The sequence below is a fragment of the Zalophus californianus genome, chromosome 13 (assembly GCF_009762305.2).
Source record: "Zalophus californianus isolate mZalCal1 chromosome 13, mZalCal1.pri.v2, whole genome shotgun sequence".
Lineage (NCBI taxonomy): Eukaryota > Metazoa > Chordata > Mammalia > Carnivora > Otariidae > Zalophus > Zalophus californianus.
The window spans coordinates 87,055,797-87,294,547 of NC_045607.1; the positions used below are offsets into that span (position 1 = coordinate 87,055,797).

The window sequence follows — 238,751 nt, forward strand, 5'->3', positions numbered from 1 at the left end:
TGATGTCGGCTGGCGCCTGAGCTAATACCAAAATAATTGACTTTGTTAGAGTGCGTTCCTTTGTATCCTCTCTGGCAGTCTAGCGTGAAGGATAAAATCTCGGAAGTCGGTTTGAATTTTAATCCTTTTTTTTTTTTTTAACCTCTTGCTAGCTGTGTGGCTTTGGGCAAAATGCTGTATTTCGCTGAGCGTTGGTTACCAGATCAGTAAAATAGAGATCGCTAAGCCATTCATAGAAAGCGCTTACCACAGTGAATGATCATGGTAGGCGCTCAGTGAATGTCATTTTTAATGTCTGCTCGTTTCCCCGGACTGCAGTTATCCCATTTTCCACCCCAGTTAATGAGACCGTAGTTAGGATATTATCCCCCCTTTACAGATGAAGAAACTAACACGACAAACTTCGTTATGATCCTTGTCATTGGATCTAAGGCCCACTGGGATAATACAGGATGATCTCATCTGAAGGCCCTTACTTAAGGACATCGGCAAAGATCTTTTCCCAAATAAAGTCACTTTCACAGGTTCTGGGGGTTGGGACACTAACATGTCTTTTGACCACACGGAAAGAGGATTTGGGACATGATCTCAAGTGTGTCAAGCAACAGATTCTGCTGTCTTGCTGACCACGCCATTTCTCGTCCCTTAAGGCATTAGACTGGTAATTCACTAGACTGAAGCGGGGGCCATCATTACTTCTCAGGCAGCCATCCCTTTATTCAGCACATAGATGTTTACTAAGTACTTATTTTTTGCCCTAATAGTGTAAGTATGTTTCCATTTCAGCTCACTTAAGTCCCATAGGAACAGTTGAAGTAGGTCTTCTCCCTCTGGTTTAGGGAAACAAAGGGAAACACAGTAGAGTTGCTCAGGTGAGCCTGACTCCAAACTCAGCGAGGCTGCCTCTGAACTGCTTTCCCTAATCCATTAGTTCTCCAGTAAATGCTCGAGAGCAGAGATACACCGTACCACACAATACCTGGAAGGAATACGTTTTTCTTTCTTTCTTTTCTTTTTCTTTCTTCCTTCCCTTTTTTTTTTTTTAAGATTTTCTTTACTTGAGAGACAGAGCTAGCACAACAGGCGTAGGGGCAGAAGGAGAAGGAGGTATGTTTTTCTTTTTAAGGCCACAGATAGCAGCACCCCATAACCTCTCAGACATATCCATGTGAATATCTTAAACATATACATCAAAACCCTACTGTTCATTTGTTTTTTTACGAGGGAGAGAAAAAAAATCACATACCTAAGTCCTAGATTATTATTAATAATGCTATTTATCAAGTCCTTTGTGCTGCCAAAAAATGAATTGACTTGGAAATGTTTTTGTTTGGAATGAGTTGAAAGTGTCTCCTGGTTTTGCAGAATAGCAATAAAAAAAAAGCTTATCTTGTAATTTTGCAGTTAACCAGGTTAAGCCCATTAATTCTTCAAATATCTAATGGCCTAAATGTCGAGCATTAGGAACATGTGTATTCCTAGAAGCATAAAATGCTTTTCCTAAATGATAGAGCACACAACTTAATCAGAGCACCTGGACTTCTATACGTCTAAGAGGTTCTTTAGCACTGTAATTAAGAGGATTGGCATTGGAATCAAATCTGGCTTAAAATCCAAGGTCTGTAGGACTATGGTTTCTGCATATATAAAATGGGAATAGTAGCACCTATCTTTTGGGGTTGCTGCATGACTCAAAAATAATAACTGTAAAGATATTAACCAGTAGTAAATATTGAGTGATGTATAGCTTTACAGAGAAAGACACAGAGAGAGAACCAAGCTATATCCATTGGGAATGCTTTTGGCTGCAAGTAATGGAAATTTCAGCTATTAGTGGCTTAAGCAGTAATTCTTCACACAACAAAAATTCTAAAGTTAGTTGCCTAGTTCAATGACACAATGATATCATCAAATACCCAAGCTCTTTCACAGTTTCTGGGCTCCACCATCCTCAGTGTGTTGACTTTTAATGTTCACACTTTTTGCTTTTATTTATTTTCTTTTCCTCCCCCTCTGTACCTGTTGATCACCCTCACCTATCCCCCTATGTCCCCCCATGTCCCCCTCACCCTGGCAACCACCAATCTGTTCTTTCGTGGAGTTTCGATTTTTTAGATTCCATATATAAGTGAAAGCATACAGTATTTGTTTATCTCTGACTTATTTTACTGTTGCTTTCTGAGGCCAGATGTACTCAGTTACAGGATTTATATCAGAGTTTAGGACTAGGAGAATGGGGAAAGGGGTGAAATTCACTTTTCCACCCAATAGGACTCAGTCCTTTTATTCCAAAAGGAAAAGACCCAGCAGGATTTACCTTCTATTTCAGTGCCTGGAACTGGGTTACACGGCCACCTTCAGGATCAGAAGGCCATAAAATATAATGTTAATCATGGCATTTGGATTTAATTATTTTTCCAGTACTCTAGTAAAATTAAAGGTCACTTGGCAAATATGCCTCCATTCCACAGTAGGGATTTAATCTGCAATTTAAACTAATCTGGTTTAAAACTTACAATAACTGTAGTAGTCAAGGTGGCCTATCTCAATCTTGGCCACACATCAGAATCACCTGTAGAGTAAAAAAACAAAACAAAACAGTAATGCTGATTTAATTAGTCTGAAGTGAGACCTGGGCTTTGAGGATTTGGAAAGTTCCCCATGCTACCATGTAGCTAAAATTAAGAGCCACTTGTTTGAAGAATGGATTTCTAGTTGTTGACTTGATTTTCTAGTTAACGGAGGATTAAGCCCTATAACCCTCTGGTCCCTCTTTTTGTGCCACCAGAATTAAAGAATTAAATGTATAATACACTTGTTTCTGTAGGTAGAATGTCTTGGACATAACTATCTTTCTTGCTGCTTGAGGTTTCCACTAGTTATTTAATATTACAATATATTGAAAATGGTTTAAATTTGAAATATATACTTTCAAATGTATTCTGGAAAATGTTTGCTTTTTTTTTTAATTCCTCATGATTTTGTGCAATTTTTCTCTTTTTCATAAAAATAAAGTGTTAGGTGTTAGCTCCCACACATCTCCCCTTTCCTAAAATCAGTTCTTTAGAGTTCTAATTAATGGATTTTTAGCTAATTGGGTTGTTTCTCTGTTTCCCAAATGCATAGGCAGGGATAAAGGGCATGTTATTGATATAAACCATAAGTGAGATTTTGGCAAAGATCGAGTTTTATTTTCAGGGCCTATTAGAATCACAAATCCATGGAAACAGAGCAGTTGCCAACACATTTTCTTTTAGTAAAAAAGAACTGCTTCTGAGTAAGGGTGGATTATGTTTTTCAATACCATATATTTGCTACAAAGTATACTGATAGAGTCTAAACATTAATTGTGCATTCATAATGTCCTGGTTCCTATCTCATAAACACAAAATCGATCTTGGCCCTAATTTACTTTCTTCGGTTCCATGCTTAGGGGCAGCAGAAAAAGAACATGACCAAAATGAAAGTGTATCCGATTGCAGTATAAAGTACCACTTTTAATGAAAGATCATGTCCACATGTGATGGAGAAATAAAAACCAAGGTTAATTAATGTCACATAAAGCCCACAAAGTATCATTTCTATAGAGAGCACTTACAATGCACTATGGTTTTATAAAACAAAACTCCTCAAGCAACGTGTACCAGTTTCGGGTTTTAGCTAGCATGAGAACAATTAACATGTTTTTAAGTTTTTGTTTAAATTTTGTTTATAGACTTGATAAGAGGTATTTTCTTTGGAAAGTAGTGACTGGTTTTAGCCTCTGAGTTCTTGATTTATGAGCAATAAAGTCTTGATAACCAAGCATTTCGATAATTATACATTTTCTAATTGTTCCCGCCATTTAACTTTTTAAAACTATAGAAAGTTTATGTCAGGAATTACAGTGATGATCTAATTCTACCGACCCAAATTTCCTCCTCCTTTTGAGATAAAGAAAAAATTAACCAACTAGCCTAAACCCATTGTGTCTGTTTGAATACTCCAGGAAGCAGATGCCAAGAGAGAATTAGGAGGCCAAGAAATTTATTGGCAGAAAAGCCTACGAGGGAGGAGGAGAGAGGGAACTGCAATGAGTGAGAAGAGCCTCAGACCACAGTGCTGATCTGACACGTGTCAAGGGAGAGACGGAAGGGCCAAGGATGTGGCGGGACGATGGCCAGACTGTAGTAGAGCTCTGAGGAAGTCTGAGCCATCAAAGGGCTCCAGAGCAAAGACTGCCCATCAAAGGAAAAGGAAATGTGTGGTCATGGCCCAGCTCTAGTACCCCTCTGTGCTCAGTCATTGTTTAGGCAACCCAGGGAGAGTATGGCCTCAGTGTGGATGCTGTGGTAGACCCTGAAGTTGTGGCCTTTGTAGGCTGTCAGCTAGCCACACCTCTCAAAGCAGGTTCTCTCTTGAAAGGAGATCAGAGCAGTTCACTCCCATGGCTGCCAGGGAGTCTACCCCTTGCACAGCACAGACATGCTTCTCCATCCATGTTAGGGGATTAGCTCCTCCATCACTCCTATGGCTCTCTTCTCCGAGGGGGGAAAGCTAGAAGAGGCAGACGAGGGATGACGTGTAATCTCCTTGGGGCTGCAACAGATACTCATCATCTCCTCTACACTGTCCATTGTTTTTAGCTTGCCCTCAGCTACTAACTTGGCAGGTCTTGGTAGCATACCTGCTCATGCCTTGGCCCTTACTCAGGGAGTCAGAGACCCAGAGACCTCTTTCTAAGGTGAGGGTTGCTACACAGGCCTATTTACGGCTATAGTGGGGGCTGAGGAGTACTGAGAGGCACCTAAGTGGATCACCTGGGCTATATTGATCCCTCCAGCCCCATTGTGTAAAAGCAGCCCTACCTCCAAATAATGACCAGAATTAATAGCCCTGCCAAGATGGTGACTCCTCTTCTCACTATTGGTCCTGGACACAAGGAGTTCAGTATGTCCAGATGGCATCCATGGTTCAGTGGAACTCTGGCTCTGTCCCCTGGCAAGAATGCATTCTCTCTGGGGACAAGAGCCTCTAATTCCACAGAGCCCCAACGTCTTGGGGGCAGAAAACACAATTTCCCCCAGAGTTTTCACTGAGAACAATGGTAAGTAGGGTCATTCTTGCTTCTACCCTTTAGTTCCCAGACCCATGTATTCTTCTTACAGCACCATGGAGAGATCTCGGATTTGCCTTTTTTCTGCATTCTGAAGGACAGCTCCCCATATTTGTAGATTATGGCCTTTATGGTGGTGTTTCAGCTGTGCCTTCAAAAGGCCGTTGCAGTACTCTGTCAGGCTGACTGCCTCTGACTGGTAGAGTGTGTAATATGACTTGTGGATCACATGTCTTTTTTGATTTGAAGTGCATCCCCGGTTCACATGCTATGTTAAGTAGGGTTCTGTCCCTATGGATCAAGCACTTCATAAGCTTTTAGAGAGCGATGTTGGCAGCTCTATGGGCAGAAAGGCCAGCCCGTACTTGGAATAGGACTCTGTTCCTATGAGGTGAATCTGCTGGCCGTTCTGGAATGAAAGGAACCCAATGTCATCAACTTACCACCAGGTGGCCTGTTGGTCTCTTTGGGAAATAGTGTCATATCAGGGGCTTACCACTGGTTCTGCTGCTGGCAGGTTCTACATTCAGAGGGAGCAGTAGTTGGGTTGGCATTAGTGAGTGGAAGTGATGCTGTTGGGGCCGTGTGTAGCCTCCAATTCTGACATCATGGCCACTCCATTCACGTACCCATCATGCCGGTTCTGGGGTAGCCCGTGCTGAAAACTAATGTCAACTGGCTGAGTCATTTTGTCAACTTAGTTGTTCAGTGTTCAGGGTGGATGCCTTTTGATGGGTATTAATGTGTAAAATGTACACATTCTGTGTCCATTCCCATATGTCCGTCCATCTACATGCTTTTACTCTGGACCTTTTTATTTCTCATCGTCCTTTTCCTTCCAGGCTCTGACCAGCTGGTTGGGCCACTGGCCAATGATTAGGAATCTCTATATGTTCCCATCTTCGGCCACTTTTCTTTCCCCATAAAGTGGATGACCATGTGCACTGCCTACCCTTTAAAAAGATTTGCCCTCTCTGCTGTCTTTTAGCCTGTATGAGGCTGTCCAGTTTCAGTCTCCACCCACAAACTGAGCCAACTCATCTGTAAACTACACTTGGGCTTTCTCCTCCTCCTTCAGCTGTTTATGTGGCACCCTACTATCAGACCATGGATGAGAGCTCAGGGAGGGGGGCTGATACAATCATGTGGGGGATATGGAGGTCTGTGCTCCCTGTTCATTCAGCTAACTCATGCCCTCTGGTCTTACTTGGGCTCAGTTCCTGATATATCATTTCTATCTTATGTTGCTGGGCCCATCTGGCTTTTGAATTGACAGGCAAGACAGAACTGGCTCTTAATGGGTAGATCTGGATGGAGGCTCATTGGTATGCTATAGTCAAGTCTCTTATCTCCATTAGGGCTCAGTAACATGCCAGAAGCTCTTTTTTTGAGATGTGTGTAATTCTCCATTGCAGATGGCATGATCTTGAGCCAGAACCCCAAGGTCCTGTGATGTGATCTTCCTAATTGGGTCACCATGAACTCTGCATGGCATTTTTTCTCATCATCAACACCTCCACACCACAGGGTCTGCCAGATGATCTGGTCTAAGTGGGAAACCTGCTTTCACTGCAGCCTGGACATGCTGTGCAACTCTTTCCTGACCCAGGCGCCACTTAGAGCTGGCACCTTTCCATGTCCTCTGGGGTACGTACCAGAGCAGGATTCCTACATGTGGAATATGTGGCCTCCAGAACCAGAAGAAGCCCACCAGGCACTGTACCTTTTATTTTGTAATAGGAAATGCAAGTTACAACAATATGTCTTTGCTGTGGAGGGGACTTCCTGACACATCCCTGACCTTAAAAATGTGTAACTCATTTTCAGTCCTAGCTTTTAGGATTCCTGAAAGCTTTACTGAAGTGGCTCAACCCTTAATCTTTATACGGTTTGTCTTCTACCTTCTGGAGCACATGTTCCTTACCGAGGTCTCTAGCATACTAGCCATGGATTTATTTTATTGACGTGATGGATCAATGTGATGTTCTGCAGGTTGTCCAGATGGTCCAGATCTCTTCGGACTAAATTAAGACAGGAGGTGGGCGAGCTAACATAGCCTTGGTACAGAACTGTAAATGAATATTGTTGTTCATTCCAACGAATGTGAACTGCTTCTGATCTTATTTTCCATCTATTTTTTTTCCATCCTATTTCACCATCTGCTGTGGCAAACTCAGGCATTACACCTTTGCTCTCCAGGCTTTGGAAAGCCACACGGCAATGGTGTTTGCCCCATTCCCCGGGGTCCTTGCCAGGGTGTTAAATCCCATGTCCTGAGAAAGTGACTCCAAGTCAATGTTTCCCTGCTTGTTCACTTTTACCTTTCAACCCCTTGGTCAAGCACCCTCAGAATCCACTCCCTGGCTTCTCCTCTGCTCCTGACAGTATACGCGGGCCAATTCTTGCATGTCTTCTGGGGGCATACTCTTTTTTCTCAGTCATCAGGCCCCGCATGTCCTCAGGTCAGTTATGCTGGGATTTAACTCTAGTTACGGGTCTGCCACCCAAGAGGGGCAGCTGAGGCAGCCCCAGGGGGTAGGGTATGGAGAGGGGAGCGGGTGTTGTCTTGCAGGGAGAGGTGTCTGCAGCGTCTTCCTGCACAAGAGATGTCTAGCTCTTAATTGGAAGGCGTGGACCACCTTTGTGAGTTACCAAAGAGGCCTCTGGCTCTCCCACTAGCCTTTAACTACCTAACTGCTTTCAGTTTCTCGTTACCACTCTGCAGGGAATCCTCCAACTCCACTATCCTTAAATATATTGTACCCCCCCCTTCACTTTCAAATGCCTGAACCACTGTATTGGCAATTCCACTCCACCAGATGTCCCCCCGGTCATCAGTGGTGACTTTTTCTTTTTTTTTCTTTTTTTTTTTAGCAACTGAGCAATCATCTCATGCCAAGGACTAGCTGTGCCTCACAAACCACTTGGATTATGATCCTCCTTGCCAGCCATGGTGAATAATCCCGTCTCAAAACCCCATCTTATTGCCAGCTTTCTGGAGTCGCTCCTGGTACCATTTGTGTCATTGCAAGTTTTCTGGGAAGCAAAAGCAAAGGCAGAGTTAGACACGTAGAGATTTATGCAGGGAATATAAAGAAAAGTGGGAACAGGGTAAGTGGGAGAATCTCCAACTGCAACGTGGGAAGGAGGGATTGGTGGGAAGAGACATCAGAGAAAGGATGAGAAAGTTTCGGCCAGGGTGGAGGGCAGCCGCAAAGCAAAGTGCCATTGGAAGAACCCCAGTTGGGCAGGAGTATGGCTCTTGCACGTTGGCCATGCTCTGAGCCTGGCTGGCAGTAGCCCTTGGTTTGCATACCATGGTGGACCTGAGGGTGTGCGAGCTGGAGGCTTTCAGCCAACCAAGCGTCTTACCACTCTCAGCAGGCTTGCTTTTGTTGGGAGATGGGAGCAGTACACTCTCTGCCTGCCTCAGTCATATGATTAGTTCAGTGGCAAGACAAGGACAAAAAACCAGAATCATCACTAGGGTTTGGGAAGACTAATCCTTTGCTCTTTTTAGAGCAATTTTGGACAAGATTAATTTCTGCCATATCTTCTTCAATGAATCATCTAGTATTTAGCAACTCAAAGCAATAAGCCCTCAAAAAACCTCCTTGGACAATAAATAATATAAACTATTGAACAAAAATACCTCCCAACATTGAAAGTAGAAGTTAAGTTTTGGGGAGCTATACAATCCAGGGTTTGTCTTGATATGTCTTTGTTGAGATTTAGTATATGTAAGGCAGGGTGCCCTTGGTGTCTGTCTGCAAGATGGGAACACTAACATAACAATCGAGAATTTTAAATTTGGTGGCCAAGAGCTTTACATATATTAGTATCTGTTTTTTCAAACATCATGGTATCATTTCAGAAGAATTTGCCATATGAGAGTCCGGAAATTGTCTTATTTTCTGTAACATCCCCAGGGCCTAGAAGATTGTCTAGCATGTATTTGCTTGGCATAGTATTTGCTAAATAAGTGTTGTGGCTCAACTATAAATTCCTAAGTGTAGGGACCAGAGTCATTGTATTCCCTGGCACACAGTAAGAACTTATGTCAACAAATTTAGCAACTAGATTTATTCAGTGGCTACTCTGTCCTAGGCACTAGGGATGTATTAGTCAACAAAACTAAGAGTCCTTGCAATCAAACAGCAACAAACAAGAGCTAAGTGCACTGTAGGATATGTTACAAGTACTACCGTGGAAAGAACAGAGCCGGGTAATGGGAAAGCCAGGTTGGGGGGACAGATTGCAGTAGTAAATACAGTGGTCAGAGTAGGTCCCACTGAAGAGGAGAGATTTGGGGGAAGACTTGGGAGTTTGCCAAACATCTCTGGGAGAGGAGCCTTCCAGGCAGAAGAAAGAGCTAGGACAAAGGGCACAAGGTGGGAGCTGTCATCACACATGACTGGTGTCTTTGAGGAAGAGGGAGCAGGCCAGTGTGGCTGGCGTCAGCTAGGGGAAAACGGTAGCAGGAGACAAGGTTAGAAGGAGAGCAGGAGTGCTTGGCAGAGAGTGAAAGGATTTTTGGACCTTTTAAGGACTTAGGGTTTTACTTTGAGTGAAAAGAGGAGCCACCTTAGGGTTATGAGCAGTGGAGAAAAATGACCCAACTTATAACAAAACAATAAACTCTGTAGAATTAATGAATATGTGAAGTAGAGAGGATCATCCAATTCCATCGGCCAAGAATGGGTTCTAGAAAATTCAATGTAAGGATATATATTTTTCTGATCTTTTCCTGATAGTCACAGTGTCGATCTCTGGGGAGCTGCTGGTCTTAATGCCACTGTATCATTCCTGCTTTCAACAGCGGCAGAGGAATCGCTGGCCAACCACGTAATCCCGACCAACTTGTAGATACCCCTTGATAGTTTCTAGAGCATTTTTAGTATTTTTTATGTCACTCAAATTATCATGACAACTATATGTGATAGGTATTAGGTAACAAATATATTACAAATAGAAACACAGGAGTTCAGATATATATATATATATATATCTCCCCCTGTCACACAGTTAATAACTGGCAGAGTCTGAATTTTGCCTCCTTATCTAGGGTTTATGGGGCCACATTCTAGGTCTGAAAGATGCAAAATGGTTTATCTTCCCTAGGCAGGGCTCACAGTGCAGGTGGGAGGCCAGGATAGAAATAAACAGAACTGTGGTATGTGTATCAGAAGAAAGAAGTAGAGGCAAGGTGCCAACGTTATGGTGTGTTTGGCAAAAAGGTCCACAAAGGGGATGATGGTTGTAATGGTTGGTAGTCTTGGATATGCTGAAATGGGTGCATGTATGTGTGTGTGTGGGGGGGTAGCATTCAGGGGGTGGGAATAGTGCCAGCAAATTCTTGGGGGTCAGGATGAACATTGTACCCCCTGGGAATGGGCACATAGACACAAACAGTTGGAATCTCCATTTTGAGCGGCAGTTAGAGGAAACAGAATCACAGCAGGTAGAAAAAGGCCGTGTTATATAGAGTCCCAGGCCGTAGACTAAGGACCGTTTGTACTCGATCCAAGGGAAGTAGACAGTAATTTCTGAGGGGAGGTGGTGATGTTTGCAAAGTTTTTGTGTTTTTTTTTTAATCTCTTTGAACTTTTTAAGAAAGCTCAATATAACCAAGACTGTGCCAACATGGTTTCGTGGGGGGGGGGGCAGTAACCATGACAGGCAGTGTCTTAGAGTGAGTTCCTCCCGAAGTCAACCCCAAAACAAAGATTCAAGTGAAAATAACTGATTTTGGAGGGGATGCCAGGAGATACCCATAAGAGACTAGGAAAGAGAGAGAAAAGAAGGCTGCCAACCAAGTATTCCTTTGTCAAGCTCTTTACCACTGTAGGTAACTGGAGAATAATCTTGTTGGGGAACTCTGGGGGGGGGGTCAATGTAGAGCATACACTTCGTAGTTTCCCACCCAAGGGGTACAGGAGCTGGGGTGCTTACGCATGAGCTCCCACCAGTTATTGGCTGAGGGTTGCTCCTGGGGGCAGAGACTGTAGACCCCCAGCACTCAGCCCACCCCAAAGGGGCAATAAGATGTCATGTGGTAGCCTTGGGAGAAACCCTCAAAGATGCATCTGCTGGTAAGGGGGTGGGGGATGGACAGTGTGCAGTGAACAGGTGAGGGCAGCAGGTGTGGACCAGCTCCTGGCAGGATCTGCTATAGGCAAGGGTAACTGAGGATTATTTCAGTCCCCTGAGCAGAGAGTGACACGGGTCCGGACCAATGTGCCGACAGCAGGGAGCGAAAAGAAGGAACAGGTTTTAAGAGCTTTTATAAAGGAAGAATTGCAGCTTGGTCTTACAGACTCTTGCCTTATAAGGTGACAAGTAACTCAAGCCGCTTAATGACTTTGGAATTAAACTCAGAGAAAAGTCGGCCTGGCCCCACATGCCTTCTTTGTAATACATCTGGGAAAATAAGTATTCATAAGACTAATTTAAAAACACCTATAAATTACATGTGTTAGGACAGGACCTGGAGAAAGGGGTGATAACACTCATAAACACACTCATGGGAGAGCAGGGGAGCATGCGACCCAATTCCAGATTCGCTCATTTCAGCCACTCCGCCTTTTTCACGGGAGCAAAAGAAAAAATAATGTAGAAATAATGCGAATCAAGGAGGATTACCTAGGAAAAACTGAGATTAAAAAAAAAAAAGTAAGATAAGTACAACCTGGCAGTGGGCTCAAATATTTCAAGCAGGAGCTTTTGAGAAACCTCACCAAAGTCTGAAAGTCAGATAATAGGAGCATTGGAGAACAATTCACTGGGGAAGGGAAAGGAAAAGAAAGGAACAGCCAGGATTCTGGAAGAACGGAACAGAAACGGAGGGAAACTACTGCCGGTATTAGGAGGGTAGAATGAGGCAGGGGACGGGAAGGGGGTGGAAGTGGGGTCAGGGCAGGGGGGGGCTCCCGGAAGGTGGGGGAATATGAAGCGGAGCACAGGGACCAGCCTCTGAGGGTCATGGGGCTCGGGGAATGGGCATTTCCTTGGTGATCATAATGAACTAAACATCAAAGGCCCTGCTCCTCAATTTTACAGGCAGCGAGAGCCCCAGAGGACCCCACGATCCATGAACAAGGGAGGGCGTCTAAACCCAGCTGGAAGTATTCACTACCTCTGGTGAGTGGGAGTGTCGCCCAATCAGTCTCATTTAAAAAGAAAAAAAAAATGCTGATTTTTGCAGCAAATTCACACCTGCAGCAGAAGGAATAACTGAGACATAACCTCTACTTTTCTTCTTTCTGTTTGCTTTGTTGGAATTATGCACCGGGAAGCCCCGTTTTGAGATTCACGTGGGTGGGGGGCAGTGGGTGATGGCTTTGCCAAGTCTATGGTTGCAAGCACCATCTGCGTGACTTTTCCCAGACCCTGTCCATCTGCATAGGCTCCTCGGCGCTGACATCCCTGGTGACAGAAGAGAATTGGTTTCCCGTCCTCTTCTGAATTCTCTTTCCTCCATCAGGATTTGATATGTGAACAAGAAGGGGTACATATGCCCAAGGGGATGGAGATCTTTGAAAGGTACAGACCTGAGAGGAATCAGGACCAGGGAGGGGGAGGGAGCAAAATAAGAGCAAGCAGACAAAGTGAGAGAGTGAAGCAGAACAGGAGACTGGGAGGAAAGGCAAAGTAGAAAAGCAGAGGAAAAGAGGGCGAAGGAAGAGAGGACTGTTGAACCCCTGACCCTTTGGCCTTAGCAAATGCTACACACACCTGAATATTCAGTGCTCAGTGCTCCCTCCTTGGTCAGAAGGAGAATTCCCCAAAGTGTCTCTGCGCCAACTTGCTAGTTAAATGCTCTTGGACACAGGTGCATTAGCCAGATGTCTCCTGGTCATACTTCATTTGTTTGCTCTTACTCTCCCATTTCATTTAATGAAATCTGCATATTCCATTTTTGGTGGGAGTATCCTTGTCATCAAGAGAGGCACTTCTGAAGTCACCCAATACTTGTATTCAGAAAGGACTTAGAAGATTAAAGTTTACAACTTTAAGAAATAATGACCATATAAATTTTGTTTTTGCCTTTTTTTAAACAAATTCTTTCAGGTGCCCTCCATTAGAATCCACGCTCCACATTAATGGAGGTAGTTAATGGCTCATCTTCTCCAAGCAATACTTTGTTTTCCAATGGAAAGTAATTGAGAGAGAGCCCTATAAATGAGAATGTTTGCAAGGACTGTATTCAAAGGTGATTCCCTTTTCTTTTTCTTTGAAGTGAAATTCAGGTAACTAGGACACAGTTTTTCTAGAAGAGAGAATGTGATGGCTCAAGGCTAGGGCTGATTAGTTTTAACTTAAGATATTCTGGAGATTTCTGAGACCTCTGCGGTCAGGCCAGGCTTGGGACAAACTCCAGCCAAATTATACAGAGAGAACACACCCCTGAAGTTATTTCAGCTTCCACTGGGTTCTAGACTATTCTACCCAGGTCAGCCTCTCTAGAAACCGTGCCCTGAGAGACCACCTCATCTGCCCCCTGGGAGTCACCAGGCAATGTCTGAAGACATCTGGGGTTGTTACGACCGGGGCTCTATTAGTCAGAGGTCTACAGAGAAACAGAATCAGGAAGAGCCGTGTGTACACATATAGAGAGACTTATTTTAAAGAATTGGCTCACACAATAATGGAGGCTGACAAGTTCAAAACTGGTAGTTCATGTCAAAAGGCCACCAGGCTGCTGACCTGGGGGAGAGCTGATACCGCAGTTCAAGTATAAAGGCTATCTCCTGGCAGAAGTCCCTCTTGCTTCAGGGAGGTCAGTCTTTTGTCCTCCTTGGGCTTTTGATTGATGGGATGAGGCCCAACCACATCATCGAGAAAGCATCATCCACATGCTTTCCTCAAAGTCTACCAATTCAATGGCAATCTCATCCCAAAGCACACTCACAGAAACATCCAGAACAATCTTTGAAAACAGAGCTGGGCACTGTGCCGCAGCCACGTTGACACAAAATTAGCCTCATGTTCCTGGCATCTGGCAGCTAGGGATGCCATTACAATCCCACAGTGCACAGGACGGCCCCTGCAACAGAGCATTATTGAGCTGCAAATGTCAATAGTGCCCAGGTTGAGAAACCTCAGATCATAGGCTCCAGTCACGCACCTGGTAACAGGACTAGAACATCACTGACTGGAAGGTGATGGGTGTTTTTCAGTTTGTGGGGGCACCGTGAGGTTCATCTGGAAAGCAACTGGTAACAACATCTTAATGAGGATCATTCTTCCCACTCTGACTTGCTGGGAAAGAGAATTATTCCACCGAGACCTACTTATGACAAGCCTAGTGCTTTGGGATTTCTGAGAAGACATAAATTTAATTTCTTCATGCTGAGGCCTCAGTCAATCTTCCAGCTGCAGGAATGTTCTGGAGAGAAAGAAAGAAAGGAAAGAGGGGTCCTCAGACCTGGGGAAAATGTGAGCTCAGCTGTTCCTGGAGTAAAACCAGCCTGGGGTCTAACTGCACCGGCCAGAAGCATAGCCACCAAAGCAGGACAGACACACACAAACCTGACAATGAATTTGCCGACAACAACAGAGCAAATGGGCACAGTGGCTGCATTTGTTCATTTGCTCATTCATTCACTCACTTACCTCATGGATGGCCTCGAACGTGCTGGGTGCTGAGCAAAAAAGGAGAAGACAATGAAACGCAATTGGAAGAACGTCATCCAGGGGAAGATGCGGTGGTCTACGTACGGATACACAACCTCAAGTAGAGGTGACTTCTGCTATACTCTGGAGGGAAAGAGTCCTGGATTTGGGGCCAGAACTGGGTTCAAATCCTAGCTCTTCCACTTCCTGGCTGGCCCAGTCAGTCATCCTCTTGGGTCTCCTATGAGATGGGAACAAAAACACCCGCCATCCCACCTGTCCCATGGACTTGTGGTGAGAGGCAAGAGCAGGGATGCCTGGCTTTGCTTTGTCAGTCGGAAAGCACTCAGCTGGTGTGCTCAACCCAGGCTGCAGCGTACAACCACCTGGAAGCTCTATAAACTACCGATGCCCGATCCTGTCCCCCACAGCTCAGACGGATGTCGTCAGAATCCCTTAGTGGACGGGGGTCTCAGCACGGGTATTTTTAAAAAGCTCCCAAGGAGAAACAAAAACACAGCCCTCCTATAAGAGCATTGTCAATTTGTATACCGTAACTTTCCCCAAGTATGCATAGTCAAAACTTCTCATTGAGCGACGCTTGTGTCTCAAGGTTGGTCCAACTGTGACATGAAAAGTAGATTTGGGCCATTCTGCTATTCGGGGTTTTGCTTTTGGTGAGTCCGGGGTCGGGGGTGGGGGACGGATCTCATTGCAGGCAGTGAAAGAAGGTGCCTCTTTTGGGCAGAGTATGATTCCCTGATGGCAGGAAACAGGAGTCTTTAATCCAACAGACTTCTGCTCTGTGACTGGCACTTCTGAGACCACAGGGGATGCTGCAATAAACTGAAGACAACAGTCACTGCTGTCATGGAAATCATGTTCTAGCAGGAGGAGGAAGACAATGAAAAGTTAGTAAGTAAAAGATGTAAAATGTTAGATGGAGACAAATACTATGGGGGAAAATGAAACAAAGAAAGAGTAAGGGTGCCTCTGGTCCTGTGGAAGAAGGGAGAGAATGAGCTTTGTTGGTACCTGGAGGTACCCTGTTTTAGGCAGCGGGAAAAGCCAGTGCAAATGTCCTGAGGCAGAGGCACGCCACATTTGTTTGAGGAACTACCAGGAGGCCAGTATTGTTGATGAGAGTGAGTGTAGCAGGAGAGAGTATCAGAGAGTTGTCCGCAGGCCTGATTGCAGGGCCTTGTAGGGTAGCGCAAAGCCTTTTAGCTTTACTCTGAGTGAGCGGGATTTTGAGCAGAGGAGTGGATGATGGGACTTGTATCTTTGCTGGATCATCTGCTCTGGCATATGGAGAATGAACTCAGGGGCACAAAGGTAGATGAAGAGAGACCAGATAGGAGGCTGTCCCGATAATCCCAGAGTGAAGGATGGGAGCTAAGCCCGGGGAAGGAGCAGCGGAAGTCGGGAGAAGTGCTGCGGGAGGTTGGAAGAATAGCAGCGTTCAGGCAAGGCGCCGGCATCACAACTGATGATTCAAGGACAAGTTGACCAAAGCAGGGAAGCAAGTCCATTGTCCGTTTGTCAGAAAGCCAGAGTCCATCCACTAAGGTCAATGCAACCTGAAGCCTCTGGACAGACTGAAATGGCCTTCCCCTGCAGCCCTCCGACCTCCTTGTGCACCTTGCATTTGAAATGCTCCAGGTGCTGTCACAAACGAAAATGCTTTCATGATGGGGGAGAGACCTTCACCATTACTGAAGCCTTGTGAGAACGGGAATTCAAATACTGCCAATCACTGCCCCCTGCCTGAACATTTCTAAAGAGGAGACATAAGATGTGATTCTGCTCGAGTATAATCATGCATTGCACCTTTTAGAGTGGGAACTGGCAGGACGGAACAGATGCGACGCAAGGAAACCAGGTAGAGCCACGCACTGACGACTCTGCCAAATCCGTTTGCCCTGAGCATTCGGAACTGCGAGACAGAGAGAAGCGTGCGGCCGAGGCCGAACATCTGCCACCAGATGGCGCTATTTCCCCCTGAACTGCCTGACTACTCAGACCCACAGGATGACTTACTCCCCAGGATTCTTAGCAAGTGGTGATCATTAATCTCTCCTAAAGTCGAGTGCCTGGAGCCCCAGAGCGAAGGGGTGAACGTAGTCCTGTCTCTTCTTGAGCAATTCTGCAGGCTCCCCTGGCATGAATGACTTGAAGATTTTGTTCTTCCCAATCAAGGTCTCAACAGAGATTAATACAGGGGTTCTTAGCCCCTTTGGCAGCTTCTCAACTCCTTCTCAGCATCGTGCTTTTAAATGCATGAAACAGAAGGCATAGGATTACAAAGGAATCCAATTATATTGAAATGCAGTTATCAGAATATTTAAGAAAATGTGAGACATAGTAATCTATGTGCTTCTTAGTGCAGCAAAGAATAGGATCCAGGGGCAAGCCTCCCATCAGTGTGCTTTTGAAATAGTAATGCACAAAAATGGTATCTCAAGCTCTTTGCAACAAGTGTAATGTGATGTTTGTGGCCTATAATCATATTTCATGAAACTGCTTAATTTTAGTTAGAACTTAGTGAAAACAAAGACTTTTTTCCTTCCTTCCTTTTTAAAAACAAAACAAAAAACCACAAAACAACAGTCCATGAACCTCTTGAAGTCCACCCAGGGACCTCTTGGCGTCCATCCAGGGACCTCTTGGAGATTGCAAGACCCTGGGTTAATAATCCTTGGTTCAATGTCTCTTTAATGGGTCTATCACACATTTGCCAACTGAAGGAAGCAAAATATCGCTCAAGCTAGGCAGGCTCAAGTTAAAGAAGAAATGGTTCAGTATGGGGATCCAACACTCATTTTTCCTCCCCACCCTCCCTGTGTTGCCCTGCCCTACAGTTCTTCCTCTCCTCATCCTTTCTTGTCACACTTTTTTAAAGATTTTATTTATTTATTTGAGAGAAAGAGAAAGAGAGCATGAGTAGGGGGAAGGGCGGGGAGGAGGGAGAGGGACAAGCAGACTCCCTGCTCTGCGTGGAGCCCCATGTGGGGCTCAATCTCAGGACTCCTGAGATCATGACCCGGAGATCATGACCTGAGCTGAAACCAAGAGTCAGACGCTTAACTGGCTGAGCCACCCAGGCGCCCCTCTTGTCACACTTCTGAAGCTCTAAGATTTCTTTACCATCTTCTCATCCTAGGATTTATTCTCTCTCCTTCAGTAACTACAACCAAAGCCACTTTTGGGGACCTCTTTATTCCTCCCCTTATTTCTTTATCCAAAGAAAAGATTAGTCTCCCTCTGTCCCAGAAATAATACTCAGTTATTTGTCCTTTGCTTTTCCTTCTCTTTCTTCTCTCTGTGGAGGTGGAGGAGGAAGAGGGAGGATGTGGTAATGGATGAAAGTCAGAAAAGCCCATTCATGAGAGTAACAGAAAATGGCAGCTGGAGATTTTCTACATCATTCTACCTCAAATACCCGTCACTAGTCCCTATCCTTTACCCTGCTTTGTTTTCCTCATGGCTCTGATCCTTACCTGAAATTATTTGTGTATTTACTTTGTGATTTTCCGTTTCCCACACTAAAATGCAAGCTACATGGGGGAAGGAATGTCTTTGTCATGATGATCTCTTGATCTCTCTCAAGTGCCTAGAACAGGCCTAGGTGCAGAGTAGATGCTCACTATTTGTAGATGCATAATTTGTTAAAGGAATGAACCAGTTTGGAATGGAAGGGGAATGCAAATAACTCCAGCATTTCAAATTTTCAGTCTTTTCCCCTACCATTGTGTTTTATTGACTCTAGAAGTACAAAAACACCCTGAGGGAGTTGTACAGGGTGATATTAATGGAGTGGAACGGTGGTCTGGAAAGAAGGTGACTTCTTAAGAATTAAATAAATAATTCTTTATTTAATAAAATAAATAAAACAGGATGAGCTTTGATAATTATAACTGATACAAACATATGTATCTTCTTTTTATGTAATGCAAATTCATTTTTGTCTTGTTATATAGGCTAGAAAATATTTAATGAAAACAAGTGTTTTTCTCCTTTTTTTTTGAAGTATGAAGAAAGGAATCCTGTATTTCATACTCTCTCTGTCAAAAGCTTGTGAATTTCTATTGTGTGAATTTCTTTTAAATATGAAATTGAACACATATATATCATAAAGAGTTACATATATATTGCAAAATATTACAGGCTGGGATATATTTACTATAATATATACATATATATAACCTTTTAATAGTCCCAATGCAAGTTGGTACTTTTATTATTGATAATTTCTTTGCAAATTGTCTTACTTTCTCATCATGCCAAGACAGACAAGGCTATTTAATCATTTTACCTTTGTGTGTCTTGAGCCAGGCAAATATAGGTGTGGTTTCCCGAGATACTGAACTGTTTCTAGTGGTACTTTTGTAACCTAACGGATAACATGAGCAACAGAAGAGCCTACGTGAAAAATCCACACCATTTTACTTTTCTAAGAAGGGAAAAATTAAGCGCTGCAAATCACAGACTGGGAAGCCGAGTCTCTGTCCGGGGAGAGTCAGCCGGCCTGGAGAAGCTGCGAGAGACTCTGGTGCCAGTAGGTGGAGCTAGCGTGCAGTCACCCAGGACAAATGGCCGCTCAGTAACTTAGGAACTCCGCTTTGCAGAGCGTGCTACACTGGACCCGCATACCAAGTCCCTGAGTTCTCTCAAAGACGCTGGAGGACTGCACTAATGGTGGTATATTTTCTGACAAGTGGAAAGACATAGGCTAAGCCCAAATGAGGTGAAGTCAGAGCATTTAAAAATAAGTAACTGGGCATTCTTCTATCTTCCAAATTCTAAGATCTGTTATCCTACCCTTCTTTTTCCCCCCTTTGCTCCTTTATTATTATTATTATTATTATTATTCTTAAATTCCACATATGAGTGAAATCATACGGCATTTGTCTTCCTCTGAATTATTTCACTTAGCATAATACTCTCTAGCTTCATCCATGTCATTGCAAATGGCAAGATTTCATTCTTTTCTATGGCTGAGTAATATTCCATTATATATACATTTACATACGTTATATATACATTTATATAATGGAATATTATGGATATATATATATTTATTTATTTATCTCCCACATCTTCTTTATCCATTCATCAATCGATGGACACGGGCTGTTGCTATAATTTGGCTATTGTTGATAATACTGCTATAAACATCAGGGTGCATGTGCCCCTTTGAATTAATACCTTCGTATCCTTTGGGTAAATACCTAGTAGTGCAATTCCTGGATCATAGGGTAGTTCTATTTTTAATTTTTTGAGGAGCCTCCATACTGTTTTCCCGAGGGGCTACACCGGTTTGCATTCCCACCCACAGTGCAAGAGGGTTCCCCTTTCTCCACATCCTCACCAACACCTGATGTTTCTCTTGTTGTTGATTTGATTTTTGTCGCTATATGGAATACCAATGTATAAGAATTCCACAACTTATCAATTTTACTCTGGTGGTCATTTTTTCTGGTTTTGCAATTATGAACAATGTTGCTCTGGCTGGTCTGCAGGTCTCCTGATGCGCTTATGCAAACATTTTCTAGGACATATATGTCTAGACGTAAGTTTGATAGATCAAGAGGATGCATATCTATAAAGTTTTACTGAATAGTGCCAAACTATTTTCCAATGTGGAAATGCAAACTTATATTCCCATCAACAATGCAAGTGAAATATTCAATGCTCCACGCTCTTACCAATATTTGACATTGTTAGACTTTTTAAATTTAGCCAGTCTCGAGAATACGCAGTGACATCTCATTGTGCCTTTGATTTATGTGGCCTCTGTATTAATAAAGGTGAGTGCATTTTTATTTGGATTCCCACATCTATTAAATGCTTCAGTCTTTTGCTCATGTTTTCTACAGAGTTGTTTTATTGCTCGTAAGAATTCTTCATTTATTCTGAATAATGTGTTGCAAATATCTTTTTCCACTCTGAGGTCCCCGTTTTCATTCTTTAATGGTATCCTTTGGTGAACTAAAGTGTTAATTTTAATATAGTCCAATTTATTAATATGTTCCTTCAATAGAACCTTCTGTGTTCTGTTTAATATCTTCATACTCTGTGATTACGAAGATATTCTGCTACATTGTCTTGTAAAAGATTTATTGCTTTGCCTGTCACTTTTAGAGCTTTAATACCCTAGAGCTGATTTTTCTGTATGGTTTGAAGTAAAAAATCAAGACCTTTCCTTCCGTCCTTCCTTCCTTCCCTCCCTCCTCCTTTCCTCACACAAGGATATTCAATTGTTACAGCACCATTTATTTAAAATGGCATTCTTCCCCGATGACTTTTCAGTGGCTCTTTAGTTATAAATTAGGTGATAATTTATGTATGAATCTGTGTCTGGGTTTTCTAATTTGTACCACTGTCCACTTGTCTATCCCTGCACCAGTACCTCAGATCTTGTGTCTATAGCACTATAATTAGTCTTGATAGATGATTGAGCAAGTTCTGCCATCTTGCTCTTCTTCAGGAGTGCCCTGGCTATTCTTTGCCCTTTGCTTTTGCTCTGAATCTTCAGTAATGTAAACGTAGATGTATTTAGCTTCATTTCTTTCTTTCCTCCCTCTTCCCACTCACTGTCCCTAGGAAATATTTCCATCCAAATCCATTTCATAACAACAGGCATGCTTATGCAATTCTTGTTGCTTTCTTTTAGACACAGAAGATTTGAATCAAAAGAGAATTACCCTCTCCTACTTTTCCAGTAAAAAATAATTTTTCTACATATCTATTAGAGTGGAAACGAGACAGGAGATGAACTCTCCATAATGCCTTCACATCTTGCTTATAAATGACCTCGATGGATCGTTTAGACCAACTTTACAGTTTATGTGACTTGAGAAACCAGACAATATAAAACAGCGAAGTGCCAGAGCACCACAGTACCTTCACACTTGTCACCCCTACGCCAAACTCTCTGGTGGTCCCAGTCATCTCCTCTGCGCCTCCCAGCCCTTCCTCTCCTCCCTCGTGATGCTTGGCCTCATCTTTCCAGGCAACCAGGGCACTCATGTTCTTCCTTCTAACTTTCTACCGAGTCTCCGTTTCAGGAATTAAGCTCAAATTTTTATTGCCTGTAAATCTCCTATCTCCCCCAGTGATACCTGTATCCGAACAATAACCAAAGACATCTGACAGAATTTCACAAGCTCTAACTGTATTTTTATGCTGTCTTCATATAAGAACGTTGACGTAACCTAGCCTTAGGAAAACTGGGGTAAAATTTGCAGAAGAAAGGGTCTGTGTCTGTGCTGAGACTCAATCTGTTAGAATGCTAGAGTGCAATATACAACTTGACCATCCCCAAGGAGATCTTGGTAGATAAAAGGAACATGAGATAGAGCATCTCATTTTCTCAGACAATGTCCCAAAAGACAAGAGCAGAATCTCTGAGGCATGAGAAACCCTGCTAGGCCAACTGGTAAGGAAGCCTTAAACACAGACTATATTAATGAATTTGATTCTGTAAACATTCCTAGCAACCGGGAGTGGGAAGGACCTGCCAATGGAAAAGATCTGGTTAATGGTATATTGATGATGTCACAAGGGACAGGTAAGGTTAGAAGCCATGAATTTCAGCGCTGCAGCTTTCTGATTAAAAATACAGTCCTTCCCAAATTCCTCAGACATCTGGAGTAAGTTCTAATAATAACTTATTCTCCCTGGCTATTCTTAGCAATTCGATCCTTTTCCTTCTAGTTTCTTAACAAGCTTCTAAGTAGAGTGACAAAAATTCATGGAAGGACGTCTAGGCACCAGCCTGAGATATCTGAGAGGAAGCAAGAATCTTCTTAGTGTCGTGGAAACCACATCACACATGCCCCACTCCCAGGGCCACTTGCCTTACCTCCTCTGTTTAAGTAGCCCACACATTTGGCCACTGAGGTTGGTCAGGCTCATCTTTTGCCAGTTCTTTCACATAAGTTTGGAGGCCTCTAAGAGTCATTAGGGGGAGGTTGAGTTACATGTCGAAAACTGGAGGAAATATATTTTACAGATGTTCTTTCCAGTTTAACCGTGAAAGCCCACATCTGTTCACTCTTGTGTATTACTTGGATAAGACCTCTCCATGCATCATCAACCATCTGCTCCAGAGCTGCCACAGAACAACTGGATTTGAAAAATTCATCTAGAAAATAAACTACTTGACGATTAATGTAAGTTTCACTGTACTTCAGGAAATGGATGTCACCCAAATACCTGCAAACTTAGAGAAATTTATGGCAAGTGTACTAGTGAATAGAGCTAAGGTCAAAAACTTTATTAAAAGCCTCCAACTTTTAATTATATTTGATGTTGCATTTCTATACACTAATAATGAAATAGCAGAAAGAGAAATTGAGAAAACAATCCTATTTCAGTTGCATCAAAAATAATAAGATACTTAGGAATAAATGTAACCAAGGAAGTGAAAACACTGACAAAAGAAACTCTGAAAACACTGTACTAAACTCTGAAAACATTGATGAAAGAAATGGAATGTGACACAAACAAATGGAAAGATATTCCATGCTCATGGATTGGAAGAATGAATACTGTTAAAATGTCCATACTGTCCAAAGCAATCTACAGATTTAATGCAATCCCTATCAAAATACCAACAGTAATTTTCACAGAACCAGAACAAATAATCCTAAAATCTGTATGGAACCACAAAAGACCCCAAATAGCCAAAGCAATCTTGAAGGAGAACAAAATTGGAGGTATTGCAATACCAGATTTCAAGATGTACTACAAAGCTGTAGTTATCAAAACGGTAAGGTACTGGCACAAAAACAGCCACATAGATCAATAGAACAGAAAAGAGAGCCCAGAAATAAACCCATGATTATATGGTCAATTAATCTTCAACAAGGGAGGCAAGAATATGCAATGGGAAAAAGAAAGTCTCTTCAACAAAGGTGTTGGGAAAACTGGACAGCTACATGCAAAAGAATGAAACCAGACCACTTTCTTATACCACACACAAAGTTAAACTCAAAATAGTTTAAGGACCTAAATGTGAGACCTGAAACCATAAAAATCCTAGAAGAGAGCACAGGCAGTGATTTCTCTGACATCAGCCATAACAACATCTGTCTGGATATGTCTCCTGAGGCAAGGGAAACAAAAGCAGAAATAAACTCTTGGGGCTACATCTAAATAAAAAGCTTCTACACAGGAAAGGAAAAAAATCAACGAAATTAAGAGACAACCTACCGAATGGGAGAAGATATTTGCAAATAACATATCTAAGAAAGGGTTAGTGTCCAAAATATATAAAGAACTGATACAACTCAACAAAGGACAACTCAACAAAAAATGAAGAATTCAATTTTAAAATGGGCAAAAGACATGAACAGACATTTCTCCAAAGAAGACTTGCAGATGGCCAACAGACACATGAAAAGCACTCATCATCAGGAAAATGCAGATCAAAACCATGAGATATCACCTCACCTTAACATCTGTCAGAATTGCTAAAATCAAAAACATAAGAAAAAACAAGTGTTGGCAGGGATGTGGAGAAAAAGGAACCCTCATGCATTGTTGGTGGAAATGCAAACTGGTGTAGCCACTGTGGAAAACAGTATAGGGCTTCCTAAAAAATTACATATAGAATGACCTTATGATCCAATAATTCCACTACTAGGTATTTACCCAAAGAACATGAAAACACTAATTTGAAAAGACATATGCATCCCTATGATTACTGCAGCATTATTTACAACAGCTAAATTATGGAAGCAGCCCAAGTGTCCACTGATAGATGAATGGATAAAGAAGATGCGGTACACACACACACACACACACACACACACACACACGCACACGCGCACACACACACGCACACACTTGAATATTACTCAGCCATATAAAAGAATGAAATCTTGCCATCTGCAATAACATGCATGGATCTACAGAGTATAATGCTAAATGAAGTCAGTCAGAGAAAGACAAATACCATATGATTTCACTCATATGCGGAATTTAAAAAACAAAACCAACAAAGTAAAAAAGACACACACAGAAAACCAGACTCTTAAATACGAAGAACAAACTAGTGGTTCCCAGAGGGGAAGTGGGTGGAGGGATGGGTGAAATACGTGAAGAGGATGAAGAGTACACTAACCATGATGAGCACTGAGTCATGCACAGACTTGCCGAATCACTTTATTGTACACCTGAAACTACTATAACACTGTTAACCATACTGGAATTAAAAAAAAGAAAAATCCAGAGGTAGACAGGACAAGGCAGGTATGGCAACTCACTGTCACCAGGAACACAGGCATCTTCCTTCCTTAACCTCACTACCATGGGCCATGGCTGGCCCACTCAAGCTTGCTTCATCATGCAATATGGCTGCCAGGAGGCAACCCCTCATCGTGTCGTTTAGCAAAGCCTGAGCGAAGTGAACAGGTTACAAGAAGTCCCAGAATGGGAGGATGGAGAGGCTTTGCCTTTGAGGGCCAGACAAGGAAACAGGGAAGGAAACTTCCCCTAACAGAGCAGAGGTCAGAAGTCAAAAGATGTCACGAGCCTTTGCTCGCATCTCTGTCTAGATCTCAGATTTTAGGTAAGCCAAAAGGAGCTTGATTCCGGTGTTAAAGTTGCTCTCCAGAGAAGCTGTGAACCAGCACCATTAAGAGCAGAGCATGCCTACCTCACAGCCCACCCTGCCCCCATCCCCGGCCTCATCTCTAACCCCCAGTGTGGTCATGCTCTTCTCCAAGTTCCTTCCAAGCCCTGGCTTCCAGTAGGACAAGAAAGTCCGTGTCACCGGTGAAGCCCATGACTCTGCCAGTGATCATTCCACGTAAACACTCATCAAAGACATTGAAAATGGATCACTGTAATTGCTTTACACTTTTTACCATTTGGGAGTAAAACAGTATTTCACTGCTTTATCTTAGATGTATTTTATTTCTAGTAAGCTTGGATTTTTTTTCATGTTTCTTGGTCTTTTTTTTTTTTTTTTTCTATTTCTGTTGGGAATTTTTGCTCCTCTCCTCATGTTTAAAAACTGGTGTGTGGAGTGTTAAGGGGTTTTATTTTCTATTTCCACAGGTTCTTTGTACACTGAGGTTATCACCCCACTGTCTTTGTTAAAGACCGATCCAATCCACTGCTTTATTCTTCAGCTGTATCTGCCCCATTATTTATTCAATCTATTATTATATTTTGTCTTTAAAATATCAGTTTTCACCTGGTTCTTTTTGGATTTCTGATTGTCTCATGTATCTATCATCCCTTTTGACAGGCATTTTTCACGTTCATTTTCAATTTCCGTTCCAGGACTCCTGCTTTCGATGGAATCTAAAGGGTTCATCTGTGTGAGTTCCCATGAGTTTGAGGAGAGGAGGACGCTGAGCCCCATGGCGCAGTCCTGGGCACCCCAGAACCATGGCTGGTGTTTGTCATTTGCTGTTATCTTACAGGGCAACCCCTCTGGTCAGGAATGTATCTTTAAAAACTTGGAGAAACAGTATGGGGGCAGGGAGTTTCCTCCCCAGGCTATAAGCAATAGCTCTAGGATTGAGGAGGAGAAGCAGAGATTGCTCAGTCCTGTGCCCCCTTTTCGTTCCCCACCCACCCCTACAAGGCTTTGGTGTCTGTGTCCCCATCACGTGGCAGAGGAAATGGGAAGGGGCAGTCAGCACTTTCTCCAATGACCTGGAGGAGAGGGCAGATGCAGCATTTTATCAGCTTACCTCCACCTTCTCTCATCCCTATTACTGCAGCCACCCACCTGCCTGACCATGACCCAAGACGACCTTCGGTCTCCTTCCTCACATTTTGTTATCATTGGTTTCTAGAATCCATGTTTCCTCTTGGTTCATGAGTTTCTCCAGGGCTGCTTGTGGAGGACAGAGCCAGCAGCCTGGGTATTGGTCATTGTATTCGTTTCTTAGGGCTGCTGAAACAAATCGCCACAGACTTGGTGCCTTAAAGCAACAGAAATGTATTCCCTTATAGCTCTAGAGGCTGGAAGGCCAAAATTAAGCTCTTGGCAGGATTAGCTCCTTCTGGAGGCTCTGAGGGAGACTCTGTTTGGCACCTCTTGCCTAGTTTCTGGTGCCTTTCAGCAATCCTTGGGGCTCATTGGCTGCAACACATCCCTTAATCTCTGCCTTCAACTTCACATTGCCTCTCCCTGTCTGTGTCTTTGCCTCTTCTTAGAAGGACACTTGTTTTTGGATTTAGGGCCTGCTCAGATAATCCAGGAAGGTCTCACCTAGAGATCCTTAACTTAATTATATCTGCAAAAACCCTTTTCTAAATAAGTAACATTCGCAGTTTCTGGGACCACAACTCAACTCCCTGTAGACATCTTGGTAGAAGCTAAAAACTCCCAGGGCAGCTGGTTCACCTTTTATCTGTTTCCATTAATTCATGTAAGCAGGGCATCTGTGCTCCTGACATCACCTGGCCCTCTTGTGAAACATGCATTCTTGCACTCTGGGGCCAGATTCCTCCAGTATCCACCAAATGGTTCCTCTTTCTCAAATTCTCAGGTCACTAGAATTTTCCATTAAGGAGTTCTTCCTTGGTCAGCCTCAGAGGAAAGCCACGCATGTGTCCTAGGTCCTTTAACCTTCTCTTCTCTCTGTCAACCTTAATAGAGACTTAACAGACATGCCTAGAGGGGCCAGACTATGTAAAAATCTATAAGCCATTAACCAGAGGTATATGAAACCAATAAGAATCAATTCCTACACTTGCCTTCATAACATGAGAGCCTTCAGAAGCGAAGTGAAAAGTCACAGTCTGCAGCCAGGCTTGTGATCACAAGGGGCTGGCCAGCAACAGTCAGCTCCTCCGAGGTGACAGATGGTCTGACCGTCAGGAGAAGGCTCTGTGGTGTCCTCTAAGGGGGATGATTCATCAGGATTTTCGAAGGCCATTCCTTAACATGGCGAGGGAATGAAGGCCCAGGAAGGATTTAACAGGGAATTAGTAATGGCCAAGCTCCTGAAATAACTGGGCTTTGAAAATCCTGAGTTTTGCTTTTCTAAATGACTCCGGGTTGCATTATGCCTATTGATCTTCCTGAGCTTTCACAGCCCGTAAATGATGAGCCTTTTACCACACTCCATGACTGAAGGGCACACAACTGTGAGAACAGCTCATTTCATTTTTTTCGATTTATACAAAAGTACTGTGGCCCAAGCCCTCTAGGTACCCATCTCAATACATAAATATGCCAATTAAGCTAAATGGAAATCCTGCAGGTTAAAAGTGCCTCATAAAAGAAGGAGGCTTTTTCCAAAGCCAGGAAGTTTATCCACGGAGGAAATACCAAATCAACAAAAGTGGGTTTGTGCCAAACCATTAAGGGGTGAAAAAAAATCAAGAATTCTGGGATTCAAAAAGGAAGAAAAAACATTTTCCTCCCAAAGCAGAGAAAAAATACCTCTAAGCGGTGAACTCAGAATTCTAAGCAACTGAAATTCTATTTATTGCATTTTCCTAGCAGGGATTGTTGGTGGTGGTGGTGGCGTTGGGGGGGGGGTGGTTTGGGAAGGGGAAGGAAGCCAGTCCCAGAACTGAACTGACACCAAGAGTGTCTTAGGTACCCATCAAATGTCACAAAGGTGGGTGTGGGCACACCAGTGTCAGATACACCATAGCTTGCTTCTCAAGGTATTGTCCTTTGTGCGGGTGCCCAACAGCAGTAAGAATCAGCACTACCTGGGAGCTTGTTAAAAATAGACTTTCAGCACCCCCATCTCCCTACCCCCATTAATTGAGGCAGAATCCTCATTTTGGCAAGATCCCTAGGGGGATTCTCATGCACATTAAAGTGTAAGAAGCCTTGATCTGTAGTAAATGGCCAGTCGGATACTCACCACCCATCCCTGTAAAGCTTAAGCTAATTCTGCCAGCAACTAGCATTCAAGGACTGGGGCTCTGGCTCTAGGTAATGAGCTGAGGGGAACAGATAAGTAAGTTTTCATCCAGTCTCACTCAATGTGAGCATAAGAATCTCAGGTGGTGCTCCTGAATGGGTTTAAATGTTCAAACTCACATTTACACATCTTCAAATCCTTGATGAACAGCTTCCAACCAAAAACTGGTATTCCTGAGTCTTCTCTGACTGACGCCTTATTTCAGATCTCATTCAATTGGAGGGCACTCTTAGAAAAAGCTTGGCAGTTTAGAGAGCCGCAGATGGTAGCAGGTGAAAGGTTTTCACCTAATGTTCTTGGTTGAAATGGGGGTGGGGGGAGTTGGCTGAAAGTATTGCATAATCCTCCCAATTTTTCTCCCACCATTACCAAAAAGGCATAAAGGTGACAGGCCCAACAATGGCAACACTACTAAAATCATTTCGTGAAACCCCGAGCATCACTCTCACGTTCCCTCGCTCAGATCCTCCCTCAGCCCCCAGCTGATTCTGGGGGCTCTTCTCCAACACCTACTTAACAAAACCCGCTGCCTTTGGATTGCTGCCCCTCTCCTCCTTCTCCTGCCAAACCTTCCAGGAATCAATAATTGCCTTTCTTTCCTTGGGACCTTAGTTGGTTTCTCTGCCACCCATCTCTATCTCTACTTTTCTACAGAAACAAGACTTGGAAGTCATAGGGAAGATAGGGCCTCGTGAACGCCCACTAGGGAATAGGAACCGAGAACACTCTTTCAATGGCTTCCATGAAAATGCATTTCGTATGTTCTCACCCCAAGACTTCACTCTCCATTTGCTGCTGCTCTTTCCCCTAATCATTCATTCCTTCCAGGTAGAAACAATAATCACAGAGTTTTCCACTTCCCACCAGGCTGAGGATGGCTACTTGAGCAACAGTGGTGGGGGGCAGGCCTTCTATTGGACATTTGACTCACTTCTCAATTACACCTACCCCATACCATCAGGTACTTATTCCCCTTTTAACAGTAAGAAACACGAGGCTCAAAGGAGTTAAGTAACTCACCTCAGGTTATGGAGTGGTTAGTGGGTAGCCAGTTACACCCAAAATATGGCTGGCAGGAGCCTGTTGCCGTCTGGGGGAAGCCGGAAAAGAACGCGGGGAGCTGGAAGAACCCGTCGGACAGCAGAAGCCCTGGAAGGCTAGGGTACTTCCCAGAGAGTGCTGGAGGGAGGAGGTGCTGCAGGTGGACTCGGGTAACAGCCCTCGTGGGAACTGCTAAGCTGACGGAATAAAGCTGGAAGGAGAACGGTTTCCCGGATGCTGACGCCAAGATCAGGAAGAGTCAGTAGGGTCGACGGGGAAGAAACCTGGCTCCAGAGACTAAGTCTTACTTGTTCCATCTATAAGCCCCATGCCCCCAAATGACCAATTTTCACGTACCTATTATCACAGTTTGGTTCCGCCCAGTGGACACCAATGTAGGGTTTTTTTTGTTTTGTTTTGTTTCTATGCCTGATGTTGTCTACGGACAAAACAGGGAGGGAATCACATTGATTTAAGTGCCCAAGCTTTGGTATCCAATAGACGTGGACTCCAAGCCGGGCTCTTCCAACCACTTTCTATGAGGCTTTGTGCAAGTTATGTGTCTCCTTGGGCCTCAGGTTCCCTATCTGTAAGTGGGGTGATAGTGATGTCTAGCTCACTCAGTTGACGCCATGTCTGAAGAGATCACGCACGTGAAGCACTGACTTTGTGGAAAGCCTCCCTGAATGATTTAATAGGCTGGAGGCTGAGGAGAAAGAGGAGTAAGACACAGTCTCTGGTCTCAAGGGAGAACAGCAGGGACGGGAGGGGAGGCATAGACTTTGAATTGGGTGAATGGGTCCATGTAGCCAGCTTTGGTGAGATTCTCACGGGGAAGCATTTGTCAGGTAAATGTGTGGGGCGAGCGTCCATATCACACAGGACGGCAGAATGGTAAAAATGAGGGGTGTGTGGGGGAGCAGATCCCAGCTCACCCGAAGTGGTAACTTTCTCACAATGAACAATGTCAAAAACATTCTTGACAACGAAGGAATGGGTTTCCCAACACTGGGATTATTCAAGCCAGAGACGGATGGCCCTGTGTAGCAAGTGCTGTAAAAAAGCCTTCAGAGGAATGAGCTGCTTTGCTCCCAGCCTCTGCCTGACCTTGATGTCTGAGAGACTCTCAAGATGAAGGCACCCCCTTCTTCCCCTCTTATCTTTCATCCTCTCCCCCCAGCCACTCTGCCCCTCGTCTCATTGTCTGAGACCCCTCTTCTGAGCTCCAGACATGTGCATCCTATTGCCGACTGCGCTCAGATGGCCCAATTCCCCAAGTCTCAAGCAGAACCTATGATCTTCCCCCCTTGTCCCCTCCAATCTGTGAGCAAGGATGCGAAGCTATTTCATGGGCACCTCACTTTTAAAGGATGTCCCTGCTGGGTTGCCTGGGAAAAGAGAGAGAAGGTACTGTCAGTAGAGGGAGATGTCAGACAAGAAAAGAATCTCAAAGGCCCTGTCACTATGATTTTAAATCCACCCCCACCCCCTTTTCTTTTTGATCTTAACTCAAAGAAAAAAAAAAAAGATTTTAAAAATTTGCTAGTTTTTGAGCTCTGAAAAAAAATTATTGTTGTTTTATAACTTCTGACAGCGTATTGTCTTTAGTTGGGTGGGTTCTTTTCTGTTGATCAGCCTTATGCAAGTGAAGCAATATTTGCATTTGGGTTTTAACATCTGCAACACTCACAGTTGCAGATATTTAGCTCTGCCTTCTCCCTGCCCCCATTGTGCAGAGGGTCCACCCCACAGAGCCCAACTGGGTGTGCTTCATCCAGGCCCTACACAGCCGGAGAAGCGGATCTAAAGAGGAAGACATATCTCACCAGGCCAGAGCCCCAGGTTTTTTTTGTTTTTGTTTTTTTTAAAGATTTTATTTATTTATTTGACAGAGAGAGACACAGCGAGAGAGGGAACACAAGCAGGGGGAGTGGGAGAGGGAGAAGCGGGCTTCCCGCCGAGCAGGGAGCCCGATGCAGGGCTCGATCCCAGGACCCTGGGATCACGACCCGAGCCGAAGGCAGTCGCCTAACCAACTGAGCCACCCAGGCGCCCCCAGAGCCCCAGGTTTAACAAGATGCTCTCTGTGGTTCTGGGTACCACTGCTTCTCTCTGGCACAGGCTAGGAATCCAATCCAGCAAGTGTGTGTGGCCAGCCCACCTCTGGGCTCCATTTTGTTCCCATCCTACTATTTCTTTGTTATTCTGCCCAATGATAGTTTATATCATCATCTACAAGGTGTCCTTGGGAACTGATGTAAATCCTTTTGGAAAAGGGCAGGATGGATGGATGCGTGGATGGATGTATGGATGGAGAGAGAGAGAGAGAGAGACTGAAAGATAAATAGACGCATTTCCACCGAGGAAAAAGGCTATTGACAGATCTCGACTATTTCCATTGATTCCACTTTTAGATCCCCTTTCTCCTCTCTAATTTAACTTCTCCTTGTACTCATTCTCCTCTCCTACCTCCTGTGCTCCATCCCTGCTCTTCTCATCTCTGGGCCAGGATAGGGTTTAGGGAAATTACAGACTTTGCAATATCAGAACTTTCCAGAAAAAAAAAAACAACTCCTCGAATGTACCAGTCATGCTAGGCCAGTCTCGATCTCATTGACAGTCTTCCTGCTCTTGTTCCATTCTCTGGTCCATCCCTGGTCCTCCTTTTGGAGAGCTTACCTCCACCTTGTGTCCTGCCCAGCATGGCCTCATCTGGTTTTCTCCAAGAATTAAGGTCAATTTTTACCCGAAGCATTTGGGTATGACTGTATTAAGTTGGATGAGAATTCTGGAGGGAGGGGAGCCTGGAGGAGAGAACTGTCAGAGGAGAAAGGCCTCGTGCTAGCTTCTGGTGAGAAGAGTCACGTGCTGGGAACTTCCTCTAGACCTGGAATAAAGCACTAACACCCATGTGCAAATGCACACAACCGGGCTGGTCACATTCCAGCCATGCCATTGACACTCACACATGTCCTTACCTTTACCCCTGAGGAGGGCAGAATCAATCCTCTCAACAATTCAGCTCTTGTTTCCTCAACAGGACAATGGCTTCATAAGGGAGGAGTTCATGTGAAAGCAAAGCCTACTGAGTCAGTTCAGCAGTGGCGCTTCATCACACTCCAACCAAGAAAACCTTCATTCAGTAAACATCTATCGATTACCTGCCGTATGCAAGGGAATCTGATAGGCAAATGCAGCGCGGGTGGAGAGTAGAGACAAAAAGCTGCGTTTGAGCCAGTTCCGTAGCACTCGTTGTGGAAAGTCCCATAAAGAAAATATTTATTCCGAATTGGCAAATCCAAGTCACCAGATGTGCTGAATCATGCTTTTGCTTGGCATTCATTGCCGTGACATTAATCGAGTGGAATTCTTCCCCCGTTTGTATGGACATACTGTGCATTTCAGCCTCCGAGACAAAAGATAACTATGAGTACCAACTCTCCGGGAAATGCCGTTATCATCAATTAAGCCCGTTACTGAGTCATCAACATCTAGGAAGATAATTATTCCAGAACCACTGGAAGAGGGAGCAGGTTGGATAGGGAACTGGAAAGTGCTTTTCCAGGAAAGAGTTCGGGAAGAAGCAGCAAAATGGGGGGCATCATGGGGGTGGGTGTCAGGCATCTCTCTCCAAGAATGTGGTCATAAGAGAGGCTAGGCAGAGAGGCCTAGATGTACTACGTATTTTCTTCTGGTTTATCTGCGGTTGTGATACTTTAACCCAAAGCTATGGATTACCAACATAATAAATGAAAGAAGGAACAACCTACTCTGGTCAAACAGCCACTCAGCAGCCCTCAATCTTGAACACGTTGGTACAGGACCTTGGTTTGGCTTGACCCTCCTCCCATGGAGTGTCTCTCTTAAATTGGCAATGTTTTCATTCCCACTTCCCTGGGTTTAGCACAGGTAATGCTTATTCTTTTATGCTTAGCACCGTGGTCCGCTTTTGCTACTTCCTTTTGTAAGAACCTGTCTGTTTCCTTCCTGTTTCTAAGCTGAGGCAATAAAATCGTTCAGTTCTGTTATCTCCTTAAAGCTACCATCACTCCTAACATATTACGACAGTGTACACAAAAAAAAGTGCTTTATAAACAAGAAAGCAACGTACAAATGTTAATTGATGTGATTCTAAGTAGCTGTCCTAAGTATCTCAAGTTGATTTCCAATCACAATTCCTGTTATCGGGTCAAATATGACCTCGAAGTGCCCTTTCTGCTTCTGTGACGACTGAGCCGTCCAGGCACAATGCTATTATGACAGCCGGGAATCATTTGAAAATGAGCTTCACTTCACTTGGCATATCAGATGACAATTTTAAAAACTGAGTCCTATTTTTTTTCCCCCCAAGTATCAGACTTGGTTCACATTCAAGAGGCACATGCCCCCTGCAGGAGAGGGGCTCAGACATGCAGCTGGTGATGGGACATCAAACCAGGAGCAGGGGACCTGACGGAGGCATCTCGAGGATGGTCAGCCAGGTGGGGGGCATTTGCAATTCAAGGCCAATTTTGACAGGGGACAGGTGGTGATCTGGGCAGCTGATGGACTTCAGAGAGAGCCAGCCAAGGACCCCCGTGGGTGTGCTGGCAGGAGGGAAGAGCCTTCCCAGAAGGGCTGGGAGGGATGGGGTTGTGGCGAGCAAACACATCAGTGATGACTAGGTTCCGTGACAGTCCCTGGGAACTTGTATAAGGATGCTTAGGCACAAATGTCACATTTCCTATTTTTGTTCTCCTGGGAACCTTCCCCCTCCTCACAGGTTCACCCCATTCAACAGATGCTCCCAGACATAGGAGAACTCAATTTAGACTCCATTTACCATGCCTACTACCTAATAAAAAAACTTCCCTAAAAATATTTAGCATGAATTCAGTAGCTGTTAGGTGAAGCTGCAAAAATCCACTTCTTTACATGTTGCCAAACTTCTGGCTTTGTAGATGCAGAAGAATACGTAGGGTGTTATAGCATTTGAGCCAAAAGATGGAGAGAGGAAAGGATGCCAGTGTATTTGCACGTGCGTGTGGAAGAAGGGCGAGAAACTTAGAACATTAGTTGACTTGGCAGACAGATGAGAAGGCTGCGGGACAGGGGTTGGATGGAGACCTCGCAGGACATCATTTTTACATTTTGAGTTTTGAACCCTGTGACTGTATTGACAATTGAAAAATTAAATTTTGTTAATTCCCAGGTTTGTGACCATCTGTCACCTTGCTTTTAATTGCTGCTCATGTGAGGCCCTTGACTTCCTTACCATCACCACTCATCTATCTTCTTGATGGCCATGTCTTTTGGGGACATCACAGCATTGTCACTGACTGCTGTCAGGTTCATGGAACTTATCTGGTTTTGTGAAAAAATTAATTTTTTTTCTTTCTCTTTTTGTCCATATCTCTCCAGGACGTGTGGTTTAGTTTTACTTTAAGTGGAAACACTGATAGGCAGAAAGGTGTCCTCGGGGTAGTCTGGCAGACAATTAGTTTTGTGTTCCCAGACGTGGGGCTAAGATTCAGGAAAAGGCTTCAGCCCACACGTAGTCCGTAAGACCAAGATGGGCTCCAGTCTAACCAAAGTTGGAGGATGTGAAGTTATGCACATTGTCAAAGCAGATCTGGATACAAGGACCCAGCCCTCACCCCATTTTCCTGCTGTTCTGCACATCCAAACTCCTGGGGAGAGCTGTCTTGATCTACTTTCTCCACTTTATCATTATTCCCATCACTCTTCACTCCTGCAATGGCTTTAATCAACATCCATGTTACTCATTCCAATGGCCAAATCTCCATTTCCATCATATTTGACCTGACGGTCACATTTGACACAAACTGTTCCTCCCTCCTCCTTGAAGCAAGCTCTTCTCTTGTTCCATGTCACTCCACTCCTCTGACCTTATGGGGCCAACTGCTTAGTCTCTTCTGATGACCCTTTCTTCTCCAAGTTCTACACATTAGAGTTCCCAGCTCTTGGTTTTCTTCTCCTCTCTATACTACCTTCCAAGGGACCACATTCGGGTCTGCGCTCTAATTACCACCTGTATGCTCCACGACTCTCCAACCCCTGACTCCAGACTCTGTCCTCCTGAGTCCACATGTGCACATCTAGATGCCTGCCTGATAACTCCACTTCGACGTCAAGTGGTCATCTCGGACCCCACAACCTCACAACAGAACTCTTGATTTCTGCCCCTAGACCTGCTCCCCACCTACTCTTCTCCATCTTAGTAAATAGTAACCAGCTGCTCAGACCAAAAAACTGGGAGTTGATCTTGATTCTTCTTTTGCTCTCGTACCACCATCCATCAGTCTACCAGCGAGTTCTGTTACGGTCATCTCCAAAAGAGATCCTGAATCTCATCCCTGTCCACCTACCCCAACACCCTGTCTCTCATTGTTTTACTGCACCAGGATTTTCCTATTTCCATTCTTGCCCACATACAGTCTGCTTCTCAAGAGCAACCAGGAGGTGGGATAGATTCACTCATACCACCCTCTGCTTCGAACTCTCGAATTGCTGTTAAGTCTTTGCCTGAAATCTTTCCTCTAAACCTTGAGGTGGCTCCCTCTGCCCCAGCCCAGGGCCCAGCACTTTGGTGAGGCTCCTCTGAGGGCCGCTGCCTAGTAGCAACCTCCAGGACCCTCCACACCCCATCCCCCAGTATTATATTCTTCACAGCACTCTGTACATTCTAAAATTTTATGTGTTTCTTTGCTTATATGTCTACTCTATGTATCCCTCCCACTATCATGTGAAAGGGAAACTTTGTCTATCTTCTTAATTTATGTATCCTCGGAGCCTGGGATGATGCTGTATTGGATAGGAGAGGCTTAATAATGCCTCAGCAAGAAGTACTCCCAAAGCTCAGGGGTTGAAAACGACAAAGGTTTGTTTTTGCTCAAACTACATGTATGACATAGGTTGGCAGGGGAGTTCTGAGCTATTCAGAGACCAGGCTGAAGGCAGCTTTACTGTGTGGTGACACTGTCACCTCAACAGGATTCCCACAATTACTGAAGAAGGAGGGGGAACAGGCATGGAGAATCTCATGCCATCCCTTAAATGCTTCCACACGGAGGAGACATGCATCATTTCTGCTCATCCTGTACAGGCCATAGCAAGTCACAAGGCCATGCCTAACTTCAAGGGCCCTAGGAAATGTGATCCTCTTCTGTGCCTGGAAGCAGAAGAAAACTGGAAATAGTGGTGGGCGGCACCCCCACACAAGCAAACTTAGTATGCCTGATTCTAAAGCTCACAGTGCCTCCGTGTTTGAAAGAATATGGCCCTAGAGTTTCTGTTCTGATGAACATAGTCTTTCAATCTGATTTCTAGGTATTTCTTCATTCCTGGGAAATGGCACCAGTGGCCTCTGGTGCTTCTGAGGTATAATTGCTTTTGTTGTGTCCCCCAAATAACTTGTTGTGTCCCCCAAGTAACTTGTATCCTGGTAGGTTACAGATAGTGGGGTTTCCATAAATTACTTTACTTATTACATTATTTTAACAATGATGAATTATGTTTTTAATGGAGATAATATATTTGCAATATCAAGCTAACGTATTTTTGTTTCTTCCTTACATCCTCATCCTTTAGATCATCTTTTATGACCGGGGGCAAGAGCTGGTGAACAAATGAAGGGATGAATACATGAATGAGGCGATTTCTTGGGAAAGATAAGATGTTTAAAATGAGGCTCTGAATGGAAAGTGGATTTTTCTAAATTCCTTTCGTATATTAGGGACCCAACCAAGAATTCCTCCTGTACAGTAGAGAGGATGCTACTCCATACTGGAGAGCTTGGACTGCTGCCTAATGGTGAAGACAAGATTATGAAGCAGGAGAGAGAACAGTCACCCCTTCCGCCCCAAGCAATTATGGGTTGCAGAGGGGAGACAGTCCCCGTAGATGGGGGTGGTCAGGCATGTGGGCTTTTCCTTCTTGTAACTGAAAGCACAGCAGTTTTAGAAAGTATGTAAATGTGAGACTAAGAGAAACTGGTAAGAATCCATTTCCTATGATAATAGAATACTAGCTACCTGTAATGACCCAGGCACTGTGTTATATGCATCGTACACAATCATTTCCTTCAGCCCTCACAAAGAACCCTCTTGCCATTACTTCAACAGATAAGGAAAGGGAAGCTAGAGAAGGCATATGACTGGCCCAAGTCTATCTAGGATGTGACAATTCAGGCGTCTCTAATGAGACTGTGTGCTATCATGTTACTTTCAGTCATAGTCAGTCTAGAGTTTAGTTGATTTGCCTGCTCAGAGTCTCTTCTTCCCTGAATTCCTCCTCCATACTGCCACCAAAGAGATCCGGTTATGCCACTCCTCCACTTAAGACATGCAGAATAGGCTCCTCATTGCCGGTCAGTCCAAAGTTGCCAGGGCAGACATTCAGGAAAGGAGCCGTGGAGTGGAACGTGGGATGAACACTTGTATAGCGAGCCATTACCCTCCTCGCTGCCCGATGTCTTCTCCCGTTTCATTAGATAAGTTCATTCGCTCAATAAGCCTGTGCATTACAGCATGTCTTCAAATGCTGTTTTCTCCACAGATGGATATTCACTTGAAATAAGCTACCACACCACACCTCTATGGCCAGGGTGTGTGATAAGCACGATCGCACAGGCTCCTGTGCTCAGAAGTGTTTGGGGTTTAATGCCCTGTGGTTGTCATCTTGAAATCCCTAAAACTTTTACCTTTGAATTTGTGTTCTGGTAAGTGAAATATGATGGGTCTATGCAGCCTACACCCAGGGCTTGAAGCCTAAACTCACAGGTGGTCCCACCTCCCTAGTGCCCCTCTGAGATGACTTCTCATCCACCCACCAAACTCCAGGCCTCCAGGCTCTGCCTGGCCTCCCAGCCCCTACTCCTGCCTCTAATGACTGCAGCAACCTGGTGGGGGTGGCCCAAGTTCTACTGTTACTCTCCACCCAGCACAGGTAGGGTCAAGGTCAGGCACACATCCTGCTGCTTCTTGGGGTGGGGCGAGGCAGTGCAAGTCCCTGTTCTGTGCTGATGTGACCACAGCAAGTTCAGCGGGCAACTCCATGCAGCCTTCTCACCCACTCCCAATCCCAGGAAGTTGCCATGTCTTGGGGGGTCACCTATCCACTGAAGGTTAGAGCAGTAGGCCCATGAAAGGGGAGATTCACTGATCTACCCAGACCGGTGTTTGCTGCTTCTTTCTGCACAGGGCGGTGCAGATTATGTAACCTACTCCCAGGATTCTCTGATGTGTTTCTTCAAATACAGTGGAAATGTCAAGTCATAATAAAAATATGACATTAAGGTTACCTCTAAGGGTGCTGAGTGCAAGACACCAACCATTTAATAAATTTGGGCTTTTGCATTGACCTATGTTAATGTGTGATTTTATGCTATTTTGCATGGCAAGGGAAGCTTCTTGGAATTCATTTGATTGTTAGATCGATGTGAAAATGCATTATCTGCCTGCCTTGAGCATGGCCAAATGTTAACCTCTTCAATTAAGTAGACTTGAGAAAGAAAATTCAATTACAATGAGCAAACATTTCTGGAACACTTTCTATGTGTAAGGCCTTGTGCCAGGCCTTGTGGGGAATAGGCAGATCATGAGATTTGTTCCTAGTTTGGGAGTGCTTACAAGCAAGAGGGGAGGTAGAGCTACATGTCTGGGTAACCATGGTGTAACACACTCTTTTCCTTATCAAAGCAAAGGAAATGGAATTAGTGGTCAAGCTGGACTGTTGTTAGGCAGTACCTCATAGCTGGAGATGCTAGTTCCTTGCTTTATGCCCATCTCCCTTCTTTGGGAATAGAATTCTACTTCTTTTCAGGGTCTGTCCCTTGGGAAAGATGAGTCTATCTCCAGCTCAGTGGTAAATCTCGATGGGCTTCTCTCTCTTTGTGGCAAAGTCTCCCGTTGGTGATCGGCTTAGAGATGGCCATGTGACTCAGTTGTGGCCGATCAAACATGAAGGCAAGTCTCTGGGTTGCTTTTGGAAAGGCTTTCTTAGTAGAGGTAACTTTGTGGTTAAGGGTGCAGTCTCTGAGGTGGACTGCCTGCTTTATGATCCCGGCTCCACCGCTGACTAGTTCTTCGTCATCGGGGGAGTCACTTAACCTTTCTGCCTCCATTTCTTCATCTGTTAAGTGGGGTTAATAATAATACATAGCTAATGGGGTTGTGGCAAGGATGAAGATTAGTTAATATTTGCAAAGCACTTAGAAAAGTATCTGGTGCACAGTTAAGTGTTATGTAAGTGTTAATTGTCATTATCATTATTTTGAGATGAGATGCCAGAGGTGATAGTCTCTTTCATGACCCTGGATGTCTGTGTGTCTGGATGTGACTCCTGTAACTTCCACTGTGGCCTTGTGCATGTAAGGGTGGTTGGCCTAGGAGGGAGGAAAGTGGAGAGAAAGAGAGGAAGAGCCTCAGTCCTTGATGAAGTCACTGACACTGCTACCAACCCTGGAGTCCATTCTACCTCTGGACTCCTTGTTACGAGATGCGAGACATTTCTTGTTCAGGGTGTTTTCCGTCAGGCTGTCGTGTTCCTGGAATCAAGGGTGGCTTCCTGGTGTCTGTCCCGGAGCCCCTCTGGTGGTGTGCCTTCCAGGTCCCTCAGGTGCGCTGGCTGTGGACTCTCCCGGAGCAGCTCCTGCCAACTGGCTGTACCCCCATTTCTGGCCTTATCTTAATTATGACGGGATGGCTTCCTGAAAGGCCGAGATTTCTGAGACTTCCAAGATCACCCGAAATCCACCATCTACTCTTGATATTCACAGTGCATGTGCTTTGAGGTCACTTTCAAATTTGCAGACACTATGGCAATGTAATTTCTCCACAAAACACAGTAAGTTAACACTTGAATGATCCCCTTTGATTCTTAATGATTCTACAGCTCTAAGGACAGGAATAAGTAGTAAACTTATTAAATTTTTCCACTAAAATAAACTCTACCCTACATTACACCATTTTTTAAAAGGCAACACTAAGAACTTACATTTCCAGAAATAAGGTGAAGAGGATGAAAAACATTTGCAAGGAGTACAATAGGAGAGTTATCGATTACATGGAGAGGCGTTCTCTAAATGACTGAGAAAAGACACTCACTCGCCCACACCCACAGTTTATATATACGGATATATATCTGTATCAAATTTGTGCTTCAGCAGAGTTACAAATTCATAAATATTACATATCTTTGGGATCACTGAAAGATTCAGAAATACTATCAATTTTTTGGCATGCTTAAAAGTCCTGGTTTTTATCTCTTGTGCCCACTCCCAGAGACTGATAATGTCTTCCTAGAGTGCGGGTTCAGAAGGACGGTGAGGGCCCGTCCTTTTGGGTGGAGCTGAGTGCTGGGATCAATTAGGAATGTCTGCCTTAGTACTGGGTATTTACCCCAAAGATACAAACGTAGTGACCCAAAGGGGTACGTGCCCCCTAATGTTTACAGCAGCAATGTCCACAATAGCCAAACTGTGGAAAGAGCCAAGATGTCCATCGACAGGTGAATGGATAAAGAAGAGGTGGTATATATATATATATATATATACACAATGGAATAGTACTCAGCCATCAAAAAGAATGAAATCTTGCCATGTGCAATGATGTGGATGGAACTAGAGGGTATTATGCTGAGTGAAATAAGTCAATGAGAGAAAGACAATTATCATATGATCTCACTGATACAAGGAATTTGAGAAACAAGACAGAGGACCATAGGGGAAGGGAGGGAAAAATGAAACAAGACGAAACCGGAGAGGGAGACAAACCATAAGAGACTCTTAATCTCAGGAAACAAACTGAGGGTTGCTGGAGTGGTGGGGGGTGGGAGGGATGGGGTGGCTGGGTGTTGGACACTGGGGAGGGTATGTGCTATGGTGAGCGCTGTGAATTGTGTAAGACCGATGAATCCCACACCTGTACCCCTGAAACAATACATTATGTTAATCAATTAAAAAAAAAAAGGAATGTCTGCCTCGGGTGTGGGTGGTGTTGGTGTGGACAGCAATACAGTGTTTCTGCAGTGCAGGGTTTCCCAGCTTCTGCCTACTCTGCTTCAAAGGTGATTAGGAGGTTGTCAGGCCTGATTCCATAATTACAATGACTCTTAACTTCAGGATAAAGTTATGTACTCAATCAGTATACATTTACTGAGCACCTCCTACGCATGAGACCTACCCTTAGGCACTGCAGGAAATTAAAAAGTGAATCGGACTCACTCCAACCCACAAAGACATGGGTTAATAGAAGACAAAGACGTGTGTGTGTGTGTGTGTGTGTGTGTGTGTGTGTGTGTTTAGGGTATGAGGGGATACAGAGCTGCCAGAAAGGGTTAGACTAAGGGAGGGACAGGACATGTGTCAAAGGCAGGAAAGCATCCTTTGAGTGAGTGTGGAAGGTGGCAGAAGGCATGCCAGGGAGGGTTCATTGGATGGGAAGCCCCGCAGTGATGTAAGGAAGACCGTTGGGCTGGATAGAAAGGCAAGACTGCTTCAAACGGAGCGGCCAGAATGAGCCAAAGCAGCAGAGTGGAAAGCTCCCAGCTGTGGGTGACTGACTGGCTGGTGAGGACATGTCCTTGTGGTTTTCTTCCAGTTTCTCTCCCTCCCCCACCCCCGAGTAAGCGCGCTGCTGTGGACTTCATTAGCTTGTTGTGCTGATGTGACATCCATCCATTTTCTTAAGAGTTGTCTGGGCCAGGGGAAAACCTGCTCTTTGCAAAGATCATCTTTCATCACCATTTGACGTGTGACATATAACAAATGTCTTAAAGTAAAGGAGAGGCCTCACTGGTATCTCACACTGTACATTTTTATTGTAAACCTAAAAGAACTGACAAAGGTTCCATCTTTATTTCCTTAACTACATACAAAGTCATCAAATATTACCAATGAAGAGCATTCCTGACGTCCTATTATTCCATTACACGAATAAGGCAAAAATTCTTTAACACATGGCTGAGCTAGAAACTAGTGTTGATTGGTTGAAACTGTGAAAAACAGCTAAAAATCGTACATAGAAGCTCACTCCTAACATGCTCTTATGTTATGTCGCACATATGCATACATATAAATATGAGGTAGGCTTTTGTTAAATTTCTTTTGTAAATACTTCAAGAATGAAAGCAGAGCTGCTGGCGTTACTAAAACAATAATAAAGAGGAACCACAAATGCAGAGAAAAGTGTTCTTCGGCGACATGCGGAAAGCTGTAAAGAGCCAGTCTAAGAAGCACCAAGAAATAGACTTGTCAATAAAATAAAATGAGGATGCACCATTTTAGAGTTAGAAAAAAAAAATGTGAATTCGAATCAACCTAATAATCATCCCTGTAAACCTTAAGAGTGCATATCTGGAACATGAAATATGAACTTGGATGTTGAGGGACTTCTCGGGCCTTCATTTTACTTATCGACTGGCTGTGGCTCTCTTCTAAGCAAACCTAAAACAGAGAAGGTGATTTCTATGACACTGAGTAAATAGGTTCCACCTCGATCCAAAGCTCCCGGCAGGCAAGCCAGCTGTGTGTTCTTGCCATTGTTCCCTCCATCCTTCCTCGTGCCCCCCCCCCTTCCCACTCCCGTGCCCTTCCTGGAGTTTTTATGGGCAGCCTTAGATCTATATTTACCCACTATATTTAGTAAGTTTGATTATGCATAGCCTAAATTCAGATCTGAGATGATGATCCAGATTTTTGTTCACTGAAAGAACTTTTCCTTTCCTTTTTTTTTTTTTTTTTTTTTTTATAGGTTTACAGCAAAGACGAAGCACCAGTTTATTTCCAGCTCTTCTTGCTATTCGGTAGGCTTGTTTTGCCTCAGGCCTTTGCCCTCACTGTGCTTTTGTAGAAGGCTCTGCTAGCACATCTGCCCATGCCAGGTGCTTCCTGACATTGAAGTCGCCACTCCGTTGCCACCTCGTCCGAGAAGCCTCCCAGATTACTCAATGTAAACAACACTCACATCCAATCCCTTGCCACTGTCTGGCCCAACACTCTGTTTGTTTTCTGCTATCCCTTTATGCAGTTTTGGGTTTTTTGTTTTTTTGTTTTTGGTAAGTTTTCATGCCATTGAGAAAAAATTTTACATACAGTAAAATTGACCCTCTTTATTGTAGTTCTGCAAGTCTTGACAAATGCATCCAGACATGTCCCGCCACCAGGACAACCAAGATACAGAAAGTTCCACTGCCCCGAACTGTTGCCACATCTCTTCATAGCTAACCCTTTCTCAAGCCCAGCTCTGAGCTATTCTTTGTATCTGTAGTCTTGCCTTTTCCAGAATGTCACATAAGTGGAATCATATATTATGTAGCATTTTGAGTCTGGTTTCTTTCACTTTCTTTAGCTTAATTTATTTGAGACTCATCTGTATTATTATAGGTATCAGTATTCCTCTCCTTTTCATTACTGAAAATCGTTTCACTGTCTGGATGGATCATAGTTTGTTTATTCATTCTCCATGAGTTGATTCCAGTTTTGGTGATTACAAATAAAGCTGCCATAAACATTCAAATACAGTTTAATTTCAGACGTATATTTATACGTGAGACTCCTGGGTCATCTGGTAAGTGCATTTTTAACTATAGAAGAAACTGGTGAACTATGTTCAAAAGTGTCTGTACGATTTTGTATTCCTACCAAAGATGAATGAGAATGCTGGTAGCTCCACGTCTTCACCAGAACTTGGTATGGTCCAAATTTTTATTTTAAGCCATTCTCATAGTTGTGTAGCTGTATGTCACTATGGTTTTAATTTTCATTTCCCTGTTCGCTAATGAGGCTGAACATTTTTTTAAGTGCTTATTTGCTGTTATATCTTCTTTGATGGAAGGTCTGTTCAAATCTTTTGCCCTTAACAAAATTGTTTTCTTATTATTGGGCTTTTTTGAAAATATTATATCGTACATTCTTTTTATATTCTGGATATTATTTTTTTTCCAGATACGTGATTTCCTAATACTTTCACTCAGTTTGTAACTCATCTTTTCATTCTCATCATGTGTCTTTCAAAGATAAGTTTTTAATTTTGATAAAGGACAATTTATCCTTTTTCTCTTTTCAGGAATTATGTCATATCTAAGAAATTTTTGTCTAACCCAAAGATCACAAAGATTTTCTTCTATGTTTTATTCTCAAAGTTTTATATTTTTAGGTTTTCTGTTTCAATCTGTGATCCCTTTTGAGCTCATTTTTATAGATGGTGTGAGATATGGGTGGGAGGTCACTATTTTTATTGCGTATTGATATCCAATCATTCCAGCACCACTTTTGAGAGGCTATCACCTCTCCATTAATTGTCTTTGCAACTGTGTCGAAAATCAATTGACTGTAATGGTGGATGTTCATGTTTTTAGTAATTAACTTGTTGATCTTGAGATGTTTTTAGCATGCCACATTAGATGTTTTTAGATGGTATCAGGGATCAGACAAAAAACAAAAATGAATCTTTTGTTTTTGTGTGTAAGTCTACTTTAAGCCCTAAGAATGGGTAGAATAAAAAGCCAGGTGGAGTGAAAGTTACTTATTTTGATGGAAAATTACCAATAATTCCTCTGGGTAATGCCAATTATTTTAGTTCTCCAACACACAGATACACACACACACACACACACACACACACACACACACACACACACACCTGTGCCGCTTCTAGGTTCTTCAATAGCAGACTGGAGTTGACTGTTGGGGAGCAGAAGGGCATTACCCTAGCTGAACATTTAACTGAGCATCTACTACCTGTAGGTGCTCTTCAAAGATTTGGTCATTTAGCACACATCCTCACTGAGGATATTGAGGCCTAGACATTAGGAAAGGGTTGGTGAAAAATAAGAATCAAGATCTGGAATTCCCAGGGGAGTCACATTTTTAAGCACCCTTATCTACTAAATTAATTAATTAAATACATCAGTCAGACTTGGTGCTGAATGATAGAAGAGCATCTGTGCTCCCCCCCACCCCCACTCAACAGTCTGTGTGTTTGGACAGTGCTGTGGCCTTTTGTATCACTCAACCTGGACCAGCCCTCACTTTGACCTTGTGGCCACTGTGTTTGTGCCTTTGGGCAAGGCAGGTCTGGCCAAGGCCAAGGCCGAGGCCCTGTCCCCGTGTTTCTTGGTTAAAATCTTGTTCTTCTAAGATGAAGTGAAGTGGGACTCAAGAGTTACTAGTTCATGTGGTTCTTGCACTCAAAATGGGGGTTTTCTAAAACCCCACGAAAATTCATTTTCTATCCCCAAGTCCAAATGATTCTGTCTGGAATGAACTACATTTCATCATCTATTTACTTACTGAGAGAGTAAGAGCGCAGAGACCAGTAAGCAAAGGGAGAAAGACAGGAAACTAGCAATTACTGAACACCCATTATGTCAACTGTGAAGTACTTGGACATGGTACGGACAGCCTTGTGTTCTTTATCCCATTTCACAGATGAGAAGACTGAGGCCTAGGCAGGTCAAATTGTCCTAGGGAACAATCAGCATGTTCTGGGGCCACAATCTGTGCCCTTGACTTTACATGACAGGACTGTGTAGGGGGATGGGAGGGAGAACTCCCCTCCTCCCCCAGAATTAAAGATGGCATCCACATCCCTCAATGGGAATAGGCTTTAAAGATTCCCACTGTTGTGACAACTTGCACAAAACGTAAACAATGGCAGCCTTGCCTGTTTTTTTCCTCCCATGCGTCAAGGTCACCATTTCATTTTCCTATCTCTGCCAAAGAATTCCTGGTCTGGTTTCCTGTGTTTCTTCTCTAGGCTTTTCAGTACTATAGAGACATGATGCTTTGAATAAAAGCCTTGGGAGACATTATAATATGAGGGAAAAGTCTTTTTTTTTTTTTTTTTAAATAAGGAAGTCAAGAGTGACAGTGCCTGGTGGTTTTAATTGTGGGGTTGACTTCATGTGTGGATTGTGAGTGGACTCATACTGACTAGGTGTAAAAATGGGAAGTTTTTCCAGCAACATCTGCCGTGTCCATCTCATTGCGGCAAGTTCTTTGTATCAAAAAAAAAAAAAAAAATCTGCATAGCTTCTAAAGAGAGGTATGTCCTGACTTACATGATCTCAAAAAAGGTCTCAAAAACATGTTTTCAATGGACTTGATGTTTTAGATGTACTGGAATAACTGCTACATAAAATCATCTGTTAGTGAGGGAAGGTCAGAGGAGCCCAGATTTAAACTCCACATTTTGCAGATGAGAAAACCGAATGCCAGAAGGAAGTGACTTTGCCTGAGGCCACACAGCTCATTAGAGCTCAAGTGGAATGAGAGTTCACTTTGCAGGACTCTCCAGTGCTCCCTGTTCCAGGATCAGATCGGTACATATTGAATTCCATTTAATGGAACAGAAAACATTCAATTCCATCTCAAGATCCAAGTCTCCTCAGAGAGGAAGAGTGGATGCTTTTTCTCCTCATAGGAAAGATGGAATTAGTCTGACTCTCTTTACCAGGTCATGAGGTCAGTTGAGATTTTATATACATGGGTGTGAAATGGATGAGAGCATTTCTTACCTAAAGAAAGGATTCTTTAAATCAAGGATGTTCCCCGATCTGAAGCCTGTCTGGTTTACCAGCGCCACAATCTGAATGTCATAGCTCTGTCTAGATGACAGAAAACAAAACAAAAAAACCATCATTTGACAAGACCAGTTATCTTCACATACATTGAGGGTGCTTTCTACACATACCTACCTAATTCATGAGTTGTTTTTTTTTATTAACCTAATGTATTATTTGTTTCAGGGGTACAGGTCTGTGATTCATCGGTCTTACACAAGTCACAGCGCTCACCATTGCACATACCCTCCCCAGTGTCCATCACCCAGCCACCCCTTCCCTCCCACCCCCCACCGCTCCTGCAACCCTCAGCTTGTTTCCAAAATCTATCAAGAACTTATCAAATTCATGAAGGTTTTAAGAGTGCATGGGTGCCATCTTATATATGGCCATATGTGTTTATCTGGATGCTACTAAATATTTATTTGTTAGAAGACTTTGACAGTTATAATCTCTTGATCTAAAAAATTACCAAGTTAATGGTGTTTCTGGTTTTACCAACAGCAATGCCAGAAATGGCTTTAGTTAACAGAGGTACTTCGTGAGTCACCCATTGAGGTACCAAAACAATCTTAATTGTGCAAAGACTGGGTAAGTTAAAATCTCAGACTGACAGTTGACAAATGTGATTGATTTTAAGAGGCCCCAGATGAAGGCTCATGTAATTCTAGTGAGAACTGGCTGATAAGAACAGCTAATAGGACATATCCTTGACGACTAAAACGAAGGAATTATGTTTATGGGATTTTTATTAGTCATATATATGCTCGCTCTGCCTGCCACTCCCCCTGCTTGTGCTTCTCTTCTCTGACAAATAAAATCTTTAAAAAATATGTATTTCTTCAGATTATAAAGTGTTCCATATTCACTGTAGAACAGAAAAATAAAGAAAAATAGAAATTAAATAAAATAATCCATAACGTCACTGGACAAAGATTCTTCTACTATAGAGTATTTTCTTACCATATTTTTTGTATCATTTTTTATAAATGTAAATTTTTAATAAAATCATCTAAAGTATTCCTTCATATCTCCTAATTTGATTTAACATAAGTAAGCATTTATCCTCTAATTCCTTTTTAAAAAAAATTTATTTGGGAGAGAGAGAAAGCAAGAGGGAGAGCATGAATGGCGGGGAGGGGCAGAGGAAGAGGGAGAAGCAGACTCCTCGCTGAGCAGGGAACCAGATGCAGGGTTGGATCCCAGGACCCCGGGATCATGACCTGAGCCACAGGCAGACGCTTAACCGACCGAGCCACCCAGATGCCCCATCCTGTAATTCTTGACAACGTACTTTTCAGTATTATTATATGGGTATAGCACAGTATATTTAATAATTCCCCACTGTCAAATATTTATATTTTTATAACATATTATAAACATGTAATAACATATTATTACTTATAGTAACAAAAATCTAATTTTATGACAGAAATTCTGCTGTAAAGGACATTCTTGTAATACATCTTTATGTCCTATCAGTGATTATTTCCTTGTAATAAATTCTTAGTGTTAGACTCACCAAGCTAAAGCACGTAGACATTTAAGGTTCCAATACCTACTGCTAAGATGTCTTCCAGAAAGTGGACTGAATTACTTCCTCACCTACACAGTATAAAAGTGCTAATTTCATTACACATCTTCCAATCCCTAATATTTTAAATGTTTGGGGTTAACATATTATTGATTATTTTAATTTGAATTTCCTTGACGGTTTGGCTTCCGTTTCAAATTCCAGAAATTACTAAGGGATACAAAGGCCACCCTGTCATTACCAATAGTGGCCTGGGAAGGTGTATATATAATGTCAGATCCTATGAAACCCGTAGCTCCAGTTCTAGATTTTATCGGGGCCAATTGCAGAGTAAGAGGGAAAGATAGGCCTACATAAAAATTAAAACAAAAAAATCAACGATGTCCTTTGATTCTGTTTCAACTCCTATAATTGAGCCCCAAACTACTCTGTTGTAAAATGTTTCTTCCGTGATACCCACATCCAGTAGTTCACTGCATTTGTGATACTTGAAGGTAGATGCAGAGAAAGCGAGACATGGAGACACCAAGCTCCTCAGGAGAGGGGCAACCCTGGTCATGGAAAGGCTGAGAAATCAGCCTCACAGGTAAGTCAGGGAGGGACACACCTGCATATTCTTCCCAAAGGAAAGACACCTTCTTAATAATATTTGAAGTAATTAATATAGGACTTAAAGCAGAAATGGGGGACCCCGAGGTCTGTGCAAATGTGTGTGTCCACGGATGCATATAAGGCACAAGGGAGACCTGCGTGGCCCCAGGTGTGGTCGGGAAGAATGATCAGTAAGTTCCTGCCACAGGGTGTTCAGCAAGGCTCTTTTCAGGATGCTAGATAACACTGTCACTTTATACTCACTTCTCTCAACCCACTCCTCTCCTTGACCCTTCCTCAGAGTCCTAGCTTCCCTCATGGAAGGCAAAAAGAGCTTCATGTCATGTTAGGTCATGGCTCAGTGCGGTGAGTGAGAGCTGAGATTTGTCCTCAAAGCCCTTCCGTGTGCGTGCGGGGGTGACGGGGAGGATGGTTAAGGCAGGCTATTTTGATAGTGATTCCTCTAACCAGGGGAGAACGTGCCCTTCCCGAAGTCTGCAGAAAAATCATGTGCTCTTCTATCCCAGGAGCAGTGTCATCCTGGCACCACGACACCCAGGAGGCCAACTCCAAACTCCGTAATTAATGTGCAACGTTGGTAAAGCAACCAACAGTGGAGAATCTTGGGGCTCCTGGGTGGCTCAGTCGTTAGGCGTCTGCCTTCGGCTCAGGTCATGATCCCGGGGTCCTGGGATCGAGCCCCGCGTCGGGCTCCCTGCTCCGCGGGAAGCCTGCTTCGCCCTCTCCCACTCCCCCTGCTTGTGTTCCCTCTCTCGCTGTCTCTCTCTCTCTGTCAAATAAATAAATAAAATCTTTAAAAAAAAATGGAGAATCTTTCAAGACTGTGTATACAGGATCCTAAATTAACTATTAATTCTTTTGAACCAATTATGTAGCAATGTATATTCTTTAAAAAAAAGCCCCACAAAAACCTAGTTCTTTCCCAGACTTAGTCATTTTAAATCTACAGAGAAAGTGACATACACGGAACATATTTTAGTTCAAGGACTGAGTGCAAAATCATTGCTTCGTATACCAACGTTTCTTTCGTCACTAGGCAGAGATTGGAAACTTGAGAACAACATATGCAGGGCATGTCTTTCTAGAGAATGTGGTAATTTCTGATAATTTCATCTTATTAGAGGAAGCAGACGGTACAGTAGAGGGACAGGCTTAGTGCTGACCACCAGGGAAGAAGGGGATGGAGAAACAGAAGTGGCAGGAAGCTTGGGGAGAAAATGGCCCAAGTCACTGAGGATTTACTGATGGTGAAGGAAGGAGATAGAACTTTAGTGGTATAGACCTCACCCCGTTTTCTTCAGCGGGGTTTGACTAGGCATGCCCCAGGGAGGGTGAGGGATGACACACTGGGGTATGGTAGAAAATACGGAGCTCTGATTTTTAATTTTGTCAGCCCTAGGATGCGAACGCAGTTGTTCACCTAACACCTACTGAGCACTAGCGAATTCACTAGGTAAATGCTGAATTCTAATCGCCAGCTAAGAGTTAAGGTACATGTGAGGCTCACCTAGTTCCTCAGGTTTTGCTAAGGTGGGATGGTTCAGTAAGAGTCTGATTATGGGGTCCAACATGACCGAGTGAATACCAAGCATGTGATGGACACATGGGCCAGAGCTAGAAGAATCTGAGGAACACTGAAGAACAAAGAAACATCACGTAAAGCTGTGCCAGCAAATACTCTTACTTCACGGCACCTCATCAGGCATGAAAGCTTCCCCTACAGTTCCTTCTGATTCAGCTGTCCAAACATATAGGTATTTGGTCCAAGTGAAGCTGAGTACAAGATGGAGCAGTTCGGTGATGACCATTAGGAGCAGCATTTGGAGCTTCAGAAGCTTTAGCTCTTTGGTCAGCATTTCTCCTAGTTTCATAAAACAAATCTCATTAAACTCCCTGTATACCAAATTCCCTGGCAAACCTGAGTACAGCAAACCCTCACAGAGATCCAAAAGTTTTTTTTTTTTTTTTTTTTTAAGATTTTACTTGTTTGGCAGTGAGATACACAGTGAGAGAGGGAACATGAGCCGGGGGAGTGGGAGAGGGAGAAGCAGGCTCCCCGCGGAGCAGGGAGCCCGATGTGGGGCTCGATCCCAGGACCCTGGGATCATGACCTGAGCCGAAGACAGACGCTTAACGACTGAGCCACCCAGGTGCCCCGGAGATCCAAAAGTTTTAAGTTATGTTCTAAAAAATGTTGGCCCAGGATAAATGGATGAGCTAGACCCAAAATCAGCCTATGTATATATATATATATATATATATATATATATATATATATATTTTTTTTTTTTTTTTTTTTACATTCATTCTTTTTTTAAATTTTTTATTAGAGAGAGAGAGAGTACAAGCAGGGGGAGTGGGAGAGGGAGAAGGCTCCCCGCTCAGCAGGGAGCCTGAAGTGGCTTGATCCCAGGACCCTGGAATCATGACCTGGGCCAAAGGCAGCTGCTTAACCGACTGAGCCACCCAGGCGCCTCTACATTCATTCTTTTTATTTCTATTTTTGTATCTTATGAGATACATGCTACATAAATTTCTATGTGTATGTGTATATATACATATATATATACACATACACAGAGACATGTCTATGCATGCGTGTGTCTATAGTATATAAATGTATAAACATATGTATATATACATATATCTCTATATTGAGCACTTCGTCTTATGCTTTCTCTTCTTATTGTAGTATATTCACATAATTAAGAGATAAATGCTAGTATACTTGGGAGGACGCAAATATAAATGTTTTTACTCATAGGTACCAAAAGCTTGACCAAAAAGCTTCATGGACGCCACTTCTGTGAACTGGAGGGATATAAATTTCATAAAGTTCCTAAGCAAGGTGAGTTCTGTTTGATCGTCCCAAGCACCAAAACGAACGACAGCCTCAGAATGATGGCGAGTCTGTGGAAAAGAAAATGCTAACAATACAATCATAAATGGCCCTGGCTGGGAAAGGAAAGGGCAGCCACTGCCCACACGTGTGTGGGTGCACACGCTCTCCCAGGAGGCCAGAGCTTAAAAAGACTGTTTGACAATAAGGAAGGGGGTGACCCTCTCCAAAGGCAGGACAAACAAGTAGCACCTTACTGAAAAGAGCATCAAAACACTGACAATTCAGGAAGTGCTGAGGGTTGTAGAAAATACCAAGGAAGAGAAGAACTTTAAAGCAAGAACTCTGATGAGATATAATATGAGAAAGAAAGAGAATATGCAGGAAAAAATAAGATTTTCTGTGGACCTACTGTGTATTGATGACCATGCTATGTTCTCTCCTTTAATATCTGCCAAAACCTGGTGACACAATCACTATAATTTGCTGTTAGAGAAATTCATTAACTTGTCCAAGATCACTCAAGCACCAACCACATGCAGAGGAGATGGGACAGAACCAGGATGCATCAGACTCCCAGACCTGACCTCTCTCACTACGCCAAGGTGCTGGCCTAATATAATGAAGAACTGCCTCCCTCCCGCCTCCCTCCTTTTCTTCTTGCTGCAAAGTATTGTGGGCCCATAATATCTTAGCATCTTCTTTCAGTTGTGCCAGATGAAATTCTTACTAAGAGAAGGATCGTCAGTTATGACTTCTTCATTCGGGTGGTCATTCCACATCACTGCTGAAACTCGGAAGCATATGAAGTGAGGAGGGACACCCCACAGAAGACTCAGGCCTTCTTTCTAGGAAGCTCACATAAAGACAAACACTAGCAATATACATCTGTGCGTTAAGAAAGGGACGGAGGCCTGGAGGAGCCCGAGAGTCACAACACAGGTAGGTGATGTGAATGGTTTGCCTCCTTCTTCCCTACTAGGGGAATGAAGGAGAGGAGGGTAGAAAAATACGACTGATGAGGATGAAACCCAAGATATGTTAGAAAAAAGTAATGAAACAATAAGATGGTTTAAATTCACTCACCTAATTATACCCTAAGGTACCTTAACAAAGAAATATTTGAAAGCAAAAGAATGTTAAGCAGAAAAGGCAAGTCCAAACGGCAGGCTGATGTTGGGTACTGTTCCTGAGCAATTTTTTTTTTTTTTTCCTGTAGAACTGGTCATTAAATAGATGGTTTATGAGGATTTAGGGAGAAAGTGGTAACTTCCAGGATGAACGTGGTAAAAAATCAGCATTTTCCACCTTTGCTCCTGGAAGCCATCCCCAAACAAGCAGAATAGAAAGACACTGCAGACCACAGACCTCCTTTTCTGTCCAACCGGGAGAAAGATAAAATCCGCCCGCTCTAACTTATGCATGAGGGCTACAAAAGCAGTTGAGATTGGTTGTAAGCCACATGGGAAAAAGCACAGAAGTGCAAAGCGAAGCAAGAGAGCCCAGGGGCAGCCCACCTAAGAGAATGCTCCCCAAAATACAGGCCCTGAAGATGAGGAGAGTTTTCTGAAATGCACAAGTTTTAGTCCTTGTTTGTAGCATCTTGGGCAGGAATTGGGGCGGGCAAGGCTCCTGGGCAAAGACGTGTCTAGAACTGCAACACGGCAGATCCACCTAGACATGCACAGAGCAGCCATGTTTGCAGGAAGCAGGATGCCTCTGCGGCAGCACCGAAGGGGAGAGAGTGTGAGGCGAGGAAAACAGACCATGTGAACACTGCCATGTCTCTCATGCCACAGGAATGTCCTTCTTGTAAATCACTTTCCAGAAAAGTTCCATGAACTTTCCAGAGGGGGCGGACTTAGAATCTCAAACAATTTAAAAATCACTCTTATAGGAGTGAGGAGTTGAGGATGGTAGCCAACGGAGGAAGACTGGGAGGATTTTGGAAGAACTCTCCAAATATTTACACAACTGCTGTGTGGAGGTTGGAACAGACGTCAGAAGCAGAAGTAAGATAAAGGAGTATGGTTAATAGCAGGTGGTAGATAGGACTGACAGCACGAATCACTTTTTAGGGGCGCCTGGGTGGCTCAGTCGTTAAGCGTCTGTCTTCAGCTCAGGTCATGATCTCAGGGTCCTGGGATCGAGCCCCGCATCGGGCTCCCTGCTCGGCGGGAAGCCTGCTTCTCCCTCTCCCTCTCCCCCTGCTTGTGTTCCCTCTCTCACTGTCAAATAAATAAATAAAATCTTTAAAAAAAAAGTCACTTTTTAATCATCAGAGATGTCTAAGTACCTGACATCAATAACCAAAGACCGTATGAAAAGTTACTTAACCTTAGTCGTAAAGAGATAGAAACCAAACAACCAGATACAACTTCTAAAAATGATTTCTGGATCTATCAGACTGGCAAAAACCATAAAGACCTGTAATGGGCAGTGCAGGGAATGATGTGCCGAAATGCACAAGGCTGTCCACTGCAGTGTGAGTGGAAGTTGGTGCAACTACTGAGAAAAGCAGTATTTGTCCAAGTGCAACATATACATAACCTTTGATCTAGCATTTCCATTTCCAGGGATCTCACGTAGAGATATTCTTGCCACTGTGTGAACTTCCTGTTCAAGGATATTTAGTGCAGAGTTTTGTGTAATGGCCAAAAAAGGGAAACACCAGAAGCAACTCAAGTATCAATCAATCAGCAATTTTAAAAAAAGACATGTCGTATATCCACCTCTGATGCATCTACTAAAATGACAAAGCAATCTATCTGCACAGATTCAGGACTCACTGCTAAGTGAAAACTTAAGTTGGAGACTGCTAGTTTAGTCTGCTTGTAAAACAGCAATAAAAACCCCATGATGATTTTTGGTTAGTACATACACAGAAAATCGCCTGAAAGGATATGGAGCACGGGGTCACATCTGGTGAGTGGGGTGAGGGGTGGCAGCGTGTGTGGACTCTAGACACTTTTGTAGTTTTGAATGTACATGTGAACGTGTTAGGTTTTTGTAATGGAAAAAACTGAGACCTCAGAAATGCAAGAGTTGATATGTGAGGTGGTGAGCTCTCTGTCACAGGAGTATTCAAGCACAAGCCCAAGAAAGGGAGGGGGGAGGTAGGGAAGGAAGGAAGTGGAGCGGGATGACCTTTGAGTACCCTTAATATTCGGAGAGTCCTTGAACCACTCTGCTATTCTTTTCTCCTCTGATTCACCCAGGAGAAGCTCCAGCAAGGTGAAAGAAAACAGAGCATCTTAAAAATGAGAAAAATCAAAGTAATCGCCGCCGAGGCCTCATGAAACCCACTGCCAGAGGTAAGCGGCCAATCCTGCAGTGCTTGTCGCCCTGGGTACAGATTGATGTTGCTGTGCTAAATTTGGGGGGGGGTGTGTGTGTGGCTAGCTGCAAGGAAGGCCAGGAAGCTGATGTGGGATTTAAAGCACTTGATAATTTGAGCCTTTGGCAAGCGCTCCCATGAGCGGATGGATGCCCTTCCTCCCTCTGCGGTCAGGTGGAGAACACTGCCCTTGAGTTATCCCAAGCTCCCCATCCCTGCCGCCCTGAGCCCAAGGGGGGACGTCTGCCGGCTGGCTCCATAGCTGAGTGCACCTGGCAAAGTCAGTGAGGCTTCTGTAAAGCACCCCGTCCATGTCGAGGTGCTGGAAAGGCTCCCACCTCCTGCACCCACTTCCCCATCACTGAGCAGCATGCAGAGGTGGTCTCCCGTCTGTACTCTCCTGCTTACCGTCTGTTGGCTACAAACAGCACTTTCCCTGAGAGGGTCTCTCCTTCTTTGGCAAAGAGAGGAGTGTGAAGAAGGCACCGCACCTGATACCAATGAGTCAGAGGCTCAGTTGGGGCTGTTGACAGCCAAACGGTTACCCTGCGGGGCAAGAGAAGAGTGAAGAGCCAATCAGGTTTCCAGGCCCAAATTTAACGGACTGCCCTGGGGACCTGGGTTGAGAGTTGCTTTCCGGGGTTTTGAACTCATGGAACTGGATAGGTTCTGAAGAACCTATCTGAAGAAAAGGATAGCTCAATTTAGGTCATTGCCATGTGCTGGGTGCTGCACCAAGAGCTTCATGCATATTATCCCACTAAGTCTTTACAACGACTCGGGGAGGTAAGCCCTGAGAGGTTAAAGACTTGCCCAACGTCACGCAGAGGACCGCTGGAGAGCCAGGCTTCCAAGTCGTGGACTTGGCCACTCAATCAATCTGCACTTCCGAATCAAAGTTCATTAGAAGCCCAACAGGTAACAGAGTTCAACCGGTAAATGATTTGTTTGAAAAACGTCTGTCAGGGCGAGAAGTCGGGAGTCTGGCCTCTTCACTGTCTCGTGCCAACCTGTTCAGGGAAACTGGTGGGGCTTCTAGAAGCCAGAAAAGCCCCTGGGGCAGATGGTCTCTACGGTCCTTCCAGCTCGGACATCCTGCACGGGTATGTTTAAATGGATATTCTTCCTTTCATATGAGGAGGTGGGAACATCTGGATGTGCCTCCAACACCAAGGTCACCTGTCCGGGCTCAGGGTGTGTTTCGGGTTTGGATGGAGTAAGGTGCTCCTAGAGGGTCCATTTTGACTTGAAGATTTTGGGGGGATATCTGATAAAATTTAACCGCTAAGTAATATAAACCACTTCTAGATCAAAATATCCTCAGGCATATTATGCAGTAGAAGACAAATTTTTTATAGCTTTTTAAGATAAAGCATTTAACTTCAAAGAAATTCTCCCCTGGAGCAAGCCACTTCAAGCTTATCTCCCTTGCTCCTGCAGGAACAAATTCACTGGGGGAAAGTCGGAGAAACAAATGCATGGATCCCTTGGACAAATACGCTTCTGTGCTGTAGGAATGACTCGTACATCATTTTCTTTCTCTCTGATTGTCAGCCCAGTCGAGGCTGCCAGGGATCTCCTCCTCCCTGAGCCCCCCAAGCTCCCTGGGCCTTATCACAGACCCAAGGGCCCTTCTCCCTCTACAGAAGCAATGACAAGCCTGGATGTTTCTATAAGGAGTAGAGGAGAGTGTACTGCAAAAGATTTCCTTTTGCCTGGTCATGGGACCCAGAGCAACTGTCTTTACTCGTCGGACAGCACGAGAAAGCCTGGCAAGAGAGGAGGGGAGTCAGGAGGACAGCAGAGATTTGGGGGGTCCCGGGAATGGCGCAGCCCTTACAAGGAACGCCAGGCACTGAGAGCCAATTTGTAGGTGGTCTTTCTCCTCTTTTCCCTTAAACTTTCAAATCTTTTCAGGAGGGGGAAGGAGTACATGATGAAGAGGTCACCCAACGTGGCCGTTAGCATAAGTAGTCCATGCCTGCCTGTCATTAAAGAAGGGCTCTAGTCTGAGAAGCTGAAGGTGTGAACCAGAGTGGGGGAAGGTATGTTTCTGGGCACACCCACACACAGGAGGTTCTATAACGAGGACGATGCCATGGAAGCTAAGGCGAGAGCTTGGGGTTCTTCCCACCACCTATTCTGGAAAAGACCAAGAGGGGCTGATGCAGCCCGGATCCCCTCTCCTTCCTTCAAATCCCAATCCAATTGCCTTCAGAGGTTTCACAGTATTTTAGCCAGGGCTGATCTGACACTATGGAAAACAGTCTCGTTTCGACTTGGCCCTAAAATTTCAAAGCTGTGTTCGCATCAGTGCTTTATTTTCTTGAAACCTAGAGAAGTAAGCATTATGGCACGGGGCCAGAGGAGGCCCAGAAGGGGGGTGATACCTACAGAGATCCGACAAAGGCCACGTCAAACCAGAATGCCAGGCCGTGGACAAGGCCAGACTGCGTCAGTTGAAACACAAAGGGGATTTCTACTCTGCAAGGAAAGAAAAAAGAGAGAGCGAGCAGAAACACTTGGAATTATTTTTGTTGTTGTTGACAGGCATACAAGACACCTTCATGAGAACAGCCAGAACATTCCCAGAATATTCTCTTTCTCTCTTAAGCACTCCGGTTCCGGCAGCAGGGTTCTCTCCGTGTGTGATTCCTGCCTGAGTGAGGCCACACATTTGACCATGTGGCTTCTTGACAAAGCTCAGCAAGAATCACATCACCGCTCTGCAGTGACCCGGAACTTCCCGGGGGGTGGGCAGCATCCGGAGCGGGGTGTGAGCCCTGAGAGGAAGAAGAGGCAGGGCCCAGGCGACACCCGTCCTCCTAGAAGTCAGAGCAGGAACCGGGCAGCCCCCCCTACGCTGCTGCTTAGAAGGGAAAGGCTGCTCGGGCCGCCCAACAGAGACGTGGATCACAAGGGGGCGCATCCAGGCTAGGAAGGTCATTGTCACAGTTCATTGACTTTTCAGAGAGGCCACTGAACCTCCCACGGGCCCGCAGCAAGCATCACGCTGACGTGGCCGTGGTTTCTACCCCCTGCAGAAAGAAGAGTGGGAAAGGCACACAAAATCTAGATGCTAACTTGGAAAGTCACTTAAATCCTCTGAATCTTGGTTTCGTCATCTGTCGATGGGTGACAAAACCTCTCCCACCAACCTTGCAAGGTTCTTGCGCGCATCGGAGTGGAGGAGAACATAGATGACAGTTCTTTGTGAACGTTTTAAAGTGTTTCACAATTAAAAGGTGATATTACTCGTCCCTTGCTGAGGGGAGACTTATGTTAGTGAGTGCTCTAAAGATTTTCAAAGAAGGTCGTACCTTATTTGCATTTATGGTGCCTCCAAAGCCCTAACTTCTTTCACCCTGTGGCAGTCAGAGCATTTCTCAAGTTTTCCATTGTGCTGATCACGCAGAACTGTTTGGTATGGCACTGCCATTATTTTCTTTTTCTCTCTCTTTTTTTTTTTTCCTTTGCATTCCCCTAAATAGACTATGAGCTCTTCAAGGGTAGACTTTCAAAACTTACTTTTTGGGCCTGTGTAAGCACCAGCACCATACCTGGCACCTAGTGAGATCTCAATAAGCACTTGCTGAATTGACACACGTAAGTGAATGACCAGAAGCCGAGACAGAGCTCATTTTCAAGAACTTCTCAGGGACTCAGGAGGTGGCCCAGAGCAGCACATAAAGCCGATGGAAGTCAATTTTGTCTGGGCCTGTGGGAGTTACTAGAGTTGTTCCCAAACGCCATTTCTCTTGAGCTGAGCACACGGGAGGATTACATTTATCCACTCACCCGGGCTCAGGCTCAGCCATGTGACTTCCTTTGACCCATTAAACAGGAACAGAAGTGAGCTGGGTCATTTCCGGGCAGAAGCTTTTAGTGCCAGAACATACTTGGCCATGCTCCTTCTTTTTGTCTAAGTGGCGAGGGATGCTCTGGATAGAGGCTGGTGCGCTGGGGTGGGTGATGCCACTCAGAGCCAGAGCTGTGCCCAGTGCACAGAGCGTCAGGGAGGAGGACTCCTGTGTTATAAGCCACGGAGGTTTCTTCTTAGGGCCACAGCAGGTTCTAGCCTGTGCTAAGAGAGCACCCTTCGCCCATCGTGATCTCAAGACAGGTAATGGTCTGAGTTGCCCAGCTGCACCTGCTAAAGTCTGGCCCTTGCTTCCTCAGTAGCCCAGGCAAAATGACAACCTGGCTGGGTCTTAAATTGCACTCAGAAAAAAAAAAAAATACACGCCCATTGATCTTCTCAAGGAGAAAAAGGCAAAATACTAGTGAAAGGTCATCCAAAGGGGGTTCCTATCACCATCTGGGGAATGAGTTCTCATTTCAGAGTCTCTTCCAGTGGACGGAAGGGGGACAAACATGAACATTTATTGAGTGCAGTCTTTGAAAATGAGCCAGGGCCTGTGAAACACGTAGCACAGCACCTAGGATGTGGTAAGCACTCAGAAAGTTGTAGCTCTTCCTCTTGATGTTATTGGCCTGAGTGAGAAGTTAAACAGCCTGGACTCTGGAGCCTTCTGAATGGTTCAAATCCCAGGTCTAACTTCCTCAGTAATACCGTGACCTTGTGCAACCTACTCTGTCTCACACCTGTCCTCGGGAAAATGGAGGTAACAATAGTACTGTTTGCAGAGCAAACACAATGGAGGACACAATGAGTCGTTATATGTAAAGGGCTCAGAACACCGACTGGCTATATAAGTACATGTTACTACTACTTAATTTTACACATACAACTTTTAAAACAATCCTATGGAAGAAGCATCATTATCTTCGTTTAGCAATAAAATGCGACTAGTACTGTTGCACCATTCCTGGGTGTGACTCCCACCTAAGATCTCTCCCCTGTGTGAGTGGCAAAAGCCTGCACTGCAGTTTTGCGGATGAGAGAGCCGGAGGAGATTTTCAAAACCAAGAGCAACACTGGTAGTTACAAACCTGTGGAGATCAGCCTCTTCTGCGTCCACAAAGTTGACTGTGTATTTGACCGTCCGAGCCATCAAAATCCTAATGTCGAACGTGTCCTTGTGGGGCGGGGTGGAAAGAAGCAGAAACGTTATCTTTCTGTCAGGATAAACTGAACCCAAGCAAAATTGTGGACTGGCTTTCTTCCTGGTGTTTTAAGTCAACAAGAGTTAGGGTTTGGAAGGCATGAGCTTAATGATAATAATATCAATAATGATGGCTAGCATTTATTCCATGCTTACAATACACCAAGCACGGAGTGCTTCACGCTTTCCTAAGTGCTAAGTGCTTTGTTAGGTTGTATCATCCGGTGCTCACAATATTTCTGGAGCAGGTGTTTGGTGTGTTTTCAACAATCCAGATTTTACCTCTTTCCCCCATTCCAAGAAGTTCCATAAAAACTTAGCCCATCCTCAGCTTCAGGTATGGTAGGCGACCCCAGCTTGGCCAATCAGTGCATGACTTTTCCCCTGAAGATGGTTTCACAGGCAGGAACATGACCCAAGGGAGGACAATCAGGCTCCATCTAAACTAATTCTGGGGCTTTGGCCCAAGTTATCAGAGAAAAGTAGGCTCGCCTGTGGGACCTAAGAGTTGTAAGAATCTGAGGCTGGAGTTCCTGAAGCCAGTTTGCTACCACAAGGGGAGATTACAGTCAAATTAGAGGCAATGGAAATAAATGATATGGATAGAAAAACCAGATTCAAGTGACACTGTCTGAACTCCAGCAGTGGGTCTCTAGCTCCAGGCTCTGCGGTTTTTGAGGGCCAGTAATTAAGCCAGTTTTGGGGAATACCAACTTATTGCTGTCCAAGATCACACAGTTAGAGGGGGTCATGATTGAAACCCCAATCTGTTTGACAGCGATGCTCCTGTTCTAAGCTATTTATTTTACAAAGCTTCCTCTCCTATTATGCCTTGGGCCACCAGAATCAATGGGAAGATATGAATTATTGAACAAGTGTGAGGGCTGAGTGTGTACATGGGGAGAGTCGGGGCCGTGAGGGAATCAGAAGTTACTTATTGAAAGGCAGTCAGAAAATCTCCTTGCTTTTGACAGCATCATTCTCTGAGAATTTTCTTAATTGATTGGAAGATGAGAGCTGGAAGACTTGAGAACATAGCATTCCAAGGAGCTCTTTCTTCTTTTTGGTGACGGCTTTGCAGAGCCTGGCAGCACACCACCTCCCAGGTGCATGAGTGAGCGAGCAATTGAATCCTTAGATAAACACAACAGAGGAGAGCGTGTAATGACACCCACTTACTACTATTGGCTGTCTGAAATACTCGTCCATTGCAGCCCCCCGGAGACTGGACAGGTTGACCCCATAGAAGGATTGCTGGTACCTGAAAGAGGGAGCACAGAAAACCACATGCACCTTGTCCCTCACCAGAGTCCCCAAGCCCCTTACAGCTGTGACACGCTGGGAGGCTGCCTCACAGGTCCTCAAAGGTAGCCGCGAACACGTGCGCGAGCACGTGAAGGCAAACTGGTTTAGAGCGAAGAGCAGAGGAGAAAAGGCTCTCTAGCGAATCTGCGGACGGGTACTTGCGGCCGGGGATGTAGTTGAGGTAAAGGACAATACCTGTGGAAAGTTTATGGAGGATATCTCTGGGTACGAAGGCCCCTGGGTTCCCACCCTTGACCTCATGCCCCAAGGTGGCTGCCTGCTCCGTGACATGCTGTCCCAATCATGAAATACAATTCCCTGACCCTCTCCTTATCCAGCCCAGAGCACGACTTTAGATGTCCAAAGTGCCCCCACATTCCTGCTGTTTCAGAAAACAGATTGCTCTCTTCGGTTCTTCCGTAGCCACGGGCCAGCAGCTTCCTGATGGCACTGGCCATGGCGGCTGAGTGAACTAGAGCCTGTTCATCACAGTCCGCAGCGCGCATTTCTTCTCAAACTTGTGGTCAGTGATGTTCGACCACAGAAAGTGATCAACGCTATAGCCCTCACTTCCTTCCTCTGGGAGCCAGATGTAAAGCAGTTACTGCCACACCACTGGCCGCATCTTACTTCCGCGTCCCCACTACACCCCGGACCATGCCTGGAACACAGCACGTGCTCTGTGTTAGCGTGGCGAGTGGTCTGCACTCTTGAGAGAGGAGATCTCGGGGGTGGATTAGGAGAAGCTTTATTCAGGCTCTGCCAGTGACGGGCTCTGAGCCCTGCACAAGTCCCCTGAACTCTGCCTGTTTCCCTTTCTCTGAAATGGGAATAATTATACGCTCACTCTGTAGGGTTATATAAGCATTAACGGAATTAACACAAGGAATGGAGAGCAGCGCTTGGCATTTCGTTACCACCACCTGAGTTGGCTATATCCTCTGAATGCCGCCTTCTCAGGTCAGCACTGGGACCAGGGCGGTGGTTCCCAATCTGACTGTGCTGTGGGAGGACTTGGGGGGGGCAGCTTTTAAAAATTCAAATTCCCAGGCCCAATTCCAGAAAGCAGCCTTGGAGACCTTATCACTAGAGATCGAAAGTCTATCCTGAGACTAAAAAGCAGCTTCCCTAATAAGTGTGTGTGTGTGTGTGTGTGTGTGTGTGTGTGTGTGTGTGTGTGTGTGTTCTACAGCCTGCCAATCAGATGGGGATTCACTTCATCACTCCCCATCTTCTCCCAGTCCGATGCCTGCCAGCCTGCAGGGAAGACAGGAAAAAAACCAGCACCACAAAGAATAAACATACAAAATTTAAATTTGCGGTGCAGCTCAATTTGGATGGAAAGACCAGCCAAAGCAAGGTTCTAAATCCAAAATCAAAGCCTTCAAGGCCCTGCCTCAAAAGAGGCAGGGAGGCGTCATAACATTAAGTCGACAGCCAGTTCTCAACCTGCAAGTGAAAAGCAAGCCCCACCAAGCTACCTACAGATCCTGAAGGGCGCATACAATTTCTCACCACTGAGCCTCTACTTATTTTCCCTTCTGCCTAGAAATCCTTTTTCCCTCTTTTGTCCCGTTAATTCCTATTCCATCTGTGAGACTCAGCTCAAATGTTCCCAATCACAAATTTTAAAACTTGTGTTACAGTAAAATATTTAAGTTGAACCCACTTAAAAGTGAAAGTATTTTCTAGGGGCGCCTGGGTGGCTCAGTCGGTTATGTGTCTGATCAGCTCAGGTCATGCTCCCAGGGTCCTGGGATAGAGCCTTGCTCAGTGGGGAGTCTGCTTCTCCCTCTCCTTCTGCCCTCTGCCTCTCCCCATGCCTGTGCACTCTCTCCTTCTCTCTCTCCCCCTCTCTCTCGCTCTCAAAATAAATAAATAAATAAAATCTTTGAAAAAGTGAAAGTATTTTCTTATTCATCAGTGTGTATTTAGCACAAGGCTGGTATACTGTGAGGATTAAAAATTACCTATCCAGTTAGCTATCAGTAATCTCTCTTTAACGAATGAATTGAGGCCTTGGTGTCCTTCACAGGCCTATGAATGGTACAGGTGCCCATGAAGATGATGGAGAAATGGAAAATCATGACCCCAGGTTTCTTTAGTTTCATTACATATTTTTTTAAAAAAGATTTTGTTTCTTTGACAGAGAGAGCATGGCTGTGGGGGAGAGTGGCAGAGGGAGAAGCAGACTCCCGGCTGAGCAGGGAGCCTGATGCAGGATTGGATCTCAGGACCCTGAGAGCATGACCTAAGCCCAAGGCAGACGCTTAATGCTTAACCAATTGAGCCACCCATGCGCCCCTCATTACTTGTTTCTTAATCTTCTCCTTCCACCAAGGGCCCCAGGTAGCCTGGCCCAAAGGTGAAGCATATCATTTTATGAATACACATCCTGAAAACAAGGCTCCTATATGCCTAGAAAATACTTGGAAACAGAGCCCTGCAAGTTTAAACGACGCTTTCAGTATTCAGAAGGAGAGTCAAGGTGGTTTTGGAGAAATAAGTCATCATCAAAATAGTTTTTATTAGAGGGAAGGAAGAGAGGGAAGGAAGGGGGTGGGGGGAGAGGGGAGGGGAAGGACAGAGGCAGAGACAATTTCCCAGAAAGCCCAGAAGGAGTCAATCCCGTCCATCCTTCAGAACCCCCCCAGAAGCTTTTGAAATGCTGATGTCCAGACTGCATCTGTCCAACTGTGGTTTATTTGATCCAGGCGTGTAACCCTCCTGTTTGTTTCCAAAGCCCAATGGGTGATGCTCACGTGAAGCCAGGGTTGAACACTACAGAGTTACCTGTTCTACAGTCCTCACCAACTGGCAAAAGAGAATCCCCACGGGCAGAGACTGCCCTCCACCTGGCAGTGCCTGAGGCTGCAAACTGCTCTCCAGGCCTTGGATACAACCTCAGAGGAACCAAGTCTGTGCCCTTTGCCTTGTGTGTTTGGTGCCAGTTAAAACCCAGCAGCCGTGATTAGTGTGGTACACACCAGCACCACGCCTGGGCAGACAGAGCCGTGGGCCCCCTGCCTGGGTTTTAAGAACTTTCCGGCCGGACCGTCTTTCAAACTCTTAGAAATCTCAAATCTCCTTCTGAAATGCATCACAAAATAGTTAAAGCAGACGGGACTGGCATCTCTGTGGGTCTCCCAAGATGCACTGTTGGGTGGTGAATCAGGAAATGAATCCGTCGACTTGGAAGCTGCGGATGATTTCCATTGTTTTCATCTTATGTGGGCTTTATTTTCCAGGTTAACTTTTGGCCTCTTAATGAGTCCATAAGGCAGAGACTACGTGTAGTTTTTGCTCTTGACTTCACATTTCCAACTGTCCTCCCTCCCTCCCCTCCCTCTCCACCATAATCCATGCAACGTCTGGAAAATTCTGAAATACAGCCCAGGAGGAAAATAATTGTACTATTAGCTATGCCTAAACACACCCAGAGTGCAGAGAAAGAGGCAACCCATTTACTATGACGTTAACTTCTCCAAGTTCTACACACGGAGCCCAGCTTGGAGAAGCATCCAAGGAAGCTCTCTCTCTGGCCTCTTTTGTCCCTGGCTCTTCGCTAGTTCATCTGGGCCTTTTGTCCTTTCTCCTCATTCACACGGCTCTCCCCACCAGCCTCCTGGATCTGTCTTGGAAGAACAGTGGTACTGCCTCTGTTCTCTTAGGGACGTTAGCACTGGCCTTCGGCTTTCATGGACGGGAGCTTCTGCAACGCAAGCACTTTCTTTGCTAATATGAACACGCTCTCTCATGGCACAACTCACATCGTTTACTTTAATAAAAATCTTTGTCTCTTCAGTCTATCCTAACCAAAACCCCACTCATCTCCATTAAGAAGCTTGAAAAAAATTAAAAAAAGAAAAGAAAGGGGGAAAAAAGGAAGGAAGAAAGTTCTACTGTTTGATAATCAAGCAACTCTTTTGTGTCTTAATGTCCTGTGCTTTACCAGAATTGACAACCAAGGGTATGCCAACCTGATGAGAGGTACAGAAGCCCTAAGAACTAGAAGACAAATACAGGGATCCAGGAGAGTCACTTACGACATACAAGGTACTGAGGACGCAGCCTAAGAGGGTGGCTGGAACGGCCTGGTGGGGGTGCCTCGTAAGAGAAGGATGCACGTCTAGGAACAAACTGTATCTTCTCAATTTCTTATACATCCCTTATATATACCAGGACTTGAGGCTTGGTAGTTCCCACAATTTTCTGCATCAGTAGAATGTAGACGTACCACTGTGTACGCTGGTATCTATAAAGATGCTCAGCTCATTCTGTCTCTGGTTTTTTGGGTTTAAACTCCAGCAAACTAATGTGGCTTATATTTTATATGTGATATATTTATATACTTTTCATATTTTTAAAAATGTGGTTTTTATTATGGGAAAAGAGGGGGAAAGGAGTGCACAGTCCTTAAAAGAAACCAAGCTTCAGACTGTGCATCTTTCGTAAGAAGTAAGCGAAAGCCTGTGATTCTATAAAGGAACCCGTGGCGCATCCTTAGCCGTGCCCATGTAAATCTAGACATTACTGGTTTGCATAACAACTGGACCTATGGAAGATGCATCAGAAGGAAGAGGAGATCTGGCAAGACAATGAGATAGACATCTCTTGTTTGTTGCTCTTCTTCTGATAACAGCACCAGATTCTCTTCTGGGAGGCACCTCTTCCCCACTCTTGGTCCTTGTGGCTTGGGTGGTCTTGTCTCTAGAGACTCGCATGTGGCTCAGTCTCAGTCAATCAGAGCATCTCACGACTCTGGTCTTGGCAATGAACCCAGGGTTTGGCATCTGACCCAGTGAGAGTCAAGTGTAAGAATTTTGCTCAAATAGCTGCAAAGAAGAAGGGGATAGAGAGCTGTGAATTCATACATCTGGATTTGCTGTATATGGGCTCAGGAGCAGAAATTAGGGAGGAGCTATGAGTCTGACATAGGTTACAAAAAGGATGAATACAGAAATTGAAGCTTATTCTTTGAAACAAAAGCCAGTTTGTCAACACTGGACGGATGCAGTTAAAAACAGTTTTTGTTGAGATTCGGCGTGAAGGATATCCTGCTCTATGTGTAACAGACACTCCCAAGGCTCGCACAGCTCCCCTTGCTGTTCTTTAGCTATAGTCCTGAATACTCTCCATGAATTTAAAAATAGATTCCCCTTTAGTGTAAAGTGGACAACTTGTAAAATGCTCCTATTCCCACCACAAATTTTAGCTTCTTCTAAGCCTGTAACTTGCCTGCTGGAACTCCAGTGAATGGATGGAAAGAGGAACTCACCATTTTTAAAGATCAGACTCCTTCATAAAAGCACCTTTGCCCATAGGAAGAGTGAGCATCAGACTCATCCTAGAGCATATTGGAGTCATCTTCTCCATTACTTCAAACCTCCCTGTTAATTTCCTGAGCCTGGCGTGCAACCTTGGCATTGTACTTGGACTCCTTCTAACTGGGACGCTTGTACTATATTGGTAACACTGAAATAGGGACCACATGGTTAAAGAAAAAAAAATAAGGTCTGGATGTGTACAGGCCCAGGGATGGAATATGATGGAAGATCTAGGAGTCTGACATAGGTTACAAAAAAGATGAATATAGAAATTGAGGCTTCTTCTATGAGCAAGAGCCAGATGGGTTCAAGAACTGCAGATTTAAAGGAGAAGCAGAGGGAACATCCAGAATAAATACTGGTGGCTGAAAGGAGATCCTAGTGCAAGTAACCATCAAACTATAAATGAAACAAGGACAGGGCACATGAAGATCCAAACATGATTACACTGGTCATGATAGTATTCCTTCAAAAGTTCTTTCTCTGTGATACTCTGTGCCATATACTTGGCTTCCCACGAAAATTCGGTTACATCACGTTGCAATTTGAAATGTTCCTATTTGGTCCACATGGTGTTTCTGTGTACCAGTGACTATCAGGGCCAGATGTATTTTTGGGAAAGACCAGAAGGCCTGGAACACTAGCTATGCCAAAAGAACCTTTAGTAGAAATTTCAGTTTGGGGGCAGAATTGGCCTGGGAACAAACCATCCATTACCTTCACAGGAGATTTAGCAGTTTGTCCATTCAGTTGAATGGACATTAAAAATAATGTGTCTCTCAGCAGCACCATGGTCAATAAGGCACTTTGTAGACTCGAGAGCGGAAAGGTGCAAGAAGGGATCTCACGTTGCCTATGGCAGAATTCTCACATTCATCTTCTCTCAGCTTTTGCAAGCACAGACTTCTGATTTCCACAAAGAACAAATGACTCCAGGACATCCACCTCTGTCATCCCTGATATCACTCAATTGGCACTACTGTTGTCAAGCCCGATGGATGCCCACCATCCGTGCACACTTCTCTGTAAAGGAGACTAGGGAGCATCTTTTGGTTCCTTAAGTGGTACGTCACCTTTTAAGTCCACCTCAGATCCTCTCAGTCTTACCTCTCTCTGGAATCCTCAGCCATGTGTTCTGACCTGCTGTGCCAAGGTGTGGGCTCAGCTGACCCCTCATGAGCACAACCTGATAGTGCCTCACCTCAGGCCTGTACCGTGTGTCTTTCCACTTCCGCCCCAGGGTATTCCTGTTGACTCAGCGGGGGGTGGGGGTGGGTATGGATGCCGTGAGACCCATTTGGTGTCCACACAGGCACAACCCCGAAGTGCAGGCTAGTTAATGTTGAGGGGTGAACAGTTGACCAAGGCAGAGAAAACAGCTGGTGGATAAACCTCCCTAATCCTCCGTATACACTGTCTTGTAGTTCATTCAACCTCTTGAGATGGTCCTGGGGGATCAAGCAATTTCTTGGTGTTTGATACCATGTGGTCGTCAGCTCAGTAATGCACTTTTGCATTAGCCCTCCCTCCTTCCCTGACTCTTATTTCTCCTCATTCTTGTTTTGCTGGGATTACATTCCTTAATAAAGTGGTAGCTTACAAACTGTGTCTAACACCTAGTTTCTTGGGGAACCCAAGCTAAGTTCAAGAGAATAAAACAGCAAGAGTAGAAGAACTGCAGAGGAGATGCGGAATGCAACCTTGACAAGTCTTAGGTATCATAGCTGGGCCCCTGATCGGAAGAGTAGGGCCCTGTGACCTGGGATTGGGAGAGTTGAATGAACAAGGCAGGGAATCCTGAAAACATCTTCCCAACTCCCCTGAAGACTTCCGGCCAGCAGAAGCAGAATTCTCCATCTCATCCGAGCAGAATAGCTGCCCGAAGACTGCACAACCACCTCTCCTGAAGACTGTGCCTTGCAAGGTAGTTTTGTTCTCCTCAGGATCAGCCTCACTATTGCCCACTGCTTTCAGGCTACTGGTCTCTCATGGCTGTCAGGCTGATAACTCAAGCACAGCCTGAGCAGGAAGTACAATGCCTACTCTGGGTGAGGATAACTTACATACCTAAGAAGCTGCACAGGTTGGACAGTATATTCTGCTAAGAACCAGGGAAATACATATAGGAGTATATTTTAAGGGTGTTAGACTGGGAAGAGTAGAATATAGGGCAGGATAGGGCACAATTCATCGACATGGGCACTCACAGAATTCAGTGTTCTAGCAAAATACTAGACCTAACAGTCACTTTGTAGGATGTCACTTTGTAGTTTGGTCATCATGATGGCCTGTAGTCAATGAAGTGGAGATTCCAGAATTTCTGCAGCATAGTAGTAAGGAAGGAGTCAGAGGTTTCAGAGAGATGGAAATGCTAGAAGGATCTACCATGTAAGACCTAAGAACATCTCTCCTGACTGTGTTCTCAGGAAAGGCCCAAGAAACCCTCCTTTCCTAAAGGCAACAGGAGAGCAGTGGCATCTCTGGGAAGCTGAAGGTGGCTGTCCTCAGTAGATCAATGACGATGCTGCTGCCACCATAACATTGTGTTCCCAATGTGCACAACTTGGATGGAATTTCAGATGTCAGAATTAGGAGAGCAGTAATTAACTGTCACAGTCAAGAATGACATAATTACAGCGTTGGGAAGCAAGGCTAGAGTGACAGCGAGGGAACCTTGACCTGTGGTGGTTGTTAACAGATCCTAGCGTTCCCAGAGAAGTCAAAGAGATGTAGAGTTAACTAGGATAGTGTTCAAATGATGTCACAACAACAACAACAACAACAACAAATTTGCCAGCTGGTAGGCAGGATGATGTCAGCTGTCACAATGGAAAGATTAGGTCCTTCACCCAATTTCCAGGTCCAATTTCCAGACACTGTTTATGGATCTAGAGCCCACTGGTCCATGAATGAAGTGGAGGCCCAGCCTCTGAGAAATCACTCTGCAGTGCCACCACAAGCCCACATGGTTAATGTTCTCCGATTTTTCTCCAGAGGATCTGAGAAATGAGCTGATATTGATGCCGGGAGAATCAGAATGCCTCTGGTTAATAAAGGCTTATGGAGGACAGCTAGTAAATAAACTTTCAGACCAAGTCCATCACACAGGTATCTGATGGGTTCCTATCCACCCTGTGGTTATTTTCAGAGTCCCCAAATGCACAACTGGAATACATTCAGCATGTGGCAGAAGCCTCACACTGACCTGTGAAGAAAGGGCTACCATGGTAGCAAAGCACAAGCAGAGGACCCATCTCTGAAATTCCCCATCCCCAGGTAGGGAATATTAGTATCTTTAATTTAGGAATAGAGAAATCGTGTCTCAGAGAGATTAAATTGACTGGGCTAAGGTTTTACAGTTAGTAATTGACAGAACCAAGAATTAAACACAGTTCAATGTGGCTCCAGAGTCTGAATCATCCAGCTTTTAACTACTTCCTATTTTGCCTATGCTTTTATGTCGTATAATTGTAATAAATGTAATAAGGCAAACTAGTTCCGACTCAAACTTCTTGAGAATATTTGCTTGCTCCTCTTAATCCATCCTATGTATATGGTTTTCTTGATACAAGAATCAATTTGAAGTTGTATTTAAAGGACGTGGCTTAAAACCCCGGAGCCGATTAGTTTCAATAAAGGCAGTGGTACCCATCACATAAGGAAATTTTACAGCCAGGAACAATGTTTCCTCATGACTGAGCCTTAGTCTCAGGAGGTACTTTTCAGAATCTTAGTCAAGGGCAAGAAATATTAATCAAACAGGGAAGTTACTAATTTTGTAGGTGAGTGGTACTAACATCAGAATGTGGTATTCTTGTCTACTGAGACAGCCTCCTAACTGGTTTTCGAGAAAGGATAAAGTTCTGTGCTCACCACACACTTAAATGACAATGAATTTTAGAGTTAAACATTACATTTTTTTTAAATGTTAAATGGAAAAAGTGAAAACATGAAAGAAGTGGAAGTTAATGCTAGTCTTAGGAACTATCAAAGAAAATCTTGGTCAATCCAGCGACACAAAAATATTTTTACTTCTTTTGTGGTGAAAACCATCACAAAGACTATTACAGGGCAAACTGAAAATTTTGAAGAAAATACAAAGAAGTCTTAATATCCTTAATATGTAAAGAATTCTTATGTCAATACATTTATCTTCCAGTCAACAAAAGCGCATTGAACAACTACTATTAGCTAGGTTAGATGATGCGGACACAGCGCAAAACACAACAGCCACTATTATGGAAACCTGTTGTCTCACAAGGGAGATAGACAGTAAGCTAAATAAATAAGTAAAAACATATAATCCAGCAGATGATAGTAAGTGGAGTAGGAGAAAATGAAGTGAGAAGCAGGATACGGACTTCCAGAAGCTAAGAGATGACAACTGGTAACTGAGAGCAAGTCTCCTGGGAAGATGGCATATGAGCTACGACCTGAAGAACGTGAGAATGAGCCATGGGGCCATCTGCATGTCTGGCAGAGGGAATGGCCAGGAGGTGGCAGCTAGCCCGGTATGTTCAAGGGGAGCCGAAGAGACCAGCCAGTGAGGACAGAGAGGATGAGAAAGGATTGGGAAGAGATGACATCACAGGGGTAGCAGGGTGGAACCACATCCTGGAGGGTCTTAGCATCCACAGTGAGAACTTTGGCTTTTATGATGTAGAAGGTGGGAAGCCACTGGAGGTTTTGAGCACAGGAAACAGGCCAAGTAAATGGAAAGGAAAACTATGATCTGAATTAATACGTTATCAGGATCACTTTGGTTGCTGTTTAAAAAGAGGAAATAGGTTGAAAGGCTTGCAAGACGGTAGTAGAAGCAGAGTTTTTTGTTTTGCTCGTTGTGTTTTTGTTTTGCAGGGGTGAGCAGGGGGTGGTGACGAAGGTCAGCAGCTTGCTTTTGGACATATTGAATTTAAGATGCCCAAGAGATATCCAAGTAGAGTTGTCAGCAGCCAGTTGGACACCTAAAGTCTATGGTTCTAGGGAGAGTTCTAGGCTGGAGTTCTCACTACGGGAGTCGTTGGCATAAAGACAGTATTTACAGCCCAGGAGATGCAATGAAATCAGTAAGGGGGTGAGCAGAGACGGAAAGGGGAAGACAGTAAGAGCCAACTTGGAATCAATCTAACACTGAAGACTTGGGTCGTGAGGAAGAATCAGCAAAGGAGACGAAGTCTCCTTTGGAAGGAAAGAAAGGAAGGAAAACCAGGTTTAGGCTCCAGAAGTGAAGAGAGGAGTCCCCGGGGCCAAGTGTCCTTGATGAGAAAGTCAGGCGAGGACCGATCACTGGTTACACCTAATGATCCGATTTACTTGGCCTGTTATCCCTCAGTTTCTCAGCTCCCTTCTTTAGTATATAGATAAACTCATTATTATTATTATTTTTATTTTTTGCATCCCTCTCCCTCCTCTCAGCCAGCATTTCCACTTCTATGCCTCTTCTAATGGAAACTGCACATGCTTTCACCACCTGTTCCCTGCACCAATGCCACCAAAGGCCCGCATCCAGTCGCCTAATGCAGAAACCTCTTCATAGAGGGAGGGGAATTACAAAGAGAGCAAGGCTGTGAATTTTGTTAACTATATATTTTTTAAAACATTTTTTTCCGTGTTTGTTGACTAAAAATAAAACCGTTCAAATGCACTAACTATCAAAGACATACAGATTAAAAATAAGCTGGCCACCATTTTTTTTTGCAAATCAAATTGGCATTTAAAAAAACATAGCCCGTATGGGCAAGACTCAGCAGACATTCTCATATACTCTGGTGGAAGTGTTAATTGGTAAAACTTTTCTACAGGGCAATTTGGCAATATATAAGAATAATTTTTTAAAGATCCTTCTTCACACCTTTTGGTCCAGTAATTCTGCTTCTAGCAATTTATTGTAAGGAAATAATCAGAATGCAAACCAAGATTTCTATAAAAGGATGTTCACTTAAGTGTTCTTATAAAATTTAGGATATAGAATTCTATAAAATTCTATATTCTGGTAGAATATAAAAACAATACCTTAGTGTTGTTTCTTATAAATTTATGGATTTCATAAGGATTAAGTCGGCAATTAAAATAATTTTATATCTAGCACTGGAGCTTGAGTTGACAAGTTACGATATAGTCACAAAAGAAATACTCCACAGCAAGAGAATATTGAGAAGATATGAGAACATGTCAACAAGGTATTGAAATCAAAACAAAAATAAAAAATAACATTTTAAGAAGTAAAAGAGCTACATAACGATATTTATGGTATTATCCTAATTTTGTAAAAAAAATTAGAAAAATCAAAGCGATAACAACTAAAATCTTACTAGTAATTATTTGCGTACTTACTCGAGATTACTGGAGTTTTTACCCATTCAAAAATATTTCCTGAGGATCTACCATGTGACAGGCACTTGGGATGGAGTGTGCTTGGTTTACTTTAGTGAAATCTGACAGAATTTGGGCTTTTGCAGTGCTTACATTCTACCAGGAAGGATGGTGACAATAAACAATAATAAATAAAGGAATTATATGTCTTTTAGGAGGTGGTAAGTGCTACAGCAAAAACACAAAGCAGAAAAAGTGGGATCAGGAGTGGTATGGCTGCCATTTTAAAATAGGACGCCCAGGAGAGGTGGCATTTTGGCAGACTTTATGGAGGTGAAGGAAATAGCCATGCGAGTATCGGGGGGAAAGTATTCCACGTAGGAGGATAAGCAAATGCAAAGGCTCTAGGGTGGTTGGATGTGCCTGAAAATCAGCAAGGAAGCCTATCTGGCTAGAGCTGAATGAACATGGTCACAGGAAATGAGGAGCCAGACTGGACAAAATTTACCAGAAGGCTTTGGAAATGCTGGGAATAGGTTAAGAAGGTATTGCAGGAATCGAGATGAGAGATGACAGTGTTGGGAACAAAGGAGAAGAGCAAATATAATGAGAATTGGACAGATTCTGGGTATAATTCAAAAGTAGAACAAACGGAATTTCTTGATGGTTTAGATATGGGGACAAAGAAAGAAGGGCCTCCAAGGTTTGGGGCCTGAATGATTTGGGAGGACAAGGTTATCATCAACTGAGATGGAAAGACTATGAGCAGTGCAGATTTTGGGGGGAAGTGAGGGAGATGAGGAGTTGGTAAGTCTCTTCAAGGGGGGATGCCCAGGAGGCCGTTGGCTATAAAAATATAGGGTTCCCAGAATATGTGTGAGCTGGATGATAATACCTTTGAGAATCATTCGCATACAGATGGCATCTGAAGCTAAGGAATGGGTGAGCTCACCAAGTCCATAACTGTGGACAAAGAGGAGGTCCAAGACTGTGTCCTGGGGCACTCCCAACGTCAGGAGGTGAAAAAGACATGTAACAACCAGGGAGAGACTGGTTGAGAAAGTGACCAGTGAGGCAGGAGAGAAATTAAAAGATGGTGGGGCATTCCAAATGCTGCTCAAATGTGGATAACGGGTTAAATAAGCTGACAAGGGAGGATGGACCACTGTATTTAGCAACGCGGAGGTCAGCACACTGGTGACCCTGGTAAGGGCCATCACGGAGGAACGTCTTAAGAGAGAAACTGACGGAAAAAGTTAGAGACTGGGAGGACAGACAATGCTTTTTGAGGAATTTTGCTGCAAAGGGGCTAAGAGAGATGGGTGGTAGCTAACTGGGGAAGTGAGAGATAAAAAAGGTTATTTTTTTCTTTTGAGATGGAATAAATAGCAGTATGTTTGTATGCTGATGGAGAGCCTAGCCAATCCATTGTGATCATGAACATTCATTCTCAAGGTACTAAGATGGCAGCAGATGGTACAGTTGGGGAGTCACGGAGGACTGTCAGGACAACGTGCTCCCATGCTGCCCCAGCGGGGACAGTAGTCTGGTTGATTCTGTTACCTGAAATCCCTGCTTCTCCGACCTCGTCATTGACTCAGGAGGTTTATAGTTAAAATATAAACATTTCAGGTCAGCATGACCTCACAGAACAATGATCATAATTAAGGCTCCCCCACCACACACCAAGAGGCTTTCACTCCCATTAGGAAGCATGTGGCTTGGGAGTTTCAAAATTACAGACTGAGCAGAAACCACGAAATGCAAATCTGTGCGAGGAAAGTCTATTTTACAAGAAAAAAAAAGAGAGAGAAAGAAAAAATTTCAGCCCTTTGACCCTACTCTTCAAAGAACTTGTAACCCGGGAAACCAAAGTACCTCCCAGCTCCTGCTTCTTTACCAAGAGACAGGATTACAAAGAGAAAAAATCCAGAAATCAACTGTGGTTGTCTCTGTGTTGGAAGGCTCTGCGTACGTCAGCTGGAACTCAAAGCTTACATTTTAGCAACCCTCCTCACCCATCTGCCAACGCATGCCTGTCCTCCTACACACCTAACGTCCCTGCTCGGATGCTATCTGTTCCGTTTCTCCCTCCCATGGGTCCAATATCATCCTTCTTCTTCTTCTCCTTATAAAAACCAGAGCTCAAAAAAGAATGCCAGACAGAATGTTGGTTTAGAACAGGCGGGGGTTTTGTTTTGCATTAGTTTTGATTTTACAAATGAAGAAACCAAGTCTCAAAAGGTGAAGTGAACTGTCCAAAGGCCAATAATAGCCCCTTAGTGCGAAAACTCCAAAAAATTTTTTTGATCGACTCATTTACATCAAGATGTACTGATTCCCCTGTCCTCTGACCAAGGTCCGTTCTAACAGAAGCCATAGCCCCGGGCCCAAGGAATGGATGGTGGAAAGGGGGAAGGGAGGGGCAGCAGTAGGGGGAGGATGCCGTCATTCCAGCAACAGGCGGTCTTCTGGATGGTTGATGGCGCATAAGCAGCTCCCTGGTTTGTCCACTCCAGTGGTTCTCAACAGGGGATGCTTTTATGCGCCCCTTCCCCTGCCGGGGACATTCGGCAGTGTCTGGAGACATTCTGGGTTGTCACAACTAGGGGAACGCACTACTGGCATCTAGTACGTTGAAGCCAAGGGTGTTGCTAAACATCCTACAGTGCACAGCACCCCATGCCCACCCCCCCACCAATTATATAACCCCAAATGGCAAACCCAAACCAAACACTCTGGCTTACTCTAAAGGGAAAAGGATGGAAGAGAGAAGAGAACATTACCAAAAGTTGGCTCTGGAGTAGTGTTCCATGTAGAGCTGTTCATCAGAAAAGGGGGCCAAATGGATGTCGCCGAATGTTGGGAACATCATTCCTAATGAGCAAAAGACAACAGACCCCAGATGTTGACTAGCACTGCCTTCTGACTATAGGTACACTCACCCACCACATGACCAACTCCACGCTTTCGTGCTATTTCAGTCATTACCCAAGAGGCTGAAATATAATTTTGCCTCAAAGTAAGGATTAAAAAAAATCAGGCAGAAGATTGGAGGAAATATAAAGAGGAATCCTAATGCAAGTCACAAAACTATGTTATGATAAAAGCTTGTGCAATGGAATATTATGCAGCCATCGAAAAGAACGAAATCTTGCAATTTGCCCAACGACATGGATGGAACTAGAGGGTATTATGCTCAGTGAAACAAGTCAATCAGCGAAAGACATGTATCACATGGTCTCACTGATATGAGGAATTTGAGAAACAAGAGAGGATCATAGGAGAAGGGAGGGAAAAATGAAACAAGACAAAACCAGAGAGGGAGACAAACCATAAGAGACTCTTAACCTCAGGAAACAAACTGAGGGTCGCTGGAGTGGTGGGGGGTGGGAGGGATGGGGTGGCTGGGTGATGGACACTGGGCAGGGTATGTGCTATGGTGAGCGCTGTGAACTGTGCAAGACTGATGAATCACAGACCTGTACTTCTGAAACAAATAACATTATGTTAATTAAAGAAAAAAAAAAAAAGCTTGTGGAGTCTTAGGTGAGGCTTTTAACCTGGCATCTTGCCTTCTCTGCTGTCGGCTTTTCCCTTTCTGTATGCCCCGTGCTGGGAATCCTGTGCCCTTCCTTCATTTAAGAAAAAAATCGTATTTATTGTAAAAGCAGCTCTGAAAATCATTGACCTCCCATCATTCTATCACATTATTATTTCCATTCTCAGACTTTGTCCATGTATAATCATGTTGACTATCTTTTCAAGTGCTGTTAGGAGCTGTGCTTCTCTAGGGGTTCACCGTCCTCCTTCCTGGGACACCCACTCTTGTGTTTTGTTCCTGACATTTACAGTCACCATGGGAAAGGAAAGGCAGATTCTTTAGTGGGCAAACACATAGACTGGCATGCCTGAAGCCAGCCTTCCTGAGCGGGCAGACACATTATTATTCTTGTCGTTTCTAGGGAGACTCTTTCTCACAATCATTTACGATCCTGCACATAAAAGAAAGACGAACTACTAACCCTCTTTCAGAAGTGAGTATCACCTTAGAAACTGGATATGCTGTCATAAAAATAATACCTAAAATTTCTTGATTATGTTAACTCTGCCATGAACTTCTCTATGGGTTTTCCATGTATTAATTCATTTAAGCCTCATCAAAATATAAAGTCGATTCTATTATTACACCCCCACTTTATAAATAAGCAAACTAAGGAACAGGGAAATTTAAGTGACTCAGCCAGAGTCGTTGAGCTAGTAAGTAGAAGGGCAAAATCCAGCAGCGGAATCTCATCTGTGAGGCCGTGGCCCCATACTTTAACTATGCTCCCTTCAACACCTGTTAAAATGGAACAGATTTTTTTTTTTATTAAGATGTTATTTATTTATTTATTTGAAAGAGAGAGAGATCACAAGCAGTGGGGGAGAAGGAGAGGGAGAAGCAGACTCCCCGCTGAGCACGGAGCCCGATGTGACTGAGCCACCCAAGTGCCCAGAACAGATTGTTTTATTTAGGGTATTTTCAGAGGCGATCAGAGAAAAAGCATGATTGTAACATCATTCACATGTGCCCACCTAAATCTCATGCTCTGGTGTCAAAACAATAACGAGTGCTTAGTGGGTTCTCAATTTTAAGACAGAAGGATATTAAACAACCTTAGGAAAGCCATATGTATCACTAATTGTGTAAACTTGGGAAGCTTCAGAGGGGCTCTGGGCCTCAAACCTAATGGGAATTCCAAAGATATAAATTGGAGGGGAGGTGGGGTGGCTGGGTGGCTCAGTCGCTAAGCGTCTGCCTTCGGCTCAGGTCATGATCCCAGGGTCCTGGGACCGAGCCCCACATCGGGCTCCCTGCTCAGCGGGAAGCCTGCTTCTCCCTCTCCCACTCCCCCTGCTTGTGTTCCCTCTCCCGCTGTGTCTCTCTCTGTCAAAAAAAAAAAAAAAAATTAAAAAAAAAAACTGGAGGGGAGGAAGTCATCAAAGGTGAAAATACAAGAAAAATTCTCAGAGTCAAAGAAGATGAGTCTTCTGATTAAACATTCTCACTCCATGGCCCACACAAGAATTTTAAAAGCTTCACAGTAGGAAGACTAGAAATAAAGCAACCAGAGGGGAAAACACTGTCACTCTGGAGGATCAGGAGTCAGAAGGTCATCGGACTGCTCAACAGCAACACCGGAACGAGAAATCAAAGAGAGAGGTCTTAAAAATACTGAGTAAAAATTGAGCACCTAGGAGGATCAGTCAGTTAAGTGTCTGCCTTCGGTTCAGGTCATGATCCCAGGGTCCTGGGATCGAGTCCCGCATCGGGCTCCCTGCTGAGCGAGGAGCCTGCTTCTCCCTCTGCCTCTGCTCCTTCTTCCTGCTCATGCTCTCTCTCTCTCTCAAATAAAATCTTAAAAAAAAATTGTGGCCAAATTCAAATTCTCTACCCTGCAAAATGATAATACAAGGGGTCAATAAAAAGTAACTTCTCAAGTACACTTTCTCCAAAAGCTGTTAGAGAATACCCTGGGGAAATGATGGTGGACACCAAGAAAGAAGAAGACAAGAGAATGATGATGGCAAGTCAAGTATGGCGGCTGTGCGGGAGGGCTGAAGAACCACCATGCCACATGTGGAAGAAGGGGACAGAGCATCTACAGAAGGAAGGCTCCTACAGACCAAATATTGATAGGATCTGTCAGACCTTTTAGAGCATGGAAATAATTAGTCATGAGTATATAAAAAACCAAGCTAATAAAAAATAACTCTGAGAAAAACAAAAGGTTTCATGAGAAAATCCAAAATCCTATACACCCACTATGCCACCTGGCTCAGCACAGAACAATATGTACATTGTCACAATAACCTAAACACTGATTATGGATTTAACCAATTGATGATCTTGGTCCGTATTTTTTTATATTCAGTTGGGTCCCAAAAGCTCTGTGAAGTTACAGATTTTTGCACGTTTGCAGCAACATCATCTGATGGCAAAACCTGACCTGAACTGACATGAGTTTATTTATAGTCTTTATTTATCCCACGTGGTATCCATGTTCATATGGTTTGTTGCAGAAATGTAATGTGTTTCATTACGGAGTGTTGCCTCAGACTCCACTGGAGGCGTTAAGTAATCCATGGTATATGACTGTATTACTCTTCCAAAGTCCTCCAGACTCTGGATTGGAACCTATCTGGCCTTAAGGGTTTGGAAAAGGGATTGAGGAACCTGCATAAGTATATTGAGAAGACAGGGGTGGGGAGCGAGGGTACATCCAGCAGGGAAGAAAATGCTATGTAGGAGAGCAAATTTCTCAACCAGAGAGCGATGAAAATAACAGTTTGATAATTTTGTATCAAAATATGTAGGTAAGTAATGGAAGAAATCCCTAATGGAGTGGAGAGGGAAAGCCTTTGGGGAGCAGTCTAGGACAGGAATGGGTGTCACGGGGGGGTTACTATTTTTCATTAGAAGTCTTTTTTCAATAAGTGATGTTGTAAATTATGTCTTATTTTGATGGAAAATAAAAATAATTAGAAAAATAGGAATGCCTGGGTGGCTCAGTTGGTTGGGTGTCTGTCTGCCTTCGGCTCAGGTCATCATCCCAGGGTCCTGGGATTGAGTTCCGCACCGGGCTCTTTGCTCAGTGGGGAGTCTGCTTCTCTCTCTGCCACTCCCCCTGCTTGTGCTCACTCTCTCTCTCTGACAAGTAAACAAAATCTTAAAAAAAAAAAAAACTGGAAAAAATCAAGCCTCCTGCCCTTAGAAATGCACAGGTTAAAAAGAAGATAAAATCAGTATCCATTTCTCCTTGTCTAGTTAAAGATACACAACCCAGTAAAAGTTTCATATCTATTTCAAATATCAGGGGAGAAAAGGATGTCCAGATATTAAGTCTAAATACTCAGCTCAGAGGGGCTCCACAGATGCACGTGAATTAACCATGTTCAGAATCTCACCAATGGCCAAGTACCTAGCCATTTGGGAAAAAAAAAATCCAGATAAAAATATAAAATTTCTTTCCGAGGGGCACTGAGTAGGAAATCCAAGCAGGCTGGTCCTTTATGCTCATTTCTACAGTTCAATTTCATCACATAAACATAAGTCTTCCAAGACCATCCTGGGCTGTTTTAGCACGGGCATTCTAATGAAGTTTGTGACATTAAGTACACTTTGTCTATTTATTTATTTTTGCATGAGCTTTTTTTGAGTGCCTATCTCTGAATCCTTATATTCTGACGCATTCAGGAAATTACAGATGAGCCTCAAGCTTTACTTACATGCATACACTGGTGTGTATATACCACATAACGTGCTAAGTAAGAGCTGCACTGGTGTCACCATTTTGTCTTTACTGGCTATCAAGGCAGGGAGCCACGTCATTGGTAAGGTGCCACAATTCTAATGGGAGCTGCCACTTTTTTTAAATTTAATTTTATTATGTTATGTTAGTCACCATACATCATTAGTTCTTGACGTAGTGATCCATGATTCATTGTTTGCGTATAACACCCAGTGCTCCATGCAGTACGTGCCCTCCTTAATACCCATCACCGGGCTAACCCATCCCCCCACCCCCACCCCTCTAAAACCCTGTTTGTTTCCCCGGAGTCCATAGTCTCTCATGGTTCGTCTCCCCCTCCGATTTCTCCCCCTTCATGTTTCCCTTCCTTCTCCTAATGTCCTCCACGCTATTCCGTATGTTCCACAGATAAGTGAAACCATATGACAATTGACTTTCTCTGCTTGACTTATTTCACTTAGCATCATCTCCTCCAGTCCCATCCATGTTGATGTAAAAGTTGGGTATTCATCCTTTCTGATGGCTGAGTACTATTCCGTTGTATATATGGACCACATCTTCTTTATCCGTTCATCTGTTGAAGGGCATCTCGGCTCTTTCCACAGTTTGGCTATTGTGGACATTGCCTCTATGAACATTGGGGTGCATGTGGCCCTTTTCACTACATCTGTGTCTTTGGGGCAAATACCCAGAAGTGCAATTGCTGGGTCACAGGGTAGCTCTATTTTTAATTTTTTGAGGCACCTCCACACTGTTTTCCAGAGTGGCTGTACCAACTTGCATTCCCACCAACAGCGTAAGAGGGTTCCCCTTTCTCCACAACCTCTCCAACGTTTGTTGTTTCTTGCCTTGTCGATTTTTGCCATTCTAACTGGTGTAAGGTGGTATCTCAGTGTGGTTTTGATTTGAATTTCCCTGATGACTAATGATGATGAACATTTTTTCATGTGTCTGTTAGCCATTTGTATGTCTTCTTTTGAGAAGTGTCTCCTCATGTCTTCTGCCCATTTTTTGAGAGGACTGGGAGCCCTGCTGAGGGGCACACAACCCAGGACGCTGCAGTTTATAGCAGCACAGACAGAAACGGAGACAGTGTGGCCTGGAGAGCTCACTGAAGAACAGACTGTGATCTCTCTGCTCTGAAGCAGAGGGTTGGAAATGATCTCTTCTGCTTTGACTCTCGGAAGAAGCCTCCAGAGAACAAAAGCTCCAAAAAACTGGTTCCCACTGAGCCCACTGCCCGCCCCCCCACAGGAGGCAGGGCAACTCTGCCCAAACAGGGTTGCCTGAGTAACAGCACGGCAGGCCCTTCCCCCACAGAAGACAGGCTGGGAGAACAAGAGGCCAACAACCCTAAGGTCCATATAAAACGGGTACATCTTGCTTGGGTTGTGATCAATAATTTGGACTCTGTACATTCCCTCAACCACCCATCAACAGAACGACTAGGAGGAGGAACCCCCAAAATAGGAAAGACTCAGAGACTGTGACTTCTGCCACAGATTTACAAATGGGTACAGATATAACCAAGATGTTGGAGATGGACTTCAGGGTAACAGTTATGAAGACGATAGCTAGAATGGAGAAATCGATTAATAGCAACATAGAGTCTCTAAGGGCAAAAATGAAAGCTGAACTGGTAGAACTTAAAAATGCTATCAATGAGATCCAATTTAATCTAGATAATCTAACAGCTAGGGTAAGTGAGGCGGGAGCTGCCACTTTTAAAACTGGCCAGTTACTTTCTATGCTTTAGTTAAAAAAACATTCTGTGAAAATGTGTCCACTCTCTCTAGTAAATAGCGGAAAGGTAGCCTGTGTGTGCAGGAGTCGTGAGTGTGGGCTTCAGGGTAAGACAGGCCTGGGTTCGAATCCCTGCTCTGTCATTTACCAGAGGTGTGTCCTTGCCAAGCTGTTCTCTCCCGCTGTGCCTCAATTTGCTCTTCATAAATTGGGGATGGGAATGGTGCCTCCCAGGAAGCCAGGTCTCAATCTTGGTACTGTTGACATTTGGGGCTGTTAGTTAACTCTTTGATGGGGTGGGGGGGGGTCTGTCCTGTACCCCAAAGGATGTTTAGCAGCATATATGGCTTCTCCTACTGGATGACAATACCACCCCTCCCCCAGCTGTGACAATCTAAAATGTCTCCAGACACTGCCGAACGTCCCCTGTGGAAGAAGTGCAAAATCACCAAGAACCTCAGCACTGACCTTTCAAATACATTAAAAACCTCCATCATTCACCCTTGGGAAGGTTTTCATAAATTAATGCATGCAAATTGATTAGCACAGGTAGACACTTGATAAGCACAAAAAGAACATTTGATTTTATACTATTATCTCAAATGTATGTACTGATCATAGGGAAAGGGAGACACAGTAGGAGAAGAATATGTCAGAAAGAACAAATAGATGTCAGAGAGTTTCTCACGTTACAGAAAGCCAACACTTAAAGGGGCTTTAGAGATTATTTTTTATTTTTTATTTTTATTTATTTTTTTTTAGAGATTCTTTTTAAAATACAGATGAGAAAACCAAAGTCAAAAGGTCAAGTGGTAGGCGAAGTTCATTAAGGAAGATGATGATAGAAATGGGACAGAAACACATAGCTCTGAACTGGTCCTCTGTACCACACTTAATACCACGCAGCATGCTACCTACCACCGATGGCTTCACGGCTGGAGACTAGCTCATCTCTTGTGGAAGATTAAGATGAGAAAAACAACAACAGAACACTGGTATAATAGAAATGCCTTCTCCTCCTTTCGTCCAAAATTAAATATGGGGGAAAGAGGAGGGCAAACTCTTATGGCAATGTCAGCTTCTATTCTGAACCAGGAATTGGCCAACTCACCATTTGCTTTCAGCCATTTTTTGGAATGAAGGTAACTCTCCAGCATCCTTTCATTAAACAGCATGTAACCCATCGGTTCAGAAATGATCACATCCACAGCCTCAGGAAGAGAGATGTCTTCGATTTTCCCTGGCACAACAATGATCTTGTCGGAAAGGTGGTTATTTTTCACCAGCATCTGAAGCAGATAAAACAGGGGACTAGGACTCTTATACAGACTTTTACAAAAAAATAAGTTTTACAGATTAAGGGTTGACATGGGGGTAGGGATGAGAGGGAAGTGACAGATCTGTGTCTATAAAATGCTTTAAATTTATTTTTCTTTTTGTACACATATTTCATGTTGACTATAGATAACTTAGAAGATACACATATACAAGAAATAAAAACACCTATAACTGTACCACCTACAAATAATAACTATATTAATGTATTTGATGTATACCCCTCCAGACTCTTTATACAAACACACACGTGTGTGTGCATGTGGGTGAGTGAGTGTGTATTGTCTGTGCCTGTGTGTATATATATGTGCATGTACCTTTGGGGAACTGTTTTTAATTAATGGTTTCAGTTCACTTCCCATCATTCTACTTGGAATGAAGATGCCAAAAAGCACTGTACAATAATCTTGCACAAATTAATGATCCTGATCCTCATTAAATTATCCTTTGGTCTTTTGATTCCAAAAATACATAACAGTATGTTCATTAACCTTTCTTTAGAAGCATATTTTACAGTTATGTACTCATTTTTCTTTGATGTCCTCTGCATTCTATTTAATAACTTTGAATTCCCTTAAAACTGGGACCTTGAAGAGACATGTATTTATTATATTTCTAATATATTTCTTCTTAATGCCAAATATGACAAAGAAATTGCATTATTACATTTATGTCTTTCTACTGCCTGAGAAATATATTTCCTAATAAACATCTTGAATGCACCAGCATAAATATATACAGCACACTCCTGTTCAAGTTGTGGCTCCCTGAGACTCTTAGATGTTTGCTCATTGTATTTATTTTCATAACTTGATCCCTTTCTTCATCATAAATGCAGCATATCATGCATTTGTCATGAGTCAGTTGTACCTTTTCCATTTCTGATCACTTCTTCACAGAGCTAGGGTACCTTCCACCTTCAGCCTCTCCTTCTAGGGTGCTGCTCACCAACACATGCCCCCAAAGCTTATACTTTTTAAAAAAAGAAATAAATTAATCTCTGATCTAAGGAAAAACAATGGAAGAATACTGTCTGAACATGTCATCCACTGTCAACCTTGACCCATGCCCAAAGACTCTCGGAATTCCGCTCTATCATCTTTCCACCACATGGAGGTCTAGTTCATGGGGCTTGTGGGGTCCTCCCCTGACAAGACTAAAGGTTAAAGTTTTTGGCGCCCTGCTCTTCTCTGCACATTCTCTTTTCAGGAGGATCCACTCATTTACATAGCTCTACTGGGGCTCCAATGTGGATGAGCACCCAAACCACATCCTTAGGATCTCTGTCTTACCTGAGCTCCATCATCACTGAACATTTCCACCACCATGCTTTGTCATCTCAATATCAACAAGTAAAGACCCTGCCTCGGCTTCTTCTTGAAAACTAATCATTCCTCCAGGCCTTCTTAAAACTTCTATATAATCTTGTATTTCCTTGATTCTGTTTTGATCACAAATACGATAATCCTCAATATCCTGGGAGCATAGTTGTTTCCCACAGACAATTAGTAACTATGTTTTCTTATTTCTACCTTCCAGATATGTCTCATTTCCACCTTTTCCTTTCTGCCTGCATCAACTTGTCCAGTTCTTAATAGCTTCAAATATGGAATTTAAAAATAGCACTTATATAATTAAAAGAATAATAGTAGTGCCTACTTCATAGGCCTGCTTGAGGATAAAACAAGATGAAGCATATTAAGGGCTATGTAAGTTAAAATTATTATTACTGTCTATTATTTTTATTAAAGAATACTAAATACTAAAAAAGGGAAATGCAGATGAGCAAAAACATGAAAATAAAGGCCATTTGTATTGCCCTATCCAAATGTAGGCAAAGTATATTCCTTAGCAGACATGTGAGTATATCTCTGTTTATAAAAATGTGTAATATTTTGTTTGACAGCTTGAGATATTTGAGCTGGGGGTTCAGGCCACAGTAGATCCTGACTAGCTCTCATGGGGACAAAAGGCATTGATATCTCAGTCCTGGCATACCTCTTGGGAAGTTCTGTATTAAATACCATTCCATAAAGTTTTTTACAACACAATTTCTACCAGCTATATGGTATTTCATAAAAATACCTTGATTCATTTAATCAACACCATGTTACTGGACATTCAGGTTATATTAAAGTTTTCATTATGACAACAGTGCATTGACAAATAATGCAGTTAAATATGGAAGCATACTTCCCATTGCTTCCTTCAAATTTAGAGTATGGACATTTTAAACATTTCCGATACACTCTGCTCCCTTGCCTGCCACATAGGGATTCCACTTCTAGATTCTAAGCCCTTTCTAAATTCTGCTTGTGGGCTATGAGACTGTCCACATGTCAGTATATAAAACTGCCTCATTCCCTTGGATCAGAATGCTAGAAGGGGAGCTTTTCAAAGTTTCACTGGAGGGACCAATATGGAATGATATCCAAGTGAACATGATATTACTCTATATGGCTAATTTACAGAAAATAATCCTAGGCTACTGAGCCCTCAGGAACCTCAGAGATATAGCAAGGCTTTGGAGAGAGGATTGTATGAGTTGTCAGAAGGGCAATTTAGGATTCAAAGGAAAGAATTTTGAGCCTCATTATTTTCACTGGCAAAGAAGGAAATACCATGTTTATGGAAGTGGGCAAATAGGCCTGGCTGTAAGTCACTGCATCATGTGAATTCATTTACTGTGGGCCAGATTCAAAGAACACCAGATCAGGAATCTGAAGATACAAATTCTAGTTCTGCCTTTACCACCAAAAAGCTGTGTGACCTTGGGAAAGTCACTTAAAATCTATAAATTCTGGTCTCCCTTCTTGCAAAATTAAAGTTTAAAACTGGAGTTGTTCTCAGGCTCCTTCGAGTGCTAACATTTTATGATTGGAAGAAAGCCAAATTTCCCCCAAAATATTGCTGGAGTCCACAAACATAAGAGCTTCATGATCAAATAATTTTGAAACTTCTCTATAACATATATCCCTCTTACAAATTCAGAATCCATTAGCATATTAATTGCCTTGAAGAATTTTGCAGAAAAGAAAACTTTAACTTGGTTAAATCAAAGACGTGCGATCTTATTTGGTTACTTTGCCGTTCTTTTTTTCACTGAACATTTATTTATCTCCTGCAGATCAATCTTTGGGAAACAAGGAAAGGAGTTTATTTGATAATTTGAATTTGATAATTTGATGTAGTTTGAATACAATTCTTTGACACAGATGTCTGAAAACAGGACATACACTCAACCAATAATAGCTCTAAGCCACGAGAATAGCTAATTCTGGATATCAGACACACTCTATTCTTTGAGTCAATGTTGCTGCCTTCCTTCACTTTTAGTTTATAACATTCTCGGTACAGGTAATTTTGTGCTAGCCTGTCACTTCATACACCATTGTTCCAAAACTGAAACTCTCTAGAACTATCCTTTCCAGGAAAAAATGAGCCTCAGTACATCCCTCTAAGTGCTGAAAAAGGCCGCTAACTCAGAAGAAGGCTCCATCACCCACCATGTTCACTGCTGTACAGATTTTCCCTGTGTGACCTGGTCCTTCTCTGAGAGTTCAGGAAAGAGGGAGGCTCTACTAAAGTCTCTTCTCCCTGCACACCATCAAGTTACAAGCAAACCCACACCACATCCGTGTTTTACTCCTGTTTCCTTGTAATTACACTGGGTTTCAAAAACCTGTCAACAGTTCTGTCACTTGTATTAATTGCTTAAGCTGTGCACACACACACACACACACACACGTGTGCACACACACCATGCAGGCACACTTGTGTGCATGCACACACACGTGCACACACATGCACACACTTTAGGTGGTGGCAGCAGTAGAATTCATCCTTTTAGTATCACCGTAACTTCCAAGGTAGATCTGGGGAATAATTTCACTTGGTATGCTGCCATTCTTGTCTCACTTAGGAGCTTTTTCATTGAGTTACATGTGTTAAATATGTGTTGTTCATTTGCCTGTTCAGTATGGAAGCTTATCTGGGCTTAGAAGCTATACTACACGAGAGTATTATATTATATTCTGTCTCAAAGAGGAGGAAAGAGCAAGTGTTCTAGAGGTGAAGTGTTCTAGAGGCGAAAGGCTTGGGTGCTAGTGTTGGATTCCTCACCGAGTAGCTGTATGACTGTGGCCAAGACACATAATTTCTTGGAAGTCCTTTTATTATTTTTCTATAAAATGAGAATAATAATAGCACCGATCCCTTCAGTGTCATTTCAAGGATCAAATCAAATGAGAAAGTACAGAGAAATATATCAATCAAAGATAATGTAGATGAAATTGAACAAGAGTTTAAGATAAAATGATAAGGCAATAGAACTGAGATTAAATGAGAGATTTTAGGTGCAAAGAAACAAGTCAAGAGGTAAAGCAACACAATTATGGAATAATACATAATTAATGTGCAGGAAGAAAATACACTGCATTCAAATTATTTATAACCATTTGGCATCAATAAAGCTGAAGAAGTGCTCATTCTGTAACTCAGAAATATCACCACCTAGAAATACACACTCTAGAGGAATATTTGAACACATGTACAAAATAAGCTATACTAAAATTTTTGTAATAATACCGGTCATAATAAGATAAAAATTTACAATAAGCCAGAAGTAACTATTGACAGGGAAATGAATGAATATGTCCATACCAGGAATACTATTTAACAGTGAGAAAGAACCAGAGGTCCATATGTTAACATAAATTAATTTCACAAACAGAATTTTAGGGGGAAAAAAGCAGACTGCTGAAGAATATATAGCATGATTTCTTTTATAAAAAAAAGTTGAACGTATTCAAAAGTAAACTATATTGATTAGGATACACTAAATTATATTTTTTAACTTTTTTATGCTAAACACAAAACTTAAGATGTTGGTAACTTTTGAGAGTGAAGGGAGGGCATGGAATCAGGGAAAGGCAAATAGGAATTTTAGATTGCTCTAGTTCTTGGGGGTTGCAGGGATATATATGCTCATTTGGTTAGTATTCATCATACCTTACATTTACACTCACCTCTTCTTTTGAATGCATGAAATGTTTTATAATAGTAAGTTTACAGTTATGCTAATAATAGAGAAGTTTGAGATAATCATAATGCAGATTAAGTAAGGCAAACTGGTTTCTGCAATCAGAAAGAAACTAATAGACATGGAAGACAGATCAAAACAAAGCAGCAATAAAGGAAATTATGTCCCAGAAGTATAGGAAAAGAGAATGCAAAAAAAAAAAAAATCAATGAAAAATAAAAGAAAATCCCCCTGAAATAAAAACCAATTCTGTTAACAGAAAAAATACACAGTGTCACAGGAAAATTTCGTACAGTAATAGTAACATGGAAAAACATTCTGCTCAAGATCTTGGATTTAAAGAAAAAAGAATTCCTTGGGCACTTAGGCAGAAAAATAAATCACCTTAAAAGTGAAAGAGAATCAGGTTGGTATCAGACTCCTCTCTAGTCACATGAATTTTTAAGAAACTTTTACAAAATTTAGAAGAAAAAAATATGACCAAAAGATTAAATCCAGAGAAAATGAAATTCACATTTCCAACACGAAAGAACTCAGGGTATATGGCACATACAAGCCCTTCTTCAAAAAATGCTTTGTCAGAAAGAAAAAAAGAAATTCACCTAATTGAGAGATGAATTAAATAAAGAATTCAATCATAAGAAGCTGTAATAAGAAGATGCATTGTTAGAAATGAGTCCATTTAATTATGGAACAAATAGTAAAAAATTACATGAATTTTAGTTCTATTTCAGTGAAAATTATATTACACCTTGACAGTATAAAAACAGTATGTAACTAACAAAAAAGGAAGGAAGAATATGAGAATGTTGATGACTTCACTTTTTGCATTTTTTTCACAAGAAGTAAATCTTTGTCATAAGGTTAAAAAAAGAACTATTCTAATTTCTTACTGTTTTCCATAACTTTAAAGGAATCCTTTAGGAAATAATTTCTCTCTGGTTGAAGAAACACTTACTTAAAGGTAAGCAGTTTCTCTTCTTTTATTTCAGTTTCTTTTCCTTCTGTTAAATTTAATAAAATTGGATTAAACTGAATACTTTCTAAAATACTACAGATCATATCATCTGTTTTCCTAGAAGTATTTCTCTCTAGTCATTCTTCTCTTTGTATATTCTCAGAGAAAAATGTGAGGAATGTTGTTCACCTAATATTAATGATGATTATTATGGGTGGCTTAAAATTCTCTTCTTTGTTAAGTTTTCGAATTGCATATAATTCTTTGTGATAAGATACTATTTTTATAAAAACAACAAAGTGATTTTTCTGTAAAGTATTAGTAAAAGCTAATTGCTAGGGACCTAAGTAAATACATTTCTTTTATAAGATGATTTTATTTATTTATTTATTTATTTATTTATTTATTTATTTATTTATTTATTTTAGAGACAGAGAGAGCAAGAGAGAGCAAGAGCACATGAGCAGGGGGAGGAGCAGAGGGAGAGGGAGAGAGAATCTCAAGCAGACTCCATGCTGAGTGTGGAGCCCAACACAGGGCTCGATCTCACAACCTTGAGATCTGACCTGAGCTGAAACCAAGAGTCGAACTCTTCACTGACTGAGCCACCCAGGTGCCCCTTAAGCAAATATACTTCTGAGAGTCCACAGAAATACAGGAAATGATGTATATCAGAAAGAAATCTTAACTGCATATACATTTAAAAAAAGGTGGCAAGGGAGGAGAAAGCTTGAGGGAATTCTAGAAGAAGAAAGCCGATGGGGTTGAACTGAATTTGGGGAAAACGGAACACATTATTCTACACCCCTAAATATCAGAGCTAAAAGGTTTTCTATAAGGGAGGTTGGGAGAAAAATCCAAATTTTGAATCAGTAAATGCCAAGAACAGCAGCAGCGCACAGGACCGTCATGTGGGCTAGTATGCTCCTCTTCCTCCCATCTTAAGTATATGGTCTCTGTGAGGCTGACATCACTGGGTCTCATCTGCAGCGGAAGTTCTTACTACTGCTTCTTGTGACATATCTTTGTAGAGATCCTAGTGTGGGTATTGAAGCCAGAAAGGGAAACAGAGGCAAGTTTGGGTTAACTGTGGCTTCTAATTTCAGACTCTGAGGGGAGAACACTGAGGCAGCACCACCCAAAGTTCCATTCCTGAGGATAAAGCTCTTATTTTGACAGTTGTGCAGGTCCCTAGGCTACCAATGAGCTCCACATCCACATACTCATCCAGGGAAGCCCACCTGTCAACATCTCTTCCCATCAGGCAAAGGCTTTGGTCTGCTCTCCTTCTTAAGGGAGAGGCCTATTGGGAACACAGACTCACACTAATGATCTGGACTACACAACCTAGCTTTTCATTCATCAACTAAGAACCAGTAAACAAGGACCTCTATTACTGGAGGAAAATAAATAGCATGAAAGAGAAAGTTGGAGATTAACAAGTAGAATGAATGACTCCAAGAAGAAAGAAGAAAGAAGATAACTATTTTTTTTTAATTGCTAACTTTAGAGAGGAGAGATTTTAGAGCCATAAAATAAGAACAGGCTGCTATAAAATTAAGAATATGATCGCTAGAAAATAATTCAACTGGTGAGCTGACAAAGCTTAAGACCAAGACAGTGATCTGTAAGATAAATTTGAGGAAATCTGCGAATGTAGAGCAAACTCAAAGAGAGAGAAGCCATACAAGGATAGTCAACTTGATATGAACACAAGAGTTAAGTAAAAATAGAAAAAAAGTCCCAGAACTCAAGAAAGATATTAGTCTTCATATCGAAACAGCCTACTATGAAGCAGAGTGGATAGTTTAAAAAGTTAGTCCATGAAGGGAGAAGATATTTGCAAATGATATATCTGATAAGGGGTGAGTAACCAAAATACATAAAGAACTTACACAACTCAACACCAAAAAAATCAAATAGTCCAATTAAAACATGGGCAGAAGACATGAACCTACATTTCTCCAAAGAAGACATCCAGATGGCTAACAGACACATGAAAAGATGCTCAGCATCATTCATCATCAAGGAAATACAAATCAAAACCACAATGAGATATCACCTCACACCTGTCAGAATGGCTAAAATCAAAAACTCAAGAAACATCAAGTGTTGGCAAAGACGTGGAAAAAAAGGAACCCTTATGCAGTGGTGGTGGGAATGCCAACTGATGCGGCCTCTGTGGAAGACAATATGGAGGTTCCTCAAAAAGTTAAAAATAGAACTAACCTATGATCCTGTGATCACACTACTGGGTATTTACCCAGAGAATATAAAAACACTAATTCAAAAAGAGATAAGTACGCCTACGTTTATTGCAGCATTATTTACAATTGCCAAAATATGGAAGCAGCCCAAGCATCCGTCAACAAATGAGATGGTGTGTGTGTGTGCGTGTGCATGATATATACAATATATATAACGAAATATTACTTAGCCATAAAAAGAATTAAATCTTGCCATCTGCAACAACATGGATGGATTTAGAGGATATAAATTCTAAGTGAAATAAGTCAGTCAAAGACAAATACCATAGGATTTCACTCATATGTGGAATTTAAGAAACCAAACAAACAAACAAAGAAAAAAGAGATAAACCAAAAAATAGACTCTTAACTACAGAGAACAAGCTGATGGTTTTTTTAGAGGGGAGACGAGTGGGGGGATGGTGAAATAGATCATGAGGATGAAAAGGACACTTATCATGATGAGCACTAAAGAATGGCCAGAACTGTTGAATCACTATATTATACACCTGAAACTAATATAACACTGTACATTAATTACACTGGAATTTTTTAAAAAAGTTAATCCACATCAAGATACATCATGGCAAAATTTGACAAACCTAGGAGTAAAGAGAAAGAGTCCCAAAACTTTCAAAGGTAAAAAAAAAAAATCACCTCAAATGAACAAGAATCATTCTGATACCAGAATTCTTATCAGCAACATAAGACATTAGCAGATAATGAAGCAAGTTCTGAGGGAAAGTGACTTTTTGAGCTTAGAATTTTATACCTAGCCCCAAATCCAAAAAGTGTGACAGAACAGAAAACGTTTTCAGACACGAAAAGCCTCAAAAGTTTTAAAATTATCACAAATGAAAGAAAACAAGGGATCAGTCAAGAGAAAGAAATATAAGAGCAAGGATAATAGAGCTAAAAGAACAACATCAATCAGAGGAAGGAGGAAATCTCAACAGAAGTAAGAAGTTTGTATTTCAGGGACACCTCGGTGGCTCAGTCACCACTCAGTTAACCGCTCAGTTAACTGCTCAGTTGGTTAAGTGTCTGCCTTCAGCTCAGGTCATGATCCAAGGGTCCTGGGATCGAGTCCCGCATCAGAGTCCCTTCTCTGCCCTTCTCCCTATTCATGCTCGCTTGCTCACTCTCTCTCTTCCCCCCCCACAAAAATAAATAAAATCTTTAAGAGAAAGAAGTTTGTATTTTATACATAGAACATTCTTCTTGCAGTAGCAAGATTTCAGTGATACAGGATTACATTTTCTTTTCTTTGGGTCCAACGAAACTACTTAGTTTTCATAGGGAAAGACATGTATAGGGTCATTATGTTTAATATGCTTTTCTGGAGGGTTAAAATTATCAGAAGCAACCTACAAACATTAAGGACTCAGTGAAGTAGTCTAAATCTTGACAATCTAGAAAGAATATACTAAAGAAAATTGGGAGTTGCACCAGAAGAGGAAATTTCCTCTTCAATTATACTTCAAGTCAACAGTATCTCCAAAGTAGGTAATTTAGGAAAGAGAAATATGATATAACTTTATGATATAAAGTTATCACGGTAATCAGCTAAATAACTAGAAAAAAAAAAAAAAAAAAAAGAAACAAAACAAAACCCCCAGAAACTCAGAGTAGTTAACATTGAGAAATGTGAGCGGGCATGAGTGGGGTGGATGGGAGATGGTTACTTTTTTTAAGACCCTCCTATAATATGGTTTGATTCCCCTTCCTTGTGTACAGGTATTACTTTAAATTAAAAAAAAAAAAAGTCAGCGAGCAGTCGTGCAAACAGCAGGATACCTAATTAATCTTTCTTTTATTCTCTCCTTTCAGACCCCTTTCCTTAATGGGCAATTCTGAACATCTGTTGGAACATTTAAAAAAGTAATATAAACCTGACTGTTAAAAAAGTCAATGACTTTAGTTTACTTAAACAGAATACTTAAGCTAAAGTTCTTGGCTAACTACTAGTTCTGAAGCCATCATTTTATCAATCAGAAAACTGAGTCCTAGGGGAGGTCAGTGTGCAACCCAAGGACACGTCACAGGGGATCGACAGACTTGGAAGAAAGCAATTTTATTTATCAGTGTGTTTAAACCAGGGTAGTTCATAACTCTTACCAGAGACAATAGCATTGTGTCTTGGCTCCTCTCTAAGAAGGGCCTGAAGAGGAAGTACCCATGGTTGCTGTCTCTCTCCCTCCCTTAGTGCACACCTGCCCTCTGCCTATGATCAAGGTGAATGCTGAGCACTGCCTAAGACCCCTCTTAGGCCACTGGTGCCTAATTATCAGCATGCAGAAACCAGGGCCCTCTGAAATCTGCTGCCAAGAAAGAGTAAATGGGCCCCGGGAGGAACCAGCCAGAGTTGGGAGTGCAACAAACAAACAAACAAACAAACAAAAAACAAAAAAACACCTTTGCAAAGGGGACCTAGTTGGCAGGAAAATTAGGCCAACACACAGAGTAAGAAAGGCAGAGAATGACCAGTAAGGGAGAAAGATGCAGAAGGAAGGGAAGAGAGAGAGAGAGGCAAGGAAAAGAAATTTTTCTTTTTGTTTCTCCTTCAGATAACTTAAGGGCAGAGTCTGAGGAGTCCAGGAGCATCTCTACTGAGCGAGTATATATACACCCCTATATAACTGCAGAGTCTCCAAAGGTGACAGAAGTCACATGAAGTTTTTACGAGGGAAATATTGCCAATCCTGTAGTTTGGATGCCAGTTAAAAAAAAACAAAAAACAAAAACCACCACACTGGCAACTTTAATACACCTAGTGGCTTCCCTCTGATGTTGTTCCAGAATGCTCAATAACTGGAGAAGAAGAACATCACAGAGGCAGCCAAACTGCCTGGACTTGGAAAGGATGCTTTGACCAAACGAGAAAGTAAGCACTAAAAAATGTCTATAGAAGCAATTCAGAGTTGTCTGTGTATGTGTTGGGGGGAGGGGCGCACCTTTGTTCTTCCTATTAGCCAGCTTATCTACTCTCTACTGGAAGGTAAGTTTTCCCTTGTAGGCTGTAAATATCTGACAGCAGGTGTCATGTCTCCTTTGCTCATCTAACAGAGGATCTGGTGCATAGAAGGCATCCAGGAGGGACGCCTGGGTGGCTTAGTCAGTTAAGCCGCTGCCTTCGGCCCAGGTCATGATCCCAGGGTCCTGGGATGGAGTCACATCGGTCTCCTTGCTCAGCAGGAAGCCTGCTTCTCCCTCACTCTCCCTCTGCTTGTGCTCTGTCAAATAAATAAAATCTTAAAAAAAAAAAAAAGGCATCCAGGAAGGATTGGTGAATTACCTCACCAAAGGTGCTATGGGAGCCTTGGCTTCAATTTTCAATCTTAGTTTGGAAAGTGATCACCAACACACTGGGACAGCTCAAAAGCGAGAGATTGTTCTTTGCCCTTCCTAATCTCTGGCAGTGGGTAAATGGAGGGTATGTGGGTAAAAGGAATTTGGGTGATATTCTTCCTGTCTCTCTAAATGCTGGCATCTCTAGGACTAAGGACTCCCTTCTAGGACTATCCTCAGGACAGGGTAACTTAGGTATGTCAGGAAAATTTTTCCAAATTATAAGACCATAAGATGGACAAAAACGTTACAGAGTTTGCCCCGTCCAGCATGCCTTCCTTGCAGGTTATGTTTGCCTTTCGGTGTCTTAGGCTTATTTACAACTCTGTAAGTAAAACTGATGATCATGTGGGGGTAATTCCTTTATCTTCAGAAACAGAAAGGAGTTGTGTCTGGTGGCATGTAATTGATCACTGCCCTTTGGACAGATGAGTCTTGTGTCTGTCTGCAAATCCTTTTTCAGCATTCCTCACTGCCTGTATGCGTGTAGCTCTCTGAATTCCCCGTTGGAATTCAGGTTTAACATCTTATGAGGGTACCCATTCATAAGCTAAGTAAAACACTGGACATATGTTCGTTTAATATTTGTAGGAAAGTCGTGCAAACTCAAGAAAAATGATCTTGGGACACCTGGGTGGCTCAGTTGGTTGAGCATCTGACTCTTGATTTTAGCTCAGCTCACGATCTCAGGGTCCTGGGATCAGCCCCATGTCAGATTCCACGCTCAGTGGGGAATCTGCTTGAAATTCTCTCTCCCTCTGCCCCTTCCATTCTCGTGCTTGCACTCTCAATCCCTCTCTCTCTCTCAAAATAAACCTTTAAAAAATAAATAAAAATTTTAAAAATGATCTTATTTTAACATACCATTTTTCACTTTAGTTCTGGGACATTATCTATTCTATCCCCTCTTCCTGACTTTCTTCCTCGTCCTTCTTCCTGCTCTTCTGATGGCATATAGTGCAGTAGTTAAGAGACAACAGACCTGAGTTCAAGTCTCTATTACCTACTTTCAAGCAATCTCGGTCAAAGTAACTAATTGCGAGCCCCAGTTTCCATTATCTGTAGAATAGGGATAACATTAGCACTGACTTGAGAGGTTGCTCTGAGACTTAACAATGGATGCCGATAAAGTGATTATGCATTGCTTGGCAAACAGCAAGTGAGCAGTGGATGCTAGCTATTATTCTTCCTTTTCCTGTGCTGGGTGAGCCAGGCTATTTATCAGTGATCAGTTTCCAGTTGAAGTGGGAGGGTGCATGGAGATGGCTCATCAGGTCACTGGCAGTAATTCCTTGCCTAGAGGTTTCACTGCCTACTCTTCCCCCAGAAAGGCCCAAGTAAGTTACATTTTGTGTGGCAACTATGCTAGTTGTTTATCCACATCCATTTTTGCTTTTTATCTAGTAAGATGCCTCTAGGACCAGAGGCAACAATGTACTAACTAAGGAGCACCTATCTGCCAGCCTCTCTGGCAGCCAAGCGTGGCTAACTGACTAAGATCTGGCCGAGGAGATGTAAACATAAATTGCTGAGAGGTCCTTCCAGGAAGTTTCCCTAAAAGGGGGAAAAAAATGAAGGAAAGACATTTTTGATTCCTCCCTTTATTCCTCTTGTGACCAAGACACGGATTTGGTGGCTGAAGTTGCAGCAGCTATTCTGACATTGAAGTGACTTTGAGGTTCGGAGCCACACGCCCGGCTAGTGTAGCCGAAAGATGCCAGGAGCCCGAGGCACTACAGATTGTGGGGGGCTGTGACCTTGCCTGAGGCTCCCTCCATCAGGCTCCCTTCACACAGGATAAGAAAATAAAAAAGCTCTTGTGGTGGAAGCCGGTGTTAGTTCGGGCTTTCTGTTACACGCAGATGAACCAAGAGATAGATGCGGCAGTGCTGGAGGTCTTCTTGTTCAGACCAAGGGGCCTCTCATCCATGATAGTCCGAACAGAACCGCATGGTTTAAGGACTCAGATCAATTTCTACCCTTTTGCTTCCTGCAGTCGGGTTACTTGTGGGTTCCCATGGAGCATGCAGAAGTGGAGGGCTGACAGGAAAGAGTGAAGACATTCCTGCTCTAGCCCCCCCCTCCTCCTACACAGATGCATCAGTTTCCCCACTGAGGAATTTTTCCCATCCCTAAGCAGTCTTCAGGGGGTAGAGGTCTGTGGCCTCCAGCATAATATTATGGGCTTTAGAATGCTAAATATTAGTATATTAATGAAAGCTAACTTTTCATTTGCTTCCTCTGGGCAGACATATCAACAGTATGTAGTTATATGATTATATAACTAAAGTTTTAGTTAGGGTGTATGATTACATATTTATATAATTATATTTTAGTGGCTTTGCTTGTGGTAAAAATCAATGTATCATAGTAGATCTCTACCTCCCACAAGGTGTGCTTTATTATCACACACCTATTCCACAGCTCTGTGACAGAGGCATTATTATTTCTACTTTATAGATAAGAAAAATCGAAATTCAAATCGATTTAAGTCTATTAAGAGTACTCTGCTTTTTTTTTAAAAAAAAGATTTATTTATTTTAGAGAGAGAGTGAGTGCAAGAGTGAGCAACTGTGGGGGAGGGGCAGAGGGAGAGGAAGAGAGAGAATCTCAAGTAGGCCGACGCGGGGCTTGATCCCATAACCACGAGATCAGGACCTCAGCTGAAACCAAGAGTTGTACCCTCAACCGACTGAGCCACCCAGGGACCCTGAGTACTCTGCTTTTTTATAGCAACTGGTCATGAAAGAAACTCTTATGTTTTTAATAGCAAAAGTGATTTTAAAATTGACACCAAAGGACTATGTGAAGTTAGAGCCTTCAATATATATACATGACTGACAGATAACATGCTTGACTTAGCTGACGGAGACGTTATAAAAAAGAATACGAGCAAACTAGTTATAGGCCAAAACAAAGTGGGGAGCTTGGTTGAAAAAAATCTACGTGGCTATAAAATAATTCAGACCAAACAACATTTTGACAATTTAAATAGGAAGGGATGAAGGTTATTTGGATTTTATTTTCCACCAAATGTTATGTGGGCATAAAACTGTCTCAGACTTTACCAAACCTCAAATGTTTCATCTTTGCAAGTGGCTCCTCCTCAAAGGTGAAGTTCAGATAATTAGCCTAACCTTGGCTTGAAGAACCACTAGTGATTGGGGAAGAAAGACCCAATGTGCAGCCCACTCCACAGAGCTTTGAGGAGACAGCAGATGAGTATGTGGAGCTGCTCATTTGTACTAAGGGCTGATAAAATGCACAGGTCACAGAAATGTAGCCCAGGCATTCGGAATTTCCTTTTCTCTAGGTCCTTCTTAAGAGGAAGAGTATCCAATCTAAGAAAGCTGCTCATGAAAAAAACCCACATTTCTGAAAGGTCAAGGAAGCAGTGTTACAAATCACCGGGGATATTCATGACAACTGAACACAGGTTTTTATTCTAAAGAAAACCATTAGCTTATACAGAACTCTATTATGAAATGAAATGTAATTAAGGATTTATAGAATAAACACATTGGGGGCTTTAGTAAGAAACTAGGGCTGAATAAAAGCACACTTATTCTACTCTTTAAAAATCACAGACTCTTAGAATCTGGGTCTTGATCAGTGGGTACCTCCTTCTTCTCTCTCTCCTTGTTACAGGGATTATTCAGGGATTATATATGACCAGAGGCTTCAGAACCTCTTCCAAATCCCATTCCTTCTTGCTTCAGATAAATATCCAGTCACAATTTGGGCGCAGTGACCCAGATCACCCTACACTTACAAAGCATCTTTCTTCCAAGACAGTCCCGAACTACACATTGTCTCAGTTAAGCTTGCCAAAGAAAATTTCATCCCCAGCCAGTTGGTGACTTAACCAATTTGTTACCCCTCCAAGTGTTTCGACAAGCTCTTTCAGCAAGTGACCTACTAATTAATTCTTGGAAGACCCTTCATCTGTTTCTGTCAGTTATCAAGGTCCTCAGTCCTCTACTAAGAAGCCCCAAGGCTGAAGGTGAGGTCCGGGAATGATTTTCACTGTGTGTATTCCGTTCTCTCAATTTCAGTTTTATGCCCAAGATTTCACAAACACGGTGTGACGTAATACGAAGTATACATATCTGGTCTCTGGCCGACAATTCCTGACACAGAGCTCCTAAATCCCTTGGAATTTCCCGGGAAGGGTGGCGGTGATAGGATCATCTTCTGTTCTCGTGAAAGGAGGCTTGGTGGGCTCCTGGTGAGCTTCAGGATGGGGGCCGGTCACCAGAAACATCCAGCATTGATCAGAAGCTTGGGACTTTCAGCCCTAGCCTTCAACCTTGGAGGAGGAGGAGCTACAGACTGAGTTAATAAACGGTCAAGTCTACATGGTGAAGTCGCCATAAAAAATCCCTAAACAGCAGGGTTCATAGAGCTTCTGCATTGGTGAATGCATCCATGTGCTGGGAAGGTAGTGCATCCCAACTTCACAGGGGCAGAAGGTCCTAAGCTTGGGACCCTTCCCTTGGCTGTTCAACTGTGTTCTTTATAATATCCATTATGATAAACTGATAAATGTAGGTATTTCCCTAAGTTTTTGAACTGTTCTAGCAAATTTTCAAAATGGAGTGAGTTTGTGGGAACCTCTGACTTAGGAGCCAATATGGACACAATATGGTACCCAGGAGACCCATTCCTCGCAAATGGTCTGAAGCGAGGGTGGTCTTGTGGGACTGAGCCCTTACATCTACGGAACTGACATGGATTCCAGGTAGTTGGTGTCAGAATTAATTTATATGACCCCAGTTGGAAAACTGGTTGGTGTAGAGAACAAACCCTTGATATTTGGTATCCGAAGTACTGTGAGTTAGAAAAGGTTTTCCTTTTACACTGATGCACAGTGATGATGGATAGTCTTCAGCTTACAGGTGGAGACAGTTTTGCCGAGCCATTCAGGTAATTTCTCAGTATTAAGAAATAGAGTTGACCTCCTGTGTCCCTTGTTTCATAGAATTACTTGTAAAACAGGCTCAGGGGCTCACTCAAAGCTTCAGTTCGGTTTGAGACAAGGCAATTTAGAAGATACAGATTATTTTCGGGTTCCTGGACCCAATTCTGATGTGTGTGTGTGGAGGGGCTTCTCACCCAGCACCAAGCAATTCTCCAGGGTGTCTGAGAATTCACCTCAATTCTGACACCACTCGGAGACAGCATCAGATTCCACAGGTTAAGGGTTCAGTCCTACAACACTGCCCTACTCCCTTCAGATGCCAGAGGCAAGGCCAGGTTGTCACCTGTGCTTCTGACTGACAGGCTACAGATTGGAGGTTCCCACAGCCCCCTTCTCGGTTCGATTAATTTGCTAGTAGTTCCCAGCACCCAGGGAAACATTTCACTTACTAGGCCACTGGTTTATTATAAAAGATGATAACTCGGGAACAGCCAGCTGAAAGAGATGCATGAGGCAAGGTCCGGGGCAAGGGTACAGGGCTTCCATGCTCTCTCCAGGCACACCTGCTCTCTGCAGTCTCCCTGTGGCCACCAACCTGGAAGCTCTCTGAACCCTGTCCTTTTGGGTTTTTATGGAGGCTTCACTACATAGGCATGGCTGATTTAAATCTTCAGGCATTGGCAACTGAACTCCATCTCCAGCCCCTCTCCCCTCCACCAAGGTCAGGGGTGGGACTGAAATTTCCAATCTAATCACATGGTTGGCTCCTGGCCACCAGCCGAGGCAGCCAGCCCTGCTCCTTCCCAAAAGTCACCTCATTAACATAAAAAAGACAAGTTTATAGGAAATTCCAAGGGTTTCAAGAGGAGCTCTGTGCCAGAAACCGGACGAAAACCAAAATATATCTTATATACATCTTCACAATATCACATAGATACTGGCACAAGAGAGCAATTCAAGAAGGGGCGGTCAGAAACTAGAGGGATCATGTTTAGCCTGGAGACAGAAGACCCGGGATCTACTGCTTTATGAAACGTGATGGATAAAGTGAAATCCCAGAAGGGAACCTCAACGATCAGTGATAGTTCAACAACCTCATTGTACAAAAGAGGGAACTGAGACGCAGAAAAGTGACATGACTTGTTGATTTCAAGAAACCAGCAAGCAACCCATTCAAGGCTGGATGCCAAACTCACTGTCCCACATGCAAGTGTTTTCATTCCAGCCCCTGCACTCCCACACGGAGATGGTCCTCACTTTGGTTGCAAGAAGAGGAAGATCTGAGTTGCTACATTGGTTGGGATCCAGACTCTGCCTCATAAATTTGCTGCATGACGACTGCACATTGTTTCCTTGTCCTTACTTGATGAGAAAACATCCAGCCACCTTTTCCATCATTAGCTGCTACTCAGACCAGCTGAGGAATTCTCCTGCTGATTTATAAGTCTCAACTGGGCTGTGGTCCACGTAATTTTCAAGCAAAGAAGAGAAAAGATTTCATCAGCTAGGAAATGGTGTGAAGCACAGAGGTTAAAACAACATCTCCCCTGAATAATACATTTAAAGAGTCACCCAAAGCATGTTATTTAATCTGGCACCTAGATTTAAAGATTGCCAGATGGCCCACCCAGGCCTCGGAGGAAGAAATACCACATTGCTCTTCCCTTCTTTTTCCTGCCTCGCAGTGATAATATCACAACCGAGTAGAGAACCACAGAACTGAAGCATTCAAATGCCAATAACTAAAGGTAAGCTGCTCAGCCTGAATGTGCTCTCTCTACCTGGAGACAGAACAGCATCTGTGTATGTAAAACCACATTCCCTGAGCATTCCTCAGAAAGCAAGAAACCTCAGGAAGAAACCAAGAAAGGGGAGGGTTTCAAATTCTTCCCAGGCCAACCTTTTGGGACCCAACTGTGCGAATGGCATGATAAAGTGCAATCTACCAAAGGGACAATCTCTCAAATGCAGATGGACTTTGAATTCCAGCCCTGGTGTCACTCTGAATTGTCCCTGCCTTACGTTTGGTTTAACCGGTTCACATCAGAGACTGGGTATCCAGCACAGAGTGCTCTGCTGTATGTTGCACTGTATATAAGGTGATGCCATTATCAATAGGACTAAAGCAGAGTTCCCATCCACAACTGCTTAGTGAAGGAGATAAACATACACACAGCCAAAAATCAGAGCTAATGCTGATGATGGGCTTCCTTGTGCCATGCCTTGTCTTAAGTGCCTTATATATAGTAATTCATTCGATCACACGTCCCTGGAAGGTAGGAAACATTATTTATTATTCTATTTTACTAATTCGGAAACTGAAACTAGGTAATTTGCCAAGAGTCACTGTTATGGATTGGAACTGTCCCTCCAAAATTCGTATGTTGCTCAGAATGTGACCTTATTTGGAAACAGAGTCATTGCAGATGCAATCTGTCAGGGTGAAGTCATAGTGGAGTAGAGGGGGCCCCTAATCCAGTGTGACTGTTCTCCTCTTCTCCCAAAAAGGAGAACATTTGGGTACAGGCGTGCACACAGAGAGAGGACCGTGTGAAGATGAAGGCAGAGGTCGGGGTGATGCAGGTGATGCAGGAGAAGCCAAGGGACAGCGAAGATTCCAGCAAACCACCACTGGACACTCAGAGAGAGGCTGCCACAGACTCTTGGTCACAGCCCTCAGCAGGGACCAACCCTGCCACCCTTGATCTCAGACTTCTAGCCTCCAGAACTGGGAAGGAATGAGTTGTGTTGACGCCACCTCGTTTGTGGTACTTGGTTATAGCAAGGCTAGCAAACTGATACAGGCATCAAACCAATAACCACTGGGGTCAGAGTTCAAACCCAAGCAGCCTGGCATCACAGTCTACGTTCTTAACCATTCCCTACACTTTGTATACTACTTAAGGCACTGAGCTAAATACCATATTCTTCTCTATATAAGGCAGAATGAGAGAAACATGAAGGGACATATAAACCAAGTGAGTTCAAAGATAACTCATTCAAAACATTCCCTGGATAAGCATTTGCTGATATCTTCCATCTGTGGGGACTCAAAAAGTGCAAAGATATGTCTCTATTCTCATGAGACTTGATAACCCAGTTGGATCTCTGAACAGTTATATTAAAAATGTACTGAGTTGGATAGGCTTTACATCAGAAGTGACATATTAGTAAAGTCTGGAAGGTCATGTGGGAGCTGCCAGGTCAATACTGGGGCAGAAGGAGATTTTGAGCAGAGAAAGCAATGTGTATAATGTCACAAAATCATGAATTAGAAATGGCAAAGCAAGGAAGGGAAAGCCCAGATTTTGAATAAATCATGTAAGGGTGGGTTAAAGCCCGTTCTATCTCAGGACCCAATGGCACAGACTTATAGAAAGAGCCATGGGCTGGAGTGTGCTAACTCTGCTGTTGGCCAAGACTACCTTCCTGTCACCATTTTATCATTCCTCATTTGTGTCCTCAGACTCTAATGATGACTGACGCCTCAGACCTAAACCTCAGTTTCTGATGACCACTTCAAGTCTGCCAAGCTTTTCACCACCTGTTTCAAGGGCTTCTTGGCTTTGTCTCTTGGCTTTTTGGGGAGAGCTCACTTAGTTCCTCTCTCTGGCTCCACCCATCTGGCAACTAGGGACCTGGGCCAGCCAAGCCTGCTCTGGCTTCAGCAGTTAAGGGAGGGGAGGAGGCCAGGCCAGCAGTCAGGTTAAGGGGAGGAAGTGGAGTTGTTCTGGGCTAACTGTGTCCACCCAAAATTCGTATGATGGAGTCCTAACCCCCAGTACCTCAGAATGTGCTATATTTGGAGATAGGATCTTTAAACTACAATGAAGTCATTAGAGTGGGCCCTAATCCAATATGGTGTCCTGGAAGAAGAGAGGAGGACACAGACCCACGCAGAAAAAAGGCCATGTGAAGACAGAGGGGGAAAGACAGCCATCTACAAGGTGAGAGGAGAACCTCAGAAGAAACCAACCTTGTGGACACCTTCATCTCGGACATCTAGCTTCTAGCACTGTGTAAAAATAAACTACTGTGTCAGCCACCCAGTGCGTGGTACTTTGTTACGAGCCCTAGCAAAATGCTGCACTGGTGGGAAAGGAAAAGGAAAGAAGAACATTTCTCCATGAATCCTCACCTCCTCCGAGGCAGCTCTGCTTCCTGGAATGGAGTCAAGAGGGAGACGGGGCCTTTCTGGATGCCAGTTATGGGATAAGGGCCCCAGCCAAGTAAGGCTCTGGGAAGCGGGAGGCTCACAAAGCAGTGGACCCCCTATCACTGTCTCCCACTCTTGCTATAGAGACTGAATCAGATTTACCTTCAGCACGGTTGTCATGATAAGGTTAAGTGTGATTCTAGACATCCCCTCCACCCCCCGCCCCACACACATACTCCTCTTCTCAAAAGCTGTCATCTAACTGAGGTTAGAGTTTAAGACCCAACATGCAATGCTGGTCTAGAGGGTGAAATTCATTAGCCCAAGAGTAACCCGACTGATCAATCAACACGGGACAGTGACAAGTATTTCTCTTCCCTGTTTTGACTGGAAAAGCAAGTGACGCTGGGTGCTGGAGGCAGAAGCAGTGCGCACAACAGAGACGGATGCAGAGTGTGTGTGTGTGCGCGCACCAGGAGGTGACTACAGGAAAGATGCCTGGGCAAGAGCAGTTAGATTTTTTTAAAAAAATCTGCTTAGTATTGGCCTTATTTACTTTCAACAGGGTCTTTTGGGAAGTATTTTGGTTGCACTCACACATGCGCGCTGCTGGGCTTCCAAGGATTTATGAAGATTTCTTTTGTGACTTCATTATAAAGGCACTTCTTTCCCAAGGGATCCATTCATCAAGGTATCACGGCAGTGAGCTTCCTGCCTTTGGCCTTGCCGAGAAAACCCTTTCAAACGAACTGTGCACAGCTGCGACGCAGAGCATGCTGCCTCGAGCACATGAATTAAATTAAACACCATCCAGTAAGCACGAGAAACAGGCTGTCAAGGCAGGAGGAGGAAAAGTGAAAAATTCAATCAATTTGCCCTGATCCTTCCTTGACATCATCTGCATATTTGGAGCTACTGGGATGTGGTTGGAGTGAAGCATTAATTCAAGAGAGGGTTTGTGTCTTATTCTTCCAGAATATCCCCTACCACCGCGCCGGGGACACAGGAGCGCGCAGAAAATGCATCTTGCACAACTCGACGTTATCACCATATAGTAGTCTTGCAGGTGCAATCTCATTCCGAAGTAACAAGCACCACTTCTGGGTTTAATACTAAACTGTTTTTGTCACTGACTTACTCAATTGCCTGCTAAGCTCCTGCCTCTTTATTGCAACTTTTCTTTCACCTAAGTAAGCATGGGGGACAATGCTCGCCTGCCACCAGCATTCATATACCCCAGTAAATAATGGAGCTTATTACTCAACTCAAAAGGAATAATAACAGCAATTAGCATTTGGACAATGCTTTCCAATTTACAAAAGACTTTCACAAGCTTTATCTTATTTAAAGAGAGTGAGGCAGGTATGTGCGCGGCCCCTGGCTTGAGTTCACCTGCGCAGGACCACCCCCTCTGTCTGGGAAATTCTTACTCCCCTCTTCTGATCCTGTGATGTTCTAAGGCTGCCGAGTGCAGCCAGCCTCCCCCGCCCCAGCCACAGAAGTTGGCATAGGAACCAGGTCCAGGCAATCAGAGCACTCCATTCATCTGAGAATGCTGATCAGAAGAACAGGCAGCTAGACTAATCAAATACTTCCCTAAGATTTTGTTCAGTGTAGACCTACAGAAGATTACTTATTTTCTGAGTCTTGGGTCAGAAAAGATGTTATTTAGGAGCTTCCGGTGGTCTTCCCCCGACATGAAGATGGACAGTCTAGAGTAAGAGAATGAACCCCACACAGAAGGAAGCAAAGCTCCAGTGGAAAAGCAGGTGGAAGAGACGGAGAGGGAGAGAGAGACAGAGAGGGAGAGAGCGAAACAGAGACAGAGAGAATAGGAGAGAGAGAGACAGAGAGGAAGAACCTTATCTGTGTCACTAGCTACTCTGGAGGCCTGATTATATTACTCAGAGGCCCTGTGGACTGCCTGATTATATGGGCCAATAAATACATTCTCTTTTCTCTTAAGCCAATGTGACTTAATCCTTCTGTGATTACAAACAAAAAGCCTGATCAACAGATTTTACAAAATTAGACTGATTTTTGAAGATGAAAAACCAAGCTGTTTTCATATTGTTCACAAATACTCTCTTCCCTTCTCCTTGGTAAAGTCATACTTTTCTGCCCCATTCACATCAGCCTTGGTCATGTGACTTGTTTTAGTCACTAAAAAAGCCATAACCATGAACATGTATGTGAGCAAAAATATAAACCTTCTGTTGCTATTAGCCTGAGACGTTAGTCTTTTGTTACTTTGGCAGAACCTTGGTAAAAAAATTTCACCTATCCTGATATATATATGATATGATATATATGATGATATATGATACATATACAGAGAGAGAGAAAGACAAACCTATATTAATTGTTACAACAGCACAAATATTAAGTTTGTTGGATTCCAAATTCTACAGTTCTTATTTACACTGTTCCGGGTTGGTTCTAGGAAACCTAATCTCTCCAAGTTTTCCAGAGCATCTCTCTTTGTGTTTTTTAAAATTTTTTTCCAGAGCATGTCTCCAAAATAAAAACTGTATAATCAAAAAACAAAACAAAAAAACATGCTCTCAAACCATAGCCAGACCAGCATGACTGACGTAAACACTGACAATGATTAATAATAAGAGCAGCTAATATCAATGCCCACTAACACACATCATACACCAGCAAGTTATTAGAGACACATCTTTTAAGGAATAAGTCCACAGGGGGCTACGGGATTTCATCAATGTGGATAATTTTGTACTTAGAAAAGGGCCTTTAAGAGATAGCAGACTGTTTACAGTACTTTGTAAGAACATGGGGATGTCCCTGAAAATCTTTACAGCAAGGAGCCTCTACCCGTTATTTCACAGCAGAGTATATAGAAGACCTACTCCATGTACAGATGAATCATGGAATTTTCTTGTTAAAGGCAAGAGCTGTCATTGGCTGAAACTTTCTGTGATGACAAGTAGTTGTCAGAATTATGGTCCTGGCAGACATTTTTGAAAAAATAAACAAGTTGCCCTTCTAAAATAATATGAAGGGAATTTTTGGGATAGAACTATATCACTTAAATTTTCTGATTTTGATCACTGTTGTGTGGTTAAATAAGGGAATTCCTTTGTTCTTAGGAAATATACACTAAAGGGTCTGCATGTGGAAGAGAAAAATGTAAATAATTAATGAATCTTCTTAAAATCATTTTAAAGTCTTCAAATGATTTTTTTCAAATTTTCTATACATTTGAAATAATAAAAACAGTTTTAAAAAGATGGTTGTTCACAATGAATGAAGAAGGAGCCAGTTTTGAGAAGAAACTCATACTACAGAAAGAACATTTTGAAAGTGGTTGTTGGGGTTATTTCATCGTTAGCTGATTTTGTTTCAGAAAATGACAAAAAGTCTCATAGCTGCAAAGTTGTAAAGACTGGGGAACATAATTTTCTCTTACGTTCAAAGATCTTCCAAAAGAAGAATTTTAGTAATTTGAAATCTGTTTCTTAAAAATGTAAAATTGTAGCACCTTCTGATTAGTTTGTAAGACCTTCTGATTGACATCAGAGAAATGTATTAACCGAATTTCAAGTGTGTTCCATAATGGGCTGAAAAATGAATATTGTGATTCATTCAGTTCCACTCATTTTGCCTTTCTTCCATTTGAATTTACATATTTCTGTATGTTTTCTACCCAGTGGCAAGGGCCCTCAATAAAAAGTATCAAAATAAATTTAACATAGAACCAGACCTTTAAATCATATTCTTACCAAATATTAAATCAATATTTTAAATCACATTAACTCTATAGGTTTTCATGTGTCATTAGTTAGGTATACACACTTAAAAATCATGTGGATTTTCACTGGACTCTACCTCTGAAACTAATAATACACTATATGTTAATTAATTGAATTTAAATATATTTAAATTTTTAAAAAGTCACGTGGATTTTCATCTTTATCTCGTCTTTTCCTTCCTTTCAATCATTTTATTTCTGGTTCTTATATTATTGTATGGACTAGGATTTTCAGGATAAAAGTGAACAGACGTCTACTTTTGCTTTTAAACAGTATGTTCAGGGGCACCTGGGTGGCTCAGTCAGTTAAGCATCCGACTCTTGATTTCAGCTCAGCTCATCATCTCAGGCTCGTGAGATCGAGCCCCATATTGGGCTCTGCGCTCAGCTGTGGCGGGGGCGGGGGGGGGGAGTCTGCTGGAGATTCTCCCTCTCCCTCTCCCTCCCTGCTCACATTTGCACTCTCTCTCTCTCTCAAAAAATAAAACAAATAAAACAAACAACATGTTCAGGGCATATTTGTTGAATAATTTGCACGTAATGTAACATGCTCACATTAAGTGTGCAGTTTAATGTGTTTTAATAAATATATATATACCCATGTAACGAAACTAGCACCACAATCAAGACATGGAAAATATCCATCTCCCCCAAAATTGCCTTCATGCCTCTTTACAGTCAATCCTGACCCCGCTTCACCCCCTCGCCGCTGATCTGCTGTCACTACTCATTAGTTTTGCCTATTTTAGAACTTCACATGAATAGATTAATATGCTTTTCTGTGTCTGGCTTCTGTTACTCGGCATAATATTTTTGAGACTAGTCCATACTGTTCTGTGGAAAAATAGTTCATTCATTTACATTGTTTAATAGTATTTCACTGTTTGGATAGACTACAGTTTGTTTGTCTTTTCATCTGTTGAGGGACGTTTGGGTTGCTTCCACGTTTCTGTGTACAAATCTCTGTGTAAACACATATTTTCATTTCTCTTAGGTAAATGCCAAGGAGTGAAAATGCTGGGTCCTAGGGGCAGTACATGTGTAACTTTAAGAGAAATCGCCCAGTGGTTTTTGAAAGTTCTTGTGTCATTTTCCATTCCTGCACACAGTGGGTCCCACTGGCTTTATGGTCAGCCTTTGGAATTTTTGCTATTGGTACGTGCATAGTGGTATCTCATCATTTTAACTTTGGAGTATGTTTATAATGCACGTAATATGTTAATATGGTCATACACACGAAGTTTTCAAAATAAATCGCTATGCATCTGTTGACAGGAGAGCTGAGAACGTATGCCAGTCATGAGACACCAACAGAACTTTGCAGACACATTATACACAGCAATGACCAGGCTCCTGCCTTGAGCGCTGGTCACTCCAACCCCGAAGCAGTTGCTTTTTTAAATACAACACAGGAGAGGTGTTGAGGTCTTCAATGTTCTATTGTGAAAACGAGTTTAGGGAGGAGAGAAAACCCTTTCCTGCTTTCCGTTCTAAGTTTGGCACCTGTTAGCAGAGGCTGCTTGTCCGCTGGGGCAGAGGAGAGACCATGGTTTTGTTCTGGTCTTGCCTCCCCTGTGGTGCTCACTTTGGTTTCACTCCTGACTGAAGTTCATTTGCACAAAGGGTAACCCTAGAGAAAAACACGTTTCCCTTCCAGCACTGTCCCAGGGGGTGGCTGGGCCCCAGCAGTTTCTTGGGCACTTTACTTGCCATTCACACTCAAGTTGAGGGACACTCATCTGTCATTTCACGGCTTGTTGGCAGAAAAACATCAGTGCAAATACCAAGGAACCTCGGCAGTCAGCCCGTCTCCGGCAGGTCCCATGCCGCATGACACTCGCAGTGTGACGGTTTAATCAGAGAATCGTGCGGTCCTATTGCTTCTGCCTGAGAGGAGCAGACTTTCTTCTTTTCAAGAAAGCTCTCTTCAGCTAGTTATTAGATTGCTGAATGGGGGACTCACAAAAGAAACGGCTCCTTGTGGTCTTTCAGATCATTAAAAAGTTACCCAGGTGGCCAAACCAGTTATCATTTCCTCAGCTACAGTAGATGAAGAGAGCAAGATTGGACAGCAACCTGAGGCTACACGACGGCCAAACCGTCAGCCCAGTGCCGAGGAGGATTCATCGGTCCTGCGGAAAATAAGGAGTCACAGTGATTACTTAGCATTGTGTGGGGAAGCCAACCCGTTGATCTGACTGAATATTTTGCTCTTCAGACTTTGGCCTGGCCTCCAAGAGTGTCACACAGCCAAAAGGGATCATGGTTTGTTTTTTTTGTTTTTTTTGTTTTTTTTTCCCCTCTCTTGTGGCACTTCCCACAGGGTGAAACTCTCCAAGCTGCCTGGAACCGGCTGGAAAAAGTACAGTTGGGGTTGGGGGCCGGGAGGGTGTGAGCGAGAAGCGAATTCAGTGCTAGGGCTGAAGGGAGTTCTAAGACATCAAAACCTTTTTAGGAAGGATAAGTAATCAACCATCGGAATGCTTTTGAGTTTCAGTCCCCTGGAGGGCTCAAATGATGCCTTTCTTATTTGGACGAATTTAAATTACAGTCTGTCCCACCTTCCCTGCTTGGCTTGCCAAGAAAATGTGCGGCCTAATCACAACTGCCCGAAAACGTGTAGCTGCCGTGCAGAAAAATGCTTTAGGTCGACAAACATGCTGCTTCTCTCCCCTAATGTCAGGAATCAAACGAAGCCTCACACAGGGGCCGACAACAGCGGCACACAACGGGAGCTGCTTTGGGGTAAAGGGAGGAACGAGGAGGTAAGGGCCATGAGTTAAGACTTTGGCTTAAGGAAAGTATATTTCTGACGTTGCAAAGTGAGCTCAGGAGTTGTTTGAATTGTGGTTTAAATATCGAGATGACCAACGTGCCGGTGTGGGCAGTGAGCACAACTTTCCACGGCCGAGGAAGGACAGCTGTGGATTTAGGCAACCATCTTCTCCAGCCCCTCCTCTGTAAATTGAGGAAACTGGACATCAATTTCAAAAGTTCTTTTTGGCCTCCAGACCATTACTCAAATAAAAGTTGACCCAGAAGCCCAATAAGTGAAACAGATGAAACTGGTGTTGCTCTCCTAAGCACCAGAGAAATGCAGATCAAAACCACAGTGAGAGATGACCTCACATCTGTTAGAAGGGCTATTTCCAAAAAACAGCAAAAAGACAAGTGTTGGACAATGGACTATTATGCAGCCATCAAAAGGAATGAGATCTTGCCATTTGCAACGACGTGGATGGAACTGGAGGGTGTTATGCTGAGTGAAATAAGTCAATCAGAGAAAGACATGTATCATATGACCTCACTGATACGAGGAATTCTTAATCTCAGGAAACAAACTGAAGGTTGCTGGAGTTGGGGGGCTGGGAGGGATGGGGTGGCTGGGTGACAGACATTGGGGAGGGTATGTGCTATGGTGAGCGCTGTGCATTGTGCAAGACTGATGAATCACAGATCTGTACCTCTGAAACAAATAATGCAATATATGTTAAGAAAAAAAAGAAAAAGAAGAAGAAGATAGCAGGAGGGGAAGAATGAAGGGGGGGAAATCGGAGGGGGAGACGAACCATGAGAGACGATGGACTCTGAAAAACAAACTGAGGGTTCTAGAAGGGAGGGGGGTGGGGGGATGAGCTAGCCTGGTGATGGGTATTAAAGAGGGCACGTTCTGCGTGGGTGTTATGCACAAACAATGAATCATGGAACACTACATCAGAAACTAATGATGTAATGTATGGTGATTAACATAACAATAAAAAATTTAAAGTAAAAAAAGAAATATAAAAAAAGTAATGATGTAATGTATGGTGATTAACATAACAATAAAATTTAAAGAAAAAAAAGACAAGTGTTGGTGAGGCTATGGAGAAACTGGAACCCTTACACACTGTTGGTGGGAACATGGAAGACGCAGTTACTATGGAAAACTGTGTGGAGTTCCCACACAACATTAAAATAGAATTACCATATGATCTATTAACCTCACTTCTGAGTATGTATCCGAAAGATGTTAAATTGGCCTCTTGAAGAGATATTTGCGCCCTCACTGCAGCTTTATTCACAAAAGCCAAGATGTGGAAATAATCCAAATGTCCACCAACACATGAATGAAGAAAACGTGGTGTATACACATACAATGGAATATTATTTGGCCTTAAAAAATAGAGGGAAATCCTGCTGTTGGAAACAACTAATAGGGATGAACCTTGAGGGCATTATGCTAAATGAAATAAGCCAATCACAGAAAGACAAACAATGCATGATGCCATTTATATGAAGTATCTAAAATAGTCCAACTTATAGAAGCAGAGAATAGAATTGCGGTTGCCAGGGGCCAGGAAAGGGGGAAATGAAGAACTGGTCTTTAACGGATGTAAAGTTTGTGCTATGCAGGACTCAGGTGGAAGAGCATATGACTCTTGATCTTGGGGTTGTGGGTTCAAGCTCCACATTGGGTGGGGAGATTACTTAAATAAACTTAAAAAAATAAAGTTTGTGTTATGAAAAATGAGTACGTTCTAGAAACATATCACGTATTATTAGCAATGTGGTATCGTGTATTTTAAAATACATTAAAAGAGTACATCTCGTGTTAAGTGTTCATATAAAAAAAAACCCACACAAACAAACACAAGCATGCAAATAAAAACAGAACACAGGGAAATATTTGCAGGTGATGGACGTGCTTAGTACCTTGACTACAGTGATGGACATATGTATATGTCCAGACTTTTCAAGATGTATACATTAATTATGTTGCGATTTTAAAATATCAGTTATACCTCAGGGCGCCTGGGTGGCTCAGTCAGTTAAGCGTCTGCCTTCGGCTCAGGTCATGATCCCAGGGTCCTGGGATCGAGCCCCACATAGGGCTCCCTGCTCAGCGGGAAGCCTGCTTCTCCCTCTCCCGCTCCCCCTGCTGTGTTCCCTCTCTCACTGTGTCTCTCTCTGTCAAATAAATAAATAAAATCTTTTTAAAAACTAAATATCAGTTATACCTCAATCAATCAAAAAAAAGGGGGGTGAGGTGTAAAGGAAGCTAAAATGCTAACCTGAAAATATATCTGCACTCCCCTGTTCACAGCAGCATTGTTTACAATAGCCAAGACATGGAAACAATCTAAGTGTCCATCAATGGATGAGTGGATAAAGGAGTTGTGGTACACACACACACACACACACACACACACACACACACACACACAATGGAATATTATACAGCCACAAAAATGAGGGAACCCTACCATTTGTGACGACATGAATGGACCTTGAAAGGATTATGCTGAGTGAAATAAGTCAGACAGAGAAAGACAAACACCGTATGATCTTACTTATGTGTGGAATCCTAAAGAAATAAAGACAACACAACCAAAACTAAAAATCCCACCAAACTCATAGAAAAAAGAGATCAGATTTGTGGTTACCAGTGGTGTAGACGGGGAGACGGAGGAAATGGAGGAAAGAGGCCAAAGGGTACAAACTTCTACTTAGAAATAAGTCCTGGAGATGTCATATAGACGGTACAGATGGTGGCTCACACCATTGTCTTATGTAGAAGAGTCGAGAGACTAGGTCCCAAGAATTTTCACCACTAGGAAAAATTTCTTTTCTTCTTTTCTTTTTATTGCATCTGTATGAGTTGACAGATGTTAACTAAACCCACTGTGGTAATCATTTCACAAAATTTGTAAGTGAAACTACCGTGCTGCATACCTGAAACTTACACAGCGACGAATGTTAGTTATTTCTCAATACAACTGGGAAAATAAGGAAATTCAGGTTAAATCTAAAAGCAAACTTTTTTAAAAAGTAAAAAAAAAAAAAAAATTGAAGTCAATCCAGTTGTTTTTAACCAAGTCTCAGTGATGTGCACAATACATTTAGCATCAGGCTTCCAGCCTTTCCGGCTGTTTACTAAAGTGGATGTAATCAAATTTATCCATCATAAAAGGGGGTGTTGCTGCCACTGCAGGGAGCTTGGGGCAGGTAGACTCCGGCTACTATGCCTGCTCCCTCACTTTTCCAACTCAAGACGTTGTGGGGGCGGTTACATCTCTGATGCCATACAATCCCAGCAATCCTCAAAGCGTGGGCTCTTGACTGAGCAGCAGCATCAATAGAACTTATAAGAAACGCAAATTCTTGGACCACATCCCTGCACCTGCTGACTCAGAAACTCTGGGGGTTGAGGCCAGCAATCCATGTTACAGAAATCCTCCAGGGATCCTGATGCATCCTCGTCTGGAGCCACCGTGTTATTTATTCCCTGATGCCAAAGTAGTTGTGTTCCCTCTCAATAGTCACCAAACCTGAGGCCATCTGAGAATTTAGATTTGGGTCAGCAAGCACAGTTTCTACTGCAGAAAGGATTTAGAAACAGCTATGAATTTCTCCTGAGACCCAGATGTTACCGAGCTGTTTAACACACTGCTCCGGCCAGTCTGCAGAAGCTCTGAGAAGGGCTGGGCACAATGCAGAGCCCCTGAATCTTGTAATTGCCTGGGTTTTAAAAAGGGGTCATAAAGGAAATTTCAAAATGCAATTTAAACACACACTTTTTAAAAAATGTGCTCTGCCCGGCCCCACAACTCCCACTGTTGCCTGGTGGTTCCCCCTCCCATGATCTCTGTTGGGTTGATTTGTACAGAGACATGGATGAAATGAGGCCCCATAATAGTATTGATAATCGCCATGGCGACAAGGATAACAAAAGCTAGAGAATGTCAGGCACTGTGCTAATTTCTATATTGATTTTCTCAGGTGATCCTCATAAATATCTTCACAAGGGACTATTACTATCTACAAATTTATAGACGAAGAAAATGAGGTAGGGAAAGGTCAGGTAACTTAATATAGTAGGCAGAAGGAGGTGCCCCCCCAAAAGTAGGCATCTACTCCCTGAAAACTTTTGAGTAAGTGACCTTACATGGCAAAGGGGCCTTGCAGACGTGACTAAATTAGGGATCTTGGGATGGGGTGAGTATACCGGATGGCCTTTTTTTTTTCCTTTTTAAAGATTTTGTTTATTTATTTGACAGAGAGAGACACAGCGAGAGAGAGAACAAAGCAGGGGAAGCGGCAGAGGGAGAAGCAGGCTCTCCTCTGAGCAGGGAGCCCGATGCGGGGCTCGATCCCAGGACCCTGGGGTCATGACCTGAGCCGAAGGCAGACGCTTAACGACTGAGCCACCCAGGCGCCCTACTGGATGGTCTTCATGGGCCCAATACAAACACAAGGATCTTTTCATGAGGGAGGCAGAAGGGAGAGAAGAAGATGACGGTGAAAACTAAGTCACGAGGCAAGTAAGGTGGGCAGCCTCTAAACCATGGCAAAGGCACAGGACAGATTCCCCCCTAGAGCCTCCTGAAAAGGACAGCCCTGTGACACCTTGATTTTAGCCCCACAAGATCCACTTCGTATTTCTGACCTTCAGAACCATAAGGTAGTAAATTTGTACTGTTTAAAGCCATTAAGTTCATGTTAATTTTTTATAGCAGCAATAAGAAACTAATACTTGCCAAGTTCACGTGGACACTTGTCAAGATCACACGGCCATTATGCTATGGATCAAGGACACAACACCACACTGTCTGATTCCAGAATCATCAATTCTAATCCTGGCAAAGGTGTTTCGGCCTACCTTATAAGGAACAGAATGCTGACTGAGACAAGGAGGCATAGATGTTTTCTCCCATATGCCTTCTTGTCTTGTCAATCACCAATCCAGCTATAAGAAGGGTTCTTATTAAAACAAGTATCATATGACCTCACTGATACGAGGAATTCTTAATCTCAGGAAACAAACTGAGGGTTGCTGGAGTGGTGGGGGGTGGGAGGGATGGGGTGGCTGGGTGATGGACACTGGGGAGGGTATGTGCTATGGTGAGCGCTGTGAATTGTGTAAGACTGATGAATCACAGACCTGTACCTCTGAAACAAATAATACGTTGTATGTTAAAAAAAAAAAAGAAGAAGATAGTAGGAAGGGAAAAATGAAGGGGGGGAAATCAGAGTGAGAGAAGAACCATGAGAGACTGTGGACTCTGAGAAACAAACTGAGGGTTCTAGAGGGAAGGGGGGTGGGGCATGGGTTAGCCTGGTGATGGGTATTAAGGAGGGTACGTTCTTCATGGAGCACTGGGTGTTATGCACAAACAATGAATCGTGGAACACTACATCAAAAACGAATGATGTAATGTATGGTGACTAACATAATAAAATAAAATAAAATAAAATAAAATAAAATAAAATAAAATAAAATAAAATAAAATAAAATAAAATAAAAAAGAAGGGTTCTTATTTCCTGGGGAGGGTCTTGTGGCAAATGGGGTGGCATTCCACATGGACTTTTTTTTTTTTAGGATTTATTTATTTATTTGAGAGACAAAGAGAGAGAGTGTGTGTGTGTGTGTATGTGTGCACTGCATGCACAAGGCAGGGGAGGGGCAGAGGGAGAGGGAGAGAAGCAGACTCCACACTGAGCACGGAGCAGGATGTGGTGCTGGATCCCATGACCCTGAGATCAAGACCTGAGCTGTACTCAAGAATTGGATGCTCAACCGACTGAGCCACCCAGGCACCCCAAACATGGACTTCTTCAAACTGCAACTCCGCTAAGGTAGTTTTGTCAATGGAGGAAGGTTTCCTTCTTACATGGCAGACCTGTCTGCCAGTTGAAGTGCTTCAAAATCAGTTCCTCATGAAGAAAAAGATGGTTTTTCTCTTGGCTCCTAGAAGAACTAGCTACAGGGGTAGGGGCTCCAGCTTCTAGTCAACACATGAACCTCACCTTTAAGGGAACCATGAGCCCCCTGCTTACCTGGATTGGAGAAGGAGGTAGCCGGAAGGGCTCGTGTCTCATAAGCTGTGTCCCATCTTCAGGACCTACCTTCTCCAAGGTTCTTTGTTATCTGTAATATGGGGATGATATTATCTGCCCCAAGCTCCTCACAGATTCTTCCTGAAGAACTACGTGTTTATAGATGTAGAAACGCATCCTAAATTCTAAATGTTCAGCTGTGCAAAATGCTTATTAGTATTATTTCCTTCAGAGATTCCTTACTGCCACTTCTTAACCTTCTTGTCAGTGCAAAAATAAAAAGTGTTGATGGGCTGGATAGAACTTCATGACTCAGGCATGTGGTGTCCGGAGAATGAGAAGAAAGAAGTAAGCTGCAGGAGACACTAAAAATACTGGAGAAAAAAAAACCAGCCCAAAGAGTTGAAATCAGGATAAACTCAGAAAACTTCAAAGTTATGTTCTTCCTAGTGTTCAAGATTAAACATTAGAAGCACCTTTCAATAACTGGCCTTCGAAGCATTTTGTGAGGAGATTATCCACCCATTTAAGATGAGGAATCGCCTAAGAACCTAAGGGTTTCCAAAAAGGTCATTGTTGGCAGTGAGGTGAAGCGAGAAAAGACAGCAATTCATTTCTTTCGCCCTTTAGTTTTCCATTCAAATCCCATCTCTTCTCTGACAGCCTCCCTGACCCGCCCGGCAGACGGGAATTGGTCCTGGCCCTGGCGTTTCTCATCGCTGCCGCTCACACGCCTTCACGTGCACTCAAGGTCTTGTGTCTCAAATTTCACTTGTTTCACATCCAAATGGATTGTCAACTACTCGAGGGGAGAGATCATGTCCTACATGTACTCTGTGTCCTCACGGGGCTTCGGATATTCGGATAGTAGAAGGCACATCACATCAGGTGGTGCAGTCCGTTTCTAGAAAGTCTTTGTCGCACCTAAAGCACACGTGACCAATTGCCCTGGGGCCTAAGTAGTGTCATCCAACATGATCCGTCACTTCCTGGATTTCCCGTTACATCTTTATCTCCATTCTCCTCCAGCTTCCTGTCTGTAGCCCCAAGTCAGGATCCTGAATCTTGATCTTGTAGCACCTGCTGGGGCATATGTTACCGATCCTTGCTTCGGGACCATGCGACTCGTCCCCCCAGCTGCTCAAAGGTTGGCAATGGTGGCTCTCAGCTGGGTCTGGTCTTACCAAATGCCCTCAGCCCAGAGAGCCACCTGAGCCAAAGCCACAGCCCTTCCTGAGGGAGTGTACATAAAAAAAGTGTGGGATGTAAAGGCCTTTGCCTCGAGGTGGTTCAAGCCCGATGGGTAGCGTCAGCTTGGGGACTCCTGTGCAATTAGATGTGCACTTTATTGTGACCATGCTGCAGCTTAACGCCTCCTCTGCCCGGCACCATCCTGCGTCCATGGTTTCCCCACACATCAGGCTCCCAAGAGCCCCTGTGACAAAGTTTCTGCACGTAGCCCTCTGCAGCAGTCCGTTTCCTAGGGAGCCCGTTCTATGACAGATCTCACACATAAATAAGGGAATGAACAATGCCCACAGCACGAGGGACTGGGGAGAGCACCTCACCTACCACTGAGCCAGTCCCATCTGGCCAGGGCCCCCAGTACCCAGCAGTGAACACAGCCATCAGCCCGGCCGCCACATGCCAACAGAGTGAAGTCTGGCCACTCATGCCCTCTCCTTTCCATTTCTTCCCTCTGAGGCTTTCTGCAGGGATGGACATGCTCCCTCTCTGCACTGTCCAATTCCAGAACAATTAGTTCCTGTGGTTGCGGAGCCCTTGGAATGCAGCTAGTGTGACTAAGGAATTTAAGTTTTAAAAACTAATTTACATTGAAATATAAACAACCACAGGTGTGCCATGGCTCCCATTTCGAAGAGAGCAGCCCAGCCCTAGATCACGAACCCAGCAGCTCTAGAAGGGCAGTGTTACAATGGCTCTGATTCCACCTGCCTTTACGTCCACTGCCCCATCATCTAGAAATAGCTGGTCTGACTCCTTAAAAGTCATCCTCAGGAGGCATATGTAGGAATGATGTACCAGTAAAGTCTAATTATTAAGTGGCCCAATAATGATTATGGACATTGTTAAATCTCGGTACCAGAGAGCTTTGTTGTAAGTTCGAGTTGTTTAAAGCACATAAATCTATCCATGAATGCTTACCCTCATAGTCTTTTATTCTCCTGGCCCCCCGAAAAATTAGATGGAGAGCCATGACCTGTGTTCGTGTACAGTTTAAATGAAGGAATTACCCCCTTCCCTGATCAGATATGTGTATGCATTTGATTAATGCCTTTTTCTTTTCCATTTGGTCTGTAGGATCCCGGAGCTTCAGCTCTACGTTTCATACGTAAGAAAGGAAAAAGAGAGCAAGACAGAGCTGCCCTTTTGAGGTAGACAGGCTGGAAACCCATGGGAGACCTTTAGTCCTTCCCTGTTCCGTGGAAAAGGATGATCTCTTATTACTGACCCAGAAATGTCAGATGGGGCCCAGGGTGAGAGCACATGGCTGTACCTGGGCAAGTTCATGACCATCCTGCAAAAATGACTCCATGTACGTGCCCTCCAGACAAGGAGTCACTCACATCATCCTGTCGGCTGAGGGTCAGCCCTTACAAAATCAGTTTGAGCCACTGAAAACAACTGAAATTGAATTGACTGCAATTTGAAAATATTCTGTTTACTTAAAGCCCAGAAGCCTGGTGTGAGAAGAAGTATCCAGGCACAGGCGATGGTAGTTAAATTTGTTCATTTTTCTTTCTTGTTGCAATTTTATCTTTTCCGAGCAATTTAATGAAGACTCCAGAGGAAAGAATTAAATGTCTGCTGGTTCAATTACCAAATAATGAAAAGGTCGAAAGGAGCACCATGCACTGTGTGATGAGCTGCTATAAAAGCCTATTCTTAGAGGGAAAATCTTTTGTGGGCTGTTCACACTTGCATTTTGCCACCCACAAATTGTGCAGATGAGTGTCAGTGTAAGAAGCAGAAATCAAGAGCTGGTACGGGCCGCCCTGCACCAGGGTGAAAAGCTGGCCCACGGGAGTGTCTCATGATGCCCATGGCAGCAGCTGGAGGCACGGCAGAGGCCACAGTCTTCAACAGGAGGGACCGGGTTGGCATTAAATCCATCCTTTAAGAAGGTTCTAATCATGCTTGGCCCTGAATGCATTATAACTAGTCTGTCTTTAGGGCCACATGCAGGGAAGGTCTCGGGGGCCAAAGAGACCCGCCGTCAAGGATTTCAAGGATTCTGTGCAGTCCCCACAGCATTTGAAAAGCCACCCCTGCCTCCAACCTGCCCTACTATTCAAGAAAAGGAAGATTACGGAAACACAAAAATCCTCTACAGAAGCCAAAACCAAAGATAACATAAAACTATGGCTTTGGGGATTCATTAGAACAATGGTTTTAAAGCTTTAAAAAATCAAGTCTCGCTGGAAATGATATACAAGCAAAGAGGCAGCTCAGCATAGACTCTCTTCGCCTCAACACCCACAGTGACAGTCTCTCAGCTCATGCTGGGGCCTCTCCAAAACCTTTTGATCCATAACACTGAAAGACTCAATGGCCAAGTCATCGTACAGCGCCTTTTTCACCTTTAAATTAAGTTCTACTTTGGTTACATAAGAGAATAGCATCATTCCTAGGAAATACACACTGAAATGTTTAAGGACAAAAAGCTATGATGTATATCACTGGCCCAGAGATAAAAGTGTGTGTGTGGGCACCTGGGTGGCTCAGTCGGTTCAAGTGACTGACTTGATTGCGGCTCAGGTCATGATCTCAGGGTCGTGAGATCAAGCCCCGCATGGGGCTCTGTGCTGGGTGCAGAGCCTGATTAAGATTCTGTCTCTCTCCCTCTCCCCCTGCCCCTCCACCCCCTACTTGTGCATGTGCTCCCTCTCTAAAAAAAAAAAAAAAAGTGCATGTGTACATCCATCTCCCTCTCTTACCCACATAGCTGTAAACATTTACACACCTGTGTATACATATCTGTGTGGAGGAGATGAGAGAAAAGCAAGAGTCAATGATAAGGCACATGGGGTAAAATGGTGAACAACTGTGGAATCTAGGTAAACAGAATTTGGGTAGCCTTTGAAATATTCTTATTTTTACAACTTACCTATAAGTTTGAAATTATTCCAAGTTTCAAATTGTATAAAAAGTTTTAAATAGTTTTAAAAGTTTTTAAAATTTTAGGGGCGCGTGAGTGGCTCAGATGGTTAGGCGTCTGCCTTCAGCTCAGGTCACAATCCCAGGGTCCTGGGATCGAGCCCCGCATCAGTCTCCCTGCTCAGCGGGGAGCCTGCTTCTCCCCCTCCCTCTGCCTCTCCCCCGGCTCATGCTCTCTCTCTGTATCTCTGTGTCTCGAAGGAATAAATAAAAAAAAATCTTTAAAAAGTTTTAAAATTTTAAATTCTTATTCTTTTCTTCTCTTATGGATGAGCTTCTTGCTAGAGACCCTTATAATTATACAGCGGCTACACCCTGGGTAAAAGTGCCCACAAGGGCAGCCCCACTCTGTGAGGACAGCAATCCTGCTGATATGTCTAATCAGGGTGAGGATTCTCTTGGAGAAACCAGTCACACAGACGGTTCTGGAATGGCTCTTCCCATGGTGTGCTGATGATTACTGAGAGCTTATGCTGGGGCTGGAGACAGGATTATGGCTAGGAAATGTAAGGATGTCTCTAGCTAATTTCTTCCTGTTTTTCCTTCAAATACTATAACCATGGGTATTAGGTTTTCAAGGTTTTAAAAAGAACTGATATGTCTCGAATCACCTCAAAATATATGCAAAAAAAAAAAAAAACTGTATGAGAAAAAGAAGATCCCTGAATTATTTATGCCACTCTTTTTGTGGGGTGGTGTCTGATACAAGAGACAACAGGATCAATCTCTTATCAGAATAGAACCTCTCTGAAGATAGGTGTAGACCCTAATCAGTACTATTACTCTTAAACAGAATTGTGGGATGCAATTGAATGTAAGCATGATTAAATGAGCAGCACCTGAGACAAAGTTCTATGCTCACCCCCTTATCCTTAGGAATGCATTTTAAGAACTATGAAAATCTATGAGTGGGCACCTTTAACTATAGGGTTCTCTCCTCATAAGCTTATATTCTCTTCTCCTTTTCTAGAATTCCATACTTAAAGTCTACTAGGATCATAAAGAAAAAGAAAAGGTGAGGTATGAACTGTAAAAAGTTATTTTCCACACATAGAACCAAATAGGATTAATATCTAGAATATAGAAATCATTCGTACAAATGAATTAGAATTAGAAAAATAATTCAAAATAAAACTTGTCCAAAAATAAAAGACAAAAACAAAAAACTGAACAGGTATTCCATAGAAGAGAATGGCCAAAACACTCTGCAAAGATGCTCAAAGTCATTATTAAGTGGAAAATGCAAATTAAAACTGCAAACATCAAGTCATGTTGATATAAATACCAGATGGGCAAAAATTCCAAAGCCTGACAATACCAAGTGCTGACAGAATTGCAGAACAATGGCATTCTTGGTTACTACTGGACAGAGTGAAAACCAGAAGAGCCACTTTGGAAAACAAGTGAGCATTACAGAGCAGAGTTGAAGGTAGGCCTGACCTATGACCCAACAATTTTACTGATGGGTATATGTTGAGGAACTCTAACAAAGATGTAGTGGGGAGTGTTATGCAAGAATATTCCTAACAACACTTTTATAATGGAGGCCATCCAAAGTTTGCCAACAGAACAATGAGCCAACAACTTGAGGCATTTCATACAAGGGAACACACTCCAGCACTAAAGATAAAGAGACAACAGTTGTCTGCATCCACAAAATGATCATCGGGAACATAATGTGGGATGAAAAAAGCAAATTATAGAAGAATGCATACATTATGATTCTATTTATGGAAAGTTCATAAGGGATTTGTTTTTGGGGACAGAAATACATGTGGTAAAACTCTATAGAACAAGGGAATGACAAACAAAAATTCAAGATAGCGGTTACCTCTGTTTAGAGCAGAAAGGAAAAGCAATCAGGACAAGATACATGGACCTTTAATGGAAATGCTAATGGCCTATTTCTGAAGAGAGGTACAGGGCCCACGTTCATTGTATCACGATCCTTTACACTTACACATTTTACAAATATTCTTTTGCATGTATCTAATTTTCAATAAAAATTTTTAAGAACTTGTGAAGTAGCAAATGACCAAAAATATTTTATCCAACATTTGTCTGAAGGGAAAAAGCATATAACAACATGCCAGCCATTGGGCTCTTGCACTCTTCCTTTCCAAACATGCCACACTGGTCTACTTGTCTCCAGTCCCTCTTTGCTCACTCAATCCAAAGCCAACCAACACCCTGAGCTACTGCCGGTTGTCCGGGACTGGGAGAATATTATGCGATGTTCATCAGAAGGAACGGCCAAGCTTCGCTCTCTGTCATCCTACCCCTCATTAAAACTCAGGCCTCCTCCAACTGTGAATGACAAGCACATTACCCTGTTCATGCACGTGCACACATACATCCATTCTCTGCAGCTTGATTGTGTTATTATTATATACAAGTATTACTGAAAGTGATTGTTACCTGACTCTTGACTTGGACTTATTCTCTAATATTTGTATAAATTTCATAATGGTAATAGAGTGCTATATTAAAACAAAGCATCTCCCTATCCTCCAATCGGAGCCTCAAATCTGAAAAAGCTCCCTGAAACACAGACATCTTTCTATGTTCCAAATACAACCAGGTAGCAACAGCTCCTTAAGCCCAAAGTAAAATTTAAAGTGAGTGGTACAGCTATTGTCCACACAGCACTTAAGAACAAAATAAATCTACCTCCAGGGAAGTCTGACTCCTCACCTCAGTAGGTCATTAAAGATAAGAAAACATTCACCTCCCCCAGGCCCACCTGCTACCCTGTGGGTGGGGATGAAGAAAATTTTGCTCTATTTTCAGTATCATGAAATGTTTTAAAAACTGTTTTCCTATCAATGACTACAGTGAAGTCTGGCTTCTTGCAGCAGTAAAATCCCAACAGGGAAAAAAAAAAAAACAAAACAGACTGGTAAAAAAATTCTTCTAAATGACCTACCTGGAAGAGCCCATCACCCAGTCCCCTGAAGTTTACCGAAGACCTACTTAGTAGCCTCTGTAAAAATACAACCACTTACCTCAGCATATTGTGCTACTGAACTGGCTTCAACAGCATACACTCTCCTAGCTCCAGCCTGTACAGCAAAAAATGATAGTATTCCTGATCCGCAACCAACATCTAGAACAACCTGGAGGAGAAAGCAAAGACAAGAAAGGGTGAGAACACACGCAGGTGTCCTGGCCCCATGCCAGCTGTGAGCCTTGCCATCAGACTTAATTAAAGTACAAGCTTTGCTCTTTATAAGTGGTCTTACCTTGGCCAAGTTATGAATCTTTGTGAGACTCCTTCTTCTCAGATGTTTAACGGGGTTAACAATATCCACTTTTTAAGGTTTGCTATAGGGATTAACGAACATAAAATGTATATAAAGCACTTGGCACCTAATTGGTGTTTTTCAAATCATTGCTCTTATTATTATAGTTTCTTTGTACCATGGATTGCTTTTAGTATGTTTAGGGCCAAGAAAAGTAAAGTGTCATGAATGAGCTTGCTTATCAAATCTGTTAGCATGAATAAAATGAAAACTGTCACCAGTTTTTATATGTTTTGTATGTTTTATATATATAATTTTATTAAATAAATAAATATATTTTTTATTTATTCCGAAATAGCTGAAGATAAAGTCTTTAAAAATCCAGAAGTAAGGTATGTGCTTGTTTTTTATCCAGGCTCCTCCACAAAGTTGGGGAGGTTTATAAATGGAAGGTAGGAGGGTATTAACACAGTGGACACATGGAATCTACAGACACCTTTCTTCTTTTCTCTGTGTTCAGACCTGGGATTAAATCGAGAAAATCACCATTCACTTGTGCACTCACAAGCACAAGGGCGCAAGGTTTGGGCCGACACGCTAAGAGCAAGCAGTGGATGGCATGTATTGGATACCCTCCCCAAACACCGCCGAAGCCAAGGCCCAAATCTCAATCTGATCACCGAAATTTCAGGCTACAGAGTTCCTGCCACATCAATGACTTTGACTCTTAGCATCTTTCAGCACTAGCTTTGAGCAAGACATTTTGATTGGCTCCAAATGCTTACAATAAACATTTGAGTAAATAGCATTATTATGTCTACTTTGGAGATGACCAAATTCAAGTGCAGACTGACCAACCAGCCCAAGTTCACTTAGCAGCAGACAGGGGAGTTAGAACTTGAATCTGGGTATTTCTGCCTTCACCCAAGCTCATGTTCCATGAAACCATACACTGTTTACTTAAATTCATCTTTACAGATCTGACATTTTTAACACAATGGGACCAATAGGCGATGTTTGACAAGGAAACAAAGTATTACTTTTTGTAGGAAATTTAGAAAAGTTTTTTTTTTTTTTTTACTTAATAGCAGGAAAATTTTTCCAATAAAAAAATAGGAAATATCAAGATGGTGTGTGTGTGCGTGTCTGTGTGTTTTAACCATAGTACCACACTGTGCTGACACAGATATTGTGCTATTATTCTAACAGAGCATGCTGTTAGTGACGGGTTCACAGTGCTCACTTACATTAATTCTAGAACTGTGGCTGTATTCCATATGGTTTCCTAGGGTTTGGGTAATTAGGAGCATTACCAATTTAAAATGTCACCCAGGCTCTGGAATTTGCTGTCAGGCTGTCTATACTTTTAGAAATACCAACATTCCCTTCCCCTCATCCTCCCTTGGAAATACATCTTCACATGGGCCCCACTCCGTTCCAAGAACACCTATGACCGCTGTTTAGGGAATGAAGGCCATTAAGGTAGACGGTACAATCCACAGCACCCTGTCCCCCCCCCCCCAAAAAGATACACCAGATCCAAAAGAACCTTTTTGGAATCTTATTCAATAAAAATATAAAACTTTAGATTCCATGTTCAGTCCAAAATATGGATGGAAAATTAGGAAACAATGGAAATTGCACCTGCTTGCTCTGGTGACAGGTGCCCTAGAAATGTGTGAATGATGCTCTTTTTCTCTTTTATTAGGGTGCTTGAAGCACATCTTAGAACAGTGTTTTTCAGTTCTCTTGACCCTGCAGATTAAAACCAAAGCAATGTTTGCCACTAGGAGACAGAGGAGAGGGGTGATGGGGAGAAAGAGAAAAAGGTCAGAGATGGGAGGGAGCCTGATGTATGTGGTTCAACCTCTGTCAAACCAGTCCGTTTGGTAGAAGATGCTCTAATCGACCCAGACCATATCTGGAGAAGAGAAGAAAAATTACAAACTAAGGCAATTTTCCAAATACCTTATTTCAATACCTAATTTCAGGCCAAAATAACCTTATTCATTTGGTTACTTCAAAACGGAGCATAGGCCTTGGAAAAGCAGATAATGTCATCTGCTTTCCACTTGTGTATTTAAAAAATTAATAGAGGGATTTTCAGTCTGGGGCTGATAGGAGAGGGTGGGGAGTGAAAGGAACATTTTGCCTTGTCTACATAAGCCACGCGACATTGGGAAAAAAAGCTTTGGCGGGATTAGAATAAATTCTCTGGTGAAAAAAAAACAAAAAACAAAAACAAAGGCTGAAGCAAATATTTAGGCTCTAATGGAAATACACTATCCTTTCCAGTTGGGGTTTCCAAATCTGGGAGGAGAGAGGACGCTAACACAGGGTTTCTAAAGGATGTTCTCCTGACACTATTTGATCATCAAGCCTCCTTGGGATGGGAAGTACATAGTCTATCCCCATTTTATTGATAAGGTAACTGAGGCTTGGAGACACTGCTTCCAGCTCAAGGTAACATGGCTGGTAAGTAGCAGGGCCAGACAGTGCTCAGCCTCCACACCACTTTGGCCGCCTCTGTGTGTCAAAAGATGAGAGGAAAGGGTGTTCCGTGTAGAGATGAAAATCTGATCACATCACGCCCTAAGGAGACCCCACCAATGGTGCTACGCGGCTAAGGGGAAGGTCCCCGTCTCCTTGGGATGTTGTCCTTGGGCCTCACAAATGCAGCCCTGAGTGACTTTCCTGGCTCTTTTTCTGTAATTCTCCTCCTGTCCTCCCCAGCCCTCCTAGGCTCAGCAACTGCATGCCTCTCCCTGATTCTAGGCTCTCTCGTGTGCCATCCCTGCCACAGAGGCAGCTGACAGCCCCCCAGAGTTTCATGCTCTCTCAGAGTCCACATCTCCGTGTGGCCACAGGACCACTTCGGCCCAATGGAGTGTGAGGGGAAGTAATCAGGGTCCCTTCTGGGGGAGGGTGGCTGAAGGTACATTGTGCCTTCCCCACACTCTCGGCTCCTTATGAACTGGCACTGGAAACCAGCTCCTGGAGCCAAAAAGAGCCCAAACCCCTGGGTCACCCCTTTGGGAAGAGCCACTCAGAACACACTGGGCATGGCATGAGAAAGAAAGATTTTATTATGTTAGACCACTGAGATTAGAGACAGTTTGCTTTAGCAGTTGGCTTACTGCTGGGTGAAATCCCACATCTCATTTTTCTACCTGGGGAAGTGAAGACCAAGCCCAGAGATCACATCTTTGGGATGCTTTCTCTGACCTCCCCAGACAGTCAGTGTAGGCTGGGCTCTGTGTGCCCGGTACATAGCTCTCCAGGAGAGCTTACTACAGGATACTGCAAGTATTTCTTTACGTGTTTGCCTTCCCTGCTGGACCCATGAGCTCCCCAGAGACAAAAATCACATCATTTACCTCTCAGCCCCTAATACAAGAGGAAAACAAAAACCATTAATAAATATTTGTTAACTAAATGACTGAACGCAATGACTTAATAGGGCAGTCTCCTCATTCCAACATTGCCTTGAACTATCTCTGGAAAAGGCTTATCACTTTTTCCAGCCATCTCAACTCTGGGAGTGTTCCTGCATGAAAAGCTAGCAACCAAAGAGGCTAAGCCCAGGATGCCCTTGCCTTATTAAAGACATATCCTGAACTGTTTTACCCAACCTTACCTTCTGCTTCCTGGCCTATTTTTTTTTAATTTTTATTGTTATGTTAATCACCATACATTACATCATTACTTCTTGATGTAATGTTCCATGATTCATTGTTTGTGCGTAACACCCAGTGCTCCACGCAGAATGTGCCCTCTTTAATACCCATCACCAGGCTAACCCATCCACCCACCACCCACCCCTCTAGAACCCTCAGTTGTTTTTCAGAGTCCACCGTCTCTCATGCTTCATCTCCCCCTCCGATTTACTCCCCTTCATTCTTCCCCTCCTGCTATCTTCTTCTTTTTTTTCCCTTAACATATATTGCATTATTTGGTTCAGAGGTACAGATCCGTGATTCAAAAGTCTTGCACAATTCACAGCACTCACCATAGCACATACCCTCCCCAGTGTCTATCACCCAGCCACCCCATCCCTCCCACCCCCACCACTCCGGCAACCCTCAGTTTGTTTCCTGAGATTAAGAATTCCTCATATCAGTGAGGTCATATGATACATGTCTTTCTCTGATTGACTTATTTCGCTCAGCATAACACCTTCCAGTTCCATCCACCTCCTTGCAAATGGCAAGATCTCATTCCTTTTGATGGCTGCATAATATTCCATTGGGTATATATACCACTTCTTCTTTATCCATTCAACTGTCGATGGACATCTTGGCTCTTTCCACAGTTTGGCTATTGTGGACATTGCTGCTATAAACATCGGGGTGCACGTACCCCTTTGGATCCCTACATTTGTATCTTTGTGGTAAATACCCATCAGTGCAATGGCTGGATTGTAGGGTAGCTCTATTTTCAATTGTTTGAGGAACCTCCATACTGTTTTCCAGAGGGGTTGCACCAGCTTGCATTCCCACCAACAGTGTAGGAGGGTTCCCCTTTCTCCACATCCCCGCCAACATCTGTCGTTTCCTGACTTGTTAATTTTAGCCATTCTGACTGGTGTGAGGTGGTATCTCATGGAGGTTTTGATTTGGATTTCCCTGATGCCGAGCGATGTTGAGCACTTTTTCATGTGTCTGTTGGCCCTTTGGATGTCTTCTTTGGAAAAATGTCTGTTCATGTCTTCTGCCCATTTCACGATTGGATGATTTGTTCTTTGGGTGTTGACTTTGATAAGTTCTTTATAGATTTAGATACTAGCCCTTTATCTGATATGTCATTTGCAAATATTTTCTCCCATTCTGTCGGTTGTCTTTTGCGTTTGTGGACTGTTTCTTTTGCCATGCAAAAGCTTTTTATCTTGATGAAATCCCAATAGTTCATTTTTGCCCTTGCTTCCCTTGCCTTTGACGATGTTTCTAGGAAGAAGTTGCTGCGGCTGAGGTCGAAGAGGTAGCTGCCTGTGTTCTCCATTAGGATTTTGAAGGACTCCTGTCTCACATTTAGGTCTTTCAACCATTTGGAGTCTATTTTTGTGTGTGGTCTAAGGAAATGGTCCGGTTTCATTCTTCTGCAGGTGGCTGTCCAATTTTCCCAACACCATTTGTTGAAGAGACGATCTTCTTTCCATTGGACATTCTTTCCAGCTTTGTCAAAGACGAGTTGACCACAGAGTTGAGGGTCCATTTCTGGGCTCTCTATTCTGTTCCATAGATCTATCTGTCTGTTTTTGTGCCAGTATCATACTATCTTGATGACAGCTTTGTAATAGAGCTGGAAGTCCGGAATTGTGATGCCGCCAGCTTTGCTTTTCTTTTTCAACATTCCTCTGGCTATTCGGGGTCTCTTCTGGTTCCATACAAATTTTAGGATTATTTGTTCCATTTCTTTGAAAAAAGTGGATGGCATTTTGATGGGGATTGCATTGAATGTGTAGATTGCTCTAGATAGCACTGACATCTTCACAATGTTGGTTCTTCCAATCCATGAGCATGGAACGTTTTTCCATTTCTTTGTGTCTTCTTCAATTTCTTTCATGAGTATTTTATAGTTTTCTGAGTACAGATCCTTTGCCTCTTTGGTTAAATTTATTCCTAGGGATCTTATGGTTTTGGGTGCATTTGTAAATGGGATCGATTCCTTGATTTCTCTCTCTTCTGTCTTGTTGGTGTATAGGAATGCCACTGATTTCTGTGCATTGATTTTATATTCTGCCACTTTACTGAATTCCTGGAGGAGTTCTAGCAGTTTTGGGGTGGAGTTTTTTCGGTTTTCCACATAAAGTATCATATCATCTGCAAAGAGTGAGAGTTTGAATTCCTCTTTGCCGATTTGGATGCCTTTGATTTCTTTTTGCTGTCTGATTGCTGAGGCTAGGACTTCTAATACTATGTTGAATAGCAGTGGTGATAGTGGACATCCCTGCCACATTCCTGACCTTAGGGGAAAGGCTCTCAGCTTTTCCCCATTGAGAATGATATTCGCTGTAGGTTTTTCATAGATGGCTTTTATGATATTGAGGTATGTACCCTCTATCCCTACACTCTGAAGAGTTCTGATCAAGAAAGGATGCTGTACTTTGTCAAATGCTTTTTCTGCATCTATTGAGAGGATCATAGGATTCTTGTTCTTTCTTTTGTTAATATATTGTATCACGTTGATTGATTTGTGGATGTTGAACCAACCTTGCAGCCCAGGGATAAATCGCACTTGGTCATGGTGAATAATCCTTTTAATGTACTGTTGGATCCTTATTTGCTAGTATTTTGGTGAGAAATTTTGCATCCATGCTCATCAAGGATAGTGATCTGTAATTCTCCTTTTTGATGGAGTTTTTGTCTGGTTTTGGAATCAAGGTAATGGTGGCCTCATAAAATGAGTTTGGAAGTTTTCCTTCCATTTCTATTTTTTGGAACAGTTTCAGGAGAACAGGTATTAATTCTTCTTGAAATGTTTGGTAGAATTCCCCTGAGAAGCCATCTGGCCCTGGGCTTTTGTTTTTTGGGAGATTTTTGATGGCTGCTTCAATTTCCTTAGTGGTTATAGGTCTGTTTAGGTTTTCTATTTCTTCCTGGTTCAATTTTGGCAGTTGATACATCTCTAGGAATGCACCCATTTCTTCCAGGTTATCTAATTTGCTGGCATAGAGTTGCTCATAATATGTTCTTATAATTGTTTGTATTTCTTTGGTGCTGGTTATGATCTCTCCTCTTTCATTCATGATTTTGTTGATTTGGGTCATTTCTCTTTTCTTTTTGATCAGTCTGGCCAGGGGTTTTATCAATCTTGTTAATTCTTTCAAAGAACCAGCTCCTAGTTTCGTTGATCTGCTCTACTGTTCTTTTGGTTTCTAGTTCAATGATTTCTGCTCTGATCTTTATTATTTCTCTTCTCCTGCTGGGTTAGGGTTTATTTGCTGTTTTTTCTCTAGCTCCTTTGGGTGTAGGGTTAGGTTGTGTATTTGAGACCTTTCCTGTTTCTTGAGAAAGGCTTGTATTGCTATATACTTTCCTCTTAGGACTGCTTTTGCTGCATCCCAAAGATTTTGAAGAGTTGTGTTTTCATTTTCATTGGTTTCCATGATTTTTTTTAATTCTTCTTTAATTTCCTGGTTGACCCATTCATTGTTTAGTAGGATGCTCTTTAGCCTCCATGTATTTGAGTTCTTTCCGACTTTCCTCTTGTGATTGAGTTCTAGTTTCAAAGCATTGTGGTCTGAAAATATGCAGGGAATAATCCCAATCTTTTGGTACCAATTTAGACCTGATGTGACCTAGGATGTGATCTATTCTGGAGAATGTTCCATGGGCACTAGAGAAGAATGTGTATTCCGTTGCTTTGGGATGGAATGTTCTGAATATGTCTGTGAAGTCCATTTGGTCCAGTGTGTCATTTAAAGTCTTTATTTCCTTGTTGATCTTGTGCTTAGATGATCTGTCCATTTCAGTCAGAGAGGTGTTAAAGTCCCCCACTATTATTGTATTGTTGTCAATGTGTTTCTTGGCTTTTGTTATTAATTGCCTTGTATAATTGGCTGCTCCCTTGTTAGGGGGATAGATATTTACAATTGTTAGATCTTCTTGTTTGATAGACCCTTTAAGTAGGATACAGTGTCCTTCCTCATCTCTTATTACAGTCTTTGGCTTAAAATCTAATTTGTCTGATATAAGGATTGCCACCCCAGCTTTCTTTTGGTGTCCATTAGCATGGTAAATGGTTTTCCACCCCCTCACTTTCAATCTGGGGGTGTCTTTGGGTCTAAAATGAGTTTCTTGCAGACAGCATATCAATGGGTCTTGTTTTTTAATCCAATCTGATAGCCTGTGTCTTTTGATTGGGGCATTTAGCCCATTTACATTCAGGGTAACTATTGAAAGGTATGAATTTAGTGCCATTGTATTGCCTGTAAGGTGACTGTAAATGTATATTGTCTGTATTCCTTTCTGGTCTATGCTGCTTTTAGGCTCTTTCTTTGCTTAGAGGACCCCTTTCAATATTTCTTGTAGGGCTGGTTTTGTGTTTGCAAATTCCTTTAGTTTTTGTTTGTCTTGGAAGCTTTTTATCTCTCCTTCAATTTTCAATGACAGCCTAGCTGGATATAGTATTCTTGGCTGCATATTTTTCTCATTTAGTGCTCTGAAGATATCATGCCAGTCCTTTCTGGCCTGCCAGGTCTCTGTGGATAGGTCTGTTGCCAATCTAATGTTTCTACCATTATAGGTTACATATCTCTTCTCCCGAGCTGCTTTCAAGATTTTCTCTTTGTCTCAGAGACTCGTAAGTTTTACTATTAGATGTCGAGGTGTTGATCTATTTTTATTGGTTTTTGAGAGGGGTTCTCTGTGCCTCCTGGATTTTGATGCCTGTTTCCTTCCCCACATTAGGGAAGTTCTCTGGTATAATTTGCTCCAATATATCTTCTGCCTCTCTCTCTCTTTCTCCTTCTGGGATCCCAATTATTCTAATGTTGTTTCGTCTTATCATATTGCTTATCTCTTGAATTCTGCCCTCATGATCCAGTAGGTGTTTATCTCTCTTTTTCTCAGCTTCTTTATTTTCCATCATTTGGTCTTCTATATTGCTGATTCTCTCTTCTGCTTCATTTATCCTAGCAGTTAGCGCCCCCACTTTTTGCACCTCATCAATAGCCTTTTTGATTTCGATTTGGTTAGATTTTAGTTCTTTTATTTCCCCAGAAAGGGTGTCTCTAATAACTTCCATGCTTTTTCAAGCCCAGCTAGTATCTTTAAAATCATGATTCTGAACTCTAGGTCCGACATTGTACTAATGTCCGTATTGAGTAGGTCCCTGGTAGATGGTACTATCTCTTGTTCTTTTTGCTGAGGTGATGTTTTTCATCTTGTCATTTTGTCCAGAGGAGAATAGATGAATGAGAGAACAAAATGCTAACAGGTTAACAACGTCCCCAGCAAATATACTCTAAACAAATCAGAAAAGACCTGAAACCAGGGGAAAAGAAAGGGAAAGAAAGAAAAAAGAAAGAGGGAAAAAAAGAAAAAGAAAAAGATAAAAACAAACAAAAACATAACAAAACAAAACAAAAAAACAGAATATGATCAAATATGATCAGGCTAGTGCATAGATCAGTGCCACACACTAGGTTTTGGGTGTATTTTAGTCTGTTAGAAGAAAGTGCCTCCTAAAATTTTAAAGAAAAAAAGACTTATATATGTACAAAATAAGGGTTGATACAATGAAGGGATGGAAGATGACTGTAAAGATGAAAATTATAAAAGATTTTATAAAAGGAATTCATAAGATAAGAAGTTGTTTGAAAAAAGAAAGAAGATTTAAAAAAAAGAAAAAAAAGGGAGAGAATGTGATCAGGCAGGAGACTAGAACAAAGCCATACATTAGTGATTTAGGGTATATTTGATCTGTTAGAAGAAACTGTATCTCAAAATTTTAAAGAGAGAACAACTTATATATATATGCCAAAAATAAGGGTATCTACTATGAGGGGATAGAATGTGGCTCTAAAAATGAAAAGTAAAAAAAGTTTTTTTCAAAAAGGGATTGATAAGATGTTGGTTGAAAAAGGGAAAAAGAAAAATTAAAAAACAGTTAAAAAATTAACTTTGAAAAACTAATGAATCATGGTAAAAAAGCCATGGATTCTATGTGCAGTATTCCCCTAGCGCTGGAGTTCTCCCGTTCTCCTTGATCGGTAAACTTGGTCTTGGCTTGCTGGCTGTTCGTGCTGATCTTCTGGGGGAGGGGCCTGTTGCTCTGGTTTCCAAATGTCTTTGCCGGAGGCGGAATTGCCCCGCCCTTGTCGGTCCGGGCTAAGCAAGCTGCTCGGGTTTGCTCTCGGGAGCTTTTGTTCCCTGCAAGCTCTCGGTACAGCTTTGGAGGACCAGGGTGAAAATGGTGGCCTCCCAATCTCCACCCAGAGGAGCTGAGAACTCGGGGCCCCGCTCCTCAGTGCGCCCCCAGAGAAAAGCAGTCACTCCCGTGTCCCCGGTCTCCGGCCGCACTCCGCGCTCACCCGGCCTGTGACCGAGCGTTTCTATCTCTGGCACCCGACCCCGTGTGGAGTCTCCAAACCCAGCAGATCCCTGCGGTGCGCTCCCGCGCCGCTCCCCCCGGGGGAGGAAGGGGAGTCTCCCCGGCTCTGCTGCTTGTTGGGTCCCTGCTGGAGGAGCAGTGGCCCGACTGGGCCGCGGATCACAGTTTATGGCCACCCCGAGCTGAGAGCCCGCGCCTCGGCTCCGTCTCTGCAGCCGGCTTCCCCGCTCCGATCCCTGGGAGCTCTGCCGCACTCAGGCACCCCCAGTCTTTCTGTGACCCCGAGGGTCCTGAGACCACACTGTCCCGTGAGGGTTCCACCCCCCGCTTAGCCACTGCAGCGACGTCCCTCAGCGAATCCGGCTTCTAAAATTTCCGATTTTGTGCTCCGGGGCTCTAGCACTTGCCAGAAGCGGCCGACGGAGGCCCCCTCCCCCGCCGTCTATCCTCCCGAATATCGCCTCGGATTCACTTCTCCGCACGTCCCACCTTCCAGTAAGTGGTCGCTTTTCTGTTCAGAGAGTTGTTTCTATTCTTCTCTTCGATCTCCTGTTGAGTTCGTAGGTGTTCAGAATGGTCTGATCCCTGTTCAGCTGAATTCCTGAGACCAGACGAAATCCAGGTCTCCTCCTCCTCCTCCTGGCCTATTTCTTATTTCTTGGCCTCCAAGCCACCTCACAGACTTGACGTTTATACGGTTTCTCGTCATGATCTCTGTCCTTCCTCCTTGACTTTGATCCCAACATGTCCCTTGGGTCACTCTTGTGACCATCTGTGGCAGACTTCATGGAAGGTTCCATGTTCCTTTCTGCCCCAGGACCTTAGTACATGCTGCTCCCGTTGTGTGGGGGTGCTCCCCCCTGCACACTCTATCATATCAGTTTATGGCAAATTTTTTTTTACCTACTCAGTGCTAATTGTGCTGGCTCTTTTCTATTTGCTTCTCTAGATCTGTGCTCCACTCTCCTCCACCTGCTCTTTGTCAGGAGGCTAACCTATGTGGACTGCACCAATGGCTTCCTTGCCATTGGACTCCAGGTGGAAGCAGTCAAGAGAAAGGACAACAGGAAGTCAAAGTGAGGACAGTGAGGTCAGGTGACTTATTCTCCTGGTCCTCCTTCCTCGGTCTCCATGGATCAGATGTCCCCGCTACCCAAAGCCGCAGTTTCTACTGGGCTTCCATCTTTACAGCTATGACCATCCTGTCCAGTCTCCACTCTTGCTAGTGCCAGGCTGCTTTACTTCCCTATGCTGGTTCCCTTAACTGTGCCCATATCTTGGTATACAGTCCCGTTATTTAACTCTCCTAAAGCATTGTGTCAGGTGTACCATCTCTCTCCGGCAGAGTCCTTGGCTGATATACCAACTCATCCTTCAGATTCCAAATAGCTCTCCATGAGAGAAGACATCCCTACTCTTTGCTCCCCTCCCAAGCGAAGTAAAGTCCTCCTCTTGTATGCTCTCTTATCATCACCTCCTCATGCCCTTCCTTTATAACACTCATCACAGTTATAGTTTTCTATCCAATGAGTGGTTATTTGATTAATGTCTGCTCCCCTGGACTGTAAGGTTGATTAAGGGAGAGGCTTCCATCTGCTTCTCACCCACCACTGAATCCCTGATAATAGCACAGGGTCTGGCACATAGTAGAGACACTCACTAAATCTCTGTTGAACAAACTGAATACATAAAAATGTGTCTCACTACCACAGATTGGGAACCAATCCATTACCCAGAAAATACTACCTCCTGAAAAAGCACCTTCTACCAGCATAACACATCCTCTCCAATCTAGTGATCCTAAGCATCCTTCAAAGGATGATTTTTTTTTATATTGTCATATTATCATTACACTATGATCCAGTTGGCTCTTGTATACAAGTGCTCCTCTGGAGAGAGAATACATCCTCAGCTGCCCCTGATACACAGGCAGTAACTGAAGACATGGCTAATTTGGGGCTTACATGGGGGAGCATAAGAAAATGGTATGAAATCCTGCCAGAACGAATAGGGAAAAGTCAACAATTGGTCCATGTAATAGTGGCCAAAAATTCTGAGACTTTATTTGTAAATAAAGTAAGTTTAAAAAATATTAAAAAGATAGGGTCATCCTTTTGCTTATATAGATGATTTTAATTACATGCTTTAGTGGTTTTCCTGGGCAAAGAAATCCTGCAAAATGTTTGGACAGAGCTAAAAAAGCTCCAAGTGGGTTCAAAGCTTTTTATTTGGATTTACTAGATTAAAACTAATGAGGAATATCTGGGTCTTTATGGAAGTGTGAAATAAAATTATTCTTGAATAATGGAGTAAAAATAAAGTAAATATGTACCATTTGTTTTATACTTATTGTGTTGTTATGCCTGTGTAGGCATCACCTTATTTACTTGTGATGACAACTCTGTAATCAGAGCACTATTAGTTTCTCCATGTTGTAAAGAGGCTGAGAATCTGATGAAGTTCAAGCTGTGTACTTAATAAATGGCAGAGATGAAATTAAAAAAAAAACAACAACATACCTAATTCAAACCCTGCTCTCTTAACCATTCCCTTCATCTTCCAGCTATGTTATTCCTTGTACTATTCAGGCTACAGTAATATTGTCCACATGTAGCCTTCTTTTTGCCCCTGGATTTTTACAATTGCCTTCCAAGAGTGAGGTCCTGATCATCCCACAATCCATTCCTTGTGTTATGCCAGTTATTATTTATTATTTGTGCATTTTCTTTCTTTGCTTGAGCATATCAATTGCTTATCTGAATTGCAATTCCCCAACTGCAATTTTTCTTTGCCCTGTATGCCTAAATTCTGTGCCCAACCCACCTGTCCACTTCCATGGCCAGCAGTGCTTCTTCCGGCCATCCTCTTATTAAAACTGCAGACACCCCCACCAAACCACCCACAGTGATACACAACCCATGCTCTTGCAGCACTGTGCACACTACCACCATTACGTGCTATGGACTGCCTTCCTCCATAGACTGCACCTAACTTTGCCACTATCTCTCTTGACTGACAGATGGACTAAAAAGCTTCTAGGTGGTAACAGAATGAAGGAAACTGCACGGCCTTTTGTGGTCAGAGAAGAAAAATTCCAAATAATCTCAAGGCCTGCAGAAGACATCCCTTAAGACGACTTAAATCTTGTACAGATAATTAGCGCTTTCATTACGGCATAAGAATCCTGCTGTGATAGCTCCTCAGAAGACAGGATTCTACTACGTCTGCTGTGCAGTGAAACTTGGATTCAACCAAAGAGCTGTCTGTATTTAAATAATGCATAATTAGTGCTTAGGAAACCTTGCTTCATCCTGCCTGGTCTTCTGGAAGAGGAGAGATAAACCCATCACCAATCTTTTACCACCTTTTCCCCAGTTCTCCCATGATTATGGAAAACACAGAGTATGTTGATCACTCTTAGTTTATCTTCTGATGATTAACCCCCTTCATATGCTGCCAATGGTCTTAGATGAGTGCACCTAGCCCTAAAGCTTTAGACACTCCATCGGACATCTATTAAATGCCTCATGTTACCCACCGTGCCAAGCACTGCTAGGGGCTGGGAATGCAGAGATGAATACAGAGAGAGATGTGTAAGAAAGAAGCATGACAATATGTTATGGTGGCAATGATCGAAGGACATAAAGGGCACAGCAAGAATATGAAGGAAGAATATACCATCAAGGAGTCTGGAAAGACTTCAGTGAGGTAAACAGAGCAATGAAAATTGAAAGTTGAGTCAGTGTTATGCTCTTGGCATTGAGGGAATGGCTGAAGCACCTGTGAATGACAGAGCCAGTCACATTTAGGAGACGGTAAATTTCCTCAGGAGCACGATCTGTACGCTAGAGGTAGAAGTAGGCTGACACATGAAACATGAACATGGCACGACCAGAAGCTGGAGAAACTGGTAGATACTTGATCATAGACAGTCTTACATACAAGACCAAGAGCTTGGACTGGATTCTTAAGCAAAGAAGGATCATAAAATGTTTCAACAGGAGAATTCTTTCACTGTTGCATTTTTTAAAGTATTTTATTTTTTACTTAAAAATTTTTAATTTACATATAGCTGACACACAATGTTATATTAGTTTCAGGTCACTGTTGCATTTTAATAGCATCACACTGGTGGCATGGGTTGGAGGGCACAAACTCGGAGTAAGCAGAGCTCAGAGGAAGCAGAGCAAATCCAGGTGGTTCCTAACCAATATCAGTCCCTTCTTCTTAGGACCTCAGTATTAGTGAGTATTTATTCCCCTGCGTGTGGTTTACCATCCCCCAGTCTGAGGGAGGGATGCTGAACCATCTAGCACAATTCTAGCTAGTTCCCTTCCTCTTGCCAACGATGGCTTGAGGCTTGGGTGTGTGATATAATGTTATTAATGAGACCTGAGGGGACGTCTTCTGGGGGCTTTTGGGAAATAGTTTCTCCCCCCTAAGACAGACACACAGAAAAGATGCCTCTTCCTTTTTGGACATGGTTAAACTAGGGTGTGATGTTCAGAGTAACTGGGTTAAAACACCTTGGAGCCATACCACCTTCAACTGTTCTAGCCGACTTGAGTGAGGTACTTCTCCTGTGTAAAGCCAAAGATATTTTTACTCTGGTCCAAGTAGGAAAACTAACTGGAAGACTGGCAACTTTCCAGGAAAGGTACACTAAGAAGGAAAACTGAGAATGAGCTGGGGGACAGAGGGGAACGGAAGAGTTGCAAAAATGCTAAGTTAATAGAAGCTAAAGGATTTGGAGACTGGAAAGGAAAAGAAAAGGTCTAGATTGACTCCCAGGTCCCTGGCTGGGGTGGCGTTTATAATCCATTCGGGTTTTGCGTCATTCCAAAACGGAACATTTGCCTCGCTGTTTGGCTGGAGTGTCCCTAGAAAGCAGGTGTGCTGATCTTCAAAACTGGGACCTGAGTTTCATTGCTCCTGCTGCTGCAGCCGCAGCCCCTGCTGCCTAAGGAGTCTGCTGCGGGGGCTCCTTCCGTTCCTGAGACTGGTCAAGGGCAGCACAAAACCGCTCTCCCCACTCATGCCCCATGCATTCTGTTCCTTGCCTCCTGCCTAGTTCCCCTGTTGCTTGTGAGGCGCGAGGCAAGCACTACAGCACCTGCTCAGCCCTCATGCATGTGTGCCCTTGAAGTACAAGGGAGCTGACACCCCCTGGAGGCGAGCTTTGACCAATGCAAGATGGCGGCCAGCAGACAAATCATTCTCCTCTCCTCGCCTTAGATGAACTACTTGGAGATAGAGTGGCTTCACATGGCCCCTTTGAAAGACAACAAGCAATCAGTTTTTCATAGAGCTGTGGCGAGCGCAGTAATATGCTCTCTTATTCTCTCTTTCTCTCTCTGTCCTTCCTTCCTGGCCTCACCCCCCGTGACTCGTGCTCTCCTGAGATTGCCCTCCCTAACAAAGTACTAGCGCCTAAACCTCTGTCCCATGATTCAGGGAACTGAGGCTAAGAAAATTATGGAAGTTATATGAAATTCAACATGTTTACTGCCACTTTTTTTCTGTTATTTTGTCTTTCTAAATTCTAAACCCAAACCACCACTGAATCTGAGTGGCTGTCAATAGCTCAAATTTAGGAAATTAAGTGAAAAGCAGAGCCCAAGTTCTAAGTTCATCGGAGCCCAATTCCTGGTCTAGTGCTAGAAAAGATCAGATTCTAGTATAGTACTTACACCTGCTTATTAATTGATTGTTGGGTCCTTTGTAACTGCTTCTTAGTGATTTTTATCTTTTTTTATTTTTCATTTTTTTAAAGATTTTTATTTATTTATTGAGAGAGAGAGAGAATGGTAGAGAGAGAGCATGAGATGGAGGAAGGTCAGAGGGAGAAGCAGACTCCCCGCTGAGCAGGGAGCCTGATGCGGGACTCGATCCCAGGACCCCAGGATCATGACCTGAGCCGAAGGCAGTCGCTTAACCAACTGAGCCACCCAGGCACCCAGCGATTTTTATCTTGTCTACTTACATTCTTATCCTGGAAAGCAGATATTAAAACCAAGTCACCTACTTTAGAAATTGTTGTTGCATAGAGTGTTCTATCTAATTCTTTAGCAAAGTCAGTAGCTGCTCCAGATTGGTCCTTCATGGCACTGCCCTGGAGGGAACTTGAAGGCTTAGAAATTCAACCCTAGGAATTTTCTAAACTGGCTTGCATCCAGTGAGCAGGCAGTCCATCAGGCCAAAATTAATAGTAAGATAACCAATAAAACCATAGTAGTGAAATATTAATCCTTCAAACCCCTCTTTTTCTTCCCTAGTTCCCTCACATGCACAGCTGATACACTGACAATATCACCTTAGCAATCTGTCCCTTCTTTAATGATTTTGCAAAAGTGGCATCTGGTATGATGGTCATTAGTACCATTTACCAACTATTTCTGGTTCTCCTTATGTGCACATGGTAGAATCTCGCTCCCTTGTTCTTTAAAATTAGGAGTGACCACATGACTTGCTTTGGCCCATGTAATGTGGTCAGAAATACCACGGGTCACTTTCAGGCAGAAGGTTTAAGAACCAGGGGTGTGGTCTGCCACTCTCTCTTCTCTGCATGTTGCATGCGGACATTACTCCTTCAGTCTGGGTCCCAGGGTGAGAATGAGACAAAGCGCAGCCCTCAGCTGACCCCTAATGGATTAAATGAGACATAAAGCTCTGGCCGTTTACGCCACCTACGTTTCGGGGTTGACTGTTAACAGTAACAGAACCCAGTCACCCTAACAAGTCTGAGTAAGTCATACCCTTGATCGATGATCTCGGATTCAGATACCCCAGTGAGGCCCGTCCTCGGCATTCTGATGCTGTACTGAGACTATGTAGCTGCCTATGTAGCTCGCTAAATTCTTACAGCCACTATATAAGTGTTCTTACCCCAATTTAAAATTAAACTAAAAAAAAATTAAGGGCACATGTCACCATCTTGAAAGATGCAGAGATGGGCTTTAAGCACACATACCTTGGCCAGAAGTCTGTCTCTTGCATTAAAGCCCCCAGCTCTCTCGTTCCCAAATGCCCTAAAAAACAGTCAAACGGTCTGAGACCATTATTTATTCAGTCTTTTTGGCTCTCCCTGAAAGCTGCACTTTGCTTTCATACCAAATGAAAGCATTTTCCTCTGCTGACTCTGGTATCTTTCTCCCGTATTCCTTCAGGAGCAGACTCTATTGAAGCTCAGGAGAATCCTGGCACAGACACACCATCTGCCTTCATGCTCACATTCGGGAAATCTACACGGAGGCTCCCTTAAGGCGTCCGGGGTCAAGGAAATCAGTTAAGACTGAAGCCCATTTCTATGTCTTTCTGTTCACCTCTACCTCACAAAATTAATCCCTGGGAGAAGTTCTTATGATATATGACCCAACATGAACCTTGGCCTTTATACTGGGTTGAAAAGTGTCTCCCAGAATTCATGTCCACCTAGAACCTGCGAATGTGACCTTGTTTGGAAATAGGTTTTTATAGATATATTAAGATAACAACATATTGGATTATGGAGGGCCCTAAATCCAATATGATAGATGTCATTACAGGAAGAGAGAAACCTACACAAAGAGACATAGATGCCTGGGGAGAAATGCCACATGACAAAAGAGATTGGAATGATGCATCTGCACGTCAAGGAGCACCAAGGATTGCCAGCAACCACAAGAAGCTAAGAAGAGGCAAGGAAGGATCCTCCCCCAGAGCCTTCAGAAGGAGCATGGCCCTGCCAACACCTTAATTTTGAACTTCTGGCCTCCAGGACAGTGAGAGAATAAACTTCTCTTGTTCTAAGCTACCTAGTTTATGATAATTTGCCATGGCAGCCCTAGGAAACTAAAACAGCCTCCAAAGTCCAAGCCATAGGGAAAAAAAAAAAATGCCTTACTCAGGTCTCTCCATGGATGTAGAGATAGAGATACACACACCTGAGTTTGCAGATAACTACCACTTAGTAGCTGTGTACCCTAAAGCCAGTTACTCAAATGTATGTATCTCCGGTCCCTTCATCCATACTATTAGACTAACAAGCTGTATCGTATTTGTTTGCTCTGTGGTACAGGGGTACTTGCCATTCTTTTGTGCCTCTCGGCATCTGAACCCCTTCCTGGGTTTGGACAGCGCCCCACTTCTGAGACAGCACCAACTTCCCAGTAGGGAAGCGGAAGGTGTCCAATGCTCTTTTCCAGCACCCTTGAAGCTAAATCACAGGCATGACTGATGTTCGGCCAAGATGATGTGCTTTGCACACGAAGCTCAGAACGTGAAGATTTGGGGATGCCACAGAATCCGTTCAGATGTGGTCACAGATGCCTCCAGATTCCAGTATGTCAGAGGGACGTTCAAAGGATAGCACCCAAGGGCAGCCCCGGGGGAAGCCTGCGCCCCTGGATCCTGTACCTTTTAAGGCAATTCTTTTCTCTCTTTTTCTCCTTAAGTCAGCAGAGCTGGTTTCTGATGTTGGCAGCTAACAACCCTAACACACAAGTACTAAGTGAGATGAGACGTGCAAAACATCTAGCAGGAATCCGGTGTTAGTTCCTTTCTTCCCACCTCCCCACGCAGTAATGAGCAAGGATTTTGCTGTCAACAGGTCAAAGACTATGCTCAGGGGCAGGAAGTGGAGGGTTAAAAGAATGGATTTCTTTAAATGTGGCATATACACACAATGAGTATTATTCTTCCTTAAAAAGGAGACCCTGCCATATGCAACACCATAGATACATTTGGAGAGCATTCACTAAATGAAATAAGCCAGACATGGAAGGACCAATACTACATGATTTCACTTATGTCAAATATCAAAAATAGTCCAATGCATCGAAGCAGAGAGTAAATGCTGGTGGCCAGGGGCCGGGGTGAAGGAGAAACAGCAAAGTATTAGTCAAAGGGTATGAAGTTTCAGTTATGCAAGATGAATAATTCAATTCTTATTACTAGATATCTACTGCACAGCCTGATGTCTGCAGCTAACAGTACTGTATCGCATACTTAAAAGAATTTGCTAAGAGGACAGATCTTACTTTCAAGTGTTCTTATCACAAAATAATAATAGTAAGTAAAGATGGTAGGAGGAAACTTCTGGATTTGTTTATGGCATAGACTGTGGTGTATACCAACACCACCAAAGTCATCCAGTTGTACATGTTAAATATGCATAATTTTTTGATGTGACTCATACCTCATTAAAGAGGTTTTTGGAAAAAAAGTAAGGAGGCAAGAGCTGTCTCATCACACGCAGACAGGACTACTGAGCGGGCCTGTGCTGGATCCTTTATTCCCACTGATGATGAAGGTCAGGCCTCATTAGTGCACCAGGTTAACCAAGGGTGTGCAGCATTTCAAGGCGGGAGGAAAATTTCAGAGGATGAGAGACAGACTCAAGGACTTTTGACCAAGCTGACGACAAGCTCACAGCGAAGAAAACTCACACTGGAAGGGCCTGGAGCTCAGGCTCTGCAAATCTGAATAGCAGCTGACAATCTGGGCAGGCTGCTTTGCATGTTTGTTGTTGTTATTTATGGGTTTTTTTTTAAGTCTTCAAATCCCCGAATCCCTTCTGCCTAAGCCAACTGCATATTTGAAGGCATGAAGCAGCTGTTGCGATGGGGGATTCTCTCCTCTGTGAAAACGCTGATTTAAAAAAAAAAAAGTAATAAGCTCCCGGCTCCTGCTTACTCTCCTGTTTCCAGCAACTTGTGCCCTGACAAATGAAGTGTCAAAACATTTCCAAATTAAAACCCTACAGTTCACACAGCCCCACACCCTCAGCAGGATGGACTTCCCCTGCTTGGACCCAGCACACACTTGAAGAAACTAAAAATAGCCAGATGGCAATTAACAGAAACTCTGAGGAGGGGAATGGGGTGGGTTCCAGCAGGGTCAGTTTTCTGGATGGATTCCAAATGGAGTTCTCAGCCAGCAGTGCTCTGGCCAAGAAAGGATTTTCATTAAAACTGCATGGAGGAGGCAGAATGAAAAAAAAAAAAAATCAAGATTTGAAAGACTGAAAATTATAGCAGAGGTAGATGCTACAGCACCATCCCCAACACCATAAGTGACGACCATCGTACTTGCTACTAGGTACTGAGTTCCTATCATGGGTCACTGAGCACTCCTTATGCAATGTGTCATCTTGACCTTGTAAGGACTCCAAAAATTAGTCACTACTTTAACAGATGAGGACATTAAAGCCCAGAGCTGGTAGACAACTCGCCCAAGAGCTCAAGACCAACAGGATAAAGGTCTATGGCTGGTGCATGCTGAATGGCCCGGCTTCAGTTCAAACGAGGTTTTCCGGCTCTGGAGCTCGACTGTAACCCATGTGCCGGGCTGCCTCATTCATGCACGGGGAATGGGGAATCTAAGTGACCAAGTGTTTCCACACCACCCTTAAGCCCAGAGAAACAAACTTCTCCCTTGGCAATTTCAGTAGTACCTCTCAGGGGTTGTGGAGGGGGCGGGGTAAAGTAAGATTAACTGGGTTCCAATGCTGGCCTTTTCATTTACTATTTGTATAAAAGAAGGGAAATTACCAGCATCCTTAGGCCTCAGTTCTTTTAGCTCTAAAATGGCAATGAGGGGCGCCGGGGTGGCTCAGTCAGTTAAGCATCTGCCTTCGGCTCAGGTCATAAGGTGCTGGGATCCAACCCTGCCTGACGTCAGGCTCCCTGCTCGGTGGGGAGCCTGCTTCTCCCTCTCCCTCGGCCCCTCTCCCTGCTCATGCTCTCTCTCTCACATAAAAAAATAAAATCTTTAAAAAATAAAATAAAATGGCAATGATGTTAGCATTTAATCTCACAAAATTATAATGAAGATCAAAGGAAACTGCTATAGACTGAGTATCTCTATACCCCTAAAATTCAAATGTTGAAACTCCAACCCCCAATGTGATGGTATTTTTTTAGTTCAATTAATAAACATATAGTGTATTATTAGTTTCAGAGGTAGAGTTTAGTGATTCATCAGTCTTACATAACACCCAGTGCTCATTACATCACGTGCCCTCCTTAATGTCTATCACCCAGTTACCCCATCCCCCACCCACCTTCCGTCCAGCAACCCTCAGTTTGTTTCCTAAAGTTAAGAGTCTCTTATGGTTTGTCTCCCTCTCTGTTTTGATCTTACTTTATTTTTCCTTCCCTTCATCTATGATCCTCTGTTTTGTTTCTTAAATTCCACGTATAAGTGAAATCATAAATATCTTTCTCAGATTGACTTATTTTGCTTAGCATAACACCCTCTACTCCATCCATGTCATTGCAAATGGCAAGATTTCATTTTTTGATGTCTGAGTAATATTCCATTGTATATATAGATACCACTTCTTCTTTATCCATTCATCTGTCGATGGACATATGGGCTCTTTCCATAGTTTGACTATTGTGGACATTGCTACTATAAAGATTGGGGTGCAGGTGCCCCTTCAGATCACTACATTTGTATCTTTGGGGTAAATACCTCATAGTGCAATTACTAGGTAGCTCTATTTTCAAATTTTGGAGGAACCTCCATACTGTTTTCCAGAGTGGCTGCACCAGCTTGCATTCCCACCAACAGTGTAGGAGAATTCCCCTTTTCCTGCATCCTTGTGAACATCTGTGGTTTCCTGCCTTGATAATTTTAGCCATTCTGACTGGTGCGAGGTGGTTTCTCATTGTGGTTTTGATTTGTATTTTCCTGATGCCAAATGATATGGAATATGTTTTCATGTGTCCATTGGCCATTTGTATGTCTTCTTTGCAGAAATATCTGTTCATGTCTTCCGCCCATTTCTTGATTGGATGATTTGTTCTTTGGGTGTTGACTTTGATAAGTTCTTTATAGATTTTGGATACTAGCCCTTTATCTGATAAGGCATTTGCAAATATCTTCCCCATTCTGTCGGTTGTCTTTTGGTTTTGGCGACTGTTTCCTTTGCTGTGCAAAAGCTTTTATCTTGATGAAGTCCCAACAGTTCATTTTTGCCCTGGCTTCCCTTGCCTTTGGCGATGTGTCTAGGAAGAAGTTGCTGCGGCTGAGGTCGAAGAGGTTGGTGCCTGTGTTCTCCTTTAGGATTTTGATGGATTCCTATCTCACATTTATGTCTTTCATCCATTTTGAGTCTATTTTTGTGTGTGGTGTAAGGAAATGGTCCAGTTTCATTCTTCTGCATGTGGCTGTCCAATTTTCCCAACACCATTTGTTGTCTTTTTTCCATTGGATCTTCTTTCTTGCTTTGTCGAAGATTAGTTGACCATAGAGTTGAAGGTCCACTTCTGGGCTCTCTATTGTGTTCCATTGATCGATGTGTCTGTTTTTGTACCAGTACCATGCTGTCTTGATAATTACAGCTTTGTAATAGAGCTGGAAGTCCGGAATTGTGATGCCACTAGCTTTGGTTTTCTTTTCCAACATTCCTTTGGCTATTCAGGGTCTTTCTGGTTCCATATAAATTTTAGGATTATTTGTTCCAGCTCTGTGAAAAAAGTTGATGGTAGTTTGATAGGGATTGCATTGAATGTATAGATTGGTCTAGGTAGCACAGACATTTTAACAATACTTGTTTTTCCAATCCATGAGCGGGGAACATTTTTCCATTTCTTTGTGTCTTCCTCAGTTTCTTCATGAGTTCTATAATTTTCTGAGTACAGATCCTTTACCTCTTTGGTTTATTACTAAGTATCTTATGGTTTGGGGTATAATTGTAAATGGGATTGACTCCTTAATTTCTCTTTTTTCTGTCTCATTGTTAGTGTATAGAAATGCAACTGATTTCTGTGCATTGAATTATACCTGCCATTTTGCTGAATTCCTGTATGAGTTCTAGCAATTTTGGGGTGGTGTCTTTTCGGTTTTCCATGTAGAGTATCATGTCACCTGCAAAGAGTGACAGTTTTACTTCTTTGCTGATTCGGATGCCTTTTATTTGTTGTTGTTGTTGTCTGATTGCTGTGGCTAGTACTTCTAATACTACGTTGAAGAACAGTGGTGATAGTGGACATCCCTGTCGTGTTCCTGACCTTAGTTAGGTGAAAAGCTCTCAGTTTTTCCCCATTAAGAATGATATTCACTGTGGGCTTTTTGTATATGCCTTTTATGATATTGAGGTATATTCCCTCTATCTCTACACTATTAAGAGTTTTAATCAAGAAAGGATGCTGTGCTTTGTCAAATGCTTTTTCTGCATTTAGTGAGAGGATCATATGGTTCCTGTCCTTTCTTTTGTTAATGTATTGTATCACATTGATTGATTTGTAGTTGTTGGACCAACCTTGCAGCCCAGGAATGAATCCCACTTGGTCATGGTGAATAATCCTTTTAATGTACTGTTGGATCCTGTTGGCTAGTATCTTGGTGAGAATTTTTGCATCCATGTTCATCAGGGATATTGGTCTGTAATTCTCCTTTTTGGTGGGGTCTTTGGTTTTAGGATCAAGGTAATGCTGGCCTCATAGAACGAGTTTGGAAGATTTCCTTCCATTTCTCTCTTTTGAAACAGCTTCAGAAGAATAGGTATTAATTCTTCTTTAAATGTTTGGTAGAATTCCCCTGGGTAGCCATTCGGCCTTGGACTCTTATTTGTTGGGAGATTTATGATTACTGCTTCAACTTCACTGATTGCAGCTAGCTTCCCTGCTCTGATGCCTGGGAACTGTGACCTCTCAGGAAGCACAGCACTCCCCTCAGAGGGGAGGGGAGATATATATATATATATAGACACACACACACACACACACACACACACATATATATACACAAAAATAAAATTAAATACAGTGGAAGGATAGGCTGTAACTGTAAAAATAAAAATTAAAAAAGTCTTAAAAAAAGAGTTGATAAAATAAGAAATTGGTTGAAAAGGAAAGAGAAAAAAATTGAAAGAGTAAAGAATCATGAGGAAAAAAACCATGAAATCTATATACTATTTTCCCCTAGTGCTGGAGTTTAGCAGTTCTGTGTGACTGGTAAACTTGGTCTTAGCCAATGTTCTTGCTGATATCCTGGGGGAGGGGCCTGCTGCGCTGAGTCTCAGGCGTCATTGCCCCAGGCAGAATTGCACAGCCCTTGCCAGGGGGCCAGGCTGAATAAGCAGCTCCGGATTGCTCTATGTGGCTTTCATTTCCTGAAGTCCTTCCGAGCCACTTTGGAGAATGGAGGTAAAATGGCAGTGCCCTGATCTCCAGCGCCAGAGCCTGAAGCTCAGGGCCGCACTCCTCAGTGTGCCCTCGGGGCGCAGTAGTCACCAGCCCTGTCCCCCCCAGTCTCCCTCCACACCTTGTGTTCACCTGGCCTGTGACCTAGCATTTCCATCTTGGGCACATGACCCCACTTCGAGTCCCCAGACGCTATACACTCCTGCAGCATGTAGCCGCACCGCTCCACCCGGCGGGAGGAAGGGGGTTCTGGCCAGTTCTGCCGCTTGTTGGGCCCCTGATTGAGAGTGGTCGCCCAACCACTCCAGGGTTCTGGGTTTATGGCAACCTGGAGCTGACTGGGCTCACTGATTGCAGCCAGCTTCCCTGCTCTGATGCCTGAGAACTGTGTCCAACTCAGGCACCCCTGTCTTCCTGTGACTCCAGGGATCCTGAGGCCACACTGTCCCGTCTAGGATTCTGCCCCACTTCACCACCTGAGTGCCTTTCAGGCAGGGATGTCTCTCACTGGAGGAGACTACTAAAAGTTCCGATTCTGCACTCTGCTGCTATAACACTTTCCAGTACCCGGTTTATGGAGGCTCTCTCCCCCACAGTTTATCTTCCTGATATATCACCTTGTTTTCACTTCTCCATACCTCCTATCTTGCAGAAGTTGGTCAATTTTCTATTTTGTAGAATTGTAGCAATTCTTCTCTCAGATCTCTGGTTGAGTTCACAGGTGTTCAGAATGATTTGATAGCTATCTAGCCGAATTTCTGGGACCAGACAAAACTAAGGTCTCCTACTCCTCTGCCATTTTGTAAAGTTCAATGTGATGGTATTTGAAGATGGGCCTTTGGGAAATAATGAGGTCACAGGTGCAGAGCCCTCATGATGGGGATTAGTGCCCTTGTAAGAAGAGACATGAAAGAACTTGCTTCCTCTCCTTCTGGGCCGTGTGAGAATATAACAGGAAAGCCACTATCTATAAGCCAGGAGATGAGTCCTCATCAGACACCAGCTCTGCTGACACACTGGTCTTGGACTTCCTAGCCTCCAGAACTATAAGAAATAAATGCGTGTTGTTTAAACCACCAGTCTATCATAGTTTGCTATAGCAGCCTGAACCAAGACAGAAACAGTATATGGAAAGCTCTTGGCATGGTGCTTGCATATACTATGTTTCTCAATAAATAATAGCCATTGGATTGATCATCCTAAACCCATGCGCTTCTTAGGTAATTAATTTCACGAAGAAAGAATACAAGGGTTTAATGAAAAGGTAGCATCCATCATCATTAGCCATCAGGGAAATTCAAATCAAAACCACATTGAGATACCACCTTACACGAGTTAAAATGGCAAAAATGAACAGGGAAAGAAACAACAAATGTTGCAGAGGTTGTGGAGAAAGGGGAACCCTCTTACACTGTTAGTGGGAATGCAAGTTGGTACAGCCACTTTGGAAAACAGTGTGGACGTTCCTCAAAAATTTAAAAATAGAACTACCCTATGACCCAGCAATTGTACTACTGGGTATTAACCCCAGAGACACAGATGTACTGAAAAGAAGGGCCATATGCACCCCAATGTTCATAGCAGCAATGTCTGCAATAGCCAAACTGTGGAAAGAGCCGAGATGCCCTTCAACAGATGAATGGATGAAGAAGATGTGGTCCATACATACAATGGAATAGTACTCAGCCATCAGAAAGGATGAATACCCAACTTTTACATCCACATGGATGGGACTGGAGGAGATGATGCTAAGTGAAATAAGTCAAGCAGAGAAAGTCAATTATCATATGGTTTCACTTATTTGTGGAACATAAGGAATAGTATGGAGGACACTAGGAGAAGGAAGGGAAAAATGAAGGGGCGGGGAATTGGAGGGAGAGATGAACCACGAGAGACTACGGACTCTGAGAAACAAACAGGGTTTTAGAGGGGAAGGGGGAGGGGGGATGGGTTAGCCCGGTGATGGGTATTAAGGAGGGCACGTACTGCATGGAGCCCTGGGTGTTATACGGAAACAATGAATCATGGATCACCACATCAAAAACTAATGATGTATTGTATGGTGGTTAACATAATAAAATTAAAAAAAAACAAAAAAGGTAGCATCCTCCATGGACTCACAGGGATTATTCCAGACTGGTCTTCAGAATGATAAAGCAAACAAAAAAGGACTAAAAAAAATTTCGGTTTTGTGGTGGATTTGGTAGGTTCAGAGTTGTGGTGAGCAACCATTCTAGACCGTCTAGGAATGAGGGGATTCTTGAGACATTAAAACGGCGATAGTTAGCTATTTCAGTTTTCAGAGGGGAGGGGATATTTACTACCAGGAGAGTTCAGTACTGGAAAAAGTATACTGACCTTCTCTTTTTCCTTCATAGTAAGAGTGACCCATATGCCTGGTGACACTGGGAAACAGTACTGAGCATGCACAGCCTGGAGCTTGGAAGGGGCCAGCCTGCTCACACCCTGCTCAAGCACGTGCTCTTCAGTGCTCTACACAGGAGCTTGCTGAGCAGGCTCTAAGCTTATCCAGGGAGACTAGTTGTTCAGCATACAAATGGGTGGAAAAATTCAGTCTGTGGGAGAAAGAAATAGGAAGCCTTATTTGGCCACAGGTCCAAGCCCTGTTCTTCAATCAGCACTAACAACCATAAAGCTGCTATTATTTCTACCTGACATCTGTGTCTATTTCTAAATTGGTTCAGAACTCAGAGGGGGAGAGAGATATAATTAATTATCAACCATGTGATTAATTATCACCTTCATAAACCCCAACAGATAGAAGTCTATTTTATTTCATTGGCAGACAAACCCCTTTCAGGCTGTCAGGAAAAGGATATTTTGCAAAATCAAATGAGGTTACAGCTATGAGTGACCTTAAAGATGATCCAGTCCAATATCTTCATTTTTATAGATGAAAAGATCACAAATGAAATGGTCAAGTGACATAATCCATGTGAAATTCTGTGAAAGCTTATAATGCAAATTATTCATATGATTGGTAGTTTGGGAAGCAGTCTTTAGAAGCTATAGCCCCAGAATTAAAAACAGATTATAGAAATACAGAAATGAGATTATAAATAATAGAAAATAGATTATAGATTAAAACTAAGCAATTTAGAGAGAGATAGGTTTCCCTTAACAAAAGTATTACCTCCAGGAAACACATTCAAACCATGAAGAATGGATCAATATTTTGGAGGTTTTTTTTTTTTTTTTTAATTAGCAAAAAATGCCTACCTTTGGTCAATAAGAGTACTCACCCACAATCTTGAATACCAGCTAAAGTGTCAGAAGAAACAAGCATTTCTCCTCTATCCTAATCCTGCCCACCTGCCATAATCAGGTTCTCCTCATTAGCAATGTTTCCTCCTATCTGTTAACCAGGCAGGCCCCACTGGCAAGGCAAGGTCCTGGGCACCTCAAGACATAAGACAAGACATAGGAGGAAAACCATTTACCATGCTAACGGACACCAAAAGAAAGCTGGGGTGGCAATCCTTATAATAGACAAATTAGATTTTAAACCAAAGACTATAATAAGAGATGAGGAAGGACACTATATCCTACTTAAAGGGTCTATCCAACAAGAAGATCTAACAATTGTAAATATCTATGCCCCGAACGTGGGAGCAGCCAATTATATGAGGCAATTAATAACAAAAGCAAAGAAACACATCGACAACAATACAATAATAGTGGGGGACTTTAACAACCCCCTCAATGAAATGGACAGATCATCTAAGCAAAAGATCAACAAGGAAATAAAGACTTTACACGACACACTGGACCAAATGGACTTCACAGATATATTCAGAACATTCCATCCCAAAGCGACAGAATACACATTCTTTTCTAGTGCACATGGAACATTCTCCGGAACAGATCACATCCTGGGTCACGAATCAGGTCTCAACTGGTACCAAAAGACTGGGATCACTCCCTGCATATTTTTGGACCACAGTGCTTTGAAACTAGAACTCAATCACAAGATGAAAACCAGAAAGAACTCAAATACATGGAGGCTAAAGAGCACCCTACTAAAGAATGAATGGGTCAACCAGGAAATTAAAGAAAAATATTAAGAATTCATGGACACAGATGAAAATGAAAACACAGTTGTTCAAAATCTTTCGGATGCAGCAAAGGCTGTCCTAAGAGGAAAGTATATAGCATCACAAGCCTTTCTCAAGAAACAAGAAAGATCTCAAATATACAACCTAACCCTACACCTAAAGGAGCTGGAGAAAGAACAGCAAATAAAGCCTAAATCCAACAGGAGAAGAGAAATAATAAAGATCAGAGCAGAAATCAATGAAATAGAAACCAAAAGAACGGTGGAACAGATCAACAAAACGAGGAGCTGGTTCTTTGAAAGAATTAACAAGATTGATAAACCTCTGGCCAGACTTAATCAAAAAGAAAAGAGAAATAACCCAAATAAATAAAATCATGATTGAAAGAGGAGAGATCACAACCAACACCAAAGAAATACAAACAACTATAAGAACATATTATGAGCAACTCTATGCCAGCAAATTAGATAATCTGGAAGACATGGGTGCGTTCCTAGAGATGCATAAACTCCCAAAACTGAACCAAGAAGAAACAGAAAAATTGAACAGACCTATAACCACTGAGGAAATTGAAGCAGTCATCAAAAATCTCCCAACAAACAAGAGCCCAGGGCCAGATGCTTTCCCAGGGGAATTCTACCAAACATTTAAAGAAGAATTAATACCCATTCTTCTGAAACTTCCAAAAAATAGAAATGGAAGGAAAACTTCCAAACTCATTTTATGAGGCCACCATTACCTTGATCCCAAAACCAGACAGAGACCCCATCAAAAAGGAGAATTACAGACCAATATCCCTGATGAACATGGATGCAAAAATTCTCACCAAAATACTAGTCAATAGGATCCAACAGTACATTAAGAGGATTATTCACCACGACCAAGTGAGATTTATCCCTGGGCTGCAAGGCTGGTTCAACAACCACAAATCAATCAATGTGATACAATACATTAATCAAAGAAAGAACAAGAACCATATGATCCTCTCTATAGATGCAGAAAAAGCATTTGACAAAGTACAGCATCCTTTCTTGATCAGAACTCTTCAGAGTGTAGGGATAGAGGGTACATACCTCAAAATCATAAAAGCCATCTATGAAAAACCCACAGGGAATATCATTCCCAATGGGGAAAAACTGAGAGCTTTCCCCCTAAGGTCAGGAACACGGTAGGGATGCAGGGATGTCCACTATCACCACTGCTATTCAACATAGTATTAGAAGTCCTAGCCTCAGCAATCAGACAACAAAAAGAAATCAAAGGCATCTGAATCGGCAAAGAGGAAGTCAAACTCTCACGTTTTGCAGATGATATGATACTTTATGTGGAAAACCCAAAAGACTCCACCCCAAAACTGCTAGAACTCACTCAGGAATTCAGTAAAGTGGCAGGATAGAAAATCAATGCACAGAAATCAGTGGCATTCCTATACACGAACAACAAGACAGAAGAAAGAGAAATTAAGGAGTCGATCCCATTTACAATTGCACCCAAAACCATAAGATACCTAGGAATAAATCTAACCAAAGAGGCAAAGAATCTGTACTCAGAAAACTATAAAATACTCATGAAAGAAATTGAGGAAGACACAAAGAAATGGAAAAACGTTCCATGCTCATGGATTGGAAGAACAAATATTGTGAAGATGTCAATGCTACCTAGAGCAATCTACACATTCAATGCAATCCCTATCAAACTACCATCAACCTTTTTCAAAGAAATGGAACAAATAATCCTAAAATTTGTATGGAACCAGAAGAGACCCCGAATAGCCAGAGGGATGTTGAAAAAGAAAAGCAAAGCTGGCGGCATCACAATTCCGGACTTCTGGCTCTATTACAAAGCTGTCATCATCAAGACAGTATGGTACTGGCACAAAAACAGACAGATAGATCTATGGAACAGAACAGAGAGCCCAGAAATGGACCCTCAACTCTACGGTCAACTCATCTTCGACAAAGCTGGAAAGAATGTCCAGTGGAAAAAAGACAGTCTCTTCAACAAATGGTGTTGGGAAAATTGCACAGCCACATGCAGAAGAATGAAACTGGACCATTTCCTTAGACCACACACAAAAATAGACTCCAAGTGGTTGAAAGACCTAAACGTGAGACAGGAGTCCATCAAAATCCTAAAGGAGAACACAGGCACCAACCTCTTCGACCTCAGCCGCAGCAACTTCTTCCTAGAAACATCGCCAAAGGCAAGGGAAGCCAGGGCAAAAATGAACTATTGGGACGTCATCAAGATAAAAAGCTTCTGTACAGCAAAAGAAACAGTCCACAAAACCAAAAGACAACCGACAGAATGGGAGAAGGTATTTGCAAATGACATATCAGATAAACGGCTAGTATCCAAAATCTATAAAGAACTTCTTAAACTCAACACCCAAAGAACAAATCATCCAATCAAGAAATGGGCAGAAGACATGAACAGACATTTTTCCAAAGAAGACATCCAAAGGGCCAACAGACACATGAAAAGTGCTCAACATCGCTCGGCATCAGGGAAATCCAAATCAAAACCTCCATGAGATACCACCTCACACCAGTCAGAATGGCTAAAATTAACAAGTCAGGAAACGACAGATGTTGGCGGGGATGTGGAGAAAGGGGAACCCTCCTACGCTGTTGGTGGGAATGCAAGCTGGCGCAACCCCTCTGGAAAACAGTATGGAGGTTCCTCAAACAGTTGAAAATAGAGCTACCCTACGACCCAGCAATTGCACTACTGGGTATTTACCCCAAAGATACAAATGTAGTGATCCCAAGGGATATGTGCTCCCCAGTGTTTATAGCAGCAATGTTCACAATAGCCAAACTGTGGAAAGAGCCAAGATGTCCATCGACAGATGAATGGATAAAGAAGAAGTGGTATATATATACAATGGAATATTATGCAACCATCAAAAGGAATGAAATCTTGCCATTTGCAACGACATGGATGGAACTGGAGGGTGTTACGCTGAGTGAAATAAGTCCATCTGAGAAAGACATATATCATATGATCTCACTGATATGAGGAATTCTTAATCTCAGGAAACAAACTGAGGGTTGCTGGGGTGGTGGGGGTGGGAGGCACTGGGTGCCTGCCTGGGTCATAGACACTGGGGAGGGTATGTGCTATGGTGAGTGCTGTGAATTGTGTAAGACTGTTGAATCACAGACCTATACCTCTGAAACAAATAATACATTATATGTTAAAAAAAAAAAAAAAGAAGATAGCAGGAAGGGAAAAATGAAGGGGGGGGGAATCGGAGGAGGAGACGAACCATGAGAGACGATGGACTCTGAGAAACAAACTGAGGGTTCTAGAGGGGAGGGGGGTGGGGGGATGGGTTAGCCTGGTGATGGGTATTAAAGAGGGCACGTATTGAATGGAGCACTGGGTGTCCCCTTTCTTCTCTTCTGTGCTCCAGCCCCCAGTTATCTAATGACAGTGACAGCATCCATCTACAGGAGCCAAAATTACAAGGGAGGGGAACCCACCTCTCCATTCAGTGGCGCTGTCATTTCCAAAGGCTGAGACCATCCCCCGCTGCCTTTTTTCTTTCTTTGTCCTCTCTCTGGTTGGCCAATGTAGGCCAAATCACAGAAGTGCATGACAGCGTGAACTTTGTGGCCAGAGACTAACAAGTGGTCCCAGGGAATTAGAAGGTACCAGGGAAATCATGTAGAGGAATGAGCTTGGCAAAGCAACTCCATAAAGTTTTCTTTTTTTAAAAAATAAATTCCTGGGCTCACTGTGTTTCTGTACATGCATGAATTTGATCTTAATTTGCCTATCAGTCCTTTGAGAACTCTGCCCAGGTTCCAGACTGAGCACTGGGTGACACACACATGCAGATCCAAATAGCGCTGCCAAAGGCTTTGAAAAACTGAGCTGACATAAGAACCAGAGCTCTTGGAAGCCCACCCAGGGGCATGGAACATGCAGCCGGAACCTAACCAAGTTGAATGAAAACTACAACAAAAATAGCAACATTCTCCCTAGACTTTAAAAAAGCCCTAGAATCTCAGAACATAATATTCAAAATGTACAGAATACAATCCAAAATTCCTTGCCATATGAAGAATGAGGAAAATTTCAATTCTCTTGGAAAAGACAATCAACTAAAACTAACACAGCAATACCACAGACGTTAGAATTATGTGACAAAAACTATGACAAAAAGCTCCAACCAGCAATCATGAACACTGCACAAACCAATGGGTACAAAAGAAAGTCTCAGGCAAGAAACAGACGACATCAACAAGAGTCAGGTCGAAATTCTGGAACTGAACAATACAATAACCAAAAAAACCCAAAAAGCAAACAAACAAAACAAACCACACCACCTCTGATGGGCTCAAGAGCAGGATGGAGATGACAGAGGAAAGCAAGCCAGCAGCAAATCATCTTCTAGCTGGGTGACCATTTATCACTACTTTTTCATGCATTTTTCTCTGTTTTAATTAACTACTGAGGCATAACAAGCCACATCAAAATTTAGTGGAAACAATTTATAACCTAGAAACAATTTATAATTTCTCTCACTTCCACAGGAAGGCTGGGCAGCTTCTTTGCTGGTCTTGCCTACATACATTCATGTTTCTGCATTCAGCTGGAGGGGTGGCTGGACTGGCGGTCCAAGATGGCCCCATGCATAGGAGTGGCAGGTGGTGCTAGCCTTTGACTGGCGTGTCTCAACTAGTTCTCTTTAAGCGAACTTTCAACCTCTAATAGGCTAGACTGGGCTTCTTCATGGTATGGTAATCTCAGGGTTCCAAGAGGGTGAGGTCTGGAGCCACAAGGCCCCTTAAGCCCTCGGCTCTGAAATCCATACAATGTTAATCTCTGTCATAGTGTTTTGGTGAAAGCATATCAGAAGAACAGCACAGAGATAAAGGTAAAAAAATTAGACTATCTCTTGATGAAAGAGAAGCTATTAAGACTTTGCAAATGGGTGTGGACACAGGGAGCCATGACTCTTTAGCATCATTATTTCAATGTTACACCATACCCTTCCAAGAGAGTTAGTGCTACAAGTATCAAAGGCCATGGTCTACAATTGCTATGACAGTAGAAGAGACTGTGAGATTCAGAGAGGTTTAGTGCTTTGCCTAAGATCACACAGCTCGTTTGGGAGAAAACATAAAAACCAAATCCCAGGACTGCCGATTCCACTGACCAGTCCTCACGTCTCTGAGAGGGGCCACACGGTATTTTGAACACTGGCTATTTAACAGGTGGGAGAATAATGGGCAACACTTGTATGATGTGCCAGCAGTCATTTATCATTCAGATCCATTTGTGAAGGAAATCAGTGCAGGCACTTGTGGAGTCTATGAAAAAAACTGAAGCGAAGAGACTCAATAAGAGCTATTCATTATGTAGCAATAGAGGTCCTAACCCATTCAGTGCTCCAAGACCTAGTGCATTCAGTCTCTTGCGTTCCTGGCGCTCAAAGTTTAATTTCTCCATTGAGGCAAAATTCACATAACATAAAATTAACCATTACTCATTTTACATTATAAAATTCAGTGTCATTTGGCACGTTCACTAGGTTATGTAACTGTTATCTGTATCACGTTTCAAGACCTTTCTATCACCCCAAAAGGAAACCCTGCACTCATGAAGCACCACTCCCCATTTCTCCCTCCCGCTGCCGCTGGCCACCACTGGTCTGCTTCCTTTCTACGGATTTGCCTATTCTGGATGTTTCAGGTAAGTGGAATCATATGCATGAGCTTTTGTAACTTCTTTTACTTGGCACATTTTTGAAGTTCATCCATGTTGAAGCATGTACCAGCACTGCATTATTTTTATGGATCAGATAAATATGAATGACACCCACAATATTCCATTGTATGGATAGACGACATTTTGTTTATCCATTCATCAGTTGATGGGCATTTGGGGTTCTTTCCACTTTCTGGCTATCATGAATAGTGCTGCTATAAACATTTGCGTACGAATAGTGGTTTGAATACCTCCTTTCAATTCTTTGGTGTATATAATCACGAGTGGCATTGCTGGGTCATATCGTAATTCTATCAAAGCTTAATCTGGATTCTAGTGTTTGACAAGGCTTCTTAAAATGGTTTGAGATCAATAACATGCTGCCAGCATTACCTTGTCTCTAAAGTCAATGTGGTTCTGGAGGATGGCTCTGTGGTAAGTGGCTGTCCTCACAAAATCCTGCATCATGTTCTGCTGCTGGGAAATGCAGCCATAAAACTGTAAGGAAAAGAGAAGGACAGGGAGAGTCAACAACCCACAAGGCATCACCTTCATGAGCATCTGGTTCTTACAGCCACCTTGGTCAAGGTAGGCTGAGCCTAATGCGCCGGCTAGCCAAGGCTCTCAAAGATGCAGTGACCTGTCCACATTCGCCTCATTCGTAAGGTCTAGAACTATAAGTCGACCCCAGACCTCTGAAGGCTGCTCCATGCAATAGATTTAGGCTTAGATACTGGCCAGATAGGTGCCCAGGGTCACTTCTCAAAGCAGAGGTTATAAGAGAACACAGATCGAGAGTAACAGGGGTCAGAGAGAGAAAGAGGCCAGAGCCAAAAGGGACATCCCTAACGAGTCTCCGGAGCCAGGAGAGAAAAACGGGACTTGGAGAGAAATGTTGAGGGAGGGCAGGGGTGGGGCAGAAGGTGGTGGCGATGGCAGTCCTGATCAGGCAAGCCAGCTGGGTGACGTGGTGCATACAAATCCATGAACATTGAGTCACAAATATCAGCATTGTAACTGCCCCCCTTTAGTAGAGTTTGCTGTTACAGGCACCATGCTAAATGATTCACACACATCCTCCAATCAAATCAAATCATTACAAAAATCAGATGAATTTCATTCCCCAGATGACAAAACTGAGGCTCAGAGAGATACGGCCACTTGCCCCTAAATCCTGACAAGTTGAGAAGTGATGGTACGAGGATCCCAAGCCAGGGGCTGCTGCAGCTGCGCTCAGGGGACCACAGTGTGCGAAGCTGCAGGGCCACGCCCACCGCGTCCTCTCCGCCCACCGGCCTGCCCAGGTGCGTCCACAGGTGTGTTCGCAGACCTGCGTCACCTGGAAACAACTTCTTTCCGCCCGGGAGCAACTTTCCTGACCTGGAAGTACTGCACAGCAGAAGCCTCTTCTGTCCGCTGGTTGAACACCGAGGATTCCTTTTTCTCATTCCGGCATCTTTTCAAGGTACTTGAAAATGAGCTGAGATCTGCAAGGATAAAAGGCAGACCCGTTTCTACACCACAGAACTGACCACTGCACTTTTGCACAATTCTGAGAAACTACTGGAAGATTCAAAGGGCAAGTTCATCCCCAGACACACACAGGACGAGGAATGGCAAGGTGGAAACGGGCACGACTCTGAGATATGACAGCCTTCCTTACACTTGTCAGCGATATCTGCATTCACCGGTGTCACGTGACACAGCATAATGGGACACGCGGAGACTGGGCTCAGGGACTTCTCCGGTCCTGTGCTCACAAAGCTTACAGGCTTATTCTCAGTATGTGCTCTGGGGAAGGTGATTACTGATGATAAGGAAAAAAAATATATATGTGAATACAAAATATACATACATAGATATACATATGTGTGTGTGTGTATATATATATATTTCTATATATATAAAAATCTCATTCTATTGTCACAATAGGGTTTTTTTTCACATTTAGTATTCTCCAGGCGTAGAGAGAAAAAGTAAAATAACCGAAGAGATGTGAAAACAAGGAAATGCTTTCTATTATTTGAGGAAAAGAAATACATAGATGACGGCTCAAAAAATCCCATAAGTGTTATTACTTAGAGATAACACAGCATACACAGTGGTCAAGTTTTGTGACTTCTGCCTTAGAATTGTCTCTTACATCCTTGCCCAGCGGTCCTCATCATCTGTGGCCTTCTCCCTCTGCACCTCTGGTGATGTGCCCAAGTCTCTCCCTTACAGCCTGTACTGGATTCCTGATGGCCATACACTCTCAGTTCATCATGAGCTCCAGCCCTTCACACTTTGTCTGCCTTCGCATGCTACCCTATACACCTTCTCCTTGTGTGCTACGTCCTCCATGCTCCCGCCATGCAGAAATACTTATGAATTCCCACATCAACTTGGCCCTGGCCTGGCTTCTTGACTTGAAACCCCCCAGCTCTTCTCTTTAAATTCATTTTTGACATCAAATTCCTATTCATCCCCCAAGATTCAGCTCAACCAGCCTTTTCTCGTTGCTAGGTTCTGGAACACCCAAAGGCACAGTGGGCCTCAACACGTGATCAGAATCACCTGAGAAGATTTTTTAGACCATGGATGTGGGACCCTCATCCACACCTGTTAAGTCAATCAAAAAAAATAATTTGTAAATAATTTAAACATAGGAAATTTTAAAACTCAGAAAAGAAAGCCAGGAACAAAAAATGATTCCTAGGTATAACCACTAAGAGTATTTTGGGATAAAAATCTCCCAGTAATTTTTCTTCATTGTGTTTTTATCTATCTCTACATTATTTATAATAATAGTATCATACTCTACGGTCAATACTGTTCATATAGAATCTCTCATCCACGCTTAAAGCTACAAAGCGCACCAACCACAATGCCCTTTTGCTCTTGTTTCTCCTATTTGTTCTCCGAGGCAACATCAGAGCCTTAGTAGATCTTAATTTCAACACGGTTTTTAACTATGTTCCTTCAAATTTTGGACCTGCTTATTTGCTTATCAAGTTCTACTGGGGGTCAAAAGTACCAACCCTATAGAACTATAATTTTCTATATTTGCATTTTATTCCCTTTAAATTGATATTGGATAATATTTTAAAACTTTAAAATGTTTGAAAACTTTGTTAGATAAAACTTGCAACAAACTTAGTATAAAGGGAACACACCTCAACACTGCAAAGGCCATACGTGACAATCCTGCAGCTGACATCATACTCAATAGTAAAACGTTGAAAGCTTTTCCTCTAAGACCAGAAATGAGACAAGGGTGCCAACTCTCACCACTCCTATTCAACATAGTATTGGAACTCCTACTCAGAGCAATCAGGCAATAAAAAGAAACGGAAGGCATCCAACTTGGAAAGGAAGAACCAAAACTGTCTCTATTTGCAGACAACATGATACTATATATAGAAACCCCAAAGGACCCCACCAAGAAACTGTTAAAACCAACAAATTCAATAGAGTTGCAAGATACAATATACAAAAATCAGTTGTTTCTAAACACCAACAATGAACTACTAGAAAGAGAAATTAAGAAAGCAATCCCATTTAAAATTTCATCAAAAAGAACAAAATACTTAGGACTAAACTGAATCAAGGAGGTGATACCAGTTATCTGTATTCTAAAAACTGTAAGACATTGATGAAAAAATTGATGAGACAAATAAGTGTGAATATATCCTGTGTTCATGGATTAGAAGAATTAATGTTGTTAAACTGTCCATATGCCCAAAGCAATCTACAGTTTCAATGCCATCCCTATCAAAATTCCAATGGCATTTTTCACAGAGAAAGAAAAACAATTCTGAAGTTTGTATGGAACTGTAAAACCCCTAACAGCCAAAGAAATCTTGAGAAAGAAGAACAAAGCTGGAGGCATCGTACTTTCTGATTTCAAACTACACTGCAAAGCTGCAGTGATTAAAACAGTATGGTATTGTCCTAAAAACAGACACAAAGATTAATGGAACAGAATAGAGAGCCTCACGCGTATGTACTCAATCAATTTACAACAAAGAAGCCAAGAATATATAATGGGGAAAGGATAGTCTTTTTAATAAATGATGCTGGGAAAACTGGATATCCACATACAGAACAATGAAACTGGAACTCTATCTTACGTCATACACAATAATCAACTCAAAGTGGATTAGATAGTTCAACATAAGATCTAAAACCATAAAACTTCTAGAAGAAAACAGGGATAAACACTTCAACATTGGTCTTGGCAATGATTTTTTGCATTTGACACCAAAAGCAAAGGCAACAAAAGGAAAAATAAATAAGTGGGAATACATCAAACTAAAAAGCTTCTGCAAACAAAAGGAAACCATCAACAAAACAAAAAGGCAACTATTAAATGGGAGGAAATATTTGCAAATCACATATCTGATAAGGGGTTAACATCCAAAACATATAAAGAACTCGCACAACTCATAGCAGAAAAAAACAATCAATCTGATTTAAAAAATAGGCTAAGGGACTGAGTAGACATTTTCCCAAAAACATAGATGGCCAGCAGATACATGAAAAGATGCTTCATATCACTAATCATCAGATAAATGCAATCAAAACCACAATGAGACATCACCTCACACCTGTTGGTGTGGCTGTCACCAAAACAACAAAAGGTAACACGTGTCAGTGAGGATGTGGAGAAAAGGGAATCCTCGTGCACTGTTGGTGGGAATGTAAATTGGTGCAGCCCCCGTGGAAAACAGTATGGACGTTCCTCAAAAAATTAAAATAGACCTACCATATGATCCAGCAGTCTCACTTCTGCGTATATATCCAAAGGAAGTGAAATCATCATCTCAAAGAGATGTCTGCACTCCCATGTGCATTGCAACATTATTCATAATAGCTAAGACATGGAAGTAGCCTAAGTCTGTCAACAGATGAATGGATAAAGATGTGATATAAAAATGACATATTAAATCATATCTATCTACTTCCCCCAGTGAAATATTATTCAGCCATGAGACAGAAGGAAATTCTGCCATTTGGGACAACATGGATAAAACTTGTGGCATTAAATTAAATAAGACAGGGGAAGACAAATAGAGTATGTTATCACTTGTATGTGGAATCTTCTTTTAAAAAGTCAAATTCATAGAAAGATAGAGTAGAAAAGTGGTTGTCTGGAGCCAGGGGAGGCAGAAAAGAACAGGGAGAGGTTGGTAAAGGGATATAAATGTTCAGCTATAAGGGGCATAAGATCTGAGGATCTAATATATAACATGGTGACTGTAGTTGCTAACGATGGACTGTATAAGTGAAATTTGTTGAGAGAACTGAAATGTTCTCACCAAAAATAAAACAAAATTTCTCAGACATACTAAAACACCCCACAAGATATTAGGTAGTATTGACTCAGCTCTAGTCTCTTGATTCCTCTCCAATTCCCTCTGAGCTTTCAGAGACCGCCAGCAGTGGTGTCACCCATCTGTGAGTTCTTTGAATCCTGGGCATCTACGCTGTTTGGGCTTTCAAAGCCCACAGTAAATTCATTTGTTCAACAAATAGTCTTTTGAATACTCTCAACAGTTGCAAGTCTCCATACTTTGGGGGATATCTGAGCTTTTAATACAGCCAAATATAATGGGTGCCTAATTTAGTAAACAGGATGTGTGACAAGTTGAAAAGTATCGTTTTTAGTTAACAAACAAGATTATGACTATCAACTAACATAGATAGTCTTGTGTCGCTCACCAACTGTCTCCAAAGGAAAACGTTAAAGAGAAGTTCCAACAGAGTTTTAGGTTGCACCGGATGCCGTGCAATACAAAGACAGCCTTCCAAAATAAACACTAATTGGATATATCAGCTCTACTATGTTTCTATTAAAAAATATTATATTATTACATTATAGACACTTTAGTCACAATTCTATTCTTGTTCGACAAGTTTAAGATGTATTTTTGGGATTTAGGAAATAAGGAGCATCCAATCCAGGAAAGTCCAGGAATCAGCCATCAGTGAACTCCCGCCTATGGTGATTTCTGTCACAATGGCTCCTAGGAGAATGTTCTCTTTGCAAGCCTCCCTTGCCTTTATTTTAATGGTTAAATAAATGAGTGCAAATAAAGGAAATGTCTGTGTTTCCATATGATATATAAAGATTTAAAAAAAAAAAAACGCACTTTCAAAAGGAAAAGAAATTTAATTGTTGATTTCTCCCTCCCTTCAGTCTCCAGAAGAAAAGACTCTGGAGGACACTGTCTTAATCCATTCGGGCTGCTCTAACAAAGTACGATAGACCACGTGATTTATAAACAATAGAAATCCATTCCTCACAGGTCTGGAGGCTGGAAGTCCAAGATCAAGGTGCCAGCATGGTCTGGTTCTGGTGAGAACCCTTTTCTTGGTTGCAGGCTGCTAGCTTCCGGCTACGTCCTCACATGATGGAAGTGGCAAGGGACCTCTCTGGGGTCTCTTTTATAATCACATCCCGAAGGCCCTACCTGCAAATACCACCACCTATAGGATTAGGTTTTAAAATACGAGCTTTGGAGGAGACACAAACATTCCATCTACGGCAATGCTCAGTGGCGAATCCAAGATGAGATGCAGCATGAAGAAGCCACCTTCTCTTCCTTGGTTCTCCGAACTAGGGGGAGCGACTTTTGATAAGAGGAGTGAAGGAATCTTTAAATCCAGCAGGTAACTTTACCTTTGGAGAACATTTTGGCAAAAAGTACATGTATTATTATTTTTTTGGATGGAAAAGCCTTTCGATCTACAGGCACCACCTGTTTAAAAGTAGCCATCCTTGGCTCCCAGAGAAAAGAAAGGCCTGCTGTTTAGGACATAATCAAGTCTAAATGGACGTTCACGTTGGCATATTGGCTCTTTCAGCTGCTCAGGGTAGAAAAGGTGGGACGACAGGGTTCAGAACCACTGTTGTGGAAGAAAGAGGTCCCTGTGGGGTATAGCCTGGAAGTCTGAAGCCAAGGGCAGAGTGTATAAGGATGGGGACATGCCCTAAACGACAAATACAAGCCAAGTCCCTTGACACAGCATGGCTTATGGGTAAAATGGGAGCTCCTTTCAAAGGACACACTTGTCCACACAGGGAAGAGGCTGGCCTGGTGGAACAGGTACTGTAGACATGCTGGCCTCAACTGCCATGTTTTGTCATTTTTCACCACAAATACAGAGCTGTAATTTTATCTATTATACAGATATTAACCATGCTACCGCCATGATTCTAATTACTTTCCTTTGATTCCCAAGCTTGATTTCAGTTTCTTCTTAACAAGCCCTTACCTTTCCATTTTAGCATGCAGCTATACTCGTGGATCAATAGACCATGGAGAGGTACCATTTCCTTATTGTTGTTGCTTCGAAAAGGACCAGATTGAAGGGATCTGTTTTTGTTTGCTCGCTTCTCTTAAATAGCTGCTTTTTATAAGCCATACTGTCTGCAGTACTTTCCATACAGTTTATTTACCAAGATACTAGCATCTTTCTCTGCAGGAAAGGGTACTACCTGCCTGACTGCATCAGCTGTTCAGGCCACATGTCCCAAAATTGTACCAGAAAACACACAACTGACAGTATGATAATCATGGTGTGGATTTAAAAAAAAAACAACAATAATATGTCAAACTCTAAACATGGTTGCAGAACTGCTTTTGGCTCTCCTGACGAATTTACATACAGCCTATTTTAATTTTCTCTAGCCCATCAGCTCAAGTTTGCCAAATTGAGCTCATTTTACTGGGCACCTAAGAAAGCAATTTCTTTTCCTGTTGTCAGGAGAAGACAGCAGTGCTGACCACTTGCCCCCATTTAATTCTCCTTCCCCTAGCTTCATGGTCTGGGTGTTTTCGCCCTCAGGATGGAAATGGCTTACAATCACTTAGGACACACTGCATTGATTCCTCCTATCTGGTCAGAGCTGGAGAAGCAGAACTGCATATCAGGGCATCGTTCGAGCAGCACGAACATGCTGCCAAGAGCTGAGATGCTGGTCTTCTCTCTAAATACAGGGGACTCTGCTGCTGAGTAAAATTCAACATAAGGATGGCCCTTTTTATGTCTCATACAAGCAGGTTTTCTTAGTAAAGTAGCAAAAGGACTTAGATATAAAGTAGACTGTTTGAGTGGTCAACAGAGCATTATTATGAGACACTGGATATTTCTGTTGTATACATGAGAAAACTAGAAAAATAGACAGCTTCACCAAACTTGAAGTTATTTCTCCCTTATAGTGTTTCTGTCTCCTTTTGGGGAAAAAAAAAACATAACACAACAAACTTGTCAGCATTCCATGAAAGCAATTGCCAAATCAACCTCTCTTAAAACAAAAGGACTTATGTACTCTGAGAAATTGAATGTATTATTTGGCTTTGCTCTTCTTTCAAAGCCTTGCAATTTGCAATCAAACCTATAATTCATAATCCATATAACACTTACCTAACACTACTTTTGTCCTACTGCAACATTAGTACAAAGCACTGGGGAGGGCTCCTGAGGAGTATTTTGTGTACTTGTCACATCTCTAAATGTTAAGAGTCTTATCCAAAAACAATTGGGTCACACATTTTGTCAAATTTCAGAGGCAATCTTCATGCATATCTTAAAAACCAATTAAATGCTTACTGAGATGATCAGCACTGACCTAAACATTAGTAAAGAAGTGAGCTTCACGATTTGTGAAGAAGGTAGGTTGTAGAGGGAAGTTTGTTCATTAGTTTGAATGTTGAGCCAAGTCCCTTATCCCTGTGGGATCCCAGGCATCTGGCCCAGACACTCCACCCACAACAGGGAAAGCCCACGATCCAAAGACTGTGTGATTTCCAGCAAGCAGAAGGAACAGGGGTCAGCCTTGGACGGAGGGATAATTAACTGAGCCCGAGCAGGGAAAAGATTCTAAAGCAAGGACATCAGTGAAAACTTTTGTTGGCAAGTGGTGGAAATTCATCTAGGTTTAACTGAAATAGAAACGTTATGGCTCACAAAACTGAAAAATCAAGGATTAAAACTCTATTTTCAAGAATGGCTGTGCCTGGATACTCAAATGATATTTTTAAGACACATCCTCTCTCTCGCTTCCTCTATTTCTTAACTCTGTCTCTGTCTCTCTCTTTCTATCTCTGTCTCTTTCTCTCTTTCTTATAGCTGTTTAGCTTCATGCTCAGAAGGACAAGATGACCACCAGCATCTCCACGACTACAGTGCTACCAGCTCAGCAAATCCTGTCTTTCCAAAAATGTTCCAACAAAAGCCCCAGACCGAGCTCCACTGAACCTTGTTAAATTAGAGACCCATTTTTGAATCAATTGTTCCAGCCAGGGGTCCACGCCAATTGACCAGACTTGAGTCAGCCCTATCTAAACCCAAAGGAAAATTGGGCTTCTGTGAGTAAAAGAAAGGAGAGTAGAGACAGGCCAAACCACAGCTGACCACTGCTAAGAGAGAAGTACAAACATTATAGACTAAGGGGAAACAGGGCAAGGAGAAGTGAGAAAATCTGTGTGCTTCAGGGGGCAAACTGGAGGGCGGTGGGCCATGGAAAACAGACATTCACCTAGTTGGCTTCTGAAATCTTTGAGCTTGGGCTAGCCTCAACCCAGGCTGTGCTCCCAGCCCAGGGTGCCATTGTGAGAGATCACTTCAGAGCAACCGAGCCAACACTTCTGGTCCTGTAACACATTGTGTCCCTGTCCCTGTAACCGTCACCAGCTTCCTTTTCCTGTCCACCCTCCCTAAGACGATCTGGCCCTGCTCACAGCTCCTGATACTCTGTTCATACCCCTGGATCCCATATCCCACCCAGCAGAGAATAAGCCTTGGATACCACATCCCACCTTAGCCAAGAATGAGCTGCTGAATGAAGGGTCAAACAGCCTGAACCAAGAGACTCAGAGACACCAGGATAAAGTGGCTGGGCTCTGGGACTCTAACGGCAGGGGGCAATCCTATAGCCTCATTCACCTGTCCCAGAGAAATTACTGATCCCATTTCCTTTCACACTCAAAAGAGTTCTGGTAATTGATGATTACCAGAGGGAGGTGGGTGAGGGGGTGGGTGAAATGGATGATGGGGATTAGAGTATGTTTATCATGATGAAATAAAAATTTTAAAAGGATGAACTGGAAAAAAAAAAAAGAATCCTGATTTGGATAATGAATTATTGAGTCATCACAGCTAGAAGATGCTGTAATTTCAAGGGAGGTGTCCACGCTGGGTCAAGTGCAAGAGGAAAAGGCAGCTGAGAGAGATGATGACACCAAAAGATGCAGATGGGAGAGTCAATGCCCGGAATACCTAGGTCCTCACTACGGTCTGGGGACACTCTGCTCCTCAGCCTTAAAGGCCACGAGACAGTTCCTTACAGTAACTTCTCTTTTTGAACTGATTTTTAGGTAGCCTTAACTAGAACAGAAATTCCCCCACTTTCCAACAACGGGTTTTTTTTTTTTTTCCCTCCTGATTCATTGCCAGTTCCCCCTTCTAAGAGTTTTCTTGCTTTGAGTTTGGTTTAGCTTTGGGTTTTACCAACAATTTTATATATTTTCACATTGTAGTCATAAACTGCACCATACTTTTCTCTTTGAATTCCACAGAACCACCTAGTTATGTGAAGGTCAGCAGATTTGCAGAGAAACAAAAGTTTCGTTGAGGCCAGAATGCACCTTCTGGAGCATTAACATATATTCAGAGAGGGGCTGATTTTTTTTTATGTGGCAGCATGAGCCATTATTCAGTGGGGTCCCATGGCCTGTGCATGCCTCCCAGCAAGCAAAGCAAGGCAGGTGGACACCAAACAAGGGTTATAAAGATACATTTCCAATTTGAGTAGATTTACACAGCTTTTAAAATGATGTTTAGCAACTTAAATAAACATTTTTATGGTTGCTGATGCCATATTCCTTACATTCCCCAAACAACTAACTCTGGGTAAGCATTAATATAACCCAACAAAACATTTAAAAAATTGAAACAGCAGCCTGTACTTTGAGAACATCATGTTCAGGGTATTTCATTCAGCCAAGTGAAAACATAATAGGTAGATCAAAAAAAAAAATCCCTCTGGCTTCTCTTTATGTATTATCTGTAAATGAATGAGATAGAAACCCCTGAACTTGGTTGAGAACACCTGGCCCTGTTACAAGGCAAAGGGAAGAAGGTACTTTGTACCTGGCAGACTTGAAACTTCAAGTCACATAAAAAGACCAGTTCAGATGACAAAGAGCGTCTTTTGGTTTTGCAATACAACTTTTAAGATCTAGCTCTCTTCCCACTCAAACATGGATTTAACAATAATAAGACACAGTTGTGCTACCTGACAAGAAAGTCATCTTGTCTTCATTTTTGGGGGAGAGCAAAATGCAACTCCTATCGTTTTCTCAATGACGTGAATCTGTACTTGGCTGAAAGCACGGATATGCACGTGCCTTCTTAGCTCAATCTCTGCTGCTCTGTTTTCTCTTTCACATTTTTATAGCTGGTCCACTGGGTACAAAATGACTGATCACAGGCTAAATCCAGCCCTCAGGCATTTTTAAATTTGGCTATCATGTGTCTTCAAAATCAGAAAAATTTCACAGGAAATGTGAGTTTCTGGCTAAAATTGTGCAGCAGGATATCCCTGGGTCTGAATTTCTCTGTGGCCACAATCAGCACAAGGGGAGTAGCTGCTGCTACCTTTTGAAGGCACATGGGATCTCCAGTTCACCACGGCTCCCACCATTCTCTTTGCAACCAGCCCACCTCTTACACTTCCACGACCCGCCTGGTCCCTGTTGGCATTTGAGTCTGGGCTCCCATATCCTCCAGGATCTGCTACAGAACTAAATGGACAAGTCTGCAACTTAAAATATCAACTACTCCCCTTCTATTTCTAAGCACCATGAAATCATAAAAGCTACAGAAAATGATAGTCAAACACACTTTATCATGCTATCTTTTCAACCAATTGTTAGTTTCACTTTGAGCTTATGGTAGAAGTTGTTGACCTTCTTGGCAATGACTTTACCTGGCTATTCTGGGCAGATACTCATGAGAGCAGATTCAAACTCTAGGTGTAGAGCTCTTTGATAAGCTTTCGTCATGAGTCACGATCATCCCCAAACAACCCACTTTCACAGGAATATGGTGCTACTGACTGCCCTCAGGGTGATTTAAGCTGTGAAGGTGAGTTTTTATTAGATCATCCACCTCCCTCAGCCTTCCCCTATAGTTAGAGATGATCTAGGGGACTTAGGAGTATGACATCTATAGTTGAAGATCAGTTCCACTCAGGAAGGATGCCCACAGCATGCACTGCATTATCATCACCTCTTAACAAACTGACCCAACCATCCACTTCTGTGATAAGCAATGAACGGGTTTAGCAATAGTTGAATGAATGTTCCCTGATTGACATCCATCTACACTTCGCTCATATGGAATGGTATATAATATGGACCCAAAGCCAGGAGGATTAAATCCAGGAATACTGGTTATCAGTCAATGTTTTCATAGCTACAACCAGGTTTTTTTGTTTTGTTTTGTTTTGTTTCCATGTATGACTTACCTGAAGCTTTAACTTCACACCAGCTCTAGAATGAGTGTTGAGTTTAGAACCCTGGATACTCTCACATGAAGGATGTTCCACATATGATTACGGACCCACCTGAAAATTTTTCTTCAGATCTAAATGCCCAAAGAAGCTTTGCTTAATACAGTCTGCCCATCTGCCACTGCTCTGCCCCTTAAGGACACTGGTAATCTTGTAAATTGATAATATTTCCTCTTTTGCTTGCGTGCCAGGATGCTCAGCCAAAATCATGGGTCAGCAGTAGTATTTCTGGGTCCCATAATATGCAGATTGGTGTTTTAATTTCCTCTTGGCCTTAGTCTTCTGTGCTTTCTATATTTTGCCTGATCTTGAAATTTTTGTGTTTTAATGTTACTACATAAACGTTTGTGGAAACACAACTTTGCAGTGGAAGAAACTGGGAGATGGATGCATGGATGGATGATGGACAGAAAGATTCATCTATTGATTCCATCGTCACTATATGAAGATTTAACAGACTGGTGAAACCAATCTGCAACTTTCTGCCTCACTTTCCACACAATAACCCCCCCTGCTCTGAACAGCAAATACAAGGACTTTGGAAGCAACAGTGTTGGTCCCATATGCTGAAAGCAGATGGGAGCTGCACTGTCTTCACAGTAGCATCTGCCCAGGAACCAAAGTGAAGAGGAGGAGGCTGAGGGAAAGAGCAGGAGGGGAGAGAAACACAAAAGAGCAATCAGGAGTGGAGAAGAGAGATACTTCCTGCTACCAGTCTCAGCCATGGTTAAAAAGCAAGCACATATTTATGAACTGCTCCATTTGATATTTTCACATTTATGGTGTTATTTAATTCAATCCTCGCTGCCAAGAGGTATTATGATCTCCACTGTACAGATGAAGGAGAGATACAGACACAGTTTTCTCAGAGTCAAATTAGTGAGGCCAACGTTTATCCAATACCAGCATCTGCATTATAGAAAATGGGAAATTCTAAAACACAGGACATTCTTAAGGGGCATGTTCTACATTGGAAGAAAAAAGGAACAAAGACAGAATTAAGATGTACTATATTGTGGTAACATAAATAATAGGGAAATGATGTCAGCTATAGTCAGAGAGACTGGGTAGACAGGGAAATGATTTTTATTCCAAGCCTCACAAAACCATGACAGCAATGGGTTCTATGTGTGTAAGTGCAGAATTTCCTTCTTTGGAGATGTTTCATTGAAAACTAGTTATCCTTTATTCTATATTGGGAAAATTACACCAAAAATTTATTCAAAATACTCTAGCTAATCTCTCACTATCCCTATAAACCAGGTGACTATCAATGACACAATGTATGATTTATCACAGTAAAGCAACAAGAACACCAAGTTTAGAGTGATATCAGCATCATAGCTGAATAAGACATCACTTATTCCTACCCTCCACACTAACCCCCAACAACAATTTGGTATCCATCCATGGACAAAAGTGTCTTTGTGGGAGCTGTGGAATTCAGTACTATATATGAAAAGACAGAGGAGAAGTCTAACCCCGCCATGTGTCAGGTGTTAGGTACACAGATCTTGATTCCAGCTGTGGAACCCATAGGGACACATGAACTAGCTCCAGCCCTTCTCAGCCATGGTCTAAGAGCCCCCAGAAAATATTATCTTAGATAATCATCCATGGATGAGAGCAATTTTGTGGACATCCAGGTTTTCAATGGATGAGTGCCAACATATGTTAGAGGAAAAAAAATGAATTTGGACACATTGGAGAGGATAAGAGGAAAAGTCTGACTTTACTCACATCACCTCTCTTCCAAAGAAGCCCAGCTTAGGGCTGAGAGAGATCTTCTTGCCCATGATTTCTACCATAGAGGAAAGGGAGAGTATGTAAGTTCCCAGCTTCCCCAGCTGTGTGGAATGCTGCCAAAATGCTCATTTCTTTTCCACCCCATCCAGAGTACTGAATCATGAGAAGCATGACTAGGGATGGGAAGAGACTGGGAAAGCAGCAGATAGGACTCACAGAGGGAATTTAAGGGATGAGAATCCTACTAACTGTGTGTGGACTCCATCAAAAAGCTCACTAACAAGCTACTGGAGACACCTTGCCCATAGATCTGCTGAGCTGGCCCACAGGCATCCCCAGTGCTCTGCACACCTCACTCAGACACACCTCCCCTCTATGGTCAGCTCTTTGTGTGAGCGCCTGATGGTGGCAGTGAGAACAATCTTTGGCAGATGGTTAGTGAGCATGTATAGAAAGCCTAGAACTGTGGGTCAGGGAGAGACCACAAACTTAACCTTGAGCATCATCTTTGGGGAAACAAAGAGAAACTGTCAGCATTTGGTCTGGGGCATTGCAAGATTGAAAGAAGGCATTAAGGCTTAAGAACTCTGCCACATGAGGGAGCAAGAAATATGAAGCAGGTGTATCCATAGGTCTGAGACAGTCTCAGAATCCTTAGCAGGGCTGATGGAAGGGATTTCTCTTCCAGTTAGTAAAGACTGGAGGAGATGATACTACTTCAAATGTGAAGACAGCTATACAAATTTCAAGGAACATGAAAAATCAAGGCAAAGTGACATCACCAAAGGATCACAATAATCTTCTGGTAACCAATTATAAAGACTGTGATTTACCCAGTAAATAATTCAAAACAGCTGTTTTAAGGAAACTTAATGAGATATAAAAAACACAGAAAGACAATTCAATGAAATCAGGAAAATAATACATGAACAAAATGAGAAGTTTTACAAAGAGACAGAAATCATAAAAACAAATCAAATAGAAATTCTGGAGCTAAAGAATACAATGAGTAAAAAAAAAAAAAAGCAATGGAGAATATCAACATCAAACTGGATCAAACAGAAGAAAGAATCTGTGAGTTAGAAGACAGAACTTTAAAACTCTCCAGTCAGGGCGCCTGGGTGGCTCAGTTGGTTAAGCAACTGCCTTCGGCTCAGGTCATGATCCTGGAGTCCCTGGATCGAGTCCCGCATCGGGCTCCCTGCTCGGCAGGGAGTCTGCTTCTCGCTCTGACCCTAACCCCTCTCATGTGCTCTCTCTCATTCTCTCTCTCTCTCTCAAATAAATAAATAAAATCTTTAAAAAAAAAAAAACTCTCCAGTCAAAGGAAAACAAAGAAAAAAGAATTAAAAAGAGTGAACAAGATAATATACAGAATGGAGGATAGTTACATAAATTTATATGTTTGATTATTTAAAAAACAAAGAGTGAACAAATCATATGTGATCTATGAGATGCCATAAAAAGGAACAATTTGCAAATTGTTGGAGGTCCGGAAGAAAAAGAGAGGGAAAAGGGGGCAGAAAGCTTCTTTAAAGGAATAATGGTGGGAATTTCCCAGATCTAGAGAAAGATTGGTACCTATGATGTTCATAGGTACCAAACAAACTCAACTTGAAAAAATCCTCCCCAGGATGGCTCAGTTGGTTAAGTAGCTGACTCTTGATTTTGGCTCAGGTCATGATCTTAGGGTCATGAGATTGAGCCCTGTACTGGGATCTTTGCTGGGTGTGGAGCCTGCTTAAGGTTCTCTCTCTTCCTCTCCCTCCTACCTGACCCCCTCAACTTGTGTGTGCACACATTCTCTCTCTCTAAAAAGAAAGAAACAAACAAACAAAATCCTTCTCCAAAACGTTATAATAAAACTGTCAAAAATCAAAGAGAATTTTAAAAACAGGAAGAGAAAAGAAGCTTGTAACTTGCAAAGGAACCCCAATTAGAGTATCAGTGGCTCTCTCAGCAGAAATCTTACAAGCCAGGAGAGAGTGGGATGACATATTTAAGGTGCTGAAAGAAAAAATTACCAACCAAGAATACCCTTACTGGCAAAGTTATCCTTCAGAAATAAAGAGAGAAATATTGTTCCAGACAGAGAAAAGCTGAGGAAGTTCATCATCACTACTAGACCTGCCTTATAAGAAATGTTGGAAGGATTTCTTTAAGATGAACTAAAAAGACACTAATTAGTACATGAAAACATATGAAAATATACAACACACTAATTCAGAAATACTGTGTTTCTGTAATATGGGGGTATGTTAACAACTTAACTCTAGTTTAACTGTTAAAGGATAAGAGTATTTTTTTAAGGCTAGGAGTATTAAAAATAACTATAGCTATAATAATTTGTTAATGAATACACAATATAAAATAGGCAAATTGAGATATCAAAACCAAAACATGGGGAAGGGGAGTTATAGGGTACAGTTTTTGTGCTACTGAAGTTGTTAATATAAAATAGACGTTACCTTTATAAGATGTTTTATGTAAGCCTCATGGTAATCCTAAAGCCAAAACTTGCAGTAGATTCATAAAAGATAGAGGGGAATCAAAGTATACCACTATAAAAAATCATCAATTTATGAAGAAAGACATCAAGAGAGGAAGAAAGGAACAAGGGAACTATAAAACAGCCAGAAAATGGTTAATAAGATGGCATTAGTAAGTCCTTACCTATCAATAATTACTCCATCAATAATTACCCTAAATGTAAATGGATTAATTTCTTTTTTAAGGTTTCAAGTTTTTATTTAAATTCCAGTTAGTTAACATATAATGTAATATTAGTTTCATAAATGGATTAATTTCTAATTAATTTTCAATTAAAAGGCAGAAAATGGCTGAATGGATAAGCACGTGCATGTACACACACACACAAACACAAGACCCAAGTATATGCTGATTATAAGAGACTCACTTCAGCTTTAAGGACACAAACAGGCTCAGAGTGAAGGGACATAAAAAGACATTCCATGCAAATGGAAACCAAGAGAGCAGGGTATCTATAGTTATATCAGAAAAAGTAGACTTTAAGCCCAAAACTGTAACAACAGACAAAGAAAGTCATTATATAATGATAAAGAGGTCAATTCATCAAGAAGATATAAAAATCATAAAAATATATGCACCCAACATTGGAGCACCTAAATATATTAAGCAAATACTAGCAGATCTGAGGGAAGAAATAGACAAAAATACAATGATGGTAGGGGACTTTAATTCCCTACTTCGATACCCACCCAGATAATGAATAAGGAAACACTGGACTTAAACTATACTTCAGATCAAATGGACATAACAGAGATCTACAGAACATCTTATCCAATAGCAGCAGAATATACATGCTTCTCAAATACCTATGGAACATTCTCCACAATAGATCATATGACATGTCATAAAACAAGTCTTGGCATATTTAAAAAGTCTCAAATCAAACCAGTATCTTTTCTGACCACAACAGTAGGGAACAAAACCAGTAACAGGAGGAAAGCTGGAAAATTCACAAATACACAGAAATTAAACAACACCCGCCTGAACAACCAATAGGTCAAAGAAGAAATAAAATACATTGATACATATGAAAATAGAAATAAAACATACCAAAACCTATGGGATATAGAAAAAGCAGTTCTAAGAGGGAAATTCTAATGTTAAACGACACAAAGGAAAGATCTCAAATAAACAACTTAATTTTATATCTCAAGGAAGTCCAAAATAAGTCCAAAGTTAGAACAACAACAAAAAAATAACAAAGATCTGAGCAGACATAAGTGAAATAGAGACAAGAAAAAAAAAAAAAGAATACATCAATGAAACTATGAGCTGGATTTTTTAAAACAACAACAGCAACAAAAAAACAAACAAAATCAGCAAAACTTTAGCTAGATTAGCTTTAAAAAATATGGCCCATATAAGTATAGTCAGAAATGAAAGAGGAGAAAGGAGAGGTTACATAGAAGCTAGTCTATTTTTTATATTTTTGTAACAATTGCTTTTTTCATGGGGGGACCAAGGGGCTAGTATTTGTAGTCTTAACAAGTCCAGTAGTTTTTTATGAATCTCTTCAGATTATAAATAACACCTAAAAATTTTGCAATATTTACAAGACTTTTTAAAAGATGCTGTATGCACTTGGTTTGCTTTTAAAATAAATAAATAAAAACATAAGACAGTCAGCTGGCTTAGGAGGTTAACTTCATTCAGGGGAGGAACGCTGATCATGATAGATTTGATTTTTTACAGACTCTATCCTGGTGTCTTGTTTGGGTACCTCCAAAGAAAGTCATTTGGGGTTGCGCTTTAAATCTACACCTGAGAAGTTTTTTGTTATTCATGTAGATCCATATATGGGGGATGCTGGACTGTACCTTGGGTGGCCCATCACCTCATACCCCGAGAGGCCCAGCTAGTTGTTGTCCCAGTGTTCTGTGGTTTTGCAGGAAGAGCTGATAGGGCAAAACTAAAGTCAGCCTTCAGAATGGGAGAAGATATTTGCAAATGACATATCCAATAAGGGTTAGTATCCAAAATCTATAAAGAGCTTATCAAACTCAATACCCAAAAAACATATAATCCAGCTAAGAAATGGGCAGAAGACATGAACAGACATTTTTCCAAAGGAGACATACAGATGGCTAACAGACATTTTTCCAAAGGAGACATACAGACACATGAAAAGATGCTCAACATCACTCATCATCAGGGAAATACAAATCAAAACCACAATGAGATAGTACCTCACACCTCTCAGAATGGCTAAACTGAACAACAGTGGAAGCAACAGATGCTGGTGAGGATGCAGAAAAAGAGGAACCTGCTTACCCTGTTGGTGAGAATGCAACCTGGTGCAGCCACTCTGGAAAACAGTACGGAGGTTCCTCAAAAGGTTAAAAATAGAGCTACCCTATGATCCAGCTGTTGCACTACTAGGTATTTACCCAAAGGATACAAAAATACCAATTTAAAGGAACACATGCACCCTGATGTTTATATGTTTATAGCAGCATTATCAAGAATAGCCAAAGTAAGGAAAGAGCCCAAATGTCCATCAACTGATGAATGGGTAAAGAAGATGTGATATGTGTGTGTGTGTGTATACACACACACACACACACACACACACAAGCAATGGAATATTACTCAACCATAAAAAAGAATGAAATCTTGCCATTTGCAATGATGTGGATGGAGCTAGAGTGTATTATGCTAAGCAAAATAAATCAGAGAAAGAGAAAAGCCATGTGATTTCACTCATATTGGAACTGAAGAAATGAAACAGATGAACATAGGCAGGAAAAAGAGAGAGAAGCAAACCATAAAACAGACTCTTAACAATAGAGAACAAACTGAGGGTTGATGGATGGAGGGAGATAGGCCAAATGGGTGACGAGTATTAAGGAAGGCACTTGTGATGAGCACTGTTATATGTTATATGTAAGTGATGAATCACTAATTTCTACTCCTGAAACTAATATTACACTACATGTTAACTAACTAGAATTTAAATAAAAACTTGAAATTAAAAAAAAAATGAAAGAGGAGACATTACAACCAAAACCACAGAAAAACAAAAGATTAAGAGATTATGCTCTGCACTGTGCTTTTTCTACTTTGTCATTCTTGTACCTTATGATGACTACAAAGCAAGGGTGTATACTTGTCCTTTACAACTTCTACAACTTCTCTGAATGTTTTGTTAATAAGAATGTTAATCATAATTAAGGAAAATGATAGTTTCCCAAGACATGAAATTGTAGCATACTTACTTGTTATTATATTTTAGGTTGTATCTTAGAAGTCTCTTGCATATACGAAAGGAGAGGAAAAAATTATAATAATCATTTTGAGTATGTATTTCCTTACCAAAGATCTTTTCCATTTTCATGCACAGGAAAATATGCAGGAGACTTTTTGAAATCCCATAACAATAATTTGAAAGGGATTTTAAGTTTGCGGTTTAAAGAAGTAGCATATTTGGTTAAGATGGAATGTGCAACTCAATATAATTTTTTGTGTGTCTATCATTTAGTCCTATTACTATTTCCTTTAATTAAAATCTGAAAACATAAAAAAAGAGAAATTACTATTAGCGATTTTATATGCCAACAAAATGGATAGCCTAGAAGAAATTTCTAGACACATTACAAATGACCAAAACTGAATCAAGAAGAATTAATTAGAAAATCTGAAAAGACTAATAATGACTAAAGAGATTGAATTAGTATTTAAAAACTCCCCAAGAGGGATGGGGTGGCTGGGTGATAGACACTGGGGAGGGTATGTGCTATGGTGAGCGCTGTGAATTGTGTAAGACTGTTGAATCACAGACCTGTACTTCTGAAACAAATAATACATTATATGTTAAAAAAAAAAAAAAAGAAGAAGAAGACAGCAGGAAGGGATGAATGAAGGGGGGGAAATCAGAGGGGGAGATGAACCATGAGAGACTAAGGACTCTGAGAAACAAACTGGGGGTTCTAGAGGGGAGGGGGGATGGGTTAGCCTGGTGATGGGTATCAAGGGGGGCACATACTGAATGGAGCACTGGCTGTTATACGCAGACAATGAATCATGGAACACTACATCAAAAACTAAGGATGTAATGTTAGGTGATTAACATAACATAATAAAAAATATTTTCTAACCAAAAAAATGAATAAAATAAAAACTCCCCAAAAAAAGAAAAGCCAGATGGTTCCTCTAGTGAATGCTACCAAACATTTAAAGAAAACTTAATACCAATCCTTCCCAAACCCTTCCAAAATGTTAAAGAAGAGGGAAAACGCCAAACTCATTCCACAAGTTTAGCCTTACCCTGACACCAAGGCCAGGTAAGGACACTACAAGAAAACTATAGTCTGTTATCTTTGATAAACACAGATGCAAAAATCTTCAACATAATATTACCAAAACTAAATTTAACAACACATTATGATGATATATCACTGGGACTCAAAGATAGCTTGACATATGCAAATCAATAAATGTGATACATCATGTGAACAGAATGCAAGATAAAGGTCAGATGGTCATCTCAGCAGATGCCGAAAAAGCATTTAACAAAATACAACATCCTTTCATGGTGAAAGCTTTCAACAAATTGGGTCTAGAAAGACCATATCTCAACTTAATAAAGACTATATATAACAAGCCCAAAGATTACATCATACTCAATGGTGAAAGTCTGAAAGTTTTCCTATAAGATCAGTAACAAGACATGGCGTCCACTCTCACCACTCTTATTCAACATGGTACTGGATGTCCTAGCCCGAGCAATTAAGGGGAAAAGAAAGATCCAAATCAGAAAGGAAAAAGTAAAACTCATGGTTTGCAGATGATATGACCTTACATAGAGAAAAATCCTAAAGACTTCACCAAAACACTATTAGAACTAATGAACAAATTCAGTAAAGTTGCAGGATACAAAATTAATCTACAGAAATCAGTTCCATTTTTAAATACTAACAATGAAATATCTGAAAAAGAAAGAGGGAAAAAACCCATTTACATTAACATCAGAAATAATAAAATACTTTGGAATAAATTTAAACCAAGGAGGGAAAAGATATGTACACTAAAAACTGTAAGACTTTGATGAAAGAAACTGAAAAACACAAATAAATGGGAATACATCCCATGTTCATGGTTCAGAATTATTATTGTTAAAATGTCCATACTACCCAAAGTCATCTACAGATTCAGTGCAATCTCTATCAAATCCAATGACAAAAATATATATAAAAAATTCCAATGGCATTTTTTCACAGAAATAGAACAAACAACCCTAAAATTTGTATGGAACCATAAAAGACCCCAGAGTAGCCAAAGCAATCCTGAGAAAGAACAAAGCTGGAGGTATCACAATTCCTGATTTCATATATACTACAAAACTCTAGTAAGCAAAACAGTATGGTACTGTCATAAAAATAGACACATAGACCAATGGAAAAGAATTGAGAGCCAACAACGGACCCTTCCATATACGGTGAACTAATATTTGACAGGGGAGCCAAGAACACTCAATGGGTGAAAGATAATCTTTTCAGTAAAAGGTGATGGGAGAATTGAAAAACCACATGCAGAAGAATGCAGCTGGGCCTCTGTCTTACACCACTCACAAAAATTAATCCAAAATGGCTTACAGGCTTAAAAGAACAGAAACCATAAAACTCCTGAAAGAAAACAGGGAATATCTCCTTGATAATGGTCTTAGCAATGAGTTTTTTGGATATGACACCAAAAACAAAGGCAACAAAAGTAAAAATAAGCAAGTGGGACTATATCAAAAATCTTCTGCACAAAAAAGAGACCATCAACAAAATGTAAAGGGAGCCTATAGAAGGGAAGAAAATACTTGCAAATCACATATCTGATAAGGGGTTAATAACCAAAATATTAAAAAAAACAAAAACCTCCCACAACTCAATAGCAAAAAATACATGAAACAATCCAATGGGAAAAAAAAATGAGCAGAGGACCTAAACAGACATTCTTCCAGGGGCGCCTGGGTGGCTCAGATGGTTAAGCATCTGCCTTGGCTCGGGTCATGATCCCAGGGTCCTTGGATGGAGCCCCACATCGGGCTCCTGGCTTAGCAGGGAGCCTGCTTCTCCCTCTCCCTCTGCTTCTCCCCCTGCCCATGCCGCCCCCCCCCCGTATCCCTGTGTCTCAAATGAATAAATGAAATCTTTTAAAAAGAGAGAGAGAAAAAAACACATTTTTCCAAAGAAGGCATACAAATCGTCAACAGGTACATGAAAAGATGCTTGACACCACTAATCAGGAAAATGTAAATCAAAACCATAATGAGATATCACCTTATACCTCTTAGAATGGCTATTATCAAAAAGATAAGAGATAATAATCTTAATTGTAATATTTACACTTTGGCAATTAGAAAAAAAAAGAGAGATAACAAGTGTTGGTGAGGATGTGCATTCTTAGTGGGAATGTAAATTGGTGCAGCCACTATGGAAAACAGCATGGAAGCTCCTCAAAAAATTAAAAACAGATTAAAATTAAGAATATGCTCCAGCAAGCCCATGTCTGGGTATATATCCAAAGGAAGTTAAATCACTATCTTGAAAAGTTATCTGCACCCCTATGGTCATTGCAGCATTATTCACAGTAGCCAAGACATGGAAACAACCTAACTATCTGTCTACAGATGAATGAATAAAGAAAAGGTGGTATATATGTTCAATGGCATATACTTCAGCCATGAGAAAAAAGGAAATCCTGCTATTTGCGACAACATGTATAGAACTTGAGGGCATTATGCTACGTGAAATAAGCCAAACAGAGAAAGACAAATAATAGATGGTATCACTTAGTCGTGGAATCTAAAAATACTAAACTCATAGAAACAGAGAGTAGAATGATGGTTGTCAGGGTTGGGGGTGCAGGGAATGGAGAGATGGGTTTTTTTTCTCTTTAAATTTTTTATTGTTATGTTAATCACCATACATTACATCATTAGTTTTGGATGTAGTGTTCCATGATTCATTGTTTGTGCATAACACCCAGTGCTCCACGCAGAACGTGCCCTCCTTAATACCCATCACCAGGCTAACCCATCCCCCCACCCCCTCCCCTCTAGAACCCTCAGTTTGTTTTTCAGAGTACATGATCTCTCATGGTTCGTCTCCCCCTCTGACTTACTCCCCTTCATTCTTCCCCTCCTGCTATCTTCTTCTTTTTTTTTTCTTAACATATATTGGGAATGGAGAGATGTTAAGGAAAGGTACAAACTTCTGGTCACAGGATGATTAAGTGCTAGGGATCTGACGCACAGCATGGTGATTCCAGTTAACAGCATAGTATTATATACTTGAAATTGTAGGAGAGTAGACCTTAATTGTTCTCACCATAACAAACAAGTGGTATTTGAGGGGATGAAGGTGTTCATTAACCCTGCTGAGGTAATCATTTTGCAATATGTAAGTGTATCAAATCAATACACTGTACACTTTAAACTTACACAGTGTTATATGTCAATTATATCTCAATAAAGCTGGGAAAAGAACCCAAAATAGTAAAAAACAAAGGAAACAAACAAAGAACATCAAGTTTATAAAATACTGCACTTTTTTTTCCTGTCTTGTCTACATGCAGGTACACACACATACTCACACATACGTACACACACACACACACACACGTACACACACACACACGCCTCAGATCCCAAGAAGTACAATGTAGACGTCCACATTGCAGATGCCGGGGGCTCACACTCAAACTAACCCATCTGGCATCCAATCCTGGCTCTTCTATTTGCTAGTTGTGTGACTGTGGACAGATGACTTCAAGATGTGCCTCCATTCTGTCCTTTGTAAAAGAAGAAGAATAATAATACCTATCCCCTGGGGGTGTTGTTCAATTTACATATATTTGTTTACTTAAATATGTGCATATGCAGGTTTATTTGTTTATATTACATGAAAATATACATTTATATTTTACTTACATATGTATATATACTTGTATATTTGTCTATTTACATATATATGTAATTAGTAAGCACTCAGTGTTAGATCAGGTTGGAGATTATTTTATTCTGCAAAAGGAAAACGAGTGGACACAGGTGTGAATTTTATCCAAGTGGCATGAGAACTACTACAAAGCAATGCACTGTTACACACAAAATGATGCAGGATAATTTGTATTCAAAGATCCCAGAAGGCAGATTGCTACATATTCCTTCCATCAGGGAAGGATGCTTAGCGGAGGTGACAGGTGAGCCAAGGTAGAAGGAGGTATCTGAACCCGCAAAGAGGAAGGAGAAGGGTAATAGCCTGGAGCAAAGCTCACAGCGGGTCAGTCTTTGAGTGGACATGCAGGTGGGGAAGTGGCCTGAGTACAGAGGCCAAGACATGGAGTTACAGAGAAAAGCAAAGCTTAACAGAAGGGCCACTTGGTGATGTAATGTTCAATGCAAGGTTGGATTTGTCATATTTGCAACGGAGCCTGTCATCTTTGCAACATGTCTGGTGACAATGTCAGCGATTTTCTTTGCATTGAGCTTTGGTCCTGCTGTGGATAGCATCACTGACTTCTTGATCAGTTCCACTGAAATTCGTTAGCTTGCCCCCTAACCTGCACAAAAGAAAGAAGTGTGCTTCTGGTCTTTCACCATTGTCCAGGACAGGAACTGGCACACTGTTGGGACCAGTCACCTAAAGTAAAATTGACCTATTTAGGAATTAAATGACTTAATATATGTAAAGTCTTAGAAGAGTGCGTAGCACAAAAGAAGCTCTACTGCTCTTCTCCCCTCCTGCTCTTCCACTTCATCCCCCTCCTTCTTTATGAGTATGGCAGCATCATCCAGAGTACGCATCATAGCCTCAGGGAGTCCTGTCCACTGGGCCAGCGTAGCCAAATGTCACCACGCAGGTTGTGCAATGCACAAAACACTCACAGAGACTATGAAGGGAATAGTGTTGTATAGAATTGTTTTATACGGCAGCCCTGCACAGGCAAGCTTTCCATGTCATACCCAACTTGGAAGTTCCTTTCATACTTGAAAATTCTAGAATAACCCCAAAAACCCTTCCCACTGTCACAGCAGAAGGCAGATCAAAGAGTGGACAGAGCAGAAAGAAATCGTAACAGTGCAAAAATGAGAAAAGAAATCCCCAAGGTAACTGGCAGCTGCAGCAAGCATTTTTAAGTATAGCAGAAGAAAAGAGTTTGCAAAAAGAAAGAATGGGAAGATCACTACTTTAAACGCTCGAACTTAACTGCAGTTGAAGACAGAGAGAAAGCTTTGCAACTGGTATAAAATACCTGATTCAAGAGTCTAAGAGGTCAGCTTGTATGGAACAGAACAGCACAGGATATGGGACACAAAAGGACTCATGAGTGATGTAGATTCAGGAAAACTTCAGGAAGCAAACTGGAAAGAGCCAGGACTGTTGCTAAGGGACTAATCTATTCTTTCTGAAGATCGACTATTAGTATCACTACTTACTATTCTAGTCCCAAAAGTGTGCCTGTGATATACATATTACATAAAAGAAAACAATTTAGAAACTGTATGTCATTAAATCCATATGGAGGTTCTAATCTTTCACAACAAATCACTTTGTTATCTTTTGTCTTTAAAGGCTGAGTTAAATGAATTGACTGACTAAGGATAGGAATACAGCCGAGGTCGTCTCCAGGTAATAAGCCCAGTTAGGATTCTAGTTCACGGCCAGATTGGGCAGAACAAGTAATTTTACAAAGAGGTAAAGGTGTGATTGGTATTTAAGTGGAAGTTAAAATAATACAAACAACGTGAAAGCATCAATTACTATATAGCTCACCTTGCTTGCAAATGACTTCTCACAAATCTGCACATTTCATTATAATGACTTCCATTTAATAGAAATTCACCAATGTCAAGGTGATCTCTGCCAGAAGCTCAACCCTGGGCAACATGATAAAGGATGGAAAGTGGAATCTCCACCTCTGTGGCTGCAGGGGGAGTGTGAGCAGATGGAAGAGCGGTGGTGCCCGCCAAGGTGACAGGGGAGCTGGGCTGCAATGCCACAGGGGATCCCAGAGGTGGGTGGATTGGCCTCACCACAGTGGTCCCAGGCGGGTCAGCTCTTTCTTTGAGCAAACACAAAGAGCATTCCAAAACCTCCAGAAGCAACACTGCGAACCTGGGGATGACAGACCGTCCCTGCTGTGTCTCTGTTACAGCTATGATCACTCTGTCATGTGTGTGCCATTGACTGGGGCACACAGCCACCTCCCTGCTGGACTCGCAGACCCTGGAGAGTGCAGTCCTGTCTGGTTCACTTTCAGATCTCCCGTGGTGACTAGCCCAGCCCCGGGCCCATCGTGGATGCTTACAGTGCACGGGGCTACATACATGACATTCACTAACCTCATCTCATCAACCACCATTCCTCTGTAGCACATACTGGGATTATCTCCGAACCTTAGGAGATGAAGGAACCACTCTCAAATTATATAGCTGATTGGTGACAGCACCAGGCTTTGCGCAAAAAAAAAAAAAAAAAAAAAAAGAAAAAATCTTACTTTTATTTACCACACTACCCTGCCTCTAGATGGGGGTTGGGCAAACGATGACCCACAGGCCAAATCCGGCCTCTGGCATGTTTCTGTATAGCCCACAAACTAAGAATATTCTTTATATTTTCACACAGTTTTTAAAATCAAAGCAAGAATATCTTGCGACAAATGAAAATTATATGAAATTCAAATTTCAGTGTCCATAAATTAAATTTTATTGGAATACAGCCACACCCTTTCTTTATGGCTGTGCCTAGAAGGTCAGAGTAGAGTGGCTGTGACAAAGGCCACATGGCCCATGGAACCTAAAATATTTACTGGACGGCCCTTTATGGGAAAAGTGTACTAATCCCATCTCTAGATACAGAGCTAAGAAGCAGAAAGAAGCAGAGATGGAAGCAGACATCCCATCTCTAGATACAGAGCTAAGATACAGACATGCGCAGGCAGATTGGCACAAAAGATCAGAGAAATCAGAGTGATGAGTATCAGGTCAGCTAGGAAGCACCACCATCCCATCTGAAGTTTGTGCCTACAACCTGGCCACACCTGGAACCAGTGAGGCAGGTACAAAGCGCTTGGCTCAGCTCCGTCTGCTAGCAGAGGAGCTGTTGCTAATGGTCATTCTGAAGGTCAATGAGGATGCTCAATAAGCCATTGATTGATTTGGCCACCTTGCAAGTAATAAGGATCTTATGGATGACTGAGCTCTGCAGATGATATGAAAATCACATTTAGCCTTGAGTCAGCAACCCCCTCTCCTGCTGAGCTTTCTGCAGAGATGCCAACAAGTTGCAGAACTGACAGATTTGAGTATCACCACCCTCTGCTAGGGATGCTAATTGACTAGCGACAGAGCCAGGAGGCAAACAGCAGGAAGGAAGAGTGGCAAGCCAGATGCCTGCGCAATCCTGTACTTGCAGGACAAGAGGGGCCCGGGTGAACCTTCTCTACGCCCAGCCAGGAGAACCCAGCCAAAGCAGCCAGGAAGCGCTAAAAGCAAGAAGCCAGCCTGGGGGCAAGGGGCTCAAGAGAAGGGAAGCCCCTATGTTTGACGGGTCTCCTGCCAGATGGTCAAGGCAAACGACACCCCTGCCCAAGTAGGAGCTGGAACAAAGTGGTCACCACACCAGTTCTTAGGAGCTACCCCGTACCAATGGCAGTAGCTGTGCCCTGGGACTTCAAAGTCACTCCTCTGCAGGACGGCTACCCTGAAAATGTGCAATAAGAGGAGGGAGGTAGAGGAAACCACATCCTTAGAAAACAGAGTGTTACAAAAAACAAAGCATAGGCTTTGGGGACAGAACTCCAAGGTTTCCATTTTCTCTCTGATACTACTCCTTCCCACATGATCTTTATCAGGTCACTTAATTTTCCAGATCCTTGGCAAATCCCTTTGTAAAATGAACTAACAGAGTTCATTTATGGGTTATGTATCCTATGTGAGTCAGTATTAGGTTTATCTGCATATAACCAAAAAAAAAAAAAAAAAACCACCACCAAAGAAATAACAATGATTTAAATGAGGCAGCGATTTATTTATCACATAACAGCAGTTCAGGGTTGCTGTAGCAGGTGCATTGTCATTCATACAAAGGCACCACGTATCCTCCTATGATGCACTTAAAACACACTTTCCATCTTGAGGGTGCTTCACAGTACAAAGTGACTGCTGCAGTTCCAGCAATCATGTTTACATTCCAGGCAGCAAGAAGCAGAAAGGGGCAATGGATAAATGGCATCCTTCCTATATGAAACAGCCCCTGTTAAGATTTCCCCAAAACCTAATCCAACAACTTCATCTCCATGGATATTCTATCCCATCTTCCTCCTCACTACCCTGAAATAATCAGTCTCTGACTTCATTCTTCCCTCTAGGCCTGCACTGAGCAATACAACAGGCAGTAGCCACATGCAGCAACAGAGCCCTTCACATGTGGCCAGTCCAAATTCATATGTGCTGTTTAAGCATAAGTAAAATCTACGAGATTGTAAAAAAAACAAAACAAAACAAAAAAAAACTACAAAAGAAAAAGAATGTGAAATATCTCATTAACAATTTTCTGTACTGGTTTCATGTTTAAATTATAACGTTTTAGACTTCCTCGGTTAAACTATATTATTAAAGGTAATTTTACCTGTTTCTTTTGGCTTTAAAAATGTGTTTACCAGAACATTTAAAATTCCAAAAGTGGAAAGAGTTCTGGAGATAGATGTTGGTAATGTGGCACAATATGAATGTGCTTAATACCACCAAACTACACTTAAAAATGGTGAAGTTGGTAAATTTTACATTATCTATATTTCTAATAAGATATGGAAAAATGTATTTTTTTATTTAAATTCAATTAGCCAACATATAGTACATCATTAGTTTCAGATGTAGTGTTCAATAATTTATCAGTTGCATGTAACACCCAGTGCTCATCCCATCACGGTGGAAAAAATATGTTTAAAAAATTACATATTTGGCTCGCTTTTCTGGCTCATGTCCATTTCTATTGGTGGGAATTGCTCTAGGGTAGAAGCTTCTGGAAGGAAGCAACTACATCTCATTGATTTTTGTGTCTTGAGGCTGCGGGGTGCCTTTTTGCTAAGCGATGGTTGGACAAACTCATACATAGGATAACAAATCTGATCACAATATGGCAAAGGCAGACGAGAGGATGAGGGCCTGGCAGCACCAAAATGTGCCCCGTGTAGGGCTTTGAGAAAAGTCTAGGAAGAAACAAGGTGGCCCCTGTTGTGAAAGGGCTGGTACATAGCCCCATGGACCTTGGTTCAAATCCTAGGAAACTGTTACTAACCAGTGAATGACCTCGACAAATGACAATCACCCTGAGCCTCAGTTTCTTCATCTGCAAACAGGGATGATGAGAGCACCTGCCTTACCATGTTGCAAGGAGAAATAAAGGATTTGGTTGGCACCGTCCCTGAAGTATAATGAACAATCAATGAATGTTAGATTTTTTTTTTTTTAGGAGCCTTTACGGGCCTGTTGTGGAGGAAAAGCAATTTTTAAAAAGTTGCCTGAAGCCAACCCACATTAAGTCATTTCCCTGCTGAATATTAAAACAATTTTAAATCTGAGATGACAAAAATAATTTGAGCTAGCAGATGGCATAGTGTTGTCACCCACTTTGTTGCTTGGAATTGAATGGTATTTATTATACATAAATACCAAACTCTTCCCTTATTTGGGAAAGCACCTGACTCCAAGATCTGCTCTGTGGTCTGTGGTGCCACAGTGGCCCCACCCACTGGGGGCCAGGAGCGCAGGCAGGTGGACCCGCCACGCCTGCTGAATCTACAGGACAGGGTACACTTTTTAACACTCACTTGTCAAACTGCAGAGTCTTAGGACAACATTGGCTTCTCATTTATGCTACATGTCCGTCTTAGGTCAGTGCAGGGCCTTTGCTTCAGGTTACTCCCACTCAAGGACCCAGGTGAGAAAGTGCCCAAGATTGTGGGTGCAAAAAACAGGAAATAACGATTCCCACACAGGCTTGTAAAATTTGCAGACAGAAATGACACGCCTCTTTTGCACACATTCGTTGGCGGACGCGAGTCACGTGTCCATGCCGAACATGAAGGGAGAAATGGCAGCGGGATCCTATCTCATGGCCTGAAGAGTGAGGGCAGAATGAATCCTGCTGACGGCCACTGCCTGAGTAGATGACCTTCCGATGGCAGGGATGTATACGATGCCCCCCAGCGCCCCAAAATCAAATTCTGGGATTCTAACAAAATCCCCCTCCATTTCATATCAACACAAAGCAATGAAATGAAAATTGAAATGATGTACTATTTAAAAAAAAATTTTTTTATTAACTAATCTCTATGACCAACATGGGGCTCGAACTCATGACCCGGAGGTGAAGAGTCGCCTACTCTACCGACTGAGCCAGCCAGGCACCCCTGATGTACTATTTTTTAGGACAGCTGAATTGCTAAAATGCACAGCATTCAATGTTTTTAAGGTTTCAGTGAAACGATATGCTGAAACACCACTGGAGTCATCATAAACCACAAGGTGTGTTTTGGAAAGTATCAGAGCAAGAAACAAAAATTCATATCCTCTGGCACATTTGTTCAACTTCTGGGGATTGAGCTGAACGAAACCATTCAAAAGCTATAGGCCCAAAGACATTTATTTGTTTATAACATGAAAAATGTTGCTAATACCAATTAGAATAGCAAAATTATCTATAATTCAAAAAATAGAAATAATTTAAATGTCCTACTATAGAAGACCACTTAAATAGCTTATAGGAACTCATTTGTGGAATTTTATATATTTTCAATGATGCTTATAAAGTCTAACAAACATGGAAATATATTTGACAGTGTGACATGAAAATCGCAGGGCACAAAATAATATGTAAATAATAATCACAACCATTTAGAAATGGATACAAAACAAAAATGCTGTAAATAAATAAGCCAAAATGCTAACGGCATAATAATGAAAAATAAACTTTAAAGTGGAATCTGAGCAAACAAAAATTATCTTCAGTTCAGAGGGGTTCTGTGAAGTGGCTGCTTCAACAGAAGTTACATTTGGAAAATGGTCTCTCCATGAAAGCAGGAGTCTATAATAGTGCAAGCTCACACTAGGTACTCAAAAACATGATAAATAAACAGTCATAAAGATGACTCAAGAAAAGACAGAAAAAGCAATAAATGAATGTCAAATTGAGAACATGAAGAGGAAGGGATCATTTCTCTTGAGAACACTGGCTAGGTCACATTAAGCACTAATAAGAGAAATGGCTTTCTGGCCCAGAAAGAACAATCTCCCAGGATCAGTTCTGCGAGGGCAAGAAGGTTCTAGCAGCCATGGAAACTCTTATTTCTTCCTTGATGTCACCACTCAGGAGTCTCCTTTACTGTTATTTCCTTCTCCCCCTCAACAACTCCCTCCTTGGGAGTTACTCTCACACCCCCAGAACTGGTCTCGGAAAAGTTATAAGTTGGAACACCTGCTTGTTATAAAAAGAAGATATTTTTCTTCAGTCAGAAAATATAATACCTTCACTCTGTGATCTGCCCTGGTCTTTCAAACATCCTCTGTAAACTCATTATTTAATGAAATTCCCAGAAAAGCCTAATTCTAGGTTTCCCTATGGAATACGGACCTTACTTAATTATGCAAGACTGCCATATATGGTTGCACTGGATATGCAGTGCACAACCCAGGAGCTATATTATTTATCAAAAACATCATAGACTTGGGGCGCCTGGGTGGCTCAGTCGTTAACGTCTGCCTTCAGCTCAAATCACGATCCCAGGGTCCCGGGATGGAGCTCTGCCTGGGGCTGCCTGCTCTGCAGGGAGCCTGCTTCTCCCTCTCCCTCTGCTGCTCCCCCTACATGTGCTCTCTTTCTCTCTCTCTCTGTCAAATAAATAAATAAAACCTTTTAAAAGAAAATCATAGACTTATTTATTACAATTCTTTAGCCAATGACGTAAATTGTCTTGTTTTCTATTAAAATCAGTATATCATGATCACTTTCCAGCAGATGAAAGAAAAATTGTCTTAAGGAAGGAGCTTAAATTCCCCTAGGTTAGACAAAGTATTTTGTGGACTATGGTGGCTCTGAAGTCTGCTCAATGAATGAGCACAAACATTAGTCCCTGCCTTTTCCTCCACAGCCTACCTGCAAAAGGGGTGGCACACTCAAATACTTCATGGGTCAGACAGGTTACATAAATAGGTGAAGCAGACCACCTGTGTGCATCTTTAGAAATTAGTGTGGTTAAGAAACTGGAATGGAGAGTAGAGACCTAGGGTAAATGCCTTCAAGTTTAATTTAAAAAACAGTCATCCTGTAGGCTAAATATAACTCATCTGATAAACTCATCTGTCTGGTCAACAGCTCACAATTTCTGGTTCTTGGTCAAATCAGTGATGGGAAAAAGGGACAGAAAGCAGCTTATTTGTTGAAATTTAATCTTCCTTATTGCCAGCAGTCAAACCCACAGAAATTTCAAAATGTTTCCAAGTTAGTAGTTCTCAACAAGGGGTATTTTTCTCCCCCAAGGAACACTGGGCAATGTCTGGAGACGTTTGGTTGTCCCAACTGGAGAGGGCCTGTGCTGTTGGCACTGAGCGGGGGAGAAGCTAGGGATGCTGCTCAGCCTTCTGTGGTGCACAGGACGGTCCCCAACAGAAAATTAATTATCCAGCCTCAAATGTCAATTGTGTCACTGTTGAAAAGCCCTGGTCAAAGTAGTTATGTGACAATTAAAAATAGAAACAAAAAGACTTTAGCTTGATGTGAAGAGAATCCTTAAATCCTCTAGGTGTGGATGGTAGAAATAAAAAAGGATTAGTCAGCTTCTGGATGTGGCACAGGGCAAACGGGTAACTGAGACATTGCCAGAAAACTGCAGACCTTTGTAGGCAAAGGTCTTATAGCTGCTGTTCCAGCTCCTCGTTCTGGGGACCCCTGGAAGCACCACTTTGCTCCTTGTTCACATGTAGGTGTGATGTCCTCTGTCCATGTACAGACTTCAGGGACCATTACCGTGTCTGTGACTTGCCAGTAATGGTTCATTCACACATGAACGATTGGAAGTGTTTTAGCATCTTAAATTCTTTCCTCAGAGAAACAGTTATTCATGTTATATACTCTTGCTGCTGAATATGCACGTTATACTCTATGCCACTACTTGTTTATCAAGAGGTTGAGTATTATGCTTCAGGTAGACTGTGAAATCTACAAACTGGCCTGAACACCTCCTGCCAATTACTTCAGTAGAAAAATGGCTTCTGAATTTCAAACTACCAGAAGCAGATTTTAACTCCATTCTAATATAAGACCGCCACTGGCAACACATCCCAGGAGATCTGACAGTTCTTTAAATGGACAAACCAACATGCTCTCTCATCCATAATTCCATGATATAGAGTTTCCTTCCCTGAGATGGGTTTAAGAGAGCATACTGCCTCTTCCTATATGGTCCACGACTGCATCAGGATACACTAAAATGTCCTAAGATGACAAGAACCAAACTGATTTGGGGGCATCACCACTTTACCTGGGACCCATGGGGAGTCTCTTACGAAGAGAAGGTGGGTGAAGCACTTACCTAGTAACAAAGTGCTCAAAATATAGAAAATCAATGAAAGGAAATATTATATCCCCAGCACCCAGTATACTGCCTGAATGGCTAAGAGTATCAAACACCAATATTTTTTAATGAATGATAGATGGTATTAATAATGCCTCACTTAAAAATTTCTAATTTAACAGTAAATCTAGAAGTTCTTTTCATAGATATGCAGAGATTTTTAACAGCTGCACAGTATTCCAAATCATAGATAGCTAATGATGGATATTTTTGTTGCTTTCAGTATTTTGTTATTATAATGAGCTAATGTTAATATTTTCTGACATTTCATTTCTCTTATTTGTGACTATATTTATAGATGAAATTATTAGATGTGAAAGCAAAAGATGGGCCCATTTTAATTTTGAAATACATAGCCAAATTTCTCTCTACATAGGCTGTTTCAATTTACACTCCACAGGAATGTATGACAATGCCTATTTCCCCACACTATCACCAACACGGGCATTAACAATTTTTATGAATAAATAAATGTAAATATTTAGAAAATATTTTAGCATTTTCTTTTGTATTAACCTATTATATGACAGAAGTTTCGAGAACTAAAGCATTTGAAAGCACTTGAAAGAATGGGAGAGGAAGCTAGGATGCAAAGAGCAACGCTAAGCACAGACTATCCTATATTAAACGACCTTGTTCTGCTTTTCCAGGAGCTATTGGCCAAATGCAATAAAACCCATATTATAAAGATTCTGAAATCTACTGCTCAGCCAACTCAGGTTCCTGCCATTGCTTTTATAATCTTAAGAGGGCATTTCAATGAAGCTCCAAAACTCTTGACCAATGCACCTGGGACGACCAGCACGTGGAATGACTTGGGGGTAAATGACACTGGTGTTCTGGAGAAATGTTTGTAGGTCTTGATACCCCAAATCATATTTAATGGACTTTTCCATCTATGATTTTTAAATTTTTATTATGAGTTTTAAATGCACATAAAGTACATAGATTAATATAAAGATTTCCATCATCAAGATTCAAAGCTGATTAGCTTTGAATTTTGTCAATCTTCATTCATTTCTACTGCCATGTATTTTGTGTTTTCTTGGCTGGACATTTTAAAGCAAATCCCAGACATAATGGCATTTCATCCATAAATATTTTAGTAGTATGCAGATATTTTGTGCACACGTTCAGCAGGAAACAGGGACCAAAGAATACATTACTGTAATAAATCCTGAGAGTAGGGAGGCAAGGAGCGGCCAGGCTCCCGCTGGGTTCAAGTGAATTTGAGTTTTCCTCCATAAGAGAAAAAAATTGAAAAACAGCTGCTAGGAGCTTGGAGTCTTTACTTTCTGCTTTCTTGAGTCATTATCTGAAGCATAACCTCACATATACTCAATAGAATATCAACTTTCATATAGCAAAGGTGCATATACAACTATAACCTAGAGAAATCCAGTTATAGTTGCTAATTTTAACTCTCTTTTCTCAATAATTGATAGACAAGTAGACCAAGAATGACTAAAGATCAATAAACTTGAACTGATATTTAGAGAAAATCCCATCTGACAATAACAACACATACTCTTTTTTAGATGCACATGGAACATTCACCAAGATGGACAAACTCCAACAAATCTGAAACCACTGATATCATATAAAACATGTTCTCAGACCACAAAAGAATTCAACTAGCATATTGAAAGATATATGGAAAATCTCCAAATGTTTAAAAATTAAACAATATATTTTCAGATAATCCATGGATCCAAAAAAAAAAAAAAAACCAAAGGCCAAAAAACAAATTATTTTGAACTGTACAGCAAGGAAGACACAACATACCAAAATGTATGGGATGCAGGTAGAACAGTGTGTGTAAAAAAAAAAAAAAAAGTGTAACATTAAATGTGCTTATTAGAAAAACAGAAAGTACTCAAATTAACAATCCAAGCATCTACCTTAAGAAGTTAGAGGGAGAAGAGTAATCAGAGAATCAAATAATCAGAAGGAAGAGAGTAATAAAGACAAGAACAAGAGTCAACAAGATGGAAAAGGGGGTGCTAGAATGGCTTAAGTCAGTTGAGCTTCCAACTCTTGATTTTGGCTCTGGTTGTGATCTCAGGGTGGTGGGATCGAGCCTTGGGCCCAGCTCTGTGCTTGGTGGGGAGTCTGCTTGAGATTCTCTCTCTCCCTCTCCCTCTGCCCCTTCCCTGCTCACATGTGCGCTCTCTCTCGCTCTCTCAAATAGATAAATAAATCCTTTAAAAAAAAGAGGGAAAATGAACAAAATGGAGAAAAATGAGTGAAACCAGAAGTTCTTTCACTGGAAGAATGAATAAAATTGGTAAGTCTCTAGCTAGACTAATCAAGGGGGGAAAATGACCTATTACCAACATGAGAATGAGAAAAAGGATATCATTGCAGATCATACCAATACAAAGGAGTATTATGAAGAACACAATGGCAAGTAATTTAACAACCTGAACAAAATGGACAAATTCCATAGAAAACATAAACAATTAAAGCTCATTCAATTAACAGTAGATATATTCCATAGATCTCTATGTATTAAATAAATTGCCTCTGTAGTTAAAAAATCTTCTTGTAAAAAGAACTCAAGGTCCATTTGGCTTCAGCTGTTAATTCTGACAAATATTTGAGGAAGAAGTGATGCCAAATTCTATATAAAGAGTTCACAAACTAGTTTAGGGAACACGCCCCAATTTTACAAGACTAGTATTAATCTGATATCTGAACCAAATAAAGACATTTTAAAAGAACTACAAAGCAATATCCAAAGAACACAGACACAAAAACCATTTATGAAATTCTAGCAAATTTAATTTATAAAAAGAATCATACATCATGACAATGAGGTTTAACTCAAAAATTCAAGGTCATTGTAACATTCGAAAATCAAATTTACCATATTAACAGGCTAAAAATAAAAATGATACCTTCAACTTCTTAGATTCAGAAACACATTTTACAAAACACAATTCAAGATGGACACTGTTCGCAAATTAGGAATAGAATGGACTTTCCTCAGCCTGATGAAGGATGTCTACCCAACAAACCTACAGCTAATGGTGAAAACGGAGTGTCTTCATGTCTTCCTTGAGATCATGAACAAGGTAAGGATGTCCAGCTCACTTTTTCTATGCAATACTGTTCTATAGGTCCTAGCTGGTGTAGCAGGCAAGAAAAAAAGAAATAAGAAGCCTACAGATAGGAAAGGAAGAAGTAAAACTGTCTCTCTAATCACAGATGACATAATCATTTATATAGAAAATTCTAGGAGTCTACAAAAGAAACCTACAAGAACTAAGTGACTTAGCAAGATTGCAGGATAGGAAGCTAACGTACCAGAAAATCAACTGTGTTTCCAAAGCAATGGATAACCAATATACATTAAATTTAGGCTGTTTGATGAGGATTAGGATATTTGTGTGATTTTAAAGCACCTTTGCCCCAATTGCTTATTAGTCACAATGAATGGGGAAAGCATAGTAACTTTACAGAGAAGAAACTGGAAAATATCTTGACCTGGTGACCCAAATTCCTGTTACCAAAAGGAGGCAGAGAGATCTCAGTGTTCCCTAATGGGATATCCGTAGAAGGACATGGTGTCAGTCAGTAAAGTCTAATGAAGTCCTAAAGTGCTCAAATGGCTCATTAATAAAATGATAGTATGTGTATATGTATACACATACATAGATAAAGAGATTAATCAAATGTGACAAAATAGTGTAAATTAGTGAATCTGTTTAAAAGGTATTCAGAAGTTCCCTGTCATGTTTACGTAACTCTCTGTAAGTTGGACATTTTTTTTCTGAATAAAAAAGAATGGAAACACTTTCCCATGATTCATAAACTCCTAGAAGAAGGTCCACCAGTGTCTTTATTTCTTTTTCTCAATTAGTGACATGTTGATACAGGTTGGCTATCCCACGTTTATGTTAGCATCCCAATTCAAGATGTGAGATTTCTAGATTCAGTGTCAACCAGTGCAGACTCAAGGGGAAGCTTGGAAGCTGTTGCAAGGACACAGGTCTTGCCTCTTCTTTTTGTCACTTGGACAATTTCCTTCCTATCTCTGAGCCTCCATGTCTTTGCTTAAAAACTGAAATAAACTAATAATATACCAACCTCACAGGGCTATTGTGAGAATTACAACGAGAGAAAGTACAGATCCATCTCTTTAACAGGCACCTAAAAATAACCAGCACCTGCTTCAAGACCTCGGACACTTTCACTTTCCCCTGGGATGAGACCAGGATCCACCTACCCCATGCCTCCAATATCTCACCTGATCTGGCTTCTGTTCTCTGATATCACCACTCTCCATGTCCCTGATTTCATTGACACCCCTGTTCTTAGACACACCCTGCCTTGGGGTTTGTGTGATTCTGTTCCCTGGTCCCAACCACCCTGCCCCCCTTAGCCCAGACCCACACAGGGCTCCTCCCCTCCTGCCTCGCAGACTTCTACTCAAATGTCACTTATCTGTGAGGCTCCCCCACCCCCAAATTACACAATACAGACGGTACGCACACTCAGTCCCCACTCCTTCTCTGCCTCTGTCCCTGGTTTATTTTTCTTTTCAGCCCTTACCACACACAACTTCACTATAACTGTTCATTTATTTATTGTCTGTGTCCTTCTCTTCAAATGTCAGCCATTTAATTGTAAGGACTTCTACTTATTCGGCACTGTATCTTGAGCACATAAATAAGTGCTTGGCGCTGAAGAGACTCTCAATAAATATTTGCCAAATGAATACATGAAGGAACGGGAAGTCAACCTCGCACACATCTAGTGCAAATATAGTCCCTGCTTCACAGATATTACCTTAAGTCCATTTAATTAAAATTTTTTTCTCTGTTGACATCTGTCATTAAATATCTCCACTGCTTCTAAAATGCAATGAATTTAAATGTATTAGATTTCACAGTGGTCTTTGATATTACTGGTAGATTATTTGACATGTGACAAAACCAGGCTCGGAGATCACAGAGTCACCATTCTGAAGAAGTAAAGGAGAAGGGGGGAAAATATTCCTCGCACAGACGTATTTGAACATTTGATCATTCCTTTCCCAGAGGTGCCACCTAATTATCAATACAGGTCAACTCCGCAATAAAGTTGGATTTTCTTTCTTACCCGAGTTACAGATCACTGGCAGCTGTTCAGTCACGTCTAAATATAAAAGAGCAGGCTCCCATTTCAAATGCCACATCCTCTTCCTCCACAGAAGCTGAGCACATCTAAAAAATTCAGCATTTGTGTCTGACGGGCAGTGACACCAGCAGACAGCTTACTGTCAACACCCAGGCCGACAAATGACAATCACGATCCCCCTGCCACCTGGGATCTGGGCCATCTGGGACCCTGTGAGTCACAGGCAGCTTGTCCCTCACTTGCCACTACGTCCTGCAGCTGCAGACTCTGGGCTTTTGCTCCAAGGCCTGCACTGACAAACCCAGCATGGGGAATCGACTGTTCAGTTTCCAGGGCCAGGAAAATCAGACAGGCAACCCACTCCCCTGGGACTTCCACTGATTTTGAAAACTATGCTGAGATTAAACCAAGGAGGACCATCCATCTGTAAATAGCTGCATTTGCAATCCGTTTGGTACAGGGATTCACTGAGAGCAGTCAAGGGATGCATACACCACAGGACGGGAAGGTGTTCTGTGAGGCATCCTTGGAAAAATTCTCAAGTCAGGTCTGAAGCTCCTGGTAGCAATTAGTTTTCCTTCTTGTAGAATCAAGGAGACTAATAGACTATAGCCAGTATTCTAAATGTGGTAGGCCAAGGCCCTTGTGCTCATTCCTGAAATATAAGTGACGCACCAAACCGATGAAAAATTCCTATCAGAATTAGTCCCACTCATGGGCTTCTTATTTAGAAACATTCCCTCTTGCTTTTTTGACTGGTGTGAACGGATTAAGGAGAACCTGGATCATTTGTATTCCAAATCAGGCAAAAGCAAATTGAATCTGGATTTCATTCCTGAGCCCCAAATCCCTGTCTCAGAGAATGAAATGAAAATATTCAGCTGACTCTCCCTGCCCCTGTCAGATTAGTCACTAGAAAATACATACAGGGGCGCCTGGGTGGCTCAGTTGGTTAAGCGACTGCCTTCGGCTCAGGTCATGATCCTGGAGTTCCAGGATCAAGTCCCGCATCGGGCTCCCTGCTCAGCAGGGAGTCTGCTTCTCCCTCTGACCCTCCCTTCTCTCATGTGCTCTCTCTCTCTCATTCTCTCTCTCAAATAAATAAATAAAATCTTTAAAAAAAAAAGAAAATACATACAAAGGCCTTGGTGTAGGATCAGGTGATGGACTCCCGTCATTGGCCCCCAACACTGAGTGAGACAGGTGGCTTCTGGGCCTCATGACTATACAAGCTACTTAAGATTCTCTCCTCTAGGCAGACACTGGAAGCAGTACAGGTAGTACATGGAAAATATTTGGCCAATGGAGATGATAGGGAGTAAGATGCATCCCAAATTTTGGGGACTTTTTCTATTGGAATCATAAAATTTTCACCCCACTGCAATGTAAAGACTTAAAAGTTTTTGTACAGCAACTGAAGGCAGCCTCAATTTTGAGAGTCCCTGAAACATCAAGTTCAGGAACCTTTGGTACCAACTCTGAACAGTACCCCAAATGAAACATAGATACCATAGAAATGCACCTTGAATGCAGGGTTTATAAGCATGGTTTCCTCAAGCATTGAGTGTTCGAAATGTGAAGACATTGAAAGAAAGGCTTTCCATGTAGTTTCCTCATGGCATGATTGTTCTTTATTTGGTCACTGGTTTCTTTCCTCCTGAAAACTACACAAGAGTCATCAGGGAAGACGTGTGGCGGTGTAGGAAGAGGGTGTGGGCCGTGGAGTCAGGGAGCTCTGGATTCGAATCCTTGGTCCGATAATTATTACTCACAGTACCTAAAGGAAGTGATTTTCTTCTCTGAATCTGTTTTCTCATCAGTAAGATGATCTGATTAAATCCTCCCTCTAGTGGATGGTGTCTTAGATGAGATGATAGGTCAAATTTATAGTATAAAAAGTAAAAATGACATTTTGCTCTTAGCCTAGTTCCATTATATAACCAGAAGAATTTTCTATTTCTTAAAGGCCTGTATTCCTGAAAGCCATGAACTACAAAAAACATTATAAAACATTTGCACCTGGAGAGAAGCCACATCCTGATGTTCATTATCAAAGACAGGAATGACTTGTCTTTATTAAAACGGACAGCTTTTCTGCACTACCCAGAGAGGGGTCCATACAGCGTGGCTCTGGGTTCCCACTCTAACTTAGAGGGAAACTTCCACCACGTCCAGAGCCCTTGATGTCCTGCAAACAGAGGACGATGTCCTTAAGCCCCTTGCAGCAAGAACACACATATGTGGCACCAACGTTCACTTCCAAATGGAACAGGGCATCTACAAAAGTAAAAGCAATGGCACCAACATCATAAATCTGAAGAGAGCCTGAGAGATGCTTCTACTGGCAGCTTGAGCCATTGTTACCCTCCAAACCACAGCTGACATCAGTGTCGTAACCTCCAGGAATACTGGCTCACAAGCTGTGCCCTGGTTTGCTGCTGCCACTGGAGCCATGCCCATTGCTTGCCACATGACTCCTGGAATCTTCAGGAAACAGATCCAGGGAGCCTGCGAGGAGCGCTGATCCCAAGGATGACCACCAGCCTCCCACAGCGACAGCTTATGCTAACCTGCCCACCATCACTCTCTTTGACACAGACTCTTCTCTGTACTTGTGTGGACACTGCTCCCCGCCTTCCCCCCTCCATCGTGCAACATTGAGGCAGCTCACTGAATGGGCGTGATGTGGTGGCGGTTGGTCTGGGACATTTTGCTCATGCGTGGGACCGTCTCCCGTGAACACTCAGGCAAGGTCTCCACTTCGACAGAGATCCTGAAGGGATAGAAAAGGAAGAGTAGGTTGCTGCCAAAAAGGCTGCAACCGAGCAGGAATTTCACAGTTAAAGGACGGCTCCAGCTCCCAAGTTTACTGCTGTTCAACCCGAGGTCACAGGCTGGTCTAAAGGCACAGGTGCCCTCACTCAGCCTGCCCCGGAGGACTGGACCACGGTGCCCATCGCTCACGAAACTGAATGACGGCAATGACCACTGAGTGGTCTTAAGCTACTCAGCCAGAGCATGGAAATAAAGTTGAGAGGAAATAAACAATTTCTAAAAGCTATGTCCAAAAAAATACATAAATAAAAACAAAAACAAAATCTGGCTCAGATGTAATCTGACCCGAACTGCGGTTTGACCTAGAAATATCGCCTTCTCTCTTTACCTGGGAGCCTATTGTTGGGAAAGCAGGACTCCCCCATATATGTTTTACTATCGCAGATAAAACTCCACTCAGTACTCAAAACACGTTTATTAAGTTTGACTTTCTTGTCGGACTTTTAACATGGAGGTCCCACCAAGATACCCACACAGACTCACGCCCCAGAGCTTCCAAGCTGCATTGCCTGAGAAGTGCACTTTATGAGCCTTGCGGGTCCAGGCCTGTCTTGCTTGGCTTCCAAGGTGAGTCTAATTGTGCTGAGGTGGTGATTCTGTACTTACTGAGTCTGGTTCTAAATTATTTTTCATTACTGCTATCTGCCTATCTGGTTTTATTTCTGCCTCAAGCCTACATGAATTAATCCTATCTAATGGATGCCTGGTCTCCTAGAACAAATGAAAAGTACTGAGAGACTGGTGTTTATTCTCATGTGGTGTTGTCGGTCTATACTTTCAAGGACCTCTTGAATGACCGAAGCCCCCAAGTGTGTAGTTGACCAAGACCAGGGGCCTGTCTCGATTTAATTGTTAAGAGACTTGCCTGGTGGAGCATCCTGCACTATTGACGTTTTCTTTTCGTTGTAGAAGACATTCTAAATTGCCTCGTCTGTGCCTGGTTTTCCTGCCAAGGTTGTTCACATATGCATTTGTACAATTTAAGGTGACCCATGATGAAATTTCCTGTACGGTCATTCCCTGGGTGTTTATAACAGAAAATCTCCCTCCTTCTAACAGAGAAAAGGTGTTGGGAGATACTCCTCCACAGGTCTCTTGCTGGGACTCATACATGTGTTACTGGGTATGCCAAGCACGCAAAGCACTGACTACTCTCTGCCTGGGCTATTTCTCAGGGTTGTGTATGCACCAAGCAACCCTAGGGTATGAAGCAATATCTCCCTCTGGAACAATGAGCTAACGTGCTTACTGCTTGCTATAAAATAGTGGGTTCTCCCAGCTTAGTGTTCCTCTCCTGTAATGCATACCACTGCATGTACAGATGCCCGTCTGATCCTCTGCATCTGCCTGTGGCTATTGGAGTTCAAAGAACCAACATTATGCTGACACTCTGGCTACTGTTCTTTCTCTGAGTCATAAAGTCTTTACTTCTGAGCCAAGAGTCTTGTGTCTTCTGTTAGCACTCATGAAACAGTGGCAAACTAACTTGTTAGCTTGCAAGTCAGATAAAATCTCACCCTTCACCATTCTTGGCAGAAACAGATGGCTTTGTAATATGGTCTGTAACCGTAACTCTTTGTGTCTGTGGCCAATCTTTTTGAAGTACCCTTGAAGATCACAGGAAGATACATGAAGAACATGGAAATATGTCATTTGCATATGTTATAGAAATATCAAAGTCAAAAAGACAGATTACCATTGAAAGGAAGGAAAAGGAGGCTCCTGGGTGGCTCAGTTGGTTAAGCATCTGCCTTCAGCTCAGATCATGATGCTGGGGTCCTGGGATTGAGGCCCAAGTCGGGCTCCCTGCTCAGCCAGGAGCCTGCTTCTACCTCTACCTCTGCTGCTTCCCCTGCTTGTGCTCTCTCTCTCTCAAATAAATAAAATCTTTTTTTAAAAAAAAAAGGAAGGAAGGAAATGTTTGCAAATATTTTATGAGTTGAAACTTGTTTTGCTTGACTTGCAGAACAGAAGTCTCTGATTTATGGGTTGTACAACAACTGTATGAATGAGCTAGAATGTATACCAAAGTAATGAAGATGTTGATTGCTTCTGGCTTTTCATGAATACCCATTACTACTGCCCAAGAATCTGGAGTGTTCGGAGTGTGTGAATTGCTTTCTTTTGAAAGAAATAGGGAGCACTTCTACTCATAATCATGACAGATTAACTGGTATCATACTTTACTTTCCACTGAAACAAGAAAACTGGAAAAATATCTGAAACAGTCTTGTCAGACACTGCAGAACAAACAAGCAATGCAAAACTGTGATCCCTGAAAGAAGAAGGGAAACAAATGACACCGCTACAATTAGCCTTGTTTTCTGTTGAGAGACTCTATCTACACTGCAGCACATGGTATGGAAAGCAAAACAGAACTCAGCAGTCCTGCTGGGTTGAAGATACAGAGATTGGCACGCAGGAGGACAAGCTGCTGGAATTTCTAAAGCAGATTACTCGAGAGAAAGCTCTTCTCATATGAAGAAAGAACTAAAAAATTTTTGCATAGGGCTCCCCTTGAGTTTCTAGCTGAAGAAATCCTAAGTAAAACATGTGGAGGGTAGATTTCCACAAGATGGTCGAAACCACAGTAGGCAAAGAATAACTACAAAAGAGCTCTAAGCTGAACAATTCCCAGAGATAACACAGGGTGAGGAGAGTTTATAGTTCAGCCAGAGTGGAGTGACCTTGCTGAATACTTGAGATGTAAGAGTAGAAACCAAGGATTGGACACACCTTAGTAACATGTCTAAACTAGACCTAGAGTAAAGACTTCCCTATGCCAGCCAGGGCAAAGCTAAAAAACAAGTCTCAGAAGAACCAACCTGACCTAAAATTAGCTAATCCGCCTGTCTGAACAAACTTTAATACTCCTTAAAGGAAGGCAATGGAATCCAGACACTCAATAGCACAACATTTAGAATGTCCGGCTTCAATGACAGAGAGATATCTACAAAATTCCCATGTACACGAAAATTAAAATACTTCTCAACAGCTCAGGGACCAAAAAAATAATCAGAGAAAAATTATAATGTAATTGAACTGAATGATAATGAAGATGCAACATATCAAAGTTCGGTTATATAAGTAAAGTTATAATTAGGGAAAGATTAATGACTTCAAGAAATTATATTAGAAATGAATAAAAAAGTAAAATTAATGACTTAAAGTTTCGCTCTAAGAAGTTAAAACAAAGGGGCAAAGTAAACTCAAAGCATGAAGAAGAAAGAAAATTATAAAGAGCAGAAATCAGCAAAATAGGAAATAAGTAAACAACAGAGAAAATAATGCAACCAAAACTGATTTGTTGAAAAGACTGATAAAAATGATAAACCTCTAGCTAGGCTGATTAAAAAAAGAAATTGATAATCAATATCAGAAAAAAATAGGAGAATTATAGATATTTTAAATTAAAAGGATAACATGTGAACTATGAAGAAATTTTCCAGTAAATCTGACATCTTAGATGAAATGGAACAATTCCATAAAATACAAAATGTCAAATTGACACAAGAAGAAAATCTGAAGAGTTCTATTCTATTACATAAATTTTATTTCCATTAATAAAACCTTAAGCCCCAGTGACTTTCACAGGTGCATTCTATCAAAAATTTGACAAAGAAATAATACCAATTCTATACAAACTATTTCATTCTAAGTAATTCACTAAATTTACAGAATGTGATAATCTCAACAGATCCAGAAAAATATTTGACAAAACCTAATGCTATTAGGTTTTTTTTTTTTTTATCACATTATGATAAAAACTTCCAGCAAGAAGTAAACTTCCCCAGGGTGATAAATGGCAGCCACAAAAGATTTACCACAAACATTATACTAAATGGTGACAACTGGACTTTCCCCTACAGTTAGGAGAATGTCAAGGACAACTGCTTTCCCAGGCCAGGCAAAATTGTACTGGAAGTCATAACAATTTCAAACACTCAAGAAAAAATACAAAAGGCATAAAGATCAGAAAACAGGTAAAGCTATCTCTATGTGCAGATGACAGATTAAAGAAAAAATTCTAAGGAATCTGAAATATACTAGAACTGGCAAGTGAATATAAAAGGTTGTGGTATCCAACATTAATCAGAGACATCCAAAGATGGTGGAGTAGGATGATCCTGGGTTTAACTTGTCCCATGGGTATAACTAGGTAACAACCACGTCAGGGTAAATAACCCAGAAAATGACTTGAAGACTGGCAGAACAGACTCTACACAGCTAAATGCAGAGAAGAGACCACACTGAAGAGGGTAGGAAATGTGGAGACAAGGTCAGGAACCAAACAGACCCACAGGACTGTTTGCAGGAGAGAGGGACACTGCAGGCATGGAGAAAGGAGAGAAACAGATCACACCAGGCACCCTGGGCACAAGACCTCTGTATGAATCCCCATAACACTTGGCTTTGAAAATCAGAGGGGCTTAACTTCTCAAGTTCTTAAAATCAGTGGGTCTTACCACCTGGAAATTTATAAATCAGCAGGTTCAGCTCTGGGAGAGCCTGAAGGTGATAGAGAACTGACTCCCTGCCCTTAAAGAGAGAGCACAACAAACAGCCCTGCTGAGATACAGTGCAGAAGCAGCAGTTTGTAAGACACCTGGGGTGTACAGGAGAGAGATTTGTTTGCTAATCTAGGGGCCTGTGCTTAAGGGGCAGGGATCTTTGAGAGATTTCTGAAAGAACAAAGGAGCTGGCAGGTGCCATTTTCCTCCCCCGCCCCGTAGTCTAGATACAGGGACACCTGCAGGAATGAACACAGTGGGAATACTCTCCACCTAGCTTGCTAACAATTTCCCATGTGCTTCTTCAGGTCTGACCCCTCCAACCTGGCCTCAGCAGTTTTCCTGGGAGGTTGCTGATGTCCTCCCATGCAAACCTTGCTAACACCATGCACCCCACCCCAGTGCTCTCCTGTGGAACTGCTCCCTCCAACTCAGCCTCCTCCCACAGCAGACACATGCCCCACCTCCACATTCTCCTGAAGATTTGCTCCCTCAATCATACCCTCAGTAGGAGTCCATTCAAAGTGGTGCCACAAATGTGGCAGGGTGCAAGCAGCCCTAATAGGGGCTAGCACCACTCCAAACTGACTTCTGCCCCAGGGAGAGGGGAAGATAACCACACACACCAGTCCAACTCAGGCCCCTGTGCTGGGCCGGGGGCAGACACCTGGTATGACTACAGGTCCCACGTACCAACAAGATCATCTCAGGGAACAACACAGGGAAAGCACCCCTGCAGTTTGGTGCTACTGCATCTCTGGCAAACACCTTGATCTGACTCAGCTCAAGACCAGTGCACCCCAGACTGGCTCACTAACAAGGCACACCCACAAGAGCAAAGAAAGCCACCGCACATTACTGGAATGAAGGAAAAAGGGGCTCAGCCACAAAAGTGGGGTACATGCAACACATATACAAGACATCCTTGAAGTGCCAGGTTCCGGTGAACAGGAGACAATGCACTGCAGGGCACTACAGGACCTCTTCTTCATAAGGCCACTACTTTCAAGAGCAGGAAACATGGCTGACTTTCCTAACATACAGAAACAGACACAGGGAGTTAGACAAAATGAGACAACAGAGGAATATGTCCCAAATGAAACAAAAGGACAAACATCAAAGAAAGAGACCTAAATGAAACAGAGATAAGTAATATGTCTGATAGAGAATTTAAAGAAATGGTCAAAAAGATACTCACTGGACTTGAGAAAAGAGTAGAGGACCTCAGTGAGACCCTTAACAAAGGGATAAAAAACATAAAAAGGAACCAATCAGAGATGAAGAACTCAATAACTGACATTAAAAATACACTAGAGGGAATAAACAGTAGACTAAAGCAAGAAGAACAGATCAGTGCCCTGGAGGACAGAGTAATGGAAGGCAATCAAGCTTAAGAAGAGAGAGAAAAAAAAATGAAAATAGATTAAGGGAACTCATCAAGCATAGTCACATTTGCATTACAGGGGTCCCAAAAGGAGAATAAAGAGAAAGGGTGGGGGACAGAAGATGTATTTGAAGAAATAGAAGCTGAAAACTTCCCTAATCTGGGAAAGGAAACAGAAATCCAGATCCGGGAGGCACAGATAGCCCCCAGCAAAATCAACCCAACGAGGTCCACACCAAAACACATAATAATTAATATGGCAAAAAGTATTGATAAAGAGAGAATTTTAAAAGCATCAGGAGAAAAGAAAACATTTTCATATAAGCAAAGCCCAATAAGGCTATCAGGCGATTTTGCAGCAGAAACTTTGCAGGCCAGAAGAGACTGGCATGATATATTTGAAGTGCTGAAAGAAAAAATACCTACAACCAAGAATACTCCACCCAGCAAGGCTATCATTCAGAATAGAAAGAGAGATATAAAGCTTCCCAGACAAACAAAAGTTAAAGGAATTCATCACGACTAAACCAGTCCTACAACAAATGTCAAAGGACACTCTGGAGTGGAAAGGAAACGCTAGAAGCAGGAGTAAAATAGGAAGCATAAAAGCAGTAAAATTAATTACATATATAAAAATCAGTCAAGAGATTCAAAAAAAATAAAAATGTAAAGTATGACAGCATATACCTAAAATATGGGGGCAAGAGGAGTAAAAATTTAGTGCTTTTAGAATGGGTAAGCAACCATCAACTTAATAGACTGCTATATGCCTAAGATGTCATTTATAAACCTAATGGTAACCACAATTCAAAAACCGGTGATATGCAAAAAATAAAGAGAAAAGAATCCAAGTATATCACTAAAGAAAGCCAGCAAGAGAAGAGAGAAGAAAGCAAACGAAGACAGTTAACAGAGAAATACAAAAACAACCATAAAATAAGTAACCAAATGGCAATAAGTACATATCTATCAAATTACTCTGAATATAAACGGACTAAACACTCCATTCAAAAGACAGGGGGTGACTGAATGGATAAAAAAGCAAGACTGCCTACAAAAGACTCATTTCAGACCTAAAAACACAGGCAGATTCAAAGTGAAGGGATGAAAAAGAATTTATCATGCAGACAGAAGTGAAAAGAAAGCCTCGGTAGCAATACTTATATCAGACAAAATAGACTTTAAAACAAAGGTTGTAACAACAGATGAAAAAAAAACTCTATATAATCATAAACAGAATAATCCAACAAGATGTAAGAATTGTAAATATTTAGGCCCGCAACATGGAAGCACCCAAATACATAAAGCAGCTAATAACAAACATAAAGGGAGTAACTGATAGTAATACAGTAGTAGTAGGGGACTTTAACACCCCACTTACATCAATGGATAGATCATCCAAACAGAAAGTCAACAAGAAAACAATGGCTTTTAATGACACACTGGACCAGATGGATTTACAAGATATATTCACAACATTCCATCCCAAACAGCAAAATACACATTCTGTCAAGTGCACATGGAATATTCTCCAGAAGAGAACACATATTAAACCACAAAACAAGTCTCAACAAATTCAAAAACACTGAAGTCATACCATACATCTTTTCTGACCACAATGCCATGAAACTAGAAATCAACCACAATAAAAAATCTGGAAAGAACACAATAAACGGAGGTTAAATAACATGCTACTAAACAGTGAATGGGTCAACCAAGAAATCAAAGAGGAAATAAAAAATTACATGGAGACAAATGAAAAATGAAAACACAGCCATCCAAAATCTTTGGGATGCAACAAAACTGTTTTAAGAGGAAAGTTTATAGCAATACAGACTTACCTCAAGAAACAAGAAAAATCTCAATTAAATAATTTAACCTTACACCTAAAGGAGCTAGAAAAAGAACAAACAAAATCCAAAACCAGGAGAAAGAAGGAAATGATAAAATTAGAGCAGAAATAAATGAAATAAAAACTTTAAAAAAAAACTGAAGCGATCAATGAAATCAGGAGCTAGTTCTTTCAAAAGATCAACAAAGTTGATAAATCTTTAGTCAGACTCATCAAAAAAAGAGAGAAGAGGACTCAAATAAAATCAGAAATGAAAGACAAGAAATAACAACAAAAACCACAAAAATACAAAGGATTATAAGAGAATTATTATGAAAAATTATATGCCAACAAACTGGACAACCTAGAAGAAGTAGATAAATTTCAAGAAATATATAGCCTCCCAAAACTGAACCTGGAAGAAATAGAAAATTTGAACAGACCAAGTACCAACAATGAAATTAAAGCAGTAATCAAAAACCTCCCAACAAAATGTCCAGGACCAGAAAGCTTCACAGGTAAATTCCACCAAACATTTAAAAAAAAGTAAATACCTCTTTTTCTCAAACTATTCCAAAAAATATAAGAGGAAGGAAAGCTTCCAATTCGTTTTATGAGGCCAGCATTATGCTATACCAAAACGAGATAAAGACATCATTTAAAAAGCCCACTATTTCTGATGAACACAGATGCAAAAATCCTCAACAAAATATTAACAAACTGAATCCAACAATACATTAAAAAAATCATTCACTACAATCAAGTGGAATTTATTCCTGGAATGGAAGGGTGGTTCAATATTCACAAATCAATCAACATGATACATCACATCAACAAGAGAAAGGATAAAAACCATATGATCATTTCAATAGATGCAGAGAAAGCATTTGACAAAGTACAACACCCACTCATGATAAAATCATCAACAAAGCAGGTTTAGAGGGAACATACCTCAACATAATAAAGGTCACATATGAAAAACCCACAGGTAACATTATTCTTAATGGGCAAAAACTGAGAGCTTATCTCCAAGAGTCAGGAAAAAGACAAGGATGTCCACTCTCACCACTTTTTTTCAACTTAGTACTGGAAGTCCTAGCCACAGTGATCAGACATGAAAAAGAAATTAAAAACATCCAAATTGGGAAGTAAAACCTTCATTATTTGCAGATGACATGATACTATACACAGAAAATCCTAAAGACTCCCCCAAAATCTATTAGAACCAATACATGAATTCAGTATGGTCGCAGGATACGAAATCAATATAATACAGAAATCCACTGCATTTCTGTAATAATGGAGCAAAAAGAGAAATTAAGTAAACAATCCCACCTACAATTGCACCAAAAATAATAAAGTACCTAGGAATAAATTTAACCAAAGAGCTGAAAGGCCTGTACTCTGAAAACTTTAAAACACTGATGAAAGAAATTGAAGATGACACCAACAAATGGAAAGATATTCCATGCTTATGGATTGGAATAACAAATATTGCTAAAATGTCCATACTACCCAAAGAAATCTATATATTTAATGCAATCCCTATCAAAATACTAACAGCATTTTTCACAGACCTAGAACAAATAATCCTAAAATATGTATGGAACCACAAAATACCCCGAATAGCCAAAGCAACCTTAAAAATGAAAAGCAAAGCTGGAGGTATCACAATTCCAGACTTCGAGTTATATTACAAGGCTGTAGTGATCAAAACCGTATGGTACTGGCACAAAAACACATAGATAGACACAAGAACAGAATAGAAAACCCAGAAATGAATCCACAACTATATGGTCAATTAATCTTCAACAAAGCAAGGAAGAATATCCAATGGGTAAAGGACAGTCTTCAAAAAGTGGTGTTGGGAAAACTGGAGAGCAACATGCAAAAGGATGAAACTGGACCACTTTCTTACACCATATACAAAAATAAATCCAAATTTATTAGGTCTATTAAAGACCTAAATGTGAGACCTGAAACCATAAAACTGCTAGAAGAGAGCATAGGCAGTAATTTCTCTGACATCAGCTGTAGCAACATTTTTCTAGATATGTCTCCTTTGGCAAGGGAAACAAAAGCAAAAACAAACTACTTGGACTACATCAAAATAAAAAGCTTCTGCACAGCAAAGGAAATAACATAGCTAAAAGACAACCTACTGAATGGGAGCAGATATTTGCAAATGACATGTCTAATAACAGTTTACTACCCAAAATATATAAAGAACTTCTACAACTCAAAACAGAACTCAAATAATCCAATTAAAAGGTGGGCAAGGGGTGCCTAGGTGGCTCAGTCAGTTAAGCTTCTGACTCTTGGTTTTGGCTCAGGTCATGATCTCATGGGTCATGAGATCGAACCCCACGTTGGGCTCTGCACTCAGCAGAGAGTCTGCTTGAAGATTTTTCTCCCTCTGGTCCTCCCCACCCTGATTTGCATGCTCGCCCCCTCCCTGTCAAAAATAAATAATCTTTAAAAGAAATTTTAAAATAAATAAATAAATAAAAGGTGGGTAGAAGACACAAATAGACATTTCTCCAAAGAAAACATACAGATGGCCAACAGACACATGAAATGATGCTCAACATCACTCATCATCAGGGAAATGAAAATCAAAACCACAAAGAGGTATCATCTCACATTTGTCAGAAGAGCTAAAATAAAAAACACAAGGAACAACAAGTGTTGACAAGAAGGTGGAGAAAACAGAACCCTCATGGCACTGCTGATGGGAATGCAAACTGGTGTAGCCACTGTGGGAAACAATAGGGACATTCCTCAAAAAATTACAAATAGAATTACCAGATGATCTACTAATTTCACTACTGGATATTTACCCAAAGAATATGAAAACACTAATTTCAAAAGATATATGCACCTCTATGTTTATTGCAGCATTATTTACAATAGCCAAATTATGGAAGCAGCCCCAGTGTCCATCTATAGATGAATGGATAAAGAAAATGTGAGATATATATATAGATATAGATATATTACTCAGCCATAAAAAAGAATGAAATCTTGCCATTTGCAACAACATGGATGGATCTAAAGGGTATAATGCTAAGTGAAATAAGTCAGTCAAAACAAATACCATATGACTTCACTCATTTGTGAAATTTAAGAAACAGAACACATGAACAAAGAAAAAAAGACACAAACCAAAAAACAGACTCTTAACTATAGACAACAAACTTGGGTATCACCAGAGGTGAGGTGGGTGGAGGGATGGGTGAAACAGGTGAAGGGGATTAAAAGCACACTTGTCATGATGAGCACTCAATAATGTACAGAATTGTTGAATCACTATATTGTACTAATATAACATTGTATATTAATCATACTGGAAATTTTTTTAAATAAATAAATTTATTTATTTTATTTCATTTATTATATACCAGCAGCAAACAGTTATGAGTTTACAAAATTTTATTTATAATACATTGAAAAACATAAAATATTTAGGGATAAATTTGTCAAAGTTGTGTGTGACCTCAACGCTAAAAACTACAAAATGTTTCCCTTCTGGGGAAAAATTAAAGATCTAAATAAATGGAGAGAAATACCATATTCCTGGACTGAAAACAATGGCATGCTGGTAGTCATTTAACAATGAACTCCCTCCCCACAAAACAACATGGGACTTTACTAATTTCTTCCACCCTAGCCAATGTCCAGTTATCAAATTTCTGAAAATTTAATAATCGTCTGTTGTGATTTAGTATGAGCTGTCTTCAGCTTGCCAATGACTGACTTAATAATGTTAAAATGACAATTCTCACCAAACTGATCAATCTCAATCTTAATTGGAGCAAGCATTTGTACAGAAATTGACAACTTAATTATAAAATGTATATGGGAATGTAAAGGAGCTAGAACATCCAGAACAACCTTGACAAAAAAGAAAATTAGAGGACTTAAACCATCAGACTTCAAGTGTTACTTTAAAGGTAATCCAGACAATGTGATACTGGCCTAAGGATAATAAGTGGAGCAGAACAGAGAGCTCTAGAATAGATCAAGTCTGTACACAGTCATTTGACTTGCAAACGCCTTTTTAGTACACAGTGCTAGAATAAATGGATATGCATATGGTCTAAAAGTAATCCTTGGCCTCATACCTCACACCATATAAAAAGTAATTGAAAGAGATTAGAAAATAATAATAAATACAAAAAAATAATAAAATACAAAAGCTAAAGCTTTAAAACTTCTAGAAGGAAATACAGGAGAAATCATTCACTATCTGAGGGTAGGAAAGGTTCTTAGGATACAGAATGCAATAAGGAAAAAATGACTTCACCAAGTTTGAATACTTCTTCTCAATGAAAGACATCATTATGCAAATGAGTAAGCAAGTTCCAAGCTAGGAGATAACATGCATGAATTATGTGTCTGACACATGCCTGGTGTCCTGGATACATAAAGAACAACAACTCCATAGATAAACAACCAGTTAGTAACAAGTAAATGATTTGAATTCATAAGCCCATGAAAAACTGCTTAATATCATTAAGCATCAGGAAAATGTAAATTAAAACCACAGTGAGATTCAACCACACATCTACCAAAATGGAGAAAGTTTTTTTTTAATTATTTATTTATTTTTTACAAAATGGAAAACAAATTTAATAAACTGAAAGACCAAATGTTGGTAAAGACGTGGAACAACTCTCATCCATTATTGGTGGAAGTATAAGGATGGTACAACTGCGTTAGAAAAAATTCTGGCTATTTGTTATAGAACTAAGCATGCACTTATTCTATGACCCAGAAATTTTACCCACAGGTATTGATCTAAAAGAAACGAAAAAAATATATGGATGCAAAATGATTGGTATGAGAATATTTATCGCAACCTTACTCATGATATCCAAGACCTGGAGACAGTCTGAATATCCACCAAAATGAGAATGAATACACAAATTGTGACTACTACTTAGTAATAAAAGTGAATAAACTATAATACTAGCAACAACATAGATGTCTCAAAATATGCTCAGTGACCTTATTAAAGAGAGTATACACTGAATGATCCCATTTATAGGAAGTTGTAGGAAAGGCAAATCTAATCTATGGTTAGAAGAAAACCAGAGCAGTGACTGCCCCTGGAAGGAAAGGAGTCAGGAGTGACTGGGAAACGGCATGAGGTAACTTTTAGGAACGATGGTGTTCTTGAGATTTGTGCATTTCAGTGTACATCAATTTAACCTTAATAGAAAAAAATTAGAAACAAATTTTGAATTCTAATGATATGCAGCTGGAAGTACATCATGGCAAAATGTATTGGTTATTATAATTTACTCCAAAATGCAGCATAAACATAAGATGGACTGATGGACAAACAAAGGATGGATAGATGGACAGACATGTCCTAAACAAATTCCTCACTCTGTGACGCCTGTCTGAGTGGAATTTCAAAACAAGAAACCGGGTTAATTTCTTTATCCAAAGTAGTTATCGATAATGAAACAGCTTATGATATTTTAGCTAACCAGAGGAGAACAGGTACCATTGCTAATACTTCACATTGTCTGGATTAACACCATAAGTACAAAAAGATCAATTTATAATCAAGTTAAGAAATGACGTCCCCCATCTAAGGTAGACCCAAGGCATTGTTATTGTTAGCCTTAATTTCTTTATCAGATTTGATCTCTTCCAAAGTGCCTTTTCTTCCTTTCTTAAAACACTTCTGGTTATACTTTAGTTTACCTCCCTGTTTGCTTGACATTTGTTGTCTAGAGTCTAAAAATGATCAACCAATGATTCAAAGGTAAAAAACAAAGTGGAATCATTCTGAATGACACTCAAGTTGAAAAATCACATTTCTGCAAACAATCTCATCGTCAAGGAGAAGCAACAACAGCGATGAAAACTGGGACCATCCTTGGTAGCCAGCCACGACCAAAGTCGGGGACGGGGGCGCTCAAGAATAAAAACGTGCTCATAGTCTAGGAAAAGGTTGGTTATTCCCTAGCCATGGGATCAAGTAAGCGCCAGCACCAGTTTCAAATCATTCTATCAATCCAGGAGAGCTCACATCAGGAAACACGCTGCCAAAGCCAACCAATCAGTAACAGCAAAGTCAACCAATCAGGAGACTTGTGCTCAAGAAAGGCAAGGAAGGGGTCAGGACAGGCACAAAACTTACCAGTGGGAGACTCAAACTTCAGCAAAGCACTGTTATATCCCAGAGTGATCAAGATGGATTCCTTGCCCACGCGGCAACATTCAGTGTCTCTGTTGAGTAAGCATTTAAAGACACAGACGCCATCGGCTATAAAGGGCGAAAAAAATAAAAGAGGATTAGGAAAATCCATTTTTGAGCATTGTAAAAAGGTTCAGTAATGCCATCCCTATATTTCTCTCCTTTTCTCAAGGCTCCCCATTTCTTTCTTCTTAATATAAAGCCTTGTGAGTCGTAAGGGAATACGAGGATCTGAGATAAAAGAGGAATTTAACTATGGCCCTATACCAATTCTTTGCAAGTGGGTTAGCACAGAGAGCAATACTAACACTTACTGGCTCTTGCCTTTATGTCCAGGGCCCCACTCCCTTTAAATCCTGTATTCCCCAGAGCATTTTGTATCTCTTGATGGCATCCCAGGAGAGTCCAGGTAATGTCCCTCTGGGTGTGATTCTTAAGCACCTACTCTGTGCCAGAGATCTCACACAGTCTTCACTGTAAATATTGTGACTGCCAGTGTTTTTAGGTAAAGACTAGGCAGAGAGTTTAGGTCCAAATATGCACGGCTAGTAAGTGGCAGAACCAGAATTAAAACCTAGGATTAAATTTGACTCCAAAGCCCACTCTTGCTCTTAACCACATTATGCCAAGGCAAGCACAATAAAGAGGGTGCTTGGTTTCTGCAAGCAGGGCCTGCAGTGAGTGGCTAGGCTCTCATCAGGTTCATACATAGATAATTGGGAAGTAACTCGCTATTCCTCCTTTTACAAGTTAGGCAGGCCTTGAGCACTGGGGCAGCTGTAGAGTGGTGGCAAAGGTAATAAACTCGGAGTTTGGTTTTCATCTCTGATATTTACTAACGTAGGGACTTCAATCACCTATTCACACTCAGCCACATTATTGCATTATGCAAAATGAAAATACTGATATTTATTTCCCAAGCTTTTTGTGAAGAATGAATAACAAAGGTAAAAATAATTTCTAAAATCCTATTAAAACGATAAGGGACTGTGGTCATTTCTCTCATTATAAAGTAGATCTTAGTTCCCATACTTAATGTCTTCCATTCTCCCTTATGAAATCAAATACAGGAAGTGTTTTAACTTTAAAACATAGTTATATATAAAATTCTACTATTATACAAGTATGTGGCACATTCATACACACACATTCAAAACACACACACACACACACACACAGAGTTAAGATGACCAAATATTTTCAAATATTTTCATCCATTACTTCAAATGAATGAATACTTCCTGATGGAAGCTTTCACAGATATTTTTCACAAAACATCTTGGCTGGTTAAATAGTGCAGATGTTTTGAAAACATTTTCCTGGCATAAAGGATGATTACAGGTTTAACTATTACAGACCAGTCAGTGTCTCAAAGGCATCAGTGTCTCCTTGCAGACAGGCAGCCATGAATAAATGCAGAAGGGAGCTTGGGGCTCTTTTATATAATATGTTTTCTTTAAATCACAAGAAATGGTTTTTCTCCCCCCTGAGAAATCAGGATTTTCTGCATTTACCAATTGTTTTCTTATGGTTTTGAAGTAGGATGTGGGATGGATGTTAGTCTTCTACAATACCTAGCAGTCTGTGAACTCTTTGCAGGCAGGGACGATTTTACTTTCTTTTTTTAAATCGTTATCTTTTTTTCTCTGAATCAAAGCCGAGCACAAAACCCGGTACTTAATAAATATTTTTTGAATTGGTGAAAGCATTTCTCCATATATTGATTGAATGCCATCCCAGAACAGATAAAAAGCTTCAAACTTTATCTGGTTCAGTTCTCCTAAACCAGATATGGTCATAATTTTTTGTTTTGCCATTATTTGTTTGTTTGTTCAGTTGTGATTTGATTAGGGTATGAAGTGAGTTGCTGTTTTCAGGCACTGCAAAATGCCTTGCCCATATAGCCTCTTTTCTTCATCCTCTTGGACCCTCTGTCTAAATATGGGGGGAGCAGGTCATTTTAAGCATGCCATAAAATCCAGTAAGTATTGGTAACAACTTAATTTTTTTAAATCTACCTTTGGCAAAAAAAAAAAAAATTAAATACTTTAAACAAAATTGAAAAGCAATGATAAGCTGGGAAAATATTTTCAGTACACTCAACCAAGAATGAATATCCCCAAGATACAATTAACTCTAAAAAATAAGGAAAAACAAGCATCCTTATTGAAAAGTTAGTAGGGGGATCAGTAGGTAGTTGACAACTAGAAAAATGCCAATAGCAAAAAGAAGGCAAATAATGAATTGCCATAATATTCAAAGAAATGTGTAATAAAAGATTGACGTCTAAGTTTTTCTCTGTCAATGTCAACAGTTTAAAAATATATACTAACAATATCAAATACCGGACAGGGTATGAGACAACGGTGAATAGCAATTATGGGAAGCATAAATTTCTGTATTTCTGGGAGGTATTCCACCCAAAGGGTTCAAAACGTAAAGTCTATGTATTCTTTGCTAGACATTCTGCTCATAATCGTTTATCAAGTGTGGATGAGTGCATCGTCAAGGACATTCATCTTAGAGTTGTTTACTATCACGAGAAAATGCAAAGAAGCTGAGTCTACTACCACCGTGTACGTGGTTGGTTAAATGGAACATGATGCTTCCATGTTCAGGTTGTGAAACAGCATGTATAATGCTAATGTAGCAATTAAATATGTTTATTTTCAAAGACAGCTGTTGAAAAAGATACACACCAAGATGTCATCAGTGGTTTCCTCTGCATGGAGAGACCTGGGATCATTTTTACTTTACCCTTTATAAGGTTCTGCCTGGTTTGAATTTTCTCTGACACTATTTTTAACAATCAGAAAATACACCCAATCCAGAAGGGGAGGAGCAAGATGGAGGAGGAGTAGGAGACCTAAATTTTGTCTGGTCCCAGGAATTCAGCTAGATAGTTATCAAACCATTCTGAACACCTACAAACTCAACAGGAGATTGAAGAAAAGAATAGCAGCAACTCTCTGAACAGAAAAGCGACCACTTTCTGGAAGGTAGGACGTGCGGAGAAGTGAATCCGAGGCGATATTCAGGAGGATAGATGGCGGGGGAGGGGGCCTCCGTCGGCCGCTTCTGGCAAGTGCTAGAGCCACGGAGCACAAAATCGGAACTTTTAGAAGTCAGCTCCACCAAGGGACGTCGCTCCAGTGGCTAAGCGGGGGGTGGAACCTTCATGGGACAGTGGTCTCAGGACCCTCAGGGTCACAGAAAGGCTGGGGGTGCCTGAGTGTGGCAGAGCTCCCAGGTATCGGAGCGGGGAAGTAGGCTGTAGGATGGAGCCGAGCAGTGTGCTCTCAGCTCGGGGTGGCCACAAACCGTGATCCGAGGCACAGTCCGGCCACGGCTCCTCCAGCAGGGACCCAACAAGCGGCAGATACGGGGAGACTCCCCTTCCCTCCCGGGGAGGAGCGGCGCGGGAGTGCACCGCAGGGATCTGCTGGGGAGCGCACCGCAGGGATCTGCTGGGTTTGGAGACTCCACACGAGGTCGGGTGCCAGAGATAGCAATGCTCGGTCACAGGCCGGGTGAGCACGCAGTGCGGCCGGAGACCGGGGACACGGGAGTGACTGCTTTTCTCTGGGGGCGCACTGAGGAATGGGGCCCTGAGTTCTTGGCTCCTCTGGGCGGAGATTGGGAGGCCACCATTTTTACTCTCGTCCTCCAAAGCTATACGAAAGTTTGCAGGGAACAAAAGCTCCCGAGAGCAAACCGGAGCAGATTACTTAGACCAGACTGGCAAGGGCGGGGCAACTCTGCCTCCGGCAAAGACATTTGGGAACCACGGCAACAGGCCCCTCCCCCAGCAAGAACAGCCAGCCAAGACCACGGTTACCAATCAATGAGAACGGCAGAATGCCCGCACTAGGGAAATACAACATATAGAATTCATGGCTTTTTTCCCATGATTCCTTAGTCTTTCAAAGTTAATTTTTTTTAATTTTCTTTATTTTTTCTATTTTTTAGTTGAATTTGTCTTCTTTCCCTCTTCAACCAACATCTATCAATTCTTTTTTTGGAAAATCTTTTTTAATTTTCATTTTTCCAGTCATATTCTATCCCTTCATTGTATTTAACCTTATTTATTCTCTCTATATAAGTTTTTCTTTCTTTAAAATTAGGGATACTGTTTCTTCTGGCAGAGCAAAATACACCCTAAATCTAATGTATGACTTTGTCCTTGTCTCCCGCCTGATCACATTCTTTTTTTATTTTTTTCATTCCTTTTTCAACCAACTTCTTATGTTATCAATTCCTTTTTTTGTTTGTTTTTTAATTTAATTTAATTTTATTATGTTATGTTAGTCACCATACAATACATCATTAGTTTTTCTGTGATAGGTATTAAGAAGGGCAGGTAATGCTTGGAATATTGGCTCTTATATGAAAACAATGAATCATGGATCACTGTATCAATTCCTTTTTTAAAATATTTTTAAATTTTTGGGGTACCTGGGTGGCTCAGCTGGTTAAGCGGCTGCCTTCAGCTCAGGTCATGATCCCAGGGTCCTGAGATTGAGCCCCGCATCAGGCTCCATGCTCAGCGGGAAGCCTGCTTTTCCCTCTCCCACTCCCCCTGCTTGTGTTCCCTCTCTCATTGTCTCTCTCTATCTCTCTCTCAAATAAATAAAATCTTTTAAAAAAATATTTTTTAATTTTCATCTTTACAGTCATATTCCATCCCTTTGTTGTATTTACCCTTATTTCTGTACATATATAAGTTTTTCTTTCTTGAAAATTTTGGGAGGCAATTTCTTCTAAAAGACCAAAATACACCCAAAACCTAGTGTGGCTCTATTCTATTCACCAGCCTGGTAATATTCTTTCTTTATTTATTTATTTTTCATTTCTTTTCCCCCCGGTTTCGGGTCTCTGCTGATTTGTTTAGTGTATATTTTTCTGGGGTTGTTGTTACCCTTTTACCATTTTGTTCTTTCATTCATCTATTCTACTCTGGACAAAATGACAAGATGGAAAAACTCATCTCAAAAAAAGAAAAAGAGGCAGTACCGACTGCCAGGGATCTAGTCAATACGGACATTAGTAAGATGTCGGAACTAGAGTTCAGAATGACGATTATAAAGATACTAGCTGGACTTGAAAAAAGCATAGAAGATACTAGAGAATGCCTTTCTCGAAAAATAAAAGAACTAAAATCTAACCAAAGTGGAAATAAAAAGGCTATTAATAGGTGCAATCAAAAATGGAGGCTCCAACTGCTAGGATAAATGAGGCAGAAGAGAGAATTAGGGATATAGAAGATGAAATGATGGAGAATAAAGAAGCTGAGAAAAAAGATAAACAACTACTGGATCATGAGGGCAGAATTCGATAGATAAGCGATACCATAAAGAAAACAACATTAGAATAATTTGGATCCCAAAAGAAGAAGAGAGAGAGGGGCAGACCCTATCTTGGAGCAAATGATAGCAGAGAACTTCCCTAATTTGGGGAAAGAAACTGGCATCAAAATCCAGGAGGCACAGAGAACCCCCCTCAAAATCAATAAAAATAGGTCAACATCCTGACATTTAATAATAAAACTCAAGTCTCAGAGACACAGAGAAAATCCTAAAAGCAGCTTGAGACAAGAGATCTGTAACCTACAATGGTATAAACATTAGACTGGCAGCAGACCTATCCACAGAGACCTGGCAGGCCAGAAAGGATGGGCATGATATATTCAGAGCACTAAATGAGAAAAATATGCAGCCAAGAATACTATATTCAGCTAGGCTGCCACTGAAAATAGAAGGAGTGATAAAAAGCATCCAGGACAAACAAAATCTAAAAGATTTTGCAAACACCAAACCAGCCCTACAAGAAATATTGAAAGGGGTCCTCTAAACAAAGAGAAAGTCTAAAAGTAATATAGACCAGAAAGGAACAGAGACAATATAGAGTAATGGTCGCCTTACAAGCAAAACAATGATACTAAATTCATATCTTTCAATAGTTACTCTGAATATAAATGGGCTAAATGCCCCAATCAAAAGACAAAGGGTATCAGATTAGATAAAAAAAATAAGACCCATTGATATGCTGTCTGCAAGAGACTCACTTTAGACCCAAAGACACCTCCAGGTTTAAAGTGAGGGGGTGGAAAACCATTTACCATGCTAATGGACATCAAAATAAAGCTGGGGTGGCAATCCTTACATCAGACAAATTAGATTTTAAACCAAAGACGATAATAAGAGATGAGGAAGGACACTACATCATACTTAAAGGGTCTATCCAACAAGAAGATCTAACAATTGTAAATATCTATGCCCCTAACATGGGAGCAGCCAATTATATAAGCCACTTAATAACAAAATGACAGAAACACATCAACAATAATACAATAATAGTAGGGAACTTTTAACACTCCACCCATGAAAATGGACAGATCATCTAAGCAGAAGATCAAAGCAACAGAAAACACATTCTTCTCTAGGGCACATGGAACAGAACAGATCACATCCTGGGTCAAAAATCAGGTCTCAGCTGGTACCAAAATAATGAGATCATTTCCTGAATATTTTTAGACCACAATGCTTTGAAACTAGGACTCCATCACAAGACGAAATTTGGAAAGAACTCAAATACATGGAGGCTAAAGAGCATCCTACTAAAGAATGAATGGGTCAACCAGGACATTAAAGAAGATTTTAAAAAGTGCATGGCAACAAATGAAAATGACAACACAATTGTTCAAAATCTTTGGGATGCAGAAAAGGCAGTCCCTAAGAGGAAAGTATTTAGCAATACAAGCCTTTCTCAAAAAACAAGAAAGACCTTAAATACACAATCTAACCCTACACCTAAAGGAGCTGAAGAAAGAACAGCAAATAAAGCCTAAACCTAGCAGGAGAAGAGAAATAATAAGATCAGACCAGAAATCAATGAAATAGAAACCAAAAGAACAGTAGAACAAATCAATGAAACTAGGAGCTGGTTCTTTGAAAGAATTAATAAGACTGATAAACCCCTGGCTAGACTTAATCACAAACAAAGAGAAAGGACCCAAATAAATAAAATCATGAATGAAAGAGGAGAGATCACAACCAACACCAAAGAAATACAATTATAAGAACATATTATGAGCAACTAGATGCCAGCAAATTAGATTATCTGGACGAAATGGATGCATCCCTAGAGATGTATAAACTACCAAAACTGAACGAGGAGGAAATAGAAAACCTGAACAGACCCATAACCAGTAAGGAAACTGAAGCAGTTATCAAAAATCTCCCAACAAAAAAGAGCCCAGGGCCAGATGGCTTCTCAGGGAAATTCTACCTAACATTTAAAGAATTAATGCCTATTCTTCTGAAGCTGTTTCAAAGAATAGAAATGGAACTCATTTTATGAGGCCAGCATTACACCTTAATCCCAAAACCAGACAAAGACCCCATCAAAAAGGAAAACTACAAACCAATATCCCTGATGAACATGGATGCAAAAATTCTCACCAAAGTACTAGCCAATAGGATCTAACAGTACATTAAAAAGATTATTCATCACGACCAAGTGGGATTTATTCCTGGGCTGCAAGGTTGGTTCAACACCCACAAATCAATCAATGTGACACACTACATTAATCAAAGAAAGAACAAGAACCATATGATCCTCTCAATAGATGCAAAAAAACCATTTGACAAAGTACAGCATCTTTCTTGATTAAAACTCTTCACAGTGTAGTGATAGAGGGTACATACCTCTATATCATAAAATCCATCTATGAAAAACCCACAGAGAATATCATTCTCAATGGGGAAAAACTGAGAGCTTTCCCCTAAGGTCAGGAACACGGCAGTGATGTCCACTATCACCACTGCTACTCAACACAGTCCTAGAAGTACTAGGCACAGCTATCAGACAACAGAAAGAAATTAAAGACATCTGAATTGGCAAAGAAGAAGTCAAACTCTCACTTTTTGCAGATGATATGATACTTTATGTGGAAAACCCAAAAGACTCCACCCCAAAACTGCTAGAACTCATACAGGAATTCAGTAAAGTGGCAGGATAGAAAATCAATGCACAGAAATCAGTTGCATTTCTATACACCAACAACAAGACAGAAGAAAGAGAAATTAAGGAGTCGATCCCATTTACAATTGCACCCAAAACCATATGATACGTAGGAATAAATCTAACCAAAGACACAAAGGATCTGTACTCAGAAAACTGTAAAATACTCAAGAAGAAATTGAGGAAGACACAAAGAAATGGAAAAACGTTCCCTGCTCATGGATTGGAAGAACAAATATTGTGAAAATGTCTATGCTACCTAGAGCAATCTACACATTCAATGCAATCCCTACCAAAATACCATTAAGTTTTTTCAAAGAAATGGTACAAATAACCCTAAAATTTGTATGGAACCAGAAAAAACACCAAATAGCCAGAGGGATGTTGAAAAAGAAAAAGCTGGTGGCATCACAATTCTGGACTTCCAGCTCTATTACAAAGCTGTCATCAAGACAGTATGGTACTGGCACAAAAACAGACACATAGATCAATGGAACAGAATCGAGAGCCCAGAAATGGACCTTCAACTCTATGGTCAACTCATCTTCGACAAAGCAGGAAAGAATGTCCAATGGAAAAGAGAGTCTCTTCAACAAATGGTGTTGGGACCATTGGATAGTCATATGTAGAAGAATGAAACTGGACCATTTCCTTACACCACACACAAAAATAGACTCAAAATGGAAGAAAGACCTCAATGTGAGACAGGAATCCATCAAAATCCTAAAGGAGAACACAGGCAGCAACCTCTTCAACCTCAGCCGCAGCAGCTTCTTCCTAGAAACATCGCCAAAGGCAAGGGAAGCAAGGGCAAAAATGAACTATTGGGACTTGATCAAGGTAAAAAGCTTTTGCACAGCAAAGGAAACAGTCGACAAAACCAAAAGGCAACCAACAGGATGGGAGAAGATATTTGCAAATGACATATCAGATAAAGGGCTAGTATCCAAAATCTATAAAGAACTTATCAAACTCAACACCCAAAGAACAAATGATCCAATCAAGAAATGGGGAGAATACATGAACAGACATTTTTCCAAAGAAGACACCCAAATGGCCAACAGACACATGAAAAGGTGCTCAACATCTCTCGGCATCAGGGAAATCCAAATCAAAACCTCAATGAGATACCACCTCACACCAGTCAGAATGGCTAAAATTAACAAGTCAGGAAACGACAGATGTTGGTGAAGATATGGAGAAAGGGGAACCCTCCTACACTGTTGGTGGGAATGCAAGCTGGGGCAGCCACTCTGGAAAACAGTATAGAGTCCCTCAAAAAGTTGAAAATAGAGCTACCGTACAACCCAGGAATTGTACAACTGGGTATTTACCCCAAAGATACAAATGTAGTGATCCAAAGGGGCGCCTGCACCCCAATGTTTATAGCAACAATGTCTACAATAGTCAAACTATGGAAAGAGCCTAGATGTCCATCGACAGATGAAAGGATAAGGAAAATGTGGTGTGTGTGTGTATGTGTGTGTGTGTGTGTATGTATTATTGTGCAGCCGTCAAAAAATTGAAATCTTGCCATTTGCAACAACGCAGATGGAACTAGAGGGTATTATCCTAAGCAAAATAAGTCAATGAGAGAAAGACAAGTATCATATGATCTCACTGATATGAGGAATTTAAGAAACAAGACAGAGGATCATAGGGGAAGGGAGGGAAAAATGAAACAAGACGAAACCAGAGAGGGAGACAAACCTTAAGAGACTCTTAATCTCAGGAAACAAACTGAGGGTTACTTAGTGGAGGGGGGTGGGAGGGATGGGGTGGCTGGGTGATGGACACTGGGCGGGGTATGTGCTATGGTGAGCGCTGTGAATTGTGTAAGACTGATGAATCACAGACCTGTACCTCTGAAACAGATAATACATTATATGTTAATTTAAAGAAAAGAAAATACAAGCACCCCAATAAAAGATACTCTACCATCACTAGTGTATTTTACTACAATCTCATTATTGGTGGATATTACCATTCTTTTAATTCTCTCATGTATTAGATATTAACTGGTAGTTTATTCATTCAAAAATATTGATTTAGGAGTAAATGTATCCAAGTATTATCTCAATTCTCATTTTTAAGATCATTCATAGAAATGCAGCTTTTCTCATGTTTTCTGTTTGCTAATCTTACAACTTGTACTCATTTCCTTTCCTATCTTAGACCATGTTAGTTCATAAAACAAACATTCTAGTTGGCTTCTGTTAACTAATGTGAGTAGTATTAAAGTGCAGCTATCTTATGGTAAAGTATTTTATCAATTGAGAAATGTGTCTTTTTAATTTAAAGAATCTGTATCAGAAAAATTAAGGAATACAACGAAGAACTTTTGGGAACAGATATAAATCCATGAAGTACAATCACACTGATGACAAGTAGGGGTGCCGTGAAGATCATATCCAACGTACACTCTATTAAGGTTCAGGGGATATGTCTCCCCATGACGTTATTATTACCAGTAATAAGAAGTACATTTGCAGAACATTCTGACTCTTTAAAATCACCTCCTTTAATCTTTTCAGTGGTACAAGAAGGCTGGGTGCTTCTGTATACTTACTGTCATTCTGCTTTTGAACTTTACTTTCCTCAGGGACATCTTTGCTTACTTCGTCAAAGGGCAAGGCCTGATCTGCTGGTAGCAGCAAAGTCACAAGTAGCGTTAAGTCCATGTGCACAAAATTTAGGCAGCTTTAGAAAAGCCCAGAGCCTTGCTGTTCCCTCCCTGAGAAAAAGCCACTTGCTCTCCCGGAAGCTTCTCAAAGAAAATCATGATGGTTGTGATGCAGATGCCTGTTTTATCTTCCATCTAGCCTCATCTGACAAGACTCCCAGAGACACACAAAAAAATCCACGTTCTATCCATTTTATGGGTAAACATGGAAAATGCCACAAGGTAAGATCAAGAGAATTGCTCTTGGCTCTATTAAGCAATATTTCTCTTCTGCTCCACATAGGCAACCCCCTCTTCCAGCCCTTGCAAATGCAAAAGTCCAACTTCCATATGAAAGCCACAGTGCTAGTTGACCAAGAACATCAGATAGCAGGCATGGTCTAGAACAGAGTGTCTAACATAGATTTTTCTATATAAAGTCCTGGAAAGAGGAGTACTCGTGGCATTTATGTCAATTAATAATATGGCATTGATGTCAACTCTTTGCTAAGTGACACTTTTAGTATTTCCCTATCTAGAAATATGAAGTTAGCCTACCTAAGGAATATGTTTTGTAGAAATAGCTAAACAATGATTGTAAAAGCAGCACCTCTATAGGTGGAATAAAGTATATAAATAACTGTGCAGTTATTATTTCTAACAACTTTAACCAGAGAAAAGGAGTGTAAAGGAAAAAGAACAGGATTATGAAACTCCAAAAAATCTAATATTAAAATTAGGAATCCATGCTGATCGTATTAACCACACAACTTCCTGTGAGACACAACAAAATAGTAATAAATGACACATCATGGCTTCTCTCTCTCTCCTGGAGAATTTTGTGTTTGAAAGATTCGATCCTAGGCTCTTGCTTGCTGAGTAAAAACTGAAAATGGACTGATTGATTCAGGTTGAAAGGGGTCAAGTGTTAACAGCAGAAAAGAAAGGAAGAGAATGGGAAGCTCCATGGGAAATGCAAGACAGGGCTTTGGAGGAGGTTTCAGAGTTGAGAATGGGGTAGCATCCATAGTTTGAGAGAGAGACAAAAAAATGGAAGCATGGCTTTTTAAGACATCACTTTCAGGAGGCCAATACTATGATATTGACTGTGATTACTGAAATGGTTGTCTGGTTGTTGGTTTGGTTTGGTCTGGGTTTTTTGGGGTTTTGTGTGGGTTTTTTTGGCAAATGCTATCTGCACTCTGGCATTCGACATCCAGCACATAGTACCATGTCTCCCTTCAGCCACCATTTAGCAAGGATTCAGTGCTCCCCATAAGTTCCATATAGATGCCCCTCCAGCTGTGGTTGTCCAAAGTCATTCTCTAGTAAAATCTTAAAAGCTCAGGGAAACAAGTTCTTCAGTAGATTCCTTAGGAAAGGTCATGGGAACAGTATTTCCTGAACTCTTGCATGCCAACAGTTGTCTTTGTCTTTTAAATTTTTGAAGGTCAGTTTTTCTGGATATATAATCTCTGGTTCACATTTTCTTTCTCTGTGGATCTCTGGTATGTTCATCCATTTTCTTCTAGGGAATAGCATTACCATCAAAAAGACTAATGATAATCTACTTTTCTGTCACTTGTCGGTAATATATTGATGTTGCCCAGGTACCCAAAGGATTTTCTCTCTTTCTTTAAAGGTCAGTAATTTTTGCCAGAATGCGTCTTACACTAGCCATTCTAGGTCAATATTTTCAGGTATGAAGTTATTCTTTCAATAGGCATTTTCAAATTTTTTATGTTGGCAAAACTCTCTCAATTATAATTTTTGTATTTGTTTTATTTCTTTACTCTATTATCTTCTTTCCAGACTCTTGTGTATGTGTTGGATCATCTTTGCTGATCATTGATATTTGTAACTTTGTTTTGACTCCTTTTTACCTCTTTTTACATTTCCTTTTACATTTAAATATTTTTCCATCTTTTCTCCTTTATTTGATGTATTTCTTGTTGCCTCTAATTTAATCTTCATTTCTAAAATTTTTTTACTTTTAATTATTTATTTTATTCCTAAGTATAATCTTGAATTCTATCATTTATGAGTTTAATTCTTCTTTATGTTACTCTTGCATGTCTTGTGTAGTTTTCTTAATTTATCTGATTTTTTTTTTTTTAATTTAACCTTACAGACACATTTTGGAGCATTTATCTTCCTAGCATGTTTTCATTATGGGTGGGGTTTTTATTTTGCCCTTTCCTGCCTTTTTTTCTCTGTATGGCATTTGACTTCAATACTTCTCTGTTGTTCATTTTTATGTGAATATCATTTTCCTAAACTTTTAGAAAGATAGTAATTGCACATACTATTCTGTAAGACACTACCAAATTGTTTTCCAGAGTGACTGTGCCATTTCACATCCCCATCAGAAATGGACGAATGATCTAGCTTCTCCACATCCTTGACAACATTTGGTGTTGTCACTATTTTTTGCGTACACATTTTCATAGTCGTGTGGTGTTATCTCATGTGGGTTTAATTTGCACTTTCCTGATGACTAATGATGCTGAGTATTTTTCATGTGCTTATTTACCATCTGTATGTCCTCTTCTGTTCATGTGTTTTACCCATTTTCCAATTATTTTTTTAACTGTGGGGCTTCAAGAGTTCCTCTTATATTCTAGATACTGGTCCTTTGTTATATATGTGTGGTTTGCAAGTATTTTCTCCCACCCTGTAGTTTGACTTTTCATCTTCTTAACAGGATCTCCTACAGACAAAAGTTTTGAATTTTGATGGGACCCAATTAATTAAGTTTCCCTTTTATGGATTATCGTTCTGTGTCAAGTCTAAGAACTCTTTGACTGACTCCCTTGACCTTGCTCATTCTATGGTTTAATTACATCTCTTTTTTTTTTTTAAAGAGAGATTGAGAAAGAGAGAGAAAATGTGCAAGAGGGGTGGGGAGGGGCGGAGGAAGAGGGAGAAAAAGACTCTTATTAAGCAGGCACCATGCCCAGTGCAGAGCCCGATACAGGGCTCGACCTGAGAATCCAGAGATCGTGACCTGAGCCAAAACCAAGAGTTGGATGATTAACCGACTAACCCACCCAGGTGCCCCTGGTTTCATTACATATTAACTGGATAACTGTGATAGTCTCTCCACTGTAATCTCTCTTGCAACCGAAAATGAGTTCACATCACTCCAAGCTGCCAGATTACAATTAATGAGGAACATGTGCAATCACTGCAAAGCTCTGCTCAAACCTTCACAGATCCCCCCCACCCCCCACACTGAATGTTAAAGCACACTCTCCTGCCAAGAACTGTAAACCCCTCAAGCCCCTTTCCCACTTCTCCCCAAACAACCCCCTAAACCCTAAACATATACCATATAGCCAAACTAACTACTGGCTTAACTCCAAAAAGTGTTTATAATTATGGTGGCAGTAGGGATGTAAAGTTCAAGAGTGGGACTTCTGAAGTGATACAGTTCCCCTTCTGCTACTGAAAATATTATCTAATTTATAATTTCCATTTCAAAGGCCACCACCTCCATGGTACCTTCCTTGATTGACCCCAACTGGCATATATATCTCCCTTACTTTACTACCCTAAGAGCACATTGTACCTCTCTTACAGCCCTTAGCTTCTTCTCTAATTTTTACATCCATTTTATTCATTTTGCAAGATGTCACACCATTCATGAGCAGGAATTGTGACCTCTTCATCTTTGTTTCCCCTGGAGGACCTGGTACACAGCAGGGATCACAACTGCTAAAAATGACTCGAATCACCAGGAGCATCACTCAAGTTCAGATTCAAGTTCACTCAGTCCAAGCTCATGGCCTATTGGCCATGTCCGCTGTTAAAAACAAAGTAGGGAGGAGGAGCAAGATGGCAGAAGAGTAGGAGACCTAAATTTCCTCCGGTCCCAGGAATTCAGCTAGATAGGGATCAAACCATTCTGAACCTACAAACTCAACAGGAGATCGAAGAAAACAATAGCAGCAACTCTCTGAACAGAAAAGCAACCACTTTCTGGAAGGTAGGACGTGCGGAGAAGTGAATCCGAGGCGACATTCGGGAGGATAGACAGCAGGGGAGGGGGCCTCCATCGGCCACTTCTGGCAAGTGATAGACCCGCGGAGCACAAAATCAGAACTTTTAGAAATGGCGCTGCCGAGGGACGTCGCTAAAGTGCCTAAGCGGGGGGGTGGAACCCTCGCAGGACAGTGTGATCTCAGGACCCTCGGGGTCACAGAAAGACTGGGGATGTCTGAGTGCAGCAGAGCTCCCAGGTATCGGAGTGGGGAAGCCAACTGCACAGATGGAGCTAAGGCACGGGCTCTCAGCTCGGGGTGGCCATAACCCATGATCCACGCCACAGTCGGGCCACGGCTCCTCCACCAGGGACCCAACAAGCAGCAGATCCGGGGAGACTCCCCTTCCTCCCCTGGGAGGAGCGGCACAGGAGTGCACCACAGGGATCTGCTGGGTTTGGAGACTCCAAAGAGTCATGAGCCAGAGATAGAAACGCTCGGTCACAGGCCAGGTGAGCACAGAGTGTGGGCAGAGACCAGGGAGACGGGAGTGATTGACTGCTTTTCTCTGGGGGCGCACTGAGGGTTGGGGCCCCAAGTTCTCTGTTCCTCCAGGCAGAGATTGGGAGGCCGCCATTTTCACTATCGTCCTCCAAAGCTGTACGGAAAGCTTGCAGGGAACAAAAGCTCCTGAGAGCAAATCCGAGCAGATTACTTAGCCTGGACCTGGCAAGGTCTTTGCTGGGGCAATTCCACCTCCAGCAAAGACATTTGGGAACCACAGCAACAGGCCCCTCCCCCAGAAGATAAGCAAGAACAGCCAGCCAAGACCAAGTTTACCAATCAATGAGAACGGCAGAACTCCAGTGCTAGGGGAATACTGCACATGAAATTCATGGTTTTTTTCCCATGATTCTTTACACTTTCGAAGTTAATTTTTTTTTAACTTTCTTTTCTTGAATTTTTCTTTTTCCCTTTTTCAACCAACATATTATCAATCCCTTTTTAAAAATCTTTTTAATTTTTCATTTTTAGAGTCATATTCTATCCCTTCATAGTAGTTAACCTTGTTTTTGGTATATATATAAATTGTTCTCTCTTTAAAATTTTTGGGATACAGTTTCTTCTAACAGACCAAAATATACCCTAAATCTCTAGGGTATGGCTTTGTTCTAGTCTCCTGCCTGATCACATTCTCTCCCCCCCTTTTTAAATTCCTCTTCTTTCTTTTTACCACCACCATCTTATCTTATCAATTCCTTTTATACAATCTTTTATAATTTTCATCTTTACACTCATATTCCATCCCTTCATCGTATTTACCCTTATTTTTGTACATATTTTTTTTTCTTTAAAATTTTGGGAGGCACTTTCTTCTAACAGACCAAATTACCCCAAAAATCTAGTGTGTGGCACTGACCTATGCACCAGCCTCATCATATTTAATTATATTCTTTTTTTTTAACTTTTTCTTTTTCTTTTTTCTTTTTTTCTTTCTTCCCATTTCTTGTTCCCTGGTTTCAGGTCCCTTCAGATTTGTTTAATGCATATTTTTCTGGGGTGTTTGTTACCCTGATAGCATTTTGTTCTCTCATTCATCTATTCTCCTCTGGACAAAATAACAAGATGGAAAAAAAAAAATCACCTCAAAAAACAAAAAACAAAAAACAAAAAAAAACAAGAGGCAATAGCAACTGCCAGGGACCTAATCAATATGGACATTAGTAAGATATCAGAACTAGAGTCCAGAATGACAATTTTAAAGATACTAGCTGGGCTTGAAAAAAGCATGGAAGATATTAGAGAAACCCTTTCTGGAGAAATAAAAGAACTAAAATCTAACCAAGTCGAAATCAAAAATGCTATTAATGAGGTGCAATAAAAAATGGAGGCTCTAACTGCCAGGATAAACGAGGCAGAAGAAAGAATTGGTGATATAGAAGACCAAATGATGGAAAATAGAGAACCTGAGAAAAAGAGAGAGAAACAAATACTGGATCACAAGGGCACAATTTGAGAGATAAGTGATATTATAAGACAAAACAATATTAGAATAATTGGGATCCCAGAAGAAGAAGAAAGAGAGAGAAGGGCAGAAGGTATGTTGGAGCAAATTATGGCAGAGAACTTCCCTAATTTGGGGAAGAAAAGAGGCATCAAAATGCAGGAGGCACAGAACACCCCCTCAAAATCAATAAAAATAGGTCAACACCCCGACATCTAATAGTAAAAGTTAAGAGACTCAGAGACAAAGAGAAAATACTGAAAGCAGCTCGGGACAAGAGATCTGGAACCTACATGGTAGAAACATCAGATTGGCAACAGACCTATCCACAGAGACCTGGCAGGCCAGAAAGGACTGGCATGATATATTCAGAACACTAAATGAGAAAAATACACAGCCAAGAATACTATACCCAGTTAGGCTGTCATTGAAAATAGAAGGAGAGATAAAAAGGTTCCAGGACGAATAAAAACTAAAGGAATTTGCAAACACGAAACCAGCCCTCCAAGAAATATTGAAAGGGGTCCTCTAAGCAAAGAGAGAGCCTAAAAGTAACATAGACAAAAAAGGAACACGGACAATATACAGTAACAGTCACCTTATAGGCAATACAATGGCACTAAATTCATATCTTTCAATAGTTACCCTGAATGTAAAGGGGCTAAATGCCCCACTCAAAAGACACAGGCTATCAGATTGGATTAAAAAACAAGACTCATCGATATGCTGTCTACAAGAGACTCATTTTAGACCCAAAGACACCCCCAGATTGAAAGTCAGGGGGTGGAAATAATTTACCATGCTAATGGACACCAAAAGAAAGCTGGGGTGGCAATCCTTATATCAGACAAATTAGATTTTAAGCCAAAGACTGTAATAAGAGATGAGGAAGGACACTATATCCTACTTAAAGGGTCTATCCAACAAGAAGATCTAACAATTGTAAATATCTATGCCCCTAACATGGGAGCAGCCAATTATATAAGCCAATTAATAACAAAAGAAAAGAAACACATCAAAACAATACAATAATAGTGGGGGACTTTAACACCCCCCGGACTGAAATGGACAGATCATCTAAGCAAAAGATCAACAAGGAAATAAAGACTTTACATGACACACTGGACCAAATGGACTTCACAGATATATTCAGAACATTCCATCCCAAAGCAACAGAATACACATTCTTCTCTAGTGCCCATGAAACATTCTCCAGAAGAGATCACATTCTAGGTTACAAATCAGGTCCCAAACGGTACCAAAAGATTGGGATCATCCCTGCATATTTTCAGACCGTAATGCTTTGCAACTAGAACTCAATCACAAGAGGAAAGTCGGCAAGAACTCAAATACATGGAGGCTAAAGAGCATCCTACTAAAGAATGAATGGGTCAACCAGGAAATTAAAGAGGAATTTAAAAAATTCATGGAAACAAATGAAAATGAAAACACAACTGTTCAAAATCTTTGGGATGCAGCAAAGGCAGTCCTAAGAGGAGAGTATATAGCAATACAAGCCTTTCTCAATAAACAGGAAAGGTCTCAAATACACAACCTAACCCTACACCTAAAGGAGCTGGAGAAAGAACAGCAAATAAAGCCTAAACCCAGCAGGAGAACAGATCAGAGCAGAAATCAATGACATAGAAACCAAAAGAACAGTAGAACAGATCAATGAAATAGGAGCTGGTTCTTTGAAGGATTTAACAAGATTGATACACCCCTGGCCAGACTTATCAAAAAGAAAAGAGGAATGACCCAAATCAACAAAATCATGAATGAAAGAGGAGAGATCATAACCAACACCAAACAAATACACGCAATTATAAGAACATATTATGAGTAACTAGATGCCAGGAAATTAGATAATCTGGAAGAAATGGAGGCATTCCTAGAGATGTATCAACTACCAAACTGAACCAGGAAGAAATTGAAAACCTGGACAGAGCTATAACCACTAAGGAAATTGAAGCAATTATCAAAAATCTCCCAACAAACAAGAGCCCAGGGCCAGATGGCTTCCCAGGGGAATTCTACCAAACATTTAAAGAAGAATTCATACCTATTCTTCTGAAACTGTTCCAAAAAATAGAAATGGAAGGAAAACTTGCAAACTCGTTTTCTGAGGCTACCATTACCTTGATCTCAAAACCAGACAAAGACCCCATCAAAAAGGAGAATTACAGACCAATATCCCTGATGAACATGGATGCAAAAATTCTCACCAAAGTACTAGCCAATAGGAACCAACAGTACATTAAAAGGATTATTTACCACGACAAAGTGAGATTTATCCCTGGGCTGCAAGGTTGGTTCAACATCCTCAAATCAATCAGTGTGATACACTACATTAATAAAAGAAAGAACAAGAATCATATGATCCTCTCAATAGATGCAAAAAACCATTTGACAAAGTACAGCATCCCTTCTTGATCAAAACTCTTCAGAATTGGGGTGCCTGGGTGGCTCAGTTGTTAAGCGGCTGCCTTCGGCTCAGGTCCTGATCCCAGAGTCCTGGGATCAAGTCCTACATCAGGCTCCCTGCTCAGTGGGAAGCCTGCTTCTCCCTCTCCCACTCTCCCTGCTTGTGTTCCCTCTCTCACTGTCTCTGTCTCATAAATAAATAAAATCTTAAAAAAAACCAACTCTTCAGAATTTAGGGATAGAGGGTACATACCTCAATATCATAAAATCCATCTATGAAAAACCCACAGGGAATATCATTCTCAATGGGGAAAAACTGAGAGCTTTCCCCCTAAGGTCAGGAACTCGGCAGGGATGTCCACTATCACCACTGCTATTCAACACAGTCCTAGAAGTACTAGCCACAGCTATCAGACAACAACGAAAAATAAAAGGCATCTGAATCGGCAAAGAAGAAGTCAAACTCTCACTTTCTGCAGAGGATATGATACTTTCCGTGGAAAACCCAAAAGACTCCACCCCAAAACTGCTAGAACTCATACAGGAATTCAGTAAAGTGGCAGGATAGAAAATCAATGCACAGAAATCAGTGGCATTCCCATACAACAACAAGACAGAAGAAAGAGAAATTAAGGAGTCGATCCCATTTACAATTGCACCCAAAACCATAAGATACCTAGGAATAAATCTAACCAAAGACACAAAGGATCTGTACTCAGAAAACTATAAAACACTCATGAAAGAAATTGAGGAAGGCACAAAGAAATGGAAAAACGTTCCATGCTCATGGATTGGAAGAACAAATATTGTGAAGATGTCAATGCTACCTACAGCAATCTACACATTCAATGCAATCCCTACCAAAATACCATTAAGTTTTTTCAAAGAAATGGTACAAATAATCCTAAAATTTGTATGGAACCAGAAAAAACACCAAATAGCCAGAGGGATGTTGAAAAAGAAAAGCAAAGCTGGTGGCATCACAATTCTGGACTTCCAGCTCTATTACAAAGCTGTGATCATCAAGACAGTATGGTACTGGCACAAAAACAGACACATAGATCAATGGAACAGAATCGAGAGCCCAGAAATGGACCCTCAACTCTATGGTCCACTCATCTTCAACAAAGCAGGAAAGAATGTCCAGTGGAAAAAAGAGTCTCTTCAACAAATGGTGTTGGGAAAATTGGGTAGCCACATGAGGAAGAATGAAACTGGACCATTTCCTTACACCACACACAAAAACAGACTCCAAATGGTTGAAAGACCTCAATGTGAGACAGGAATCCATCAAAATCCTAAAGGAGAACAAAGGCAACAACCTCTTCGACCTCAGCCGCAGCAACTTCTTCCTAGAAACATCGCCAAAGGCAAGGGAAGCAAGGGCAAAAATGAACTATTGGGACCTCATCAAGATAAAAAGCTTTTGCACAGCAAAAGAAACAGTCCACAAAAGCAAAAGACAACCGACAGAATGGGAGAAGATATTTGCAAATGACATATCAGATAAAGGGCTAGTATCCAAAATCTATAAAGAACTTATCAAACTCAACACCCAAAGAACAAATGATCCAATCAAGAAATGGGGAGAATACATGAACAGACATTTTTCCAAAGAAGACATCCAAATGGCCAACAGGCACATGAAAAAGTGCTCAACATCGATCGGCATCAGGGAAATCCAAATCAAAACCTCAGTGAGATACCACCTCACACCAGTCAGAATGGCTAAAATTAACAAGTCAGGAAACGACAGATGTTGGCGGGGATGCGGAGAAAGGGGAACCCTCCTACACTGTTGGTGGGAATGCAAGCTGGTGCAAGCACTCTGGAAAACTTATGGAGGTTCCTCAAAAAGTTGAAAATAGAGCTACCATACCACCCAGCAATTGCACTACTGGGTATTTACTCCAACGATACAAATGTAGTGATCCGAAGGGGTATGTGCACCCCGATGCTTATAGCTGCAATGTCCACAATAGCCAAACTGTGGAAAGAGCCAAGATGTCCATCAACAGATGAATGGATAAAGATGTGGTATACATATACAATGGAATATTATGCAGCCATCAAAAGGAATGAGATATTGGCATTTGCAACGATGTGGATAGAACTGGAGGGTATTATGCTGAGGAAAATAAGTCAATAGGAGAAAGACTTGTATCATATGACCTCACTGATATGAGGAATTCTTAATCTCAGGAAACAAACTGAGGGTTGCTGGAGTGGTGGGGGTGGGAGGGATGGGGTGTCTGGGTGATAGACATTGGGGAGGGTATGTGCTATGGTGAGCATTGTGAACTGTGTAAGACTGTTGAATTACAGACTTGTACCTCTGAAACAAATAATACATTATATGTTAAAAAAAAAAAACGAAGATAGGAGGAAGGGAAAAATGAAGGGGGGGAATTCTGAGGGGGAGATGATCCAGGAGAGACTATGGACTCTGAGAAACAAACCGAGGGTTCTAGAGGGGACGGGGGTGGGGGGATGGGTTAGCCTGGTGATGGGTATTAAAGAGGGCACATACTGCATGGAGCACTGGGTGTTAGATGCAAACAATGAATCATGGAACACTACATCAAAAACTAATGATATAATGTATGGTGATTAACATAACATAATAAAAAATAAATAAAAATAAAAACAAAGTAAAAAGACAAACTTAGCTCATCTTTCTAATCTTTCTGGCCTCCGAATCATTTTTAAAATATTTTTTTCACCATTCCCTCTTTTCTTCTGTGTCCTTCTCTCCACAGACGACTTCAGCACACAGAACAAATAAACACTGAAACCAACTCCATAATGAAATATTAAACACCTCTGTGACCAATATTTTCAAATCAGGAGGAAGTAACTTTTCATTCTGTCTTTAATGAAATAGTATGCCACTTCCCTAACAGCTTCCCTAGGAGCCTACTACTCCCTCAAATTTATTTACAGTGCTTGTCTGAGCTCCCCCTGCCATTTCTCAAGGTGGGAAAGTGACTGGGCGCCAGAGAGCCCTAGAAATTCTAGGAAAACAGCAGCAGATCTTGTTCTTTTTTTAATCTCAACTTTTTCCAACCATATACAAGTCTCCTTCCAACCAGCACACCACTCAGCATACAGAATAGAGTTGATATATACATATTAAATTAAACAAGTAAATCAATACAGTCACATAAGTAGCTTCCTAAGCCACATAAAAAAAAAGAAACAAAGAAGATGAAACCTCAGAGCATTACAGATATCAAAGTGTCAACTGAACACCTTGTATTTTTAGTTGACTTTTTTTTTTCAGCTCTGGCAAATGGTTGGGATCTTTTGGTTTATGAAATTTTTTTCCGGTTATGATATGAGATCAAAAGAAAAAGTTGACTTCCTCATTTCTCCATAAAAATGTGAAATCCTCCTACTCTTCCTGGAGAAGCCTCTTCTCTTAGATTTAAATTTAATTTCACTGTGAATGTCTCTTTAGAGTAAATATCGTAGAGTCTACGTTCTGTCTGGGCAGCATTTTCTCAGATCACTAGCTTTCTCCTTGTGGTTTCTAAAGACTATAAACTGTCTTCTTATAGTCATTCAATTGGGGATAATTGCTCCAATGTGGATTTACCAGCTCTAACAACAAAAAAGTGGGAGCTTCCAATGAAAGGGTATAAAATAACAACTTTGCTGTCAAGAGCTATTCTCGGGATTCATTTTTGTTTTCACCGTACAGCAGATGTTGTGGAACCAGATGTCTGCAAGCCTTGGTTAGGGATTCGTTCATACACGCAGCTAACATTTATGAGCATCTGCTAGAAGCCAGTCACTGTTGACTGGCACTACAGGAAGATGCAAAGAAAGATAAATAAACTGTATCCACAGCCTTGAGATAGCTCACAGTGGAAGGAGAAGAGGTCTGTTCAAATGCTACAGTACCCCAGAGAAACAAGCAACTAATTTTGCCTGGGAGATTCTTCATAGGAGACATTATCCTAGACCTGAGCCTCAAAAGAAAAACTAAGAGCTTGCCAAGGAGAACGGGATAAAGGAGAGAAAGGTTATTCTAGGCAGGGGGAAGAGACCTTGGTAAAGGCTGGTGAATGAACATGCCATGAATAAACACGGCAGATCTGGAAATAAGATGTGGTTCTGCATGGTTTGCAGGTAGACTAGTAAGTGTTAGTACGTCAGTCTGCACTGCAACATTGGGACAGGGATCTTTTAATGTTTTCTTCTGCTACAATTAATGTCACCACTTTGATCGACGACAGTTGCTCACAGTAACAGAAGGAAAAATGGGGCAGCTAGCCATCCTTTTTTGGGCACTTTCACATCCTTTACCTCATCTGTTCCTCAAGGCTGGTCATGGGATAGGGCTTCTTATGCCTATTCTCTAAACAGCAATTCTGAGGCTCAGAGTTCCTAGGTTATTTGCCTAAGCTCCCCTCAGTCTGGATTGCTACTGTCTACTCTCATTGTTCCACATTAGGCAGCTCCCTATGACAAGTAAAAAGAAAGAGGAAAAAGACAGATAAAGGCATTTCAAAATTTCCCAATACATGAGCTCTGAGATCCTGTTTTCAAAACAATAAAGGTGTAAATATTCCCTGCTTTTACTACTTAATCTTAGCTACTCTTAAAAACCTACTTCAAACTCGAGCAGTCATAAATTGATGTCTGCGTCCATTTATTTCTGGGCTCTCAATTCTGTT

The 238,751-nt window shown here is 41.8% G+C and overlaps 1 protein-coding gene across 1 annotated transcript; it reads right to left on the reverse strand.

Moving 5' to 3' along the window:
- Positions 1-42,569: 42,569 nt before the first annotated feature.
- Positions 42,570-225,676, reverse strand: LOC113934838 (histone-arginine methyltransferase CARM1-like). The gene is made up of 13 exons (XM_027616399.1): positions 225,565-225,676; positions 214,917-215,042; positions 159,978-160,084; positions 158,991-159,095; positions 124,382-124,492; positions 83,708-83,885; positions 76,345-76,435; positions 61,794-61,875; positions 60,502-60,587; positions 57,943-58,032; positions 55,957-56,094; positions 47,182-47,271; positions 42,570-43,108 (listed from the first exon to the last, which is right to left on the reverse strand). Exons 1-13 carry the CDS (start codon positions 225,674-225,676, stop codon positions 43,099-43,101), a joined length of 1,326 nt encoding a protein of 441 aa, XP_027472200.1. The 3' UTR covers positions 42,570-43,098.
- Between the last annotated feature and the right edge of the window lie 13,075 nt (positions 225,677-238,751).

What these genes read in the sequence shown, in the direction of transcription:
- LOC113934838 (XM_027616399.1), bottom strand. Translation starts at nt 225,676, where the DNA reads ATGGACTTAACGCTACTTGTGACTTTGCTGCTACCAGCAGATCAGGCC. An exon ending in CTGCTGTGCAGTACTTCCAG is followed by an intron (nt 159,096 to 159,977) that starts GTCAGGAAAGTT and finishes TTTTCCTTACAG; the next exon opens with TTTTATGGCTGCATTTCCCA. An exon ending in CAGTAGCACAATATGCTGAG is followed by an intron (nt 83,886 to 124,381) that starts GTAAGTGGTTGT and finishes TATCTGCTTCAG; the next exon opens with ATGCTGGTGAAAAATAACCA.